General features: G+C 36.8%; 19 protein-coding genes, 4 long non-coding RNA genes and 2 other non-coding genes across 39 annotated transcripts; 13 read left to right on the top strand and 12 right to left on the bottom strand.

Annotated features, from left to right (window-relative positions):
• Nucleotides 1-7,553: 7,553 nt before the first annotated feature.
• LOC119075384 lies at nt 7,554-8,942 on the top strand. The gene is made up of 2 exons (XM_037181824.1): nt 7,554-8,552; nt 8,614-8,942. The coding sequence occupies exons 1-2, from the start codon at nt 7,654-7,656 to the stop codon at nt 8,768-8,770; spliced, it is 1,056 nt and encodes a 351-aa protein (XP_037037719.1). The 5' UTR covers nt 7,554-7,653; the 3' UTR covers nt 8,771-8,942.
• A 4,904-nt stretch (nt 8,943-13,846) lies between these two features.
• Nucleotides 13,847-19,174, top strand: LOC119075391 (piggyBac transposable element-derived protein 3-like). The gene is made up of 4 exons (XM_037181832.1): nt 13,847-13,864; nt 15,811-15,902; nt 15,970-17,575; nt 19,103-19,174. The coding sequence occupies exons 1-4, from the start codon at nt 13,847-13,849 to the stop codon at nt 19,172-19,174; spliced, it is 1,788 nt and encodes a 595-aa protein (XP_037037727.1).
• Nucleotides 19,175-26,093: 6,919 nt separating this feature from the next.
• Nucleotides 26,094-26,920, top strand: LOC119075383. The gene is made up of 3 exons (XR_005087383.1): nt 26,094-26,210; nt 26,298-26,540; nt 26,727-26,920. It is a non-coding gene; the product is annotated as an uncharacterized LOC119075383 (long non-coding RNA).
• A 71,610-nt stretch (nt 26,921-98,530) lies between these two features.
• On the bottom strand, nt 98,531-98,977 carry LOC119075382. Its single transcript, XR_005087382.1, has 2 exons — nt 98,754-98,977; nt 98,531-98,692 (listed from the first exon to the last, which is right to left on the bottom strand). It is a non-coding gene; the product is annotated as an uncharacterized LOC119075382 (long non-coding RNA).
• A 2,126-nt stretch (nt 98,978-101,103) lies between these two features.
• LOC119075381 (serine/threonine-protein phosphatase PP2A 65 kDa regulatory subunit) lies at nt 101,104-107,535 on the top strand. Of its 2 annotated transcripts, XM_037181823.1 has the most exons (8): nt 101,143-101,280; nt 101,392-101,483; nt 101,574-101,727; nt 101,794-102,101; nt 102,164-102,841; nt 102,902-103,187; nt 103,257-103,526; nt 106,892-107,490. In XM_037181823.1, exons 2-8 carry the CDS (start codon nt 101,394-101,396, stop codon nt 106,894-106,896), a joined length of 1,791 nt encoding a protein of 596 aa, XP_037037718.1. In that variant the 5' UTR covers nt 101,143-101,280; nt 101,392-101,393; the 3' UTR covers nt 106,897-107,490. The 2 variants fall into 2 exon arrangements, with proteins under 2 accessions (XP_037037717.1, XP_037037718.1); XM_037181822.1 differs by having other exon boundaries at nt 101,104-101,483; nt 106,892-107,535.
• A 1,708-nt stretch (nt 107,536-109,243) lies between these two features.
• On the bottom strand, nt 109,244-116,099 carry LOC119075380 (multidrug resistance-associated protein 4-like). 2 transcript variants are annotated; one of them, XM_037181819.1, is made up of 13 exons: nt 115,542-116,099; nt 114,389-114,556; nt 114,160-114,319; nt 113,865-114,087; nt 112,831-113,782; nt 112,194-112,769; nt 111,995-112,123; nt 111,792-111,935; nt 111,513-111,709; nt 111,150-111,449; nt 110,608-111,019; nt 110,327-110,554; nt 109,244-110,261 (listed from the first exon to the last, which is right to left on the bottom strand). In XM_037181819.1, the coding sequence occupies exons 1-13, from the start codon at nt 115,724-115,726 to the stop codon at nt 109,985-109,987; spliced, it is 3,951 nt and encodes a 1,316-aa protein (XP_037037714.1). In that variant the 5' UTR covers nt 115,727-116,099; the 3' UTR covers nt 109,244-109,984. The 2 variants fall into 2 exon arrangements, with proteins under 2 accessions (XP_037037714.1, XP_037037715.1); XM_037181820.1 differs by lacking the exons at nt 114,160-114,319; nt 114,389-114,556; nt 115,542-116,099 and having other exon boundaries at nt 112,831-113,805; nt 113,865-113,980.
• A 3,631-nt stretch (nt 116,100-119,730) lies between these two features.
• On the top strand, nt 119,731-120,561 carry LOC119075379. The gene is made up of 2 exons (XR_005087381.1): nt 119,731-119,827; nt 119,900-120,561. It is a non-coding gene; the product is annotated as an uncharacterized LOC119075379 (long non-coding RNA).
• A 1,226-nt stretch (nt 120,562-121,787) lies between these two features.
• LOC119075378 lies at nt 121,788-123,518 on the top strand. Of its 4 annotated transcripts, none has more exons than XM_037181816.1 (5): nt 121,788-121,888; nt 121,999-122,074; nt 122,155-122,573; nt 122,741-123,062; nt 123,129-123,518. In XM_037181816.1, the coding sequence occupies exons 2-5, from the start codon at nt 122,002-122,004 to the stop codon at nt 123,149-123,151; spliced, it is 837 nt and encodes a 278-aa protein (XP_037037711.1). In that variant the 5' UTR covers nt 121,788-121,888; nt 121,999-122,001; the 3' UTR covers nt 123,152-123,518. The 4 variants fall into 4 exon arrangements, with proteins under 4 accessions (XP_037037711.1, XP_037037712.1, XP_037037713.1 ...); XM_037181818.1 differs by having other exon boundaries at nt 121,825-122,074; nt 122,155-122,293; nt 122,348-122,573; XM_037181815.1 differs by having other exon boundaries at nt 121,825-122,074; nt 123,129-123,181; nt 123,274-123,518.
• A 981-nt stretch (nt 123,519-124,499) lies between these two features.
• On the bottom strand, nt 124,500-138,531 carry LOC119075377 (inactive pancreatic lipase-related protein 1). 3 transcript variants are annotated; one of them, XM_037181814.1, is made up of 8 exons: nt 138,358-138,531; nt 127,667-127,733; nt 127,142-127,391; nt 126,867-126,939; nt 125,331-125,415; nt 125,048-125,265; nt 124,824-124,995; nt 124,500-124,757 (listed from the first exon to the last, which is right to left on the bottom strand). In XM_037181814.1, the coding sequence occupies exons 1-8, from the start codon at nt 138,392-138,394 to the stop codon at nt 124,640-124,642; spliced, it is 1,020 nt and encodes a 339-aa protein (XP_037037709.1). In that variant the 5' UTR covers nt 138,395-138,531; the 3' UTR covers nt 124,500-124,639. The 3 variants fall into 3 exon arrangements, with proteins under 3 accessions (XP_037037709.1, XP_037037707.1, XP_037037706.1); XM_037181812.1 differs by lacking the exon at nt 138,358-138,531 and adding an exon at nt 134,165-134,710 and having other exon boundaries at nt 124,824-124,986; XM_037181811.1 differs by lacking the exon at nt 138,358-138,531 and adding an exon at nt 134,165-134,542.
• A 15,210-nt stretch (nt 138,532-153,741) lies between these two features.
• LOC119075376 (pancreatic lipase-related protein 2) lies at nt 153,742-162,790 on the top strand. 3 transcript variants are annotated; one of them, XM_037181809.1, is made up of 9 exons: nt 153,742-153,967; nt 154,042-154,312; nt 154,399-154,510; nt 161,229-161,374; nt 161,465-161,580; nt 161,639-161,765; nt 162,038-162,229; nt 162,287-162,476; nt 162,547-162,773. In XM_037181809.1, the coding sequence occupies exons 2-9, from the start codon at nt 154,261-154,263 to the stop codon at nt 162,608-162,610; spliced, it is 999 nt and encodes a 332-aa protein (XP_037037704.1). In that variant the 5' UTR covers nt 153,742-153,967; nt 154,042-154,260; the 3' UTR covers nt 162,611-162,773. The 3 variants fall into 3 exon arrangements, with proteins under 3 accessions (XP_037037704.1, XP_037037703.1, XP_037037705.1); XM_037181808.1 differs by having other exon boundaries at nt 153,742-153,971; XM_037181810.1 differs by having other exon boundaries at nt 153,742-154,312; nt 162,547-162,790.
• A 7,026-nt stretch (nt 162,791-169,816) lies between these two features.
• LOC119075375 (glycerol-3-phosphate acyltransferase 3) lies at nt 169,817-183,234 on the bottom strand. 3 transcript variants are annotated; one of them, XM_037181805.1, is made up of 6 exons: nt 182,839-183,234; nt 174,761-175,072; nt 173,711-173,959; nt 173,313-173,549; nt 170,335-170,591; nt 169,817-170,269 (listed from the first exon to the last, which is right to left on the bottom strand). In XM_037181805.1, the coding sequence occupies exons 1-6, from the start codon at nt 182,977-182,979 to the stop codon at nt 169,972-169,974; spliced, it is 1,494 nt and encodes a 497-aa protein (XP_037037700.1). In that variant the 5' UTR covers nt 182,980-183,234; the 3' UTR covers nt 169,817-169,971. The 3 variants fall into 3 exon arrangements, with proteins under 3 accessions (XP_037037700.1, XP_037037701.1, XP_037037702.1); XM_037181806.1 differs by lacking the exon at nt 173,313-173,549 and adding an exon at nt 172,661-172,897; XM_037181807.1 differs by lacking the exon at nt 173,313-173,549.
• Nucleotides 183,235-185,619: 2,385 nt separating this feature from the next.
• LOC119075390 lies at nt 185,620-206,393 on the top strand. The gene is made up of 19 exons (XM_037181831.1): nt 185,620-185,950; nt 186,035-186,207; nt 190,394-190,517; nt 190,577-190,664; nt 190,718-190,875; nt 190,942-191,124; nt 191,177-191,366; nt 191,426-191,558; nt 198,335-198,698; nt 199,082-199,348; nt 200,191-200,373; nt 200,441-200,618; nt 200,864-201,010; nt 203,070-203,186; nt 204,738-205,028; nt 205,093-205,335; nt 205,395-205,562; nt 205,627-205,647; nt 205,711-206,393. Exons 1-13 carry the CDS (start codon nt 185,896-185,898, stop codon nt 200,919-200,921), a joined length of 2,154 nt encoding a protein of 717 aa, XP_037037726.1. The 5' UTR covers nt 185,620-185,895; the 3' UTR covers nt 200,922-201,010; nt 203,070-203,186; nt 204,738-205,028; nt 205,093-205,335; nt 205,395-205,562; nt 205,627-205,647; nt 205,711-206,393.
• Nucleotides 191,663-196,091, bottom strand: LOC119075374 (phospholipase A1 member A-like). The gene is made up of 7 exons (XM_037181804.1): nt 195,552-196,091; nt 195,313-195,488; nt 192,671-192,794; nt 192,357-192,596; nt 192,120-192,296; nt 191,875-192,061; nt 191,663-191,821 (listed from the first exon to the last, which is right to left on the bottom strand). The coding sequence occupies exons 1-7, from the start codon at nt 195,622-195,624 to the stop codon at nt 191,725-191,727; spliced, it is 1,074 nt and encodes a 357-aa protein (XP_037037699.1). The 5' UTR covers nt 195,625-196,091; the 3' UTR covers nt 191,663-191,724.
• Nucleotides 206,394-207,111: 718 nt separating the features above from the next.
• On the bottom strand, nt 207,112-213,502 carry LOC119075373 (phospholipase A1). The gene is made up of 10 exons (XM_037181801.1): nt 212,946-213,502; nt 212,750-212,864; nt 212,516-212,681; nt 208,687-208,877; nt 208,134-208,278; nt 207,839-208,071; nt 207,761-207,772; nt 207,643-207,669; nt 207,434-207,576; nt 207,112-207,356 (listed from the first exon to the last, which is right to left on the bottom strand). Exons 2-10 carry the CDS (start codon nt 212,805-212,807, stop codon nt 207,279-207,281), a joined length of 1,053 nt encoding a protein of 350 aa, XP_037037696.1. The 5' UTR covers nt 212,808-212,864; nt 212,946-213,502; the 3' UTR covers nt 207,112-207,278.
• Nucleotides 213,503-215,560: 2,058 nt separating this feature from the next.
• LOC119075389 lies at nt 215,561-216,908 on the bottom strand. Its single transcript, XM_037181830.1, has 2 exons — nt 216,696-216,908; nt 215,561-216,637 (listed from the first exon to the last, which is right to left on the bottom strand). Exons 1-2 carry the CDS (start codon nt 216,906-216,908, stop codon nt 215,561-215,563), a joined length of 1,290 nt encoding a protein of 429 aa, XP_037037725.1.
• Nucleotides 216,909-218,549: 1,641 nt separating this feature from the next.
• Nucleotides 218,550-232,556, bottom strand: LOC119075372 (annulin). Of its 3 annotated transcripts, none has more exons than XM_037181799.1 (9): nt 232,338-232,401; nt 230,028-230,332; nt 220,744-221,253; nt 220,532-220,683; nt 220,245-220,476; nt 219,545-220,182; nt 219,284-219,484; nt 218,982-219,215; nt 218,550-218,914 (listed from the first exon to the last, which is right to left on the bottom strand). In XM_037181799.1, exons 2-9 carry the CDS (start codon nt 230,155-230,157, stop codon nt 218,687-218,689), a joined length of 2,325 nt encoding a protein of 774 aa, XP_037037694.1. In that variant the 5' UTR covers nt 230,158-230,332; nt 232,338-232,401; the 3' UTR covers nt 218,550-218,686. The 3 variants fall into 3 exon arrangements, with proteins under 3 accessions (XP_037037694.1, XP_037037695.1, XP_037037693.1); XM_037181800.1 differs by lacking the exon at nt 232,338-232,401 and adding an exon at nt 232,424-232,556 and having other exon boundaries at nt 218,556-218,914; nt 230,028-230,172; XM_037181798.1 differs by lacking the exons at nt 230,028-230,332; nt 232,338-232,401 and adding an exon at nt 224,761-225,059 and having other exon boundaries at nt 218,556-218,914.
• Nucleotides 232,557-233,785: 1,229 nt separating this feature from the next.
• LOC119075371 (ras-related protein Rab-12) lies at nt 233,786-235,051 on the top strand. The gene is made up of 3 exons (XM_037181797.1): nt 233,786-234,210; nt 234,276-234,491; nt 234,552-235,051. Exons 1-3 carry the CDS (start codon nt 234,031-234,033, stop codon nt 234,780-234,782), a joined length of 627 nt encoding a protein of 208 aa, XP_037037692.1. The 5' UTR covers nt 233,786-234,030; the 3' UTR covers nt 234,783-235,051.
• Nucleotides 235,052-236,304: 1,253 nt separating this feature from the next.
• Nucleotides 236,305-236,499, top strand: LOC119075414. Its single transcript, XR_005087387.1, has one exon. It is a non-coding gene; the product is annotated as a U2 spliceosomal RNA (small nuclear RNA).
• A 6,734-nt stretch (nt 236,500-243,233) lies between these two features.
• Nucleotides 243,234-243,428, bottom strand: LOC119075413. The gene has a single exon (XR_005087386.1). It is a non-coding gene; the product is annotated as a U2 spliceosomal RNA (small nuclear RNA).
• A 1,070-nt stretch (nt 243,429-244,498) lies between these two features.
• Nucleotides 244,499-246,604, bottom strand: LOC119075332 (cysteine desulfurase, mitochondrial). The gene is made up of 6 exons (XM_037181760.1): nt 246,248-246,604; nt 246,089-246,165; nt 245,804-246,015; nt 245,527-245,735; nt 244,875-245,466; nt 244,499-244,812 (listed from the first exon to the last, which is right to left on the bottom strand). Exons 1-6 carry the CDS (start codon nt 246,354-246,356, stop codon nt 244,659-244,661), a joined length of 1,353 nt encoding a protein of 450 aa, XP_037037655.1. The 5' UTR covers nt 246,357-246,604; the 3' UTR covers nt 244,499-244,658.
• A 1,732-nt stretch (nt 246,605-248,336) lies between these two features.
• Nucleotides 248,337-250,195, top strand: LOC119075343 (sorting nexin-20). Of its 2 annotated transcripts, XM_037181772.1 has the most exons (4): nt 248,337-248,594; nt 248,677-248,811; nt 248,948-249,435; nt 249,532-250,195. In XM_037181772.1, coding segments are annotated over exons 1-4 (948 nt in total). In that variant the 5' UTR covers nt 248,337-248,593; the 3' UTR covers nt 249,856-250,195. The 2 variants fall into 2 exon arrangements, with proteins under 2 accessions (XP_037037667.1, XP_037037666.1); XM_037181771.1 differs by lacking the exon at nt 248,337-248,594 and having other exon boundaries at nt 248,601-248,811.
• Nucleotides 250,196-252,561: 2,366 nt separating this feature from the next.
• Nucleotides 252,562-254,968, bottom strand: LOC119075318 (phenoloxidase 2-like). Its single transcript, XM_037181738.1, has 3 exons — nt 254,279-254,968; nt 253,607-254,203; nt 252,562-253,517 (listed from the first exon to the last, which is right to left on the bottom strand). The coding sequence occupies exons 1-3, from the start codon at nt 254,883-254,885 to the stop codon at nt 252,664-252,666; spliced, it is 2,058 nt and encodes a 685-aa protein (XP_037037633.1). The 5' UTR covers nt 254,886-254,968; the 3' UTR covers nt 252,562-252,663.
• Nucleotides 254,969-259,294: 4,326 nt separating this feature from the next.
• On the top strand, nt 259,295-261,168 carry LOC119075348 (chymotrypsin-1-like). The gene is made up of 3 exons (XM_037181778.1): nt 259,295-259,824; nt 260,744-260,900; nt 260,971-261,168. The coding sequence occupies exons 1-3, from the start codon at nt 259,366-259,368 to the stop codon at nt 261,096-261,098; spliced, it is 744 nt and encodes a 247-aa protein (XP_037037673.1). The 5' UTR covers nt 259,295-259,365; the 3' UTR covers nt 261,099-261,168.
• A 7,116-nt stretch (nt 261,169-268,284) lies between these two features.
• Nucleotides 268,285-269,157, top strand: LOC119075364. Its single transcript, XR_005087374.1, has 2 exons — nt 268,285-268,395; nt 268,732-269,157. It is a non-coding gene; the product is annotated as an uncharacterized LOC119075364 (long non-coding RNA).
• A 13,778-nt stretch (nt 269,158-282,935) lies between these two features.
• Nucleotides 282,936-286,736, bottom strand: LOC119075345 (chymotrypsin-1-like). The gene is made up of 3 exons (XM_037181775.1): nt 286,202-286,736; nt 283,184-283,340; nt 282,936-283,114 (listed from the first exon to the last, which is right to left on the bottom strand). Exons 1-3 carry the CDS (start codon nt 286,664-286,666, stop codon nt 282,987-282,989), a joined length of 750 nt encoding a protein of 249 aa, XP_037037670.1. The 5' UTR covers nt 286,667-286,736; the 3' UTR covers nt 282,936-282,986.
• Nucleotides 286,737-288,358: the final 1,622 nt, after the last annotated feature.

The following is a 288,358-nucleotide window of genomic DNA, read 5'->3' as shown; positions in this document are numbered from 1 at the left end:
AATTTCGAGCATACATAAAACATCTGAAGCAGTGACTTTGTACAAGGTTCGAGTTGCTTCTTCTAATAAAAGGTCTTCAGCTTGGATGCAAATTAGGCCCTAGAATCCCGATTCCTAACTACTAATCTAATAACTACTAATTCTTGAATAAATTCATTACTGATCTACCGTATCTAGTACTTCATTTGATCTAAGTATTTTCAATAGATTTATTTCAAATCTTTTACTTCATTTTCTTGAATCATGTTTTGTGCTATATGAGACCACATTAGAACGAGGCTGTCATTTACTCCTGAAATCGTTACTAATAACAGATGATAGCTGTCCGTATCCCCATTATATTGCTTTTGGACTTATAGTGGAGTTTGTAAATAAATTCGAATTCCCAATAAAGCCAACGATTGAAACTGAAAATTACGATGAAATTTTTATGAAATATAAGCCCGAAGTAAATTATAATAGCTCACAGTGTGAGTGTGTTTGTACCTCTCGCTGCATATGACTTTCCTTTGTCTGTTGCAAATAATATAATACAAAAATATGCAGAGAGTCTGAATAATAGCCGAAAGCAACCGTTCTTGATGGTCATATTGCATGCGTGTCTGTCATTACGATTATTTTTTTTTAGCCTGGACTCGATTTTGTTAATTCTTTTAATACGAGCACACACATCTTATTACCCGTGTGTACATGGCGTTTTAGAGCACACCGTGGTATACCATGTAAAAACGATATTATTCACCCTGAGGTTCACCTGAGGATCGTCACATTTTATTTCGAGTAAACCAACAGAAAAGAAACCAGCCAACACGTTTGGCTTTACTCTCTGGGTATATATGCGCTCCATACGTTCATGGATATTTCAACGAACTTTATATTTTTTAACAGAAAAAAAAACGTTATTTCGCGACGCAGTTAGCATTTATAATATGCACTTCGTGGTATAATTTTGGCTCCCGCATGGACATGGATATAATGACGGTAAAAATGGAATATATGATTCTTTCCCGATGTGTGTGCAAATGAGTTATATAAAAATTTAAAAAAATTACTTTTCTCTGTCGAACGAGAAAACGAAAAAGCAACATCAATATGGAGGTTGATCACAAAGCACGCAGGCATATCAACGGGGAAGGGTCCAAAGTTCGCATGAAAATATACATTCACCTAAAATACACTAGCTTTTCCACCTTCCCAACTCCAGTGTATGATTTTGACACGTTTTACGATTGTGTTGACAGTAAAGCTTTATCTTGTCATCACACTCGTCACACTCTTGCTTTATTTTCCAATGAAATAACCAAGATAGATATGTAGTGGGAAGGTAATATCATACATTGCATAGAAAGTAGAGCTATCTGTCTTAGGGTAGGAACAATATTTGGTAAAACACAAGTAAATCGTTGCCAACCATTTTAGAGAAAGGTGTCATTATCATTGACCTTACATGCTACACCGCCCGTCTGAATGGCATTACCTCCTCAACTATATCTACCTTGGTTGGAAATAACTTCACGCTGAAATATCCATGAAACGTCATAGTCATAGCAGTGAAGTTGGTTCACAAGAAAATAGAGCGCTGACATTAGTGACTTTTTGTCAGAATGTACTAGAAATCTGACATAATTACAAAAAAATCGATTTCATTTGAGCTTTAGTTTCGAAACAACATTTTCCTATTGTTCTAAAGTTTTTATTCGTTCCATATATGTAGGTTTCTATGCTCTCAACAGAGAGAGTCCAGGTAGGTGTGGAATGGAAGAAATAAATTTAGAAACTTTTGAAAACTTCGGAAAATTTTTGGGAAATATGGGGATCTTTGGGCACTTTAAGAAGTTTTGGCTTCGGGAAATTTTTCGAAAATTTTGTAAATTTTTGTGTATTTTGGTAATTCCCAGGTGAAAATGAAAGTCTCAAAAGTTCGAAAAACGTAGTCTCATGGTCTCAAATCTATTGTCTTTTGAGACGTGAGACTACGTTTTTCCAACTTTTGAGACTTTAATTTTCACCCGGGTTGTTGGGATTGGTCCCAGAACTAAGTGCCAAGTGATGGAAAGCATGTGGAACAGCGGACCGAACAAACCGAAGGAAACAAACAAAGCCCACGAAAAGTAAAAACTTATCCTGAATTAAGGTTACGAATAACCATTAGTTTCGCTCAGAAATATGTATGAGAAATCTGTGCGTTAAGGTCAGTCAAAATGGACTGAGGAAATATCAAAAGCTTGATGAGCAAATGGGCGCAATTATTCATGCATGACATCTGAGTGTATTTGAAAGTTTTTGAAAACTAGAGACCCTTAAAACAGAAAATCTTCAAAATCAAAGAAAATCTTCAAAACATTCTTAGAAAATAAAAACTTGGAAATCCAAGAAAATCCACAAAACTCAGAAGGAAAATCATGAAAAATTTATGGAAATCCTGGAAAATAAAGCCAAAAAGGCAAAGAAAATCCGTTTAAAATTATAAAAAATACTTCGAAGATCATTGAAAATCCTCAGGGATTTTCTTCTCAAAAATCCTTTGTAAACGAAGTTTAAAAAAGAAATCTGCCCTAAACGCCCTAAGCCTAATCTGAATCGTTCAACGTCAACTGTTTCGCATACATTTTGAATGAAGCCTGACCTGTTCATCTGAGCCTTAACTCAGATATGTGTTCTCTGTGAATGGCCCCCACGAGAGAAGGACCACTCAGAAGAAATCCATCGAATTTTTGTTCGTTTAAACAAAATTCCGTACGGATGGATATTGTTGAAAAGAAAACAACGGACGAATGAAACGAAGAAAAAAAAATTGAGTTAAAATCCTTGAAGGCAATATGCCTGTGGAAATAGACAAATTCAAATTTATCATCATCGCCGTTATAACAATCCAAACCATAAATGAAATACATATCAACTTTGCCGATGGTATTTCTACGGAATTCCTCATCTAAACATTTAATATCAATTTTTGTTTTTGTTTCTTCTTTGGTTTTCTTGAATTATATGGATGGAAATGAAATGAAATAATCCATTGAGAGAAGACGCAAAGTAAAAACTATCAAGTCAAAAGGCATAATATAAATATGTTACCCGTAAATTATACCTCTTATCAACTGTAGAAATGCGCATAGAGAACATACAGATGGATATGATGCATGCTACGAACATTATTATAAATTTTTTCTGAAATCAGCACGCGGTTTTTTTCGCTCGTTCTTCGGAGCGCAATATGTAACAATAATTATATTGTGATGAACGGTTGCCATTGTATAAATATATGGTTTGAGTATGCTATTTATGTCTATTTTCGAGAAAAAAAACGAAAAGAATGATCATAGCTTGGATTTTGAGGTGATTTTGATGTGCTCGCCTAAAATTCCAATGTTGCGATGGTACTTATTTATGATTTATAATCTTGTACAAACGGCAAGTCATAGAACAGCTCCTAGCAGTAACACTCGTTCGTCAGATGTCAAGAAACCTACAACTTTTGATACAAGTCTGTTCTAGTGCTTTTGGTTATCAGTGATCAATCAATGAACAAATTAAGTGCAATATACACAAAGCGGAGCTCACTCATCAATGAAATTGAAGTTACTGCAGAAACATTGTACATTGACTGTCAAAATGTTAAATTTACAGACTTTGACATCACTCAATTAAAGAGCCAAAATCACATCGAGTTGGCTATCCTTTTTAATTTTTTGACAACCATTGTATGAAAAAGAATAGTAAACTTTGTTTGTTTAAGCCCTAGCCCTCTATATTTAAGCGACGTCAAAGTCAGCTTCATTTCTTGATAGTGCCTTACTGCAGCCAAAAATTATTTTGTTTTTACCAAGGCTGTATACTTTGGGGAGGTCACGCAGATACAGATACGCGGGTTACACACCACATTTGATGATAAAATGGCCGATTTCATACAAAAATTCACCTACTCTGATGATTCTCGTCGTCTTGATGATGTGGTGAATTTTTTGTATATGTAAAGTCATCAGAAGTGGTGTGTTCCCGCGTATCTAATAAAATGGCGGTCTGCGTGACCTCCCCAAAGTATACGGCCTTGGTTTTTACACCCAATTAACTAGGGCCTACCTTATGTTTGGGTCAGATCCCTTGACTGATGGAGGTAACTTCAAAACCCCCCTCTTTAAATTACACTCACTAAACCAGAAGCTTTTTTTTTATTTTCGAATCAGCAACAGCTAAACTTCACCAGCTGATCACACTCTGCTTGTATAATATACAATAAAACTCATACTACGTCATGTACGCACATAGATGACCTCAACGTATGGATATGCACTGTGTGTAGCTTGCCTTTGAATAGATCATTGTCAAATAGCGACTTTTTTAAACATACATGTAAAAATCTGTGTAAAATAAATGTTAATTTCATCCAGCTAATGTCAAAAAATTAAAAATTTCATATGAATTTTTCGAAGTTTAGGTTAGATAGATGAAAAATGACAAATTATTTGACATCTCAAATGACATTGACAATGATCTATTGCTTTCAATCAACGCACTTCAAGCAAAAGTGCTTTTAATGACAGCTGCCAAATAGATAAATTAGAAACGGTTGCAAAAACAAACAATAAAATCAAAGGAGTAGCTGGCACTCATTTTTGGTCAATACAATAACAAATTATCCGTTATAAAAATTTTCTCCGATTGAATGAAAAATTTTCACCCGTAATAGAAGACAATTGATCGTTTTTCTTTGTGGTTCTTTAACGTACCATAATCTTAAATGAACAAATTATGAATGATCGAACCAAGAAGATGTAACAAGACCGAGCAATTTGAGGCGTAAGCAATGCTATTTTCAAATTGTACAAATTTTGCTCACTTAATTTTTAACAAAAAATCACTTCAGTACGAATTCAGTAAATGTGTGATGGAAGAATATAATTCTAAACGACGTTTTATCACCTTTTTTAGTTTTTTCTTCAATTTTCTTTTTGCACACAAAGAATAAAATATTTACGTTTTTGTATCCAGCAACCTACTACTAGATTGAGTATCGAAGTAGGGTTGATATCGTTCATATTAATCTAGCAATCGTGACTATTACATAACTTGATTTCGCATTTTGCATCGCTTGTGAGTTCACGTTTTGTTTCAATCGAAAATGGGGAAAACAAGGCAGTGGAAAAACGGTGGCCCAGAAGATGCTATGCTCAATAAGCTTATTAAACAAGGGAAAATCAATAAATTTACGAAACCGGCCGATTTGCAAAAAATGAATCCGGAAGTATTTGGCTCGTTCACTTCACAAGTTATATGAAACCATCTGAATATGAACAAGCGAATGAACGGTCTTTATTGTAAGTCGAGTAAAGAAATGGTATGGTTTCCGTTCTTTTAGTCAATTTTTTTTACTTAAAGTGGACGGAGACTCCGAATCCGATGAGGACAAAGAACCCAATAACGATGCTGCACAAACTCCGGAGAGTTCCCGTCGTCCGAATGATGAAGTCAAGGTAGACAATACCGGAGGCAACACCGCGCATTTGAACTATCCATCATTAACGAAGGAATTCGAATGCCCCGACACTGGAAAACAGAAAGTGTTGATTGTCGTTACATTGCCCGGTGGCGCAAAAAACTTAAAGTTGAATTGAATGACGATGGAACAACTTTCTTCGTGAAATATACTTGGCCAAAAACAACTTTTACTGCAAACGATTTATTTAAGACCCAGTTGGATATGGGTCAATTTACTACATATCATCCCATGTTGGCATGCTTCAAGTCAGCGTTGGCTGGCGTACGGAAAAGAATTGATTTGGCTACGGATGGCGCAATCAAAGTTACATTACCGTTTAAGGTGCAGACGGCAGTTGATTCGTGGACAAAATGGGGAGTGAAACGCGACGATGGAACGCAGATTTTAGTTGCTGTTTTCTCAGGGTTCGAAAAAGAGTACGTTAAAAAGGCAGCCGACGAAAAAGTTACATTTTTGTAAATGCTGCAATTTTAATCAATAAATCAATGAATACTTTATGTGTACACGAAGTTTGTATTAAATGTTGATATTTCCCGCAACTCCCAGACCTAGGAAGGGATCAAGCATATAAAAATATTTGGCATTTTTACCTCTCGTATAAAATGGAAAATTTCTGCATTGTGCCCACTGATGAGAATTTGATGTGTTAAAATGTAATACCCGAGAAAATTTCGGAAAAATCCTTCGTTTTCGGCCTCAACACATGAATATGAATTATACAGGGCCGTATCTAGATGGGGCGCAGGGGGGGGCGACGCCCCTCCTAGCGAAGTCATTTTTTCAATTTTTTTTTAATTTTTCCCATACAAAATAATTTTTTTGGACCTTGCGCCCCCCTAGCGCACTCAGATTTTGAAGTCTGGCTACGGCCCTGGAATTATACTAGTTTTGCGGGTAAATATGTGAATGGGTGAAGGTTATTTGAGCTGTCAAAACGTCATCAATGAAGCCATAAAGAAAAATTATTGTTGACGAAATGTTCGCAAAAGCGTTGAGCTTATTGCTCTGTGAATTTAAGTACGGTTCCACTCAACAAAAAGTACTCAGCGTGAGAGCCGTGAGAGAGATACCTGTCACGTAAACAAAACAAAAATTGCAAGAATTAGATTTTGTATCTCACCGGAATACTTATTTGGTAAGTGTAAATAAAGCCTTAAAGAAGAATGATTAAATGGAGAGAGTCGTCAACAAAACTCGATTTACTCATGGTCTATTGAGGGGAGAAATAGAAAAGATAAGAAGGTTAATTAAACCGCATACATTATTAAAGTCGTTGTTAACCTATGGGAGAAATAAGAAATTCCAATTCAAAGGGAAATTGCAGCCATCGCTTGGCTATGGACGCAAACATCGGCCTCATTGTAATGTCCTATTATCTCATCTTGGTAAACAAATAACTATTTTTTGATACCAACATTGAAAAATGATACTTTCGCCCCGCATATGAGGGGCGAAAGTAAAAAAATGCATCCCACGGGGAGAAAGTACTTAACGAAGAGCGAACGCAACTGAACGAACAGCGAAAGTGACTGACGTCACAGAAAATGAGAGAAATGAGTCGAGTTGTCAACAAAATCCGCTCATATTATGCAGAATACTTTGATCAAAATTGTAAAACACTGTGCGCCAGTGTTCTTATTGAAATTAGCATACAAAGTTGATACTTTTTGTTACTGAATGATTTGTTAGTTATATCTTAATTTTTTTACTGTTGTGATGGCTAAATTATTAAATTTTTCATATACCAGGGGGCTGCCGCCCCTCGACCCCCGCATTTTCTGGCTAAATGCCTTTTTATTTCAACATTTTGTTGCGATGTTTGCGATACGTATCAATTTTCAATGTTGGTATCAAAAAAAAAAGTATGAACGACTCGGGCCAAAAGTAAAAAAATTCAACCTGTGCGATTAGAGCCCTTGCCTTCGGCGCGGGCTCCAACTCTCGCACACGGTTGAATTTTTTTACTTTCGCCCCTTGTCATTCAATGTACTATTTTCGTTGCTTTCGATAAAAGGTGAGATAGAGGGATAAGGATAGAGCATGTGTTTCAATGTCAACTTGTCAGTTTAAAAAAACGTAATGCCAGACGGCAGTGTTTTGTCGAAAATTTAATCAGTTGAGTTTGTCATCAAGCATTTTTGATCGTTTTTTGAAAAATGAGTACCGCATTTTACTGCAGCGAAGCTATACAGTTATATGTCCACAATTCAAAAACATTACTCCTGCGACTGGATGACTTTGTTGGAGAACGAGACACCTGTTTCATCGGTTTGCCAAGTACCGATTATTCTGATAAACGACGAGAAAAATTTCGATTTTATACGGTGCTCAATTACTCCGACGACGTCGGAAACGAATTCGGGCTGTGGATCTATGTGTACCATCCCTCGTTTAACTACAAAATCCAGGGCTGCACATTCCGCGTGATCAAGGGAATGAATGCCATTGTACTGCCACCAACTACGGTTTCGGATGCAGTTGTCGGTATTTACCGATCGCCATGCTACGACATTGTAAACAACGAGGGCATTCTCGACTTTTTGATACATTTCCCCAATATGACATTCGAGACATCCGAACTAAGCGACTGGCCCGTTCAAAGCGAAGATAATGACGGTGGTGCAGCTCACACCGATGCACCGGTAACAGCTAATAGAATGGAGGAGGTCAATCTCGGCGATGATTTATCGACAGCCTTCAAGGAAATGATGAAGCAGACGGACTACGATGTCTATTTCGTGGTCGATGGGACAAGAATTGGATCGTTTAAGTTTGCATTGTGTGCCGTTTCGGACGTATTCAGAGCCACATTCAAAAACTACACACAAGAATCTCAATCCGGTGAGATTGTAATTCATGACTTCGGGCACAATATTGTGCAGATGTTTGTCGATGCGTTGCATACGCACAAAATCTATTTTAACGATGATCCAGTCGTGACATTAGAATTGGGTATGCTAGCCAACAAATACAATGTCGAATGCATTGAAAAAGCAGCTAAGGAAGCCTTCAACGTCATGGATGTTAACCGGCATAACTTTGTCGATGTTTACAGGTAGATTAACGCATCGAACATAATTCGCTGGTTCGCTGACTTAACTTTATGATAATCTTAGGCTAGCAGCTTATGACAAGGGAATTATGGACCAACTGATGCGACGATTTATTGAAATGAGGGTCGACACCAACGACATCGTGGGCTTCGAAGAACTCACCGACAAAACGAAAATCGATTTCTACCGATCTGCTCATCAAAAAACAATTGGCAAATAAATCGATGTAACATGTGATTCGCTTTGTAGTAACCTGACAAGACAAGTTCTGAATTTAATCCGATATAATCGGAACTCTACTGTCAAGTTCCGAACATATTCAATTTATAGATCGTATTTTTATGGTTGGGAATGTAATACTAATTGACAAGATTATCAATAAATCTAATACAAGGCCGCTCAATTGGTATTAATTGGTTTGCGGTCCAGTGAAAAAAATTGCTTTGCCCAAGGACAGATATAGTTTTGTGTGATATGAGAGAATGCCAGTCATCTTACCGAATAGTGATTAGCAAGAGATTTATTTCTAGGCTTTAAGCACTCTAAGGAAGAAACAAGAGAATTGAAGTCAGTTCAATATTTCTTAGACAGAGGAACTTGTGTAACGAAAAATGTGATTAAGTCCCTTGAGTGTGCCGAGAGATCTCGAAAAAAAAAACATTAAGAGGCACCCCATGGAGTTACACTCGGGAGTTGGCATGGTGGCGCTGTCATTTTTAAACATCTCTTTGTATACCCATGTAATTTTCGGGTGCCGATTAGCCACCTTGTCACCACTCGAGTATGACTCTATGAGACACCCTTACCAATAGTTTAGCAATGTAGCTGGTTGTCCTATATTCCTGCAAATTATACCTTCAAATCTTCAGATTTAAATTTATCCTTTCACAATTGGCGATTTGCAGGGGGCGTTACTCTCTATGTCGAAAAATTTAAAAATCAGACACAAGTACTCTCGATTTTTTCACACTACACAAGCATGCGAGGGGTGACGCACTTCCATTTAATCCATTTAATCCATTAAATCCATTTAATCCATTTAATCCAAAAAAAAATTTTTTGTTTTACCGAAATAATTAGGCTACCCACCTGAAAAATTTGTAAAGTAATTGCGAAAAATAGATTTGCACGATCACCAGCTCGTTTAAGTACTCGTGAGGTAAAGGAATTTTTTTTTGGATAAAATGGTATTAAATTTATTTAATCCATTTAATCCACTTTACACCAAAAACTCCTAAAAGTGGATTTTTTTCTCTTTTTTACATTGTAGTATGAGTTGTAGTACGTGGTTCGATCAAAATCAACAATTTTTAAGACTTTTACAGTATTTTGTAAAATGAAGTTTTTTCGTATTTAATCCATTTAATCCAATTTTTATTCCATTTAATCCATTAAATCCATTTAATCCATTAAATCCATTTAATCCATTAAATCCATTAAATCCATTTAATACCATTTAATCCATTTAATCTAGAAGTGAGTTACCCCTCGCAAGCATGTCACCGCTTTCTATGTACAAAGAATGTGAAAATCGGAAATAAGTACTTTCGATTTTTTTCCGCATCGCGTCGCACCCTCTGTAGCAAATCGCGAATACACGGCTATATTTGTCTATATAAAACTATCAATGGCCACTGGACACTTTACAGCTAAATCAATATAGTTATCTCTAAAACACTAGGCCCCACCTTATGGGTGGGTCAAGTCCCTTGACTGATATTTTCTCAATAGTAATTGTTACAAAAATATCATAGATATTAAATATTTTCGATGTTCTACTGAAAATTGGCCCTATTTGCTTATGAATAAGGTATGCAACTCGTGTGATTACGGCCCTCGCTTCGCTCTGACCGCAAAGTTCACACTCGTTAATTTTTTTTTTCTAGCATAGACAGCAAGTTTTTTCGGAATAAATCGCAGATTATTACTCCAGTATTTCGATTAACGAACTTAGCCCGAGTATGATAAGTAGACTATATAGACAGATGATGATCTGGTTACCCTCACGAATTTCATTCTTAGTCGAATAATATTTTTTTTAATCTGTTGAGGATTACTTAAGCTATCGTGCTATCAAGCGATAAGACAAAAATTCTTTCAAGAATATCAGTAAGATCATCTGTCCGTTATAGCCCATCTTCAAAATTAACCTCAAAAATTTAATTCCTCTTCGAATATTTTTTTTTTTTGGAAATCCGTTAAGAATTACTCGAGTTATCATGTTATCAAGCGATAACTCAAAAATTCTTTTAAGAATATCTCTAAGATCACCCATCTGTTATAGACCATCTTCGAACTTAACTTCAGAAATTAATTTCCTCGTCGAATAAAAAAAAAAAATAGGAAATCTGTCGAAAACTACTCGAGTTATCGTAGAACCAAGCGATAACTGAAAAATTCTTTTAAGAACATCTCTAAGATTTCCCGTCTCGTTAACCTAAAGGATTTAATTCCTCGTCGATTGGTCAAGGTGTAATCTTCCAGGCCGCAGGTGTACTCAGATGTATCCGAGAGCCTCATTTTCCTAAGGTGCCTGTTCAGGCCACAGTGTCCGGTTATCGCCACTACCACCCTCGCAATGCGATTCCGGTCCATGCTGACCAGTTCCTTGGACCATTTACCGGTCGGTTTAGAAAAGAAGAATTTCGTATGTCTTCCTCCTTCATATTCTCGCCACCGTTCAGCATGTTTAACCTTCACCCAATCCTTCAGAGCTCTCACGCAAAGCGATTGAGGTATAGGGATTTGTGGATCAGGTCCGCACGCCAATGAGGAGGAGCCAGCTCTAGCCATCTCATCAGCTAGTTCATTTCCTTCCACTCCAGAGTGTGCAGGTACCCAAACAAGTGTGATCCGATTTGTCTGACCAATCTCGTTTAGGTATTACACTCTTTTATTAACTTGGAGGTAATGACCGGCGACATAAGCGCCTTGATCATAGATTCGCACACTAGCCTCTGTACATCTATCATAACTTTTCTAGCACTTTCTATGTCCAGCCGAGGCCACCACACCACACATCCATGACTCATCATTGGTCTAATTACTGTCTCATAGATCCACAGAATACCTTTAGATGGTAAACCCCAGTTCCTCCCGAAGGAGTTTCTGCAAATCCAGAAAGCCGTTTTCGCTTTCTGCGCTTTGTCGCTAACGTGCGCTATCCAATTGAGCTTACTATCAAGTATAACGCCTAGGTACTTGACTTTGCAGCTAAGCTCAATTTCTTTACCGAACAGCCTCAGTTTTCCCGAAAGATTTGATCCCGTATGCCTTCTGCTGAATAATACGAACTCCGTCTTCTTAGGATTTACACTGAGGCCGTTTTCCTGGCACCAGTCCTCGACAACTTCCACGGCGGTCGTCAAGCGTACTCTCAAACTTACCTCTGATCATAATGGTCAGATCGTCGGAGTAACCTTGAGCGAAGAAGCCCTTCCCGTTCAAGTCTCGTATAAGTGAATCCACAACTAAGATCCAAAGCAGTGGAGAAAGAATTCCGCCCTGAGGACAGCAATTCACTACCCAGATATTAGTTTTGTGGCCGCTTACATCTGCTTCCACAGTTCTACTTCTGAGCATACTGCAAATCAACCTTACTACAAATGGCTCTACTCCTCTCTCTACAAGCGCCCTGCGCATAATTTCAAAGCCCGTGTTGTCAAAATCGCCCTCGATGTCCATGGATGTTTAAGAGCCACTTCTTTAAACTTGATGGACTTCTCAATCTTAGACGTCTTCGTTGTCGTGGTAACAAGGAATGAACAAAGTGTGACAAACATTTTCTGTATTTAATGTTTTTGGTCATACATTCCATGTATTTTCAATCATAGTAGTGAACATTGTGTGACAAACATTTTTGAGTGTTTATCATTCGTAAGACCCATGACTTTCAGTCAAGGGAAAAACCAATCACCTCTTTCTTGACAGCAATTCTCTGCGTATCATTTTCTTATCACCGCTTTACGGTCTTAATTACATTCAAAGAAAAATCATGAAATTCGGTCAAAGTTTACTCGAGATATACAAGGTTCTGACAGAACAGGTTAAGACATTTCTGAGTTGATCGCGAAGGCAGTGAAACACAAATTTTGACAATTTAGACAGGTTTTGTTAGAGATTGTATGATATGTCAACTTGATAAAAATATTTTTTTTTTAAGTTTTCTTTTCATACAAACTATAATGTATTAACAAAATATGGTTACATTGTCAAAATTTGTGTTCGTGAGTGTCTCAACATGTTCTTTCGGAACCTTGGAGATATAGTAGATATGGACCTCTATAGGCATAAAAACACCACGTTTACTGCACAGCCGCGTAGCCGGATATGCGCTCACTCTTAGGTCGGGTGTACTGAATTTCATAAACTTTTTTTCCTGGTTGGTATGAGCAATACCTATCTAATAAAGCAAAAATAGTCGAAATCCGTTCCAGATTTCTCAACCTATCTGCAAAAAACGCTTGGCGTCTTGTACCTGGTTCTCACCAAGGGCTCTAACTCACGAGTCGGTCATTAGATTTCTATAATAGTGTATTTTGTCACGAGTGATGAAACATTCAATTTTTTGGTACTAGTAGTAAACTTTCGGCACCGAATAACTTAACTTTCATCACAACTCGCACAGGACATTTTTGCGCTTGAAAACTGAAATGAGACGAAACCACCAAGGCTGTAAGGAAGGTCACGCAGATACAGATACGCGGGTGACACACCACAGTTGATGATAAAATTCACCTCCTGTGATGATTCTTGTGGTTTTATGGTTTTATACTTATTGTATTTTAATAACGTAACTGTCAAGTTACGAACATTTGGAGCTACGAACGCATGAGAATTCCCAGACCTCAACTCATACAATTCAAACGATTTATTAAACGAATTTCAAATATATAACAATAATATATCAGCAGCATTTTGCAATAACCATGTTAAAAAGACATTTTTTAAATGGTAGAAACTTGGTTATTACAAAATGTAGTCCATATGTCGATACTATAGATTGTGACAACTGTTCTCGTCCCCAAAGTAGACCCTCAGCGGATCAGAGAAATTACTGATCCAAACTTTCAGGTGAATTCATTTTCGTATGTTGTCTAACTTAGACTTGTGCAACATAACGCCGCTAAATCTTTCGAAATTAACCACTAGATGCAACTTGACGCAAACGAATTCAATAGTGTGCAACAGTGCAATATAAATGAGCTAAAATTCACCTGAAAGTTTGGATCCGTATGTAACTGTGGATTTGCATTGCCTTCAGTGTTTATATACTTTGCTTGTCCCTCCCGCAAAAATGAGTGATTGCACCAAGGTAAATATAATGAGGAGGTAATGCCATTCAGACGCACGGCCTAGCACATAAGTTCGATGCAACTGACATCTTTTTTTAAAATGGTTGACTACGATTTACTTGTATATATGACATTACCTCCTCACTATATTTACCTTGGATTGCACTACCGTCAAGTATAAAATAATTTGTAAGGAAATTTAAATTTTCGATAACATTGATAACAGAAGGCCGACTTAAATCTATTGAATAAATCAGTCACGACGATTGATAAGTGTCGTATTTATGACAGCAAAAATGTTTTTATTACAATCAAATAGTTTTTAGTAAACATTATTTTGATACATCTTCACGCTAGGAGAGTATATCCTATATGGCATATAAGTTTTAGGTCATTACATCCTCAAGCAGTTAGCATGAGTTAGCAGCAGTACATTCACTATTACCAGCACCGCTTCCTGGATTTCTGCAGGAATCACTACCCGTACACGACGATTGTCCTGCACCTGAGTTAGCACCGCTACAAGATCTGTGTCCAATTTGATGCAAAATGAGTTATCAGTTTCATGTTAACGAACGGTGAATGACATCGATTTAAATAATTAAAACACAAACCTGGCTCCCGTACAGCAGCTAGTCCCAGTTCCAGAATTGAATCCAGTGCAAGAACCTTCTCCAGTACACGAACCATGTCCCTGTCCTGAGGTATTCTAAACAAAATTAGGAGACAATTAATAATGAAAAATCCAAACACAATTAATAACTTTACCGAAAGTGTTATGAAAGCAATAACGACTACAATGAGTAAAATTTTCGACATTTTTAAGTTTTTAATTTCATTATGCGATGCCGTCTCTTTATATACCCAAAAAATCTCTCTGAAAATTGCAACAACATGTTGTTGAACGCTGTTATATGTTCTCGAATAAATGATTAGCAAACAATAGATAAACACTTTGATTAAAAAATGTTCATCGATAAACCGAAATAATAGAACTGAGGCATGTGTATTGCAATCTGCACATTTTCAGTAAATAATAACCGTAATGTAGCGACGATTAATATTTTTTGTGGTACTTCAAAATTCAATTCATGAAGCGTGAGAGCGAAGGTGAACTGAGCTCACCCTGAGAAATAGTTATTAACTCATTCCCTTGGATTGGGTGAAAAATCACCCATATCGAAAATATCATGTTTTAGCATGGTTTAAATAGGCTAAGACGTGTTTACTGAATCTGGAACCTCAAGGCGAGTAATCTTCATTGATTACGTAGGTATATACCCCATGAGTTCATATGAGAATGATGATTTACATTTTGTTGAACATTTGTTCTTCAAATTTACGCATAGTACGTGGTCCATTTGTTAAAAAATATACTTTTTCATACCTTGGACCTCCGTCGGATATGAAAAATATTATTCGTACCACGGACTAAAAGTCTCTTTTAGCGTATTAGATTCCTGAACTCGGCTTCGGCTCGTTCTGGAAACTTCTCACACGCTAGGTACGAAATATACTATAGTGATTTGAATGTAGGAAGAGAAATATTTTTCTTTAGGTCAAAATACTTAAATTTTTGGTTTGTAGACTCACAATGTCCATAAAGTAAATATTATGCACCTGTGTCCAAATGCGCAGATCATAATCCACCTAGTCAAATATTTGTTTTTGAAAAGATCGTTTTTTACTGTTTGCGCCTTGCAGCCTTTTTTCGCTTTTAAATAAACAATAAAACATTTGGACATAGGTGCAGATAATTTTTTATGTGTCGATGCAAAGATAAACCCAAGCTCCCTCTCCGAGCTGATGTATAATGTTAGTATTACCATACCATACATATAAAAGTTTTTATCTCTTGATCGTAGTAAGCGAATAATTATTTTTTGTCAAAAATTTTGAATTTCGATCAAATCAGTATTTCGCAATTTTCCTGTCCATCCAAATTTTATTTGTACAAAATTTCAAGGAATACAAATTGTACAATGCCACCGAAGCGAAATTGTACAGTGAAACGAAGCCAAAGGTTAGTGTCAATTCGTTTTCGATGATCGAGTTTCTGTTGTTTTTTTTTATCAATTCGGTTTCACTAAGACATTTTTTCGTATTTGCCTTTACGTCATTGCAGAGTCAAAACCAAAGCTCGAGTTTTAACTGAAGGGATATGGGATTGTTTTGTGGATTCCGATATAGACGATTCTGACGGTGATACAGACTGTTCGGAAGATGAGCCGGTGCAATCGCCAATCAAACGTATACGTATCGGTAGCGCTGTGCTTACGCCTGACGAGGAACACTTTGTTGAATCTTGTTCTGATGAGGAGATATTGGAAAACGAAGAATTATCGGTGGAATTGAATAACAGTGTTGCTCAAATCGGTGTTGACCATCAATGGACGTGGACAGCCAAATGTGACGTGAAATGGTGTCGGGGCACTATCAACAGTCAAAGTTTTCCATACGAACAAGCGGAGACTGACGATCCAGTTGAAGATTATTTCTCTCCGCTGACGTATTTTATGAGATATATTCCGGAATCGCTGTTCGACGACATTGTTACTTTTACCAACACATACGCTGAACAACAACAAACGAAAAAATGGAGACCTACCAATAAAATTGAAATCAAGCAATTCTTCGGGCTGCAAGTAATGATGGGGAATTTGAAGTTGCCACGGATCGAAATGTTTTACGGGAAGCATTTCAAATGTAAAATGTTCGAAGAGATTCCAGAGTACCGATTTTACTTGCTGCGAACGAACCTACATCTCATCGATGTCCAGAAAATACCGGAAAACTGCACCGACAAATTTGTTCGAGTTCGTCCACTTATGGATTCGGTGAGAAAAAGATGTTTAGAACTTCCACTCGAAGAGAACCTTGCTATCGATGAACAAATGATCCCTCTTCGTGGACGAGTCTGTAAAGGCGTCAAACAGTACGTGAAAAACAAGCCAAAGATCAAATGGGGAATCAAAAACCTAGTGCTGTGTGGCAAAAGTGGCCTTGCGTATGATTTCATTTGCTATCAAGGTTCATCGACTGAATTCGATCCGAAAACTTTGGAGACATTTGGATCAGGAGCAACGATGGTCTTGCAATTGGCTAATCGTATAGACAGACCCGGACACAAACTGTTTTTTGACAATTATTTTTCAACATTTCCTGTATTCGAAATTTTGGCACAGAAGAAGGTCTACGCTGCTGGAACTGTAAGATTAGATCGATTTTCAAAGCCACCATTTTCATCTGACGCCGATATGAAAAAAAATGGACGAGGATGCTCGGAAGAGCTAGTGAGCTCTAATGGGTCAGTGTCCTGTGTCAAATGGTACGATAATAAATGTGTTGCGCTCGCATCGAATTATGTTGGCGTTGGCCAGGCCGATACAGCTGTTCGTTTTGACAAGATTTCGAAACAGAAGATTTCGATAAGTCGTCCACAGATTGTCCGTGACTACAATCTGAACATGGGTGGTGTCGATAAAATGAACCAAATGATTGCCTACTACCGAATTTTCATCCGATCGAAGAAGTGGACATTGAGGATGATTACGCATTTCATCGATTTCGCAGTTGTTCAATCTCACATCGAATATAAAATGGACTGCGAAAAATCAAATATTCCGAAAAGACAAGTAATGGATTTGCTGGCATTCCGAATGCAACTGTCGGACCAACTCGTATATTCGCAATCGATTACAAAACGAACTGCACGCATCACACTAGATGAGGTTCGTTCTAAACAAACCCGTGTTGATAAGACACGAGAGAGCTGTCGTACGGACGAAAGTATTCGCTATGATCGATTCGACCACTGTCCAATCAAAACCAAAAATTGTTTGAGATGCAAAGTGAAAGGTTGTGATTTGAAATCACAGGTCGCATGTTTGAAGTGTAATGTTCATCTGTGTTTGAATCTAAAGCGAAACTGTTTCATGGAATATCACAAGAAATAGTTCAAGTTCCTTCAATTCCTTCCTTCCATTTTTATTCTAATCGTAAAAAACACTCGCTAAAGTTCCGTTCACCATTCAACAGTCGAAGCTTTATAATTTTTTTTAGAAATAAGAAGTCTAGACTATGACGAATTTCCTTTGAATTTTGTGTATCGGAAAGAAATAAAAAATGAAATTATTTGACGATATAATTTGGTGTTTAGAACTTGCGTCACTCTGTCATGGGTAGAGTGTACGGTCTTTGAACTGGATCCAGTTTGTATTGAATTTTTCCAAGAATTACACGATATTGTTGACGTCTATCACTCACATTCGTTCTTAGTTGGAATGGTCACTCGTGTATATTGTTGAAGTCTTAAGTTCACAAAAAATTGTTTTAAATTTGATTTCCCTGGGTTGTTTTTGGTAAACGTACATCAGCTTGGGCATGTCTGAGAGCAGTGATAGGTTTGTTGGTGAATTGCTGTGCTCGAAGAAATTGATACACATTTTCCGTGCATGGAATTTTTTAGAGACAGAAATGGTGGTCGAAAAGACAAAACGCAAAAAGGTCGCGTAGTCGAAGATCCCCGGTATGACAGACGCGATCATCTCCCTGCATGCTCCGAAACAGCTGTAAAATGTGGACTAGCAACATGCAATTCAAAATCGTCTGTGTTTTGTTATAAGTGTAAAGTTCACCTTTGCCTAGAAGAAGACAAGAATTGTTTCTTTGAATATCACTACAAGACGTTGTGAAAATTGATATATTTGTTTAAAAATAAAATTTGAATTGATTGGAATGTGAAAGCATGCTAGCGTCTCAATAATCTCATTTTGACAAGGAATAATCAGTAAAACGTGCCAAATATATAAGAATATTAGAGCTAGAAATAAGAAGGAGAACCTTTTCGTAGGAAGCAACCCAGAATCATCTCAAAAATCCCATTTGAACAGTAAGTAACCAAGAAGTAGTTCGAAATTCCTCAAAATATTCGATTTCTTGATCTGGGAATGAAAAAGAGCTACCTTTTCCTAGAACCCAATCTAGTATCATCTCAATAATCCCATTTGAACTAGAAATAACCAAGAAGCAGTTCAAAATTCCTCAAAAGGTTCGAGTTCTTGATCTGGGAATGAGAAAGAGCTGCCTTTTCCTAGGAACCAACCTAGTATCATCTCAATAATTCCATTTGAACTGGAAATAACCAAGAAGCAGTTCAAAATTCCTCAAAAGGTTCGAGTTCTTGATCTGGGAATGAGAAAGAGCTACCTTTTCCTAGGAACCAACCTAGTATCATCTCAATAATCCCATTTGAACAGGAAATACCCAAGAAGCAGCTCGAAAATCTTCAAAATGCTCTAGTTCTCGATCTGGGAATGAGAAAGAGCTAGCTTTTTCTAGGAACCAACCTAGTATCATCTCAATAATCCCATTTGAACTGGAAATAACCAAGAAGCAGTTCAAAATTCCTGAAAAGGTTCGAGTTCTTGATCTGGGAATGAGAAAGAGCTACCTTTTCCTAGGAACCAACCTAGTATCATCTCAATAATCCCATTTGAACTGGAAATAATCAAGAAGCAGTTCAAAATTACTCAAAAAGTTCGAGTTCTTGATCTGGGAATGAGAAAGAGATATCTTTTCCTAGGAACCAACCTAGGAACATCTCAATAATCCCATTTGAACAGGAAATACCCAAGAAGCAATTCGAAAATCCGGAAGCTGCCCGAGTTCTAGAGGTGGGAATAGCAAGGATCAGACTATTCCCAGAACTCAAAATTGAATTTCAATGAGAATTTCGTAGTGAGACGTATAGACATGTAAAACTACCAGTATCTTGCTTGTGGAATGATTTCCAGTGAATGAGTTAACGTATCGATTGAGTAGGCCGAAAGAGTTACGTATTAAGTTTTGTATGCTTGCTAAGAGGACCGAAAGTAAAGAAATGTCAATTCAAGCGAAAGCTTTCGCCCCGCGAATTGACAGCTTTACTTTCGGTCCTCTTAGCAAGCATACAAATCGCTTTTTCATTGCTTTGTTAAACTTATTAACTTAAAAGTTTCACAGCAGAAAATACACCGTACACCGTAACAATACCACTATGATTAAAAATGTATGGCAATGTGATTAAAAACGTTAAATGTAACAAAGAAAGGCACAAATTGTGATCTTTTTTTTATTCCTTGACAATTTTAAATTCTAAAGGCAATCATTCATAGGCACCATTCTGAGGTACCGTACCGGGGTTTTTTGTACGTTACGCTTTAGCAACGGACTGGCTGCACACACAAGAAGCTCAGACAGAACACACTAAGAAAACGAAACAGAAAACAGAGGAGAGCCAGGACCTATCAGACAGACATTAAAACACAAGAAACCCTCAAGCCGTTCAATTTATTAAGAAAACAAAATGAAACAACAAGACGAATACTTACTTCTCGTTTATTTTCGCATAAAAACAAATAAAAACCGTCTTAACTGTCCTTTCCTCATTTATTGGCTGTCAACTTAATTCAGGGCTGGGAGTCTACAGGTCAGAGGCAGACTAGGTGACTGAAACACCAACAACAGGAGACAAAACCATGAAAAAACAACGAAAAAACAAGAAACAAACGAACATGGCAAAAGCCCTTCCCTTTCCCACTCATCACGTAAAGTGGAATGACATTGAATGGCTGTTTCGACCTCGGGTACCAGCAGCGGTCTGAGGCTAGCGTGGTCTAGTCATCTTCAGTTGCTTCTGCTGGTCCCTTACACAAGACAGCTGTGGAGTTATAATGTTGAACAAGTGGTAAATAATTCCATGAAGAGAACAACGTGTCATCTACTGATGGAGGAAATTCATCAAACTCATGGCTGCTATGAAGAAAATCATCCCAAACCAAGGCGCAGCGCAAAAACACAACAGAAAGGATAGGCAACTGGCTCATCAACAGTATAAACAATAAAGCATAAGAGAACAACACAGCAGCAAAACTTTACTTGTGACACAGCCGTAACTTCTCACGTTCAATCCTCGTATGTACAGAATTCTCGGGCAGGTTGAACCTCAGAAACAAATCCAGCATCGATTCGCGCTCCACTTGACTTTTTCACTCCACAAACACCACTCTCAGTAGAAACTCAGAAAAACTCACAAAAGTGGGAAGGAAAGCCACATAGGAAATTTAATGGCAGAAACAGCGGGACAGTGAGATGAAACCAGACTTCATGGCATGCTAGTACGTCGACTCAGTTTCTTCAACTTAACACCAAGTACTCACGAGTGAGACAGAAACGAGAGGGCCAAACGGAATGAAAAGAGAACACTTAAACAAAACTGCAATAATCCTTTATTTCAAACGGAGATCCTCATAATTAACAAAACACAGAGTCCAGGTCATAGGGACCTAAAAACTAAAAAACAATTAAAATAATCAAAACCAAAACAGCGACTCACCACTGAGCGAACACAGAAATGCATTAGCACCTTTCAGAGCAAACCATCCGGTCGCATAACGCGTTTAGCCGAGGTAAGTATCACTTTCAGACCGTCAGCGGAAAAATCTGCAAAGACTCCAGCACTGATGCTAGCTACCACTTGACTCGGAGTTACACGCCCATGCTCAGCAACAGAACTCGTTGACTCGGTTGCATTATCGTGCAAAGCCCCTTCTCGATCATGCACAGACGCTTCCTCATAATTCGCTTTCAAATTCCGCTTTCCGGGCACGGATAGCCCTGGCATTGACACTGACCGCGGTGTGGGTGCAAATCCCAAAGTTGACAAATTCGTGCGTTTGATTTGGGCGATTTGGTTCGCTTTCCTGTCCACATAAGGGTTCAGAATCGAATCGAGATTGCTTAAGAACTTTGAAACAGTTGTACTGGTCGCATTTGTCATCGTAGCATAGGTACTTGCTGCAGCATTGGAGTCACGAATTAGCTTTGTCAAATTCGAAGACAAATCCATCGGCGGTTTAGTTCGGATAAAAGGAAAAATGCTGGTTGGACTTTTGCAGGTTTTTCCAGTACTTTTTCCAAACAATCGTTCAGGTTAGCGTCAGTGTAGCTGATGTCATAGGGAAACAGCGCTGGTCTATTGATTACCCTCGAAATCGTGTCCCGTTTACACGCCGCTTCCTTGATGTTCAACTTCATTTCGACTGAGCATACCAGCTCACGCAAGATCCGAGGCGAATAGACCAATTCATCATCGTTATTCCCATCACCGTCGGTAAAAGCTGTACGATATCCTTCAGACATTATCGTTGACGATCTTTTATCTGCAATAAACAAACATTTGTTTCTAACACTAACGTTTCGCACGCTTGTTGACAAGTAGTAAGCACACCATTCATTCCTGATTTCGCAGCCAAAAAACCGGGCGTTTAATCCAAAACTCCGGTAAACATTCCGGTAAACTAATTAGTTTTTCAATTGGACAAATATCTTGCGAACGATAAGACTTTGAAATCATGAGGTGATCAATATGTAAATTCCGTTTTTCCAAACTCTTATCGCTCGCAAGATATTTGTCCAATTGAAAAACTAATTAGTTAACCGGACTCCTGAGATCATTTGCTACACACAGGCAGTTTGTTTGCCAAAATTCGTCGACTAAAAAGGTAATATTTTTCAGTCAACAATCATCAAATTTACATCTACTATAATGTCAAAATCTTCAACTTTAAACTTTTATACTCCAGCATAAAAAATTAAACTCGGGTCGGGAATTGCCCTAATAGTTTGAAACTTTGAGACAGTCAAAAGATCTGACCCACCCAAAAGTGGGACCTAGAATTTCTGCTTTAAATTGGATAACTCTTTCAAAATTTGGGGAATTGTTATCTTGACTATGGCAAATATCAGTGGTGGCTCAGCCTGCGAGTCGGTCTTTTGAGGTTCAAAGTTAAAAAAACAAATAGTTTGTCAAAAATTTAAATTTTCGATCACATTGTCCATGAAAATATTGTTCGTGTGAAGCGATTGATTTACGTTGTCGGCAAGTCAATCTTCTATAAACCTATAACCCGACATTATGATTTTGTTGACAGTAAGATATGTTTGTTGAAACTTCTCTCCAATCTCCCCCATCTACTAATATAGATTGAACCGATGTCGATAGTCACTGCTATCACGATGATTGATAAGTGTTGTATTTATGACAGCAAAAATGTTTTTATTACAATTAAATAGTTGTTAGTAAACATTTTTTTTGTTACATCTTCACGCTAGGAGAGTGTATCCTAGATGGCATATAAGTTTGAGGTCATTCCATCAAGCAGTTAGCATGAGTTAGGAGTAGTACATTGACCATGACCAGAACCGCTTCCTGGGTTTCTGCAGGAATCGTTACCCGTACACGACCCCATTCCTGAGCCAGTGTTATCACCGCTACAAGATCTGTGTCCAATTTGATGCAAAATATTTCATTAGTTTCATGGTAACGAACGGTGAATGACATCGATTTAAATAATCAAAATGATTGAAACACAAACCTGGCTCCCGTGCAGCAGCCAGTCCCAGTTCCAGAATTTGCTCCAGTACAAGAACCTAGTCCAGTACACGAACCCGGTCCCTGTGCCGAGGTATTCTAAACAAAATTAGGAGACAATTAATAATGAAAAATCCAAACACAATTAACAATTTTACCGAAAGTGTTATGAAAGCAATGACGACTACAATGAGTAAAATTTTCGACATTTTTAAGTTTTTAATTTCCATTATGCGATGCCGTCTCTTTATATACCCAAAAAAAATCTCTGAAAAATTGCAACAACATGTTGTTGAACGCTGTTATATGTTCTCGAATAAATGATTAGCAAACAATAGATAAACACTTTGATTAAAAAATGTTCATCGATAAACCGAAATAGTAGAACTGAGGCATGTGTATTGCAATCTGCACATTTTCAGTAAATAATAACCGTGATGTAGCGACGATTAATATTTTTTGTGGTACTTCAAAATTTAATTCATGAAGCGGCATGGAAGCGAAGGTGTTTGAGTTCACCCTGAAAAAATCGTATTTTAAGATAATATAATCGCTTTTTCATTGCTTTTTTAAACTTACATTTCTGCTGGTAATTGAATTCCTCTTTCGCCTACAACGCAGTTCAAATTTAGCTTCGTTTTCCTCTCACGAATATTTCTAGCTCCAAAAGATTGTGGGAATGGGTGACACAGTGAGAGATCCCAAGACAAGGATGCCACTAGAATAGAATAATTCCGGCGTACATAAATTCTGATAGTGGAGACAAAATATTGGAAAAGTGAGAGTGATGTTTGGAGATGTACATTAGAGAATGATTAATGTTGGTTATGTAGTGAGAAATGAATGTGTAGTATTCAAAGACTATTTTTATAGCAAAGCTATATTTGAATATCTTATGCAGAGGAATTCGAAATCGAACGCATTTTCCAGTGAAATTTTTAATATGTGCCTAGTCCTAGAATACCTTCGACCTTAGAAGCCAAAGCTAGTTTCAACAAAATTCTTCGAAGCAAGCTTGTGATCAACAACCGAAAACATTAACTTTTCTTACAAAAAATTCTCCAGTTACACGAGCCGTACAGGGTCGTGTGTGGTGTCATTAGAAAGGTAATTGCATGTACTTCCGGGGCAAATAGGTTCCTATTGGGTTTAAAATTCATCCACACTGAGATATGTACAGTAGAAGTTTTCAACCGAAAAAAGACTGAAAACTTACAGAAATTTCTCGAGGTACACGAAACGTACATGATCGTGTGGGGTGTCATTAGAAAGGCAATTACATGTACTTCGAGGGCAACGCGTAACTGGACTCCGACTAGCCACACAAGCTTCGAAGAATTTTTTTGAAACTGGTTTTGGCTCTAGGGTCGAATACCTTTCTGGGCACATGTAAAAAAGTCCACTGGAAATTGCGTCCGATTTCGGTCTGCTGTTTTTCAAAAGGACGAAGACTTTCTAACAAACCCACATTTACAAAAATTTGAACACTTTTAGATGAAATTTTAAGATGTTTTTCACATAAAATGAGAGCAAAATAAAATGATCGATCATTTTACTGTGCTTTTACCTTATTTGTCATTTTTAGCGCTTTTTACAAACATCGAACTTCACGCCGTTAAGAGGGTACAAGGGTTTAGCTTCGGACACGAACCAAAATTGCGCGAAAAATAGGGCATGTTTAGGAACATAATTCTCAGGATTCAAGAGATGGAATACAGCAAAAAGAGGATTAACGGTTCATTTGAACCTTACTTAACAGAAATGTGTTTTCGCATTTATGAAATTACTTGATTTTCACAACTATTTTTTACAATTAAAACACTTCTGCAAGGCAAATTTTTTTTCCACTTTAGGTACATTTTTTCGGCAGTAAATCGAGAATAATCATATAAGTTGCTATATCAAAACCGTTCCTTATGTCGCTGACCACGAAAATATGTTTTCCTTTTTTTAAAAATCCTTTTTGTTTTGACGAAATTAAGTAAAATTAAAAATTCTTCTACGACGACGGCCATCTTGTTTTCACAGTATTTCTATGGTGGCCGTCTTCGATGTTCCAGATTCTTTTGTTATTGAAGACACAATGAGCATTTCATTTGAATTAAAAGAGGTGGCGCCATAGTATTTGGTTTATGTCCACAGCTAAACCCTTGTACCCTCTTAATGCGTTTCAAATTAAAAATGTAACGTGCGAGGGTCTAACTTACACAGGGGGTAAAAACGCTCCATTCTCATACAAGGAAGCGATGAAATTTATTTTCCGGTTCATTTTTTATTCATTCGCTCACTTCAAATTCAAATTCTGAGGTGCACTTACGGCGTGAATTACCGAAATTATCAAATTCTGCACTCTGAATGTTTTGATGATTGAACCATATTTGACTAAGTTCAAGGTGGATGTGATTCGTGGAAAAATCGAGAAAAAATCAATTACTCTCTGCCTTGTATAATTGTAACTTCTTTCGCTCTATTTCAAAATATTCCCGCTAAAAATATACATTCTGAAAATGATATCGTTTAATGTTAATATTCGCAAATCAGTCGTACCAACGGCACCAATACGCCATTCACAAAACTATGCATCTGTCACATCGATTGTTAAGCACAGACATTGTTGGTGGACGCTATGTGAAGTACGCAATGTATTTGATTCCATTTTTGGAGAGTTCAGCCGAAGCTGAAAAAACGGTTGTACGGGACAAGGCTGTTGAAGCGCTTCGCATTGTTGCCGCTCAACATATTTCTGCCGGTTTTCGTTGCCACCCAAAGCAGAACTGCGGAACAATTTCCGGCAATTGTGCCAGGACGATACGCCGATGGTAGAGTGAATTTTTTTTGTGGAATTCCTAAAATCGGATTTCATTCCGACATTCGTTCAGCTAGTACAAGACAGAAGGAACAGGCAATTATTCCGATGATTTTGGTTATGGGACACAACAAGAATTATTTGCACAGTAAGTCTCTTAAATGATTTCACCACATCGTTTCGAATCGTTCGTTCGTTAATCGCTCGGTTAATCGCATTTTTCTCTTTGTCCCAGTGCACCAGTAATGAATTGTCGTGTTGCATCAATGTCCTGCCAGAAGTGTGTGACGCAGATATTCCCACCAAAATGCGGTTGTTAACAATTTTGTTGTCAGCTGCTGATCCAGTGGCCCGTTCTAATGTTACCAAAGCATTACAGGAGATCAAGTGATTCTTAGACGCAAGCTTTGTGGATTCACTGGTCCTACCCTAGACAAACAAAATGGCGTTGCAGACATTGAAGTTGAAGACTGTGCTGGTGAGTTGAAGATTTACTATTGAAAAATCGAAATTTCGGAACTCTTGTTCTGTCGACTCTGACATGATTTGGATATCAGTCTCACAATCTGTAAAGCGACAATGAAATGACATATATCTTAGACATAATTGCCAAATGAAAACCTATCGTATAATCGCTGACATGGAACTATAAACATTCTTTCAGCGTGTTACAAATGCCCCAACTACCCATTTGTTCTAAAAAAGCCTGAGTAAAGAGAAAGGGTAATTGAAAGAACTCACTCTGCGATTGGACAAGAGAGAGTGTAAGTTCGAAGATCTGACTCTGTGGATGGACAACAAAGATTGTGAGTTCAAGGAACTCACTCAGCTGATGCAAGAAGTAGTTAATACAGTATCGTATCAAAAAACACCGGCTGAAGTGAAGTTATGTAATGTCGCCTCCTGATCCCGACAGTGGTAATTTTCTTAATTTAATTATTTCAATAAGAGAGCTGTGAAGTTTCTAACAACATTTTAGTGATAAAGATTGTTATCGTATATTAGTTCATAAGAATTTTTACTTAGAATGTTAAATCCCGAACGAAGAGTAATTAATAGAAAGTAACATTGACGATAACATTGGAACCATATTTCGAGAGGTAGTGCTTGCTTTAAATTGAACAAAAACAGTTTTCATACAGAGGATTTTAGAGAAATTTTGTCATGAATTTTGAGTGGTTTAATTTGTTTGTTTTTTCTAATTCATCATTTCCGTTCAATATTTTATTCAAATAAACAAAATCCTCTGAACTATATAAATGCGAGAAAAAAAAATCGATCAAACATTTTCATAGGTTACAACACAAACAATTTAGATTTTGTTTTCGGGCATTAATATACAATAATTTATGTTTTTCGCTGACTTAGCCACTTTTATCTTATTAATAGTAGATTATTCACCTCTGTCCACATGTTTATTTAGACACTTGGGGAGTTATTGCATGAGCCGAAGGCGAATGGTATAACCCCAAGTGTCTAAATAAACATTTGGACAGAGGTGAATACGCTATTTTATCTACCGACGGCGAAATAATAGCACTTTTTCACTGCTATTATTTCACCTAGGTAGATAAAATTCTTTTACATGCCTTGGACATAAATTACGGAATTTTTCTCGTAATTGAGGCCCTCAGCATGAAAAGTTGTATATGCATCTGTTGAGGACAAGGTAATATACGCTCCCGAAATTACCTAAAATATACCGTCCACATCAGATACTTAAATAACTGTTACATGCCAGCGTGCGGTAAAGTACACTTTACATCACAGTTTGTGACTGTGACAAAGTGCTTACCGAGCATGTAATAGTAGATTACTATACTATTTTACGTTACGAGCGAGGTAAAAGGTTTTCCCTAGGTAGGGAATGGCCATATTACCTCTGGTAAAATGAAATATAACCCGTACCTGCTGGAAAATTTACTTACTCACGGCCTTCGGCACTGGATACAAACTTACCCCTCGTGAGTAAGCAAATTTTCCCGCAGGTACGAAATATGCTATCGTCTATTGTTCATTTTGCTTTACATCTAAGTAAGATTGAAACTACAATATCACATTCGTTGGTACATTATGGAAAACTTTGAAATTTATTTCTCTCTCTTCCATGGTATGTATATACGTAGTCCGAGGGATTCTTTTGAATTTCGACAGACCGAAATCGGCACTATTTTTTCCGGGACTTTTTTACATATGCCTAGTTAGGCCTTGGTGCCTGGGCCCCAAAACCAGTCTCAGATATTTTTGATCTTCCATACCTGGTTGGTTGTAAGTGGCCAAAAGTCGAAAAATGGGGTTTCGTAGTCCGGATTTCATTTCCGTAAGGTGACGAGGACACGGGCGTGTGTGGGTTCGTTGGAAAGCTGAGGTCAAATACTCCTGGGGCAAATATTAACTTCATAAAATTTGCTGATTATCGGACGAAAATATGACTTCCAGAAAATTTCTCAAAATCAATGTAACCTCGGTGAACTTTGATGAGTTCTGTGACCTCACTAATGCAATTATTTGATTAAATTATTACTTATTATGAATGTGGAGGACCTCAGCTTTACAGCGTTTTGGTTTCATGTTCAATATGTTGCTATCGGAATGCTTTGTTGAACTATATATACCCTTTAGCATAATTTTATTGCAATTAGACAAATATATAACTGACCTTTGTTGATGGTCTCATTAGTGGAATGCAACATTTGTGTTCCATTAAATTATTATGAATTCTTATTTTATTTCGTTATGGCTCAATGGTTTCAATGAAATCGTTTGATTTAACAAATGCAATCATAATTTTCGTCGTTTCTTTCCTGGATCTGGACTACATTTACCAAAAAAACTTTTCTTATCTTTTTCGCAATCAGGCCCCCCAAAAAGTGACCCGGAAAATTCCTCAACTTTGAGTTCACCTCACCGTCAATTCGAAACCGATTTCCCATAATGAGGACATTTTGGAAAGCTTAAGTCGAACGCTGCGTGGCAGACTTAACGCCCTTTCCTGGAGGTCGAGATATATACCACGATTTCCACGGTTCATTTTCGATTTATCGCTTCAACTTGTATCGCATACACTTTACCAAAAATAACTAATCGCGTTCCTTGGAAAAGAATGGCTTTTATAATGAATCGAGTCTGAACTCTGTAGATTGAGGCTGACAACTCGTCAGGGTGGCAAATGACAGTGAACCGCGTCAAATTTGCAGGTCGGATTAGTGAATTTCACTTGCACTATTTTACTTTGATATTTATTACCCGAAATATTTGTATACACTTGAAATATTAGTCTCTTTTACGAATTATTTATTTAACTCTAATGGCTGATAATTTATTCGATTAAAAATTAACTTACGTTAAATTATACCCGAAAGGGGTATACGATATTTATTATGAATTATTATTTGGCTCGAAATTCAGGAAATATTTGCCTATACTTGATAATCAAACACGAAAAAGCTGCGCTACTTATTATGAATTATTATTTGGTTGGAAATTCACTCTTAACCGTAATTCAGAATAATGTCTGATACGAAGAATGGATGGAATTCTCTTCGCTGTTGTATTGCTGGTCGAATGATTAGAATTGGACACTTGAGACAGATGTTGTGGTCTCAAGTCCTTGTGTTGCTCACTGTCCTCGACCAAAGAATAAAAACAACTCTTACGTTTGTTATGTTTATTGTTTGCCTTGCATTCGACTCACCTGAGTCATCTTCATGGCTGAAAGATTGAAACAATAAACTGTACACTTCGGTTGTTATCAACTTGCTTACTTTCTAACTTACGCTATCAATCTCTTTTATTGATAACTCTACATAGAACTTCAAAATTATCGGATTAATTATTTTCTCAACTTTAGCTGACAAATTTTACTTTTTACTTCACGTTGCGACCTTTCAGAAACTTCTGGTCTCCTGAATGACGCGCTACTACTATGGATGGCCACATTTGATGTGCCTATTGTTGGACCCAAAACTGAGATGTCTTTTTGCCTAGCAGATTTTGAATTTCTTATATGTAACTAATAATGTATGCGTCTATCAGCATTTACATTACGTTGTTTATGTGACTAATATGCTCTAATATGATCTAATATGCTCCCCCTTTAACACCGAAATTCTTCTTTATTGCATCGAGATTTCTTTAGTAGTAGTGTTTTAAGAGATTCTTTTGCATCCCGCGTTCGTATGCATTTTTTTACATATATTTTTGTCGGATATTCATCCACGTTCAGATCTGTCGGATATTTCGTGCAGACGACTCCTTCACAGCTCGCATGTCTCGTTTTCCACCAGTGTTCTCAGCTTGGACAGTGTTGTTAAGCTGTACCATATTGGCCTTAGTCTCCTGCCTCTTCAAATATCCCTTTGCCTTGTGGGTCAGGGGTTTATCCGCTGGCGTTTTATCAGCTACCTCAGCCTGATCAGCCCAGCTGTCTCCAGCTTTCTGGAAGTTGTAAGCTGTCATTCTTTTGACGTCTCTAGCTAGTAAATTTCTATTTTTGGTTGTTCACCGTTGTTACTAATTGCTTTGTCTGCCCTCTGGTGGTGCCTGTACCCGAGATATGCCGTTTGTAAAAACACGAAAAACAGCAAAGCAACCAACATAACAGAGTGGAACATATCCGAAGTGATCCTCCGTCTGCTCATTTTTATTACCTCATTTCTGTGTTCATCTGTGTTTTCGCGATATGTCCGTTCATATCGCAGTTGAAGCATTTCTTACCTTTGTCCTTAGTCGGACATTCATTCTTCATGTGACCCTCTTGGCCACAGTTGTAACACTTTCCTATTTTATCATTCTAACTAAATAGCCTCAATACGAACAACACACACTCTACGGATAAAAGCGGCAGAGTCAAAATAACCCAAAATTATATCGGCTAAATTTGAAGTTTTTGGACAAAATGATGTATGGACGACTTGTTCATATCAAAAATAAGGGGCACCTTCCATACATCACTTTTCGATTGGACCACGGGAACCACCCGGAACCACCTGGAACCACTTGCAAAAATCAAGCAAAATTTCGACTCTGCCGCTATTATCCGTAGAGTGTGTGTTGTTTGTATTGAGGCTATTTAATTCTAACACTAACACTAACAATAAAAAAAATTCCTCAATCAGCTCAATCCTGCTCGTCGGATGAATTTTCGTCATCGGTCCATGGTTTCATACGATCTGCTGGTGCTGACGTGTTCATAGGTCCATCCCCTTGACGCACTCTACGAACTTCGTATCTGTGATTGAGTTTTGCCTTGACCACTTCGTACGGACCAATCATTTGTGTAAAGAATTTCGATCCTTTCTGCTTGTACATTCGTTCAATTGCGACCAGATCGCCCACTGCATACAAATCAGGTTTTTTTCGTTTCTTGTTGTATTGTCGCATGTTTTCTTCTTGAATCTATTGTATATTTTGAGCAACTGATTGTCTCTGCACCAGTCTGTCAACATTAAACATAGCTGTTAATTCCTCCTCAATTACCTTCTTCAATTCCAAAGTTTCGGGATTCTTCATGTCAATTACGAACATCAGGCGCAATTTCATCGGGTCATCGTAATTGTTTGTATGACAGCTCAAGCTAATCTAGGGCATATAAATATGGCATATACCACACTTTTCTTTGTGTCTTTGCTAATGTCGAAAACGTTTAATAATTGAAATATATACTTGTGTATCTATTGGAAATATACAAGGTTTTGGGCTTATGTTGCAATAAATTTGAATAAAATCAGAGAAATTTAAATCTAAAGCGAATATAGATACTGAGTTTGAATCGTTTGAATTAATGGTATTTTTGTATAATTTTCTTGAAATAATTGGTTTGCTGCCCCTAGATTCTGGTCCAGGGGACCATCTGAGTTTTCCGAGTTGGTATAACGCAAATATTCGTTATTACGATTTGTATTTTGAAAACGATTGTTTCTATTTGAATTGAAATGTTTCTAATTTCTTTAATTATTTTGATATGAGTAGTTTCTTTGGTAGTTCTATGGAGCTTTTGTGCATCTTGGAAAGTAGAGGAGACTAATACTGATTTAACTAAATTTGAACGTGTCGTTGCGCGGCACATTTCTATCGTTTTGTCAATAGTCATTTCTTTGGCTTTATCATTAGAGATGCCTTCAACTATTAAAGTTCGTTTCAGTGCATCAGCTAACTCTTTTGTACATTATTGGGTTTATTCTGCCTGTCCATATAGGACATGAGTCAAATACAATTTATCAAATACAACGTGGCAACGATTACAGATATCGTATTGTACTAGGTCATAGAAAATGAACTGGTATAATGTGGATGAGTGTGTTGCATTGTATTAATATTTATAAGTATTTGAAATAAGTGAAGTGGGTCATAATGGCATGCAGCATTATGAACATATTGGGAACTTTCCCTTTAATTTTTTGTTTATGCAATTAAAAAGAATTACACAAAGAAATGGAAGAATATAATGCCGCACGGACAATTTTGAAAGAATGATCCATTCCTGTTTTCGTTTAGATTAAAAACATTTTCATGTTTTAGTTTATATTAATAAATTCGGTCACAAGTGTTTTGGTGACAATTATAGAATACTTTCCCACCAATGAATTCTATAAAGAATTCTATTCTCGAGAGTTCTTTAAATCAATATGATATTGTTTTAATATTGCTAGCTTTTCATCTTCATTTGAGGTTATTTGAACCGGTTTTGTGAGAATAATTTTTAATTTTTTCAATACTGAATTACCTACATTTTTAAATTCTTCGATTGGTATTTTTTCAGATATTTTGTTATTTAATTGAATATGCATTTTGTCTATATTGAAATTATTTGCTTCATTTTCGAGCTTTCAGAGAATTGTCTCGAGCGATAATTTCTCATTAATAAATCAATTTAGAAGTATTTAATTACGTTAGTATTGTAGGGTGACGGCGAGCGGTCCGGCGTTTATTAATGGTTTGTGTCAATGATGTCCCTCTTTTCTTTCTCTTGTTAGATGAAAAACACAATGATTATGTCACACAAGCTATTTTATTGAACTATTTTAATAATAATATCTTTTTCCTTTTATATATTTTCTTCAAGCACAAACAATATCTAATTTTCTTTTATTTTCTTTTTTTTTTTTAAGCACAAGCAATATCTTTCTTAGAGATTAGTTTTATTGGCACTTATGTGAAAGGAAAGGTTTTCATTTAATACAGTTTAATTATAACCTCAAAATGATTTTTCTTATTTTTTTTTCTTTTTTCAAAACTATAGAGTAATTTTAATCTAGACGAAAATAGAACTTGCAATATCGAATAATACGACTTTCTGTTAGAGTTTCTTTTGTTGAATTTTGTTTACTTTTGGCGAAATATGAAACCTCGAAATAACACCTCAAACATATGATTTCTATTAGAATCTTCTATTTTCTTTTAGCAAAACTAAAGGTTTTGAAACAACACTTCAAACATATGATTTCTATTAGAAATTATTTTCTTTTAGCAAAAACTTAAGGTTTTAAAACAACACTTCAAACATATGATTTCTATTAGAAATTATTTTCTTTTAGCAAAAACTTAAGGCTTTAAAACAACACTTCAAACATATGATTTCTATTAGGAATTATTTTCTTTTAGCAAAAACTTAAGGTTTTGAAACAACTCTTCAAACATATGATTTCTATTAGGAATTATTTTCTTTTAGCAAAAACTTAAGGTTTTGAATGAAGCTTCACAACGACAAATCATATAATTTTTTTAGTTGAATAAATCCCCCTTTTTTTTAGTATAGAATGATAAAAGACTGAAGGCATCGAAGATATCACTCCAAACACTAAATCACATAAAATTTTCTATTAGAATTCTTATACTATCGCATGAAAATATTTCTTCTTTGCTTTAATTTTGTAACACGGAATGTAACACAACCAGAATCTTTACTTGCTTAAACGACGACCCGAAAATAACTAAATTTAACCCTTATTTATATCAATTCATAAGTGAATTTTATATGAATTGCTTTGCGTTTTATATGAATTATTTTGCGTTTTATATGAATTGCTTTGCATTTTATATGAATTGCTTTGCATTTTATTTCGCGAATTAATTCTATTGATTCGCTAAGTTTATTTTTTCATTTGCACCCCCTTTACCATGCAATTTATTAACCGTATGTGAATTTTATTAAGTTATTACGGATGAATCATCATTGCATGATATCTAAGGGTGGATGCTTGTGTCGTGATTTCGTTAATTATTTGTATTTCTCTACAGATGGAGGTAACAACCGTAAGTTTTAGACAACATAGAGGCGATTTTCTTTTGGTTACCTAATTGTTTTTTTTTCTATTTCTTTTATTGTTTTTCTGATTTATGCTTTTGAATTTATTCGAAGACTTTTATTTATTTTTTATCATTTTTTTGGAATGAGGGAATGATATTGTTGAAATTCTAAGCGTGTGTGACACAATTTCGTTACTTTTTCTACTGTATGAAATAACGGTTTTTATAAGTAGAGAAATTTTGTTGAAATTTGTGTAAGAATATCCTGGGTGTCTTGAATTGTGGCAATAGAGGCTGTATCTCAATGGAATTTCTCTACACTATGTGAAGGTTACATAATTATGAGCGTTCAATTAAGCTTATGGGGTATGATATGTACACGTGTGTAGGAGTTCATATTCTGGTAATTTTAGAAATCTACGACAATTTTTAATTGCTTTGGCGCTCATAAATAATTATTTAATGATGATCTGTCACATTACGAATTTAAAACTTGGGAACATAAATAATTATGTTAATGAGTATTTGTCAGATTATGATTTTGGCTCTATGTGTGTGATCTTTTTTGAATGAATTCCTATTTTGAGAATGAAATGGGACTGCAGCCAAGTGGATCGATTCTAATTGATTGATTCTTTTGAAAATGGTAGTGATAGTTTCACTACACACGAATCTTACAATATTCGTTACATAAGCGTAAGCATTATTTGTTTAGTAACAACCAATGCTTACGCACTCAGTTTAGTAAAATAGGGCGACATAATTAACTCAATTATTGCCGTCCTCCTTTCTCCAACGAGTACGCTGCTATGGCATGATATTATATTTGTATGTCACTCTAACGTACTGACCCACAATATGCTGGATGTGGGTATGTCTCATAGTTCGTTCGCTGAGGAATGTGATGTTGTGCGACTGTATTTCTTTCAAATGTTATCTTCTGCTGATGTTATGCTCTTCTGTTATACTTCACTGTAGGTTTTAATCCAATTTAATAAGTAAAAAAATTGCGTGGAGCTTCGCCGACTTTTTTGATTCTCTAATTTTATCTTGCAAGTTTCTGACCGAAAAAAATTTTGCGTGGAACTTCGCCGACTTTTGCGAATTTATGTTGTGGTGTATGATAATATCCACTGAATACTAAAACACACTTAGTTGAGCTTAAAAAGACGTTCTATATTTGACAACGATCCTCTTAAGACTGATTTCACAAAATCGTATTCTTAAATGCCTATCAATGCATATCGTATTCTTAAATGCATGTTAATGCATTTATTTAAATAGGCGTAAACATTTATGTAATTCAATAAATGTTTATGCACAACATCGGAATGAAAAGTAGGACGACACAGTTTCACCAAACTGTGTCATCGCTATTTGCATTTCGATGTTGTCGCTTAACCTAGTTCACATGAACTAGGCCAATCCCACAATGTTATAAGTGTCCAACCGGAAAAAATAGAAAATCGTTTGTTCACTTTTATTTGTATAATATTTGTTTACTTTTAGTCAATTATTTTCATTAGACGAGGACTGAGTAGGACCGTCCTACTAGGACGTCTAATTTTTAATACAATCGACATATTTTCAATACAAATACTTCACAATTAAACCTTTACTCGGTTCAGCTAGTGCTCGACAGCTGCGTACTAAAAGTATACCCAGATTACTTCTCCTTTCAAAGGAGTCCTTTTTTAGGTGTTCATTAAGAGAAGCTAATTTGAGCTCTGTAGATATGAGAGCGGGTGGGATGTGTAGGAAATAGGCTGGATGGAAGGGTTATGGGAGCAGCTCGTCAGGAGATGGCGGATGGTCTGGATGTAGGGTAGGCGGTGAGCGGTCAGTTAAAAAAATAAATTCTTCACTCTATTTTATTAAAATTCGATTATTTTATGTTTGATTTAACTATTTCAACTGTCTCGGTCGCCATTTGATGATTGGAGGTTAATATAATTTAATTACTTTCTTCATTATTAATTTGACCACTGGTGCTTTAATTAAAAGACACGCTCTTACTGCTTGAAGGCAGATTACTTATTAAATCTTTATTGGTCTTTATTTTTTAGTAATTATTCTTAACTATATTAGTATATGGAGAGAACGGTGCACTCATTCTCTTGTGATGTACCAGTCTCGGCTAGAGGATGTTCTGGGCCACACTTAGATCACTTATTGATCACAAAATAATAAGACCTCGGTTTGGGTAAACAATAATTTATTTATCAAAAATGTGAAATGATTTTCTTATAAGACAATTCTACTACACATATTTATAAGGTTTAGCCGTTCGACCGTTTCTCCTCTAAACCCGTAAATAGACTCTACTGAGAACTATTCGACTGTTCCCTTCAAAGACCGAATATTGACTGAATTCAAAATCATTTTACTGAAACCATCTATGAGTAAATGGAAAGGATCTATTTACTCGGTTGAGCATTAAAATATCTTTCAATTGGTTTTTGCTGGACTGGTGTCCGTTTATTTCAAAAGACAAAGTAATACTGAAGAACTTTGGTTCTTCGTTAACCAGACTGTGTTCCGCACTGTGTTCCAAATTCCCATTGGATGCACTGTCATCATTTTCCGGGTAATGTTTCGATATGTATGCCAATCGTTAAGCTAGGTCAAAATAAACTAGGCCAAACCCACACATCTAACCTCAGATCATGGATTCGTCTCGCTATCAAACCACACCCTTCGAAGGAATAAATGGATCATTCATAGAAATGAAATAGTCACACGAATATATGAAAACAGCAGATGTTTCCACTTTAATAGTGTCTAGACAGCATTTCCTTTCATACACTCGACTTATCTCATGGGTCAAAATGTTAATGCGTCTGATCTGTATTTTCATATATCCACTCGACTTATCTCGTGTGAATAGAATCACAAATGAATTCTCACAAATATCGATATCACACAAACGGCTCATTATGCAACGAGTCATGTATATGATCCTATGAACATCCAACCTCAATATGATTTCGTGGAATATTCTAGAATCAATAAATTCTCTTCATTATTCTCTATTCGGAATACGGGATACCACAGTACTCCCCCCTTCAAAGGACCCTCCGACAGTCAATATGATTCCATGGAATATTTTATGATCACTATATTGCCTTTCACCATTCTCTATTCGGAATACGGGATGCTACAGTACTCCCCCCTTCAAGGTCACACCGACAGCGAGACACATTCAAAGATTCGAGTCATGGAATCAACACTTTACACAGACTTCTCAAAAATTGAAAAACGTACGATCCAAAATGATGGTGGCTTGACCCTCACAGTTGGCTTTTCTTATTTTCTTCTTATTCCTAAACTCAAAATTCCCTTCAATGAATTAGTGACTCTAATCCGAGTCATCATCAGGGCCTTTATTCAAAATTCAAAAAAAGGAAAACAATTTTGTCAATAAACGAATGTGAACAGAAAGTTCATTTAGCTGCTGTACAAGTAACTTACGTATAGAGAATTTATCAATTATGATTCGTCAAATTTGTGAAAATTATTAAAGCAAAATTGGACACATTTTTCATAGAGGCGGAAAAAATCTTGTGGAAAACTTATGCAACGAAAAAACAAGAACAAACAACACTTTAACAGATGTGCGTCATGACATCGTAAACGTAAACGTAAATGTAATAAAATTCGTAAATATCTAAGTATGTTGATAATCGGTGGCATCGTATGATGCATTCCCACCGTAAAAATAAGTCATTGGTGAAGGGCCGTAGACGAAGCAGTCAAAGCGCGAACATTGTCAGCTGGAGGGACGTCCGGTCCGGTTGTGTAAGGGCGTGCATATGCATTATGCCTGAAGTAGCAAGACGGAGCGTCAGGTGCTGTCGATACATGTAACCAGCAGCAAGGAATGTGACCACCAAAAGGACACCCATAACAGTAATAAGTCCCCAAATGAACCAACCATGGGACTCGACTTTGTCAAATTGTTGTTGATGAGTGCGAATATATTGCTCGTTTTTTCATTCAAGTTCAAATTGGTGTGTATCTTTAATGGCAGACGTTAATGCATCAGACAATTGTGAGTGAGTGCTGACCTGAAGTTGTTTCAAAATAGTATCATTGAATGTGGTTTGACCAGCCATGAAGTTGCAAGGAATCAAAACCTCCAAAATACCAGTAGAATCGATCACCAAAGATAAAATATCACGACTACCCCGGCAAGCGGCTTGGAAAATTGTTCTGTTACGTGTCATGATGAGCCAATTATTTGGTTTGGACACAGCGATGACCCAAGTGCGTGGTGTGGTAACGATTTTTCGAGCATGCATGTTCAGCAGTATGGGGCGATGGATCAAGACAATTTAAGGAGTCGTCAAGTTGTACAATAGCAGTTGTAGCACACAAATCGATTTTTCCACAATGTCGCCAGAATTAGTAATCACAGCGAGTGTGTATCGTTTTCTGTTTTAAATGAATCGTTTGTTACTACAACATTATTAATATTCTCCGCGTTATCGTCACTTGCTGATTTAGATTGCGTTTTACCCATTTTTATCGATATTTCGATGAATATTAATTCACAATCATATTTATACACTACTTTGAAGGTTCTTCACTAGTCGGTCGCCATGATATATTGTAGGGCGGCGAGCGGTCCGACGTATTTATTGAGTGAAAACTTTCTTTTATCACCAACACTAAATAGGCTTTGGATTTTTCCTTTCAAACATTTATTGACGCACGATATGGTAATTAATTAGTCTTTATTTCTGGTTCTTTTACTTTGATGTATCTTTAATGAATGAATCAGTATACTGAGTTACAGTGGTACATATAACAATCATATGAGAGAATTGCTCTCTTATTCTAATCAGTGGTTTAACACCTTTACATCTTCCCCCTTTGGAAAAGGTGTGAATTTAGTTTATTAACTTAAGAATTATAAAATGGGTTATTTATTGTATTATTTTAATAATTCAATGATTTATTTAATTCTATGCGCGCAATTATTTGAAATATGAATTTCCGATCCGAAGATAGATCATTTTTAGGTGTAATAACACTGGCTGGCCATTGCCGTCGTCATCTTCCCCTTAAAATTGTTACGTTAATAATTTGAAAATCAAAAAAAATAATCTGGCAGACCAGGCCATTCGCCGTCAGACGCACGGAAGTTCATACTTAACAATTTTTAATATATTGAAATGATTATTTAAGTAGTAGGTAAATAGGTAATATTTTTGTATATTTGTTTTGGTTGTTTTTTTTTTTACTTAATTTTCGTAAATAATGAATTAATTAAATCTATAATAAAAACATTTATGAAAAGGTTTAACTTTATCCTTATGAACTAATTTTTCTTTTCCAACGTCATTCACAATAATAACGTTAGGTTCATATAATTGCTTAACTCTATATGGACCTTTAAACAAAGGATCCAATTTATGTCTTTCATTGACTTGTAATAGAACTAAATCGTTTGGAGATAAAGTTTGAGGATTGGATGTGCAATCATAAACATTTTTACGTTTAATTTTGGATTCTACTAGGTATTTTTGAGCTCGTTGATGTGCAATTTGTAGTCGAAATTTGACTTCTCTGTGATAATCGTCAATGTTATACACTGGATCAACTGAGTCAGACTTCAAGAAATCGTAAATGTTTGGTGTTTTACCGAAAATAAGTTGATATGGACAGTAATCATTGATGGCTACTGAAGGTGTTGTATTGTAACAATACGTAAAGTATGTTAAGAAATCATCCCAATCGCTTTTCTGTTCGTTAACATATGATCGTAAGTATTCGTTGAATGTTCTGTGGGACCTTTCGATAGTACCCACGGTGCGATGATGATATGAAGTCGAAGTTTCCTTCGCAACATTTAGTAATTTACATAAATCATCTAAAATTGAGTTTACATACTCAGACCCACGGTCTGATAGCAATTGTTTCATGGGGCCATAAGTCAAAATAAATCGTTCAAAAATCGCTTTAGCTATACTTACGGCCTTCTTGTCTGGCAAGGATATAGTAACTAAATACTTAGTCAGATCGCACATTAAAGTTACCGAATAGGTATTTCCTTTATCAGATTTTGGAAGTGGACCTATAGTGTCGACAATAACAATGTCGAAAGCTGTCTGAGGTGTGGGTGTAATCTTGAGACGTTCTTTTGTTCTGGGACGAGTTTTATTAATTTGACAATCTTTACAAGATTTAACAAAATTATCAATATCTTTCAACATATCTTTCCAAAAGTATTTAAGACGTAGTTTTTTATAAAGTCTTTTAATTCCAGCATGACCACCGTGAAGTGGGTCATTATGATACTTTGTCAATAAGTTCAATATTTCTTGTGTATCACTTATATACGTAACACTCGGTGTTAACGCAATTGTTAAATTATTTAACACGTTATTAATTGCTTGTTTGAACTGCAATTCACTACAATTTGCAAATATTTCGTCATTTAGTGATAATCTTAAATTTTTCACATTTATTTCGCTAGCCATAATTTCAAGTTTTAAAAAGACTTGATTAAGATTGAGATTTCCATTAATTCGAAAGTCAGATAGTCTTAATTTAATTAATTGTTTACGACGTAATAAAACTATACAATGTGGCGTTTTTGATTTGAAATTGAAAATCAATTTTGGTAGATTCTTTACTTCTACTGGATCCAATACTGTGTAAACATTAGGCTTAGTAATTACAATATCTTTGAATGTATTATTGTCTTGTAAATTCGAATTTTGGTTTTTACGTGATTCTGATCTCGTAGTAGCTTTGCGAATTACATTTATTTTTGTCACAATTTCTTTAAGGTCGTTATAGTCAATTCTAGAAAGAGCGTCTGCAATGACGTTGTCTTTACCTTTATTATGTTCGATTTCGAAATCATATTCTTCAATGTCAAGTCGCATGCGTAATAATTTTGATGAGGGGTTCTTTAGCGAACACAGATAAATCAAAGGTCTGTGATCAGTTTTCAATAAGAATTTAGTTCCATAAATATACGGTTTGAAATGGTTCAAAGCCCAATGGATTGCAGCTAATTCTTGTTCGGGTGTGGACTTATTTCGTTCTCCTGGTGTAAAAGAACGGGGTGCATATGCGATAGGCATTTGAACTCCGTCATAATCTTGTGTCAAAACTGCCCCACAAGCTATTATACTTGCATCGGTGGTAATGCAGAATTGTTTGGTAAAGTCAGGGTATTTTAAAATTGGTGGATTTATCAATGAGTTTTTTAAATAATGGAATGCGTGTTCGCATTCTTCGGACCATTCAAATTTAACATTTTTTTTCGTTAATCTGGTGATATGATATGCATGATGAGTAAATTTTTTTATGAATCGTCTGTAATAATTACAAAACGCAACAAAACGGCGTGCTGAATCAGCACTGTCAGGTCTAGGATAATTGAGAACTTTATCGATTTTTGAATCGTCTGGTAAGATACCATGTTGTGTACATTTATGTCCAAGAAATGTAACTTCTTTCAAAAAAAATTGGCACTTTTCAGGGTGTAATCAGTAATTACTTCATTTTTCAGTATTCCACACCTGACAATACATCAATAAATGAACGTCATAGTTCTTCAAATTCTTATTTCATATTTCATATAATTCAATTCATATTCTTAACTATGGTTTATATGTTTTTTATTCATATTTCTGAATTTCATTTGTTATATTATTCAAATTTATATCATATTTGTATATATATATATAGATATATAAATGTGTGGCCTTTCATTTTCATTTCTTCTCAATGTTTTCAAATTAATAACGGCCCATCATTTCATTTCCTCTCAATAATTGTTTCAAATCAAATGTGTTTCATTACACATATCATGTATTACCTCAATATTATTAAGTCAGTTCATACTGCTTATTTATTCCGTATCCCAAAATCAAATTTTAGAACTCAACCTGTTCTTTGATCGCAAGTATTCAACTATTGGATCAATATATTTTATAACTTTATCGTTAATAACGGATTTATGCCGGTAAAAAAAATATATAGCTTCTTTGAGCTTCGTACGTTAATAAAATATTCACTTCAACAAAATAATACTTGTGCTAGCTACATTACTATGATGTTAAATATTATAATTAGCACAAATATGGTTGAATTTTCAACATTATAAAATGTCATACCTGGTATACCTCGCAACATGCAAAGCCACTATTATATCAACAATTCAAAAAAAAATAAAATTGACAACAAGTGTTACTTGTTTCGAAATCTAAACCAATATTTTGGTAATCATTAACAAAATTAAATCATTAAACGTGATATTTTGCGCAAATAGTGGAGTGAATCTTCAGGTCTCGGCAAGGGAAATACCAAATGCAATTTTTCATCATTATTTGCAATTTTTTTTTCAGTAATGAGGTTATTTTTATCTTTATTATCCATTTTGGATATTCTTCATCGTCAATTCATTTCAAAGGTTCATTTATCATCAATTTATTTTGGAGGTGATTCATCATCACTTCATTTTGGAGGTGCGCACCTCTTCATATATTTAAATATAATCTTATTTCATCATCATTATTATTATCATTTTCATCTAATGCATATCAATCTTAATATTTATAATCATCTGATTTACACTTTCAAACTATATATTTCAAGTAATCATTTTTTTCTCATTCAATCAACATTGTCATATAATGTATAAATTGTTTCATATTTTTTTTTTTTAAATCATAGTATCTATCGTCTTCTTTCAAAAAATAAAAACAAATCTTAATCTTAAACTTCATACATTCAATACAATACTCTGGAATACTATTTGGTCAATCATATCAAAATCATATCATATCATTTCTAGTCAAAATCAAATTCAAAAGTGATAAAATATCATCAACAACGATACCAACCGAAACTGCAGTTTCTCATAAACCGCATTACCAATATCGACGTACTCTTTGCGTGTTGTTATCATACAACCAAGCATGTTCATCAAATTGAACCGTCATAGGTACGTTGAGGTAATAGTATTTGTAGTCATTACTACTAAGTCTATCAATCGTATCAAGGAATTCGTTTGTTACCACAAAAGCACCATATGGGCAATTATCCCTTGGCCGTAATAGTATCCTTGGTAATCCCTTCAATTCAAACAAAGTATGAAAACTTTGAATGTCTTTATCGCATCTTGATAAACCGATTGTCAAAAATTTAAGGCCGGGCAAAACTGCTTTCCTCAAGCCTAGTGTCGTGAAACCCCTGTTCACCATATGAGGGAAATCAAAACGTGCTAATTGTAAGTTATGCACTTTTGGAAAATGTATTTTCCTCATGGACATCATTTCCATCAAGTTACGAAATTCTGTCGAAAACATATCGAATCGAATTATTTTAAGTGACTCGGAATGTACTGCCAAAAAGTCGAGTATAGAATGGGTGTCGAAAGGAGTACTATATACATCAAGATAAATGTATTCCAACGCAAAACTAATGGGTTTTGTGACTTCAGTCACTAAATGTGGGACGTGGCTTATGGTCAACCTTTTTAAATTCTTACAGTGTCTCAAGAATAACTCTGTCTTCCAATCGTCCCGAGCATCAGCTCGTTCATCCAGTTCAAGTGAGACCAAGTCCCTAACTGGGACGCGTAAATAATCTAGACCCACTCCGCTTAACGACAAATGTCGCAGGTTGGTAAACGGAGTAAAATCGAAAACAAAACCGAAAAGTCTACAATATTTCGTTTTCTCTGTATCATCTAGGTCTAAGTCAAGTCTAACAACAGCTTCTCTTCTGTTGCGAACACCGAACATATTACTACTTAACTTCTTGCACAAAAAGTCGGGATCAACAGCCCCAGAATTTCGCAATGAGATTGCCACAAAGATATCACGCTGCAGGCGTTGTTTAATTTCGTGCAGGAAGACATCTAATTGCTTTAAATGCTTGTGCTTTCCGTACCATCTTCGTATGGAATTTTTCAAAATGAGTAATTCGTCATACCGTAGGAACGAAAGGATCGTCTGAATAATCCATGTTAGATCCTTGTTAAGGAATCTTTAAGGTTCTTTATATATTTGGTTGGGAAGCGTAATTAAAAAGACAACCGTTCCATTACCTTATACTTTATTGAATAATCTTTATTAAACTAATTACTATATGCAAGAGTCGCTATGAATAGATCATCATGCACAAGAGAGAACAATACTCTCTCTTGTGTATATTAATCATAGTCGCTTGCATCTATAATAGAATATTATAGTCAGGGCGCTACATCACCCTTCTTTCAGAAAATTGTTGTTTATCAACAATTTCAATTGTTCTTTATAAAAATAGAATTTTCAAATTTTCTTAATTATTATGCATTGAATCTTAAGGGTAAATAATCTGAAAGAAGTAGGCTGTCACTTCTTCCCTTCATTAAAAAAAAAAATTATCTTACGTTAATTTTTAAATTGTCAATTATTAGTCATCTAAAGTAAATAATTCATATAAAAATCAATTATGAATAATCGATTAGTGTTTGGATTAACCTCGTCAGGTTCCAACAATTCCAACATAAGATAAATTATTAATTTTATTTCTCTTTTGGTACCCGTTTAGTAATTCACAGTAAGGGCGCGAGGTTGTTTCTTCTTAGATTATATGCACACTTTGAGGAATTACTTAAATATGAATCAATTCCGAAACAAATATGGTTCTAATGATAAAGATAGATTTTATAGATTATTAATATTTGATCATATGATTTAGGATTCGTTACGGTTCTGATATCATTGTATTATTGCTAAGTGCAATAATGAGAATGAATGATTATTATTGCTGGGGCAACTGATAGTGGATTTCAATCTCTACAATATATAATAATAATACGTCTTGTCTCCAGTAAGCAATAGGTCACGAGCATACACATTCAGAAATGTGGTTTGGTAAGATTTGGAGGTCTGTACAATGTGAAACATTGACATACCTCCCACCGTGTAGTGCACCAATCCCTATCGACCGAATAGCCGAGCGGAAGATAAACGGTTCATGGGAATGGATCTACGAGTAGATTAATGATTAACAAACAACAACTTCTTGAAAACGACTAAAATTTATTTCACATAAAATCAACTAAATTGCTAAATTTCTAAGTGTTACACATAAAATGAATGAATTTTTATAAGTATTTAGAAGAACAAATTCTGAACACACACGATTTAACTTGTTGACGATACCACTATGTACTGATGATGATCTTAGGCAGTGGTCCTCTATTTATATCAAATTTCGACATAGGATAGATAGGAGGACCAAAAACCCTCTAACATACTTGCAGCTGCACTTTTATTGCGGATACGCGTTTATTAAAAGTGCTAACTCAAGTTTTATTACTTAATCCCTTTTTCAAAACATCTTGTTCATTTCATTATTTCACACAATGATTCGAACTAAATTGAATCCTTGTGAGCAGATGTTAACATTCCCGCTGATGAGTATAACATCAGGCGTCAAATATTTTGAAAAGTTTATACTTGGTTAAGGTATCAATGGATTGTGTCTTGGATAAAAGTGTAAATATAGTGCGGTGCACTACAACCGTAATTCATCGATACAATTGTAACCGTTATAATAAACAATAAATGATACGAGAATAAGACATTTGATTGTGCTATATCTTCTAGAAGATCTAATATCATATCTGGTGCTAATTCAACTATTGGTCGAAATGGAAGACCGGAAGATTTAGATTCATTACTTTCGATTTCAATTTTTATTCCGATTGAATCATTAGTTACAATATGAATTAACTCCGCGTAATAAAAATTATAAAATGTTTCATCATTGTTTGCATCAAAATTTTTAAATCGTAGGCCTCTGGAACTCACCTTGAATTTAAGTTTATTATTTTAAACGTTCAAGGGTGTAGTAGCCTTTGCCAGAAAATTCCCGAGCGGTGTATTTATGTTCTTGAAGTATTTGCCCAATTTCTATTTTGTTTGATTTGGAATTATCTTTAGTTTCACTAGACTCTGACTGTCCCATTTTTTGAATTTAATAATCGGTCACGGTCGCCATAATAAATAAAAAGACTTCTTCATGCCTTAGCGGCTACTGATATAATAATTCTTTATTAGCATTTATATTATAGGAGCTCTATACCATTATAGAATTTCTCTCACTCTCTTTTGCTCAATGGTAATTTTATCTTGCAAGTTTCTGACCAAAAAAAAATTTGCGTGGAACTTCGCCGACTTTTGCGAATTTATGTTTTAATTTTACAAGTGTCCAATCGGAAAAAATCGAAAATCGTTTGTTCACTTTTATTTGTATAATACTTGTTTACTTTTAGTCAATTATTTTCATTAGACGAGTACTGAGTAGGACCGTCCTACTGGGACGTCTAATTTTTAATACAATCGACATATTTTCAATACAAATACTTCACAATTAAACCTTTACTCGGTTCAGCTAGTTGTGATGCCTTGGCATCACACTCAATACACGCTATAAATTATTAGCGTTTGAGTCGCTCGTGAAGAACAATTTCGTCACAAATTGTATCGATATTAGCAACGATACATTCCAATAAAATATTGAAATTATAAACATAGCTTGGTCAGGAACTTAAGTGTGTCGCACAAGCGACTGAAAATGTTTAAAATGCAATTCTGCATTACAAGCATATTCGGCCGCTCGATAAGTGGGACATTTGGGTTCGTCGCCAAGTTGATGTCTTAGCGTTATGAGCAAAAATTCAGTCAGTCTTTTTGGAACCGCGATTGAGATTAGTTCTTCTTTTGGAAACGACAGTAAGTCTAGTTTTGGTATTTAATAACAGCGACGGTAGTGAAGTAGTGAAACTAAATTTGGTGAATGACCGCGAGATTAGTAAAAGAGAGAAATTATTGTGAAGAGTTAAGAAATCAAATCAAAATAAAGTTTTGCGTTTATGTTAAGAGTATTACCGTGAAAGTAGTACAAGAGAGAAATTATTGTGAGAAGTTAAGAAATTAAGTCAATGTAAAGTTGTGTCTTTATGTTAAAATAGCCAAAGTTGCAGAATCAAGTTCAGTATCGTATAATATCTGTAGTAAATCTTATAAATCATAAAATCGTATCAAATAAATGTTCAACCGATAAACCAGTGACTTTGAATTAGAAATCTTAATAACATCTTGGCACACCTTTGGATTAGAGGACATAGAAATTTGTCTCCCGCCGGACACGGGGTACGACATAGTGCTCGAAAGCTGCGTACTAAAAGTATACCCAGATTACTTCTCCTTTCAAAGGAGTCCTTTTTTAGGTGTTCATTAAGAAAAGCTTATTTGAGCTCGGATGTTTGATTTTTTTTAGGCTTTGTCTTTTAATTTAATTCACTTCACTTTGATTAAGTCTTTTTTATGGGAAAAGAAATTTTCTAAGTCGTTCTGAGTTCAAAATTCAACTAAGTTTACATCACATTTTTCACAAAAGATTGTAGCGTTCGCAATTGCGATTATTTAACCGTGGAATAGGTACGACAAACAAATATTTCTGGATTGAGAACCAGAAATTATTTTTCTCTTTTTTTTTTAAATTATACTTTGCGAATCATATCGCATCTAGCTGGTAAAACTATCAAATTATTGTCTAAATTGTGCTCTATACAAGGTAAACATTATTTATATGAAAGAAAATTACGTTTAATAATTAATTTCCAATTATCTTGGTTATAATCTAACTTACAATTATACTTTTAAATAAAATCTAAACCTAAAATTCCATCAGACGGAACTGGAAAATCATTATTTATGCTAAAACTCTACATTTTCAATTCCCTTGACTGAAAGGTTAAGATATATAGATCCTGTGAGGACCCAGTCCCGGCTAGATTCGATTTGGGGCCACACTTTCTGTATTCTTTTAAATTAAGGACCACGACAGCCATTTTTTTCCAGTCCAGAGATTGTTCGAATTATTCTTTTAACTATTTATCTATTACTTGTCGCAATTATTTTTTATTTTATTGTGGTGTAAAGAAAGGTTATACTTAGGTATATTTTCCTATCTTCGCACGAATTTAAGTAAAAACCCCGGAGGTTGGTTTGGTTATTTTAATAAGACGAAAGACGTCTTTATTATTCGAAGGTCTGACTTAAACTAAAAATACATTTAGTATTTTTAAATATGATTATGCGTAAATATTGTCCGAATGCACTTCGTACGATATTTCCGCATTGGAAACAATGTCAAGTAAATGGGGACGACACAGTTGTTTTACTAGGGCGTTCCCATTTCGTTATAACATCGTTATCGCAATTGTTTGTATGACACCTCAAACATATTCATATCTAGGGCATATTTATATGGCATATACCACATTATTATCTTTTGTGCGCTGACAAGGCCATAAAATAGTTTTGCGAAGATTTTCTGCACCCTCATAACTGTATTGGTATTTCTCAATTCATTTCTCTAATCATGATTCACACCATCTGATTTTTGCCTTCGTTAATGGCCTAGTGTGCGCACATATGGCCATAAAATAACTTTTCTTTATTTATTTTATGGATTGTGCTGCTCGCAAAGGGTAATTCTATTCATTTTCTTGCTCGCAACAATTATTTTGTTTTATTGGCAATGTTTTGTCGTTGACAATGAGTAATCATATTGATTCCCCGTGTTTTGCGGCACTTACTAGGGATTCAACTGTTAGGCCTGGCATTTTGAGTCTCTACAGTGTTCATTTCTGTGATCATTTCCCATTTTTTGATGATCATTTTTCGCATCGCTTTTGCGTCATTCCTTTCCATGTCAGCTTCGTTGTCATAGTATTCACGAAGCATTTTATCAAAGTTAACCAGAGTTGTTTTTGCAATATTGACCACCATTGCAGGATCCTGGGTAGCAGAGCCCTTACTTATTATAGCTGGATGCGTAATGTCACTTGGTGGGCTTTGTTCTGGATTATTATCCTGCATTTTATTTAATTCCTCAAGTTGTTGAATTAATTCTCCACGATATTCCTTCACTATTTTTTCAATTACTTTGTAATAGTCGGAAGTAAAATATAGATGCGAATCTTCTACTTGATCGCTTCGTTCTAATTCAGCGTTGTTTTTAACGCTCTTTTAACGCTTTGCTCTTTTCGGCTACCCTCTGCAACTGCCTTAGAGCTGTGACTTTCCGCTGCCAACCAATTCCGAATATTTTCCTCTGCTCCTCTCACTGGTTCTTTATAACTGCCTTAGAGGTGAGGTTTTAAGGTTGCCAACCCAGTCCAAACACTTAAAGAATTCCTCCAGGGCTGCAGTCTCTTAGAAATTCCGTTTTCAATTTATTACTGTTACCAACGCTTTACACATCAAACGTCGGGGTCACCATTTTCCAGCACGAACAACTAGCTCAATAGACAATGACCTATGCAATACACTGCATAACGCTCTATTTTGGTGAGCAACAGCAACGTCAGCGGTCGAAATATTGGGAATTGGCTCCCCTCGACCATTAACACAAACACCAGGCAATACTATCGGTGAAGGGCGACCAGCAGAATTCGATATTGTCACATTTGGAAGACCAGCTGTTTCTGCAGATGGTGCATTTGAGTTTAGCAAACCGGATGGTCCAGCCACATTTTGGATTCCGATGGATGAGCGCGGGACTACACGCACGCTAGTAGTAGCAACAGTCGGTCTTGGTTCTGCACAAACAGTACATCGACCGGATGCTGGCAAAACCGGTTCTTCAGGCAATGGTATCGGTACCGAAGAGGTCGTCGTATCTGTGGATCTTGGACCACTTGAAGAAATTGGATCACTGTTGATGAACCCAAGCAATGGTGGCGAAGGATTATCAAAAGTATCTCCAAAACCAGTACACAAATCCATAGGTTCATACGTATGTAGGTTCGTAGGTTCGTATCATAGGCGTTTTCACTTTCCAAACCACCGTGTCTGTTGACGCAGTTGAACGCGGATGCGGAGTTTGGGCGCGTTTTAAGGTAACTGATAAACGTTTTATCGTAACAGCAGGAACGTAAGAAATTAACTGTGTAATTGTTTACTCAAAACATGTATTTATGAGAAGAGAACAACTTAAGTTTTACTTTTTTTTTACTTATACCGATAACTAACACGTATTATAGTAGTTTACTATACAAATTTTTTGTTTTAATTCTTATTTAATTAATAATAATTAATAAAAATTAGTTGAAATCACAATTTGTGAACACACAACGAGTGTAGAGTTCTACTAACTCTATTCTCTTTCACTTATCGATTTCTTTGTTAATAATACTCACAGATATACGCAACCTATTTGCCAGGATATCCAGAGAGGATGGAATTTTGGCTTACAGGCGTACAGTAAATGATAACTTGGAAAAATCTACGTAATCACATGCAATTTTTTAAAGATTTAGATGTGCTTGGTTCGGGAATCTCGGCATTAAGAAGGCAATAAAAGAATCTTTTGATTAGTAATGACTGTACTGCTTGATTCGTTTTGATGATGTTCTGATGAATTTTTAGTTCTTATCTGAATTCTAATTTGTTTTACGATTGTAATTCTAAGATGCTGTATTGAATCTAGTTATTATATTGATAAGTGACTGACTTGTTATTGGACCCAGGCCTGTTAGTTTGGTCAATAAATGAAAAAAATAAAAAATAAATGATTTCACCACAATCCTTCACTTATTCCATTAATCTTACATCTATCTTGAAAATGTATGATTGTGCTTTTGGGCAAAAAATTTTCTTCCAAGGAGGAAATATTCGCACCAGTATCTAACAAGTAAGTATTTGGTTGACATGTTAATGTGCTACGCAAAATGGCATAGCTACTCCATGCTATATTCAACTTTATTGTTCAATTTGTTTGTAGAAATTTTAGTAAACTCACTACCCACATGTGTCTGTATGTGATGTCCCTATCCCGGCCAGTTTGATTTCATTAAATTGCAATAAAAACCACAACCGTTCAGTTACTTCTTACTATAGGAAGGAAGACACGATATAGAAACCACGATGGTTAATGCTGAACTGAGCTTAACTTTATTGATACAGTTATATTTATGAACGATTCATTATTACAACACTTAAGTATAGTTTCCACTTAAAAAGAGCACTCCGTTTAGCCTCCGTTTACATGACAGTTGTAAAATAGAACAAAGGAACTGTCACGTAAACGGAGTAAAAAATTGAAATAAATTCAATTTCCACTCCGTTTGCGTGACAGTTCTTTTGTTCAATTTTACAACTGTCATGTAAACGGAGGCTAAACGGAGTGCTCTTTTTAAGTGGAAACTATACTTTACTTTATTGAATGCTGTTCTTAATCTAATTGATATATGCAACAGTCACACCAAATATAATATAAAGAGCATGAGAGAACAATACTCTCTATATCTCTCTCTCTCGCATATAGTATTAGTCGCTTGCGCGTATAATAAATGATTATAGTCAGGGCGCAACATCACCCTTCTTTTAGAAAATTGTTGTTTACTAACAATTTTAAATGTTTTTTTTTGTAAAAATAGAATTTAAACTTATCTTAATTATTTTGTCTTAACTTTTAGGATTTAATAATCTTAGAGAAGTAACAGCTTCTTCCCTTATTTCTTTATTTGTGCTTAAAGATAATATTAAAGATAAAAAGAATAAAAGTATTATTTATTGTCGTCTTTTTTTTCGATATTGGTACTTATAATAAAATAGAAATGTGTTTATTTAATCAAAATAATAGAGAAAAAAAATTAAATGTTTACGTATGTGTACGCCTGTACTTATGTGCTAATTTTATCTTATTGGTCTTAACATTATTGATCATTTTACCGTTTGGTCCATCAATCGCTTGTACAACAAATAGACCTTCGTATATCTCCATATGTTTATCATATGGTTCTCGTACTAATTTAACGGTATCATAAAGATTCAATTCAAGCGGCTTTGCTTGTAAATCGTTGTATCCTTTATTTCGAACTATAGGTTTTTCAACAACATTGTGCGCGTCTTTATGTGCGTGCAATTTGCAATCGGAATTTTGCTTCTTTGACAGAATCATCGAAATTGTAAATAGGGTCAACCTGTCCGTTTAACCAATCAAATGATAAAGTTGGGGTTTTGCAAAAAACTAATTCAAACGGTGAGTATCTGTTATTGAATGACGCGTGATGGGATATGTTATAGCAAAAGGTAAAATATATGGAATATTCTTCCCATTCGGACAAATTCTCGGAAATGTATGATCTAAAGTATATTCATTTACAGTTCTATGGCTTCGTTCAGCTGTACTAACTATTTGATGGTGGTACGCTGTGGACTTGTCGTGAGCGATATGTAATAATTTACATAATTCATCAAGGATAGAATTTACGTATTCAGTTCCTAAGTCTGTCAAATTTCGTTTGATAAGACCATAGATCAATATGAAATGTGTAAAAATCGCTTTAGCAACTGTGGAAGCTTCTTTATTTGGTATTGGAATTATTACTAGATATTTACTTAGATCGCAGATTATGGTAATTGCTTATTTATTTCCATTATTTGAGATGGATAAAGGACAAATCGTGTCTATGACGACTACGTCAAAAGGTTTCTGTGGGGTCTTTGTGAAAACTAGAGGTTCTTTGTTTTTCATTGTCATTTTTGTCAATTTTGGGCAATTTTGAACAAATTTTGCCACATCCTGTCTCATCTTTTTCCAACTATATTGGCTACGTAAATTTGTGTATAACTTCTTTTGGCCACAATGACATCCAATTTTTTTTATATTATTTTTGTCATTACAAACAGATTTAAAACTTTGTATTACTTTGTGATATTTGGTACTAAGTATTCCAACTCTCATACACACTGTTATCGTTAGAACTTTAGTAGTTCTCTTTTTTCATTAACTTGAGTCACCACAGAAGACAATGTTGGAAACAGTTCATGATCTAGAGAGTCAATTTTAACATGTTTTAAATTGTTGCTCATTTTTTCTAAAGAACTAATGTATGTCTGGATGGTACTGGATAATTCCCATCGAGGAATTCCAGGCTTTTGAACGGCGTTCGAAGTTTTTCCAATAACTTCGTAAACGTCGCTTAAAGCTGCGCACGAAAAGACAAATGGAGCATTATTTATTTTGTCTAGATTATCGTCCTGTTCCCTATTCATGTGACGATAATATAACTCGTAATTGTTGAAAAATGTACGAATTACTTCGTGACTATATGTTGCGAATCTAGTCGCTGAAAAATGCCCGGGAGCTCTGGCTTTTTTTTGCCGAGCTAACTCTACACTAGTACCTTCGTTATCGTCATCTTCATCATGGAGGTGAGCTGCTTCATCTAAAAGCTGTCGAAACGATTTCCCATGTGAGAAGCTTTTACTCACTGAGCTAATCGTATCGAAATTTTTTTTGTATAGCCTCTGATGATTTTCTAGAGTCCCCTTCTGCCAGCTCAATTATATGAGCTGGGTCCCACTGAAAGCTGTACCAAGTACGCGCGTCTTCAGGGACTAATTCCGAGTTTAAAAAATGTTTAGGAACATTTAGGTTAAAGTATTCCCCATCAAATGCCCCTCATACTATACGAATTGATCCTTCATTTTTTGGGATTTTTAAATTATCCAACCCATTTTTCATGGTCTTAGTAACACCCAGTCCGTCCTCTCCCTCTAATGCAGGGACTCCTGCAACTAAAGACTGAAATTTAGACGAAACATACCCGTGGAAACCTACGATCTGCATAGTACGTCTATTTGGCGTGATTTTGTCAGCAATGATAGCTATAGGTGTAGGCCTGCCCGTGGCAGGAAGAGGCTTATTGACGATTTCTTGGGTTTTCTCAGTTAACGTTGAATACACAGATTCACGAAATATGGCAGGAAACATTCTGCTATGATTAAGTGTTCCTACATCAACACCCTGTGCAGTTAAGACTGCAACATCAGTTTCGTACTGCGTGTATGACAAAGACTTATTTAATATTTTATAGGCTTGTCGCCCCAGCTGAGAGCCTATATTAAAATTACGAGTCTTAAACAAAGATTTTTCTTTTGACTGCAACTCTTTATCATCAACATGATCAGTATGATTTTTTGAAGCGGAATGGGTACATAAAACTTTTTTTAGATTAATGAATTCTCTGGTCTGAGGTTTAGATGTAAAGTCTCGTCCCAAAGAAAAGTCATAAGTAAATTTACCGACATTACCAACACCACATCGTCTGTGTCCCTATCTCCACCGGTGGAACTTGGCTCATGTCCCAAAAGGTAAGCTTCATAAAGAAAGTCGGAGAGGATATCGGATTGTTTAGTTTTAAAGTATATGAGTGGTTGTCTTTCTTTAAGGAGATACTCGAGTAGAAGTCGCCAGTCATCCGTTTTGAAGTCTCTGACTTGAACGCTGTCAGTAGTGTTTCTGACAAAAAGTTTCCCATCGAAACATCTGCAACTTTTGTTACTATAGGCGCAATCGTGGATTGTGTGAACGTGGTTCCCGTGGACGACGAAGACTTTAATTTCACATCGTCTTCCTCTGGTTCTAAACGTTTTAAGTATTCCAGACAATTCTGTAAAGCTTCCAAATCGAGCGACTCCGTGGTAGACAATAGCATTTCTGTCTGTTTGTCTTGCAACGTAAGATATGAGTCGGAGGATTCGTTGCCTGAACAATCTTGGAGTTCCAGCCACATCTGTCGCAACGTTTTTATTAGTGTATAACATATACCATAAGGACCGGTACTGCTCGGCGGTGTCATCATAGATTCCAGACCCAGCATCCGAGTGTAAATCTCCATCGTCAGTCGCGATTTCAGAGCCATACGTTTCGGTGGAATAGTTTGAGTTTCTGGATTGTCGTCCATCTTCACTTAATACTTCTGTTTCTGGTGCTATTAAATATTCCACTTCCGAATTATAAGTGGTTTCCCTTTTACTTAATGTGTCAATAACTTTGTTAAACAATACACTGGACGATACTTGAGTAATAGGAACTAGCGAACTATCAATAGTCGACTGTACCAATGGCTTATTATCCATGACTGAATAAGAAACATGTATTTTGTATTTATACTCTTAAGTACATAAGAATAAAAACGCTACATTATGTGACCACGCCTACTTACAGTACATAATCGATACGTATAAAAGATTATACGTTTGCGACATGACATGACAGGCTTTCTCCATCCTGATTACTTGGTTAAAAGATATGTCTATCTTTATTAGCTTGATTAGCTAATAATTGCTCCCAAAGCCAGCAATACAACTTAAAAGACAATGTCTATCTTTTCCAAACCGACAGACGACTACCGACATCGCGAATGAATTTAATATCAAAAGTATCATAATGAGATACAGAAATATACAAATGTAGCACTTTGTGCATAGTTCCATGTTATTTATGATCACTTAGTTCATAGATATATGTGTCAAAAAAATAATTGTTCGGATAATACGTTACATAGCACAATTTTTGCTCATTAAATCATAAATCATCTGTAATTTTGTTCACGTCCATTCGTGATCTGCGAATTGTACGCAAAGCTACTCTCTTCGTATGCGCTTTATACACTTTCCATAAGATATGCATGATCACTACTATTGCGATTATAAGTAAAACTGTCAAAACCATAGATTGATGATCTTTTAAGTTCTCGATAATTTGCACATTAACCGAATCTGAATTACTATTATCGCCTTTGGCAGCCGATGGTGCCGCAGGATTTTTTGAGTTACACATATTTCTCGTTTAACATTTAAGACAGCTTTTTTTTCACTGCTTTATGCACTATATACTAGGGTGGGTCGTATTTTCATTTTGTTTTTATTTTAAAAGGCCTGGCCCCGCCCCAGGCTGTACTTAGAAATGACCAAGGAATCCGAAACAGCAAAAAAAAAATTCAAAAAATAATTTTTCCCTTGCCTCTAGGCTGATTTTGATTGTCGGGGTAGTAGCATGAAATTGCACATATTGTTGACTGATATCTCGGGCTATGGTATTAGAAGGCATTTCTGATAACTGTAGTTAATAGCTGAGGAGTGCAGCTATGAAATACCATAACAACGTTGTTGACCTTCGCCTTCACTCGGGCAGAGTAACTCTGTCAGTGTTCACAACTAAGACTTTTCGACCAAAAATTTCAGCTTCCAAAACTTCTGGCAAATGAGAATAGGAGTGAATGTGGAGGTGGATACTGTGTGCGGATAAGCAATTCAATGCACAATGGGATCCCGACGAATGCGAAGTTGGTGGACCTTACTATCTGATAATTGATGTGGTTCGCTATTTGACATAGTAACAGTGCTGAACCAGCTGCATTGCTTGTTGACGGTTGATTCATCAGTGATTAAATGGGTTCTTGGACAGAAATTGGTTGCGGTACAACATCACCGACAGGCACGCCATTGTTGAATCCAAGTAAAAGTGGCGATAATGAATTTGATGTGAGACTTGGTACCGGCTCAATATCTCGTCGAGATGTTGAATAATCGTTTGACTTGTCTTCTGCCGAAACGGTTTCACGTTTCTTGCGTCACACGACTGTTTCCACTGGAGTCGAGGGCTTAGTATCTCGCTTCACGTTAACTGAACACTTGTTCTTTGTCACAAAAGGCTACATAAATTCCGTACATCGCTCGTACACACCACTTCGGCAGTTCTTCTTTTTCGTAACGATAAATTTCAATTCGATTCACTACCCACATCTTCTATGATAATAACCTTATCAACATTATGATTGTCTAAACTCTTCATCTCACTAGCTTTTGTGGTCGAATTAGAGTCAAAAGTTGCGTTCGTAAAATTAGAAGTTCTGTGAAAAGACTTTGATGAATCCTGGCAGGATCGCCATTTAATGTAATAGGTCTTTACTTACTGACGGTTGTTATTAATCTGATTTATTCATTCATTTTAATCAGCATACATTCAATAATAATTATTTTGAATAAGCAAGTACTGAGAGTAAGCACAACTCGAGTGGTGGATAAACGTAAATTCCGTTCGAACCTTGTTTTTTTTAAACAAATGTTTTCTTGTTTTTTTCTGTTTTTTCTTGTTTATAAACAAAGAAAAAAACAAAAAAACATAGAACTTCTTTCGGGTTTTGTATTTTTAATTTTGTTTTTCTGTTTTCTTTTAAATTCTTTCTGTTTTTAATTTCGTTTTTCAGTTTTTTACAGTTGTTTTTTCGGTTTTCTTCTTGTTTTTTTCGACTCTTTCTTGTTTTCTTCGGTTTTTTCTTGGTTTTTGTGTTTTTTCTTGTTTTTCTGTTTTTTATTTGTTTTGCAAAAGTTTTATTTTTGTTTTCTATCCCTTCGAACCTTGTTTTTCATGTTTATCCACCCCTCGGCACAACTCTATCTCTTAATATTATGCTAACTTAACTATAAAGTAAGTGAGTGCATTATGGCACGACAAAATTTACAGAATATAAAGTACTAGAATGACATACACATTCCACACATTCGTGTATGAATTATACTTCGCACACAGTTATGCACTGTTCAAATTGAATCACAAAACTAACAAATTACTATAAATTCGAAGAGTTCGATGTATAGTTGCGATCATTTTTCATTTCCACGCAAAGATTTTGTGTTTGATTCTCAGTGGGGTCTGGGGTTTAAATATTTGTAGCGTAAAACGTTTTTCCTAAACGTTATATTAAATATTAGCACGATTTGGTGTTTATATACAGTACACGATAACATTCTTATTCCTGGCTGGTTTTAAAATTTAGCCAATAAAAAATATATCTGAGAAAATATGTGAACACTTTGTGTGCAAATGATCGCTGATATTAGACGATACAAAGTTGCATCGTAAGAAGTATAAGAAAACGATCGATGATATCAGCCGATACAAAGTTATTGATGAAAGAAATATATTCATTGTATTTAGAGGATGTTTATGTCATGGAAATATGATATTGTGATTATAATATGGAAAAGTCCATAACAGTTCATTCAGATCCCCTTCAAACATTGGAACAATTCTATTTACCTTTAGCATTATATCCTCGAGTGGCCTCTGATTTAAGAAGTCTAGGTCGTTACTGTCACTAGAAGCGGTACTGTTTTTCCTTGGCATCTTAACTGGTGTTACTTCTGGTGACTGTGAGAGTTCTTGCTTTGTGCAGCGCTCGACTATATTCTGAGACAGTCGCGTTGATCCCCGTCTCGTCTTGACCACCAACAGTGTTATCTATTGTTCTGAGGTTATCTGAAACGTTAGTTCTGTCAAAAAAGCACCTGTTTATCGCCTCGTTGTGTGTCCTAGACGATTCCCGGTTCTTGTCTGTCCGTCCTTCCTTCAGCTCTTCCAGTTGTTGAGTGCACACCTTAAGCTCGTTCTGTTCCTCGGCCAACTCCCGTTCTAGTTCATAAACTTTCTGCCTGAGTCTATTGATTTCTTATCGTTCCTTCCTTATTTCAGATTGAGCTTCTTCGAATTGTGCCCGTATTATCGATAGCCTACGTTGCGCACTCTCTTGGTCTTGCTTGTGCACAAAAGCTAACGTTTTTGCCGATTCTCTCTGTTCTTTAATTTCTCTTTCTAATTTTACCTTCTCTTCCTCCAACTTAGCAGCATGACTCTTTACCTGCGTGATTTGTGTTACGTAGTTCCCGATTTGCTCTTCACAATCAAGCAAGTCGTGTGCCAAGAGCGAATTCTCGATCTTTTGCCCGTTTAACTGATCAGCCAACGTTTGCTGACTAATCTGTACGTTATCAAGCTGATTGGTTAACCTGTGGATATCACTATCTGCCTCACCTGTTCTTTTCAGGACTTCCTCGTATAGTTTCTCAGTTCTCTTTTGATTCTGTACTGCCTGGTTTAAATTTTCGTTCACCTGCAAATATTTATTTTCATAGAGACTTACCAGATCCGCCAGAATTTGGTCCACGAACTCCTCTATTGAACTACCAATTGCCCATTCGTCCCAGATGGCCTCTCTTTCTTTCGTTGCCACTGGTCCTGCTATTTGGAGGTATTGTGTTTTGATTTTCTCTGCCAAATCCCTCTGTTTTCTTGAGCTCTCGTGAAGGGCTCGAGTCTGGCGTTCTAACTGATCCTTCAGATTCAGAATCTGTTCCTCTGCTTGCTTTCTTTATACCCTGATTCACCTTATTCATTCTTGTCCCGCTTTCCTAATTCCATCATCATTATCACGCTCTTCCAATATCACAACTTGTTCGCATAAATAACGAATCTCAGCAGAGGTTCCTTATTCTTTTCGTACCAGAAAGTTCAGCGAAGGTTATTGACCTACCTTCCGTTTATGCGGCGCTGAATTCTTTTTGTACTTTATTCATTCAGAAACTTTCACACTTTACTTACACTTACACTTACACTCTCATAAAAACAGAGTCTTTAATTTCTTACCTGGGTCCACATCGGCACTTCAACGTTGGGCGTCATTGTCGTATCCTCGTCCAGTGGATAAGATAGATTCTTACGCATACGAAACAAAACACGATATTTTGTGTTTGACACAAATAACCAATTTATTTAACAGATTTATACAATACACTAGTCAAAACGCGGAATCACTTATTCGGCTTGTTCTTTCAACGTTCCAAACTTATTTTGTTCAACAAGAAATATCCACTGGTCAACTCTTTTCCGACTTTCTCAACTTATTCATTTGACTATCAACCCAGAACTGTTTCAAGACCGAACTTTTTCACTCGACAGACAATATACTTCTCTCATAATTTGCATATTTTCGTATCATCAGCAATTTGATGTGAGTGCATTTGCACTTCACATCCGTCCAACCTCGATATCGATTTCGTGGACGCTTGTGTTCCGAATATTTGAACATTTCAATATTTCGGAATGCTGCTGATCTCGCAATTTTATGGAACGTTTTTCAAGCCTTCGGCATGAGGGGTACCACAGGATAAAGCGATATAATCCAACAACACCACCACTACCTACAAACAAATCTCTCAAATCGGTAGCCGACGAAAAGTCGTACCTCGGGGCAATGATAAGATTTGAAGTCGAAATTCAAAGTAATGTCTATAGAGATCAAATTACTCAGCAGGGTCGCCATGTAATAGCCTGAGTGCTATTATGTTAGGTAATTTACTTCTGATTTATCAACGTCACTATAATGTATTCATATTGTTAAAAATAAGAATATAAATCAAAAGAAAGAATAATTCTCTCGCTTAACTATAGTCAGTGTATGTTAAGGAATTACTTTATTACGTCTGAATAAAATGTCTATTTTATAGTTGGACATTTTGGTAACTAAGTTGACGTTGTCTTTACATTAGATTTTAATTCTCGTTTATTTACACTTTACACTCTATTTCTGTATGCGAGAAATTAAGAGTCTTTGGTTCAGGAATAAAATACGAACAAGTGTGTATAAACTTAACGTAACATTGAACGAGTCGTTGAAATTTATTTGGTACATCACATACTGAAATTCTTTCAGACGAATATTTTCTTAGTTTTCACAAAATTTACTACGTCATTTTTGGTTATTTAATTTAATTTCATTTTACTCAAGTAAAGGCAGAATCTGGCAGGATCGCCATGTGATAACGAAATAGTTGTTATTTGTTTAACTGTTTATGTACGTCTGACTAAACAGAGGTTGCCATGCGTGTTTTACCAGCTAGTTTAAAATAAAAGTCTGATTAATTATACATAGTCTTTATATGTGCATACCCTTAATTAAGAGAGAGAGAGAGAGAAAGTGTTTCTCTCTTGTGTCGAATGTAGTTTTACCATGTATATCTTGTGATTCGAATGCTCTTGCCAATTTATAAAGAATTTGTTGAACTGATGACAAGAATCGACAATTCTTTGTCGTCTATATTTTTCCAAGTTTTTTTTTGTAATGCAACCAGTCTTTCAGGATTTTATAATTTCAAATATCTCGATCGGATAATTGTTCTATTACAGTAATATAATTAGAATTTGAGTTTCCGGTTGCCGTTTGTTGTTCCTTTGACTCGGTGCCCACTCGTGTAAGTCCGTACAATTTAATTCTATCATTAAAAACAATGTTGGCATTGTTCAGCAAATCTTTGAGTCCGTTGTACTATTCAGTTGTTTTTACTGAAATTTTAGTTCTGACATATATTTAATCATTGCTAAAGCTTCCTGGTCAGAAGCTGGTCTTTGAATATTTGTATTGCTTGTGTCTCAATATACACAATTACCACTTTTTAATAACAATTTTCCACTTATCTGACACAGTGACACAATCACTTTAATTTTTTTTGGAAACTGAAAAAGCAACGTTTGGATTTGCCCATCTAAAATCGTTGTTAAATTTAATAAAAAGGTCTGTGATTTAAATTTAAGCAAGTAAGTGTCAGTAAGTGTTCTTCGATAGGAGAGTGTTCTGCAATTGGTTTTAAGTTGTTGTTTTTTTTTTTGGAGATCTAAAATTTTCCACTTTCTTCTAATGTAAAGATGTATAAACACTGAATTTTGTTAGTAGAAATGAAACAAGAAGTGATAGGCACTGACGATATTTAATTATTTATGGAAGAAAACAAATTTTACAAAAAACTGGCAGCTTTTATTTTGCTTGTGCCAGTTTGTTAAAATTATAATTGAAAAAACATCATATTTTCTGTTAAAAAAAAATCTTTGTAAATTTGTGCATTAAAAAATTTACACAATAAAGTACAAGAGAATGGCATGCACATTCCACACATTCGTGAATGAATTATACTTCGCACACAGTACATATCACTGTTTAAATTCAATCATACAACTAACAAATTACTATAAATTCGAAGAGTTCGATGTATAGTGGTGGCTATCATTTTTGATTTCCACGCAAAGATTATGTGTTTGATTCCCAGTGGGGTCAGAGGATTTTTTTAAAAACATTTGTAGTGTAAAACGTTTTTTCTAAACGTTATAATGAATATTAGCACGATTTGGTGTTTATACCCAGTACACCATAACATTCTTATTACTTGCTGGTTTTTAAAATTTTACCAAAGATATTTTTATCTGAATTAAAACATTTTTCAGATGAGCCCAATATGAAGAAACTTTATTATTGACAACTGAACGCTTGTCTGAAAAGTGCTTTTGTGACACTGATATATCACTAAAACTCTTACCTGAAAATCGGCAATCACAATTTACCGAATTTGATTAAATTTAGAATTATTTCCCGAAGCAATTATTCCAGAATTTTATTTAAAAGCGAAAAATATGAACTGTTGCATGCGACTTTATTTCAATGAATGTGGCTTTTGACTATCTCCTGCTGGTATATACATTATGCAGCTCGTAGTGAAAACTACACGGAAAAAAAGTTTTGCAAAGAATTCTTTGCTGAAAATATATTTATAATTTATATTTGTCACAATTATATTTAAGTCCGTGCATCAATATAACTTTTTGAAAATGCTCTGTTTGTAATCAGTGGTCTAGAGATTAGCTTAATAAAATTTGAACAAAGGTTTAATAATTCAAAATCGACAAATTTTTAGTTCTGCTTTTCCTGTAATACACCCGGTCATGTAATACTAACAATTCATCATACGTCAGAAAATAAATTATTGTTTCCAATATCAATGGAACTTGTATTGAAACGTCCAGACTTGCTCCATTACAATTGGATAATATAAATGAACATACAGCATGCATTGTAAACAGTTGTCTAGAGATTAGCTTAATAGAAATTGAAGGTTAAATAATTCAATAATCGATCAATATTGAGTTCTCTTTTTCCTGTAATACACCCGATCATACTTAAGTAACATTGACTGTGCTGTTTTCCTTATAAGGTAAAAGCAAAATAAAATGATCGAGTCTGGTTTTTGACAATTGAATTTCAATTGTCAAAAACCAGAGTCGATCATTTTATTTTGCGTTAATTTTAAATAATGCTTCAGTCCCTTAGTGTTTATTAATTTATTGTTGCACCCAGGCCAACGCCTCTGGGAAAATTTTGGGACCGAAATAGTCTTCGTGTTTGTATTAGTAATAATCTCGTTCCAAATTCAGCTGACGTAATAATATCTTGTAAACGTGAGATAACGCACGTAATTTGTGTACGCAACAGTCGTTGTCGCTGCAAATTAACATCACTCGTTCTAGCATTCAATTCTTACCGCAATCTGTCCATTTCAGCAACTTTCTCGTTAAAACCAGATTCCAGATGAAAATTTTCTAGCTGCTCTCACTGGCCGCATGTACTGATGAGCCGCTAGCAAAACCACAATCATCAACATCTAATGTTACGGGGCAGCATAGACTGAATCCAAAACATTCTGTCCAGGTGGCCTGGTCATTCATTGTTTCTGAAGCCGAATTACAGACGGATGTCGTTGGTTTCGTTTTTGCGTTTAACCGCCATGAATGAATATCTACCTCAACCATTGTCACCATGTCAGCATCTACGTATTCCTTGAGATATGAAATAGGTTTTTAAGTTTCTATTAACGTCCGAATGTTTATTTATTTATTATTAAAAAAAACTGAATATACTTAAATATTCGATTTTTCGCTATGACAGCTTATCATGATGTCGTTTCATGTGTGAACGTTTTCGAACACACGACACAGTTTATAGATATCTTAACATAAACAATACTGCTACCATTCCAGTTTAAAATAGAGCAAAGGAATCGAAAATTTCTCTTATACATCTTTGTGCTTGGAAATATTCCTGGAAAAAGTGAATTACGGTCTTTTTGAGAGTGCGCGAAAAAGGTACGTAGCTATACGGGGCACCTTTTCTACTTCAAAATTACTTTGTGAATGAAACACGTGGCATTTGTAGGTTAAAGAAGTGAATTAGAATACTCCGACTGGATTTGTTTTTGTGCAGGAAAATCACTTCGGTCAGAATATCGAGCTGTCGTTTTTGTCTCAGCTTGAAACTAACGAAGTGTATCCTCACAATTATCAGAACTAACGGATATTCCTCCCATTTCTCAGCCAACCCGCAATTACCGTGTTTTTGGGCGTTGTTAACCAGTGGCTTGACCTGCGTCAGTTTTTGACAAAGGACTCCTTCACGGTCAAGCGAACGGCCTTGAGTGCCAGCTATTCATGTCTTTGGAATGGTCAGCGGATTAACTTGCAACAAAGCGCAAACCTTCATGCCGCCTCCGACGAGGTCAAGGTTGACGTCGAGGTCAAGCCACTTGTTACACAACAAATGTATTCACGCGATTCGGTGTTGCTGCGCGCAAACAGAAATAACGGGATTGGTGTGTTTAATTGTTCTACGAACCTCGTGGTATATAGCCTCAGCAGGGAAGCATAAACCGACCAAACGGTCCTCGATAATCCTATCATCATTTAGTTACACGACTCTGTCGGCGGAAAGGAACGAAAAATTTGTAGAAATCCGTACTAAAACCATGCCCTTTATCTGCAATGCATTAGACAATTATAGACTGGGCCCGGGACCCCCAATAAAATCACCTAACTCGTATACGATGAAATCTCTCCACAGATTGTATATCGACATGGACGGTGATTCGAGTGAGGCCAGTGATACAATGTCACTTTATGGAGGTTTGCTGGACGTGGCTTTGGGAGCGGATTTGGACGGTCTAGACTACCTCACGGATAATGAACTGAACGCCGAACTGCAAAATTTGTCCGACGAGGAGGATGACGGAATAAATGTGACCATAAAACCAGGTATTAAGCCCAACTACATTGAACCGAACACGCGAAAAGTGGCATCGGTAGTCGTCGTTCCAGAAAGCACCAAGCAATTGGGTACAACCAATCAGTTGCATAAACCAAAGAATGGCAATGCCTCTGCGAGTGAACCCAGTAGCAGTGCACAAGCTGGTAAAAAAGGTGGGAACAGAAGTGGTTCCACTAAAAAACAGGCCAGGTCAAAAGGCTCGTCGACGTCATCTATTTCGCTGATCGACATGTTATCAAGAGTCAAAGTTACTAGTAAGAGGAGCGACATGCCTAAGCAGAGTACCCCTAAAAGAGCTAGAAGCCCCAGCATCACGCCGAACAGTACTCACCCAATACCAAAGAGACCGGCGAACATGACTAACGCTTTGGTTAAAAACAAAGCCGATCCGCCTCCCACGAAGGAAAGTACAGTGGAGGAAAATCGCAGTTACAGCGACGTGACGAAAGAAACCTTGCACCTGAAAGTCTGCCTGACTGAAAGACACCCAACGAGCAACGATTTGGAAAGCATCAGACTCTTTCTAAGTGAGAAAACAGAAAGTGCCATGGCAGATCGGGGATACGTACTACTTTTTATCAACAGCTACATTGGGAAAGATGGGTTTTATCTTATTTGCCCTGACTACTCATATGCACAATGGCTGATCAAGACTGTAGAGTCCGGAATTCCACAAATTAGCTCGAAGCTCACGGTCATACCGCATAACGAAACAGTGCCGAATATTGTAACCATCGAGATGGTACGTGTCGTAATGAGCATTCCCACCAAAAAACCAAAAGAATTTGTACTGGATGCACTGGCCCCGTAACATCAATACAGAATCCTGGCGCATTATCAGCCGTAGGAACAAAGGCGCGACCAAATCTATATTCTTCATGAGAATCGACCGGAAATCATTCGAAACGATTAATGCTCAGGGTAAGAAGGTAAATTGGATTCTGGGTCAAGTTATGGTTGAACCAGAAAGACAGAGATCCAAAGCCAAACGAAAGATCGAAACTTCCACAGCTCCATCTGCTGTAGGACATTGTGGATCCGTAACTGGCAAGGGTCGACCGTTTAGACCATCCTCTCCGGAGGTTATGGATGATCACCGCACGGTGGCTGGGCTCACCTTTAGAGAAGGGTCCGCACCGCACGGAAAGGGATCACTAAACAATGAATAAAAGTAAAAAATCGAACGGTGGTGCAAAGAGTGGGCAGTCCAACTTCACTGCGACTGACCTCAAATTTGCCCAAATCAACTTGCGACATTGCATAAAGGCCGCGGATAATTTTTGCCGTGGTCTAAAAATGGAGCACACAAACATATCCCTCATCCAAGAACCTTGGGTTAAAGGTAAACGAATACGAGGTTTCGGCCAGCTTCATGACCGCCTTTTCTATTGCAAGATGGGTTATAGACCAAGGGCGGCCGTGCATGTGTCAGCTGATGTAAACGCACTGGTCATGAACCAGTTTACTGACGATGATCTAGCAGTGGTCAGAATTTGCAGAAAGGCGTCAGACGGTGGGGACTTTTTAGTGGCCTCAGTGTATATGCCATACGACTCTCTTACGCCTCCGCCCAGCTCGTCTCTGATTAGGCTTGTCGATTACTGTAGAGACCGGGGGATCCCACTGATGTTAGGAGCCGATTCAAACGCGCACCACGTCGTGTGGGGTAGCACAAATGTGAACGTAAGGGGGGAACATCTATTACAGTATCTTGCGTCGACAGATCTGATGGTTGTCAACAAAGGTCGTAAACCTACTTATGTGAACGATATGAGATCGGAGAGCTTAGACGTCACTTTAGCAACAGTGGGTATGTCAGAAATGATTCACTCGTGGAGAGTCACCGATGAAGAAACCTACTCAGATCACAAGCTGATAAAGTTCAAGCTGAGAGGTAGCTTTCCGCAAAGACAACCGTACAGAAACCCGAGAAAAACCGATTGGGAATTTTATAGAAGGTTTCTCAGGGAACAACTCAGTGGTCTGACTTATCAGGAAAGGCCTGTCCATTAGTCCGACCTAAACCTCTGTACAAAAATTCGCTGTGGAGTGATGACCTTGAAGAGAGGAAAAGGAAGCTCAGGAAAGCTTGGAATTTGGCAGGCAAAAAAGGGGAAAACCAGGTGAAAAACAAAGAGACGTACAGGACCCTGCTGAGGGAATATAAGCAAGCACAGGCCGAACTCAAAGAGAAGAGTAAAGTTAAGTTTTTTGAGGACGCCAAGTCCATCCCAGCTTTTGCCAGAGTCCACAAAATTCTCGCAAAAGACCCAACGATTCAAGTCGGATCTCTGCTGAAACCCGATGGTACTTATACCGAAAATAGTGAGGAGACGGCGGAATACCTTTTGAAGACGCACTTTCCTGGCAGTGTCCAACCCGGAACGGTACCGTCGATCGAAACCTTTAGAGCTCCCACTCGCAAAGAATGGAGGTTTTCAGATAGAATGACGAAGAAAGGAAAGGTCAATTTTGCTATTCATAAATTCCAGTCTTTCAAATCTCCTGGGTTGGACGGGGTATTCCCAGCACTCCTGAAGCAAGGCTCTGACATACTGATCTGCTGGTTGAGATGCATTTTTAGAAGCTCGTTAGCGCTAAGCCATGTACCGAAATGCTGGGAAAAGGTTAAAGTAGTCTTCATCCCTAAGCCCGGAAGAGCTGCACATTGTGAAGCGAAAGATTTTCGGCCCATTAGCCTCACGTCCTTCTTGCTGAAGACGGTAGAAAGATTGCTGGACTTTTACATCAGAGCGGAAGTTCTGAAAAAGTTTCCACTACATGTGAACCAGCACGCTTACCAGATGGGGAAGTCTACTGACACGGCCCTTCATCAAATGACCCAAAAGATAGAGAGCATGTTAAAGAACGGTAATGTAGCTCTAAGTTGTTACATGGATGTGGAAGGAGCGTTCGATAATACAGGTTTTAATGTCATTGAGGAGGCGGCTAAAGCAAGGCAGATGGAAGAAGTAGCCGTTAGATGGATAGTAAAAATGTTGAGCGGACGCACGGTTGAGGCTAACGTGTGTGGAACGAGCTTTAGTCTAAGTGTAACTAGAGGATGCCCACAAGGCGGAATTTTATCACCCATACTTTGGTGCATGGTGATAGATTCCTTGCTAGTGGAGCTGAACAACTCTGGGATCTTTACCGCCACTGGACCTTTTCATTAAATCTACCGCCTTCAACGTGTCAAAGAACCTACAGTGCAACGGATGGTGGGTATCGGCACTAACTGTAGGACATCTGACCATTGTCAACATGATAAAAAGTAACACACTGTCTATGCCTTCTGATCAGATCAGACCGGTGTTATCACTGGAGGATAATTTTAGCTGCATTATACCGGATAAAAGTCTATGGCTTGGTGAAAATAGCGTATACCCTCCGGTAGACAGTGTAGTAGGATAGTAGGATACACTAATGGCTCAAAGCGTGAAAGTCGCACTGGAGCAGGATTTTTCTGTGAGGTTCCTCTCATGGAGGTCAGTATACCGACGGGAAAATTCGCTTCGGTTTACCAGACTGAACTCTATGCCATTACCGAGTTCTGTAGATCCGCCACCGAGATAGTCACATCCGGAGGAAAGGTCTATGTCTGTACAGACAGTCAGGCAGCGATTGATGCTGTTAGCTCCCCAGTGGTTGACTCTAGAGCAGTCCTCGAATGCAAGACAGCTTTGAACGAATTGGGCAAGGCAAATGAGGTGACAGTTGTTTGGGTACCGAGCCACGAAGGCATCCCAGGCAATGAAAGGGCAGACGACCTTGCTGGGCAGGCAGCTGGCAGAGACTTTATCGGACCTGAGCCCTACTTCGGTGTATCGAAAGAATCAAGGAAGAAAGAGGTAAAGGATTGGCTTCACAATCAACACTTGAAAAAGTGGAAAGATTGTCTAGTTGCCCAACATACCAAGCTCTTTTGCAAGACTCCCTATAAATCCTTCAGTAGAGACCTGATTAATTTGAGTAGGCTAAAGATCAAGAGAGTAGTTGAGGCAATCACAGGACACTGTGGACTCAACAAATACCTCTTCAATCTGGGCTACAACGATAATCCTAATTGTCTCTGCGGTCATGGTGAGGAAACAGGTGAGCACGTCATTAGGACATGTCCGAGGTACAGGTGGCATAGGAAACGGCTACTAGGCAAGCCCGAGTTGGATTTGACGGATATAGACCTGAGAAAAATTGACGTAGCCAATTTGGCGAGTTTCTTGGACAAGACAAATCGGTTCAACTACGATTAACCCAGATAGCGATCTCTTCTCTTGACACCTCGATTTTTAAAAAACTACCCACGCTACTCTACATGGATTTGATTTGATTTGATTTGGACCTGCGATTTGATTTAAATTTGTGTTGACTCGATTGTTTTAATCAGCTTTTAATTGTATGTAATTTTGCTCATGTACTTAATTGTAATTCGTCTGACTTTTCCTCTAATAAACGAAGGAAAGAGGTGGTCACTGGAACAAAGGATTCCAATATCCAGGTTCCTGTTAAGCCCACAAAGCTTAACCTGCCTCAAAGCTTCTATCTATCTATTCCTGGTCAGAAGCTGGTCTTTGAATATTTGTATTGCTTGTGTCTCAATATACACAATTACCACTTTTTAATAACAATTTTCCACTTATCTGACACAGTGACACAATCACTTTAATTTTTTTTGGAAACTGAAAAAGCAACGTTTGGATTTGCCCATTTAAAATCGTTGTTAAATTTAATAAAAAGGTCTGTGATTTAAATTTAAGCAAGTAAGTGTTCTGCAATTGGTTTTAAGTTGTTTTTTTTTTGAGAACTGAAATTTTCCACTTTCTTCTAATGTAAAGATGTATAAACACTGAATTTTGTTAGTAGAAATGAAACAAGAAGTGATAGGCACTGACGATATTTATGGAAGAAAACAAATTTTACAAAAAACTGGCACCTTTGTAAATTTGTGCATTAAAAAATTTACACAATAAAGTACAAGAGAATGGCATGCACATTCCACACATTCGTGAATGAATTATACTTCGCACACAGTACATATCACTGTTTAAATTCAATCATACAACTAACAAATTACTATAAATTCGAAGAGTTCGATGTATAGTGGTGGCTATCATTTTTGATTTCCACGCAAAGATTATGTGTTTGATTCCCAGTGGGGTCAGAGGATTTTTTTAAAAACATTTGTAGTGTAAAACGTTTTTTCTAAACGTTATAATGAATATTAGCACGATTTGGTGTTTATACCCAGTACACCATAACATTCTTATTACTTGCTGGTTTTTAAAATTTTACCAAAGATATTTTTATCTGAATTAAAACATTTTTCAGATGAGCCCAATATGAAGAAACTTTATTATTGACAACTGAACGCTTGTCTGAAAAGTGCTTTTGTGACACTGATATATCATAAAAAATCTTACCTGAAAATCGGCAATCACAATTTACCGAATTTGATTAAATTTAGAATTATTTCCCGAAGCAATTATTCCAGAATTTTATTTAAAAGCGAAAAATATGAACTGTTGCATGCGACTTTATTTCAATGAATGTGGCTTTTGACTATCTCCTGCTGGTATATACATTATGCAGCTCGTAGTGAAAACTACACGGAAAAAAAGTTTTGCAAAGAATTCTTTGCTGAAAATATATTTATAATTTATATTTGTCACAATTATATTTAAGTCCGTGCATCAATATAACTTTTTGAAAATGCTCTGTTTGTAATCAGTGGTCTAGAGATTAGCTTAATAAAATTTGAACAAAGGTTTAATAATTCAAAATCGACAAATTTTTAGTTCTGCTTTTCCTGTAATACACCCGGTCATGTAATACTAACAATTCATCATACGTCAGAAAATAAATTATTGTTTCCAATATCAATGGAACTTGTATTGAAACGTCCAGACTTGCTCCATTACAATTGGATAATATAAATGAACATACAGCATGCATTGTAAACAGTTGTCTAGAGATTAGCTTAATAGAAATTGAAGGTTAAATAATTCAATAATCGATCAATATTGAGTTCTCTTTTTCCTGTAATACACCCGATCATACTTAAGTAACATTGACTGTGCTGTTTTCCTTATAAGGTAAAAGCAAAATAAAATGATCGAGTCTGGTTTTTGACAATTGAATTTCAATTGTCAAAAACCAGAGTCGATCATTTTATTTTGCGTTAATTTTAAATAATGCTTCAGTCCCTTAGTGTTTATTAATTTATTGTTGCACCCAGGCCAACGCCTCTGGGAAAATTTTGGGACCGAAATAGTCTTCGTGTTTGTATTAGTAATAATCTCGTTCCAAATTCAGCTGACGTAATAATATCTTGTAAACGTGAGATAACGCACGTAATTTGTGTACGCAACAGTCGTTGTCGCTGCAAATTAACATCACTCGTTCTAGCATTCAATTCTTACCGCAATCTGTCCATTTCAGCAACTTTCTCGTTAAAACCAGATTCCAGATGAAAATTTTCTAGCTGCTCTCACTGGCCGCATGTACTGATGAGCCGCTAGCAAAACCACAATCATCAACATCTAATGTTACGGGGCAGCATAGCCTGAATCCAAAACATTCTGTCCAGGTGGCCTGGTCATTCATTGTTTCTGAAGCCGAATTACAGACGGATGTCGTTGGTTTCGTTTTTGCGTTTAACCGCCATGAATGAATATCTACCTCAACCATTGTCACCATGTCAGCATCTACGTATTCCTTGAGATATGAAATAGGTTTTTAAGTTTATATTAACGTCCGAATGTTTATTTATTTATTATTAAAAAAAACTGAATATACTTAAATATTCGATTTTTCGCTATGACAGCTTATCATGATGTCGTTTCATGTGTGAACGTTTTCGAACACACGACACAGTTTATAGATATCTTAACATAAACAATGCTGCTACCATTCCAGTTTAAAATAGAGCAAAGGAATCGAAAATTTCTCTTATACATCTTTGTGCTTGGAAATATTCCTGGAAAAAGTGAATTACGGTCTTTTTGAGAGTGCGCGAAAAAGGTACGTAGCTATACGGGGCACCTTTTCTACTTCAAAATTACTTTGTGAATGAAACACGTGGCATTTGTAGGTTAAAGAAGTGAATTAGAATACTCCGACTGGATTTGTTTTTGTGCAGGAAAATCACTTCGGTCAGAATATCGAGCTGTCGTTTTTGTCTCAGCTTGAAACTAACGAAGTGTATCCTCACAATTATCAGAACTAACGGATATTCCTCCCATTTCTCAGCCAACCCGCAATTACCGTGTTTTTGGGCGTTGTTAACCAGTGGCTTGACCTGCGTCAGTTTTTGACAAAGGACTCCTTCACGGTCAAGCGAACGGCCTTGAGTGCCAGCTATTCATGTCTTTGGAATGGTCAGCGGATTAACTTGCAACAAAGCGCAAACCTTCATGCCGCCTCCGACGAGGTCAAGGTTGACGTCGAGGTCAAGCCACTTGTTACACAACAAATGTATTCACGCGATTCGGTGTTGCTGCGCGCAAACAGAAATAACGGGATTGGTGTGTTTAATTGTTCTACGAACCTCGTGGTATATAGCCTCAGCAGGGAAGCATAAACCGACCAAACGGTCCTCGATAATCCTATCATCATTTAGTTACACGACTCTGTCGGCGGAAAGGAACGAAAAATTTGTAGAAATCCGTACTAAAACCATGCCCTTTATCTGCAATGCATTAGACAATTATAGACTGGGCCCGGGACCCCCAATAAAATCACCTAACTCGTATACGATGAAATCTCTCCACAGATTGTATATCGACATGGACGGTGATTCGAGTGAGGCCAGTGATACAATGTCACTTTATGGAGGTTTGCTGGACGTGGCTTTGGGAGCGGATTTGGACGGTCTAGACTACCTCACGGATAATGAACTGAACGCCGAACTGCAAAATTTGTCCGACGAGGAGGATGACGGAATAAATGTGACCATAAAACCAGGTATTAAGCCCAACTACATTGAACCGAACACGCGAAAAGTGGCATCGGTAGTCGTCGTTCCAGAAAGCACCAAGCAATTGGGTACAACCAATCAGTTGCATAAACCAAAGAATGGCAATGCCTCTGCGAGTGAACCCAGTAGCAGTGCACAAGCTGGTAAAAAAGGTGGGAACAGAAGTGGTTCCACTAAAAAACAGGCCAGGTCAAAAGGCTCGTCGACGTCATCTATTTCGCTGATCGACATGTTATCAAGAGTCAAAGTTACTAGTAAGAGGAGCGACATGCCTAAGCAGAGTACCCCTAAAAGAGCTAGAAGCCCCAGCATCACGCCGAACAGTACTCACCCAATACCAAAGAGACCGGCGAACATGACTAACGCTTTGGTTAAAAACAAAGCCGATCCGCCTCCCACGAAGGAAAGTACAGTGGAGGAAAATCGCAGTTACAGCGACGTGACGAAAGAAACCTTGCACCTGAAAGTCTGCCTGACTGAAAGACACCCAACGAGCAACGATTTGGAAAGCATCAGACTCTTTCTAAGTGAGAAAACAGAAAGTGCCATGGCAGATCGGGGATACGTACTACTTTTTATCAACAGCTACATTGGGAAAGATGGGTTTTATCTTATTTGCCCTGACTACTCATATGCACAATGGCTGATCAAGACTGTAGAGTCCGGAATTCCACAAATTAGCTCGAAGCTCACGGTCATACCGCATAACGAAACAGTGCCGAATATTGTAACCATCGAGATGGTACGTGTCGTAATGAGCATTCCCACCAAAAAACCAAAAGAATTTGTACTGGATGCACTGGCCCCGTAACATCAATACAGAATCCTGGCGCATTATCAGCCGTAGGAACAAAGGCGCGACCAAATCTATATTCTTCATGAGAATCGACCGGAAATCATTCGAAACGATTAATGCTCAGGGTAAGAAGGTAAATTGGATTCTGGGTCAAGTTATGGTTGAACCAGAAAGACAGAGATCCAAAGCCAAACGAAAGATCGAAACTTCCACAGCTCCATCTGCTGTAGGACATTGTGGATCCGTAACTGGCAAGGGTCGACCGTTTAGACCATCCTCTCCGGAGGTTATGGATGATCACCGCACGGTGGCTGGGCTCACCTTTAGAGAAGGGTCCGCACCGCACGGAAAGGGATCACTAAACAATGAATAAAAGTAAAAAATCGAACGGTGGTGCAAAGAGTGGGCAGTCCAACTTCACTGCGACTGACCTCAAATTTGCCCAAATCAACTTGCGACATTGCATAAAGGCCGCGGATAATTTTTGCCGTGGTCTAAAAATGGAGCACACAAACATATCCCTCATCCAAGAACCTTGGGTTAAAGGTAAACGAATACGAGGTTTCGGCCAGCTTCATGACCGCCTTTTCTATTGCAAGATGGGTTATAGACCAAGGGCGGCCGTGCATGTGTCAGCTGATGTAAACGCACTGGTCATGAACCAGTTTACTGACGATGATCTAGCAGTGGTCAGAATTTGCAGAAAGGCGTCAGACGGTGGGGACTTTTTAGTGGCCTCAGTGTATATGCCATACGACTCTCTTACGCCTCCGCCCAGCTCGTCTCTGATTAGGCTTGTCGATTACTGTAGAGACCGGGGGATCCCACTGATGTTAGGAGCCGATTCAAACGCGCACCACGTCGTGTGGGGTAGCACAAATGTGAACGTAAGGGGGGAACATCTATAACAGTATCTTGCGTCGACAGATCTGATGGTTGTCAACAAAGGTCGTAAACCTACTTATGTGAACGATATGAGATCGGAGAGCTTAGACGTCACTTTAGCAACAGTGGGTATGTCAGAAATGATTCACTCGTGGAGAGTCACCGATGAAGAAACCTACTCAGATCACAAGCTGATAAAGTTCAAGCTGAGAGGTAGCTTTCCGCAAAGACAACCGTACAGAAACCCGAGAAAAACCGATTGGGAATTTTATAGAAGGTTTCTCAGGGAACAACTCAGTGGTCTGACTTATCAGGAAAGGCCTGTCCATTAGTCCGACCTAAACCTCTGTACAAAAATTCGCTGTGGAGTGATGACCTTGAAGAGAGGAAAAGGAAGCTCAGGAAAGCTTGGAATTTGGCAGGCAAAAAAGGGGAAAACCAGGTGAAAAACAAAGAGACGTACAGGACCCTGCTGAGGGAATATAAGCAAGCACAGGCCGAACTCAAAGAGAAGAGTAAAGTTAAGTTTTTTGAGGACGCCAAGTCCATCCCAGCTTTTGCCAGAGTCCACAAAATTCTCGCAAAAGACCCAACGATTCAAGTCGGATCTCTGCTGAAACCCGATGGTACTTATACCGAAAATAGTGAGGAGACGGCGGAATACCTTTTGAAGACGCACTTTCCTGGCAGTGTCCAACCCGGAACGGTACCGTCGATCGAAACCTTTAGAGCTCCCACTCGCAAAGAATGGAGGTTTTCAGATAGAATGACGAAGAAAGGAAAGGTCAATTTTGCTATTCATAAATTCCAGTCTTTCAAATCTCCTGGGTTGGACGGGGTATTCCCAGCACTCCTGAAGCAAGGCTCTGACATACTGATCTGCTGGTTGAGATGCATTTTTAGAAGCTCGTTAGCGCTAAGCCATGTACCGAAATGCTGGGAAAAGGTTAAAGTAGTCTTCATCCCTAAGCCCGGAAGAGCTGCACATTGTGAAGCGAAAGATTTTCGGCCCATTAGCCTCACGTCCTTCTTGCTGAAGACGGTAGAAAGATTGCTGGACTTTTACATCAGAGCGGAAGTTCTGAAAAAGTTTCCACTACATGTGAACCAGCACGCTTACCAGATGGGGAAGTCTACTGACACGGCCCTTCATCAAATGACCCAAAAGATAGAGAGCATGTTAAAGAACGGTAATGTAGCTCTAAGTTGTTACATGGATGTGGAAGGAGCGTTCGATAATACAGGTTTTAATGTCATTGAGGAGGCGGCTAAAGCAAGGCAGATGGAAGAAGTAGCCGTTAGATGGATAGTAAAAATGTTGAGCGGACGCACGGTTGAGGCTAACGTGTGTGGAACGAGCTTTAGTCTAAGTGTAACTAGAGGATGCCCACAAGGCGGAATTTTATCACCCATACTTTGGTGCATGGTGATAGATTCCTTGCTAGTGGAGCTGAACAACTCTGGGATCTTTACACAAGGCTACTCGGACGACGTCTCAAGCCTGGTCTGCGGCTTCTCCCTGGATATAGTAGGTGATATGATGAGACGAGGAATGAAGATAGTGGAAAGGTGGTGTGGGGAGAAAGGCTTGAAAGTAAACCCTGTGAAGACAAAGATGGTTCTATTCAGTAAAAGGAGAACTAGAGAAGAGCACCTGCTAGGTGAATTCGTCCTCTTTAACGAAGCTCTGAGCCTAAGCCAGTCGGTAAAATATCTAGGTGTCTTTTTCGATAGCAAATTGACGTGGATAGAGCATCTACACAACAAGCTGAATAAAGCCATAAGCATCTTCTGGATGTGTAGGAATGCCTTTGGAAGAACGTGGGGCCTATCTGCTATAGCCATTGAGTGGATCTACACGGCTATCATAAGACCAATCCTTTGCCACGGATGTATCGCATGGTGGCCAAGAGTGGAAGTAAGAGTGGCAAAGAAAAGACTAGACAGGCTTCAAAAGCTTGCCTGTCTGTGTATCACTGGGGCAAAGAATTCCACTGCAACAACGGCCATGGAAGCGCTCCTATCTTTACCGCCACTGGACCTTTTCATTAAATCTACCGCCTTCAACGTGTCAAAGAACCTACAGTGCAACGGATGGTGGGTATCGGCACCAACTGTAGGACATCTGACCATTGTCAACATGATAAAAAGTAACACACTGTCTATGCCTTCTGATCAGATCAGACCGGTGTTATCACTGGAGGATAATTTTAGCTGCATTATACCGGATAAAAGTCTATGGCTTGGTGAAAATAGCGTATACCCTCCGGTAGACAGTGTAGTAGGATAGTAGGATACACTAATGGCTCAAAGCGTGAAAGTCGCACTGGAGCAGGATTTTTCTGTGAGGTTCCTCTCATGGAGGTCAGTATACCGACGGGAAAATTCGCTTCGGTTTACCAGACTGAACTCTATGCCATTACCGAGTTCTGTAGATCCGCCACCGAGATAGTCACATCCGGAGGAAAGGTCTATGTCTGTACAGACAGTCAGGCAGCGATTGATGCTGTTAGCTCCCCAGTGGTTGACTCTAGAGCAGTCCTCGAATGCAAGACAGCTTTGAACGAATTGGGCAAGGCAAATGAGGTGACAGTTGTTTGGGTACCGAGCCACGAAGGCATCCCAGGCAATGAAAGGGCAGACGACCTTGCTGGGCAGGCAGCTGGCAGAGACTTTATCGGACCTGAGCCCTACTTCGGTGTATCGAAAGAATCAAGGAAGAAAGAGGTAAAGGATTGGCTTCACAATCAACACTTGAAAAAGTGGAAAGATTGTCTAGTTGCCCAACATACCAAGCTCTTTTGCAAGACTCCCTATAAATCCTTCAGTAGAGACCTGATTAATTTGAGTAGGCTAAAGATCAAGAGAGTAGTTGAGGCAATCACAGGACACTGTGGACTCAACAAATACCTCTTCAATCTGGGCTACAACGATAATCCTAATTGTCTCTGCGGTCATGGTGAGGAAACAGGTGAGCACGTCATTAGGACATGTCCGAGGTACAGGTGGCATAGGAAACGGCTACTAGGCAAGCCCGAGTTGGATTTGACGGATATAGACCTGAGAAAAATTGACGTAGCCAATTTGGCGAGTTTCTTGGACAAGACAAATCGGTTCAACTACGATTAACCCAGATAGCGATCTCTTCTCTTGACACCTCGATTTTTAAAAAACTACCCACGCTACTCTACATGGATTTGATTTGATTTGATTTGGACCTGCGATTTGATTTAAATTTGTGTTGACTCGATTGTTTTAATCAGCTTTTAATTGTATGTAATTTTGCTCATGTACTTAATTGTAATTCGTCTGACTTTTCCTCTAATAAACGAAGGAAAGAGGTGGTCACTGGAACAAAGGATTCCAATATCCAGGTTCCTGTTAAGCCCACAAAGCTTAACCTGCCTCAAAGCTTCTATCTATCTATTCCTGGTCAGAAGCTGGTCTTTGAATATTTGTATTGCTTGTGTCTCAATATACACAATTACCACTTTTTAATAACAATTTTCCACTTATCTGACACAGTGACACAATCACTTTAATTTTTTTGGAAACTGAAAAAGCAACGTTTGGATTTGCCCATTTAAAATCGTTGTTAAATTTAATAAAAAGGTCTGTGATTTAAATTTAAGCAAGTAAGTGTTCTGCAATTGGTTTTAAGTTGTTTTTTTTTTGAGAACTGAAATTTTCCACTTTCTTCTAATGTAAAGATGTATAAACACTGAATTTTGTTAGTAGAAATGAAACAAGAAGTGATAGGCACTGACGATATTTATGGAAGAAAACAAATTTTACAAAAAACTGGCACCTTTGTAAATTTGTGCATTAAAAAATTTACACAATAAAGTACAAGAGAATGGCATGCACATTCCACACATTCGTGAATGAATTATACTTCGCACACAGTACATATCACTGTTTAAATTCAATCATACAACTAACAAATTACTATAAATTCGAAGAGTTCGATGTATAGTGGTGGCTATCATTTTTGATTTCCACGCAAAGATTATGTGTTTGATTCCCAGTGGGGTCAGAGGATTTTTTTAAAAACATTTGTAGTGTAAAACGTTTTTTCTAAACGTTATAATGAATATTAGCACGATTTGGTGTTTATACCCAGTACACCATAACATTCTTATTACTTGCTGGTTTTTAAAATTTTACCAAAGATATTTTTATCTGAATTAAAACATTTTTCAGATGAGCCCAATATGAAGAAACTTTATTATTGACAACTGAACGCTTGTCTGAAAAGTGCTTTTGTGACACTGATATATCACTAAAACTCTTACCTGAAAATCGGCAATCACAATTTACCGAATTTGATTAAATTTAGAATTATTTCCCGAAGCAATTATTCCAGAATTTTATTTAAAAGCGAAAAATATGAACTGTTGCATGCGACTTTATTTCAATGAATGTGGCTTTTGACTATCTCCTGCTGGTATATACATTATGCAGCTCGTAGTGAAAACTACACGGAAAAAAAGTTTTGCAAAGAATTCTTTGCTGAAAATATATTTATAATTTATATTTGTCACAATTATATTTAAGTCCGTGCATCAATATAACTTTTTGAAAATGCTCTGTTTGTAATCAGTGGTCTAGAGATTAGCTTAATAAAATTTGAACAAAGGTTTAATAATTCAAAATCGACAAATTTTTAGTTCTGCTTTTCCTGTAATACACCCGGTCATGTAATACTAACAATTCATCATACGTCAGAAAATAAATTATTGTTTCCAATATCAATGGAACTTGTATTGAAACGTCCAGACTTGCTCCATTACAATTGGATAATATAAATGAACATACAGCATGCATTGTAAACAGTTGTCTAGAGATTAGCTTAATAGAAATTGAAGGTTAAATAATTCAATAATCGATCAATATTGAGTTCTCTTTTTCCTGTAATACACCCGATCATACTTAAGTAACATTGACTGTGCTGTTTTCCTTATAAGGTAAAAGCAAAATAAAATGATCGAGTCTGGTTTTTGACAATTGAATTTCAATTGTCAAAAACCAGAGTCGATCATTTTATTTTGCGTTAATTTTAAATAATGCTTCAGTCCCTTAGTGTTTATTAATTTATTGTTGCACCCAGGCCAACGCCTCTGGGAAAATTTTGGGACCGAAATAGTCTTCGTGTTTGTATTAGTAATAATCTCGTTCCAAATTCAGCTGACGTAATAATATCTTGTAAACGTGAGATAACGCACGTAATTTGTGTACGCAACAGTCGTTGTCGCTGCAAATTAACATCACTCGTTCTAGCATTCAATTCTTACCGCAATCTGTCCATTTCAGCAACTTTCTCGTTAAAACCAGATTCCAGATGAAAATTTTCTAGCTGCTCTCACTGGCCGCATGTACTGATGAGCCGCTAGCAAAACCACAATCATCAACATCTAATGTTACGGGGCAGCATAGCCTGAATCCAAAACATTCTGTCCAGGTGGCCTGGTCATTCATTGTTTCTGAAGCCGAATTACAGACGGATGTCGTTGGTTTCGTTTTTGCGTTTAACCGCCATGAATGAATATCTACCTCAACCATTGTCACCATGTCAGCATCTACGTATTCCTTGAGATATGAAATAGGTTTTTAAGTTTATATTAACGTCCGAATGTTTATTTATTTATTATTAAAAAAAACTGAATATACTTAAATATTCGATTTTTCGCTATGACAGCTTATCATGATGTCGTTTCATGTGTGAACGTTTTCGAACACACGACACAGTTTATAGATATCTTAACATAAACAATAACTAAAAACCACTGGATCATATTTACATTTAAACAATTATTTCAGAATTTTATTTAAAAACGTTCTCATCAAAACGCAACGAAAAAATATGAACTGTTGCATGCGACTTTATATCAATGAATGTGGCTTTTGAGTATCTACTGCAGCTCGCAGCGGTAAATAAAAAAAGGTCTGTGATTTAAATTGAAGCAAATAAGTGTCAGTAAGTGTTCTTCGATAGGAGAATGTTCTGCAATTGGTTTCAAGTTTTTTTTTAGAACTTAAATTTTCCATTGTAACACTTTCTTCTATTCAAAAGATGTATAAATTAAAAACTAATATTTAATTTTTTTAAATAAAATTGTTCCTTTCTTGCCAACATTGAGGAACCCTTTTATTTTTTTTAGCTCATATATTATAGAAAGTTTAGGCCGCATAAACACTGAATTTTGTAAGTAGAAATGAAACAGGAAGTGATAGGCACTGACGATATTTAATTATTTATGGAAGAAAACAAATTTTACTAAAAACTGACAGCTTTTATTTTGCTTGTGCCAGATTGTTAAAATTATAATTGTAAAAACTTGATATTTTCTGTTAAAAAAACCTTTGTAAATTTGTGTAACTATTTATAAATTTACACAATAAAGTACAAGAGAATGACATGCACATTCCACACATTCGTGTATGAATTATACTTCGCACACAGTTATGCACTGTTCAAATTCAATCACACAACTAACAAATTACTACAAATTCGAAAAAAAATCTGAGAATTACCCCTTTTTAGATGAGACCAATATAAAAAAACGTGAATATGTCCAGTCTAACCGATTGCACTAACAAACCGTAGGTTACTACAGTCGACACATTGCATAAACAAGCGCGATTAAGTTTGTCTTTGTCCCAGTATCTCAATGATATTAAAATTACAATGTTACCTGTAATCTCAGCTTCATCACAAGATTTTTGAAGGAATTTGCTGCTTCTGTACATTGAGTAAACGTTACAGTGACATAAATTGACGACTGAGTATTTTCATTTAAAACGAAATCTTCACGCAATAAAACGAAGGAGAAGCCGAATACTATCCAAAGTTCTGCAAATTCTACTGTACTAATGCTCATAGTTATCGTCACCTAAAATTTGATTTTTGTTTTGAAGTGAAATCTGGTTCGGTTATGTTGCAGTATTATTAAATCTACCTAAACAGATTAAGCATATGCATGGACTTTGGTGTCCGATGTATCATTTATAACATTACAGAGAACGTCACTGAAATTAAAGCTGTCTATAGAGACCAAATTACTCAGCAGGGTCGCCATGTGCCTTAGTGCTATTATGTTGGGTAATTTACTTCTGATTTATTAACGTCACTATAAAGCATTCATACAGTCATATATATTTCTTTGTTGTTACTCGTGAACTCAATTTTGTTTTTATTTACCAAATATTTCGCCAACAATTCGTTGGCATTTTCAATTGCTAAAACAGTAAACATATCAGTAGACGAATGTTACTAATCACATACCGTCTTTGGACATACCTTATCACATAAAAATCATAAATTCTAGTTGAATTTCGTCAAAATATCACAGAAATTTGTCGTCATTTTGCTTACTAATAATGGTTATTTAGATCACAAGGGACGTGTTGTGGGTGAAACGTGTAAATAATCTTCTCGTTCAACAACACAAAACTGGTCCTGGGTTAAATTTTAGAATATTTATTGGCACAAAATAACACACTATTGATACGTTATAAGGGTTATATTTTAGTTAAACGATTTTAATGGGTAATATAATTTCTGATTTCTCAATCAAGCAATTTCATTTCGCACTCTATAAAATCACGACAGAGTAAAGTTAACCAGGCAGGAGCGCTTGTTTGACTAGGGACCTGAATAATCTAGTAGTCATATATTTTTTGCGAACAAATTTTTTCAATTTATGTCAGTGTTCATTTGAGTTCATTTTCATCCCGTGTATTATAGGTCCCTTATTTGACGTTTCGAAAATGAACCGCTCCTGCCTGGTTTATTTTACTCTGCCGTGATAAAATCTTTATTCAATTATTGCTCGTCAAATTTTAGTTTTCAAACAAACGTAATTCTGGCGGTAACAATTCATCAATTATTCGGTTTTCTGATAAATTAATGTCGTGTGATATCGAATTTTAATATAATTTATTGCAATCCTTAAATATTTTTATAAAGTATTTTATATTCAATTTGCTTGCAATCAACTCCATATACGGATTTATAAAGTAATTTTCTTTGTTATAATATTTTTTGTCTTTTGCACACTTTGAAATATGATTGCGGAATTTTCACAATTTTAACTTTCTTGCTGGTTTTCCACATATAATTCAATTACAAGTATTTGGTACAAGTATTCTATTTTGTATGAAAATTCACTGATTATTTGGTAGAAACACACGCGACGAGACCCACAGAATAACTAACCTTGATTTGGATTTTTGCACTAGTATTTATCACAGTTTCCAGACTGCCCAAACAATAAATTTCTTCCCTAATGCGAATACACTACTGTGAATCGTTTTTTGGAACAAATAATGACGTTTATTTGTTATTGTACAGAGACACGGAGTAAATTCCTTTTTCTTCCTGAAGTACCAAAACCGTCACATTCACTCACCAAATTTAGTACCGAAAGAGCTACATTCTCCGACACTTTTTTCTCTCAATTTTCATTCCCGCTTATGTCATTTTCGATCCTATCTTTATTCTTTCCCAAATGTGTCATGTGATATAATGAAGTCAATTTAAACTCAAATCCAGCAATTTATTGTGTGAACTGCAATAACATACACTAATTTATGTTCAATATTCATTCTGTATTAATATTAAGCGTTGCTTCACTACATTTCGAATTTCGAAGAGTATTAAATATGATTTTCTTGTTATAAAGAATGCACTAAATGATAATGCTACGCGCGTATGCATTAATTGGTATTGCTACGCGCTGAACGAAAAATGCTGTACGGTCAACAAATGAAAACAACGACATTAAATTTTTGTATGTTGTTTTGTTCGGAATGTGACTTTGGTACTCCAGGAAGAAAAATAGTATACATACCACGGATCAAAAAGGTGTGTTTTAGACCACGGTGGTGAAAACGTCCTTGGTCTCCGCTCCGCTTCGCGTCGCTCCATCCCTGGACGTTTTCACCACCTGGGTCTAAAACACACCTTTTTGATCCTTGGTATGTAACATACTATTTTTGAAAGGCAAATCGTTTCTTCCCTCTGTTGAGAACATTTAAAAACACGTTCTTACTGCTTGAAGGCAGATTTCTTATTGTTTCTTTATTGTTCTTTATTCTCTAATTTTTTTTTATATAATTCGTTTATTCAATCAAATTAGAAAATATACACAAAATTATATTCTAGATAAAGATAAATTTACAGCCTTCCAGACTTTTTCAAATTTAAGTTACGACATTTCTTTACACTTTTGTATTAATTAGTTATTAAAACTTGTCAATTCAGAAAAATGGTGAGATTTCTTATTGTCGTATTATTTCTTTGGTGCATGTTGCGGTTGCCACCTGAGGATTGAAAAAAAGACTCGAAAAAACAATCAATATTCTCGTTTTTTATATACAGAGAAATTTGCTTAAAATAAGGGGTACGACAAAAGTCGAATGGCTATAAGTAGCCAAATCAAATCAAGATTTATCAATATGCCATGCCAGTGGCTATTATTTTTATGATCAAGTACTGTCATTCTCGATACACTATCATGAGCGTCTACAAAGATAATAGTTTGGATTCATTACTCCTCAGTATTACATGGGGAGGCTTGTAAGTGCTGTTAGCAAATCGTTCATTTGAAAAATTTCCAAATTTACTTATGACAATGTTATCATGTAAATACGTTTTCTTGAGCATATTCCTCGCCAAGTCATACAGGTATAGATTGAGCCTTCAATCAAGCTATTCAACAGACTAATAGGTCTCCAGTTTTTTGCCTCATTTGCAGGCTTACCCGGTTTTGGAATCGGTATAACATGAGCTGATTTCCAAGGGGAAGAAATAAAAGCGATAAATCTAAAATAAGAATTGATCACTTGAAAATAAAAATGATTGCAGGAAAATAAGAATGTGATCACAACCAGTTTTTCAAATATAACACTACGAAATAAGATTCTATCAACCTAAAATAAGAAGTGATCACAAGTAGTACCTACCACCCGCTAAATCAAATGTGATCACTAAAAATAAAGAATTTGATCACTAAAAATAAAGAATTTGATCACTAAAAGTAAAGAATTTGATCACTAAAAGTCCGAACGAATACACATAAAAAGCGTTTTAACACGCCGAGCGATCCGGCCCATTGCCCCGGAGCGAAGCGGAGGGCCGCAATGCGAGCCGGGCGCCGGAACGGTGTTGGTAACTTAGGAGTTAATTTTTTTTCTCTCGCATCGTCTAATAATTAGTCTGTGTAATTCATTGCACATAAAAAGCGTTTTAACACGCCGAGCGATCCGGCCCATTGCCCCGTAGCGAAGCGGAGGGCCGCAATGCGAGCCGGGCGCCGGAACGGTGTTGGTAACTTAGGTGTTAATTTTTTTTTCTCTTGCATCGTCTAATAATCAAACAGAATAATATCCTTATTTCTTGCAATAAAATTTTTTATTTTGCACGATCATTTCTTTATTTTTTGTAATCAAATTCGTATAATTGTAGATCATTTCTTATTTCGAGACGATCATATGTTAGTGGTAAAATTGCATATATTTAGTGATCAAATTCTTATTTTTTGGTGATCAAATTCTATTTTTATTGCTATCATAAAAAAATTGTGATCATTTCTCTTTTTCTAGTGATCATTTCCTATTTTCTTGTGATCATTTCTTATTAAATAGCTATCACTTTAATTACATGCCATTTCCAAGACGTAGGGTAATGCCCTGCGCGTAAGATACTGTTTATCAGATTTGTTAGACATTCTATCGCTGAGGGGGGAAGCTTCTTCAGAACAATGTTCGGAATGGCATCTGGTCCGCAGGATTTTTTATTCTTGAGTATCTTGAGTACGTATCGTATTTCATCAAAATCCGTTAAAAATGGATTAGGTGGGGTATACTCGGATAACGCTGTAAACTTGTGTATCTCAGATGTCACCAATTTTTCAAATTCTTCATCACCCATGTCCCTGTTCTGCTTGTGAATTTTGTCGTACTCGTCCGCGATTATATTCGCTTTGTCAATCGTATTACTAACAATAGTCCCGTCACTAGCTTTTAACTCATGGATCACTTTACCGCTAGTACTCAGCAGTTTATTTATGTTACGAAACATTTTGTTGTTCGGTTTGATTTGTTTTAGCTTTCCCATAAGAACGCTGGATTCCCTCGTTTTTATTCTTTGATTAATGTCATTGTCCAAGTTATTTATTTCTCTTTTCAGCAGCGGGTTTTTATTCTTTATTTATTTTTATTCTCCTTAGTTTTTTCTTCTTTTCAATCAAATGCTTCAGTTCAGGCGAGAAGTCGCTCTTCCCACTGAAACACTTTTTGGGAATGGACTCATTCATCGCGAGACCAATGCTATTCGTTAATCCTTCAACACAAGAGTTTATTCCGTGTTCCTCAGATAGCGTCATTAGAGCTAGTTCAACGTCCAGTATTCGTTTGAATTTAACCCAATTTGCTTTCTTATACATGAAGTGTTGCACTGGAGCATCATACGAAAGGTTAGCATCAGTCTTTATGATGTATTCGACACTCGACAGGACAATGGTCCGGATTGAATTCAAAAATGCTACTACTATCAACTTGAACCCCCTTGGAGAGAGCTAAATCTATGGTACTAGGATTGCTTTTGCTTCTGTAGCACGTATAGCCATTTGGGTGAATCAGATCAGATGAGTCATCATCAACGAGAAATCTATACAAGGTACTACCATTGCTGTTGTTCTCTGAGTTGTGCCAATAACAATGCTTTGCAGTAGAACGAGTTTATAACTATTGATTTGGCATTGCTTAGGAAAACCTTTACCCGTGTCCGGCGGGAGACAAATTTCTATGTCCTCTAATCCAAAGGTGTGCCAAGATGTTATTAAGATTTCTAATTCAAAGTCACTGGTTTATCGGTTGAACATTTATTTGATACGATTTTATGATTTATAAGATTTACTACAGATATTATACGATACTGAACTTGATTCTGCAACTTTGGCTATTTTAACATAAAGACACAACTGTACATTGACTTAATTTCTTAACTTCTCACAATAATTTCTCTCTTGTACTACTTTCACGGTAATACTCTTAACATAAACGCAAAACTTTATTTTGATTTGATTTCTTAACTCTTCACAATAATTTCTCTCTTTTACTAATCTCGCGGTAATTCACCAAATTTAGTTTCACTACTTCACTACCGTCGCTGTTATTAAATACCAAAACTAGACTTACTGTCGTTTCCAAAAGAAGAACTAATCTCAATCGCGGTTCCAAAAAGACTGACTGAATTTTTGCTCATAACGCTAAGACATCAACTTGGCGACGAACCCAAATGTCCCACTTATCGAGCGGCCGAATATGCTTGTAATGCAGAATTGCATTTTAAGCATTTTCGGTCGCTTGTGCGACACACTTAAGTTCCTGACCAAGCTATGTTAAATTTCCTTAATCAGAATCGCCGTACCCCCTCCACCATCAGACATACGATCATTCCTATACATTTTGCAACAAGGAATATGCACAGAATTACAATGCTGCAGTTTTGTTTCGCTCAATAGTAACAAGTGAGGTTTTTGCTTAGTCAAGAGATATTTAACTTCCTCCTGTTTTGATTTACTCCTTAGAGAGTTTACATTCCAAGCTATTATCTTTAGGTCGACAGACAGCATGTGAACTAAGATAAGAAGTCGATTATCATAACTTTTTTTAACATTACATCTTTTACCTTTTTGTATTCAGGAACAAAAGTTTGCATTTTTTGTAGTAAATCGATCAAAGTACAATCAAAAAGATTATTGATTTCGTTGCTCATAAAATTAAGGTTATTCTCTTTGTTTGCATTATTCATTTTTAAAGCTTGACGCTGTTGTTTACTGATGAAGTTTTACTGGAAAAAATCGAACTCTTAACGTTATTCGTGTTAGATAAATTTTTACCTGTTTTTTATCGTTGCGGCTTTTTCATGTTTTCAACATATTTGGTGTAAGCTGGACATTTCTTATAACTTGGGTGGCTTTCTTTGCAGTTTACGCATGTAGCTGGCTGGTCATTTTCTAAAGGGCAATCTCCTGGTGCATGGCTGTCAGTGCATTTCACGCAGCGATATTCCAGTCCACAGTTTGTTGCGGCATGTCAAAATCGCTGACATTTTCTGCATTGGGTTCCGGTGTGTTTTTTAACGAAATTTTGCCACGAAATGCTCTGGTGGCAGACGTACTTAATTGTCTTTGAAAGTTCTGCTAACTTTGTACCTTGCTCGAAGTTTACGATAAACATGTCTAGATTTATCTTGCCTTTTCCATACATTTGCTGAACGCTTACAACATTCACTTTCTTTGCCGTTAGATCTTCGACTATTTCTTCAGGTGTGTACGAGTGGTGTACACCCTTGAGTACTAATCTCAGCGGTTTATTATCTGACGTTGTGTACGTATAAAAAGGGATTTTCTGCTGCGACAGGAACCTTTTCAGTGTACTGAGGGCTTCCAGTGACTCTAATAAGACGCTGTAACCTTCCTTTAAGATCTTAAAGGTGACTTTTCCTTTCAACATTTGTTCAATGTTAGTGATCGCTTCCTTAGGGCTTTTAAATGGCTTTGTTATGTTGATTGGCGGTACGCGTTGTTTTTGAGCGGTTTTTCCTGATTGGTTATTCCCCCCAAATTGCTTGATATTTATATTTCTGCTTATCTTGCCGGCTAGATCGTCGGTGTCTTCATTTGAATCCAAGATTTCAAACGGGTTGGTATCGAGTAGCGATTTCTTCAATAAAGTTTGCGAAGTTTTTGTTACAAGCTCATCAATCACGGTTTTTGTCTTTTTTCCGAGTTTTCATAATCACTTACATCATCATCCGAATCTCGAGATCTTGAGGATTTTTCAGTTTTTTCAGTGGCACTTGGTTCTTTTTCGTTTCCGGTGTGGCTTGCATTTTTATTTTCAGTCTTATCCGTAGGGTCAACATTCTTTCCATTTGCTGACATCACCATTCACTTTTTAGCAAATCACTGTATATATGCGAATGTGAATGCACTTAAAATAATAACTTTGTTTTCGCTAGCTAAGCAATTTTGATTATTGTAATTAACAATTTATTTCAAGAGCTAATTAAATTATTCTTTAATTATTGTTCTTAACTATATTAGTATATGGAGAGAACGTTGCACTTATTCTCTCATTTACAGCTATGTTAGTTATTGTTCTTAAATACTATAATAAGAGAGTATATAAATTGAAAGATATAAAATAGTACGGAGGTACGTTACACCACCGACGTTTTTTTAAAAAACAAAAAAAAAATAATAATAATAATAAAAAAAAAAAATCATATTTAAGGAAACTAATACTATGATAACATATTTTCTCCTTATCTTTTTTTTAAACTTTGTTTTTTATTATTTTTTCTTATTTTTTTAATCATTATTTATAAAATAAAATTCAAACATTTGCCAAGAATTTTCAATTTATCTTTATGAATTAATTTTTCTTTGTTCGTTTTTTGATCAATAAGTACTGCATTTGGTCCTTGAATTTCTTTTACTTTGAATGGTCCAACATACATAGGATCAAATTTATGACGTTCTTCGTTTTCAATTAAAACTAAGTCATCAATATTTATAGGTAATGGTCTTGCTGTTTTATCATATCTTGTTTTTCTATGTTTTAAATTTTTGTAAACAGTTTCTTGCAAGTGCATTAGCGATATTTTACTTCTCTATAATAATCATCATAATTGTACACTGGATCTATGTTATCTGAATTCAAAAATTCGTGATTTGGTGGCAATTTACCAAAAATTAAAGTGAATGACCATAGAGAGATGTTGAAGGTGTCGTGTTAAAACAATAAGTAAAGTAACTTAGCCATTGATCCCAATCGGTTTTATTTTGATCAATATAAGAACGTACGTATTCATTGAATGTACGGTGTGATCTTTCGACTGTACCCATGCTTCTGGAATGGTACGGTGTGGATGTAGTTATTGATATATCGAATAATTTACATAGTTCATTCAAAATTTCATTTACATATTCTGAACCTCTATGTGAACTCAAAATTTTCATGGGTCCGTAAATTAGTATCATATTTTCAAAGATTGCTTTTGCTATAGTGACTGCAGATTTATTTGGAATTGGAATTGAAACAAAATATCTGGTTAAACCACATACTAATGTTACTACATAAATATTACCTTTATCGCTTTTAATAAACGGTCCTATTGTATCTACAAAAACAACATCAAACGCTTTCATTGGCGTTCCTGTAATTTGTAATTCTTCTTTGTTTTTAAAGAAAACTTTATTTTTCTGGCAATTTTCGCAATTTTTAATGAAGTTATCTATGTCATTAGTCATATTTTTCCAGTAATAATACATTTTCAATTTCAAATATAATCTTTTTTTTCTGCAGTGTCCTCCGAACACTGGATCATTGTGATATTTTTTTAATAACTCGTATTGTTCATTGGAATCTGTAATTATTTGTATTTTGGGTAACAACCCAATTGATATTTTATTTAAAAATTTATTCCCTAAGGATTCAAATTCGTTTATTGTTATTTTTTTTAAATAGTTCATCGTTTAATGAAATTACTAAATTTTTGGAATTTATTTTATTCATTTCACGTTCTACATTAATCAACACTTGACCTAAGTCGAGGGTGTTCTGTTCATACACAAATTTCTTCATATTTATTATACGTTTCTTTTCATTTTTCTTGTTTACAACATATTTTGGTGACTTCAAATTCAAGTCAAATTTAATTATCGGGTAGTTTTCTACTTCGGCTGGATTAATTATTTCATAGACTGGTACGTACCTTACTTCTTTATCATTATTATTTTCATCAATACTGAAACTATCAGCTTTTTGTTCATTATTGTTCATATCTTGAATATGTCGTCGCTTTTCGTCATAATTGTCATCGTCATTGTCTTTGTTTTTATTTTTCTTTCGTTCGTCTCGCTTGCGAGATTGAGATTCTTCTTTAATTTTACGAGTTTCGCTCCTAGTTTGAACTCTTCTTACAAAATCGCTTTCACTTACAGAATTCTCTCTAATATCCTTAAAATCTATACGTGATAACGCGTCCGCTATTACGTTGTCCTTACCCTTAATATGTTCTATGCTAAAATCGTATTCTTCTAAATCTAAACGCATTCTCATCAGCTTTGATGATGGGGCCTTCATTGAATAAAGATGGTCTGAAGAACAGTGATCGCTTCTAACTAAAAAAAATTTTCCAAAAATAAAAGGACGGAAATGCTTTATAGCCCAATGAATGGCAGTCAATTCTTGCAATGGAGTAGATTTATTGCGTTCCCCAGGCGTGAATGACTTGGATGCGTAAGCAATTGGTAATTGTATTCCATCATAATCTTGGGAAAGTACGGCCCCACAAGCAATTTTGCTTGCATCAGCTGTTACGCAAAAAGGCTTCGCGAAGTCTGGATACTTCAAAATTGGTGGATTAATTAAAGATTTTTTTAAATGTTGAAAAGCTGTTTCACACTCATTGCTCCAAGTGAATTTAACATTTTTCTTATTCAATTTAGTTAGATGTGATGAATAATGCGCGAAATGCTTTACAAATCTTCTGAAATAATTACAAAAATGAACAAATCTATGGGCTTCTGCTCCATTAGTGGGTCTCGGGTAATTTAAAATTTTGTCATATTTGGATTCATCGGGAGAAATACCATGCTTAGTACATTTATGACCTAAATAAGTCACTTCGGCTCGGAAAAATTCACATTTATCGGGATTCAGTTTTAGGTTAACTTTACGACAAATATCAAATACGTGCTTCAAATTTTTTTGCTGTTCTGAAGCAGCTATCAGAATTAAATCATCCATATAAATGAATCCATGGTTAGGCGGCAATCCTGAAAAAGCTATTGTCATTATTCTCTGGAATGATTTTGGACATATTTTAAGACCAAAAGGTATTGAATTGAATCTAAATGAACCTTTGTCAGTAGAAAAAGATGTAATGTCTTTAGAGTCTTCGTCCAATGGGATTTGATGAAAACCATTTAGGAAATCAATACAAGAAAATATGCGCGCTCGTCCCAACTGATCCAATATATCATCTATTCTAGGCAGTGGGAATGTGTCTGATACAAGTTTTTTTATTTATAGCTCTATAATCTGCACAAAATCTCCATCTTTTCTCAAGACTGTTTGGAAGTGATTTCTTCGGTACTAACAGAATTGGACTGTTATACTCAGAACGAGAAGGTTCTATCGTTCCATTTCTCTGCATATTGTCTACTATTTTATCAATTTCTGATTTATGAGCATAGGGAATGCGATAATTCTTAATATATACAGGAATGTCATCTTTTAATCGTAGTTTCTGTTTGTAAAAATTATTCATACTAATTGTATCTGTCGCTAAGGCAAATATATCTAAATATTGCTTACATAAAGTTGTAAGTTGATCGTAAGCATATTCTGGAAAATTCTTTTGAAGTTTCTTTAAAATTAAATCTTTATTCGTATGGTCATGAATGCTAGTATCAAAAACATCATAGTAAGAAAGATTTTCTACTTTTATATTTGCATCTTTAACACATTGAAATTAATTGCGGCTTGCCAACTTTCGGCACTCTGGGCTTTATTTAAATAGTCGTGGAATGCCTCCAAATAAGTTTCTAAAAATCCAAAACTGAATTCTAGATTTTTAGAAATTTATTTGGAGGCATTCCACGACTATTTAAATAAAGCCCAGAGTGCCGAAAGTTGATAAGCCGCAATTATTTTGAATGTGTTAATAACTATATTCTCATCATTAGTGTTCAATATTCTGACATAAGTATTGTAACTATTAACTATTGTTCGTCCTATAAAAACACCGGGTTGAATTTCCTGATTCGGAATAACCTTATCGTCGTCACCTGCATTTAAAATTATTCGTCTAATAACTTCACAACGCGCTGGTATTCCTAAAGCATTCATATAATAACACGTATCTTCAGATGGTTGATCGTGAATTGGAATTATCAACTTTTCATGAAAATCATTTCTTCGGATGGTAAGCCTCCATTTCAAGAAATCTGACTTACCATCGGCTGGTATTGGAAAATGATCATCTACTACATGGAAAGAGTGATTCAATGTGCAACCATCAATCACTACATCAGTTTTTGTCAATCCTAATGTCTGTATATAGCCTTTCTTAATACCTGATATAAAACTAATCGTACTAAAGTCAATGGGAAAATCATTAAAAATTGAGGGTTCTTGCGGACATTTGACATGTCAATCTAATAAAACATCCCAATTTAAGTCTCATACTGTAAACTCTCGACAAAATTAGTTCCGTTGGTTCGCTTGGGTAGTGTTGCATCTGTCCCCCAGCACTACCATCTGAGGATTCGGTTCGTTTCCCTGATCGGATACGTACCTAACCATCACCCTGTCGTCATTGTTAGAACCATTGTATCCTCCCCTACGATAACCGCCTCTATTTCCTCCCCGATTATAATAAGAATTATTGTACGAACCATTGTACCTACCACGACTACTGTAACCGCCTCTATAGTTCTTTCTATTGTGACCGGAATTGGAGTTAAAGTTATTCGAATTGAAGTTATTGAAATTTCCTCGTCTGTTAAATCGTCCTGTATTACGACTATAAATTAAGATTGGCTCACCTAGTTTGTGTATATTACGTAGGTGGAAGCACGGAGTTTCAGGGGGTTTCGAACATTTAGTTTTTTCATGTTGCAGATATTGCAGTGTCAAATTCTGTCCAAGATGTGACATATTTGCAAGGTATTGGCCTTTTTCACAAAGTATAATCAGCGTAACCTTCGTAAAAAGAATCTTGAATCTGACAAGAGCACGTGTGCCAACGTGTAAAAAACAAATGTTCAAAACCCCCTGCTGAACCGTGGCGATCCTCTTGTCAAACGGACAGTACATAAACAAATTCCATCATTTATCATTCAAATACATCACCGAACTATGCGAAGTAGACTCGTTGCTAGTACTAACAAATTTCGCAACGGCGTCATTTACACTCTCAAATTTTCCTGCTTCCATAACTAGCTTAACTTTATCGGATGAGGCATTATGCTTCATAGCTATAATAAATTGTTGTGTAGTATATTTACTAGCTAAAGCGGGAGTCAGTCCTTCGGAAATGAAAGCTGATTCTAAAGATTCTGCTAATTCTTCAATCTCTTTCGTGTATTTGTTCGCAGACTTATCCTTTTGCTTAACATTATGGATTTTTGCAATCAACGATTCAGAGGTCTCTCCTTTTATAGTAATTTTGAGCCTGTCAATAACCTTTTGAATCGTGTCGTCGCTGGCAAGAAGGCATGACCTAGCTTTCCCTGTAAACTTAGATTTAATTTGCTTAACAGCAATAACTTCATGGGTCTCTACACTCTCAGCTAGCAATTCTAAAGAATCAATAGAAGTTTGTAATTTATCAGGACTTCCATCATACGCGGGTATAATTCTTGACGCTAGCGTCATAAATTCAGAAGGTGTCGTCATATTAACGTTGTTGTTATTAGCGTTTCCGTTATTTTGATTGTCTTGGTCGTTGTCTTCCATATGAAATATTTTTGTCAGTAAGTCATCTTCAGGGTTACATTGAGTGTTGTATGCGAAAACATTTTTTTTTATTGAACTTGTGTCAGTTATATTTTGTAATTAATTTTTTTTCACGGGATTGTTAAATTTTAATTTTTAGTATTGTCTTTAAAGTTTCATTTTTGACATAAGTGCACTTTGTCCCTTTTTGTTTAAACTGATGCCATACGAGATTTTAATCGTTCTGCCCGTTTAATTGACTCTTTATGCCACTTGTACACTTTTATGATAGCGTTAATCACAAGCACAGTTAAGATTAGTACCAAAATAATGGCTACGTTTTGTTTGTGCTCCTCAATTGTTTCAATTATTTCAATATCATTCACGTTAGCGTTAGAATTTGTTCCAGTTACAGTAACAGTTGCTGGTTTCGAATTGGTTTTACCCATTTTGTTAACTTTCACTTTTTCTCAGTTATAAAAAAAACAAATTCTTCACTCTATGCAGTCCTGTCACGGTCGCCATTTGAGAACATTTAAAAACACGTTCGTACTGCTTTAAGGCAGATTTCTTATTATTTCTTTATTGTTCTTTATTCTTTAATTATTGTTCTTAACTATATTAGTATATGGAGAGAACGGTGCACTCATTCTCTCATTTACAGCTATGTTAGTTATTGTTCTTAAATACTATAATAAGAGAGTTTATAAATTGAGAGATTTATTGAGAGATCCACCGTGGTGGTGGATATGGTTGGTCTCATTATTTTTATTTTTAAAAATTAACGTTGAAATTGAAAATTTGAAGGTTGAACTTAATTAACCAAAACGCACTTTTAAAATGAAATGCATTTTGTTAGCATAGTTAAAATTTGGCAATTCTGATCACTCGCAATAAAAATTTTTGTTCAACGTCCCCGAGTATGTTCAGACATCAATATGAACAAGTGAATGCTAAACCGCTTAAGTACAGTAGTTATACGTCACAAGATATACTTAAGTATTTGCATTTAAACGAGTGTAGAGAGTGACGTCACAATCTCGCTCTTTTCATATTAAATGTCTTAGTTCATTAAGCAATTGGTTTTTTATAATGATTCTTGTTTTGATAACGTAAATTCATAAGGAACTGCACATAGAAAAATATATCAGTAAATATTTTCTAATTCCGAATTAGGTGTTGACAAAAACTTATTATTGAAATGCTGAAAGGCATAACATTAGTTTTATAATAATTCCCACTGTTGGGGCATAAATGTAATTATTATTTTGGTATATAAGAAAGTAACTAAGCCTCAATAAATCAGAATTCTAAAGTGGTTTTCTCTTTACTTTATTGAAAAGAATACGCAATTAATTCAAAGTGTTATTATTAACATAAATGGTAATTCGTTGATTATCGATATTTTCAAAAAGGCAATATCAATCGAATGTTTTATCGGTAATCAATAAATGTCGACTGATAATTCGGTAAATATCGACTGATAATCGGTAAATGTCGATTATCGATTATCAGTAGATATTATTCTACTTTCCGATAAATTCGATTGATATTGGCGTGGGGTGATCTGGCACACAAATTGCCACATACAAATTGATGGTGTGTCAGATTCACCTCTAAGAGGGGCGAATCTGGCACAGTCATGATTTTTCATTACATGTAGTAGACGGGCGCATATTATGACCACGTGAGCCAGATTCCCCGATGCCTTGATATTGTATCGATTATTTGGAAATTTTATCATCGATTGATGATATTTTTAGTGAACATGCCTAATTGAATCGATTAAATCATCTTTATCACTTATTATAAGCAAATTAACTCATTTAACTGTCACTGTAGACATTTCACGTGGGATCCTTAATACCACTTAATGATGATTAATTCAACACACGTCTTTACTGTGCAGATAGTACATCCATTCATCTTTATTGTTCTTTATTTTTACAGTCACTGTTCTTAACTATTTTAGTAAAGGAAGAGAACGGTTCACTCATTCTCTCTTTGTGGCTATATTAGTTATTATTCGTAAGATATATAATAGTATGGAGGTACGTTACAATAAGTTGCATTATAAAATGAAATAAAAGGATTCATGACTTAAATCTTGTTTTATTGACACGATATTTTGAAACGGAAATCAGACAACTGCGCATTATAAGAGAATTCAACTTCACGACTTCCAGCTTCTGCGGATCGAGTGTGGACGAGATCCGGAAATATGAGGAAACAAAGTTAGGTGTAGGAAGTTGGAATCCTATGAAATTCACTATGATATTTCCTAAAATCGACGTTATTACTTCCTTCAAAAAGTATCGAAATTTTAACTGATTTTGACTATCGCACGTCATTAGAAAGATATCGACGATTTCTGGGAAGTAGGATAAAATTTGACCAATTTTGTTGCGCTACAGCGCTATAGGAAGCGCTACCAAAAATTGATCGAAAATTTCCTCAAACATCATATAAATGTTGTCCGACTTTAACAAAAGATGATTCGTTGGTCTTGACTAGATCTAAGAAATAGGATGGAATTTGAGTAAATTAGAAATAAAGTAGAGAGAAAAATCTGTCAAAAAGCGCTAAAAACGCTAAAATTGATATAAATTTCCTCACTTTTTATCTAAAATCGGTCCAATTTTATTAAATAGGAATTTGAAAGATCTCGACGAGATGTAGGATAGGACATATAATGAAATAAAACCACTAAATTTTACCCAATTTTCCTCAGATTTCATCTAGGAATTCAATTTCATGAACTTCCTGTGGGCACTATGGAAAGATAACGTCAAAATACGTCAAACTGAAAACAACAGTGGAAAAAAATCTTACAATTTCATTTGATATAGCTCACATTTGCTATCGTGAGTGTTCACTAGAAATATCTTGTCAAGAACTATCAAACCGAAGAACTTTGATAAAATTACAAATTCTACGAGGAAAAAATTGTTTTGGAATTAATCAATAATTGTGGTTGAAAGGACGAAAACATTTTAAAGTCCATAGCAATATGGTGACATGGTCTTGGTAGCGTTTTAAAAATTTCAGCCTAACTCCAGAAAATTTAACGAATAGAAAGCTATAAAAATTTATGTCACTCTGCATCGTGTAAATGGCATCAATTACAATAATTTTACGAAAATGCTATAAAAGTAAACAAAGGCTAGCTCTTTAATAATTTCCCGCACCTCGCTGTAGAATTTTAATCTTACAATTCCTAGAACCTAGAAACCTAACCAAGTGTAAGCTTCTAGGAATGAATCGCTCTCTAAGAATTGGTCGAAATGGTTGAAAAGGATATTTCTAAGAGTAGGTGAAAGATAAAATTTGAAGATTAAAGAAATTTCAAGAAAAAAATGTAAGAATTGCAGAAGAATATTTCCTGCACGAGGGTCAATTCCTAGAAGCGGACCATCCACAGAATAGTGACCTTTTTTTACAATGAAGAGTCTTAGAATGTAAGCTTAATATGAGCTTATTCTCTAAAAGTGTCTTAGCTAATAATGAACAGAAACTTATAGCGTGTCGTTGATATTTAGAGACAGGGACAAAATTCCGCTTTCAGAATAATTGAACTATTCGATCGTGTTTTTGTGTCAAAATCCGTAGAATTTCACTCTTCAAGCAAAAAATTTAATGTATTGGTCACATCGTTATATCTCTCAATTTCAACTTATCCCTATACTCTTTAAAATTGCTGGCTGATGGAGCTGCGGGAATCTACCAAGAAAATCATCTCTAGACAATAATTGTAATTTCGTTTTATAGTTGTATGAATTAAACTGTAAAAATTGTTGTATTGCTGAGGGTTTATGCCAATTCAAATGAAAAACTAGTTTTTCAAATAGCCAACGTTTCGGCTCAGCACTGAGCCATCTTCAGGGCCTTTATTCGAAAAACAATTTTTTTTAATACATCAGTCGTTACATTCATAGCGTTAATCCACGCCATTAGTCGTATAAATTTATACGTCAGAGAGAGCTTTTTTCTCCTTTGTTACGATCTGTCAGTTTATCTATTTTGCGATTTTGTATGGAAATGAAAACTAAAATTGAGATATCATTGCTGTTTTAAGTGGTTTTTCATATTTTTTTGAACCAGAATGTTTTAAAGTGTGTTTGGAATCGATTAACATTAACCAAATGATAAAATAGAAAAAAAAATATTTTTACACAATCTGTCAATGCCAATCGATTCCAAACACACTTTAAAACATTTTGGTCCAAAAAAAATATGAAAAACCACTTAAAACAGCAAAGATATCTCAATTTTAGTTTTCATTTCCATACAAAATCGCAAAATAGAAAAACTAACAGATCGTAACAAAGGAGAAAAAAGCTCTCTCTGAAGTATAAATTTATACGACTAATGGCGTGGATTCTGAAACCACAGGCTGACAGGACTAATCTATAAAATAAAATTGAATTCCAATAGCCCCATAGATGTATACCACACCAAAGCCTCTTGTGTACTTTAAAAATTTATTTTATTTCCTTGAATGTTTGCCATTTCAATATCAGGTTCAATTTCAGTTTCTCTTTTACGAAATCGTCTATAGCAAGAACATGAACAAATTAACACAATCACCGCTACTAGGATTGTTAATACGATGGAAGACACTGTCAAGTCCTCCTAAAATGTTTTTTTATTTTGAAATTTGTGTCATATTATATCCAAACGAATAAAAACTTACTGGTGGTTGAGGCTCGGTATAACAAGGCGGATTTTTACAAAGATTCCATCGACCGCTACCTCGCCCCCAACTAACAACACCGCCATTTACGGTCTGAATTAAGTGAATTAAGGTCACAAAATATAACACTTTTGAAGCATTAAAAGAACGCAAACTTTCGCGATAAGATGACATACTGAATAAGTTTTCGGATGGAGTGTCGCTCAACATATTACAAAATATCATGTCGCCAGTTCGCGAATAAATTCCGTATGAATACACCACATAAGTGCATTTACGTGATATATTTGGCATCGGTGACCACTTCGAGCTATATTTAGAACTACGAAACGTTTTCTTTTTTTTTCATAAAAGCATCTCGTAGAAATCTCGATAAAACTGCTCCGATGAGTTTCGAATTTGCAAAAGTAGTAATTCAACCATTGTTCCAGATTTAGTACAGTGAGTAGTACACCCGCACTCATGACTCGGCTCACCTGTCCAATAGTTTTATTCTTTCTTTAAATGAAGTCACATAAAATGCTATCAGTTGCTTTGTAAGCATATAAAAGTCCCTTTAACGTCACGTTTCCCTTATTAAGGGTTTTTGACTGATATAGAGTAAGGAATTTGTTCTCGTATTATTTGTTCGCCAAACGTGTCGCCACCGGTCAGCAGTGGGATTTTTTTTTTTTTATTTGTAGAAGTTGGCGCATGTGCATTGATACATTATGCCACCTGAAAACCCGTGCTTCCACCTGCGTAAATAAACACATACTAAGCAAGCTAACCGTAATCTATCAGTTGTGAGTTGTCATTTGATTTTTGGTCTATTTAATAGGTTTGTTCCAAGTAACACGAACTTTGACAACCCGAAGAACGACAATTTCATCCATAGCAACGTCGCTTACGTGATATTTCATACAAATCGACCAACGTCGCCTACGCGATTTACACAGAGGTATTATTGAGGTTATGGTTATATGGATGAAATTTGACAATTCATATGGCCTTGGAACAAACCTATAAAACCCGAAAAGTACGAGCTAGCTCATACAAAATCCTTCATTCGAAAAAAAAAATCACTTTTGTGATATCGCCAGTCGTTGCAGTAATGCAAGCACGTTTACACAGCAATTCCATTACCATTTGAGTCACTTACTATGTAGGAACCAGCCAACTCCCACCTCAATAATCACTAAAATCACACAAAAACTGAAAAATCTATCATTAATTAGACGCTCTAGAACTTGGTAGATTCTGAACCATGTGAAGTGATGGAATTTTTGGAACCAATTTATTACCACCTCAACAATCCCGAAAGTCCAGAAGGGAACCATGCGGAATAATGAAATTGTATGAATCAACACCTCAATAATCGAAATAAAAACATTTAAAATCCTAGAATTCTACAAGCGGGAACGGTGAGGGAGAAAAATTGTTTTCGCCATTCTTTGACCATTCATTTGACCTAAAGAATGCAGTTCCTATAACAAGTCTCTGAAATACCAACATTTTTTGTCACTTCCAGCCCTATTCACAGCTGTAGCTCCTCAGGATGAAAACCTCTTTCTTTGGGAAGTTTGTTCTCCTCAATGAACTCTATAATCGATCTTGTCCTACCAAAGCGGTAGAACATATACCTGGGCTATCATGGAAATCAGTTTTTTGATATTTCTAAATTTCCTCCCATTTTCAACTGCTCATATCTCAGTGTAGTTGAATTTCATATCCAATGAGATACTTCCCACTAGCCACACGAGTATCGAGGAATTTCTATGAAGCAAGTTTGAGCTTCTAGAGACCACTACTTATCAGGGAACATTAAAGAACTCCGTCGATTTTAACAGGTACGTTTTGAAAAGGAGTACATACGACCCAAGGTTCTGAAAGAACCGGTTAAGACACTTCTGAGTTGATCATGAAGGCGGTGGCACACTGTCAAATTCACGCCAAAGGTGTGCCTAAAATTTGAATTTCAAGTGATGAAAAAGTGAACAAAAACTTCATTTGTATGAAAATGACGCTCCGTTAGAAAGACTTGCGTGAGAGACTTGTGTGTGGCGGGTGGCCTTCGTGAGAGTCTTAACCTTTTCTTTCAGAACCTTGGTACAACCAACATAAAAAACGTTTTGTCTTAACAAAAACTACTTAGAGTAAGCATTGAATGATCACGCTTGAATTACAACAAAATTTGATGTTTTCAAATCAAAACCTTGGTTGGTTTTGCGTGACTCAACGAAACACGAAACCAATAAAATCTCTTTAAAATCCAGGAATTCTCCAGCCACATTTCAAATATTCGTGCCAAAAATTCACATTCAAAAAATGAGGTCGTTTGATGTTGTGAAGTTTTTGCGTTTCGCAAATCAGTCGCACCAACCGCACCACCACACACCACTCTTGATACAGCTCCGTCTGTCGCCATTCATAAAAAATTTCCTCAAGCACAAGGGCGAATAATTTGTGTCAAAAGTTTCATTTTGTAAAAACCAATGTAAAAGAAATTGCAGAGGCATCCGGTGTGAAAACAACGCGCAAACATTTTGTAAATCCATTGAATTTAGTGATTTGTTGGAATTTGATTGGAAATTTAGACGATTGTCTGGTTATTTTTGTATCATTTGCGGGCGGTGACTTTCACGAACAAAAATATTAGAAATGGCTGCCAGTGCTGCTGCTGATAAAGCTGACGATTCGCTCTATCCGATTGCTGTTCTCATTGACGAGTTGAAAAATGAAGATATTCAGGTAAGTTCAACCGTCGTTGACACTCTGCGTTGAATTCCATCAATGGGAAACGACCGCCACAATTACCCCGATTGTCTTTGTATGTTGCAGTTGCGATTGAATTCGATCAAGAAACTATCGACCATTGCCTTGGCATTGGGGGAGGAAAGGACTCGTACGGAGTTGATTCCATTTTTAACAGAAACCATTTACGATGAGGACGAAGTCTTGTTGGCCTTGGCCGAACAGTTGGGAACATTCACAAGTGAGTAACCCCGGAATGTTGTCTGTCATGTTTTTCGATGTTTAATCACATCGATTATTTGCACAGGTCTTGTTGGTGGGCCAGAGTACGCGATGTATTTGATTCCACCGCTGGAGAGTTTAGCTACTGTTGAAGAAACGGTTGTACGGGACAAGGCTGTTGAATCGCTTCGCATCGTTGCCGCTCAACACAGTGCTGCCGATTTGGAGGCCAATGTCATTCCAACTCTGCAGACACTCGTCTCCGGAGATTGGTTTACTTCACGAACGTCGGCGTGTGCATTGTTTTCGGTTTGTTATCCGCGCGTTTCGTTGGCAGTCAAAGCAGAATTACGAAACAATTTCCGGCAGTTGTGCCAGGACGACACACCGATGGTAAATTGAACTTTGTTTTTTGCTCCACTGGAAACATTTTCATCAACGACTATTGTTGACAGGTTCGTCGTGCCGCTGCCAGTAAACTTGGAGAATTCGCCGAGGTCGTCGAAGTGGAATTCCTAAAATCGGATCTCATTCCGTTGTTCGTCCAACTAGCCCAAGACGATCAGGACTCCGTTCGTCTGCTGGCTGTTGAGGCTTGCGTCAGCATCGCCCAACTATTGCGACAGGAAGATGTCGAACACTTAGTTATGCCCACATTACGTCAATGTGCCAGCGATTCGTCGTGGCGTGTACGTTACATGGTGGCCGAAAAATTGACTGATCTGCAGAAGGCCGTCGGACCGGAAATAACCAAAACCGATCTGGTGCCAGCATTTCAATATCTTCTCAAGGACACAGAGGCTGAGGTGCGTGCGGCAGCCGCCACAAAAGTTAAGGAGTTTTGTAAGAATTTGGGCGGCACTGGCGACACAACCAATCAGGTGTCCATCATAATGACGTCAATATTGCCATATGTCAAGGAATTGGTGTCGGATATGAATCAGCATGTTAAATCGGCATTGGCCTCCGACATTATGGGTTTGAGTCCCATCCTAGGACCACACAATACGATCGAGCATCTGTTGCCGTTGTTTTTGATTCAGTTGAAAGATGAGTGTCCAGAGGTTCGGCTAAACATCATCTCGAATTTGGACTGTGTTAACGAAGTGATTGGAATCAATCAGTTGTCGCAGGTAGGTCGAATGTGCATAAGTGGAAGGGGACGTTGTGTTGACAAAGTTTTTTTCTTGCAGTCACTCCTCCCGGCCATTGTGGAATTAGCCGAGGACACCAAGTGGCGAGTTCGTTTAGCAATTATTGAATACATGCCCGCCTTAGCTGGTCAACTGGGGCAAGAATTTTTCGATCAAAAGTTACGTGGATTGTGCATGGGATGGTTAAACGATCACGTGTATGCGATTAGGGAGGCAGCTACATTGAACATGAAAAAATTAGTCGAAAAATTCGGTTCAGCCTGGGCCGAACAGGCAATTATTCCGATGATTTTGGTGATGGCACGCAACAAGAACTACTTGCACAGTAAGTATCGCGTCACCGCGATGTTCGTTCCATTCGTTTTCTAATCGGAATTTTTTTCTTTGCCGCCAGGAATGACCTGTCTGTTTTGCATCAATGTCCTAGCAGAAGTTTGTGGCGCAGACATCTCCACCAAAATGCTGTTGCCGACAGTTTTATTGCTAGCTGCTGATCCGGTGGCCAACGTCCGATTTAATGTTGCCAAAACATTACAGAAGATCACACCATTCTTGGAGCCAAGCGTTGTGGATTCGCAGGTTAAGCCTGCCCTAGATAAACTAAATGGCGATGCGGACGTTGACGTTAAACATTTTGCATCCGAGGCGATAGCTGGTATTGCTGGTGAGTTGAGCAATTTTTTTTCGTTTCAATTTTTTACTCGAACGATTGGAACTATTGTTCCGTTTGACTCGGACGGGGTTTGACTACCGATCTGACATGAATCGATAATGAATTGGCGACATCTCTTAGACATAATTGCCATCCACCGAATATTTGCTGAAGAAAATCCTTTAGCCGGTGTGATTCAAGTCGATGTTCAAATGGAAACGGTTCAAGAACAGAATGTGAACCTTGTGTTCCAAAGTTCATCAGACAATGATTTCGTTAATTATCAATTGGGTGAGTTTTCTGTCCAGAGGAGAGGTTGTTTCGTGTTCAATGTGGGAGGTTCCAGCATAATGTTGCATGTACACTACCATTGAACAACACACTGCCATTTGAGTCTGTCGAATTTTGTTATTTTCCTGTAACTACCAATGCTGGTTCTTCGAAACCAATCAAACCACAATTTCATTACACAACTACATCTGACGAAGCACAAGGTTATGAGTCATCGAAGCGTTATCAGAGAATATTATGACCACACTCGTCATCATGGGGTTAATTTTACGTTACAGTCTGTGCACGTCATTACAATCATTTTCAGACAACATAAGCGCGGATTTCCGATTTCGACCTGAGGCAAGGAATGGAATTTGTGGCCTGTTCTCCATCAGTAATTATGAGACTTTCAATTCCGTCATTCGGTTTTGACAGTTGGGCCAATTGGACAAAATCGCTGTGTTGTATCAGGTGCCAGGAGGGCCTATTTTCAGGGATTCCTTCATCGAGAATTGTCAGGAAGTTTAGGACTTAAAATTCTTGGAAACTCCAGAAATTTCTGACAATTCTCAAAATTCACGAATCTCTATAATTTTCAGGAATTTCTGGAACTTTCGAGAATTGTCAATATTTGAATTCCAGAAATTCTTGAAAGGTTTTGAATTCTCGAAAGTCTGGAAGAACTTTCTAAGTTTTGCGAGAATTTCAGGAACTTTCGAGAATATTCAAGAGTTTTAGGAATTTGAAATTCTTGAAAATTCTAAAAAGTTTCCTGAATTTCTCGAAAATTCCTACAACTCCTGAAAAGTCTCGAAAATTTATAAAATTCGTGAAAATTTTTGAATTCAAAGAATTTTTAGAATTTTCAAGAATCAACTTCACGAAAATAAGCCCTGGCATGTACGCTAAACAAGTGCAACGATTGAAACAGAATGAATATATCTTGATCAATTCAATTGCTTTTCTGGTTCAGGAATACTTTATCTTCCCGTCTACACCGCCGGTACTAAGGCTCACACTTTTATAACGGCCAAAGCCAATTGTCTAAAACATATAAACAGAGACAAGGGATTGAAATTTAACACAAAATTCAGATTTTGTTCGACCTAAAAAAAATTAGATTTTGTTCGAAACTGGAAATATTCGTAGCAAAATTCTCGAAAAGGAAATGATCGAAGGACTATAGTGCACTAGTGGTCATGTGGTCGTTTAATATCTATTAGCAAATAACTTACCTTCGAACCTATTCCGTCAACTTGGTTTCGGGCCGCTAAAGTTTCGGTACCTACTCCGTCTTATATCCACTGTAAGTTGTAGCAACCTAATAACTTCTTCGAAAATCCCGATGTTCGTCGAATATGTTAAAGCTTTTGCAAGAGTGAAATAACGGTAGTAAATCCTGTCCAACCTTTTCCCATTGGCTTTAATTTCCCTCCATTTCTATTGGAAATTGTGTGCCAATAAAACGAAATGGGATGCCAACGGTACCAATAGACGAAATTAGTACGTGAAAAGTACAACTGGAGAAAGAAATGTTTTCTCCTATTCGTCACCACACCTAACCTTTCCATCAACGGGTATTTCGGTCTATTTCCACCAATTGAAAACAGTATTTTCATGTATGCGCCGCGAAAATTCTCATTTTGTTCACTCAAATGAATCTAAATTCGAGAATTTGACAATTGAGGTGAGAAGATGTTTAATTTCTCACCGTGAAAGAAAAGAGCAATGGGAAAATGAACATTTTTAAAAGGAGACAACACACAACCGGCTTTTCGCCTTACTGACTGAATGACACTCAAATGAATGACATTTTCTCAACTTTTTTGTCGAATTCCTCTCAAATCATCCATTTTTCGTTGTTTTCTTTACGCGGACATAACAAGAATGTTCGCCAAGCGCACACATTTTCAGGTAATTTTTGTTTTGGAGAATTTTAATTCTTGAAAATTCTCGAAATTCTGGAAATTTGTGAAAGATCGGGAAGCTCTTCAAAATTTTGGAATATTCTTGAAAGATCGGGAAGCTCTTCAAAATTGTCGACTATTCTTTTGAATTTTCTTTTGAAAAACAGCCTTTTCCAGTGGACTTTTTTATATGTGACCAGAAAGGTATAGGACCCTAGAAGCCAAAACCATTTTTAAAAAAATTCTTTGAAGCTTGTGTGGCTTGTGAAAGGTGATCAGAAACTTCTCCAGTTACACGAGCCGTACAGGGTCGTATGTGGTGTCATTAGAAAGGCAACCACATGTAATATTGAGCCGAATAGGGACTTATTGGTTTTAAAATTGATCTACACTGAAATATGTGCAGGTGAACTTTTTTGGGCCAAAGAGGAGGGTGTTATGCGGTTTGGATGCATCTACGATGAAATAGAAGTTGAAACGTTTTAGTTCCATATTTCATCGTAGATGCATCCAAACCGCATAACACCCTATTTGGACCAAAAGCAAATGATATCTTACACGACATTGTACGTTTTGTGTACCTCGACAAAATTTCTGTAAGAACAGTGTCTTTGGTTTTTGATCACCTTCCAGTGGAAGGCTCCCACCAGCCACACAAGCTTCCGAAGAATTTTTTTTTGAAAGTGGTTTTGGTTTCTTGGGTCCAATACCTTTCTAGGCACATATGATAAAGGCCAGTGGAAAATGTGTCCGATTTCGGTAGGCTGTTTTTCAAAAGAACTCTGGAACTCTAAAATTCTTCAAGTTTTTGAAAAGTCTAAAAATTATTGAAAATTCTCGAAAATCTGAAAAATTATGAAAATTCTTGAAATAACTGGAAGTTCTTCAAAATTCTTGAAATTCTTGGAAGATCTAGAAATTCTTAAAAGATCTTAAAAATTCTGGGAAATTCTGGAAATTTTTGAAAATTCCCGAAATTGTTGAGAATTTTCAAAATGCTTTCTCGAAATTCTTGAAAAAATTCCTAAAATCTACTCGTATCGTTTCCCCTACTTTAGTTCCAAAATTACACGTTGATAAACACTAACATGTTCCAGTCGTAGATTTTAAACCTGAACATTGCTAGTGAAATCATCCTCCTAACTTTATGTCATCAAATTCAAAAAATTAAAATTTTTCCAAAATTCTTCTTTTCAGCTTAATTCTAACACATGTGGACGCAAAGGACAACAGTTTCAACACACACCTCATTTGTAAAATTGCAACCGAACTACATTTATGTAAGCGATCGATTCACACAGAATAAAAAAAAATGAATTTGATAAAAACCTAAAGAAAAACCGTGAAAAAAATGGAAAATTTGTCGTGAATTTTCTTGTGTCGATGATCGATCCCCTAATTTCAATGAGGAAAGTCACCACTTAAATTTACAATTTACTGAATCTTTAACCCATTAATGAGATAAAATTAAAAAGAAACACATCCGAACACACTCACAAAACACACACACACACTAAAAGAAGATGCAAAAATATCTCGTATGCCAGTTGTGAATAGACCGACACATACGTGCAGTTTTTTGTCAACGTAAAAAGATTTTTAATTGATAAAAAACAGAATTAATTAATTGTGTAGGTTATGATATATACTCTAGCTAAGTAGGACATCTCTGATTTTCTTATAATTTCAAGCATAATACAGTATTTAGTTCTAGGAATTAATTTCGATTCGATTTTTTTGTTTTCTATATTTTAATTTCAATCAATGCCTGTGCTGAGGTTTGAGCTGGCACAAAATATGAGTTTAAAACAGACTCCTCACCATTCACAGTGATGTCTGAAATTTTTTTGAGCGAACGGAAGAAATTTTTCTTTTTTTTTATTTTCTGAAATTAATTTTTAATTTGTACCAAAACCGACGACGATGATATGGAAATGCCAGCCGGATTCGTTTTTAATTGTAGAACAGAAAGTATATTTCTACAAAGAAAAATTTGATGTGTTAAAATAAACTTTACATTCTAAATTATTAAAAAAATGTTGTGGCGTTTCTTTTGGCCCCTCATGGCACAAGGAGATTGTGTTGACCGTGAGGATTGTTCACCACCGATAGGGTCGAATTTTTAGTTATCGTTTCATCGTTTTAAGAGCAAAGAACCTTCTGCAAATTTGTAGCCTACATTTGGGCGGAAATTTATTCGTTTTTTTTTGATAATTTTGCTGAATCAAAATCTTTTTTTGAAAAAGTAGAACCATTTAAAAGTCACTTTGCGGAATCTTCGACCAGCCTATATGAAATTTGAAACCAATGGGTCTCCGATCTTTGTGAGTTATATCTTGTTCGAAAGCTTTCTCCAGACTGAGTAATTTGTAGAAGAAATGTTTTCTTCAAACACTTTCACCTTAGGTGTGGACCTCTGGCAAAAATGCACTACACCGAATAGTTCAAAAGTGAATTTAGGCAATATTTACTTAAAATACAAATTCGGTAAATTTTGGTAAGTTTCAGTAAATTTAGTTAAATAAATGTACCAAATAATAGACCCTGCCAACAAGGCCAGTCGAACCTTTGACTGTCTTAACCTGTTCTTTCAGAACCTTGGTTTTAACATCAGAGACTTGGCTTACCGCTTTAATGCTAACGCATTCGCTGACATAATTTGTTTATTCTTCGGTAATCAGATAGTGACAGGAGTGGAGCCCTTACTTCTTACTCCATTGGCTTCACTATATAAATCCCAAATACCAAACTATCATGGATATCATTCCAAGCAATACTAGGCAAGCCACCACTGTGCGCAGAAAAAAGAGTTTGAAATGAATTCCAGATCAAAGTCTTTGTTCGTAGCCCCATATTCTAGGATTAGCTTCATTGACTGGGAAATCCTTCGTTTCAAAATCTGATACAGTTTTCTCCTTGTTTATGATTTGCCTATCTGTAATATTCCCCACTACCAATCAATAGATTGGAAACATGAACTTGATATGTATAATAAACTACTCTGCCATTCAAAGCAATAAAGGCGAAAGTAGGTAGCTCAATGTAACCGGTGACAAATTCCTCGCTAGCTTAAAATTGAACTTTCCTAAAAAAAACATTTTCGAGGCCGCAACTGTAAAAGCTCGACACCTTAATTTTAATTAACCGCTGCTGGTATTCTACCTATACTGATCCTGAGCGCCTGTGCAAATTATATGTACCAGGATACCAGCGAATTTTTGGAGAAAAATTTCGACTACCGAGAAATCCAATAGCTGAACAGATCAGCGGGATATGAATGCAGCGAGAAGTCAATTTTTCGTTGTTGGTTACCGTGAAATCTTGATACCGTGAAGTAAACATAATTTGATGACACACTGCCACGAACCCTCAAATCGTTAATGTTATGTAAGATCGCTTTGTGAATTTTAACTTCTGTGATTCACAAAAAAGTCCACCGGAATTGAGACACAATCAGAATAGGTTGTCCACTGGTGGATTTTGTCATTTGTTCGATATTTTGCATTCGAATTCTGCATGTGTCTGGGGGTTTGAGTTTAAAAATGCTCATTGCTCGTAATATCATTTATTATCAACATTCGTGTATACAACAGAAAAAATAGATTTTGTGACCTTGAGTAACGTTTCGCTTTCTTAAGTACAAATATTCGTGTAAAAAAATCACAGAAAAAATTTCTCTCCAACGGCACGGTGCGAGAGAACGGAATTTAATTGACCTTACAATGCATCGTTGATATTTTTGGATATTATTAATCAATTTGGTGCAGCAGAGCCCATGGCATCCAAGGATGCAGATGACGTGTTGGAAAAGTGATTGGGGTGTCAATTGATAGTGGCTGAAATTCTGCAAACAATGGTACAAGAAATGGTATCTTTGATGCAAGAGAAGCGGCCAGAGACTCGTTGAAGTTTAAAATTTACGATTTTCGGAAGGTCGTGTACGTCAGGAACCAACGAAAGGAATTTTCTACTAATCGGCTACTAATCACAAAAATTTTTATTTTTTTTTGGAAAAATTCCGCTCGGTCGCGTACACGACCTTCCGAAAATCGTAGTTTTTAAACTGCAACAAATGTCTGCCCGCTTCCTTTGCATTCATGGGACCAATTTGCACCATTGTTTACAGAATTCCTGTCTCTATCAATTCATACCCCAATCGCTTTTCCAACACGCCCAATGCATCCTAGTATGCCATGGATCCCGCTGCACCAAATTGTATTCCTGTTGGGGGCTCCAAGATTCCATTCCAAAATTCAATTAAATTCCATTCAACCGCACCGTGGCGATCGATTAAGCTTCCTTTTTACCATGGTCACACTTGAATTTATTATCGGCAATCAGCGACAATTTTTCAAATTCGTTTGTTCCCAGCGCTTCAACCATTCCGTGGAAAATGCCAGTTTTGTTCTGCAACAGTATGTAAGGTTCATCGAATTCAGCAGCCTGACCAGCATCCATAACAAGAACGCGATCCGAATCGATAATTGTGTTCAAACGATGCGCAACGGTTATAACGGTACAATTGGCAAACTTCTCTCTGATAGTTTGCTGAATCAATGCGTCCGTTCTGTGAATTATTTCGAAATTTAGTTCTTTTGAAAGGGTTTCTTTAAAGGTTGTTCAGGGACCTACTGTGGATCAACATTAGCTGTTGCTTCGTCCATCAAGAGAATTCTATTTTTGCGCAAAATGGACCGTGCTAAGCACAACAATTGACGTTGTCCAACCGAGTAATTTGCACCACGAGCCAATACTTGCGATTGAAGTCCTGCCACACCAGCAGCAGAATCTTTCAATTCAACTTTCTCCAGAGCACTCCAAATCTCATCGTCAGGGTATTCTTCGAACGGATCCAAATTCCTAAATTTCATTCAAGTTAGTGAAGTAGAAAGACGCGAAGTGAGAGTCGCTACCTTCTCAATGTTCCGGAAAATAGAACCGGATCCTGAGGAATGATAGCTACACGCTTTCGTAAGTCTTGCAATCGAATACTGCCAGTGTCCACTCCATCTATTAGGACTTTTCCCTCGATGCAGGCCAGTCGAAAGATGGCACCAATTAATGAACTTTTGCCAGCACCCGTACGGCCGACAATACCAATTTTCTCTCTGGATTTGATGATGAACGATAGGTTTCGTAGCACCGGTTCAGCTGTCTCGAAATATTTGTAGAAAACATTACGGAACTCGATGCTTCCATCTGCCGGCCAACTCTTTCCAACTTCTTGAGGTTTTTCTGGCTGTAATTCCGGTTCAAGATCACGGTACTCGAGACTTCGTTCGACTGAGGTCATCAAATTCAAGATCTCTGCACTCTGTCGGACACCTTTAAGAACAACAATGAAAATTGACAATTGAAAATTGGGTGAGTGGCCGAAGCGAGGAGGGCGGGACCACAAGAGTCGATTTGTCTAGTGACTTCCGCCTCGATTTTATAGAAAATCAAAACTTCCTACCCCACTGTAACAAGCCAGTCATGCTCAGGACTTGCGTTAAGGCTAATCCAACTGTTTCACTCGATGCACCCGCATCAAAGACCAAGTAGAAGCAAATGATGCAAGCGACAAATATCCAGCACAAAATGTCCAGTGAAAATCCGAAAGCTGAACCAGCCGAAACGAACATGTACCAGCAAGCTGAATGGGTGTCTTGGTGATTGTCAAATTCACTTTGCAGTAGATCTTCAGCATTGAAGGCACGTACCGTAGACAGTCCACTTAACGTTGCCGACAAGTGGGTGAACGCAGGCGATTTGGCTATAGTGGAATGTTCGGGCTAGACAAACGTTTCAGGGTTGATTAAGTCATCGATACACATACCGATCCCTTCGATTCGTTTGATGTTCTTCGAAGTTTTCAGATAAATTTTCCGGATGAACATGAAAATTGCGCCCATCACCAGGATCGGTATCAGGAAGTACACGTTGACCGTGGCTGTTATCACGATGGAACCAAGCAACGTTAGAATACTCTGAGTCCCATCCATTATCGCCTTCGGCAGTCCCTCGTCCACTGTACTGTAAAGTATACAAAGAGCAATCAACGTCGTGAGGTCAGAGTCGTTGCTGCAAGTAAGCTGAAATAGTAAGCTCAACCCACCCGATGTCTTTCGAGAAGCGATTCAAAATGCGGCCCGATGGATTCGTATCGAAAAATCGCAGTTTCGTCGATATGATTCCGTTGAACATGGAATTGCAGATGTTCTGCGACGCGCGCATACAAATTTCATAGAATCCGAGAGATCTGTTCGATAAATGAAGAGGATTAGCTTGGCAGACCGTCGGTGTAACGGGAAAGTTTACCTCATAATTCCAAAAACAAAAATGCTGCCCACCAAAGCCGCGCTTACGTAAATGCAGAGTTCTGTACTCAGACCAGACTCAATGCCATCCGCTTGCTGAGTGCTTGCTCGCAATTGTTCCTGTCTAACCCTAGGATATCGAAATCGATCGAAATGGTGTTTGGTTCACGAACTCCTTATGCTCTCGCTTCACTACTTACCACACAAACACCCAGTAATCCGCTCCACTGACGAACACTTGAACAATCAAAAACGATAGCGCCAACACAATTAGAATCATCCAATGACCGCCAGCCGAAAAGTAGTTCCATGCAACCGATCCCTTGACTTTTCCTTTCGAAGTCTCTTCCATTTGCAAACCTTCGTCCTTACCTCCCACTTTTCCGTCACCTTCATTTTCACTGTCCGATTGCGAAGTTTTGTTGGATGCCACACTTGTCGTCGACGATTGCCGAGTGATTTGCCCAACCGTTTTATCAGCTGCCTTCTCCGTCGATCCACCGATGAGTTTCGCAAAATCGATTCCACTGTTTGCCAGATCACTTTGAGTGCCTTGCACTTCTATTTTGCCGTCATTTAGCATGACAATCCAGTCAGCATCTTTGAGAAAATGGACTTGATGCGTAACCAAAATACGAGTCTTATTCGTTCGTGCCAAATAGCCTCCGGGTCCGATGCATTTGTTGAATAGATGTGCACCTACATGAGCATCGACTGCGCTCAGTGGATCGTCCAGCAAATAGATGTCCGCATTTCGATAGCAAGTACGAGCCAAGCTAGAAGTACATAGAATTCAGTCATTCACCCCATCAATTCGGGCATTCATTTCTCACTTACTTTATCCGCGCCTTTTGTCCCCCACTTAACGACCCCTTTTCTCCGACTATCGACAGATCTCCGTTTTCGAACTGTTCGAAATCGGGACGCAACGCACAGCACTTCACAATGTCGTTGTACCGATTGTGGTCGTAATCGTTCCCGAAGAGAATGTTTTGACGCACAGAGGCGGCGAACACCCATGGCTCTTGGTTGGCATACGAAATGGATCCATTGATGCGCAATGTGCCAGAATCCAATGGCAATTCACGCAACAAAATCTGCAAAAACGAGGACTTCCCAGCTCCAACTGGACCTATAACACCAATCAATTTGCCCCGGGGAAACTCAACATTGATATTGCTAAGCGTTGGCGATGCTGCCTTGTAAAATGTTTCTTTCTCGTCTGCCTCTCTTTGTTGTTTGGTCTTATGTTGCGATGAACTATTGGATGGCATTTTCCAAGTGGCATAGGCATTCTTCGTGGAAACAGCGACATTTGTGTCGCTCAACAGTTCAGTGATCGATTCTGTCTGTTTCTCTTCAAGTTCCATGAAATGTTGCAGACGCCTCAAAGCGACCAGCACTTCGGCAATTTCGGCAATGCCTCGCACGAAAAGTTGATTCATCGTCAGCGCGATGATGGTGTAATACAACGACATGACGAACACTTTTTCGGCAGTGATTTCATGGGCACCATATAGAATGACGATCGCAAGCATTGTACAAAATACAGCGACTCGTGTTGTGAACAGTACGAACGTCATGTAGAGACCACGAACAAACGATGTCTTCCGGATGATTTTCAGCTCAAGTCTACGAGCCACGGCGACCAGATGCGAGAATGGCAATTCCCAAGCGTACATTTTGATGACATGGACGCCGGATATAATTTCGTCCATGAATCGAATACGCTGATCCGTTCGCAAAGCGGTCTGGGCACGAAACTTTGATGTTAGGGTCATTGTGTAGCCTGAATGGAATTCACAATTTTTGCTGGTCATCAAAGTGATAATCGCTGATGGAAGAATTTGCTTATGTTAATCAAAACCTACTTTGGATCGGAACCACAATGAAAATGACTCCAATGCCCACCAAGCCAGCGTATCCGATTTCCATATAAAGTAGAACAGCAACAACTATCGACACTAGCGGTCCAGTCCACATTGAGTTGATTAGTATGGACACCCATTCGAAGCGATTCACATCATTCGATAGCAAATTTACCACTTTACCGGGTGCCGTGTCGCCCAGTGCGGTTTGTGATAGTCGCAGAGCCTAAATGTACGAAAAGACCCCGTCAAGAAACTGTAAGAACAGACGCAAAACCTTTCGATACCTTCAACCAACCTTACGATAAATAACACTGCAAACGGCCACCCGAACTTTCATGCCCATGTGAAATCCCGTCATATAAAACTGGTTCGTGCTCAACGCTTGGAGGGCATTGAATAGCAATAGGCCACATGAGTACCAAATAGCCTTTTCGAATGTGATCGTTGAATTATCGCTATGATAATCACAGACACATTGGTCGTGGAATATATCTTTGTTAAGTGGCACGAGGTTTCAAACTTACCGGAAATAAAGTAATAAATAACCCAGAAGCAAGGGCTGCCCCAACCGAGCGATAAGTTCATTGAAAAAGCAGATACCGCTGAAAACGCACAGCTCTTTCCTAAATGTCTTTAAAATGGCTGCTAGTAACGACGGTCTCTTCCGTTTGGTTAATTGAATCTCCCAATTTCTGGAAATGGAAAATTATTAGATTCGGGACACTATCCGCCTCAGTTCACGAAATGTTCATCGACGCAAACAACCCGGTGCAGGCCCATTTTTAGGATTTTTTTCGAGATTTTTCTTGAATGTCGAGAATTTGTAGGAATCAATTCCCCGAAAATAGGTCTTGCATCGATGTCAATCGAAACCACACAGTTGCCGCCCCACAAGCCCGATTTCAGGCATTCCAGTAATTTCAGGTAGGTCAAGAATTCCACTAACTTCAAGAATTTCTTAAAGGTCAAGAATTCTTGGAATTCCAACAATTCAAGGTATTCCAACAATTCAAGGAATTCCAACAATTCAGGGAATTCCAACAATTCAAGGTATTCCAACAATTCAAGGAATTCCAACAATTCAAGGAATTCCAACAATTCAAGGAATTCCAACAATTCAAGGAATTCCAACAATTCAAGGAATTCCAACAATTCAGGGAATTCCAACAATTCAGGGAATTCCAACAATTCAAGGAATTCCAACAATTCAAGGAATTCCAACAATTCAAGGAATTCCAACAATTCAGGGAATTCCAACAATTCAGGGAATTCCAACAATTCAGGGAATTCCAACAATTCAAGGAATTCCAACAATTCAAGGAATTCCAACAATTCAGGGAATTCCAACAATTCAGGGAATTCCAACAATTCAAGGTATTCCAACAATTCAAGGAATTCCAACAATTCAAGGTATTCCAACAATTCAAGGAATTCCAACAATTTCAAGAAGTCCAGTAACTTCAAGAATTCCAAGATTTCAGAAATATGAAGAATTTTAGGAATTCCAAGAATTTCAAAATTTCGAGAATTTTCAAGAATGATTTTCCCCGCCTCGGTGTCAAAGAAAACCACACAGTTGCAGAAAAATGATAACAAATGGCATTTCTCCGCACAGTTGTTATTTAAGAACTTAATCGACGCGACCTTATGTAAGAGAAACCGACAATTTTCACTTACTTTTCCAATCTGTCTCCCAACAGACTAGATCTATCCGCATTCAACGGCTGAAATATATCGTCCAATTCTAAGATTTTTGTGTAGCCCCTTTTGAACAGTGGTATCGTCCAGGTAAAAGTTAAAATCGAAAAAATATTCGAATGTTCACGCGGATTCGGTGGTAAAGTTTTGCGTGTCGATTCCATTGTAACAAAAAACTAAATTCTGTACAGACCACCGCAGTAAATCACTATACAATTTTGCGGATGTTTATCAAAACATTGCCCAACTGAAACTGATGATTCATTTGATATAATTTCAACTGTACACAAGGCTGTTATACATGATAAAACCACTCGTTAGGTATACGATTTTGAAAAAATTAACAATTGTGGATGAGAGGCACTTAAACGCGGAAAGCGAACAAGTAAATTAATGTTTGTCTTTGCAAATCATAACAAAGTTAATGCCGGTGGAATCTCAGTTTGACGTTTAAAATGTCTATGTGTATATGTGTTGAATTTTCACAACAAAAATTTCCACAGTGAACCATCCGGCAACACACAGAGGCGACTAACTTGTAGTCAGTAACTGGTGCTACAATCAAGCCAATAAATCCATAAATAGCAAGTCATCATACAAACAATTAATTATATCGTATTCTCTTGTTGTTCATACCCAATTTTTAAGCATCTCTTGTTATTCAGTTAATTATATTGCATCATAATTGTACATATAGTGTAGTAGGGTGTCTTTGTACGAACACTGTGTTTAATGTGAATCGAGTAGAGTTATGTCAACCAATGAATTTATATACTGATAGAAGGTGAATATTGAACAAGAAATGCGATATCAACATCTCGCGAGATTTTTGACATTAGGCGAGATAAATCGGCAATGTTAGTCCGGTTTGTCTGTTTTGGTTACCCAAATTTGTAAAATTTTAGCATGTTCTGATTGAGAATGTATGAGTACTTCAAGCATGAGTGTTACTCTAAATAGGGTACTGAAGCTTGACCAGTTCATACAAAATAGTACTCTATTTAGCAGCTGTCGACTATGATCACTTTTGCTTGAAGTGCGTTGGTTATGTACAATATTTGCATGACAAATATTATTAGAAAATTCAAGGGGGAATCAAAGCACTGCAAACATGAGTGATCGTAGTAACAGGTGTCAAATAGAGAGTCCTGTTTGTATGAAAATATGTCCAAATTTTGTTAATGTTTGCATCACACCCTGTCTATTTTTGGGTGCTCTGGGCTGTCCTTTGGGTTTATAATAGATCATTGTCAATGAGACGGCTGCTAGGAATTTCGCGCCACGTCATTCACAATAATTGACAAAATGACAAATGACACATTTTGTATAAGGAAAATGTCACTTTGTGGGTTATTGTGAATGACGCGGCGCGAAATTCCTCAACACCTTTGAGACGTCAAATAAGCTGTCATTTTCACGAAGCTAACCACAATATTAAATTAAATGAAGCTGTCATCGTTTGACAACTCATTTGACACTATTTAATAGAAGAAACCGCTATTTGACACCGATCTATATTTGCAGGAAACAGTCACTGCATAGTAACACAACTCAATAGATATTTGTTAAACAAGGGGAGAAAATAGGAAATTTTATCAAGAGTGAAGGTTTCATCAATTCGCTCAAGGTGGAATTTCCTTTTCACAACGTTTTTCATGCTTGTGTTTTGCGGAAATCCGTATTTTGTCCACTTTGAAGAAAGTAAAATAAATAGCGTGTTTTGCTGTTCAGCCATTTTAGGTGAGTGGTTCATTTTCGAAACGTCAAATAAGGGACCTAATACACCGGATGAAAATTAACTCAAATGAACACTGACATAAATTGATAAATTTTATTCGCAAAAAATATTGGGCTACTAGATTACTTAGGTCCTTAGTCAAATCAGCGCTCCTGCCTGGTTAATTTTGCTCTGTCGTGTCATAACTGAAAATAAATATTATTATTTTCTCCCCTAAAATGGCGCCTTTCAGAATGACAAAACGTCATTTTCACCAACGCTTCATAGTGAACAAAATAAGGATTTTCGCATCGCTAGCATGACTCGTGTGGTTGTATACTTCGCCTTCGGCTCAGCATACAAACTCCACACTCTTCAAAACAACGACTTTCCGCACAAGTATGTAAAGTACTATTAACATCGGGATCACCACTGTAATGCATTTGGCGTTACGTAAAACAAAGGCTGCTGGTTCGATGATTATACAACAATTTATTATGCTCTTGATAATCAACTTGATCTACTTGCTATGAAGTCTGAGCAAAGAATGCATTCTTGTCGAAGCCACACCGCTTGTTATATGCACGTTTCACAATGGGTAACGGAGAGGACGGGCGATGTATGATTACAGATGAAGCGGAATGTTGCGATGTCTCTCATGACACATTGACAAGTAATGAGCAGGGGTAGTGTGTCGAGTTCGAGACACTACAACGTCATATCATGAATGACCCATAAACGGCATGGATTATTAAATATATGCCATCTCGCCATCAACACACCGAAGCCACGATGAAGTTGTTTTTTTACATTCATAGGAATTGGTTTTACGACCATCGGCCAATCATGATACATTTCGTCAGTTGACCATTTAGAGAGCGACGTATGGGCCAAGGTAAATATAGTGAGGAGGTAACGCCATTCAGACGCGCGGCCTAGCACATAAGTTCGATGCCAGTGACATCTTTTTTTTTTAAATGGTTGACTACGATTTTCTTGTATTTCACAAAAATATTTTCACTATATCACAACATATGTCCCGACTTTCTATTCCATTTTTTACTTTCAACGAAGGGATGAGATGGCGTTTGTATCGAACTTTCGTGCCACCGCACATCTGATTCGGTTATATATGTCATTACCTCCTCACTATATTTACCTTGGTATTAAACAGCCTCGATGAAGCGGGTAACAGTGGCAGAGTCGTTTTGCCGTTGCGTCATATTGCGACAAAGTGGTTCAACGAAAAAGTGACAGTTGTGAAAATTCTAAATTAGATTTTTTTGTTTTGATGTGGTTGATTGTGATGATTTTTCGTTTTGTGTGTGAAAAAGTGTGCAAAATTATGATTTTATTATATTAATAATTGATTAATAATGTGCCACCAGTGACAGTGTTCTCATAAATAATAAAATCGGTGTTCAATGTTTTCAAAAACGAAAAATTCCATGGCCAATGTTCTCGTTCTCATAAACATTAAAATTGGTTTTATGTGAATAGATCCAAAGAAATTGTTACGTTGAGATATGAACCTAGGAAAGCACTCCAACGACCTGATTCATTTCATATGATCCCGTCGGTCTAGATTCTAGATCTGAGATTTTTTTCTGATTCAGTTTATGTGAAGAGATTTTCTCTGATTAAATACCTGTGATCAATCAATTAAAAGCCTCAACCCAACATGATTTTAATTAGACTTTCTTGTTTCAGGCCGTTTGACCTGTTGCGAGCATTAATTATGAAAATATTTATTATTTCTTGTGTTCAATCAATTCAAATCGAATTCTTGAAAATTAACATTCAAAAATGTTGCGCTAAAAAAATCCAAATTTTACGACAGATCCACTTTGTCGCATTTTCTCATGTCGCATATTTCTGTCTCTGCCACTGTTGTTCAATCAATTCAAATCGAATTCTTGAAAATTAACATTCAAAAATGTTGCGCTAAAAAAATCCAAATTTTACGACAGATCCACTTTGTCGCATTTTCTCATGTCGCATATTTCTGTCTCTGCCACTGTTACCCGCTTCATCGAGGCTGTTTACTTGGTATGGACGACGTATATAGTGTTAAAAAAGAGTACGGATTTTGACATATCACCCGGCGGGATCAGTTAAATTAACCGGTTTTTTTCTCCTGTTTTTACGCTCTTTTAACACTGTATAGTGTCAAAATTGTCAGAATTCTTTTGTTCTAATGTCAATTTTGACACTACACGTTGCCCATACGCAACTCTCTGAATGGCCAGTTAACATTTTTACTTTCAAAATTTGGTCCAAATTGGAGAGCGGTCGAGACAATTATTTTCAAATTTGAAAATTACTAATGCGGATGTTTTATCAAGTTGTTTTAAACGTTTGTTGAATGTTTTAATTTGATATTTAAAACTAAAACATAAAACATCTAATGGGGATGCCCATAGGCTTGTAGTCAAATCTAATCTCTGGATAGACTGATTTCCTGTAATTGTCAAATTGTTTCGTTTATCTATGAAAAGCATACATCAGTTATATCACTGCAAAAGTCCACCACAAGTGTAAGAGACATGTAAGCCAAGTCTAAATTTTTCTGTGTGAAACTTCAATTTTTTTATTTTTTTATTGTCAAACTTCGAAACAGGGCACATTTTATTGCAATCATTGCACTATTTTTTATTACAACGTACGAAACCACTAATGCCAGTGCCGTGGAGTGTGTGTTTCAGATAATGGACCTTCCACCAATGGGTGATGAGTATACGTGTGAAGGAAGAGCATTAATCGATGATAACGAAAATATAACAGCAGTCTATGGGGTTCATCAACCTGGAAAAGGACATCTGGACGTTCGAGGCATACAAATTAGAAACCAAAACTTACCGTTCTTTCCAAGGAATTTTGATGAATTTTTTCCCAATATAGTCGCCATTTATCTATCCAATAATTCAATATCATCTGTCACCAACAGCCACTTGAAACCGTTCCCAAATTTACAAATTCTCACTTTCCATATCAATAGCATCACGACCTTGGATAGCAACCTTTTCGCCGGCATAAAGTGGACAGCATCGAATTTTTATATCAGTTTCTTTCGCAACAACATTAGACACATCGGACACGACATTAGCTTGCCAAACGTCGGATCGATAGATTTCCGAGAGAATCCGTGCATCGATTACATTGGCAATTCAACAGATTCCATTTCAACATTGAAATTGAATTTGCTGCGCCACTGTCCACCGACAATTTGGCAAATAGAGGAAACACTAGAAAGTCGACCAAATTTGCTAACTGAACTAAGAAGCAAAAATATTCAATTGGAAAGAAGAGTAGCATTTCTGGAAGGTGTTATTGAAAACAGCCTCGGAATTAAAATTGATGACACGGAGGACGTGGAGGTTGATGCAGAAAAATAATTTCGGCATAAAATAAAATAGTGTTTAAACCAAACGGGCTTCTTGAGACGTCGACGCTAAAGACCTTGAAATAAAACCCATTTCATAGAGAACAACTCTCACTCGTAATGTAAAACGACGTACTATACCAGTGAAATAATTTAATATCTCGTATCACCATGAATAATAGTACCACGGGCTAAAGGTCTCGGACTCTTTTGCTCATCTGGATACGAGATATTAAATTCCTCCACAGGTATTGTAATGCACAATTATGTATTCCAATCTGACTGTTTGTTCTCAAAGGTTTCTACAATCCTATCCTCATTGTTGAGTCCCAATTTTTAATCTCAGAAGGAATTTCATTTCTTCAATTTTCATCTGGAATCAAAAGTATAATCCCCAAATAGGAATTCATCCCGTTGTACCTCAAAAGTGTAAATTCAATTTCTTCTGAGTGGATTCAAATGTTATCCGCTTCTTCAGGATATTTTTCGATTTCGGTCTGTTTCATCACCCCTTTTTAATCGCACTTGTACTCGTCAATAATTTGACCTCTCACATGGCTATTTAACTAGCGAAATTCGTGCAAACAAATGAAGACTTATAACGCGGCAGAGTAAAGTTAACCAGGCAGGAGTGGACGTTTGACAAGGGACCTGGATAATCTAGTAGCCCTATATTTTTTGCGAATAAAATTTTTCAATTTACGTGAGTGTTCATTTGAGTTCATTTTCATCCAGTGTACAAGGCTCGGTATTAGGTCCCTTATTTGATGTTTCGAAAATGAACCGCTCCTGCCTGGTTTATACTCTGCCGTGCTTAAAACCTTTCAGCAAGCTTAAATCTTACTATCGGATCTATTACTTCATCTGATCTAATTATTTAAAAGAATTATTGCAAATCTTTTACTTCATTTTTTTAAACATTCGTTTTGCTATATAAGACCGCATTAGTAAGTTTGTTGTTTATTCCTGAAGTGGTTTTCGAAAACAAATCAATGATAGCCGTCTGTGACAGTGTTCTTTATCGTACCGCTTGAATTCAAGAAACTGCTCGTTCTGTTTGTCATTACAAAGGTGAGTACGTTTAGTACCAAAAGTAAGTGCTCATGGTCGGCGTAAGTTAAGTACCCGTTAAGTGTATCGTAATATATGCGACAACTGCTGTCATTCGACTCTGATCTTTGTTTATTTATAACTGCATGGGGACAGGTTTGTTATCAATAGATAAAGGTAATCAAGAATTTGTTAGGTAGCAGTTCAGATCTCAAGAGCCTTTGATAACATAGGAACTATTGTCGAATTGTTGTCATTCGAAATTCACTTCATTTTGTTTAATCAAGAAAATGCCAGATTACAGCAAAATTAGTAAGACGTTGCAAAAACTGAATTTGAGTCATCTGGAAGAAACGTTCAAAGGTCAGCCATGCTTTTCATTGTTATTTGTGTCTTTCGCCTGGGAACTAGTAAGGTCCATTAACTTCATATTTCCCTATTAGTTTATGGCATCCATGACTACGTTGTACTTACCCTAACTAGCAGTCAGCTTAGACGATATCTACCCAATAACGAAGAACGGTTTCGAAGGGAATTTCTCATTTTATGTACAAGCGATGATGTAGCGAGTTCCCAAGAAACTGAACAGGAAGATCGGAGTGTGCAAGATGAATCGACTACTGAGAATCAGTTGAGTGGCCAGGGAGATCCGAATGTGCAAGATGGATCGAATGCTGGGAATCAATTCAGCCAATCATCTACTCAGGAAGAAATGCCTGATGTGGAACAGGTAGTGTCGGATTTATCGTATGAAGAAAAATCAACACAAACTGGAAGCTCGAATGGAACCGATAGGGAAATAATTGGTAATACGCAAGTAGCAACAACGAGTAAATCAAGAGGAATGTCTGAAAAAACAAAGGTAAGTGCGAATCGTGCAAAAAAATGCTCCACATGCCTTCAATAAAGGTTGAAAACAGACATAAAGTTTGACGGTGGGTGATAGTGTATTTGACTCCCGAGTATTATCTAATTCGGCTCCTGGTGTTTCTTAAGTTTACATCGTGAATATTTGACTGTTGTCCTTAGAAAAACTTAAAAAAAGCGGGAATTATTGGAGCAAGTGTAGTTGGAGCCTCAGCTTTAGCGGTAGTTGCTGCACCTGTGGCTATTGCGGCTGCTGGTTTTGGATCCGCTGGTGTTGTAGCAGGGTCGATTGCGGCTTCATGGCAAGCCACTATGGGCGGATATGTGGCCGCCTCAAGTATCTTCGCAACATTACAAAGCGTTGGTGCAATAGGTCTATCGACAGCAGCTACTGCATCTATTGGACTTGGTGGAGCAGCCGTAGGAGGTGCTACAGCGTCAGGAATTATGGCGATTTCAAGCAAAAACGAAAGGAAAGATCAAGGTATTGAGATACTTAACGTCACCGAATTGTGAATGTATTTAATCAATCGGGGGAAACGCTTTGTAGGAACTCAAACTAGCGAGACATAATGTTAGACATGGAAAGGCAATTCAAAATTGGTATGGTTTCGTGTGCATCTTATGCGCAGACGGGATTTAAAAGTCCTGAATTTTGCATATTTAAATGATATTTTGAAATGATAACAAAACAGAACTCACAACTCATACAATGCGAGAGCGAGTTATACGAGGACTGATCCATTGAGTAAATTGTACAAGTAATGTAAGTATTGTGACTGGAAATCTGGGATAATGGTATGGCAATCAGCGGGTAATACAGAAGTACATCCACCCTTATAATGCGAAGTACTAGAATGGTTTGGCGAAGCCGAGGTTAGCAAGACATCGTGTGCAAACAAACGTTTTATGAAATGAATAAAATCGAATAAATACCGAAGATATTCCTAGTGTGACGTTAGTAACACGCTGCTTTTATCGCACTAGTGAGATAAAACACATTGCAAATTCTTTGTCGCACCAGTGCGATAAAATATGTTTATACGACATTGCACACAGGTGGAGTAAGTTACAAATATCATCACTGAATTGCATAATAGTGTTTTTTGACATTGAGTGCAAAGTACTTTATTAGGCTCGAGATGTGTAATTGTGACTCGAGACCGCAGGTCGAGAGTCACAATACACATCGTGAGCCTAATAAAGTACTTTGCACCGAGATTCATACAACGTTTTATGCCACAGAGGCATCCAAAGTTTGCAAATTTTGCATATTATGATACCGAGTGGCATAAAAGAGTTTTGTGATTTCTTTAAAATGGTGATCGACGAAACTAAGACCAGAATTCGCGAAGATTCCAATGTGACTCATACATTAAGAAAACATCCGACGAAACTAAAGGGAAATGTTTTACATTTTCATATCACTAAGTTTTACTCAATGACAAGCTTTCAGGTCGCTACTGAATGTGAATGTGTAAAATGAAGAAGTGACCTAATTTGAAGTCATTTTATTAGTCTGAAACTCGTGCCATGCACTCTCAATATTTTCGGATACTATTAATCAGCTTCGCCTTTTTTTATTTTCAACATCGCAATTTTGTGCTGTGGAATTCACTTTACCTATGGCTACAGACAGAGTGTCGGTGGATTAATTTGGGTTGCAATTGGTAGCGGTTGCAATTTTGATAGCATTTTAAAAAAATAATTGGTTCCATAGACGCTGGTTGAGAGTCCCGACTTGAGACTCGTAGAAGTTCAGATATTACGATTTTCGGAGGGAATCATGAGAAATACATTTTCTAATTAGTCCGACAGTTTGAGGATCATGTCTGCTACGAATAAGTAATTACAAAAAAGGTATTTTTGAAAACGATCTCTGCGAGCGCTCAGACGGATTGCACAAAACCAAAGATTATTATAAAATTGTAAACAAAATCGTTCTTTTATAATCCAATAGATTCGTGGTAATAACACCGCGGAAGTCAATACAATAATTTGCGTAAAAATAAAGTTGTGAATGTCTAGCGTTTACGTTCAGTGTGTGTTTCACATCGCTGTTTAAGAATCATTGGTAGGAAAAACCACATTCTCATTTTTCTCGTACGTAATTCCACTGACTCCTTTGGAATACGGTTGGTCCCCGTTAGTCTGCAAGTAATAATCACCTGGTCGAGCGCTGAGGATGAAAGAAAGTTTTTTTTTTAATAAACGGAATCAATGTGGGCATTTTGTGCTCCCATACTTTTCCGGACAGTTTAAACCCATCTGTATGATGTATGACTCATCCACACGATGCTTCTTAAAATCGGACCAACTTTTCGATTTCACTGAATGGAAAGTCGGAGTGTCTTTAGCCGCTACACTTTCAGCCCAAAAGCGCCATGACCTTCTGTGGCTGCAAAGGTCTTTTAATCCTAAACGTGTCAATACATTGTGCAATCGTTCGAATTCCATTTATCATCTTACCAATATCCGTTAACAATTTGTAATCTCGTTTCGGACATCCAGGCTGCAACGTTTTCCCACTATTCGGCCAGAAATCCACCGTCCCAGTGCTCCTTGGAGCACCGTACAGTCCAGCATCGGTGTGAATGACGTCAACCATATCGGCATCGTTTTTACTTATTGCTGTGGTTCCAATTGCTGGATAGAACGGCGGGAATGCGGGATCTAATGCCGAGATTCTGTGTGGAATGATTTGTCGCGATCATTGGGACGAGTGAATTTGGTGTGATTTGGTCGGTCTTACCGTTTCAACTTTATTGTTCCTTTCGACTTTTTTATGACATTTCTACCAACCATTCCAGATAATTGACCTCCCAAAGAATGCCCGACTAGATATTGAAAGTGATAACAGATTTTACATAGCAATCAAATCACTGGAAGCTGCGGGAATTTGCTCATAGATAGGCCTCACAGATAAATGGAATTTTTGGCTAATACTTAAAACATATAATTCCAGTCATTGAAAGTGTATTTAAAATTCCACGAATCAATGCTAACTTTTTGCATTATTGTTCTTTGAAGAACGAATTAAGTACAATGACGCTCTTAACGATAACTCGAAAAATTAGAACGAAGTTCTGTGAGATATGAAATCTCAATATTCCCATCTGCGTAACAAGCGCCTTTTGCAATTAAACCAAAGAATCCATTTTATTATACGAGCCTATCACGCAATTTTTTTCGTTTTAATAATTTAAAATTAAACCTTTCCAGCTACCAGTCTAAATAAAAAAGACAAAATTTCGATTCTGTGAACAATAATCATTCAAAATCAAAATTATACACAAAAATGCGCGCCAACAATGCGAATTGAATGATTAAAGTGTGCGCATTCCAAACGTTTCAGATGTATGCATTGCACAGTGCTTTTTACGGCAATAAGATAGCCGTGCCTTTTCGCCCACAAATGTTCTGAGTGATATTTTGACCAAAATGTCCGATCAATCTTCACCAAACTTTAGAGAATGAAAGTTCCCCACGACTTTTAACGATATTCCCAAAAAACAAATCAAAAAGTTAATATTTACTATGAAAACGAACTCTCTCAAAACGGCATTTGAGGTGCTATATAGCACCCCAAATGCCCTTTTGAGAGAGTCCGTACGGGAACAAAAACAAAACTTTTTGAACTTTTTTTGGGGAGTACCGCTAAAAGTCGTGTGGAACTTTCATTCTCTAAAGTTTGGTGAAGATTAATCGGATATTTTGGTCAAAATATCACTGAGAACATTTGTGGGCAAAAAGGCACGGCTATCTTATTGCCGTAGAAAGCACTGTGCAATGCATACATCTGAAACGTTTGGAGTGCGCACACTTTAATCATTCAATTCGCATTGTTGGCGCACATTTTTGTGTATAATTTTGATTTTGAATGATTATTGTTCACAGAATCGAAATTTTGTCTTTTTTATTTAGACTGGTAGCTGGTAGGTTTAATTTTAAATTATTAAAACGAAAAAAATTGCGTGATAGGCTCGTATAATAAAATGAATTTTTTGGTTTAATTGCAAAAGGCGCTTGTTACGCAGATGGGAATATTGAGATTTCATATCTCACAGAACTTCGTTCTAATTTTTCGATTTATCGTTAAGAGCGTCATTGTACTTAATTCGTTCTGCAAAGAACAATAATGCAAAAAGTTAGCATTGATTCGTGGAATTTTAAATGACTGGAATTATATGTTTTAAGTATTAGCCAAAAATTCCATTTATCTGTGAGGCCTATCTATGAGCAAATTCCCGCAGCTTCCTGAAATAAGTGAGGGAACACCGAAACTTACCTAAATGAAATAAGTCTCTTTGCAGACCATTATTGAACAAATCAATTAGAACTGAGGCTACCTTTGGTCCTAACTATATTTGGACAGAAGAAGTGAAATGATTTCCGATTTCGATTACAAATGTTTACAACAGAGACTATACTTGGAAAACCGTTTTTCTAAAGTTCTCCACATTTTTCCGAATTTTCTTACATTTTCATAAATTCTCCCAAAACAATTTTTTGGGAAAATTCAGAAAAATAATTTCTCAAAAATAGCCCCTGCCTTACACGTACCTGCTTGGCATTTTGTACAGCATCTAACAGATAATTTCCATCGGCCAGTTCTCCCCAATTCAAAATTATTATATTCTGTTCACCGTTCCTCTGATATGCATCGACTATCACATGAATACTTTCGACTTCTGGCCTTTCAATGTAGCCATGGATGTACAGAGCCGTTTCCCTTGTTAAATCGAACCGGGGATGTTTGAGAATATCCGTGGCTTGATCGAGTTCATAGATTTGATGGTTTTCGAATGAATCTCTGGAATTGCAGTGAAGCGACTGAGTTGAGTATTAGAGGTGTAACAGAGAGAGATAGAGAGATAACAATTTTAGATTCATCAAAGTTTTAAAAGCCATTGATATTCCCAGTGAATTAAGTGATTTTTTAGTTTATGACTTTTTGGCGCAAAGCTTGAGCTCGCTAAGGTATTTTCAAATTTTGCGCCAAAATATTGTAAACTGGAAACACGTCTTAAATCCCATCTCTATCAAAGTTTTACTGTAGATGAATGACCACATAAGATTCAGACTCACCCATAAAAGAACATCAATTTTGCCAAGTCAAGTTGAGCATGAGCGGCTTTCAGTCCCAGCCACAGTCCTAAAGTTAAAAAATGTGAGATTTTTATCGAAATCTTCAATTTAATCGTTCAACGATCAATTCACAAATTTTAGATGCATGAGTGAATTATGGCACAAACCAGCTATTGTTTAGTGAAGGTGAAAGTAATTTGTATTCAATACTGGAACAGTCAAGTGTTTTGTTAAAAGGTACTCCAAGCGGAAAATGGAAATATTTCGAAATGTTTACAATATTAAGATATCGGAGGCGTGGCTCTGTTACATGATCTTGTTATCTTAAATTTCGGGTTATCAGGCTATCATGTTTCACAGAAACGGAACGTAACAACGTAACATTATATGGATTTCTAAAATATGCACGAGACTTCTTTCACCGGAATGATACTAGCCATTATGTGTGGAAATATAATAGTCAAGTAATTTGGTTTTCAAAACCGAATTCCAGGTAGCAGTACGAATTTAGGTTGCTCATTAATGTGTTCACTAAGCACGATAAGACAGACAGATTTTCAACGTAACACCGGCGACATATTAAAGTCGTTAATCGTAAGAATTTCAAATTTTCAATGATAATTTGAAAGTTTCACAGTTGATAACAATAGTTTTTCTTGAAGCCTGAAACAGTTGTACACATAACTAAAGATAAAAAGCTGAAGAGGCGAATGTACGTGTGAGTTTTGTTGATTCGATTCGAAGCCGAGCTCAATAAACACAAGACAAAGGAACAATTCAATTCTCATCTCAGATGATGTACACAATAACTACAAAAGAAGCTCTTTACAACCCTAGGGTAATAGTACATGCTTTTGCCTTTCCCTTGGATAGAAAATGGCTTATTACACACCTAGGGAAAACAATAAAATTTGTTTAGGTTTCAAAAGTATGTAAAATCCATTATACTAAACTCGGTTGAAAATTCTTGTTTTCTTGTCGGCGTCGCCTCGGATCAACAAAATTCACACGAGAACTCTACTTTTCAACTTTTTATATTTTGTTATGTAAATAAATATTACGTGACTAGGGAAAAGATGAGTTATCGTGTGAATTTTGTTGATCCGAAGCGAAGCCGAGGTCAATAAACACACTAAAACCAGAATTTTCACTTTTAGCCCGAGTTATGCAATGGATTTTACTTGTAACACGTTGAACTTAATTTCGGCTTGCCAACTTTCGGCACCTTGGACTTTACTTAAATCGTCGAGGAATGCCTCCAAATAAATTTCTAAAAATCCAAAACGGACATCTAGATTTTTAGAAACTTATTTGGAGGCATTCCTCGACGATTTAAGTAAAGTCCAGGGTGCTGAAAATTGACAAGCCGCAATTAACTTCAACGCGTTGGGCGACGAAAGTAGTGCTTGAAACATGATAAATACGGTTTTCTAAGCATGTGGCATGTGATTCTTGGCTGTGTGTTGCAGTTCACGCACATATCAGCCAAACATTTCTCACTTTAGATGAATAAAAAGAATGTCTCCCTGCACGTAATAGATGTTGTTACTACTATTCGCTAGTAAAATATACTAACGTGTAATGGTTTGAAGCTGGATATTTTGACATGTGTGGTTGCATCGCTCATCTCCTGCTCGAGATGCAAACTCCACATTCCTTAAAATGTCAGATAGTCTCCGACCACACTGACAGAAAATGGAACTGCTGTCACAGGTAATTTGCCTGCGGCAGGCCGTAGACCTCCCGATCATGAGTCTAGTGCTTTGTTACTGAACCATTAGCAACATTCTATAGCTTTAGAGTGAATAAAAGCTTAACATTACTCGTCACATCCAATAATGTACATTACCTGTAGCAGCTAACATTCGCCTGGCACGTTATCTGCCGCAGGTAATTTTTGACAGATTCCCTACTTTCGGAAAGCTTTATTGCTCACACTGTCAGCTAACTTTTCTTAACATCACCATCAGTAGGTAATCTAATTGGACACATTATGTGTTGATTCTGTTATTGGCTGTCATAGACTGTTGAATTGTCATAATAAATAAATAAATTATCTGCCGCATTACCTGAAAAATATACTTTTTGACATAATTTCTATTGCAGAGAACTGGTTCCAGACCAAATTTCTTATCGACAGGGATGACAGCAATAGATGCCGTCTTAAGTTTATATATCAGAATGTTTGCTCAAAACTAATGAGGTAAAAGATTTCTGGTCAGTTTGTTGAAAATTCTTAGATCGAATGCAGTAACAGACTCAATATATAGGTGATATGCACACCGTCTTAGAAAATGTTGAATAAAAAAAAAAATCTTGGCCATACACAACACTGATATTTTGACTGTTGAGATTATAGCATATAGCCAACGCACAGTGCTTTGATATAGCTCAAGTCTTTGGTGTTAGTAGTCGAATTCGTAAAAAAAAATGTTTTAACAAGACATACAGCCTGTAAATATTTTTCATATGCAGAAAGAGCACCAGCTGAATATTACCAGCTGGATCTGCTAACACACACTTATTGTATGATAAACAATCAAAACACATTCTTAACAATGTGTTTACTTCATTCATACGTGTTATGTGCGCGTAGATGACGTTAACGTAGAAATGCACTGTGTGTAGGTTGTCTTTGAATTGTATACAATACAAAGTGTTTTTGTTTGTACACCAGCTGGTGATATTCAGCTGGTGCTCATTCTGCATATGAGAAACATTTAGCAATTGTAAATATCATTAGTAAATAGTGAAACATCTGGATCACTTCTCAATAGGTCTATTTAATTGTGAAGGATAAGTGAACCTCTGAAATTATTTGGTGGTCTATTGTTAAAGTAAACAAATGCGCGATCGTTCCTGGCTTCCAAGTGACTTCACATGCTTCGGAAGACATCAGAAATAAGTTTTGATACTTGAGTGCCTTAGACACTTTCGGTTCTTTATTACTTCAAAGAGCCCTATTAATACTTTAACATGAGAACCGTTTGTCAAATTGTCTGAGAGTTAATCGTCTAATATAATAACAATTTCTTTCTGTACTTTATGTTATCTGCCTAATGGCTCTTTATTATTTAGTAGTAACCTACTGAGCCTAATATTTCGGCTGTTTATGCTTTTTTTAGAGTTTGACACAAAATCTTTTACTTTATTTGTTTTAATAAATGTTTTGCTGTGTATAAGAGCACACTCTAACCAAAGTTGGTCGTTTTTGGTCTTCGGAGTCGACAACAGATGAATCAGAAAGTCGTTTCTTATCTTCATAATGAATCTTTACTTCCAAAGATGTTTAACCCAGTATACGAAGTAGTTACTGGTCATATAGCCATTACTAAGTTTAACTAATAAATTTGCAGCCACGATTGAAGTCAAGCTTTCAAGTATTCCCACCCCCCAATTATTTACCGGTTTCCGACAAATGTCAATTCATGCTAAATATTCCTACAATAATCAAGCGAACTGCGAGACGGAAAAAAATTATTTATAAAATTGTTCGATTTGTAGTGAGTATACTACTAGTTCAAGTACGTCTAGGTCGTGTCACGTAACGACTAGTTATTTAACATTTCAACAGAGAAAGAAAAAAACGTATGCAGAACCACTTTACATACAACGTGCGATTTATATTGACAATTTAATGAATCGTCTCATTGAAGAAGGAAACTTGGGCGAATGTTGTTTGAGTTTCTTGTGTGGTTTTATCCAAAATCAACATTCAATAAACAGTCGGTTGGATCGAGATTCGCATTATTTTCGTGTATATGGTGGAATTAATTTTCAATTTGAATTTTGAATTTATCGGTTAATAAATGAACCACGCAACACCCGTTCTGTAACCAACACCATTAGCGCTAAACAACTAAATTCTATTTATCTATTCTCGAGCCGAATCTGCTGGTGAAACGTGAATGAATTGGTGTTAGAATGAGCAACATAATATATTAGCATGATTGGCGTTGGACATGAAACAAGTTGGTAAAATAAACTGATAGATCGAGTCGGGTTATTGTCGATGTGTATCCGAGTATTGAGCATATGCACGTACAACACATTCAAGAAAATCAGATTTTGTACGATGCATGACCAATCGTTTTCGTAATGATTTTAATTGCCTCTTTCATTGAGATTAATATTTCTTAATGAATTCGTACACACATTTCAAGAGTTGGCTCTCTGCAGATGTTTCTCTAATTGAAAACAAGATGTTTATGGGTAGGACACTACAACAGATTATCATTCTGAAAGGCTTGTTTGTTAGTTTAAACTAATTGATTTAGCCGGGGAAAAAATCGAAATGAAATAAAAGAATCTTCAACGATGTCGACCGTCGCATCAAGCAACCGACCACATACAACAAAGAGTTCACATGTAAATACTCGCGTCGTATCGAGAAGATGGTGAGAATGCTGTAAATAAAAATCTTGGAAAAATTCACTTTTTTCATGGTCAATTGACCATTCAATCGTCACATGTCTTTGTTTTTGTCATAGGGTAAAAGGACCGGTCTAAATCCGGCCATATAACCTGTCACATACGGCTATTCATCTGTTATCGATAACGACGGCAAAGATAATGACTAGCTCTGGATAATATGGCCTTTTATATAGTAAAATACATGTTCACAAAATTGAAGTACAAGATTTGAAATCGACAGATTAGAATACTTTGATCGAAAGAAGTAATAGACCCGATAATAATACTGGTCATATGCTTACCGTTTGTAACAGGTTAAACAACAGAACACACAATAATGTCCGCATTCAGATGTATGGCCGATTACTGGTACATTTACCCTATTCACTGTACAAACTGATGATGAACGATGACTTTAAACACCTTAAAACGCTCATCTGCGATAACATCTTCAAAAGCAGACTCCGTAAAGTCATGCCATTAATCAATAGCCAAAACCATACTCAGATTCTAAAGTGATGGAAATCGTCCACAAAAGATTCTATAATTGAACTGATTGGTGGTTTTAATGTAATTAGAGATGAATAGACATTCGACGTCACTGCAACGATTAATTAAAATAAACATTCTCGGTGATGGGAGGAAGGTCAGAGTGTTTATTATGTCACTGTATGCAGTTTGTGGTGTACGAATTGTGTGTATAAGAACTCTCTGATCAAAGTGCATTAAGCGATTCCCTTTAATATTGAAAGAAAAAAGTGTTGTCGCTGTTTCGTTGTTCTTGAACAAATTCATAGTCCGAGAGCATGTGTGCATACCAAACCGGCATTAGGATACGGCTTGAAACTTGTGCTGTGTTATGATTACACTACCGGATACCGGATACGAAAACTTTTTGTTCTAAGACTTGTATTTTGGTAGATGCTATTTGCCCTCCATGGGGGCGAATAGCGGGCACTATTTTTGAAAAGACATTTTTCTAGATTTTCCTGACGTGTCTGTTGTGAACGGTAGTTTTAAGGCAATTTCGCGAGTTGTAGCCCGAACGAAGTGCCTAAGATAAACCGTCCACAACAGTTACGGGACTAAAAAGGGACTAAATTACGAGAAAAATTCTGAAATTTGTGTCCGAGGCACCCCAAGAGTAAATACTGTGCGAAAGACAATTTGTATTTAAAGAGCCATCAGCTCTTTAACCGTCATCTCTAGATGTACGTGCGCATTGTACACAGGCCCTCGCTCTACTCAGAATGAGAATCTTAACATTCCGATAAAGATACGTGGGAAGAATGCAAATGCATGAATCCAATTGAATTATCCCAGATCGAATGTCAATGTTCGAGTATTGCATTTGACCACGTTATCAACGACATAACTATATGCATAGCAAAACGATAAGCAAAAGTGAAACTAAAAGAATTGACGAGGAAACATTACATCAGTAGACAAATCTATACAGGCCCGGACTGGCACAATGGGCATTCGAGCGATCTCCGATTGGATTTTGATTTTTGTAACAATGAAGGGCATTGAAGGGCCTTTTGCAAATTTTCTCCATGTAACGCTGGAAAGGGCTTGTTCGATCCAGTCCGGCTCTGAGACTATTAATCTGAAACTACGTAGGAATTTGAAGGACATCATTTCTAACGGCATGTTGACCACTTGCAACATGGGCTCTCTTTAAAAAAAGCAATTAAATATAATCAAATGAAGCCGGACAAAATAGCTTGTGGTGTCTTCGCCCAATCTAATTGATTCATTCAGTTTTGTTGCTGTGTAAACATAGAGTCTCTACAATTCATGAGTTTGACTTTCATTGATCTTTTATTCATAAAATATTTCCACATTTTACAGAAATATATTACGGTCATGCAAGCAGTTGTTGGCAATGAGTTACCGCGAGTTTCGTGTTTATTTGTTAGTTCAACATTCGCTTTATAGCTAGCGTAAATACTAGCGTCGTCGTCGATAAGATATAAAATTTATTAAATCCAAGTTTACCATTATAAGGTGCATCGTCGCACCATCACTCTTCTCTTCGAGAGAGAAACTTATTGTATTGACTATAAACTCTGTTGATCTTACTTTTCGTATTCTTTAAAGATGTGTTGTGTGTCAGCACTTTACCAGTATATTGTCCCGGCTCCATGTCAATATCAATCAATCACCAACTGACTAAATAAATTGTTCGTTAATTGATGGAATAAATCAATTCAACCAAAATTCCATTCACAATTTGAATCACACACAATGTCGCACACACGATACTGTTTGTTTAGCTGGTTCGGATAGTTCAGAGAGGGCCTGACAATCTTCGACGAAAATATGTTGATTCTAAATTTCAATAGATAAATATAGTTCACGTGCGTGTTACAATTACACCATCGTCGGCGCGAAACACTTTCTTATTTATATGCTGTATATCGAATACTGACTGCTCGACTGACTGGCACGGTCAATAGAACTGTGTGTTTTAACGTTGCTCGTGTGGCACACACAATAACACATTGAAAACCGTTGGATACTTCTTAATACTTCGATTTACAATACTCACAAACAATTTTTTTTCGAATTTTTATTCTGGTTTTCTCAAATTTTAAATTCTTTCATATAGGAAATTTCATATTGGAACTCGCCTGCATGGTACGGTCGATGGTTGGAAGAAGTGTGTGTATATGCATATAGTGAACAACGCATAACAGTTTGAAAATACAAACGAGAGATATATAATATGAATGAACCATCACTGTCCATGTATGTATATGTGAATCGTGAGAATAAAAAGACTAAATTTAGGCGAAAAACGATATTCAAATACTGAAAATTCAAAAGTTGTTTTTACAGCATATCGCTGACGATAACCCACTACAACGTAAATAAAATCAATGTTTTGTCTCGTATACAGAGAGACACGAGACTGGCATTATAACTGAATAATTAATTCATCCGATCCAAAGCGGTTATTTTACCTGCTAAAATGTAACATTTTTATTACCTGACCCCTTCGAACACAGTCAAAGCTTTTTAGAAGTTTCAACAGGCAAATTTTGCAAAAGACTTGGTAATACAATGTGGGCAGATACCAGGTTCTGGTAGACTTCAACCTGTTACAGACGGATGTCATCTGTTATCGACAACGACAGCTATAATAAACGACAAGCTCTGACTAATGAAGTATTATACAGCAAAAATCTTGTTCAAAACAAATGAAGCAAAAGATTTCTGAAATCTGAAAATCTTAGATCAAATGAAGTAATAGATCAGATAGTAAAGCTGTTAATATGCCTGCCGTCTGTGACAGGTCAAACAAGCGTATATCGAGAAGTACTTTTTGACATTAATGAAAGAATTCGGCACACCAAGTAAATTTATACTTAAGACAGCGAAACAGACTGTCAACGATTCTGTTCAATCTAGCACTAGCGAAGGTAGTAAGGGCTATGTCAATAAACTTGAATTGAACAATTTTCACGACATCAAAATAGATAGCCGCTTTCACAGACGATGTAGATCTGATAGGAAACGAGCCTTAACAGTGAAGGAAAGTTCGCGTAAAGAAGCTGGAGATCAGCAATTACAAGAGGGTAGCCGAAAATCGCCAGCAATGGTGAAGCTGGTGCAGACAGTTGGGTTAATATGGATCAATAAGTAAAAGAAGTAAGTATCGTGATTATGAAACCGCGCGGGCGAATATTCTACACAGTACTAAGTACTCTTTGACCTTTATAATCGAATAGCTAGTACTTCTTTTGAAGACTGTTTGACCACAATTAACTATTTAATCGCTTTCCTCGTGAAACCATGTGAAACATCTTTGCGTTAAATTAATTTTTCCGCTCCTTTTGATATTTTTCTTGACTAAGGAATATCGTAGAGAGGTGACACTTGTGGAACTTTAACCTTAAAGATTATGAACTGGCAGAATCGGTAAAAAACGCTAACTTTGAACACCATCACTAGCTGGGCGCCAATGCACCGATTGATGGAACAGTAGATATGACCTTTGGAACCGCGAGTGTAGTCGTACTCCCATACATATTTTTCAAAGATATTTTTTATATTCAATAAAGTTTTCATTGTTCTGGTTCTACTTTGCTGAGACAATGACAAACTGGAGGTGCCTGTTAATGAGTTCTTTGAATAGAAGCTATACGTATTTTATGACACTTCCATTAGGTCTTTTCCGCAATTGTTTGAGTTTCTTGATGGTGAGTTATTGGAAAATAATGAAGTAAAAGATTTTGCAAAATTTTGAACAATGTAAGTAACAGATTTAAACATTATCGCGATCCGCTTGCAGTTTCTAAGAGTTTATGGTGTGGTATATAATAGAATTGATCCTGAGGTTTAATATCGTTCCCAGCTTTAAAATGGGAGGACAGTGTTGACTACGTACTAAATACTTTATGTTATCAGTTCGATAAGTGTAAAAACGGAAATGTATTGCGGTATAAGTATTTAGTCTGATACTTCTTTTGCTTGAAACATCATTTAGAGTTTGACAGAAAATCTTCTACTTCGTTTGTTTTAACTAATATTTTGCAATGTAAGAGCACTCTAACCAGTGCATGTCGTTTTTAGTCATCGTTGCCAATAACAGATGAATCTTAAAATAGTGATTCTCGTTAAAGAATCATGGCATTAATGGAATTAAGTGACATAGCATTAGTAATCTCCACTGTCAAAGATGTTTAGTGCACTAAGTTTACCTACGGCAAGGACAAAGCAAAGAACATTAAAGACTGGATGATGATCAAACGGTAATGAGGAATTTCGCGCCGGCGTCATTCACAATGACTCACAAAGTGACATCTTCATTATCCAAAATGTGTGATTTTCTGTATCATTGTGAATCATGCCGACGCGAGATTCCTAGCAACCGATAAAACATTTTGGACTTATGTGGAACCAAATAAGAAAAAATGGAAGATATGTAGCGATCAACAACGTTCTTAGCTAGATAGTTATTTGTCCAAAGAATCAAAATAATCTTCACATTCGCTTTCCATCATATCGAGGTCACAGCCCTATCGAGGAATTTCGAGTTCGCGTAATTTCTCGTATTTTCGTAACTTGACACTTGCGTGTATAAAATCCCATAAAAACTGTCAAGTTACGAATTCTTAAAGTTACGAACGGCATGAGAATCGATGCCCAGTTCGCTCACATTTGTAAAACTACGAATTAAAAAAAGATGTACGGGCTCGATATTTTTACCCTAGAGAACGAATCTCACACGGTGCGAGATTCCTTTTTTTTACTATAAACGTAGGACTTTCACGCTCCATGGCGAAATAGCGAAATTACTAGCAACCTACTGAACATAATTTCAAGAGAATTTTCAGAATCAATTTAGTGAAAATGGGGCCTGACGTGTTATCCATGCAGAAATTTGATTGTTACAGTGGGTTTTGCCTAGGTCGGAACATATTTGAGATTTTTTAGAGTTTGAAAAGTCATCGATGTTTCCAGTCAACAAAGTGTGTCCGGGTCATGACATTTTGGCACAAAATTTAAAAATTCCTAAGCGAATTCAAATTTTACGACAAAATATCCTAGACTTCACGAAGCACTTCATTGACTGGGAACATCGATGACTTTTAAAACTCTGATAAGTCCAAAATTGTGTCTTCTGAAGATGAACAGGAAATTGAAATTTATGAGATCAAATTCATGAAATGATGTTCAGTATTATTCGATACTAACAACTTCTTGGTACATTGATCAGTTCTTCGTCAGATCCTATTCTTAATGGAAGAAATTCTTGAAATTTCGTGATGATTTCAAAGAATATCCTCTCGTTGAGCTGTGACATTCGGTCTCAATTTTAATAGAATACTTTTGAAAACTTGGACTCGATTCCAGGCTCAAGAATATTTTTGATACACGAATTCCATCAAGGCTGAATCAACTTATTTTCTAGTTCCCAACAATTTTTGCAAACGCGACATCAAAGAAAATTTACTTTGCTTTACACTCGAAACTATGTTGCAATGACGATGCGTACCGTAAGTGGAATGTAAGTAAAAAAAAATAATCAACGGGAAACAAACACAAATCACACTTTATATTAACACATCCATCCCATACAGAAACCGAAACGAAACTGAAAGTTAAACATTTTAGTGACAGTATGCGAGAATTGAAACAAAAATCAATAAGATTTTCGTAATTGCAACGACATTTTAGTGTAATTAAAAGTCTATGATTAGTTAAAAGTAATGCAATAATCTCTACCAGTGGCCAGCACTGCCAGCACACCGGTGTAGTATATTTACCCATTATAGCGAATGTGTAATTAAATAAAGTTGACATTGTAACGACGACAGTTTGCGAATGTATATATGGAAAATGTCTTAAGTCGGATGTGCTAACATTTATATGCGTGCTTAATTCGCTTGAAAGCTATGTGCTCAATTCAGGTAAAACGACGCAACTGTTTGGGAAACTGTGCATCGGATACCAAAATGCGTTGGTTAATTCGACACAAAAAACAAAGTAAATGCAAAATTGATACTTTAACCGTAATTGCGCGTAGTTTAATCGAATTGCATGCATCTGAACAATTGACGATTGGAGACCAATTTTCAAAAATGACAGAAAATTTATTCATGCAACCATGCGGTTATCATGCCATGTTTGTCAAAATCTATTACTACTTCTACACAGAAAGTAGGTTGCTCGTTCAGTCAAAATCTATATAAAGCTTTGAGTTGAGTTTCAATCATAAATCGATCTCCTTACTACAATGAGTAAAAAAGCAACTGAACAAGTCGGGAAGGTTGGTTCTGGTAACGTCTTAGTTTTCTCGAAATTCTGGAAATTCACGAGATTCTTGAAGTTTCTCCAATTTCTTGAAATTCTGGAAATTTCTCCAAATTCTTGAAATTACCAAAATTTTTGAAATTCAAGAAATTTCTCGAAATTCTTAAATTTCCGATATTCTTAAAGTTTCTCAATTTTCTTGATCGCCCAAAACCACTTACAGATTCGACACGCAAAAAGATATGCGTCACAAATGTGAGCTGGTGAGGAAAGTACGCGAAAGTTTAATCAACAAAAATTTTACCCGAAAATTTTTAGGAAGAAAATTAATTGCTTTAAAGAATGGAATTCAAACGGAAGGAAGCCAAGTCATCTGCCACTTGTTGACGCAAATTTCTTTTGTTATAACAAAGCACCTAGCAGGGTAATAGAGGTTTTTACACGTCAAATAGAGTAGTTTTTTGATACCAGTAATACCATTAGCAGCCTTAATGGTAATTTTGCAATGACATTATGAAAAAACATAGCTAACGTCGACCCATACGAAACACCTATTCGTATCAAAAGCCTTTAATGTGAAACTCTTCATTTCTCTTACTTCATTTTCTTCTCTGCTGAAAAACTATTCTCCCTTTAAAATCACTTACATTATCCACTCTTTGCCTTGTTATCATATACAACTAAATTGCCGGAGGCAATATAGACAGCCCCGTACGAAGACAAATTTCATAAATTCCTATTTAAACAGCTATATACCGCTATATTTAACTATATTTCACTATAAATAAACATTTCACAGAGGAATATGCTATTATATAGCTCTATATGCCTGTATATAGCTCAATATAGCTGTATATAGGTATATATAGATGTCCATATATGTAATTCCTGAAACCCCTTACACTTAACACATTATTTCCATGTTAACAGAAACTCTCTAAGCATCATTTTTCCCACTTTATATCACTTTTAATAAAATCCAATATGGCCGCCGGCAGCCATTTTGTTAGGAGACCGGAAATAGTACCGACGCTTTACATTCGTTAATACCTTTCAAACAAAAAAAAATTCATGAAATTCGGTCAAAATTTACTCGAGATATTGTCAAAATACACCACGTTCACTGTACTTCCGAGTAGCCAGATAAGAGCTCACTCCAAGAGACCTACCTCACGCTCCGGAGAACATAATTTCAAAAACTTTTTTTTCCCTGATTGGTACGGTCAATACCTATCTAATAAAGCTAAAACGAACGAAATATGTTCAAATGTGGCCGACCTACCAGCAAAAACTGCTTGCCGCCCTGTGCCTGTTCCACACCAAGGGGTCTAACTCACGACTCGGTCATCCGATTTCCATAAACTTTTTTTTTGTCGATCGGTATTGTAAATACCTTTTATTTGACGTATCACTTACAAGTTTAACGTTTAAATGTCCGGAGATATCTTCGAAAAACCGTAAAGCACTTATTGGGCCACAGCTCGGGAGGGGTTGATCCAAAATCACTCATCTTCGAACTTAGCCTGTCTTTTGACATTACCAAACGGGAAAAAAAAGATTTTTCAAAATCGGATGCGTTTTACTCAAGTTATCGTGCAGACAGACAGACGGACAGACGGACATTTTTTTTTCGCGGATTTGGCATCTCTAGACAACCACAATAGGTTTCCCCTTACTCAGGGAGTCCAATTCGACGTGTTACAAACGTATGCGTAAACCTATAAGACCCCAGTACTTCGTACGGGTCTAAAAAGGTATGGAAATATTCGCATACTTCGATTAAAGTACTACTTTATTTTTTTCTATTACCCTGCTAGGTGCTTTGGTTATAATATTCTTCTTAAAATTTTTCGAGTAAAATTTTTTTTTATAAAACTTTCGCATACTTTCCTCATCAGCTGCCATTTGTGTAAGCGTCACCTACACCGATATCAGTTCTCTTGTAAGTGGATAACCGATTTTGCGTCACACGTTTTGAGCGATATCAGTTCGTTTGTAATTTGCGATTTTTTAGAATTTTGTCGCAGACAATAGACAATTACATTGTGCAGTTTGAATTAAATATTCTTCTTACAAAACTTTATCTCTTTGATCTGAACCTTTCATCGTTCCTTTGTCGAAAAACAAAAATTTGACTGAAATCGAAAATTTGACGGAAATCGAAAATTTGACAAAATTCAAAAATTTGACAATTTATTAAATTTTTCTTTCAAAGGAACTTTCTACCAAATATCCCGAGATATGGGTCACATAGCTCACACTGAAAACGCTCATAGTTTCAAAATAAACGACCTTTTGGGAAAACCATGAAACAAGTGTCGACTAGAATGTGAAACTCTATAACTTTGTCTTTTAAACGAACTTTCTATCTGCTATATTTTCCGAGTTATAGCTGACATAGCTCGCACTCAAAACGCTCATAGCTTCCAAATGGGAGATTTTTGGAGAAAACCATGAAACGCGTGTCGATTAAAATCTGAAACTATATAAATTTGTCTTTGAAACGAAATTGCCATCTGTCATATTTTCTGAGTTATAGGTAACATAGGTCAACAGCTCATAGCTCTGAAATTGTAAGCTTTTATGAAAATTCCATCAATTTAGTTTCTTAGAATTACGTCCTTGAGATACCCTGAAAATTTCAGCCAAATCCACACAGTAAATTTAAAAGTTTCGTTGTAACAAAGTTTGGTAAAATTCATCCATTTCAAAACGTAAGAAAATCCTTTGAGAGTGTTAGGAGATTTTATTTATTTATTTTTTTTGGCAAATTTTTTAGTCTGAACGGACCTGCGTCACGGCGCTTCACTAACGTAAGACCGTGATTCCTCAGGCCTGCGGAAAATTGTTCTGTCAAATTTTTCATTGTGAACGGACTTCACTACGTAGGGCCATAATATTTCAGAAATTCTTGAAATTCTTCAAAAACTCGAAATCGAGATGTCGGAGATGTTCAGAAAACTCATTATCTTAAAACCGAATCTGTGTGCAAATTGAAAGCCTGGAGTCTGAGTAATAGTATTTTGTGGACTGCTTACTTTTTGCAATCACTTTGGGATTACTTTCGATTTGATAAGCCTGGTTAGTGATTAAAGAATGAACTTTAATGTCATGGGGAGTCTGTAACAACGGTTCGAAATAAACTCCGGCGGAATGAAAAGCGCAACGGCTCATGTAATGAAAGTAATTCCTGGAGTGATTCAATCTTAAATCCAAAAAAGATTCGGTCTCGGCCAGATGTATAATAAATATCTAAAGTGTAAAAGTTGCAGTGCAATCATTGTTGCACGTTTTACGATTTTGTATACAAAATGTATACACAAGAAAGAAAGGGAACATCTCTTTTGTACCGGAAGAAAATGCACTGCAAAATATTACATTAAATCATAACATTTTGTTATTTTATACATTTTCTAAAATATTTAGAGGAAATTGAAGCCAATTACCCGCGTCACTTTCAATTTTAATGTTTAATTGATAGCTTAATTCAATTTGAATGGTTTTAATTGCAGTTCGAGTACATACACAAAATGTATTTTTGCTGGCTTTACGCTTCAAATAACGTTATTAGATATGTTAGCATAATCACGTATACACGAAGTTGTTGCAGCAGGTTCCTTTTGATTGAAAGATTAACATAATTATAATTCACTAAAACGAACCGGCTGTAAATTGCTAATATTTGCTCAGCCTTAAAGGTTCACGTCCGATCCTACACTTGGGTCAAGAGTCATGGTACATTTCGTTGGTGATATTTAAAGTCTTTCGACTTGTGCGAAGTATTCGGGCTTATATTATGTAGAATTCGACGCAGATGGTAAGGGCAAAGTATAGAGCACACAACGTTTATTAATTAATCGTGCTACTCGGTTGCAGAATGCGATGTGACGATTTTTGCATGCAACTGAAGAAACCCCGATTTTCAATTTTTTATGCCGTTTGTAACACGTCGAATTGGAAGCAGACAGTAAGGGCAAAGCATTTGGTTATGTTCATAGATGACGAATCAGCAATAAAAAAATGTCCGTCCGTCCGTCCGTGACCCCTCTAGCTTGAGTAAATCAAAACCTTTTTTTCACCGATTGGTATCGACAAAAGTAAGGTCAAGTTCGAAAGTGGGCATGGTAGGGTCGGCCCTTCCAGAACTAGGGCCCTATAGGTGTTTTTCAGTCTTTCGACGATATCTACCGAAATACACACGCAATAGCTGCTTGTGATATATCAAATGAAAGGTATTGACGAGTAGAACAAAGTTGCTGAACATTGTTTTTGGGTAAGATGCAACGTGGGCTTGTTGGGAGGGCTCAAAGGTCGTTACTCGGCCCTAAGTGTTTTTGCACATAAATCGAGTAAATCTCATCCGATTTTGCCAGTTTGAGAGATAATTGAATGCCGAATAGAATGATGGCAAAAAAAGTTTCAAATTTGGGCCCTTGGACTAAGGCCGCTACTCGGCCCTAAATGCTTTTTGCACATAAATCGAGTAAATCTCAACCGATTTTGCTAGTTTTTGTTTCATTTGAGAGGTAATTGAATACACAATGTCGTCAATTGTTGGTTTTATTTGAGAGGTACTTCGTATGGGCTTTCGTAATTTTAAAAATGAACACTTTCAGTAAATTTGACCATTCCCAACTTGACTTGCATTTTGGTAACAGACGCATTAGAGGTAGACGTATTAGGGCTCCGGGCGTATTACGGCTACGGACGTATTATGGTTACCGACGAAAAAAGGTTACGGGTCGTACGAGGCTAAGTCGCAGCAAACGCTCCGACTGTTCTGATGTCTTGTTTTCTTCAGTTTTTGGAATTATCGAGGTGATATGTTGGTTCCCAAACTTGCACCACTCCTCACACCATCCTCATAGTTCTAGAATTTTAGGATTTTGAAGGATTTCTGAGTTGTTTGTTTGGTTCCTCTTTGGTCTTTTGGGATTGTTGAAGTGGTAATGTATTATTTCCAACGATCGCAACGATCTCAGCACACCCATGGTCCTAGTTCTAGAGCTCGACTGATTAGCGGGGTTTTATTTCTGTTCTCTTTCTGTTCTCTTTCTGTTCTGGACTTTTGAGATTGAGATTGACAATACCCTTTTTGAAAACTGAGAGAAAACACGAAAAGTGACAGTTCAAGAGAAAGTATGCTTCACTTTTCTCAATAGCCATGTCATTCAATCAATCGTTAACAAAACCCAATTTTATCATAGTCTTTCCAGAGTAGACACTAAAGTACAGATTTTTTTTCCGGAAATTGGTCCCCTTGGATGACAAGTTGTATACGTATCTTTTGCGGACGGCGGTAGATCTTACACAATTTCGCTCGGAAAATTGCCTAAATTTGTGCTTACTACCTCAGTAATCATCTCTACATAAAACCTTGAATTTGACAATGCAGTCAATGTACTTCGTGCTGCATATGCTGATTTTCGATGTTTTGATGGATAATCGAAGCATCCGGCAGCTTTGTAGAGTTCTCAATTCTTTTTCAAAATTACTCTCAATTTTCCGAGATATCGAAAACACAATGTCGTTCGGAGGAGCCGCAGACTCCTGGCAAAGTTATTTTTTTCTATCTAACGCGCGTTCATGATTTGAAGAGGCTTCAAAAACGATTCGATTTGCTATTAACAACCGAAATAAACTTAGGAAGTGGTTTTTTCTCAACAATTTTTTTTATTACATTGCAAAACAAAACAGATGATATACATTATAGCATTAAAGGATTATGTCAACTAAAGATGGGACTCGACAAACATCGTAAAAATAAAAGTCTCAAAGTTTCGAAAAGAGACGTCTCACGTCTCACAATACAAAGGATTTGAGACCGTGAGACGTCTCTTTTCGAACTTGTTGACAAATTCTAAAAGGCTCTACAGATAATTGAATGAAACGGGAAAACGTTTCGATAACGTTGGCTTAGCTTGGCCCACACAATTTCAACTAGCAGCACAATTGCGCCGGCAACCCAACCATAAACGATGAACATCGGAAACTCGGACACAGTTGTTACTGCCAGTCGATTCATTAACCTGATGCGGTTGACAACTAAAACTTGTTTTTCCATTCCGACATAATTTTCTTTTAGCCACTTATCCAGCAGTCCAGAGCTGTGTGTCCAGTGAATAAAGTCGTTTAATTTATCGAAGAACAACACCGAGTCATATACTAAAAATATGTGACGTGAATTTGACACTGTTACACCAGTGTCGTAGAAACCTGCAATGTTCAACTGTCGCTGAGCTTTCGCGAGCATATTGAATTCATCAGTACCCATCATATACGATGTTGACGTATTAAAAGTTAAAAAATGAGTCTTGTAGCTGTTCTCAATCGTAACAATTTTTTTACGCCAATCGTCACGAGTTGACCGATAGCTTAGTCTTTCAAGAACAATGTCCAAAAATTCAGGGGGAATTGCTATAGATAACGGTGAATTGTAAATGTCATCAACGGTTTTTAGTTGAGGTTGCAGAGCCGGTTTTGTCACATAGCTTTGCAAATTGGATAGATATCCATTGACGACAATGAGGCCCACAAATGTAAGCGGACCAATCACAAATGCTTCGGCACGGGATAGTCGTCGATATTTTATACAATCGTTGTCATTGATCAGAAGGTTGAGAACTTCTATCAGACTTTGAAAAGGTGAAAATTTCCCCTGTTTCATGTAACGACATGCGCTTAATGTTAGTACAATTGCAACTATTACCCCCGCACAATATGCGAAAAATTCGTTCGACGTTAATGTTCGAAAATAGGCGTAGAAGCCCGAATACGGTTCCGCTTTGGGAACGATAATATTTTCGTGTGTCAACAAGACTGGGTAGATGCGAAAGTTACGTGATTTTTCGGTGTAGGAATAGAAAACAGGCATAACCTCAATTCCGTTCTCAAAATACTTCCAGAACGTATCAAATTTCCTGGCATCTATTGTATATGTCGCATTCATTAATTGAAACGCTGCGTCCCAGAACAGTCTTAGGGCCTTGCCTCCAAACGCTGAAAATCGGAAATTGTGTTGACGATAGTTGGAGTCTAGGCTCGGAAAGATCTCCTTACATATATTTCCACTCGTTACGTTCATCACTTCAAAGTTTCCAAATGAATGAAAAGTTAAAATATTCATCGCCCGACCGGTATATGGGTAAGCAGTCGCGAACACATTAGTAACCAACTGTTCTTTGAACCACTGGAAATGAGTTTGTACATCGTCCATTGAAGTGTTAGTTTGGAAGAACATTCCAAGCTTCATATTTGGGTATTGATGATGAATATTCCTGATCTGTTCCAGTGAATTCAAGTTCCTCCCGAACGATGAACTCTCCGGAACAACAATCATGAAAGTATTTTTACTTTCTATTTTCACAAGACTTTCCACACCCGTGACACTTCCAGTACCACTCTCGAATACGAATAAACTTTTCGGATGATTTCCATGTTCCACAAAACGATTGAGATCTACTGATGAGTCTACCCAGAAGATATTGTGGTCGAAGCTAAAACAGTTGTTTAGCTCCCCAATAAGTTTTGTTTCTTGAGACGGTAGCGACAGCAAAGTTAGGACTGCTTGAATTTCCATCGTTCTTGCAAGCAATTTTACTTCTTACTGACTCAGGTTAGTCATTTTTACCATTTCAAAGTAAAAACAAAATCAATCGATCAGTGATCCCTTCATCAGTCCGTCATTAGTTAGCTCCTCAATTTTATTGTAAGTAGTCAGGTTTGTTAAGGTGCCGATCATCACCGGCATTTAGGTTGCAGTATAATCAATGAATGTATACACAAGGTATGGTCTAATGTCAAAATTTGTATGGAGCGTTTTGTATGGTTTGTTCGAGTTTGTTCGGGTTTGTTAATATGAAATCGCTATTTCCTCCGGCTTGTATGGATAGACCATACCTGGTTTGTACATTCATTGGGTCTAATGCCAGCCAGGGCCAAAATGGCTTGAACATTTTTAAGAAAATCTTCATTCATACAACAAATAAAAAGCCCTTCGGCTATTGATCTGGGCTTGATGTCAGCCCTCTCTTTTTTTGTGAAACAACTTCACTGACATTTCATGAATATTTACCAAAGGGAGTCCTATCTGCTTCACAAATCTAAATCAGTGGTGCAAAAATTTATATCTGATCAAGAGAGGAAAATTTTACCGCCATTTTGTCCAGAGTGAATTATAGATTTACCACTGTCGCTTATCTGGTGTCATTATAAATGTAGGTGGTTTCCAAAGATGTCAGTTATTACGAACGTCTTGTATTGACGTGGGAGCCATTTACAATTTTCTATAAGTGATTGGTGGATTTTTCACCTACACCGCTTTAGATCACTCTTTTCTTCTCTCTAGCGTTTTTGATTGACACGCCAACTTTTACCAATTTAAGAGTTTCCTGTTTTCTCAATTAGTTGGTCGCGATTTGCTGTCAAGCCTGTCTAACCAACCTGACTAAATTGAAAAAAATTGTTTGCTCCGACGAATATAGATAGATGTGTGTTACGTGTTTCACGTCGAAGTTGAATTCACGTTTTAATTACAGTCAACAAATTATTGTAGAAAGCCTCCCACAATTTGTAGCTCTGGATTTTCGTAATTTTTTAATCATGCTTAGGATATTAGGCCCGTATGGGTTTAGTTTAAGGGAAATCTTTTTTGTCAGCAAAATTATTCTTTTTATCAGCAAATTTATTCTTTTAGTTCAGCAAATTTATTGCTATTGTGACCAAATTTAATTCTTCGTCTGCAAATTTATTTTTTTGAAGCAGCAAATTTAATCTTATTTTGTCAGCACATTTATTTTTTTGCAATCTGCAAAATTAAATATTTTTTTAGCTATTTTTTAGCAGCAAATGTATTTATTTCTATCAGCAAAGTTAATACTTTTGTCAACAAATTTATTTATTCGTCATCAGCAAAATTAATTGTTTATTTTAGCTATTTTTTTATCAATTTTTGGTGAAATGGATTTTCATATATTCTTTTCGTCACTAGTGGTGAAATGGACACCAAAACCCAATGCTTATCGAGCAACACCTCTAACCATTCGGCTATTGAGATATATAATCGCAGTGTAACAATTTTCAAAAGTTCATTTTTCGCAGCTGGTTGCAGAAAACGTTGTATGCAACACGTTGTGAAAGTGGTAGTTTTTGTCACATGCTTCGCTCGCTTCGCACGTTTGATAACATTACATCTAGTGACACAAACTACCACTTTTCGCAACTAGCTGCAGAAATTACTATTTCACGTCTTACGTCAACGTAAATAGTTATTGACACTACACGGACAATTCATTTCTTTTTACGAAATGGATACCAATTTTCATTGCAGTTAAAAAGCGTTTTAACACACCGAGCGATCCGGCCCATTGCCCCGGAGCGAAGCGGAGGGCCGCAATGCGAGCCGGGCGCCGGAACGGTGTCGGTAACTTAGGAGTTAATTTTTTTTCTCTCGCATTGTCTAATAATTAGTCTGTGTAATGAATTAGCCCATAAAGAGCGTTTTAACACGCCGAGCGATCCGTAAACTTAGTTAAAGTGAAATTATTATGAAAGGTGTGCATCCTAGAAATTACGCATAGCGAAATTACGAAGCCCCATTCAAATCGAGGGATAAATGCTTTTTTAGGCACTAGGTGTGTAGATTGTCACTCGATACCGCAGGTCGAGCGTGACAATACACATCGTGTGCCTAATAGATCTATCACCGAGTTGTGTACAACGTTTTTCGCAATAAAGGCAACGGAAAGTTCTACTTTTCGTCGCTTGTTGAGTTGACGTTTTCGTGTTAGTGGTGTTAGTGATATAATTTTATATGTCCTACTGCGGGACATATGCTGATTGAAGATAGTAATTTTCCTACTTATAAAAAAATAAATTTGCAATTGAAACACTAATAAATTTGCTGACAAAAAGCAATAACTTCGAGGTATTAATTTTGCTGTTCGAAGGCATTAAAAGTGCATATTACAAAACAATAAATTTGCTGACTACAAAGTAATAAATTTGCTGCCAGGGATTTGCTGCAAAAGAATTATTTTTGCTGCTTAAAGTCAGTAATATTGCTGCTCAGAAAGCAATAAAGATGCTGTTCGAGTACTAATAAGTTTGCTGAAAATAAGACTAATTTTGCTGATACAAAACACTAAATTTGCTGATAAAAAAGATTAAATTTGCTGCTAAAAAAAATAAACTTGCAGAAAAAAAGAATAAATTTGCTGATGAAATAAATAATTTTGCTACTAAAAGAATAAATTTGCTGACAAAAAAATAGATGCCTTTAGTTTAACATCACTAAACATAACAAATGATTAAGGGTATAAAACGATACCTTGGACGGTGAAAACATTTACTAATTTAAAGTCGAGACGAATAAACTATATTTTGAAATAAAGGTTTTATCAAGGCAGCTGCCTTTGTTTCTTTCCATCAGGAATCTATTTCACAACCCCGCCAGTAATAAAATATTCACTGTACTACACAGTAAACAGGTGTCGGGTCGGTTAATTAAATCTGCAGCCGTCGTTAGGAGTTTTATGTTTAGTCTTGTCGAAATTAAAGTCGGTAACAAGTAGATCTATCACACCTCTTCCATACCATACTAAGTACTTATTGCTCCTAATTGTACGCACTTATCTGGTCGTGACCTGTAATTCGGAAAAATACCCGAAAACGGAGATGAGACGAGCGTGCGCATAAAATAAATCTTAATTTTTGCACTCCCAATGGTTGACCAACTTCCCAGTTCTAGAACTGTAGAATTTTGACGGATTTCTGAAGTGTTTTGGGTTCTGTTTAAGACTTCTGGGATTATTGAAAAGGTATTGTATTGGTTCCCGAAATTCTACAAATCCACATTAGAATTAAAGGAATTTGAAAGAGTTGGGAGGTCTTTTTTAGATTCCCTTCTGGACTTTTAAGGGTGTCGGGGAATCTCGCACACGCGATCATAGTATGCGTCCTTTTACGACATGTAACGAAAAGTCATGACTGTGCGAGATTCACCACTTAGAGGTGAATCTCGCACACCATGAATTTGTGTGGTGTGCGAGATTACCCTACCCCCTTTTAAGATTATTGATGTAGTGGCATCTTTGTTCCCGAAATTCCAGTACTCCAATTGGTCCACCATTTCTAGAATTCAAGGTATTTTAAGGATTATTGAGGTTTTTTTGGTTATCTCCTGGAATTTTGGGATTATTGAGGTGGCAGTGTGTTGGTATTTACAGCTCAAAATCCTACATGATCCGTCATCTTCCCAATTGTAAAACTCAAGGAATTGGAAGTGCTTATCGAGGCTTATTTGGGTTCCCTTCTTTACTTTGAAGATTATTGCACTATGTATCGTACTTGGGCTACGCAGGCAATAGGGCCAAGTTCGCGATAGGGTTACGGACACATTATGATAATGTACGCAGTATAGGTATACGGGATTCTTTAAAAATTAAAATGTATGCTAAAACTAATGAAGTAAAAGATTTTCTTTCGAAAATGCGTTGTTCAAAAGAAGTAACACCTTCGATAATAGTACTGGATACATGGTTACCGTTCGCCTCTTATTTCCAACTATAACAAAAATGTTCACATACTTAAGGATTGGTCGTGATTTATTGATGAAGCATTTTATTGCGTTCGCTGTAAGTAATTACCAACCGCCACATACGGTATTCCTACTTAAATAAAAAAAAAAATTGCCTGAAGAGGATGTTGACTCTTATTCAAAAGTCACTTGTTCGAAATTAAGGTCATAATTGCTTTTTCCGTTTTCGTGACGTCATTGGTGCAACCTTTAGAATGCCAGTGCATTTTTGCTTAGCATCGTTTCAAATGTGGAGCATCATGTAACACAAAAACAACTGAAATTTAAGCAAAAAATGAACAAAAGAGAATGGCCAAAAATACAATTATTATGCATTGACCCGGTCTCTCTGTGCGACCCATACAAAAGGAAGTATGTGTAAACGCAGCAAAATCGAAGAAAAAAAAAACAATTTAGTTTGAAGCAATCAAACGAAATTTCATTGCCAATTTCATTCATTTGCTAAATCACATGGCATTCGATTGAGAAACTGCACGTTCAACACATATGATAATGCAATGCAATGTTATTAAATTACAGAGAATGAAGGAAAAAAACGATCCATTTAATTATTATTACCAGCCATACATTATGTTACAGAGAGTAAATTTGAAATAATTCGTTCGGCTGCAAGCGAAGAAAAAACAGTAACCGAATTTAATAGTAGAATAGGTAAGTGAATTTTGCGACAAAATTCGTTCCGATTAAGGTAATAAAATCTAATTGGCATTGTTTTGTAATATCTCACTTTTTCATAGTTCTCTAAAACAATTCAGCCGACAACCAGAGTCGATGCGTCGTTTACGGTTTACTTACTTAGATATAACATCTGTAATTGGAACGAATTTTTTCTAAATAAATAACTCAACACAGTTCCTGTGTAGACTCTTATGCATTCCATTTAACTTGCAATACCTTTGAATGGCAGACTTGCATAATGTTTACTCTGACGAATTGACAACAGAAGAAAAACTTCTTGACGAACCAATAATTGAATGTGGACCCAGCATCTTCTAGGGATTTACAGAGCGCGACCGACTCTTTTTTGGAATTCAAATTGAATCTCTATGCAAATCATTACATTTCGAACTGGTAATATATATTATGCATCTGTTGCCAAGATTGGTATTTTGACGTGTAGGACATTATTGTCCTAGCCGAAGGCGTGGGCCATCATGCCTACACGTCAAAATAACAGTCTGGCAATAGGTGCATATCATATTTTATCTGTCGAGAACAGATATGTCGAGATAAACAAAAACTCCCTAGAGGGATAAGCTCGAGATTATCGTTCTAGACAGATAATATATATTATCTACCTAGGTGAAATAATAGCAGTGAAAAAGTTAGGCTTACCACAAAGAGACATATAATAGTAGATTATTCACCTCTGTCCACATGTTTATTTTTATTTAGTCACTTGGGGAGTTGTTGCATGAGCCGAAGGTGAATGTTATAACCCCAAGAGTCTAAATAAACATTTGGACAGAGGTGAATACGCTATTTTATCTACCAACAGCGAAATAATAGCACTTTTTCACTGCTATCATTTCACCTAGGTAGATAAAATCATTTATATAAAATCCCACATCTGACTGTAAACCAGAAGCAAAACAAAGCTCATCGCTTATATTTCTCGCTGTTGTCGATGACAGACAAGGTTCTTTTCCAGGTCAGGCTTCCTTTTACATTGCATAATAATCTGTATTACACTGCACCCTGGCATAGTACTTTAGCCTCGTCGGTACTGAAACGTATTTAACTAGGATAAATAACGGTAAAGTCTTGAATAACAACTTTTCACTTTTTATTACACGAAGAGCTATTGAGTGTAAATACCGATGAAGTTCATTGTTGTATCGACTCTGTGTCAATGACAGTAATTATAATGAGAGAGGTCAATAATCACTTGCTGAAAGAAAATGCACAATTAAATTTTCTCCAGTGGTCGATGGAACAAAGTTACAATTTCTTTACATCGGATCGTAACATGTCAGCCAATTTAATTATTATTTTTCCACAAATTACCTTCCAATCCGAACAAAAGTATTTTCACTTCAGATATGAAATTTATGGTTTTTCTGATCAAATTATAGAGGAAAATGTAGTGATTGTATGTAGTGCCGTCTCTGTAATGGGGCGAATTGGGGCGACAAAATTCCGAGAACTTCGTGAAAATAAATCCAAAGGACACAATGCGTCTATCTACTACTTACTTCTGATCTGACTACTTATGTTTCAAAATATTTTTGGATTTAGGTTACATGGCTTTTCGTCAATCAACGACATTTAACAAAATTCAACGAATATTTGTGAAATTTAACGAAACTTTTCAAAATTTCCAAAATTTCAACGAAATTTGATAAATTTAACGAATTTTGAGAAATTTTGCATTCAACGAAATTTGATAAATTTAACGAAATTTGATAAATTTAACGAAATTTGATAAATTTAACAAAATTTGAGAAATTTAACGAAATTTGAGAAATTTAATGAAATTTGAGAAATTTAACGAAATTTGAGAAATTTAACGAAATTTTAGAAATTTAACGAAATTTTAGAAATTTAACGAATTAATCTGCTTTGTTGGCGCAGAGGGCAGATAATCGTATGTTTTTAGAACAAAAAGATTTTTCTTTGATTTTCAAGGATTTTCACACCATTTAAAGAATAGGCTATGGCCGACTTTTTGTCAACTCAAGCACTTTTTCCTATAATACACAAGAGCGTTTTTCCCATTTATTCAAAAAATGTTATTTATTGTCCCTATTCTGGGCGCCTCCGACCTTTCGAAAAGAAGACCCTGACTTTCTGGTTAAGTACTTTCAATTTTCAGTCCGTTTAGATTGTTAAACTGAATCAGAAAACGAGGATTCTTCTGGTGTTATAGTTCTGATAGACATTCTAACGTTGACGTTACATTACAAATTGTTTGACTTATATTCGTTTCGAAAAACTGGTTAAAGGCACTTACAAGTTTATTGTGAACATTTATAATTCTCCGTTTAGTGCTGTAACTATGCCATCGGTATTAAATAATCGAGTAAATTAACAGTACATTCGGAAAAAGATGGTAAACAAAACCAGAATGTTGATTGTGGCTAAATGAAAAGTATATAATTTAATCGATGAATTTAGTCTTCTCCGTCCTATACCTGAATGTAATAACCACTCCGCCGTTCAACTTTTTCCCCATTCACATCGAAAACGTATTATACCTCCTTTACACACACGAAAATGTTTTCGCAAAACTTGCTACATTAAACTCTCTGCACGGTCGCTATAAACGGGTGCGCTTGATCTTGAATAACAGTTTGCGTCAACCCATGTGTATCGCGGTTTTATTATATATCGCAATGAAACAATCATTATATGCACATGAAATTCTTTCACTCTAAACTGATCGGTCGAATGTGCAAGAGGTTTATTTTTGAGTAGAAAAAAACAAAATTATTTGCCTTAAATATTGACTGGATTAATTGAGTCGTTGGTGTTTTTTACGACGCTTTTTTTGGAAATATAAAAACAAACTCACGTCTATTTGCACCGTTTGTAAAAATTTTGGAATTATTTTTTTTTTGATGGTGGGGTCGTTTATAAGTTTACTTGATCTTAAACGCAGCTCCAGATCGGTTTTACGCTCGTTATGGTTAAGATGAAAGGAAGGGAAAGTACTTAACGCAGAATGTATGCAGCAAATTATCGACTGGATTACCAAAATTATGAACATACAGATCAGACGGAAGTGTTCGATCAGTGATCGGGTGTAATGAAAATTTGGGATATTTTGTGAGGAAAATTGAAATTGAAAATCTGGATCAACGGAAGATGTGTTAACGAAATGCTAAAAATGAAATTTCTTGTTGTTTTGATGATTTTGTTTGTGATTGACGGTAAATTGTTGTTTAATTGATCGTTTTCGATCGAACGGTTTATCGATAAAATATTCGAAGTGTTAATTCTGGTTTGTCTTTTGTAGATACGGAAGAGTTTATGGGAACTGGAGTGTTCGATATAAATCTATTCAGATGTATGCTTAAAAAAGAATATTCGTGTCCGCATGAGGATATTGACTTTGTTATGTACACACCGTAAGTTTGTTTTTAAATTTTATTATTTTTTGGTGTGTGAAATTTGTGGATTAACGACTGGTGTTAGGTCAACCTTCAATTTTGAGTTTTTTTTTTTCGTTTTTCATCTCTGTTTGACCTTTATTTGCAATCAATATTAAAGCGCATCGTGACAGGATTTACTAAATCTTGTACTTCTATTGTTAAAAACTTTTTCAATTTTTTGATACGAAATCTATTACTTCACTTCATCCGTTAGATGTATTTTGCAATATAAATCATTATTCCGAGTTCATTACTTGTTTTTGAAGTCGCTGTCGTTAACAGATGACTAGTTGTTTTGTCTGACATTATTATGTGTAGATTGTTTTCCGTGCAACGAAATACGGCGAGGCTTTTGTTTGAAAACAAACCCAACCAATTGTATGCATCTCCAATTATGGTCAATGTTGAACAAAATACTTCTAGAGGTTTGACTCTATTTCAGAAATAGTATTTCTCTTGTGGAAATTCAGCTCTTGCTTCATCCTCACAAATAAAACCTTGACCCCAAATGATAGGGAATTATTTTCCTTAATTGCTGAAAAATATAATTTCCTAATCTGACTCCTCTGACTTTTGAGTGAAGAAACTTTAAACATATACCAACACGTTATGGGTGTCCAGAGACCATTTGGTACCTGCTACAATATCTAAAAAATTGGTTTTTCAGTAAAAATAATTTACCAGAGATCAGGTGCAGGTTTTAATGTAAGTTTGCCATAGCAGCTAAGGGTTTTGTCTACTCGCAAAAGTTTTTACATAATGAAGGCAGACAATTTTCAAAAAAGTTAGCTCTGGTCAAGACACCATGCACTCGTTTGTCTAGATTTAAGATACATACCAAAGTCTGTTAAGATACTATAGAAAATTTAAGTAAAAAACATACTTCAGATACTTTTGTCGTGTCATTGTCAAATGGAGTGTGCGTTCCTTCACCATTTTAGTCTAATATAGAACGGCAAACGAACCGTAAAATCTATTACTTCTGTTGTTAAAAGTATATCGCTTAGTATTTGATATACAAATCCTTTACTTCATTCGTTTTAACATAGATTACTGTCGATAATAGATGATTAACCGTTTCTGAAGCATCAGGTGAGCTGGAAAGTTTAGTTTGCATTCAAATGCAGGAAAACTCAAAATTTAAACATGAAAGGAGTTTAGTATCACTGTTTCGAAATGTTCTATTAATCATTTTACCAAAACTTGGGTACCTATGATGTCTCAGGTGGCGGCATGATTATGTAAAATGTGAATAATTTAGTAAGTCTATCGAAATTTGATTGAAATAAAAGAAGAGTTCTACTAGTGCTATCGAACTCTTTCAACATCATACGGATTTTAATGTTAGTGCCCTGTTTATCTCAATACAACAATCTCTGCAGTATGTAATATTTCTAGTATGATGTTTGGATTACAGTCGGTGACTTTGAAACTTAGTTTTGTTTTAGCTGTTTTTCAGCTAATACACTAATACAAACAACCGTGTTTTTGCACAGATAGAACCTAGACCTAGACTTATATCTATCGGGGATTAACAGTTCGAGACCGAATCTTTTTTGGAATTAAAATTTAATTCCCTCGGTAATTACTTTTAATACATTTTATCACATACGCGCGGTGTTCGGATGTCAAAATTACTTAAGTAGAAAAATAAGTCAAAAATTACACTAGAGGTCTATGTTGTTGTCTCGTTTTCGCTGTGATAAAATAGAGTACACACTTGTCACTATCAGCCTCGGCAAGTGTCGGCAAGCCTCGGCTTCTTCGTGACAAGTGTGTTGTATATATAGAATTGATAACATTATTTTAGAAGTGTCAATTGTACAGAGAAAAAATCGAAGTGGGATTACAGCTATCAAAAATTAGGTATTATCACATTTTTGTTTTATGTAGGATCTGAAATTTCTTGTCCCAAGCATTCTGACAGCTGTTATATTGAATGAAATATTTGAATTTTTTCCCAATCGAAATTTTTGTCGCACACATGTAACGACCAGTTTACTGGGATACAAACCAAAAAACCATGTAATATCAAGACTGTCAAATCTGTGAATTTAGAAATTATGTAGAATCTGTTGAAAACGAAAATGTGATAATAAGTAAATTTTTTTAAGTGTTAATTCGTTTTTTAACTGTCCCTAAAAAATCGAAAGTAATCTCACACTGACCTGATCCTAAATTATTTTATTTTTGTATGTCTTTAAACGGTTCTACCACTGCCACGCGTGTGTAACTATTTCACCCGTATAAGCAAGTATTAACAGTTTTAATTGTATGAGTGGATCAGCTGAGAGACAGCTGAAACAAAATGTGTCATTCATTTCAAAGTTGCCGACTGTAATATTCAGAAATTCTGAGGAAAACCTCTTTTGATCAGACAAGATATTAACAAAAACATTCCATACAAAACTTAAGTGGCGATGGCGCTAAAAAATTAATTTTTTTTCACTTGCCTTTTTGTTGCTATTTCTGATGCAATGCAATTTGCTACAATTGTTTTTACTAAAAAGAAAAATTGAAAAAAAAACTGAATTGAGTTCTTGAAATAATAAATAACTCAAACTCAGACATATTACAAAACAATGGAGATAAATAGCGCAGAAAGTTATGCAAAAAGCAAACGGTTGATAACACAAAATGAAGTGCGTGTAATTGAACTTTATTGTACTTGATGCTCATTATGCATTCGTTGTTTGCTGTTGTTTTACTTTATTTTTTCAATTTCGTCTTTTTGTAAGCCCTTTGCGTTAAAATTTATATTCATAACAAAATGTTAACATCGGTTTTATGGTTGTTGGTTTTGCTTGTGACAACAAATTGACGATAAAAATTATTACTCGAAAAAAAAGAGAAAAATTTGTCTCGTTCTGAGATTTTATCATGTCCTGCAGACGTGTGCCTTACCGTATAGTGAAACCATTCAACGATAACGAAACGTAAACAAGAAATTATTTATTAACAAGACACAGGTTATGCACAAGAAATTTTCTTTTTTCATTTTAGTGGAAAAAAAATTAAAACAAAAATTAATAAACAAAAAAAAAATGAAAAGCATGAAATGGATAATGATGATGCCAAGACTTTTAATTGATAATAAAAATGCCATGGATATGTTTGGATATTATACGATTAATTTGGAGCATGTAAACGAAATGGTGATGGGTGAGCTATATGAGAAATGTTTATGAACCATGAATCGAACGATTTACTCAGCACAACAACAATGCCGAGTGTATTTTACCTCTGTGTACACGAATCTAAGAAAAAGTTCATTTGCATATTACATCTAGCAAATAAAACATAAAGATCGTAGGCCCACTGTTATTAACGCGATCTGCATAATTACCGTTTTTATTATTGAAAAATTTGTAGCCCAACCAGCCCATCGTATTATAATAATATTGTAAGTGTCGCGCGTACATTCATTTTAGTTGTTTTAAATGTTTAATAAAATTGCATGATCTCGCCTACCACCAAAACTTTCAGAATTTTATCGATTTGTATAACAGATAGAAATGTGGACCTAGATCTTAATCTTTTGGGTATTAACAGTACGCGAATGGATCTTTTTTGGAATTAAAATTTAATTCCCTCGGTAATTACTTTCATTTAACCCCAAATTATAAGGTCCTAGAGAGATGAGACACACATTAATTGACTGTTCAAAAACAAATTGTAGATGTGGTGACGTCTGTTATTATTAGAATGTAAACTGAAACTTCAAAAGCATTTGTTGTGAAAAATGTTGTGTTGACATTACAACTAAATTTCTCTCCCGTTGCGAAAAAAATAGAACATTTCTCACTTAAACTGTCACTTTGTTTATGTTTTCAAAAATGGTATGGAAAATTGATTGGTCGCGATTTCGCTCGAATTAGAATTTACTACTTCTCCCAGTGGTGAACACAACATTTATGTGCGAGGTGTGATCTACGGTTTTTCTTCACGAAACATTACCATACCATTTTTCATAAAATAAACAAAACTATTTATCTGACGAGATTTGAACCCGGGACCTCCAGTACACCAGTCGAGAATCATTATACTGAGCTATTGCTCTGTTAGTCTTTTCAGAGTTTATTTCTAACAGTTTTTACCGAGAAAATACCCTGAAAGGATTATATGTGATTTCTAATTGCAGATTTATTTCGAAAAATCGGATGAAACAAAACTCTGTGTGAGCCAAAAAAAATCGCGATTCTAATATATTCTTGATAGAATTAAGGGTGGTTCAGTTTTCTATGTCAATAAAATTGTGGAAATTGTGGAAATTGTGGAACTGGTGTCGTTAAAAAATTTAAAGCGTTTACAGACGTGAAATAACATCCGTCGAACTCATCATTCTACACATACACAAAAGATTTGAAGTTCCTTAATCGATAGCAGGGTATTAAAATTTAATCCCAGAAAAATTGCTTATTGGAAGTAAATATAGGCACCTTGGTTTACCATTGTCATCTGTTATCGGCAACGACGAGAAAAATAAACAATTAACTCTAGCGAATGTGGTCTTATATGGATTGTATGCTAAAACTATTGAAGTCAAAGATTGTACGTATCAATCTACAGCAAATGTTCAATCAAGCGAAGTAATAGACTCGATAAATGAAACTGGTAAAACATGCTTGCTCTGTCGAAGAGAAAATTTAATTCAGATCAAAGATGAATTCCAATTGCACTTTTCCTTTCAAAATGATTCGCGTAATTCGTAGTCTTTGCGGTCTCATGGTTGCGTTATATACATATCTAATTGCGCTAAGAAGATTACGAATTCAATTTGAATGATGTCTATGATTATCTCCGATATGGCTAGTTAACAGCTGAGGAAACAATCACACACATTGCTCGAGTAAACTGTGATTTGTTTTAACTTAAACTAATAGATGTGCATGCGGTATGGTATTTACGTTAAGTGGAACTAATGATGTGGAGTCCACAGCATGTATTGATTAGGCAGTTTTAAGTCATACGTATCGACAGATCATTATGAGCATGATTTGGTCGTAATATCTGCCACGCACTGTAAATAAATAAAAGTGAAGTAAAAACCAAAACCCCAATTCCATGCGTAAAAGAAAGCGGCGATAATAAATAAATTAGAGAGCAACTACACAACGGCTAGCATTAACCGACAATGAATTATTATATTTTAAAAAATGTAATTCAAAGAAAACATTTTTCAATTGAAATTATAAAAATTTATGGCGGCAATTTTGTTGTGGCATTCACATAAAAATAATGGTTTGCAAAATGATTTTATTTATTTATTGGAAATTAGTTCATCCGCAACTGCGCATGATGTATGTATTAGGGTGGTCCAAGAAAAAACTTTGTTTCATTTTCTTGGGTCATCCTAGTGATTCTGAAAGCTCGTGACGAGATTGGCACAAAAAAAATTGAATACTTTTGTTGGGTTACGAAAGGAAGGTCGTCTTCAAAACAGACAAAAACAGTACGAAATCACTCCTTAATCAATCAAATTTTTGTAGTTCTTAAATGGACATTAGAGAATGTAAAAAAACGTGATAAGCATGATTGACTGACGTATAGCTCACATTTTCAAAAGAATATATTTAAAAAAAATTTCTTATTAATTTTAATCAGAAATAACTGAACTCTAGCTTATGTTGCTTAGGACAGCCCCTACTAACTCCACTATGAACCACACATTCCTCTGTTGTCAATTTTTTCGGCTGGGCAAATTCCCTAAAAAAAATCTGTTTTAAACATCATCATTCAAGAGTGTTACTTCGAAAATAGTGTTTTTTGCGTTGTTTGAACTCTCCTGCATAAATTATGTCCATTTAAGAACTACAAAAATTTGATTAAATCAATTCCGTACCAGCTCAAGTAGGAAAAATGGAGTCTAATTACACAACAGCGCGCTGCCAAGGCTAGATACATTTTCTTACAACTACTTCAGAACTTGGGCTAAAAAGCTGAAGTAGTGGCAAACCATAGTTGCAAAAGTAGTCGCAAAACAATCTTTTTGCCACGATTTTTACCCCTTCAGCTGATGTAGTGGCAAAAGTAGTTGTCAAAGTTTTGTAACCACAATTACTTTAGCTAAAGTAGTGGCAAATGAAGTTCTCTAAAGTTGTGGAACTACTTTGGTAAAAGGTTGAATTCTCTAACGATTACCTCAAATTTTCCTCCATTAGTTTATTTCCATAAAAGGATTGTTGTTCATTGGTGGGCAAAACTTTTGTGTCGCAAAACAATCTTTCGATAGCTGTAGAAACAACTACTTCAGAATTTGGGCTAAAAGCTAAAAAAACTGGAAAAGTAGTTACAAAAAGACGTATCTAGCCTATAATCTATCCTTGACAGTGTTGTCAGATTCCGTTCTTTGCAGATACTTTTTACAACGACTTCAATTTCGTACTGATTTAGTGAAGTCTATTTAGGAGACACCTTCTTTCTGTAAGTTTGGGATAATTAACAAATTGATTTCAAACAAAAGGCTTTCCAGAAAACAAACTCTCTGAAAAAATCGAATTAGGGAGCAAAATAAGTTTCAGAAACTCTGCTTCTTATTATGGCTTGTAAAACAAAGTGTGAACAAAGTAGAAGAGATTCACAAACGTTTTTTCCACCTCAATAACTGTAGTGTCCACACAAATTTAGACCACCCTAGTGTGCATACAATGTTCATTTAACAATGTAAATAAAAACAACTTACCGCACTTTACAGAAAACAACGACGCGGTAAGCTAATAAATCCATTGGACCCAGACTCGTTACGTCGTGCCAAATTTAAATCGTATGAAGAAACTGCATTCATTGTCCACGGTTTCAATGGCAGCCATGTGGATAGGCATATGAGATATTTACGAGACGGTATAACGATACTATTCAACTTATAATCCAAATGTTTAATCGGGCGTTGTGCCGTTGAATCATTTTTTTTTTCTTTTGGCATTTATTTAGCCTATTTGTCTAGGAAATTTAATGTTATTATGGTCAGTTGGACGCGGCTAACATACTATCCATGCTACCTGTCCGCACTATCAAATACGAAATTAGTTGGTCAATGTGCAGCTCAGGTTAGTCATATTATGTGATGTTCGCACGACCGATCAATAAAGGCAATTATCTTCAAAGGTCTATGCATTTCTAACGCATCATGGTCAAGACAATCAACAAATCACCTGCGTAGGTCATTCACTTGGTGCACACATCTGTGGCATGGTGACTACGCATCTGACTACAAGGCAGCATAAAATCATAGGTCGCATATTCGGCGTTCAAATGAGTGTTTGTACATTACGTCCGTGGGTCCAAATTTTTGTTTTGACGAGTTGGGACGTTATAGCCCGACCCGAAGCGGAGAGCGGTATTTTTACTCGTCAAAATAAAAATTTGGACTGACGTACGTACTGTGCTTTACGTGATTAGGCAATGTAAATGCATATTTCATATGAGCGAAGTGCCATTTACATTACCGTAACACGTAAAGGCCTAACAACTGAATTCAACGTTTTTTTCTCTCGAATTTTAAAGGTCTGGACCCTGCAAAGCCATTGATTGAACGTCAGGCACCGCGATCGTATCGATTGACGCGAGACGATGCAGACGTAGTACAAGTGATACACACCAATTCGGGTGGTCTCGGACAGGTGTCGTTCAGCGGTTCATTGGATCTGTGTATCAACGGAGGGAAACAGCAACCATTTTGCAAAGGACACATCATTCGTACGTACATTCGGGAATGTTTTCTGTGTTCAAAGTAACGATTGATTTCACTTGCAGGGCGGAGTCGATGCAGCCATTTCTTAAGCGTGTGCTATTTAGCGAATGCAATCTTTAAACACAAAATTTTCCCCGCAGTACCTTGCCCGCGAGGCTGCACAAAAAGCAATCGACTACCTGTGACGCAGATAACACCGTACGGTTCGAAATTAGTTCAAATGATGCACATTGGTCAGGATGTACCAGAAGAGTAATTTTTGAAATTCACTTTTTTCCACCATGACTTCGGTAACACACCAAAAAAAAATGTTTAATTTCAGTACGATTGGAGGATTTTGCGTGAAAGTTGACTTTGCCAAACATTGTCCGTTCAATGATACGTAACGACAGCTTTTTGAATTTGCCACACGATCTACAAAAACGCTTTCGGTGTGAGAATAATGAACTTAAAGAGTGTAGGAAATTAAATTTTAATTTTAAGTTTTTTTTATACAACAAAGACGCACGTTCGTCTTTCATTGAGGAAAATCAAAAAATTAAATAAAATTAATTTTTTGTCGTAAACTTTTCTTTCACTTCCTCTGGTCTCTGTTAAATCATTCACACAGTAACCATAATAATGATACGGCGAATCGTTCCGCTGGAAAACTCAAACTTATGATCATTTGTTATCGACTGCAACCGGTAAGATAAATGAGTAGCTCTAGCTGGTGTTTCCCTTTATGCAGGGGCGCCGACTTCTAGGTGGCGTTGGGTGCTCAAGCACCCGACACCAAGATTCGTTGGGTGCGTAGCACCCAACAGATATTTGATATTTTTCTTAATTAAATAAACTAACATTATTGCCACTGTTTCTGAATTGAAACAAAAAAAGCCTTCAGACATTTTTCGGACCTTCACAAGCAATAATAATAACGTTTCTGTGTGAGTTGTCTGGAATTGTAGTTTTTGTATTAGTTTTGTCTTAGCTTGGTGTTCCACTTCAGCACTTTCCTAATGTAGAACCGAGAAGAAACGTGCAGAAATAGTCATCTATATTACAGACGATATGTTTAAAAATAAAATCATACGAGGAATATGACAAAGGCTATGAAGAATACTTTTGTAGAAATAGTCATTTACGTCACAAGGACAAAGGTCCGAAAGTACTTTTCCATGTGACGTATTGAGTTTTTCATGCTTGCTATGGGAACCGAAAGTAGAAAAATGTTTACTTTCGCCCCTCAAAATTGACATTTTTACTTTCGGTTCCCATAGCAAGCATGAAAAAGAAATAGTATGTCAGGACTTTTGGTCAGGGCGAGGGCGACCTGGATTGGGTACGAGTCCGACTTGTAAGTATAAGCTGAAACCTGAAATGTTAACTTTTTGACTTGTTGTCAAAATGGAAGTCAACCTGAAACTACTTTCGAGCCAACCTGATTTTTTCAGGTCAGTTTCATTTTCTTTAACCGGAAGCCACCCTGTTAAGATCAGGTAAATGAGATTCCGATTCAAGTTTTACTTTACCTGAACCACTCCGACCATTAGACGACAGTTGCATAAAAAATGGAAAACATGCACACGAGCAATTTTTCTCTAATGTCGATATACATGTCCAGAATAGAGATGAAAAACCGGAAATTTCAACTCAAATTTTCCACCAAAATATTATATAAAATGAAGCTAGATTGTCAAAAGAAGGCTTGAACAAAAGTAAGTGAATGTTGTTATTCCGTAATATTTTCATGAAGAAGTATGTTCTACAAGTACGACTTAGACATTATTGACTCAATCTTGATTGCAATACGATCACTTCATTTTAGTTTTTTGGCGAACCCTATCTATTTGGACGAATGTAGCCTTATTTTATGACGTTCTGCTGGAAAACTAGAGTTTTTGGTTCGGTTTAGACAGGCAATTTCTTAAAGGAAAACCTCTGTACGCACTCATGCGCCCTTTTGTTATAGTTTGTTCTTAGCTTTACATTTCTCGACTATATTATTACTACGATGGGAGAATACATATTTCTCTGTTAGATTTACAAATCACTGAGAACCAGGTCTTGCACTTTCTCTTGATATTAAATTAAGTTGCTAGATTCGCTATCGTGAAAATCACTGTACATAGATCTCGCTCCCAACAACCAAAACACAAGTCGGCGCCCCTGCCTTTATGTTAAAATATCATTTCAAACAAATGAAGTAAAAGACTTCATATCAAACACTAGACGCTACTTTGACCGAAAGAAGTAAAAGATTCAGTGATTATAATTGCGATACGCTTGCTGTTCCTAAAATGATCATGATGATAATGAATCATTATTAATGATGGTTTTGTAAACCTGTCACATACGGCTATTCATCTGTTGTCAATAATGACGACAAAAATAATGACAAGCTCTGGGTAATATAATCCTTTATATGGTAAAATGCATGCTAATAGTATATTACTTCCGAGGTGGAGTGATTCTCGATCAACGTCTGACATTCAAATCTCACATCACTGAAGTTATCGACAAATCAGAAAAAAGACTCCGAATACTGAAACGTCTGGCTAGTACAAAATGGGGCGCATCAAAGGACACACTTGTACTAACATATAAAACGTACATTCTACCAGTACCACCAGTACTAATGAACGGCAGCGTATTGTTAATTTGTGCGAGTAAATCACAGAAGAAGAGACTGGAAATTGCACAAAACAAGGCTCTTCGCATCATAACCGGAGGTATCAAATCGGCTCCGATTGTTGCAATGGAAATATTTAGCAATGTCAGACCAATTGAATCATTTTGTGACGAAGCAGCATTGAAACTGTTCGAACGAATCCGCAGAATTCCCAACTGTCTTTGGAACAACATCAAACCGGTCGAAAATGTGCTAAAGTCGAAAGTTTCATTTCTCCATAAAATCAACGAAATTCACATAAAGTATGGATTAGATTTCGAGCCTAAAGTCCGACGATTTACAACGAAAAGAAAAAAAAGATCGAATATACGAAAATTCAGAGTGGCGAAAAGGCAAATAAAGAAAACATTGGAGGAAAATGTTGTCACGCGACATGCATTAGAATCGAGGAGCAAACAGTGGTCAGACCTAACTCCAACCTCAATCAAATCAAATAACAGAAAAGTATACACAGCAAATTTCCGTAAAATGACTGGCCACGACCTTTTATACAAACACCTAAACCGGATTGGCGTCAAGGATAGCCCATTGTGTCCATTTTGCAATCTAACTGAGCAGACATCCGAACACATTTTGAATTGCAATAATTTGACCAACATAAAAAATGAATTACAGCAACGAAATATCAATGGCGAAGAATTTTTTTTCAGAAATCTATTGGCATGTTAGAGACCGACAATAATCTGTTTTATCATTTCGTTTCGAAATAAATAGCATTAGACACAAAAAGAAACTTCCGAGGTTCCAAGTTGTGTATTTGATAAGTGGGGTGTTACAGCCCGACCCGAAGGGGAGGGCTGTATTCCCCACTTGTCAAATAACAACTTGGAACCTCGTAACTACAATGCTTTACGTGATACATGCATTCGAAGTCTTAATTACAGATTGTAGTTTATCAATACCAATGATATTAGGCACACGAAGTATTCCTAGCATTCGGTACCGATTTTTTTCTGGCTTAACTGTTGTTCGAATTTCTCTATTCTCTTATCAATTGATAGATACAGCTGTAATTGTGGAAAATTTGCAAATTCGAATGTTTTGAGCTATATTGGGTAGGTTTACAGTTGTTTATCAAACTCAAACTACTCAATGTTCCCAGACTTCCCAGAGTGCGTATTTCTCGAGATTTAATTTTGATGGCAGCACTGAAAAACTCTTCGCAATTATTTATGCATGATCTCGTACTTGCGTTTTTCTACCTACGTTATTCCTTAATACGTGATCATACCACTGCTCCCAGCTTGAATGTAGAAAATATTCGAAAGCTGACGAAATCACAGTTGGCTCTGTTTATGTTTCTTTGGTAATAGTTGATTAAGTCCTTGTTTGGACCTTTTTATTTTGCCAAGTTTGAGCCAAACAAGGCAAAATACAAAGCTCCAAACAATTACGTATGTTTTTTTACTTTCCTAGGGAGTAATGTGGCTTTTCCTTCACTAGGGAAAACCCTTTGATGATGAGTAAAAGTGTAGCCCTCGGATCTCTTTAGTCATCTGGATACGCGATACTTCCCTGGTATAGTAAATCGACTATTACTCATTAAGCCCCCGGAAAATGAGTTTTAACGCTCATGTCACCAATAAAGTGATGACTCATTTCCAGGTGGCTTAATGAGTGAAAGTATTTGTTGAACACATTTTGTTCTGAGAAATTAATTTCAAGCTTGAAGTGAAATAGTTCCAAGAAATAGTTATTCGTAGGGCAGGTATAGTTATAGTGCAGGTCGATATGTAATTCCGTGCGATTAACGTTATTAAGAAATTTTCTTTGTCTCATCTTGTTTGTCATAAAAAGTTGTGGAACAATTTTTTTTCCGGAAAATGGAAAATCGTTTTTCCGGCCGGAAAAGCCATTCATATGAAAACCTTTAAAGTCGAATATCTCCGAAAATATAATATTTTTTTGAAAAATTTCTTCTGTTCTGGTAAGTATGCCTCATTGCCGATATTTCGTGAAAGAACTTTTTTTTTTTGAGGAGTCGGAATGGAGCTGGTATAAGGGTTCTCCCAAAAAGTGTCCCGGAAAATTCATCAACTTTGAGGCCATTTTCGCTGGCCATTTCCAATTTATTTTTCATAAAAGTGGCGTCGTTCGAAAGCTACATTCAAGTACTTCTGATTTCAGCCGGCCGGCCCTGATCCATGTCCAGAAGCCCGAGATATGGCCTGGAAAAGTCATGCATGGCCTTTTAGGGATTTTGTAAGTTATTTCTAGATCAATAAAAGATACGTTGCTATAATTTTGGATACTAATTCCAGTGTTTCGTGCACGTGCATTTCGTCACTACTTCTCCTCTCCTTGATTTCGGTTCAAGGATTATGGGAAGTTCCATATTTGGGATGTTATTGACGATTTTCGCTATAAAAAATTCACTTTGCATTTACGAAAACTTTTTCGTGTGACACAACTATTTTATTGGTCCCGTTCCAGGATGAAATTGTTTTTATGACTGTTTATGGAGTAACCCATCCAAAATAAAGTCGAATCCCAACGTTTCTAGCTCTTCTTTGTTCTAGACACTAGACATTTCTTACGTTTTTGGCAATTTTTTGGAGTTTTAACACGAATAGAACGGCAATGTTGACCAGAGATATAGCAAGTGGGGTGTTGTTGGAAAGCTGAGACTAACAGCATCACAAAATTAAGCAGTTTGGCTGCGAAAATTTATCATGAGTGTGACTTAGGTGTTGCTGAGTTTCACAACTATGGCCAAAAATGAGAGAAAAATTTTGAACCACTATAAAGTTACTATGTAGAATATTTAAAAAGTAATTTTTTGGATATTGGTAGAGCTAATGTCCATCTACTTGTACAACTAATTACCACCTCTGTCACTCAAGTATCCACGCCTGTAGAACCTTTCAAAGATTGTCATTTTTCAACTTCAATGAGTCGCCACCTGTCCAGCTTGCATCCATGCGATAAATTTTTTGTACTTTGACTATTAGAATTCCATATCCTATCGATTGCAACCCCAATCAGTTCTATCGCACCCACAGAGCACTCTAGGGAGCCTTGGTCCGGGTGCTCCGGACTGTACGGATGAAAATCAAAAATTTTTGTGGAACGTTGTTCAGGGTCACATACAGACTAAGAATATCCAAAAATATCAAATTTGCGACGACATGTTTAATAAAACTCCATTCAACCACACCGTGTGTTATAACATCAATTTGTCATACCATTTTTCAAAACAGTTCGGAGGATAAATTAATTTGCTGAAAATCGTGTGATGAGGCGGATCCGAGGTCAACAGTCAGACGAAATGTGAAATGTGATTTTCATGCTGCGATTTCCCAAACGAATTCTCTTGTTTTTACTAGCAATGTAATTAGCCATTTTCGACCCTTATGCAATCAATAGCATACAGCATGTAAATGTCTATTGTCTCTACAGCAAGAAGAGAGAAAATAAATATTTTCTCCCTCGAATTGTCATCAAACAAAGCGTCAACACAATATCCTTTTTACAATTCAGGCGAAAAATACTAATTTTCTCACATCAGCTGAAACTTCAGTAGCGTTTTTTGTGAAAAATTTTGTGTTGACTTCAGGAAAAAAGTTGGAAATTGCATTTTCTCTGGTGACATCCTCGAATGTTTTCGTCCCTCTCGATGAACAAATAACTATTTCTCATTACCTTAGGAGTGAAAAAAGGTTAATACCGTAGCACGGCATACCGAACATCTATGAACCAATACAATGAAATTCCATTGTCTTTCAAGTCTACATTGTGTTTGTCGCAAGATCTACGATAACTTAAGAGGCACCGGTACTTAGCTAAAATTGTAGCCTACATTTGCGTGTCTCGTATTTAATTTTTGATGATATCTTTCCATCTAAATCCTATTTCAAAAATGTACCACCGCAACGAATGTGTTAGCTTTCAACAGAAAATACATTTGGTTGTAGTTGTTTGACCAGCTCTGAGAAAAGTGAAAATTACCTTTATTCTATGGAAGGATCGTATTTTGTGAACTTATTTTTGGTCTAAGAACAATGAACCCTCTGCAAATTTGTGGCTCAAATTTGTGCGGAAAATTATTCGTTTTTTGATGATTTCTTTGAATCAAAATCTTTTTTTTTTAAGTAAAACCATTAAAAGGTTACACTAGTACGCTGAAATTATAGCCTACATTTGTGACTTGACTTGAAATTGTAGCCTACATTTGTGCGTTTCGAAATATTTCCGCTAAAATGTAGGCTACAAATTTGTAGAGGGTTCATTGCTCTTAATTTGAAGGACAAATGTGAGACTGTAAAGACGGCGTTGCACCGACAAAATATGACAACAACAAAAAAACACCCGCAGCTCATCTGTATAATCATAAATATTTTTTATTTTCTCCAAGTAAAAAATGAAATCAAAAAACATTTATGTTTGTGGTAACTACACAACAGTAAAAATTCGAAAATACTACAACACAGAAATCAGTTTTGGTGAATTAGACGTTCTGTGATCGACCGGAAAAAAAGAAGAGAGAATTTGGATACAAATTGCTTTGGAATTATTATGTTAAGTACCTGTATCATCATCAGTATATACGCGCGCATCCCTTTTAATGATTTTTTCTCATTATATCATACTGACTGAATCATCATCTCACTCCTGCTACTCCGTTTACATTTATTTATTATTTTTATATATACAATCGTGGCATCTCGTTATCTTGTAATGTAATAAGCTAATAAATAGTATCATCCTGGGTTTGAGTTCTTACATTTTAAGATAAATTTATATTTACAGCAGTGTATGACACTCACAAAAAAAAACATTTTTTAAAATAATTACCGTCCTCTTTCCGCACAAAAGAAGCTGCCCCCGGTCACTTAAAACTGAGTTAACACACCACGCTTACACTCGTTAGCTTGCTTAATTGCCTGTTTCGTTTTGCTCCGATTTTTTCTTCCTTTTTTTGGTTCTCTTATTTTATAACAAAAATAATTTCACTTTCCATCAAAATTATCACACGTTATTGTCTCTGTCCGAACTGTACACCCTTCATTATAATTTACAAAAAAGTCTTCCTCGGCCCAACTAGCATCCCCCACATTCTTGTTCCACCATTTCCATCTATTCACCTTTTAACCGTTTACTAAACTCTTCCTGTTGTTTCTCCTTCCACGACTCTTTCGGTTTGTTTCGCTTCAAATTGCCATCCCACACCAGATCGATGAGACCGCCCTGCTTGGCAATAACACTTTTGACACGATTCGCGAACACAATGGCCGATTCGCCTTCTTGACGGTACATCGGCGGCAGATACCACACATCGCACACAATTGCCCATGATGTCATCATTAGGAACAGGTACTGCATCATTGAGTATTTGGAACTGTTCCAAAATGGATCGCCGAATCGTGGATCGTATCTGTTGTGACGAACGGCGAAATTAATCAATTTTTTCAACCGAAAAAAAATGTGCTGCCAACTTACTTGATAGCAACGGGATAAATGACACCTCCCACTTCAAAGCTGCCTTTCTTGAATTGCATCACGGATGTGTTGTTGATGCATGTGCCTTCGGGGAAAATTAGAATCGGTGGATTTGTCGGATCGGATACATGTTGTCGCAGACGTTGCGCTACGGCAAGTCGATCCTTTGCTTCGGCACGTTCAAACCAAATGTGCGGTGAGGCTCTGGCTAACGCCCTTTGTAGTACGCCTAAAAATCCGCCGTGTCGTTGACCGATCTAAATTTGGATTTGATTGAATTTGAATTTAGTTAATGAAATTGGATCATTTGCAGTTACTCCACCAGCCAGCTTTTCGATAACAAACAAAAGAAGATAATTAAGCAAAAGCTGTTCTTTGGTTCAGTTGACAAATTTGGCGTTAGCTAGTTCAGCGAAATACTTATTATATAAGCAATAACAGGTTATAAAGGCAAAAAAAGCAAAAATCTGGGACTACTTTTGGGAAAACATTTTCTTACATTTTTACAAGATATTCCCAAAATCTAAGGAAAATATGTGAAAATTTGGGATAATTCAAGAAAACATTTTCTTAAAAATAGTCCCTGGAAAAAGCCAACGAAAGAGAGGGTTAGATTTCAAATATTGTTTGGATGTCAAATGTAAAACATGAAACATGCCGAAGAACAGAATAATTTCAGCGTCATATTTGGAGGTAGATGCATTGTTGTTCTTTAAATCTAAGCTCAGGATCATGGGGACCCCAGTAAATTGTTTTAAGTTTGATTAATGTCTGGTTCTAGGGGTAAGTGACTCCAGAAAATCGTGTCACAAAATAGAGAGAATCACTAAGTCATTCGAGAAATCGTACGGATGGAGTCAGAGAATCACATGAATCTCGAGAACCATAGTTGTCTAGAGAAACACAGGAATCTGGGCAATCTCCAGTTCGAGAGAACCACTGAAAACTCGAGTTGTTGAGAACGACAGGAATCTCGGGAATCACGTTAATCTCGAGAAACACAGGAATCTTTAGAAACACAGGGACCTCAAGAACCACAAGAACCTCGAGAGCCACAGTAATCTTGACAACCACAAGAGTTCCGAGAACCACAAGAAATTCGCGGTTGACACCAGCACTTTATACAAAATATCACCCTAACCTAGGAGGTCAATTACTTTGCTCGAATAGTTGGTCATCACCGCGCATCTTGAGGACAATTCCGAGTTCTCGAGAAACAAAGGAATCTCGGGAACCACAAAATGTTATAGCAAGACTTTTTACTGTTGGGAATGTAGCGTATAAATCTAGATGTGCGGGTGACACCAGAATGTTATACAAAAATATCACCACGCGTCGTCGCCGCGGATCTAATAAAATGGTGACTGACGTTACATCTCCAACAGTATAGAGTCTTGGCGACATGGCGACAGGCTTTTCCAGACCTTCTAACGAACTTCTAACTATAATTTGTTCAATAAATAAAATTCATTTCTAGCAAGTTTTGTCGCATTAGCACTTTGTTTTTTAGTCTTTCTGATAAGTCTACTTGAAATCCTGACCTCTCCTCCACGTTTTGTTGTTGACCTCTAAAAATTTACTCGATGGCATTCTTATGAACAAGCTGTAAGCTACGGACTACAAAACTGTTATGGCAGCTAATGGAAAAAGTTTCAATTAAAAATATTTCAGCGATATTATTAAGCCGTTAAGGCTGAAAACACACGAGCAATTTTGCGCAGATGGAATAGACAATTATGCTGTGTTTTCCATTGTAATTCGATATTCACCATAGGCTAAACAATGAAAAATGCAGCATAGATTCCGATCCTATCAACGCAAAATTGTTCGTGTGTTTTCGGCCTAAGAAAATTGCATTAGATCGAAAACACACGAGCAATATTAAGTTACTGAGGTCGACAGTTGTAGCATAAAGCAAAAAGCAGCATAATTGTCGATCTCAACAACTCAAAATTTCTCGTGTGTTTTCAGTTTTAGATGCAGAGCCTATTTAACGAAGATTAAAATTCTTGTTTGAGGAAGATTCTCGAAAATTTCATTTGAGAATTTCAAGAATTTTCACGAATTTTAACTCTCGTAAATGGGCTTTGATTGATATAGATCGTACAAATACAAAAAATAAAATTAAAATAAATTAGTAGCTTCATGCTTACAATGTACTACTACAATGGGCACCATTATTAATGTGTTAGAAATGCTACAAAATTAAAAAAAGAAGAAGAATTCAGAACTCGGGTTATTCACACAGCTACAAAGTTATTCGATGAGGAAAAGAAAAACGTCAAATTGAATTCACCACAAAGAACACAAAATCGATTTTACTCACCAATGAATAACAATAATCACACATCAATACCAACACATCAATGGGACTGGTATGATTCGCTACGCATATTCCACTGCCGGATGGCCGATTTTCAATGTCATGATAATTAATGACGGCTGACAGTGCACTAGATAATACCCCGAAACATTGTACGGACACTTTCTGCACCATCCAACGCTTATTTTCACCTTCCGGCATAAATCCAACTAGTGCCGTACAAAGTGTTAGCCACCATACCTGATTATTGATTTGTGTGGTTGGATGAGTGAATTTCAACATCAAATTGTAATACAATGGAACCCGTCTGTGTTTGAGAGGAGTGGAGTTCAACCAATTCGGGAAGGGATTAGGGATTTTTGAAAGAAAAACGTTGACAACCGTGAGAGGGGTTAGTCCGACATTTGAACGACCATATTAATTGTCCAATGCAATGATAACACGTACGAATTGATCCCGATGTTAACTATCCTCTGGCTATAATTTATCCGCCGCGCCGGTTGTTTGACATGAATTCATTGTGTTCTTAACATCTAGACCGTGAAACAATGCAAACAGTAAAGCAAACTAACTCTACACATATCTGCACTATACTTTCACCATGAACGGGCACACACGACCTTAGTTTTCTTTTCGCTTTAATACTTAGTCTCACCAGAGAAAATGAGCAATCTGTTGACAAAATGGCAATGTCGATTGGCGTTGTGTGATTGGCCACACAAAATCCACAGTTCTTCGGCCGATATTCCTTGTTATGGATTGTCACAACGGCTGACAATGACCGACAAACAATGCGGAAGGCTATTTTGAATGCTATGTCATTGAAATAGCGACGGGCCTCTTCCATCGGTATCATTCCAACGAGTGCTTGAGTAACAATCATCCATGCTACCTAAATGGGATTCGGGAAAAATGATATTTCCAAACGAGATAATTCGTTCGCATTGGAATACGAACGAATTAAATAGCAGAGCGGTCAACGTCCAACGCGATTAGTTCTTTTACTCTCAAACACGTCAGCGAACATTCCGGCTATGGAAAACAAATACTCACCCCAACGAAACACACAAACACTCGTGTTGGCATCAGCACGAAGTATCGAATGAAGAATCCGCAGAACCAAATGAACGATAGGCGCCAGGATATGAACTCATAGTATCGGTTTGTCCTTGTGAGAAGATTCCAATTTTTTAGTTCTTCCGCTTCGAATCGGGATGTGACTTCGTCCTCAATGATGGCCTCCACACCAGCTTTGACGTAGTCAAGACAATTGGATAGATCAAATTCGAATGTCTGATCGTCCTGTGGAATGGAAGGAAGTCAGAAAAATGTGAACAAAGAAATGGTGAACGTGGAATCCATCCGCGCTTGACTTGATCGGTCTCTTAGATTGCATCATACAGCAATTGAAATATTTACGGTCCAGTCTTTTCAGGGATATTTAAGAGCTTCAAGAATTTCAGGGATATTTAAGAGCTTCAAAAATTTCAGAGACTCCAAGAATTTCAGGAATTCCAAAAATATCAGTAAATTTGAAGAAATCCAGAAACTTTAAGGGATCCCAAAGATTTTTAGGAATTTTAAGAGCTTCAAGAATGTAAATTCTTGAATTCCTCGAAAGATCTTGAAATTCTTGAATTTCTGATGATCATATATAGCATTTGGGCCGGGGGGATTTCAATCAACCAACCTCGTCGGAGCCAGACTATCTTTCAAAATAAAAATTCCTCTGAACAATGTCACGCATAAAAATGTAATCTCCCACAACCATTTACTACCAGACTAGCTATCAATGAACCAATTGGCTCAATCGAAATAAATTTCTTGAAAATTTTTGCATTTGATACAACAAGAGTCGAAGACACCTAAACGTTATCGCATGAAATGCAAAAAAAAAATAATTGAGTAAACAAACATCGAAAGACCCCTTGTAGTTAAGACGGCACAAGGATAGGTCACTCTTCAAGATAAACTCAAAGTTGTGTTACGATGTTTCGTGATGAACCGATAAAACAAAATTTTAAATAAAACAGCAGACAATCGACTAACCGTTCGCGGTTGTATTTTTGATGATAAAAGCGCGCAATATACTGTTAACCATACCTGCTGTATGTCGTCTTTAACTTCGTTCGAATCGGTTGTTTGTTGTTTGATTTTTCCATTCGAAACTGATTCCCCTTCCGGCAACAATATCAACGTGTCTCGACTAATGACCGTATTTCCACTCAATCCATTTCCATTCGCCTGTGCCTGCACACATTTGCCATTCTGTGTGACGGTTTGTTCTTTCAAATTCGGATCACAATCGTCCTCATGATGGGGTGACAGTGGCAGCGATTCATTTTCCGAACTGCCGCTGATGTTAAAATTGATGCGTGTGGAGTTTCGAAAATTTTCGATGTTTTGTCTGCCATACTGGAATTGAGAAAAAGGGGGTAAATATACTGTCAAATGGGAAAAGATTATTTTCGTTTAGAGATTAGATAGCACACGTGGCAGTGCTGGACAACGGTTATCTAATCGAACATTTTATACGTTCAGATAAGAATTCAATTTGAGTTAATCTCTGAATAAACAAAACAAGTGTAGTGATAAGCTTCGACTGATTCGACCAAACGAAAAGAAATATTTATTTTTTTTCGTAAGAACGCAGCGGGAAACTGAAATTTGATTGGATTTGTTTGACGCACTAAAGTGATTTCAGAACCACGCCTCAAATAATGCAAATTCTTTCGGAGGAACGTTAGTCGCGTAAGTGCTATCTCGCCTAAATGTAGGCTAGGTGTATGCACACAAATTCCATCACCAAACACACTGCAAGTACCTAAATTGTGAAGCTTGAGTGAACTTTAGGTTACCAATGCGATACGATTACTAGAAAATTCCACCAAAATTGAGCCTGGATCATTTCGTACTGTTGCCGATTTTCAGTCAGCAGAGGATTTTACATTAACATAAAACCAACACCTCCAACTAATGTGGTCTGTGGTCTATTGTATACAAAAATTGTAAGTTGGAACAAATTAAGTAGGAGATTTTGTAGAGCAAATGTGGGATAATTTGTTTGTCTTCGAAGGGGGATTATATGACGCGCCTTCTACAACTCTACCCACCGAAGAAAAGCAAATTTTTCCACATATGAATGAACTACTGTACTAATGGGCAAAAGAAGTGAAAGATTCGATAATTTTATATGACAAAACGAATTGTCCCCTTGCTGCTTTTTTTACAGTTAATTTAACTTTCAGCACTCAAAAATGATTTACGTTGCAGTGGTTGAATTAGCGCTTCTTACTCAACAAACTTTTAAACATCTGAACAACTCGCCACCAAACCGAAGTGTTAAACTCTTATAATTGATTACCTTACGAATTAAGCACTTAAGCACAAGTCGATACTATAGCTCGATATACTGACATAGATACAGACATCAACGATTTATAAAGTACGGCACGATTGTGTAATCGGGTGCTTGTGTACATTCAAGGTAGTTAATCTCAATTGATTTTCATATTTTTTTTCCTTCAACGATTTGATTCAATTTCATTTTGTTTAAGCGCTAAATGCAAGGTATTTGTGATGCTGGTGTACATTAGTTGAAAACTTGTTTCGGAATTAATTTGCTTGGATTTTGTTTTCATAAAAAAAAAATTTGAATAATTTGAAAAGTGAGCAAATAAAATGCAAAAATTTACAGCTTGACCGAATTAGTGGCAAACATTGATGTTAGTCTGCATCTGCATAACAAATACACTACATCATGAGGCCATCATAACAATGATATCAATTCACAGTCGCTGCGATGAATAGCAATATTTCTAAAGTTCCCGGGTATCTCGCATGGACTTAAATTTATTAAAATTCGATTTTCTATAGCTTTTAAAAAGCAAAGTTTTATTGCGCCATTAAGGTTTCACATGAAATTCCTTCTACGACAAAAATATTTTCCAAAATTTGTATAAAATACTTCTGCAAGCCAGAGCAGTTAGATCTTAAAATTGCTGGATACGGCTAATCATCTGTTATCGACAGCAACGACAAAAAAAGTGAAGACCTACGGTTATAGTAAAATTTATGAATATTAAACAAATGTTCTAGGAGATTTTGTATCAAACAACAGACGATGCTTCGACAGCAGAAGTAAGAGATATAATGACTATACCATATGGCACTCTAGTTGTTTCTCGTTTCTTAAACATAGAATTTACAAACTTCTGTCGCTGAAGTGAAAGCGTTTACGATTTAACAATGGAAATACTCGTATTTACATTGGCTTTGCTCTTACAAATACTGCATTCACATCGCTGAAACACGTAAAATACGTTCTACGTTGGAAATCGATGCGGATGGTCACTTAATCTCTCCACATGCTAGTTGTGCATGTGCATGCACGATGTAGATCATAATAATAGATTATGTCCGTGCTTCCAAATTTTTATGACAAGGTTACAACACCGACCTGAAGTGGACTTAATCTACTATGAACATCCTGGTAGATTTTAAAAAGATTGTAAATTTTGTGCGATTAGAAATAGTTATTTGTTTACAGTGAAGAAAGAAAAGGAAAATTGCGGTTAGAGCGGAGCGATGGCCGCGAATCTCTCGAGTTGGAGTTAACAGTTACACAATTTTGTCAAAAATAATGGTGACAGTTCGGGATAGAAAATGTCGATTTACATGCTTGCGGGTCAAAATTACATTACAAAACTCGGGATAAAAGTATAAAAGTCTAATTTTCATGTGTTAATGGAATTCGGCTTCACCTCAGATCAAAAAAATTCACGCGAAAACTCTACTTTTTAACTTTTTAGCTTTTCTCATGTAAATAACTATTTCTGCACTGTCAAAATAAGAAGGGAGAAAATATAAATTTTCTACCACGAACTGTCATCAGACGAAGTGTCAACGGAACATCACATTCTCATAGCTATTTGAGTGGAGAAACAAAGGTTAGTCACACCGCACATATAAAAACACAGTAACGAGGGAAAAAAGAGAGCGAAGAGAGGGCTACAAGTCACCAGAGAAAATGCAATTTCCCCATCTTAAACTTCGAAAGCCTTTCTTGTGAAAAGTATATGTTTACCTCGAGAAAAAATTGGATTTTTAGTGTGAATTGTTACCTCAAAATGGAATTTACAACTTTTTTCCCCTCTGTGGTGAACAAGTGAATATTTTTCGAAAAGATTTCCATTAAAAATTATTTAAACGTGAACAACAAATTTCTCAATTCCAACCGGAAGGAATAATAGCACAGTAACGTGAAGCAGATAATCGAGAAAAAAATGAACGAAGGTCGAATCATGAACTAAGTGTCTGACCTCTTGACTCCTTTTTTCGCTTTTTGGCAAGCAGACACCGGCGCGTGTCTTACCCTTTGTACCTTTGTACGTTGATTGTAGTTAAATACATTGTTTAATAGATCATCTTCCAAAACAAGAATACATTGGACCCGAAAAGCATGTAATCTCGCTGATCCATTTGATAGACAGGTACCTACTGCTTTCAGTTTCACATTTTCGTCTAACAACACCACATAAAAATGCTCACAACATTCATTGTTTGCGTTTATTGTCAACGACGATTTCTGTGTGTAATCGTTATCGGTGAATTAAAACTGAAATCGGGTTTTGTTTTTGTCGACTGGTTGGATTTAATGTGAATTTGTGCATAAATGAAAATTACATTTCTTTCAACAGACAATGACGCAATCGTACACTGTTAGTCACTGGCATTGTTTGCATTTTTAATGTTCTGTCGAAGGCGTTCAGCAAATTCTGTTCTGAATTTGTGTAACGTGACTGACCACAGTCTCACCTTGAATTTGAAAGTAAATTTCAAATTTTCTCATTAATTGAATTCAATTGAGAAAATGAGACCGCAGACATTATCAAAACTCGAAATGAGTACACAGTTCGTCAAGTGTACTTTCAATTCAATGACGGAATGATAAGGTAACGAAAATCATAAATTTACTCGGTCAAAGTATCGTGTCGACTAATCCGATAAGTAATTCGGGTCTAAAGTAACATTTCAAGTTTCAACATACTGTCGGCGCTGAATGTCAACATAAATAGTTAGTCGACTGCTAATGATTCATCCTTTCATTTTCTCGAATTTCATTCCACTTAAACTGACTTAACAAAATAGTAAAATGGGACTGTTGTCAAATAACGCCATGCAGTTGGAAGAAGGGGTTGCTTGAGAAAACTTAACTGTTCTTACACATCTGGGTTAATTTTGACACTTTTCGCGTGACAAGAGAAGGGGAAGGTGTCGAAAAATCTGTAAAATGACGTTTGTAAACGACTCCAATGGCTATGGCATCGGATCTCTAACGATTGCATTGCTTCATCTTGTCATTTGCGTGAGAACAACTATGAAACAATTGACGCAAGTCCAGGACAAGTGTGAGATATGTGCAATGAAGATTATATCGTAAACGGTGAGGGACGAACCAATGATTTCTTACAGGTAGTAGATGGACAGGAAGTAGATGTGAAAGTTCTCTTGCAAGGAAGACATTTGTAATGAGTTTAGTTTCCGGAACCTTGAAACAATAATGACTCAGCATTCATTATGCATTTCCCCTGCTCAATCCATCCGAAAAGCGATATTCTAAACGTAGAAGAATAGAAGCAACCACACAGTTGAGAACCGTACAAATTTGCTTGATTAAATCTCACAATTCAGTGCGACGTTTAGAGGTAGAGATATGATAGGTAATCTTCTGAACAACTTGTGTTTATACAGCTGACTCAATTAAATTTTTCATTTTTATTGTGAGATTTGATTATGTTTCCGACGTAGAACTATCGAAGGTCTTAAATATGATCTTCCTCAATTGATCTTTAAGTTAAAAAGCGATGTGAGAACGTGTGTACTACTTTAATGACCCCAGTTTCCCAGGTAGTTTTTTATCGTGCAGTGCATAAGTCTACGTGTTCCTTACAGTCATAAATGTCGCGAATATCTTAACGTTTACGAGAAAATTGATTTACGACAGAGAACTTTTATCAATTGTTTTGAACTTAACTCCGTTTGCTATTAATAAAACCATTTTTTTTATTCTTCTTATACTATGCAAAACGATATGCAAACGTTGATTTAAATTGATTTAGAAATTATTATTCCGAATAGAAAATTCACAATGTCAAATGTGTAGGTTAATAGTGTAGAGAGTAAATTGTACGTGTACACAATTCTCATATTTGAGAGTCAGCAAAGCGTTTCACAGTTAAGTTCATACAGAGTTTGGAGGTATAATGCGCTGCCAAGCGAAAACACTGAAGTCGGTAGACTATCATTTGTATAAATTAGGAACAATGACTCTCTTATGACAAAGAATGTAATCCATGAAGGAAGGTATAATGAAAAGCTTCAACAGATCATATAAATTACCGGAGCCAACTATCGGGTGAATTTGGTGAGCGTAATGAATGTTGGGAGCCTATTTCAACACTGACGAAATTCCATAGAAATTGCTTATTGACGCTTCACTCGAAAGTTCTATTCATTCCCATTTGCTTCTCCATATTTGCTGCCACCTTAAGAAGCTATATAAGCTTGGAAATGTGTCAAATCCTGACATTTTACGAAAAAAAAATTCCAACAGAGGGTCTTGAGACTTATACTTCAGTAGATTTCGAAGCCAAAATCACTCCACCGTCTCAGTTCTGATTTTGATTCATTATGATTAGATATGTGCGCCGGTTAGTTTATTTAGGGCTAGTATGTGCACAGATCATGGGCCTAGCAAAACGAAGCAAACAGCTCCGGAAAGTCTTGGCCTAGTGTCAGAAAAAGTCACAAATCGAACCGGAAGGTCGAAAAGTCAAAGAAAGTTAAGTTCCGGAAAAATACGGAGTCACGAAAAATCACAAAAAGTAAAGAAAAGTCACTGAAAGTGACGTCACGGAAAGTTAAGAAAAGGTCAAGGTATATAATGGGCGGAGGTAATGCCATATATTACCGGATCAGATGTGCGGTGGCACGAAAGTTCGATATAAACACCATCGCTCGCTTTCTATCAAAAACAACAAAATTGCAATTGGAAAACGAAAGGACCCAGGATGCGATCTGTGTGGCCATCACACTGACACAACCGAACAATAAATCTGTCACTGCCCAACTTTCATCATGAAAAGGCTAAAGTACTTAGGCAATTATATCGTCAGGTAAGACAATCCTCATCCAAAGGACATCTCAAACTACATTGCTAGTACAAACAGCAATCACACTAACAAAACCATAGCACAATGGGCCCAAACAGAGGCTTCCGTGCGTGTTTTACCATAGTAAAACGGCTAGTTTAAAAAAAAGAGCATCGAACTAATGTGCTAGACCGACCGTCTGAATGGCATTACCTCCGCCCATCTAACGTTAAAAAAGTCCCGAAGTCATGAAAACTCGGGGATATCCCGGGTCTATCAAAAAAGTTACGGGAGTAAACAGGGAAAGTCCAAATACTGGCCTCTTTTTCGAAGTTTGTTTCACCTTCGAAGCAAAATGCATGAAATACGTCTGAAAAGCGAGCGTTTACATCAGGTTCACATTTTGTGTAAAATAAATTTGACAGATGGTTCATATACTTCAATCTTCAATCATTTTGCGTTGGTCTATTTTTCGAGCATTTTTCAGACATTTTTCACGAATTATGAAATGAAAGTCTAGTACATTATCCAACGCGAACTGAAAATTTTTGACAGATGACCCATATATTTTATGTCAAAATTACATTTCACCTGCTGACTGTATACTTGGTCTTAAGAGCTTCCGAGCGTACGCTGAAATTGTAGCCTACATTTCTGCGTTTCGAAATTTTTGATCGCTGATATCTTTTAACGGGAGCCCTTTTTGAAAAATGTACGACCACATTTTCGAGTAAAAATATGTCAGCTTTGAATAAAAAATAAAATTGTCTGTGAAAGTTCCATGTGCTTTGAGAAAAGTGTACCTTTGATGCAAATTTGGGGCATCGGTACAGTTTTCTCAAAGCACATGAAACTTTCACAGACAATTTTATTTTTTATTCAAAGCTGACATATTTTTACTCGAAAATGTGGTCGTACATTTTTCAAAAAGGGCTCCTGTTAAAAGATATCAGCGATCAAAAATTTCGAAACGCAGAAATGTAGGCTACAATTTCAGCGTACGCTCGGAACCTCTTAAACACGGCAGAGTAAAATAAACCATGGAGGAGCGCTTGATTGAACTAGGGACCTGAAGCCTTATTTTTCGCGAATAAAGTTAATTCAATTTTTGACAGTGTTCTAGAGCATTTGAGTCACTTATTTGACGTTTTAAAAATGAACCGCTCCTGCCTTGTCTACTTTACTCTGTCGTGCTTTTGCAAAAATTGTTAGCAAACTTTCACTAAGGAGAAACCGATTGACGATCGACATCACTAACATAAGACGCAATTTATTGAAATTTCACAAATGCATTTCATCGTCGTAATAGACGAATGATGAATCATTTTTTTGGATTCATAATGTATTCGTAATAACATGTCAACCAGACCCACAAGATGCGTGTATATGACATGACACACATAATATTTATTCAGTCGGACAGACTCTCACCCCTATATATCTTGTGGCGCGGTTCAGTCATTTTATTAGGATAGGTCGTCAGTGTGTATATATATGGATGTGACGGATATATATATATACGTACATCGTGCAATGTGTTTTCATATGGAGCGTATGAATTGACTGGTTGGCATTGTAGAATACGTTTTTGGTTAAAGTTTTCTTTTTTCTTCGCATGAGACTGAGCATCAATTGCAACTCATTCAGAAATCTATCAAATCCGAATGAATATCAGAGACGCTCCAGGTGCTTGAAAAGCCAGTTAAATATGTTTTACAGCTAGTTGTACAGTCTGCGCTGAAATATTATTGCAAAGCAACAATATTCCAAGTGATTACGCAAAACGAACATCAATTTTTCGTTTCGAAATTTATCAAAATCTAATCAATTTAAAATTATCATCGTGAACAGTCACATTGAACTTGATTAAGGTAAATTAGAGAAACAAAAAAAAACAAAATTTGAAAAACTCAATATATAGAGGAAAAAGCGGATCATGATGCGAGCACAGATAACAGAGACTCGTGTGTGTTATTTTCCGATTAAAATTCGATTTAGAAATTCATGTTCAAAATTGCACTTATTTACCTCGAATATTTTCAGCAAAACTTTGATGTAAAACCGACGTACGCCAAATGATTTGCCCAGCGATGCCAAAAAGATTATACTTAAAATAGTAAGTATCGGAGTGATTAGTAGAGAGTCGAATATAGCAGCGAAAAAGGACATTGTATCGACGATCCTTGCACTGTTTGGAATATCACACAACAACACACAAAAGCGACCGTTTCTTTGAAATGCCGATTTTTCACTGTTCCACTATGTATACTGTCTGTGTCACTTTAATATCATTCACTACAATCCAGCATTAATAACTCAGAATTTCCGATTAAAATTCGACATTTTTCTGTGTTTCTCTGAATAAACTTCATGGATTTCACTTGCCTACTGCGCTGTCTGTATTTTGTTCAACTAGTAATAGAATGACAATTCGTCGATACGTTTGATACGTTTACGTAAAATAAAAAATGGGGTTGACTGATGCACGTTTTGACAGACACTTGTACGAAAAATATGCGCGCAAAATTTTGAAAATAATTTTTCATTTATTTGTAATGAAAACAGAAAGATTTCGATTTTGGAGTATGGAAAGTGGCGAAGGAGGATGAGAGTTGTAAACATGATGTCACGCACTAACTATATATATTACATTGTCATCTCGAAACGAAAAATGGCCAAATCTCGTACCGAGTACGAGAAGGTGCAAGTAGAGCCAAAGGTGAGCCGTGCAACTTGCATCCGAGATGATTTTTTCCCTTCATCTGTTCTTTCCCAATATAACTAGCCGGTGGAATGAAATTTTGACACAAAATGTATGGACCATGAGTCAAAATTTTCAGCTCGCATGAAAAATTGTATGAGAATTTCACTTCACCAGCTAGTTGTATACTTAACTGTAACTTTCAGGAGGTCACACAGATCGCCTGCTTCAAGTCGAATCGTATTCTTTGAGAGAGTCATCTGTTATCGACATCGATGACAAAAATAAGGCTTTAGCTCTGACTGGTGCCTCATTATATAGCCGAACGTACTTTATAACAATACAAATGAAGTAAAAGATTTTTGTAAAAAAAAACAAACCAAAGCCAAAGAAGTAACAGATTTTATGAATATATCGCGATACGTTTGCCATTTTTGAAAGCTTTATATGTATATAGATCAGTGTCAAAAAGCGGTACTTCTCTCTAAAATAGTGTCAAATAAGTTGTCAATTTCACAAAGCTAACCTCAAACAATGACAGCTTCATATAAATTTTTTTAATATTGTTGTTAGCTTTGTGAAAATGACAGCGCTTATTTGACGTCTCAAACGACATTGACAATGATCTATAGTGACTATTGGTGTCAATTACGAATTTACAAGGGATTACTAATTACTAATTTAATGAAATTTACTTAACTTTGACAACTAACACTTTGGCTGCTAGGAATTTTTGTAGTGAAAAGAAGAATCTCCCACAATGCGACATTCATACACGAGGCTAGGAATCTCGCGTCACGGCAGAAGAAAATAAACCAGGCACGAGCGATTCATTTTTGAAACGTTTACTTTATTCTGCCGTGATCGCGTCCATACATTTTGTTTGACATCTTCATAATTTTGGAATGCGGAGCGAACTCGATGTAGAGTGTTTTCCAAACAACTCAAAAACTGACAAAGGAAAACATTTAATTTCTATACAAAACACTCAACATCGAGTTCGCATTTCATTCCCGCCCTCCACTTTTTCGGAAAAGATCCTACGAGTTTGTACACATTTCCAATTTTTGGTTTCTTCAATGGAAATGGAAAACACTCGCACCAATTTCCTGATTAAGGAGAAATCTATTGTGGTTGTCAAAGTTCAGGTGCCAAACTGACATCCAGTCAGTTTTCGAGAGTAGCGGGGGAGGGAAGTCTGTAAACCCACTATTTAGAAAGAAAAATTTTCTTGAGAAAGCAAAATCGAAAGATTTCAATGCCCATTTCACTCACTTTTCACAGACAGACTCATACACGAACCTCGATTCTCTCCTTCGTTTTTCTAACAAAGGAAATGTTTCGCTTATAGAGAAACTTAGTGAGATTTGCCAAACTTGATCCAGATTTATTTACCAGAACGTCAGTACGAGAAAAGAGGAAGATTACTAGCTGGATATGTTGCCAAGTCTCTCTTGTCTTATTTTCAGCTACTCGTAGTTCAAAAATCTGATAGCATTTCGAATCTTGAGAAACAAAAGGTTTTAAATAGGTGGACACCTAACTTTTATGTGATTGCACCAGGACACTTCATATTCTAAAAATTTTCGGACTAAAGAACGCAACGAGGTGCCCAACCAATCTGGAAAGTTTTCCGCCTTCCTGGAGTTCCCTTACAGTTTTTGGTCGGGCAAAATTTAAAGATAGAAAACCGTCGACATATTCACATGGTTCCATGTCATTAACCGAACCATATAATATCGTTAATTATTCTTATATTTAGGTAGACAGTACGTGTGTAGAAACTATAAACTCTGTCTTTCAAATACCTATTGCATCGTTGATGGTGAGTTCACAATGACTGTACAGTTCGACAATATTTTTACGCCTGAAGTTATACGTTTTCCTCATTCAATTTTTTTGTTATGAATGCAACAGTTTCAGTTTTATGTATTTTCTTACGAGGGATACAACATAAGTAGAAGCAATGAAAAGATTGTTCACATGAATAGTTTCCATTGAGAAAACATGAAATCTTTTCCATTGTGAATATCCCATTTTTCCCATTTTAAAAACCGAATTTAATATTTTGCAATGGTTTTTTTTTCATGAGAGAACTTTTTATTATTAGAGTCTTTGAATCGAACGCGGTTTGTCGTTGAATTTTATTCGTATGCTGGACATTATGCGATACATTATGTCATCGTTGTTCAGTCGTTAAAAGTAAATTTTTCGTTGTACACGGTATTACAAGTAACAAGTGCACAAGTTTTGTCTTACTTGGTATAAGAAAAAGTGTGTGTTTCGGTTGTTTAACATAAATATTGAAAGTTATGAAATTTGTCTGAATTTTTATTCGAAGTTATCTTTATTGACGTGATACATAGAAGATCAAAAAATTTGAAATGCATCATCTAACACTTTCTCTGTTTGCAACAATTTTCCTCAACTTGTGCAACTGTAAGTGAAATGAAAACAACGATTAACGAACGTGGGTCGATAATTTTTCTTATTTAACGGTGATATTTCTCGGAACACATCCAGACGTAAATGGTCAAGGTGTTTTCGTTTCCGCTCTATTTCTGGGCGAACCAAATTTATTCAACTCAACTCGAGACGACTGTTACTGGAAACGAGGGAATGAGAGGGACCGATGTCCGGATAAAGACATTCGAATGATTTTATTTACCTCAACCAATCCGCCACGCAGGACTGAGGTAAAATTCGCTCTTAATATTCGAATCGTCATATATTCATCAAAAATGCCAGAGAATTAGAATTTCAAGCTTTAATGCTAACTAAATTAGCCTTGTGAAACGTTTTATTGCTATACGATTACGATGCTACATTTTTTTGGTCCGAACATTCGGAATTAACGATTCTTGTTCATATCTTTAGGAAATATTATATCGCTCGTTTATGTAAATGGTAATTCCGAATTATTGTGATGTCATGTGTATGAGGTATAAGAACAAGGTCGTTCATTTTGTGTTGCAAATAATGATTTTGGTTTTGAGTTGTGAGAAAATCTCTTTGAAATGAGATTTGCATCATGATAGTGAACAATCATCATGCTTCGGTATATTGCACGTAGCGCAACATTATTTTACTTGAAATACCAAGACATTGCGTTTCGGACGATTTATAGAAAATTTGCAGAATTTTGTATCCGTTAACTACAAATAGAAAATCATCGGAAGAACTGTAATTACTTAATGTAAAACTTCTTTTTTCTGAAGCAGTGTGAAGAAGCAAAGGCAGGCAAAATTTTCCAAAATTTCCAAAATTTTCCACAAAAAAAAATATTTTTCGGTTTAGAAAAAATGTTGGAAAATTCGTGAAAATGTGGGAAAATTTAGGAAAATATAAAAATGTTTTTCGAAATTTAGACCCTGAGAAAAAGTGAAATAATTTAATTGTGAAATGGTAACCGTTCTGCCGCTCTATAAATTACACCCCCGGTGAGACCTTACCCTTTCTCACGATAACCGAAGAAAATTCTCTTCTAGATTGTATATTATCAATCATGTTTTACGTAGAAACATAATTGATAAAACTAGTGAAGTAGAAGATTTTTGTTCCATCTCAGCCCGTTGCCAAATTGCAACTCTAAACAAGCCTCTGAATTTGTTTCAGTTTCGCTATTCATCCACTGAAAATTAGACTGTTACATACGGCTATAGCTGTCATCTGTTATCGACAACGACAGCAATAATTAACGACAAGCTCAGGACCGATGAGGTCTTTTATAGCAAAATACATGTTCAAAACAAATAAAGTAAAAGATTTCTGAAACAAATCTCTGAAAATCTTCTATCAAATGAAGTAATAGATCAGATAGTAAAACTGTTAATATGCTTGCCGTCTGTGACAGGTTAATAAGTCAAAATAAGTAATAGATTCAATATGTGTACTGATGATTATGCTTGCCGTTGAAGAAATTTTAAAATAAAATGAAAAAAAAGTAGCGATGCAAGCTTATATTGACTTCTAAAAAAAACTTTTTACTGATTATTATTGCTAGTACGATGCTGAATCGCTGTAGGCCGGAATCCGGAATTACTAAAAAAGAAAATTTAAATCGACACACCCTACCATATACACTGAAAATTAATAAGTCAAACGAAGTAGTACATTCAATGTTTGTACTGATGATTATGCTTGCCGTTTAAGAAATGTTAAAATAAAATGAAATCAACAAAGACTGTAGTCAAAGCACCGTGCTTTGCTGTAGTGATAATGAAAGATCCATTTACGAAGTTCTTATTTCATTATTACGTTCCAGTTGCTTATTCAACCCAGTTTTTGAAGACGGTCTACTTCTGCTGTCTATAGGTTGCTGTTGTATACAGTCGACTCTAAATTTCATTTGTTTTGAAACAAAAGGTTCGTCTCACATTGAAAACTAATAGAAAAACACAAGGAACAATAAGTTATGCTAATTCTGTTGTCATCGCATGTACTGATACACTTCTAACACAATCAGCATATTGTCTTTGGCATTTGAATTTACGATCGATTTGTTGCGAAGTGTCATCGAACGAGGCTTCTCACCTACTTTTACACATACAATGGCGACACTCTTTGATTTCCGTTTATTTCTTTGCTGGGAATACTAACTATTGCACGGTGGGGCTGAACGAACTTTAAATCAACATGTCGACTTCCATCTCGGTTCTTTTCATAGCTGAGTTAGGGGAGGCGTGTACTATCCAACGGCACATGTTGCAGGCGCAACCGCTGAGCCGTTTCTGAGAACTAGGAATATCGTCGCCTGGCTCCGCGGAAGTTGATGGACCAGTGTTTGAAACTGAAATCGGTAGAGGGACAAATTCTAAGAACAACCATATAAAAATTATTGCTCTCGGTCATTTGGTCGCAGAGCAATAGAAGCGGAAAGTCGAAAATTCCACCTCTTCAAGGGGTGATGCCTCCTCGACGAAGTTCTCGATCCAGCACTTTAATAGCGTTTCTGGACAAAGTTAATGTGCTCTTTAGAATGGCAATAATTTTTTTTTGAAAGTGGTCTCTTTTAGTACATTTTCAGAAAAGTCACTTTTTTGCAACCCTCGGTGAACTTTGGCTACTCCCATACCTTGCCGGTTGGAATATTTCAACACGCCATACCTTGTAGCAGTTAGCCTGAAGTCTAAGCTTTCTAATGATGCCAAATATGTCATGTATGATTCTCAGCAAGAACTATTTATGATAAAGATTTTGCGTCGAGGTCGGGCTACTAGCAAATTTAGGGTCATTGAAAACGAAATTTCTATTTTTATGTTTGTTATGGCATAATAAGAACATAATATACGACGGATAACTCACGTAAGTCGATGAGACATAACTGAAAGACATTAGTTTGTAATATTTGCAAATTTCGTTTTCAACGACCCTAAATTTGTTAGTAGCCCGACCTCGACGCAAAATCTTTATCATAAATAGTTCTTGCTGAGAATCATACATGGCATATTTGGTATCATTGGAAAGCTTAGACTTCAGGCTAACTGTTACAAGGTATGTCGTGTTGAAATATTCTAACCGGCAAGGTATGGGAGTAGCCAAAGTTCACCGAGGGTTGCAAAAAAGTGACTTTTCTGAAAATGTACCAAAAGAGACCACTTTCAAAAAAAATTTATTGCCATTCTAAAGAGCACATTAACTTTGTCCAGAAACGCTATTAAAGTGCTGGATCGAGAACTTCGTCGAGGAGGCATCACCCCTTGAAGAGGTGGAATTTTCGACTTTCCGCTTCTATTGCTCTGCGACCAAATGACCGAGAGCAATAATTTTTATATGGTTGTTCTTAGAATTTGTCCCTCTACCGATTTCAGTTTCAAACACTGGTCCATCAACTTCCGCGGAGCCAGGCGACGATATTCCTAGTTCTCAGAAACGGCTCAGCGGTTGCGCCTGCAACATGTGCCGTTGGATAGTACACGCCTCCCCTAACTCAGCTATGAAAAGAACCGAGATGGAAGTCGACATGTTGATTTAAAGTTCGTTCAGCCGCACCGTGACTGCAAAAAGTGAAAAACGAAAGATTTAAAATTAGATTATTTGAATTGCAAACGTTTACAGTTGACGCCAGTGAAATTTAGACATAAATTTGCTTCAGCTGTTTTTCAGCTGGTCCACTCATGCCAGCAAATGTTATTATTGGTGAGCTAGTGCCCTAGTGCCACGCTCGCGAGTAGTAGTAGTAGTAGTAAAACAGTATAAAGACGTATGAGATGTTATGTTTGTGTGAGACCAGCTGAAGCAAAATCGTGTCTAAATTTCAACGACGTTTACTATAGCTTTCCTTTATTTAATACATAGTCGTAGGTCTCGGGTGATGAACTAAGGTATAACGATATACAGGCTTTATCTCGTATAGTGATAAGTTAAAGGACGTCGGCCTAAAACCCATTAAATTAAGGCCTTCGCTCACTTACGCCGTTTTGCTTTCCGTTTACCGGTTGTGCCTTGTTTAAACAATGAAAATTTCGCCTCTTTTCTATTGTTTGAACTTTTAACGAACTCTCACATACCACTTAGTATATTAGGAATACTGGTATTTAACCTGTTACAGGCGGCAGTCATTATCGGGTCTATTACTTCCATCGATCAAAGTATTTTCAATCGGTTGATTTAAAATCTTCTACTTCATTTGTTTAACATGAATTTTGCTATATAAAGGACCATATTACACATAGCTTGTCATTATGTTTGTCGTCGTTATCGATAACAGATGTGGAAAGGTATCACGTAGCATGTTAGACGCTTCGTTACTCCTTGTGTGTTTTGTCACATTTTTTATGTTTTTCTATACACACAAGAGAACACAATACTAAAGCTCATTGTTTGCGTTTATCGTCATTATCGATAACAGATTTTACTCCGTTTCTAAATTTGTTTTATTAGTTGGATGTAACACAAAAAGATTGGCTTATGAACAGCGGATGGCAATCTCAAAAACAAAATGTCATCGTCATTCACGGCTATGCGGGAAGCGAAGAAACTCCCCCAGTCGGCGTTTTGAAAGACGGTAAAGTGACTCAAAGTGACTCTTTGACTCAAATTACTCAATGCCCGTTTCATCCGCAGCTTATCTGACCCATGGTGACTACAATGTTTTCCTGGTCGATTGGGGAGCACTATCTAAGCCGCCGTGCTATGTTGCTGCCGTTCATAAGTATAATTAGTTCGGAAGATGTTGGGAAATTTTTCTGAAAAGTCCAATTTCAGTTTGAAACCAGTCGCACGGTGTGTGGCTCAATATTTTTCATTTTTACGATATTCTGGACTGCCAGAGTCCCGGACAACATGTGTCGGTCATTCTCTAGGAGCTCACATGTGCGGACTGTTATCAAACTATTTAGATTTCAGAATTGAAAGGATAATTGGTAAGGCGTCCCCAATCCCTAATGCTATGACTGACGATCATTTGAAATGAAAATTATACTAAACAGGACTCGATCCTGCACGACCATTAATCAAGCCCGGAGTAACGAACCGCTTAGACAGCGGTGATGCTAAATCGGTTCAAGTACTGCACACAAACGCAGGATACTATGGAGAGGGTGGCAAGATTGGTCACGTTGATTTCTGCATGAATGGTGGCCGAAAACAGCCGTACTGCGAGACGACAAACAGTAAGGATGAGTTCAATCGGTTAGATCACTTACCACACATTATCGCTTACAGACGCTAATCTCTGCAGTCACATCTGGTCAGTCTGCTATTTAGCACAGAGTATCTTCGACAGTTCACTGGCTCAAGCAGAACCATGCCATAGACGGTGTCCACCAGGACCGATTGTGGGAAGGAGAGCCAGAAATCAGCTGAGGAATACCATTGGTGCTACGATCCCAATGGGACATGATGCTCCGATGAAGTAATTTATCTCGATTTTTAATTTGATCGATCGATCGTTGATGTGAACTCTATTTTCAGTGCCATTGGATCGTATTGCATAAAAGACTTTACTCCGCCGTTCTGTCCGTCGAACAGTTCAACCTTCGGCGATATGAGATGTTGTATAGACAAGGCAGTGCTCGGAAATAATATCAATCCACCACCGCTGGTTGTATGAGTGATCGTAGGTCGTTAAATAACTTATTTTAGGGACGATGATGGTTTAGGATTACCAAATTGAACGAAATGTTGGAAATAAAAGTGAAAGTCGAAGTTGGCAGTTTTCTTTATTCGAGACGTTCTACCACAGCTAAGTTCAATATCATGGCACAATAGCATCACGAGAACTTACAGCAACGCTTATCTCCGACCCCCTTCCAATATTTAGGACAATATGGCGGGTAAATGTTATCGAGGCAGTAGGTTCCATAGGCCCTGAAACCAGAAAATTTAAAAGTTTTTCAAACCGTGCATTGCTCACCATTTACGTCTGTGGCACATTGTTGATCACTCGAATTTCATTGAAATTATTTTCCGATGAATTGCTGCGAAAAAATCGAAAAAGTCCGGCTCTCGGGCAATACGTTGAGCAGCTTCGTGCTATGAGCGGCCGATTTTCAAATAAACTTTGTGCCATGTAACAAATTGCCCAGATGTGACTGCACAGATTTGGTTCTGCAAATATTCAATTTATTGACCCGCGTTGATTGATTTGATTATGTTTTGCTTATACTTCTCGCCTTCACGCAATACGGTTGTATTAGACCACCATTCACGCATACGTTAACATGTCCCACCGAACCCACATCACCAAAACTACCAGCATTCGTCTGTAAAACATGAACCGATTTTGCGCTCGATCGTTTCAAACGAAGATCGCCATAGATGAGTGGAAGAGCCGGATCAAGACCTGAAAATTGAATCTTAAAACTTGATGCTAGCGCTTCGGTTGAACCTTTTCCTCTTCTACCGATTATTTTGTTCAGCTCAAATTTAAGATACTTTTTCAAAGCTCCGCAAATAATTGCACCCAACGAATGACCGATACAGCTTTCCACCACTACACCCTTCTTTCGTAGATCATTCAAATAATCAGCAACACATCGACTTATGTATCGAATATTGTTTAGATTCGATACATAACACGGCGGCCGACTCAATGGACTGTATTCCACCAGGAATAAATTGTAGCCGCCTTGGGTTGCATATGCTGGTTTAAGAAAAGAGATTTTCTTGTAAATATACCACTCGATTCGTCACCGGTCCGAACAAGAAATTTTTTACCGCCTTTCAGTACGACAATAGGAGTATCGTCGTCACCGGATGCGTAACCGTGTACTAGGACTACAGTCGCCCTGTATGGATCCCATGAGCTTTTCTGCAGCCAATTTCTGTCGGACGGATCGTACTAAATTGATGATAAAGGTATAAAGGTGAGAGACAGAAATACCGGTCAAGATTTAAATCGTTTTAGGATGGTATGGGGAGATTAGGAAGGCGTGTCCGACGTTAGTATTGTGATTAGGACGATTGCCCATCCGAGCAAATTCGTACAGGTCGTCGCACGAGTTATGAATAGAATAGTACAAAACCCGCCTTCTACGAAAAATGAAGGCCAGCAGTACTAAGTACTCCTACTCCTACATGGATCTGTGTCTATTAACCTGTTACAGATGGCAAGCACATGACCAGTATTATTACCAGGTCTATTACTTCCATCGATCAAATCTGTTGATTTCAAATCTTGTACTTCATTTGTTTAACATGAATTTTCCTATATAAAGGACATAAAGGACCATATTACACAGAGCTTGTCATTATGTTTGTCGTCGTTATCGATAACAGATGAATAGCCTTATGTGACAGGTTAAAGTATAATGTGTGTGCCCTAACTTCTGTGATTTTTACACAGATTTATTTGTGCACAAATCCCAAATTGTTGTCAAGATTCGCTTCTTGTGATTTGTACTCAGACTTTTCTTCTCTACAAATCAAAAAATACTTTCTAAAAATTACGAGCGATAAATGTTGTGTACAAATTACTGAAAGCGACTCGTGACAACAATTTGTGATTCGTTCACAAAAAACGCTTGTATACAAATCACAGAACTAAGAGCACACCCATTTATAAACACATTTCCATTCATTAAACAGGAGTATTTACACAGGATGGTCCTTATCTTTGCAGGAGGCGGCTGTATAATATTTTGTTCTGAGCTATCTTCACACACATATCAAGCAGTGGTGCGCTTCTGCGGTCTCCAATGAAATTCTAATTTTTCGATAACCAAATTTCACACTGAAATTTCCCATCTTTTGATGGGAAATACCGATCGTAACAAAAGCAAACATTTTCACCCATTGTGGTTGAGCGAATTCGCTAATTGTTTTTGTATGCAAAAACGAATTGTTGCCACGGGTTTTTTTTGCATAAAAGAAACCAGTTGTTACGAGGAGATTGATTGATAAAAAATTCATAATTTTTAATTAAAATAATTCAATGTTTTGAGATTTGTATTGAGTTAACATACATATTACAAGCATGCCACACAGTTCCATCCAGCGTAGATATGCGTGGATTCGACGTCTTTTTTATTTAAATTACATCGACGGTATTTCAATTAATTATTTTTTATCCGTTTCAAGGTTACTATACCTGCCATGTCTACATACCGAATTTAGAGTAATTGCCTAGAAGAGTTGTCTTCATGTACCTTTCATTATCTAGAACTGCCATAGAATTTTAGAGATACTTATACACCATAGCACTGTCAGTGCGTTGGACATACACTTTAACACTGAACAGGTTTAATGGTGTTTTGATGAATGTTTCAATTTGAATTTGAAAAGCATGTACAAAACGATTATCTGTTTATCAACTGGTTAATCACCGGCGAATCAAGTTAGTCACCCAGAAAAAAGAGTGAGAAAGCCCTGTAAACCCCTCGAGTTTTATGTAATCGATCGAAATGATGAAAACGAAATCAACGAAATTTTCACTCAGGGTCGAGAAACCTTTCGAGTTTTAAAACGAAATTTTCACTAGGAGTCAAGAAACTAATTGAGCTTTATGCAATTTATCGAAACGTTAAAAACGAAATGTTCACTCAGGATCGATGATACCCTTGAGTTTACTTCAATCGATCGATGTAGATGTAAACGAAATCGACGAAATGTTCACTCAGTATCGACAAACCTCTTGAGTTTTATTCAATTGATCGAAACGAAATCAACGAAATCACTCAAGGTCCAAGGCAACAGTCAACTTTAGTTCTTGGTATATTTAGATATTTACCAGCGTTACATAATTTGATTAAACATCATCGTTCACCTGTCGCGGAACTCTTTATCCTTCTTCTCTCGGCCCGTCGTACACTTACGATAAAAACTCTGCAGTAAACGTTTTTTTGAACTAAACTTTATACAGTGGACGCCGGCATGAATTTGCTTCAGCTGTTTCCTGTTTTTCAGTTGGTCAAATCCAGTGGACCAGTTGAATCAAATTCATACCTAAATTTCACTGACTTCGCTGTGCCTTTTTTTGTGGAAAAAATGTTCAGTTGTTTATCGGACGATACGGATTAGTCGGACTCACAATTCTTACGTTTCGCCTCATCAATTAAGACGATAATTTCGTATCGTTTCACAAACGACAAACATGGAAAGAGCATAATCATCGAGTCTATTACTTCTTTTGTTCTAAATATTTCCAACAGATTGATACCAAATCTAGAACTTCAATTAGTTTTTACATTTTGCTATAGAACAGAACTATATAAAAGAACCAACCAAACCTTTTCGCTGTCATTTTTATCGTTAATTTCTGACGATAACAGATGATATAAAGTGTGAAAGGCAGTTGGTACCGTGGTATGCATCTATAGAACTAACCAGTCAAAATTATCAGAGAAGAAAAGTGTACTCACCACTTCCCTCTTTTTATCGACGTACAAAATTAACGAAACATTTTTCGAACAATTGGCATCATACGTCTGATGCCAAACACAATCCCTTCTGGTCGAATTGCGAAACGCCGGTTCCATTCCAAGATATAACTCGTTGTTCACATAGTCGTCGATCAGTTTCAATTTCAGTGTAACAGCTGCAAAGAGTCAATTAAACGAACAATTGCTGCAATACCGATATGTGTCATCATTTATCTAACATTGTTCAAAGCACTGGACAAATATTACCACACACAGCGTTCGCGAGAGTACATTTGAAAAATTGTTTAACATTTCCCGGTTTGTTTCAGGAAGGATAAATGAAACGGTAAGAGTCACTGTAATGATCACTGATCCAACCTCTCAGACACTTTAATTAAGAATGAAAATTAAAAGTTCTGATCTCGAAGTTCATATTTCAACATGAACGTATTGCTGGATGGTTCAATACCACAATTAACTTTTATATAAACATCTCGATTAAACGCATGTGGTTAATTGAAACTGGTTGCATTCGGTTTATATACATGTATGCATACAACACGTACACACCTGTATAGTATATCCATCCAAAAAGAGTTGCTGTGTGTTCTTTCGAGGAAAACAAGTGAACTTGACCGCGATTTTCATGACTTCTGACCAACAAAAGGTATTTGTATGAGTGAGTAACATAATTTATTTGCGCAAGTATTTGCACAATGTTCTTAATGAGAGATTGTAAGAAGTGTGTGGAATAGCGAAATACCATCAACGAACAGGTGTCTAATTGAGCTTTTTTGATAATAGACAAATTAGAGCTGCAAAGAGTGTTGAAGTTAAATGTCTTAAAATAGAATGATTAGAATGTTTTCTACGGTGAGTTTACTGGGTACATAGAACTCTCATGAAACATTACCACCTAAGACACTATTGTAACGTTTCGTTATCGTTTGCAAACATTGACTCACTTCGAATTCAAAAACAGAGAGCCGGCGTGAGACTAACAACATCATAAATACTTCGATTAACACGATCGGGAGATATTGCGTACATTTGTCCAAAGAGAGAAATGTTTCCCAACATTTTTGTAGACAGGTGTTTCGACTACAATCGATGATACAGGTGTTTCGATTACAGACAATGATGTACTATCATGAAAATGTTTTATATTTTGAATTAAATTCTGTTCTGATAAATAAATAATGAAGGAAAATTAGTTGTGTGAATTATAGGGTGGTTCGAATTTTACGTTTTAATTAATTTTAAAACGCCTGACCTCTGGTTGCATTCAGGATGTTCCAGATAATCTTTTATAATCTTTTATGGAAGAAACCTTTTTCGAAATCACTAATATTTTGTGAAAGAGTTCAGCTACTGTCATGAAATATTATGTATACTTACTGGCCAAGGTGTCCTTGACTCAGCAGCACCGGTTGCAGTGTCTGCACTGGCTTCGTGGGCGACGTGGGCACTCTTAAAAATTCTATTCAAAAATTTTAAGAAAGTGGTTTCAGGTGAATGTGCCTACCGCGACATACCTAGTGTACTGGTAGTGCTCGACCTCCCCTACCACCTCATACCACAAGCTTAACATTATCATTTGTCTCTGAGGAAATATAAGTCAAAGTTTTCAAAGCTCTACATTCCGCTAGAACATGGTTTTCAAAAATACTTTCAACTTTCCGAGCTATGACCATTGGAAACTTAAAGTCGTCAGGGAGACCTCTTTCCGGGATCCATCGGATCCATCAACCACATGCCCGGACACAGTTTCCGATGGTCTACGTTTTCCGCACACAGGCTATCGCGGACCTTAAAATTTGCAAAATTCGATACGCCCTACTAAATAGGTAATCTAGGACAGTAAAGCCTTTTGTAAATGCTGTCACATACGGTATTCATCTGTTATCGATAACGGCAACAAAAATAATGAAAACGTCTGGGTAATGTGGACCTTTATATAGTAAAATTCATGTTTAAAAAATTGAAGTACAAGATTTGAGATAAACCGATTAACAATACTTTGATCGATGGAAGTAATAGATCCGATAAAAATACTACAAATAACTACAAAACTACAAATAAAAAATTGAAAGGAAACTTTCTCTTCAAAATATAAAACGTAGGACTGCACAAAGTAGAAACAACATTATTAAATGAAGTAATAGATCCGAAAGTAAAATATCTTGTCGTCTGTCAAAGGTAAAACCACAGATCTTCGCCTGTGACTAACGTCAGTTCTTTATACATCTGTTATCGAGAACGACGACAAAAATATTCGCCGATCTATGTGTAACGCGATTTTATATAGCAAAACGTCTGCCAAATCTTATGAAGTAGAAGATTGAAACTGTTGAAAATATTCAGATCAAAAGAAGTAACAGATTCGATACATTGATATGCCTGTGAAAGATTGAAACCATCGATACGTTATGATCGTGTTAACAATTATATCTTAACATCGACACATAAAAATTTCATTGTCACATATGGCAATGAAAAACAAACGAAAATTTTAAAATGAAAACAATTTACCGCAATAAGTGTGTAGCGCATATGGTTTACCTGTTGGTATTTCTTCATTCAAACTTGAACTAATTTTCGTTTTCTAATGTGATGATAACATAAACGCAAAGAATAATTTATTGTATCAAAACGGTGGTACATGCATGATATAACACCGTCATAAGTTCATCAAATTGTTGCGCAATTTCATCCAGCAATTTTAGATTTAATTAAAATTCTAAAAAAATCTGTGGATTCAAATCGACCAGTATGAAATTTAATCAATTCAAATTTTTATTGAAAACCCATCAAGATCCATCTACACGTAGAAGTTATTCATGTCACATAGAAATCTAAAAAAAAAATGTTTACCTTGACCATTCAGCAATTCGTTATATTTATTTGAAACCAAAAGCCTGTCAATATTCAGTAATAGTTTAAATGTCTTCCATCCATAACGGTCCGGCGGTTACATGCTATGGCACAAAATGTTTATTGAAATGTACGCGATCAATGAACGTACAAACCGTCTAGAAACCATAAATTTTGTTCGAAAATATTTTTAAATTTTAAATTTAAAGTGCAACGCCGCGCATTCACAATTATGTTAGTCAGTTACGTTATCATTTCCGTCATTGTTATTCACATCGATGCCGTTCAATTCGAGCTGGGGCCATGTCTGTTACAGTATCTGGAACCGTGTTCCGATGAAGTTATCCAATTTTATATATTTTCGAGTGATAGACCGAACAGTGCACCGCTGTTGTTGGATCCGAAGAATCTAACGATTCCAAAATGGCTTAACCTAAACAGTACGAATAAACTTATTGTGCATGGGTATGGTGGCAATTTAGATTTTTATGCCACCAAAGCAATAAGGAATGGTGAGTGGAATATCAATTGTTTTGATTTACATAAAATGCGGTAATGACAATGAATCGACGTGTAATTATTAGGAAGTTACAGTAAGAATATGTTGAACTGGAAAAATTTGTTTGACCTTTGCGGAATGGCTAGTGTATCAACATTAAATCTGCTACTTCTTTTGTTAAACGCATTGACTACTGTTTCACACCAAATTTTTTACTTCATTAGTTTTAATATATATTTTGCTATATAGGAAACCACTAACCAGAGCTCATCGTTTATTTTGTCGTCACTACTGACGACAACAGATGTTACTCTTTTGATTGGTACTTTCCCAATCTCATTTACTTTTTGCTCATCATTTCCCGACCATTAACCAAATTTCCCACCCCTGAGACAGAATATCTATTAAAAAACGGTACCAACATTATCATCGTGGACTGGGGAAAATTATCAATGTTACCCTGCTATCCCGGAGCGGTTTTTAACACTAAACAAGCCGGAGAATGTGTGGGAAACTTTCTGTTAAAACTGGCGCCATTGTTCGACGACGAGAAGATATTTACGAAACTTCACATGATTGGATTCAGTCTGGGTGCGCATATAGCTAGCTATGCGGCCAACATTGTACGCAGGTCGCTGGGACTGGCGTTTGAGCGAATTACAGGTAAAATTGAAAACACTTTTTGAATGGGAACATCTTCTTTGACTGGATAGTTTGTCGAACATGATTGACCGGAAAGATCTTTGAATTTTCTTGTATACGAGATTATGGACAACACATCGTGAGTCTCATGACAAACACTCGGAAACCTTTTATTCCATCAAATTTGATTGATTGTTTTCACCGCTAAATCAAGAAAATGTCTGAAAACTTTTATAGACCAAGAGCCTACGGCTACAAACTCCATCTGTTTTGTTAGGGCACTTATAACGCTCAAAAACTGAAGTGACACAAAAGTTTTCGTCTTAGGTCGATAATATGGCATTTGGCGTAGTTATGAAACTATCAAAGCAGAGCAACCAGGCCCGGTCTGACCTCTTTCGTACAGACAGGACTCATCACAAATGCAAGTGTTATCGTATGCATCAAAATTTGGAAGCATTTGACATCTGACATAGTTGTTCAGTTCATTTATCGGTCGATGATGCCGTCAAGTTGAAGAATACATTAGGAACCAGTGAGACTTTTCCCTGCGTCAAGCTTTAGTTTTTGTAAGGATTCTGATTGGTAGGACACACATGACTCTAGGAGACATCACAAATTCTTTGTATGCTAAAAATACAATTTCCAAACAAGTCACGACACACGATCTTCTCGGCTAATTCCTAACGTTTCTGACAAAAATCGCCAAACTCTTAGAGAAATGATAACAGATGGCGCTGCAGCTGACTCACCTGCGAAGCGCCATATGTTATCATTTCTCTGCAAACTCAAGGAGAATCGAAAGTGCTATAGAAACTCGAAACATTGACTATTTCCAATTTAAACCTGATTTCTCGATCTAGGTCTCGATCCAGCATTACCATTTTTCACAACCGATCGCCATTCGAAACTCGATAGAACCGACGCGAAATTTGTGGATGTAATCCACACCAATGCCGGAGTTTTCGGAAAAATTGAACCATCCGGTCATGTGGACTTTTACATCAACGGTGGTCAGACACAACCCGCTTGTGAACAACATAAAAGTAATTTTTTTTCTTAAATACGAAGATCAGGCAGTCAGATCAAATAAAATTCTAACTACATTCTCAGACGTTCCGTTATGCAGTCACATATTGTCAACGGTCTATTTCGCTGAAAGTATTAACAGTAAAATCGGTTTTACCGGACATCGTTGTTCCGGATACTTTCAATATTTTCTCGGCTTTTGCACACCACAATCGCGAACCATTCCGGTTCCAATAAAAATGGGCGAACCGTGTCACGTCCGGTAAGTTATGTCTCAGCTAAACAGACTATGCCTGTGTTTGATGCAATCGAGACGATAAGACGTTTTTTTATCAATTAAACTACAAAATTGATAAGCGAAACATGTTGATCAATGGCATGCGAAAAGTTAAATGAAATATTGTAACCATGGCAATGAGTGTGCGCAAACATTCTACAGATTAGTTGAATTGATAACTGGTATGTTTTTGTCACACAAAAAAATTTAATAATTTTCTCTTGTCTTAGTGCTAGAGGAATCATCTTCATCGATACCAACGATAAACCACCCTATGCAATTGGGTGAATGGAATGAAACTGTATACGGGCAACGAAGAGGCTATACACCCAATTAACGAAGTGTGATATACAGCAAAATGTACCGTGTAATGAGTTGTGCGTGAACAGTATTATGCTTAACTAGAGAGTGATTGATGATGGAAAACAGAGCCGACAATAAAATTTGATTTGTTTTTTGTCTTGAATTTGTGTTTTGTGATTCAAGTTATAAACTCCTCTACGACCCTCTTTGCTCTGGCAATTACAATATTGTTAGTGAATGACCGATTGAAATTGTGAGGGATTCTTTTAAAAAGCAGAGTACCGAAAGCGGACTAATTGTTTAATGGAATTATTTCTATGTGCCTAGACAGGTCTCGAGGCAGGAATTGAACTCTAGAATCGAAAATCGAAAAGTACAATTTCCTTACCTCGTTCTTCTCCCACAGGTGACGAAGATCGACCATGTATTATTGGATAGCTGAGGGTAGTGAGAAAAACATTTTGTAAAAATGACGATATTAGGCTGAAATGGGTGCTGTACTATGTTCAAACTGACTAATGATTGCCCACACGCATGAGTCGTGATCATCCCTGGTGATTAGTGAATGTGTACCATGTGTACGCTGACAAAACAAAAATCAAATTGCTGCTATTCACGTATATAAGGGTACACAGCACGGCTTTTAGCATGAACATAGGAAATATTGGGAGACTGATAAAACCACAGTGCGTTTCTTTTGTACAGATAGACTTGTTTTTGTTGTATAAGTTAAAACATGGAGGAAAGCTGAGTCATAGCTTTTTATCGAAAGTTACTTTAGCAGAGCTGCAGCACCCTCCAACTTCTTTCATTTTAGTCTAAAATCGTAATTTCTTCAAGTTGATGTTTCTCATTTTATATGATATCGACATCCAACCCACGTGGGCCTATAACTACATGACCTCAGCTATGATGCCATGGTCGGCCATGTCCTTCTATGTGGGAGAAAATTGTAATTTTCAAATTTCTGTCACAACTGTTCATAGACGGCACAGGGGCTGGAATTTTTTTTTTAAGTTGTCCTGGATTCTAGCGTTCAATTGATGTCTAGGTCCATAAAAATGATTCCGCTAACAAATCTGTTCTGGAGGCTGTTTTTCAAAAGTATCCGTCTGTATCAGTTCGGTTCAGTGCTGGACTGGCTACCAAAAGGTACATCAGGAAACGTGGGAGAAGCGAGAAAAATCGTAAAATTCGAAAAGAACCTTTTTCATATAAAAATGCAAAATTTCCTTCGAAAATCGCTCGAATTCCCAGTATGGCCAGTTCGGAACTGGTACGGTTCTACCCTAAAAATGTTAGTAAATAATGAACAACTAAGCCAAAAGTTCTGTTCTGACAATTTTGTAATTGTTTTATTGACAAGATCGGTTCTTCTGGTCCTTTCCCTTACATGTCAGGAAATGATCTTCTTTCCAGCTACGATTACACCTATATAAATCGAACCAACCAATCTCCCCATTAAACACACGTTCCAACAATAGAATCAACAATCCATGTCACCCGGAGTCATTTACATACACATCGTTAAATGATTTCCATCAAAATTCTCATTTAGCAAATTAAGCCGTTACACGTTGTCGATCATTAAAATGTACAGGCACGTTTCCTGAATTTATTCATATCGTTTAAATTTTCGAATGGCAGAGCTATTCGTTCTGCATACAATACACTTTGCATCTTAAAGGTGACGCACATATATTCATTAAACGACAGGGCTTTATATACACAAATGTCTAAATGGGTGCTGTACGTACACTTCCACTGAAAAGCAGTAAACAAGCCCAAGGAAGTATTACGATAGCCAATTTTGATAAAAAATGTAGAGCGGGTACGCGTATATATAATTCGTACGAAATATGCATGTGTACAACATGGAGATTTTACAAACCAGCGACGATTGTGTTATATGCATACCTACGCTGTGTATATTGAGTAAATTTAAGATCTAACGAAAATTTGTGTTGCCAAAAAGACTGATTGTATTGTCATTCTGTGTTACTCTCGCACCTTGAACGGTTCAAATCGCTGAGTTCGACGAGTTATCAACGGTTTTGTGACAGAATTTGAATTTTATCGTAGAAAATAGAAGAAATAGAAACGAACAAAAAGAAATCATGAATCACTCCCTAGTGCGATCCAAACTACAGTTAAAAACCTAAATAATGTGCGAATTATTTCATGTGTACTAATCGACTAAAATGACTACATTTCAAGCGAAACTATGGATAATATTCGGAATAATTTGTGGTGAGTTTGGTGTTTGTTCCGTAGGGTGAAGGTAGCGGTCTCCGGTCTCATGTACCATTAGTCGGACACCTATTGTTCTTTTAATCATAAAATAGTTGATCAATGAAAGACCAATAAGTGTCCGACCACTGGCACATGATCGGAGACTGGTACGTCCTCCCTACATATGTTTTTCATGTTTAACAAAATAAAAACGTATCTTCGATCTTGTGTCGCGTCGGTAAACCATAAACATTTTTCACCGGTCGTTGAATTATTAAAACAGAAATATTTTAATGATGAGATCCTGTTGGCCTTTTTTTTTTTGATTATTACATTTTTTCCACATTCCACAGAGAAAGGATTAGTTGGTACTACTGAGTAACTGTTGGGTCCAATTTTGTATAAGTTTCTCTCGCATTCCAGATGTAATAGGGCTTGGCAATGGGGTTTTTATTTTTTATTTTTTAAAGTTGGCACACATAGCATTGGTACATTGTACACCCTAAAAACCAGTGCTTACACTTATGTGATAAACACAAAATAAGCGATCTAGCCTTAATCTATTCACTTACGCATTCTACTCGACGTCAGGCATGTCAACTTATCATGTCTCTGACGTTCCACATCAAATCCTCTTGACCGTTGTTTTGATTAAGGCTGGGAACAGCTTAAAATCAGATTATGTAAAACAAATTCAATCTAGTAGCACAGAACTCGTTATCGATAGTGTAGTCTGTAACTTGCAGACTCTATAGTCCAGACCCTTGTGTCAATCCGCTCGCTCTATGTTTTTCGAGGTTTTCAATCATATATCGAGAGCAACATCATTAAAGACTCTTTAGTAAAGAGCATATCTCCGATATCTCAAAAACTACTGAACCGAATTTGATTTTTTTTAAATCCATGAAAGGTAGGAAAAAGCTATGAATTTTGAGCTCGATATGAAGTCAATCGGCCATATGGTTGTGAAGACATTGTGAGTCTTCACGACCTGTGACTGTGAATATAATTTGATACTTCTGTACGGTGCTAGTATTAGACAAAGCTCTGTCTATAACACCATGTCAATAATTTTTGGTAAGACTAGGAAAAGGTTTTAGGGCAATCTGTAACCTGAGCTGAACTACCTCAAACGTTATTTAACATGAAATTAAGATTTTTGACCTGACTCGGATCATCTAGACCGAAAAATCAAAAACCTGAGTTGAACTAATTGACCTTTTCGACATGTCATTTCAGGTTAAATCAAGTAAGAATATTACTTTCAGTCTTTAGTTTCCGCGATGATTTACCGTACACTGACCCTTATAGTCCCACAAATTACTAATTACCCTACTGACACTGCAGTTTTTGAAGGATGACGTCGAAGATTACAAACACTATACACCACACCCAATTAGTTGTATCAAATCTGTGACTTCTTTTGAACGAAAGTCTTTTACTTCTTTTTTTGTAACATTCACTTTGCTATATATGTGCGAGTTATCCACAGTTCAGCGATTTTTTTTTGTCGGCGCTGTCAATAACATTTAAAAAGAAATTGTTTTTTTTTTTCTAATGATCATACAGCTATGACCAAATCATCCATACAACTACCGGTTTCAGCTAACAGGGAAAGTAGAGATATAAATGTTGGATCATGCACTTGGGTAATCGATCGAAAATGTCCGGACGAAAATATTGGATTTTACTTATTCACGAGGAAAAATGTGAAAGACAGGCAGTACATTCACATCGATGTTAATTCCAAGACATCGAATATTTCACTGTCCTATTTCGATCGACGTCATCCGGTTAAGATCATCATCCATGGTTACAATTCGGATATGTTTCTACAACCGTTGATTGTGATGAAAGATGGTAAGTGTTGATGATGCATTCACTTCGACAGAGACTATTGAGGCCATAAGTGGTATGTTTGCAGAATATCTGCAGAGAAGTAATTTCAATTTGATTTACGTTGACTGGAGTGATTTGGCACCGTCTCCTTGTTATTTGAGTGCTGTTCATAATATTAAACACGTCGGCGCATGCATTGCCCAATTAGTAGAGCGAATATTAGATCTTGGTACTGACGACATACATGTCATTGGTTTCTCATTGGGTGCCCAGGTTACAAATTACATTGCGGTTAATTTGAAATCGTTCAAATTACCCAGAATAACAGGTTCGTCTCTTCAAGAACTTTTCTGATGGATTTGAGTGACTAAAATATTTCAATTAAAGGCCTAGACCCTGCGATGCCGCTGTTCATGACAGTATCCCAAGACGAGAAATTAGATCCTAGTGATGCAGATTTTGTCGACGTGATTCACACGAATGCACTCATACAAGGCAAAATTGAACGATGTGGTCATGCCGACTTTTACATGAATGGCGGGGTTATGCAACCCGGTAAGATAATAATACCAAAAACCTCTACCGTTGTAGTGCAATAAATTTTTGTTTCGTTTCACAGGTTGTTTTGGCTCGGGTTCAAGTACGTCTGTAATAGGAGCACTGACAAAGTAGTCCTTTAGTAACATCAGCCCCTTTCTTCCAGATCCGTTCGCTTGTAGTCATCACAGAGCTCCAGACTACTACGGAGAATCTATCAGAAGCTTGACAGGCTTCTGGGGATGGTCGTGTCAAAGTTACATCAACTACCTCTTCGGATTATGTCCGAGATCCGAGCAACTTTTTGTTGCTGGTGAGGACTGTCGAACGGAGACACGAGGAATGTTCTTAGTGACAACGAACAGCGTAGCGCCATTTGCTATTGGCCGATGGACTGACCTAGTTACTGACAATAAAAAATTTACGAAATTGATGCCCTTCACCAGAACTGGCGATCCGCTGCAACGACACATCGATCCTTGGGGAAAAATCGAAGGACATTTTAACAACTTAGAACATTTCCCGACGCCGTATTCTCAAGATCCGAACGGATTGCATTGGCCGTACTTCGATCGGTCAAGTGATGACACTCATCGACTAGAAGAAATGAAAGTTGATGTTCTGGCTGCATTAACTCCTACTACTGAACGAGGTGACGGTGATTCGATTTTAGTGCAAAAGTTAAAGCATTCGTTGACCAGCAATTCAACGAGACAAACATTTATCGAAAATTATAAGAGTAATTTAACCAAAGGTTTCATTGATGACAATGTGTTCAGCATACCAGAAGTAATTTTAAGGAACTAAGTCAAAAGTTATTGTTAATAAATCATCCCATTCTCGCCAAAATTTTGGTTCACGGTTTTTCTGAGCATCACTTGTGGCAAACTTGGAATACTTATTTGATTCACAAAGGAATGAAGAAAATAGGAAATTCCAACACGAAGTTTTGCGAATCGCTCGATGTGGCATATTCTATTTTTCTTCCAGAGGTGACCACAACGTTCTTCATTTTCTCCGCAAAACGAAAGCATTAATTCGTTCCACAATTTTCCAAAACAAAAGCGAACCAAAGTGACAGTTCGGGAAAGAAAATTTCTGATTTCTACACTGTCAAAGAAGAGTGTAGAAAATAGAAACTTTCTCCACCGAACTGTCATCAGACCAAGCGCCATTTTCTTATTGTGTTTTAAATGGAGAAAATAAGTTTAATCCCACCGCACATATTAAATAGTTATTTGATCACCCAAGCAAGAAAAATTGGAAATATCATTTTGATAATGTTGATTAGTGTGGCGAGGGACACCCGAGAAATTGAAACTTCGTACATTTTTCCCGAGGTCAGCACAACTCACAACAAAGGCTTCCGAAGTTTCAGCTGAATATTTTCTCTCCTCTGTTGTGGAAAATAGGTTTCCCGGGAAACAAACCATTTTCCGGTCATACATTTTCTGCGCTGTACCGCTTTCATTTCTCAGGAACTAACTTCACGCTGGTTCATTATTTAAATGCATGAGTTGTGGTTGGATGAAATGTTCAAATATGACTGCATTAGATGAAGGAGACGTCAGGTAACAAGAATTATGTTTCTTTATTTAGACTGATCTGCTTAAAAAGGTAGGCTGAAGATATGCTTATACTAACTCTAAATAATACTGACTCCAAACCTAATGACACTACAAGGACACGAGCAAATTACTGGAACAATTAGTGTCTTTTGCTCCTCGCAAAAGTCTAAAAAATATTTCCTAATGCAAATGGCGACGCACCGCTCGTTTGCAGGTAGTAAATTCCTCTAGCAGTCGATGGTGTCTGTAATGCAAATTAGTTTTTGAAAGCAAAAAATTACGTGAAACAACAACATGGCAAGGGCAAATTTATAAAGTCACCTGATCACCCATAATCATTTTCTTTGATGGACATTTCCCCTGTAGAAATAATACAAAGGAGTCACAAGCATAGCCATAGAAACCTTTGCTGGAATTGATGGACTCGGCGTAAAATTTGTGAGCTCTGCCATGACTACAGGCTTCTGTTAATCAATTTAAAAAAGAAAAATCAATTTTCACCTAATATGTATATGACTCGCAATATTTACCCATCACTTCCTGGACACCATTACACCCTATTGAATCGATTTACGTTTCGTTTTTTATTTGTTAGAAAAAGTTGAATTAGAACGCTAGCAGCATCATAATCGATTTATAATCACTTACCAGGCTGAACAGCTGCGGGACGAAATTCTTGATTAAAAAAACTGCTTAAAACAACAACCAAATTTCTTCAATTTTTACCTTCGCCGTTGTTGGGGAAAAAGTCGACGTGACCGATAGGTTGTTTAATGCCCAGAATCCCACCGCAGGAATGTATTACATCGACAAAATTCGCATCAGATGTATCGAGTCTGTTATCCCCACCCGTCCCATCAAATTTCGGACTCGCAGGATCCAGGCCTGTTATTCGAGCTAATTTTGTGGGCTGAATAAACGACCCAGCAAAACCTGCTGCGTGCGCACCAAGGCTATGTCTGTTTTTAGTTTGGGGAAATATTACGGAGATTATGAAATGCTTCAGCAACGTTTCACTCACCCAATGATGTGAATTTTATTTACGTCGGTTCCTCGGTCCGTTATCAAGTAATAGATGAGCTCCGACACATATCGTCCGACGTCTCGAGTTTGCGTTGCAGGTGTAAAGTAATAGATATTCGAGGCTACGTTCGCCCAATCAACAGCTGGATAGATAACAAAGTCGATAACGATCGAATTTGGAAAAGTGACATTCCTCATTCGGAACTGATAAAATTCGTCACAATTTTGATAACAATTTTCGGTTAATTGATTTGCAAATTGTTAGATTTTGATCTAATCAGTTAACCTAGATTCCAAACGAATAGTAAATATCAGAAAAAGGAACATGACACGTTGGCGAATCATAGGAAAAATAAAATTTCATTCGTTTCACTCCGCGTCAAATAGTCTGAAGGAATATATCAATAGAAATTTAATAGAACGGAGCTGAATGAGTGAAATTTCATTTTTCTTATAAATCACTAGTGTGACTCGTCCTCTTTCTGTATTTAACTATTCCAATATAAAGAACGCTCCACTTAACATTAACAGCCCTAACCCATTTTACCGACCTATAACATTGACGTCGTACTTCTGTAAATATGCGTCCTTTATGTTCTGCACGGTATCACTGTTTGTATTTGATCGCCATCCATGGATTATGATTTTTGTCGGCTTATTCGGATCATAGTTCTTGTTAAACTCATCCATAGAGACGTCTCTCTTTTTCCGTAGCTGCATAACCTTTGGTTTCCGCGAATTCCTTGGTGAAAGAAAGTTTTTTTACGCGCTTTTCATTGCAAAGTCAACAGAGACACGATAAACTTGGGCATTATTTTCATGCCTTGGTCATAAATGTCAGAATTTTTCTCGTGAATTAGGCCATCGGCATGAAATGGTTATTTGTTACCAAGGGGATAAAATAGGAAATTCCAACCATAGCGAAAGTTTTCTGCCCCAAGCGAGGGCCGTAATTCGCTAGAGTTAGAATTTCCCCTAGATGAACACAAAATTTTTCCTAACTTCGCTGCGTACATCGTTTATGAAACGCCTCGCCTCGGACTCGTTTGCTGAAAAAAACCTTTAGGAAAATAACTAATTGATCCTATCCGTGTGAAACTTACACTACACATCATTTAGTTTCACATGTTCAAAACCAACACAAAGTGACAGTTGCAAAGAAAAAAACTCTAGTTCAGTCCATGGGCAAGAAAATAAAACTGTCATTCACGCCGCACGGATGAAAAGTTGTGACTTACTTCACCTATAAAAAAAATATTTGGGTATGGTACCCGTGCAGTTCTTTTTACTACACAGCTGAACATTAGTTTTCAGCATATCTGTATATTGTACGTAATTGCTGAATTTTGAACGTAATGACAGTACTATGTACAGCTAAGATGTACTACTGTTCTGTTACGTTAACAAATATACTGCTACGTTAACAAATGTACTTGTCCCGAATTTGTACAGCAGAGCAGTACATGATTTGTGACAGATTCAAAGTACCATTCAGATGGACAATGTACACTATAGCTGAATGAATGCCAGTTTGAATGTAGTGGTCGTGAAAACTTCCATAATGTTAAATGAGACTAAACACTGCACGAACTTTCGAGACAATTTAGGAACTATTTGTAATTAGTAGAGGGGCATTTGGTGTCTAGCCATCCTAAATTATTAGCGAAAATGTTTTGATGGTATTATTTTGAGTATTATTATTAGTAGTCAAAAAAACACTAATTAGAAATTTTTTAGGTCGCGGATCAACAAGGTTTTTTTAACAAACAAAATTTCGACCGCCAATATAAAATCGGCGGTACAATATAAACAATCCGTTTCTTCGGCGACATTCCATGATTTTCAACAGAGATTGTATATAAAATATAAAATTAATTAAATAACGCGACACTTACGTGGAATCCGAAATATGAACGTTCGCGAGCTTTGTTAACGTAAGTACAAGATGCACTTAATAACGATTCTTCTTCTTCTTTTATACGTCGGTTCTTCATTCTATATGTAGAAGAAGAAGAAGAATCGTTTTTTCGAATCTAGTACCTACGTTAACAAAGTACGCGAAAGTTTAATTTTCGATGATGATTCCACGTAAATGTCGTGTTGTTTAATTAATTTTATATTTTATACACAATCTCCGTTGAAAATAATGGAAGAAATGAAGTGTTTATATTGTACCGCTGATTTTATATTGGCGGGTGAGATTTTGTTTGTTAAAAAAACCTTGTTGACCTTGAATTTTTCTAATTAGTGTTTTTTTGACTACTAATAATACTCAAAATAATCCCATCAAAACATTTTTTATAAAATCCATAGGAAGGCAAATCACTTTTTTTGACGAAATGCCCCCCTACTAAATTCAGAAATTCAAGTTTTGAATAATAACGTATTTGAATAATGAAGGCTCAAGAAATTTTTTTAATAAATGACTTGGTAAATGATTTTGTTACACTATAAACCTATTTTTTGACATTCGTAAATATCAATCTTTCTCTTCTGTTCGAAAGTTAGCACTTAAGGAGGACACGTTATTCTACGTATTTTGTCATAAATGTAGCCGGCGAAAGAACGCAGCCTCGATGCTTGTGAGAAAAACGCACTGATTAAGTAAATCCACGCAATCGATTCTTAACACATTTTCAAACAGTTTGCTAAAAAAAATGAATAAACAGCTTTTCCTAAGAAAAATTTCTCACTTTTAGTTTTCATTCACATACAAAATCATGAAATGAAAAAACTGAAGTCTGCAAACAAAGGATAACAAATTTGACGTACACATGTGTAGTGCTAGTTGCGTTTTAACCGCTTTTGAGCGAGACAGTAATGACGTATTAGTAAAATTGACTATGTTGCTACCCTTAATTTTAATAAGCTTCTGTCAGACTGTTGGGTGTCTAAATAACATGTGACAAAAGCCCATCTGCCGGAAACTTAACTTTTTCTTTCAAAATATTTATTCTTAGAATTATAGAATAGGAGAAGAAGACTTAAGTCTTACAATTTCCTAACAAATAATTTACAGAAAAAAAAACTTCCTTCTTGAACATTTGGAAATTACATTACCACACAACAGTATTAAAATACGAGAACTTTTAAAGTTCAATTTCACAATACTGATCAACTGAACATTAATGTTCAGCAAGACAGTACAGTGGAGACGTACGATGTTATAAGATAGCTTTCCCATAATGTCTTCCAAACACAAGTACTGAGTTGGGACATGGGTAAGGTGGTGGACTGGAGTGTCGGAGGTCCCGAGTTCGAATCGCACGGACGGCAGTTTTTTTTTTTTTTTTAAATAAGTTGACGTAAATAAACGTACTAAATAGTTAAAAGATGAAAATTTATGAACTCTGAATAATATTTTCTGTACAACTTTTATTTTTCGATGAGACAACCAAAGTTCGCCCAACTGTACATTGATACAGCTGTACTGTAAATATTACTGCTGCGTTAACATAATGTACTTGTCCCGAATTTGTACAGTACATTCGTACAACGACTACAGCTGAGCTGGACAAAATTTATATAGGTGTTCGTTCGGGCCACAACTCGCAAAATTATTTAAAATCTCGTGCTGGACAAGTTTAAAATACTGGACTTGTTGCATACGACAGCTACTTCAAGAAAAAACAGATTTTAATTTTTGTGTGCCACTAGCACCTTCGTTTTGACACTTTTGATGTGTGACGACTGGGATTTGAACAATAGATTTTATACGTTTGTGAGGACGTTATTTCCTGTGAGGGTAATACAGCTGCAATCTCAGTCAAAAAAAGCATACCGTTTTGCCTCCGTTCACTTGACAGACCGTGGCCTTATGAGAAATTGATATTCACACAAACTCTGGGTCTATTGTCACAATGCCGGCGGGCAGCTGTGCGTACGCATCATAATTTTACGTCCAGCCGCACTTCCGACTCTCCTAGTACAAAATTTCGCTATCTTTCTTACTGGAGAGTTTGTATACATCGTAAGCGAGATCGTAAGGCTACTCTCTAAACGGTAAATAAATTAATAGGGGTCACAAACAGCGTACGCTCTACCTCCCTCAATGATCGGACAATAGATCAGTAGAAAGAGAGCTATTTTCGTAACTATATGCATACGTGTTGGATGATAAAGGTCAAAAAAACTTTGAGTGTTTCGTATTCTTTTCCATTGTCTTGATTTCGACTTACGAAAAAAGCACTCTGTTTCCTCTCCGTTTACACTTTAAACAAATAAAAAGAAGCGTGGTTTAGCTCAGCTGAGGCAAAACGGAGTGGTTTTTTATAAGTGGAAATCAAACCTTAAATACAGCGACAAAAACAAATATTCAGCGGAACTGACCGAATCCCCTTCTAATCGATCTATAGTTGAAATGTCTTAGAAAACGCTTACCTCGTATAAAGTTCGAAATTAGTTCGACTTTTCACCGACAAACTGCGACTAGTCCCAACTGGGGCTTCGGTTAAGTAAACCACTTGCGGTACACCGTCTCCGTCCGGAAAGTACATCCACGTTTTTCCATAATTTTCGTCATAGTTCGTGTAGTTTTGTGCGTTGGCTTGAAAATAATATTTTCGGGTTGAGATTCATGTCGCAAGGATTAGGTCGGATCAACACGCCACTTACCTACGCTTAAGGCGACGCATAAAATTAATGAATTAATAAAGAGTCCGTTTCGGCACATTTTTAACTACTATTCGACCGAACTGTGTTTTAGTTTAAAGAACAAGACTATCGTTGGCTACAAAGTAGTGGAAATGAGAATGTTGTTCAGAATTAGAAATGCAATGGGAAAGTGAAATTATTTTCTTATCATACGCACTTTTTAAGCGAAGTTTTTTCCTTTCTTTTTATTTAATTCCGACTTTATGACTTCTAGAATTCACAGAAATTTGCGTGTTCCGTGGTCGGGTGGGGAGTGTATATTCGAAAGCAATTTAAATAATTATCAGAAAATCGTTGAACCATAGACCGTTTTTGCCATTGTGAGACAATAGATTGTTTTACGAGGTATTATTAAAAAATAAATTTTATAATTTGTTGCACTTTAATAAATCACCCACCAACAACAAACAACAACAAACAAACCATTGCCAGAACAAATAATTCAAACGCGTTGCATAAAAATGTTAACGTGCATTTAAAGTGATTAACACCGGCCCGGCACTAACAATAAATTCAAACTTAATCCGTTCGTGACTTTTAAAGTTGGCAATTTTTTATGTCTCTGCCACATTACGACCCATTTACCGAGATAACGTTTTTGTAAAGTACCCATTAATTAAGCGTTAATTTCGGTGCGCTCAAGATAACCGAACGCCTTACATTTTCGATTGCTTATGCCGAACTAACCAAATAATTTGATTTATGTATTTTGATCAAGGGCCAAATGAATCAGAATTTTAGATTTTGTTTCTTTGTTTAACGAACACCTTGTACTCACTCTTGTACTTGATCTGGTTTTTATTTTTCGTTCGAAATTTACATATATAAGATAATCAGTCTAACGGTTTCTTTTTTCGGTTTCTAAATTCTTTCGATCGGAGATGAATTTGATCGATAAAAATGAAATTAAAAATAAATTCCACGCTCGTTTTCATTTGTTCAGCATGTAAATGTACACCATACTCATACAAATACAGTTTGAACGAGTGTCAGGTGAAATTATTAATGCAGCATCTGGTTTTTGGAAAAACAGAGGTTTGCATGAATTTTGCTAAGTATTTTGAAGTGAGTGTAGAACATTTTCATTTCTGCCGTATTTCGTAAAATTCTATAAATTTCCCATTTCGAACTTAATTCCCTTAAAATAGGCCTGAATCTGATTTGAATCAGGTCAGGTTCATGTTTAATCACGAAATTTTTATTTCAGGTCTGGTAACTTCAGGTCAATCACTTAAGAGTGGTAGCGCCACATCTTTAGGTGATTGGGGAGCAAGCGGTCTCCGATTTTAAAGAGTGATAGATCGTTGGATTCGTCTTTCAATAATAGGAAACACGTATCTTTCACTTTTTCTAAAAAAAATTGTTTTCTCTGAAAAGCGTTCAAAAGTGAAGACAAGACATGTAAGAGGGTACCGAAAACAGTTTTTCGACAATAACCCAAGAAAAAATTATTTTAAAGTGTTGTAATGTTGTACGAATGTCGGCCTTGGAAAGATCTACAGGTAGAGTATACGCACCGCTTGGTGCTAGTAGATCCACGAAAGTTATGACTGAAAATATAGTGAATATTCGGAGAGTCCGCCTTCTCTGCAGCTTCGATGTTCCACGGAACTGAGTATGAGGTTTTGTAGCTGGACTCACCCACTATCGTTGCACATATAAATGAACCCAGTATTTTTGTGCTGCAAGCACATTTAGAAAAGTGTCAGTCAAGGGACCTGACCCGCCCAAAAGGTGGGACCTAGTTTTTATATGCTTCATATTTATGCGAACTCTTCTAACAAATGGTCATCTGTTATTTACAATGACAACACAAATAAACGGCAGACTCTGCGTAGTGTCCTTTTATATAATTCATTGCGCTATAACAAATTAAGTAAAAGATTTTTCAGCATAAACTAGGAAATACTTTAAACAAAAGAAGTAAAGGAATGCAGTATTCATAGAGTTTGTTAAAGGTAAACGACGTTGAGCCAATATTAAACTACCGTCTTCTGTACACATTTCAGGCACTCTGAGGAAAACGACACTTCAGATATTTTGTTGTTTGCGAAAATATTTTCTCGATATCTGTTTCGCAGATATACTAAAAAAAAAATCGTGTATAAGGGGTCGGAAACCAGATAAAACTCTCAAAACTCCTTCATTTTCGGCCCCGACACATGAAAAAGTTTTTAAACGCTTACGGGTCGAAAATCGTGTCTTTTCATCAAGTTTCATGAACTCGGATCAACAAAATTCACTCTACTTGAAAACTCTACTTTATATGCTTCCTACAGCGAGACGAAAGGAAAAAAATGTAAACCCACGGTCCGAAAGTGACATATACGTAAGCCCACGCATTTTCTGTCACTTTCGGCCCTTTCGGTCCTCGTACGTACGGGACTTTAAAATCTCTCATTTCTCTCATTTCAATCTTTGTTTTCGATTGGCGACACGAGTCTTCAAATAGTTATTTATACAACCTAGTGATAAATGCTTTTTTGCAACTAAATGACGGAAATCAACTCTTTCTAGCGTAGTAGTCGATAGCATAAGAGTCCACTTTTTTTAACAATGCGACAGATGTGCGAGAAAAGAGTTTGTCGTCCGACAGATGTGCGAGAAAATTTTTTTCTCGCACTGTTTTTGTGAACATTGATCAATGGAACAAGGCAATAAGAGTAGTCGACAAGTCAGTTTCAATATTCATTCATTTAATGAAATTCCATTATTGCATTATAATATCTCGAATATTACAAAATTAACAGGCGAAAGTTAAGTAAATGATCCTTAAAAAGGCTTGCCGTGAAACGTACGATAAAAATTGAATGTACAATTGTTGAATTCAGATTTTGTAAAATTTGGAAGGACAGGCGTTTCAGGAGCATCCGAAGAATCTGCACCAGCAGATGCGCCCTCAATTATTGTAATTGATTGTGACATTGTACGGCTGGTATTGCCGGTCGTATCGGAATCGGATGCAGTTCCAATCATCCGAATTTGTTTTGAAGCGAAACTAGCACCATGTGCATCCTCTCGATCAATATTTTCGATGAGCGCAGCCGAAATACCGTCACTTAAACCGGTGATGTTGAGATTAATTTCTTTGGGAGCTGAATCACCCAAATTAGCGACAACGTCATGAGAAGTGGTACTTGTAGATGGAAAAACGGTGTTGCTTGCAGATGGAATAGCGGTGGTGCTTGTAGACGGAAAAACGGTGTTGCTTGCAGATGGAATAGCGGTGGTGCTTGTAGATGGAATAGCGGTGTTGCTTGTAGATGGAATAGCGGTGTTGCTTGTAGATGGAATAGCACTCATCGCATTGCTCGACGAAGAACGTTGAAAAGGTACACCTCCGAAAATTTGTGCAGAAATTTTGCGTTTGCTTGTTGCAGATGACTGCACATATCCGGCTGCAACTTTGTCCGATCGCCAACCAAACTGTCGTTTAATGACATAAAGATCCGCACCAGCATCAGCCAACAATGTAGCTGAACTCCGTCGAAAACAATGTCCTGTGTACAAAGCTGGTGCATCCAAACCGCAAAACGTAGCAATTCGTTTGGGTATCGCCCCAACGGTATTGATGCCAACTGCCTGAGTTGTACACTGCCCATTCCGGTAACACACAAAGAATCGATCATGAGGCGTATGTGACTTTCGTAACAACATGTATTTTCGCACGATGCCCAATAAATTGTATCTCAAACCGCCTTCTGTGATAGCGAAATCTCTTGGATCGTAGTTTTTTGTGTCCCCGATGTAAACATGCAAGTAGTCACCGCGATCAACAACATCTTTCACCGACATTTTTGCCAATTCAGCCCGACGACATCCTCCACCGATACCGATAATTAATGCCGCCTGTGATATAAACACCAATAAGCTGTCGTTCATTAATCGAAAAAGATTAAAATTTTACCTTCATCATTAAAAATTTATCGTCATCTGCCTCCATGATGAACTTGTTGAAATCGTCGCCCGTCAAAATGCTCGATTTTTTCGCAACATGGCCGACACCGTTTCGTTTCAGAAATGCAATGAGTCCATGAAATTTGCTGATATCGACGCGTCGTTCCTTGTATATCATGCATTTCAGCTTCGAATACTCGCTCCAAACTGTTGAAGACTTCATAATCTTCGATTTTTCGTTGAAATAACACAACATCACGTTTTCTGAAATGACTTTCACTCTTTTTTCTTCACACCAACCACAAAACTTTTTGTACACCTTTTCATAATTCAATTTGGATTTTTTCGGCAAAGTTTTTTCAATAGCCTCTGCGGCCGACCGCTCAATATCTGAGCATTCCGATTCATCGCTGAATGCAATATCTGCATCAATTATTATTTGATTATTTTCGCTGTTGCTGTCCGCCATGACTCACACCTCGCGTCGTTTGATTTACACTGAAATAAAACGACGTTGTCGCAGCTACAACGCCGTCAGCATAAAATAAAGGATTGCTGCGGTCGGAATAGTGTAAAATGATTATATCACATTATGGTCGAGTTGTGGTTCAAGTGAAAATTATTATAAAACGACAAAATGCTCCAAATAAATTAATCATTTCGCTTAGAAAGAGTTGATTTCCGTCATCTGTTGCAAAAAACGTTGTTCCTAACACGGTAGATATGCCGGTATTTTCTCGCACACGATGTCTTCTCGACCTCGGCTTCGCCTCGGGTCGAGAATCGACATCTAGTGCGAGAAAATACCTTCATATCTACCTTGTTAGGAAAATAACTATTTTAGGCACTAGATGCGTAGGTACACATCGTGTGCCTAAAAGATCATTTATAATCGAGTTGTATACAACGTTTTTCGCAATAAGGGCAATGGAAAGTCCTACATTTCCTCACTTGTTGCGAAAAAGGATATTATGAAAAAATAGCGAACGTTATTTCAAACCCTTTTCTACAAGAAAATATAGGTCCTATTGAAAAACTGATTACTGGTCCAAGGTCCTGGCTAAAATTATTATTTGACTAAAATCCGTCGAGTCAGGTGTGTTTTTGGGTTTCTAATTGAGTTATGTCAAAGTCAGTTTCATCTTCGGTGCTTGACAGTGCTATAGTCGAGTAAAACATTAATTATTTTATTGTTGATACCGGTTTTGTTGCAGCGACATCTTACAGTATAAAATAGTGAATTATACACTACCGTCAGAGTTGACATATAATAGAGGAAAGAGCATTGATCTACCTGAAAAATGACGTTACTTTTTTACGAAAAATGTTCCAGTAAGATTCATTTCCTATGATTAAAAGTAGTAACCTAGGAAGTGGGTGAACCTTCAAAAATTATCGCCATTTTTACCACCCTGTGAAACGGAATATTTCCACATTGTGCCGATGTGAACTTCACATTGTGAATATTTTGGGTTTAGGAAGTTTTTTTTTGCTTTTCTGGCGTGACCTGACTTAATAAGACATTTCGTTTTTTAGTTCAGAAGTTTTCACACTTTTCAAGTGAATACCGGAATGTATATTGGGGACGTGTTAAATTATGGCGAATTATAAGAAAAATGAAATTTCATTCATAAATTTTGATTTCCAATTTTGGTCTGACGATGTTTAACAGAGGGGTTTCGACACTTCACAAGAAGAAAACAACGTCGGCCTATCGAGAAGGACGCTCAACAAATCATATTTTGAATCTTAGACAAGTTATATGTTTAGTTTTAGGGCAAAATATTTACTAAGCACAATCAGAGTGTGTTCCCATAATTTCTCAAAAAAATAAAACAAAATGCAGCCCGACCAGCACACACCATTTTCTTTACGAACATAAAAACTTGGATCTTTTATTAAATTATTGCTTCAACATCAACTCGAGATAAATAAATTAAATTTGATTGGTTAACATTTGTTAGGAATTCTTATGACTTAAGTGTAAGAAACACACCCCATTCAGGGTATAACATCGCGTCGTTCGATCCGTCGATTATAGCCTCCGTTGATTTCATTACTTTCGATCAGCACATCATCGGGCCTTGGTCTCACTTCATAAGCTAAAAAGCCATCGACGTCATCAAGTTCTTTGCAACTAAATTTAGCCACCAGCGCAGCCCGACCCGCAAATGGTGGTGTGTATTTAAATGTGGCTGATGTTGTTGCTGAAACAGGTACTTCTGCAATCTGTCGGCAAAAGTGATATTTGGGTCAGTGTGTTGGGCTGAGCAATTCAATCGGGAATCTGATTTACCTTCTTCAATATTTGAGACTCAATTCCTGGACCTTCGAGTTGGAACAGTCCTTTCCTCAATGGAATTGGCAGTGGATTGGTAAGTCTGACAATGACATCGATCTCTTCATGTGACGTCGGTATACCTTGGAAAGTTATTTTAATATCCGGTTTACGCACCCGGAAGTCGTCTTGTGCGAAGTATTCGTAATCGGTGTCCCGTACGTTGGCCATACAGGAAATGTTGAAGGCAGCCTGTTCCATTGGGCGAAAAATATTTAAATTTTGAAACTCACTTTGGAAAGACAAAATCCAGATTTTACCTGGTCCATCAATTTTCCGAAATATTCGTCGAAAGTGACCTCCATTTCTATCAATTTCAAGGAATTTGGCGGGATATTTATATCGAATGTCGTCGATTTAACCTTGTCCCGTTGCTTTCCTGTGTACAGTACCGTTTCGACATGCAAAGACCCCACAACGTCGTAAGCTTTTTCATCAGATCGGTTCTTCACTTGTAGTGTCTGTAAATGGGTTATGCATTCAGCTGATGGTGATTTTGCATCACAAGTTCTTGTACTTACGACTTGGAACGTTTCGCCAATTTTGATATCATCTTGCAGGTTGAAGTCAAAGTAAATGTCGTTGAAGTCTTCGTTGAGGTAATACCTTGAAAACGAACTGTTCGCTTGCTTTAATGCTTTGGCCATCGTGTCCCGTTCATCTCGGCTCTTCTCCGCAAATTTGTACGTTTTCGTAATATCGTCCCGGTCCCATTGTCCAATTTGTTTCGTGCTGATCAAATGACCAATGCCCAACGTATCTTTCCGCAACAATTTCAACGGTTGATAGGGTCCAGTGTACCGCCAAAACACCTTGTCTGCATTCACCTCCGAATACAAGAAATCACAGTCGTACGGACGCAATATTTCACCCAATTTAACTGCCAGCACCGATGCCGGACCGCAACGATACATATCGTCCGACATTTCTTGGGGTGTTGAGTCGATGGCTTGCCAGCCACCGTATTCAACACCAATGTCGGGCCGATCCATCCACACTTCATTCCAAACGTGGTAATTCCAAATGGAATCTGAATTCATTTCCTCCAATACCTTGCCTTCGGCATCGACAAAATAGTCTACGGTCAACGATCCCTGCGTATCGTGGGCTGATGAATAGTTTGTTATGATGCGGGACGGAATGCCTAAGGTACGTGCGACTGAAAATTGCAATTTGTTTGTTATGTACATTGACGGCTGTGTCGGATGAGGGAAAACTCACTTGTGGTCAAAACACCGGAGAACACCCAGCATTGCCCAAATTTGACGGGCTTTCGTTTCTTGTAGTATTCCTGCAGTATTGCAACGCTACCAATCCATTTTGTGGGAGGTGTTCCTCCAGAAAAATCTTCCGACCAATTACCCAGCACTGCTCCATCATCATCCGGAGAATTTACAGCAGCTGATAGTGCTCTTGATATTTTTATCGGGTCTCCACGATGAGCCGGAGTTACCTAAGCCGTCGAAATATTTCAGTCTGAATTCAAGCTCGCTCCTGAACTGAGTTACCTTTCCAATTTTAGACATAAGTAGCAACGAACAATCCAAAACATCTCTTTCGTACTGACCCAACTTCCACACCGATGGTCGAAGTCGATTGTAAGAGCCTCGCCATATTAACGTTGTGTCGGCCAACACATACTCCCTTAAAGCCTCCCTATCTAGAATTTCGTAAAACAATTATTCACCTGCCACAACATCTTTCCTATCATAATCCTTACCTGGCATATAGACTTGATCATCTTTGCACCAAGGATTGAAGAGAACGTAGAATGTCGATGAATATTTGAAGTTCCTTACACCCTCTTGGTTCGACACCTGTGTATCGATTTCCACTCTCCATTCACCGATGGGTGCTCGGCACGACGGCTTTATCAGCACATCCATTTGATCGCCACTTATGGTTTCGATTGCACTGCCCCATTCATTACTTTCACCCAATTCGTACGAATTGCTTTTCAGCATGCATCCGACTAGCGTTCCATGGCCATGACTAGGTTTTTCATCATTGTGTAATGTGAATACGAAATTCAAAGTATCACGCGCACGTGAAAATGGACGATTTGTCGTTAGACGGATTTTGAACGGTTGGCCACGTCGAACAATCAATTTCGTTTCATCGCCGGGATTCGATTTCATCGAATAGAAATTTTTCGTATGATGATCCGGTCCATTTTCGTTCGTACATAAGTCGAAGGATTTAATCGAAATGACATTGGTTGATGTGGCGTCTATAAATGAATCAACGGTTGAGATATGATTTAAGTGTGTTCCCGAATTTATCAAGGTAATAAAAGTGAGTGCAAAAGTTATCGGTTTTGTTTTATGATTGAAATAAATTTACGAAATTCAAACGGCTTCGATTGAAAACGTTAATCAACAATTTGTGAATCTAACCTAGACACGAAAATAGAAACCATTTTATGGCCACTCAATTTAATTACTGTACGGTTAGTGAATGAGTACATTAATATGAAAATGGAAAACTTATCACGGAATAATGACCCAAAAATTGTAATTAATTTTTTACAGTTTCAGTTTCAGCAATTCTATTTATATCACATGCCATTTTGGCCTATTTCTGGAAATTGATTCTTGAAATTCTTCCTGATATTCTTGAAAATTCCCGAATTAACAATTTTCGAAAGTCTTGACCATTCTTAAAGGTGTCCAAATTCTTTAAATTTTCAAAATTCTTGAAAATTTCTTAAAATTCTTTGAAATCTCAAAAATAATGAAAATTCTCAAAGTTACTGAAAAATTTCGAAATTTTTGACAATTTCCAAATTAATGATTTCTCCCGATTTTCACAATCCTTGAAATTTTCGGAAGTCTTGAAAATTCTTGAAAATTTACGAAATTCTCAAAATTCTCGAAATTTTGTAAAATTCTGTAAATTTTTGACAATCTTCAACATTCTTGACAGTTCTAGGAATTTTCGAAATTCTTAAAAATTCACAAAGTTCTTGAAAATTCTCGAAAAGAAACTAGGCCCTGCGTACGAATTCAAAGTTACCATACATGATTCAATGGATTTGATTTTACAATTCGTTCCTTGTAAAGCTTTCTCATTGAGGCATATTTTATTGCCCACCACTTGCGAAAGTTGGCCATTACCAGGCCATATGCACCCTGCGAAAACGATACATCTCATGAAGAATATTTTCGGCAAATTTTACATGAATTCCTTTGCTCTCGCATGGGCCTAGAAATCAACCAGAATACATTGGATGACTGATTCGGAAACAACGAATACTCGCAAACTCCCTCTTGTATTTTTGTGCAACTTTCTTCGTGAACTGTTTTTCGGTAAGTGTATTTGTATACCTCGCCTTCGGCTCGGACTCTATACTTATCGACACTTTTGTGAGTTTGCCTTTGACACAAAATGCTACCTCATGCAATGAATTACTTTCGCAGCATCCAATGCACTTTACTATTGCTTATTTTTCCCCTTAAACGATCAATGGACCAATTGGATCGAAATTAAGTTAACTCAATACGCTCCGACATGAGTACAAAAGATACCTGAATGGTTTTTGTTTTTCACATTATGCTGGGAATAGATTAAGAGACTGTGTAACTATTGAGAAGAATGTTCACTGACGATGAAGACCTGAACTGATTGCATAGCTACGGCCCTGAGCTAATCAATCCTATATTTGACAAATACCTTTTCTCAGTTAAAGGGTTTTACCAGTTACCCTTCAAAAGCAGCAGTTTTCACGTAAATTTTGTTTGTATTTCGATACTTAATTTAGCAAAACTTTTACTTGTTTCGAATAAACAAATTTATTCCAAATCTATTGCTTTTAAGAATATTTTGATCATCCTTTAACTGCTGCAGTTGATCATGAATGACAATTCGCTTACACGGTTATATTTTACGCCAGTGCAGTGTTAAGTAAATGTATTCGACAACAAATAAAGTCAAAGATTTTGCATGTTAATCTGTTAAAAATACTTTGATCCAAAAAAAGTAAAAGATTTTTCGTTTGGCCGTCTGTGAAAGTCTAATGAGTCACAGTACACAGTGTGTAAATGGAAGATACTCTAAAAATAATTGGAAATATTCGCACACAGAACCGATGTTACGTAATAAAAAAAAATCTTAAAGAAGACATACAGTCCAAATGCGTGTTTGATTTCATTCTATTCCAATGTAGACGAGGTCATTATTTGAACTCGTCCAATCAATCATAAATGAATATCCAAAGCAAAATCTTTCAGAAACGAATTTCAAACGAACATAATTTGACTCCGTAACATTTCTGATCGAAATTTATGTTTTTGTTCTCTTACGTACTAAGAGGATTATCTTTTTTGTTTGATGGGTTTCGTCGTAGATGTTGATCCATTTGGTTGGTGTAGGTGATGTGGTTAAATAGATTCGTAATAATCGGTTTGTCATAGGAATGCAATTAAAATTTCGTGTGGTCGAGTATGAATACAACACAGGTTCTAGCAGGAACATAAATAATATAGAAAATAAGTGTGAAATATATGCTCCATCTGCTAAGCAAATTTTTCTTGGGTCGGTCATACATTTTACACCTCAGATTTTCATATTGATGGAGTCTCCCGAAGTCAGACGCATTTTCCACTGTAAGGTATTGGTCCCTAGAGGCCAATACCACTTTCAATACAATTCCACGACGCGTACGTGTGCGGCTAGTGGGAGGTGATCGAATACCGAAAACATGCACTTTTCTTATAGAAATTTCTCCAGGTACATGAAACGTTATAGGTAATTAGGAAGGTAATTCCATGTACCTTCCGAGCAAAAATGGTCTTTTCGGGATTTAAAATTCATCCACACTATTTCGATGAACTTTTAGCGGTTCCTCTGCATCCGGAACACAACGAAAACATGAAAAAATATAGTAGGACGTTTTGACCACTGTTTCGATCTGAGAGAAAATTAAATACGTCTTTTTACGTTTTGCATTCAAACGCAGTTCAAAAATACCATTTCTCATCAGGCCATGGCGACAGTGGTACTTCATACAATGCTATAGGAACAATTTGCACACGAACAAGTATAGCGAATCATAATCGACATGAAATTCCAATACATAACTATCCTTGCAGACTCGTGGCGATGTTGTGGTTGAGTTGTGGTGGCTAATTAACGTTTTGGCTTTTGTGTATCATACGATGCGAAATTTGAAGCTTTCATAAGCCGCACATGTATGAGACGTGACGACTTTCCTCAGTTCGCATCGTATTAGACACAAAAGTCAAAACAATACATATTCTCTCTAATCACCACTGGTCTCAGCTTTGTATGTCACGATGAACGTACCTTTGAAGTGCAAATTTGAGACTCAGTTCCTCTGCTAGAATAATTATGTGTGCACAGGAAGTAGTTTTCAAAAGAATTAATTCTGTGTAATGTAATAGTGCGGCCGACGCGTCTATATTTCTTAATAAACCCACTGTTTAAGACGACAATATATCATCTATCAACGTCTAGCATTTTATTAATCAAATGACATCGATTATAAAAATGCATTCAACACCTCCGACTCTATTCAAGGCTTTTAACAAATTAAATATCAAAAAAATTAATTTTGCTCATAATTCATGCAAATTTTTTGTTTGAATAGATTCACACACTGGTGATGATTAAGAGATGCTTGCTTTTTTGCCTATTCTATTGAACCAAAATATTTAATTTTGGGAAAATTATCATTCAGCATTTTTTAAGAGTAAAAAAAGAATTTTTTTGTAATTACATTCAGGTGTCGGAGAAGGCCAACGTCTAACTACGACTGGCCGTCGTCTGTAATTTGTTCGGTATCGCCTACGTCTGCTCCATGGCAAATAATCCTCATATCTATTATAGAAATTACGAATTGCCGTTGCCATATTTTGCTCTCAACTTAATTTATGTATTCAAACAATGCACCACAAACACAAATTTTTTTTTAAACTAATTTATTCAATGCAAACAAACTGACGCGGCTTAGAGCATGTACGAAAAACAATTGATCTTAACACAACTACATCCCGCGCTTGACTGATTCATGAATGGCACTCCGAATCGTTTTTAATATAACATTTGGGATGCTGGCTTTGATAAATCATCTGGTCACACCGCGTCTCATATTGTTAACATTTACACACACATAATTACGTCATATTCTAAGTACGAAAATTATTCTCATATTTTTGTATGAGGAATCCGGATGACTGAAGATTGGGTTATCAAGGCTCTGTGTAGTCATATGTGTATTCGATGGTAATATGATGTACCTCCGACGTTCTTCGGAACTGATATGAAATCCGAGTTTGTTTTGATAAATAAAGACGTTCGTCTGAACTACTAATAAAATTTCTTCGTATCATAATGAAAAGGAAGTTTAAATTTCAATTAACTGCAGACGGCGAGCATATGACTAGTATTATCGGGTCTATTACCTCCATTGTTCAAAGTATTTTTTAATTCATTCATTTCAAATCTTGTACTTCAATTTCTTTAACATGCATTTTATTATAATAAGGGACCATATCATGAGGAACTTTTCATTATTTTTGTCGTCGTTATCGATAACAGAGGAATAGCCGTATGTGACAAGCTAACGGCACAATCCTACGAACGACACCGTTTTCGAAACGGCTAGTTATCTGTTAGCGATGGTTACGGGACTCTTCTATTATAGCAAAATGTATGCTTAACCTAGTGATAATTGAAGTAAAAGATTTTGTGTCAAACAATGCCAAAATTTAAGTAATAGAAGTAGTAGATTGAAACCTTCTATGCATAATACACCAAGCACAGGCCACTTGTGGCTTCTCCTCTCAGATAAGAAGTGTGATCGAAGATCGAAATAGAGACGATAACCACACACAAAAGAGCAAAAAGGAGTAGAAGAGAAAGGTAAAAAGTAAACAACTAGGTACGGACTGCCATAGTAGCTTGTTTTCTTACAATGGAGTTTTTCTTTACCAAGTGAAGACAATAGGAAATTCCAACAAGAGTAATAGTTTGTGGCCAGCAGAACGAAGCGAGTGACTGTTTCAAAGTGTAAAAACTCTTATTTACCTCATGAAAGAAACAAGAGTTTAAAAATAGTATGTTGTGTTACAAGTATTGTAATGCTGATTTTTTCAGCACTAGACCCAAGTTTTCCTTACGAGCGGAGCGAGCAAGGAAAATTGGGTCGTGTGCTGAAAAAATCTCATTACAATACGTGTAACACATCATGCTTTGTGCCAACCGAGAATTGAAATAGACAAGAGCACAAAAAATCATAATTTTCATTGTAAACAATCACTCTTCAAATTTGATCGATCACATTGCTTTGCATTTTCTCAAACGAATGCTGTAACAACTCATACAAATTCCATATCAACATTGCTTTGAGTGTTGTAATATCACATCAAACGGGTGCTGAAATAAGTCTCTTTACAACACTAAAATGAGTGCTGAAAAGAGTCGTATTTCAATTCTCGGTGGCACAAAGGAAATTTTTCTCATCTGGACTGTCATCAGAAAAACGCCATCTTCTCACCGCATTTGAGTGGAGAAAATAAGGGAAATTCGAAATTTGAAATCCTTTGTGGTTGAAATGGCTGAAAAAAAAAACGTCATTTGTGACTCGTGATGAAAGTGGAATTTTTCATCACTCGTGACAAAATGTACTATTCTCATACGTGCGGTGTGGTTTACCTTATTTTTCCACCTGCAATAGGCCATGAGAAAATAGCGTTTTGCTGATTGATCGAATGACATTTCTAGTGAGAAAAGTGCAGCACTACAAAAATAGAACTTTTCCCATTTGAACTGTCACTCTGTTTAAATGTTTTCGTGTTGAAAAATGGTAAACCCCGCACATATGCAAATAGTTGTGTTCACCTCGCTTCGCTCTGAACACAAATACCGTCCTTATTCAAAAATACATATGGAGCCACTGCGGCTCTGTAAATAACATAAAAAAGACAGGTAACAAAGTTCAACGTAACTAGGAACCATGATAACATGTTCTAACTCTGATCATGATTCTTCCCAACAGAATTTCTCAATTGGGTCGAGCATCCGAAGATGGTACTGCCTCTTACTCATTTTTCGTGCTGTTATTTTTTGCGTATAACGAAATTACCTATTAAGTTTTATTACTCAGCCTGTCCAGCGAAATCAATCGTAATTACGAGGAAATATATGTTTCACGATCTTATTCTTATAAATTTCAATGTTCATGATTTAATGTATGGATCCAATATATTAAGTTGGATTTACCTTTTTTTACGTCACTCCCATTATACCGATTATACCTCATCGACTATGAAGAGAACCGCTTAAGTGTTAACATAAAAAAAAAAATAAATTTGAAGATGCTAGACAGATATTCAGGTGTGCGTAATTGATCAAGCGATATTTTTGTAACGAATTGGTTGAAACAATAATGCATGTGAGACATAAACAATTAACGATGCGTTGATTGATTTATTACATTGTTAAGTATACGTTTAGTCGATCGTTCGTTTGTAAATTATGTATGCAGAACTGCCGTGAAATTCTGAACAATTTTATTGTTCTGGTACATTAGTTTCATTCTCGAAAATATAATTGGTAAAATTGGCAAAGAAAATTATTCAAAATATTTTATTGGCAAAGTGCTTTTATGAATTGGCTACGCTAATCATATGAAATATTGTAACCTTTAACTTGATATATTAATTAAACCGAACTGATTTCGAAAATATTTAATTCTATTCCAGTGAGTAATGGATTCTATTTTTGGGCTGTGTTGCAAAGCAGTCGCATAACTTTCGACCGTGCATGATTGATTTTGAAAGAATTCTGAGAGTTTGTGTGATTGTAGAAATTTTACGATCATCAGAAATTGTGTGATGATATTTTGTGGCATTCGAAGTTTTTTTTTAAATTATATAACCCCCGTACTAAGTATATATAAGTGGGTCGTTTGTAACTGATGCAATTCGAAGCAGAGTTTAAAGACAGAACGTTTGTTTATGCCTAAAAATGATAAGTCTAATTATAATTCGTACGATACGTGTCCAATTTTTAAACAAGAAATAAAATCCCTGAAGTCACATAGTGTCTACAGTCAAATGCAGTGAAATTTCAGCATACATTTACTTCAGCTGTCTTTCAGCTGATCCACACAAACAATCTGTTTATATCGTTTTACCACTACCACGCAAGTACAAACAGTTTTCATTGTACGTGTGGATCAGCTGAGAAACTAGCTGAAGTAAATTCATGCTGAAATTTCACTGCATTTAACTGTACGATCTGAACATATAATTTTACCAACGCACTTCAAGCAAAAAAGCTTCGAGTGACAGCTGCCAAATAGAGTACTATTTTGAACGAAAAAATGTTTACAGATCTTTTTACAGTGCCAAAATTGGTTTGATACACTCTATTTAGAGTACCACTTATGCTTGAGGTTATTTTAAAAATATGGCAGGTTTCCATTGATTGGTTTTTGCAGTTTAAGAGTTTTACCGCTTGCCCTATGCGAAAATGACCCTTCACTTTACATGATGAATAATTTCGCTTCATTTTTTCTGAATTCATTAAGTCGGAAACAACTCGCCTTCGGCTCTGATATAAAAATTCTACACTTGTCGAGAAGACAGGTACCGAAGCTTGCTCCTCAAAACCACACTTTGCATTTAGTGACTTTGTTTTCATCACACAATTGTAACCTCATGTAATGAATTACTTTCGCAGCACACAATATAACCTACTATAACCAGACGGTTAAATTTTCGTATTCATCTGATTACAATTTGTAAAACACCGTAAAACACTCGGTAAATTTCACGGGAGTGCAGTATTTACAACTGCTGGTCTTTTGTCAGATGGTGCTCATTGTTTATTTGTAGATTTACTCACTCACTCACTTGTACCGTACGCGTGAGTGAATAAACGGTTAAGACACTACTGACGTAAACAATAGTATAAGCATCTCAGCTGGTGAAAGATCATTAGTTGACAATTCTGCCAATTCAATGAAATTAACCGAATGCATAATTAGTTTGTGACTGTTCAAACTCATAACTAAGAAATTGTAAAATTTACAGCGAATGTCAAAAATATTGCATTCGATTTCCCTAGGGTCGCAAGTGGCCTATTACGTGACTGGGGACTGGGGACGTTTCAAGCGCACTACTTTCGACGCTCTCAGCATGTATAATCAATTACATAACTCGGGATAAAAATGAAATGTCTTTTACAGAAATAGGTTTCAGTGACGATTTACGATTGGCTATGAATGATAGCGAATCTGTCACTTCTTTTAATCTAAGTATTTTCAAGAATTGACCGCTAAATCTCGTACTTCAAAGGTGTCTTAACATTCCTTTTGCTACAAAAGGCCGTTGAAGCCAAAGAAATATGTTTACTTTTCGGCATAGTTTCGGTATGTTTATTTTTGTCTGAATTGTCGATAACAGATGTCCGTACGGGAATAGTCGATATTGTAGAAGTCTGTGTAATGTAATATACAGAGTATTTTTGATACATTTAAAACGTTTTAGCAAAGGACCATCTAGGACCATATTACTGCAAATGATGGAATTGTTACGTTTTTTGATAATAAGCCTGTGAACGGATGTTTTGTGGGCATTTTCTATAGACAATCCCTATACAATCGATTTATTGTTCTAGCAGCACAAATGAGGTCACACGAGTATTTGCGTTGACTGAAACTCATCTTAAATGTAGAGTAGTAAAAAATGCGTCATCGCACATACCTCCGAACAGAATATTTATACTCTCCGCATATTGAAATAATTTATTGAATTAAACGTTTGACTTAGTTGCATTGCAAGTTAATAGAGCAATTTTCAAGCACAATTATATTATATTCGTTGACTGAGTAGTATGCAAAAAAAAGTGTACGTGACCTTATTTAAACTATGTTCTCAATATCATGTATACGCAATTAAATGTTGGTTTATTAATAATTGGTAATCGATTAACAGATTAGACCAAAAGAAAATTGTTTTACAGAAGCGAACAACTCACCGGTTTCATCGAGAATCGGCGGTAAAATCAGTGGATTCAATCTGATTTCTTCAGTCGCTTTATGTTTGCAGCATTTGGTACAGCAGCTACATGAACACCATGTCTTTGGTAATGATTTGCAGTTTCCCATGATTCTTCTTTTTGACTAGATAAAGAACTTTGGTTCGCTTTTATTGGGTTGTGGCTAGGACGGAGGTTATTGCTCTTGTTGGTTATAGTTGAGAAGATGAAAGGTGCGCAACGATTCTCGTTCAATGCAGATATGGAGAGTCGTATTCGTCACGTTTCCATTTCAGTTTCAGTACCTACAGAATGTGGTCCATTAGTTATTTTTAAAGGATGACAGGGCATTACATTCAAATATTGGTTACAAGGCTGTCATACATTTTACAATATCGTGTAAAAGACAAAAATCTCGAAGTCGTTTGAGTTACACTCTAGTACTTCTAATGTTTTCGTCTCTTTAAAACACATTGGAAGATTACACCTTGATTTTTGTTTCGCTTTAGAGGAAATGGAAGTGCAATTGTGAAATTGCAATCTGTTGAACCGATTTTTAATTGTCGTGGTATACACCCTTGGTCGTATTAGTTTCTGCAACAAACTCAATTATTATTACTCACACGGTATGGGAGTATGACAAATCGATAAAACACGTAGCCGATCGTTGCATCATTACGTTTTCTTAGGTGTGTTTTTCCCACATGGACCGATCCGATGAAGCAATGTAGTGGCTATGTGGATAGAGAATGTGGGAAATACTATAAATGTGCGTACATTGAGCTACATGGAGCTACAGTGGAGCCGGCAGCAGAATTTGATTTTTTTACAAATAAAATTTTTAGTACTCAAAAGTCCGCTTCTAAGACAGCCACCAAAAAAAATGGTGCTGCCAATGCCATCGTGATCAAATCAGAGACAGGTACCATAGCCGGGTCATTAGAACCTAGAAGCGGAACATCAACTTAGATTCCAGAATGCAATCTCTCACTGTGTACCACTAATTTCTACCGAACATTTATGTTAGTCTATGTATAATATGTGCACGAATCGTTCGTTCACCTCGAGCGTGTGGCCATAGGCTTGGCCAGTACTCAAAGCGTTTTTTTTTTAGTCCGATGAAGGAACGCCTGTACATGAAGCTTTTTTCCACCTCATTTGAGATTTAGTGTCATTTGTTCCTTCAGAATATCACCAATAGTACAGTCAGAGACAGCGAAATTTCATCATGAATTGGCTGATCCACACAAACAATCAGAACTGTTTATACGTCTTTATACGGTTTTATAACTACCATCTGCGTGCGTGTAACAGCTTCAACCGAATAAACAAGTATAGAACAATTTTGATTTGCAGATCAGCTGAAAAACAGCTGAAACAAATTCATGTTGTAATTTCGCTGCCTCTAGCTGTAATCGAATCTGTTGCTACTTTTGATCTAAGTATTTTCCACAAAGCGATCTACAAAATCTATTACTTCATTTGTTCTAACATACATCTAACCACGTACATTAAAAATAGACGGCGATAGTCAGAGCTAATTGCTAGTTTTCGTCGTCAATGTTACTGTTGGTAAGACATTATAAGTAGTATTTAAGATCCAGGGGATTTATGTAGAATTTGTCACCAAACAAGCTGGTAACAATAGTGACCACTGACGACAACATAATATTTGTAAGCTATTTCCAGCACAATACATAGTGAATGGAATGAAGCAACGAACAAGGTAATCTTTAAAAAAAAATCCTTGAGTGGAACGCCTACAATTTGAATGTAAATTGAAAATTCGTTCAATTCAGAAAATGCAAAAAAAAAATTGAAGATCAGCACTAGATCTAACACATCTAACTGAAAAATGTGAATTGTATACTTCACACACAATACATCGATTTCCTTCTAATTGATTCGCAAAAATAGATTCCGCACCTTATCAATAAACACCAAAAATTAATTGATTGCATTAGAACCTGTTTCAGAAAAAAGCACTCTGCACACGCGAAACACAGTGTTTCTTATTGAAATTATTTTTTACTAATCCAAACAAATTTTGAATGATTAATTTGCGAAATAGCAAGGTAGACAGTCGACATGAGTGAATATGGGATGAGATAAAAAAAAAAATTAATTCTTTTATTAAGCACATCTCGCCACATCAATTTCAAAGCATATTGAAAAGAAAACACACAAATTCACTCTTTTTGTATTATTATTAATAGCATCCGAACCGGCAGTTATACTATGACATCACTCTCGATTTCTTTCTCAGACACTTACACACATTTTATCACTCTCAACTAAAATAAAACAAACCTTAGACACAACGCTAATATTTCTCAATATTTCAATAGCTGGTACTCAATTAGCCAATATATTGCCTTATCGGTAAGTATACATACACAATGTCTGCGACACTCCTAACTTCAAATATGTTCAACAACCAAAGCAAATTATCGGTTCCAGTAGGAAAATCCAATGGAAATTGCCTTCGACTGTACGATACGTTTAAGATTTTCAAATAGACTGATCGATCATACGGCATCATTGGTTCGTTTGACCTGCTCTCGAAACAAAAACAAAAATTCAAATTCTTAAGTGCTTCGTTCATTCGTTGATACGTTAGTTAGCCAGTCATTGATAATCTTATTACACACCATACAGCGGCGCTGGTGACCTTGACGAATTTTCTGCATTTTGTTGTGCAAATTGAGTCGATATATAGCTGTAGATAGGCGTTTATACTCAATTAAAGTGCAAACACATGTTTAACGTGTGTGAGGTAGCATTTTTCCAATATTTTATTCAAATTAGATTGGGGATTAGATACGCATCACATCTTGTGTTGGTATAATACGCGAGATGCTGCAGACCATCAGTTCAGTAATGCAAAAGTATTTAGTTAATCTGAAGAAATTGATTGTTGTGATTCCAGTTATTTAATCAGTCGACGTTTACTAGGTCCCGCCTGTTGGGTGGGTCAGATCCCTTGACTATTTGTCTGAGCTTCTCAATAGTATTTTTATTGGCAATGATTTATTGATTTATTTCAATGAAATGTAATTTTGTATGTTGATGGCCACAAAAAGGCATTTAGAAGAAGAACTACTAGAGTCATTCTCATTGACGATTTAATTTTGTTTAGTTTCACTGAAAATCTTCGAAACGTTGTATATAAAATGCCACGGTAAAAATTGACGTATGTTTTCAATTAAAATTAAAACTCAAACTGGTCACTTGGTAATATCGAGATGAATCTTTTTGCAATACAGAAAAGTATAAGATACATTTTTTTAGAAGCTGCTTCTTAGCTCTTACAAAGACGACAAAACTAAGCAAGAGCGTGGGTGGTCAGTGTCGTTTTGCATAATTTTTTTACAAATTTGTTCAATGCAATGAAGTAAAGTAGCAGACTTTGTATGGAATATTTGTTGAACACAATAATAAAAGTAATAGATTTGATCGAGGATTCAACTACTATGACACTACACGCTTGGCAAAATGTGAGTTTATTCTTTATTCAAATTACACTTAGATTACGCCGAGAGACACACTACTATGTCAGTCATTACTTTTTAAACGAATGAACAATTTACCAAAGTTTCTTCAGAACATTGCAAAATACAACACAAGAAAGAGCGTGGCATTGAAATGAATCGAGTTTCATTAATTTTTTTATGAATGAACGTTAAACGGTCTCATTCAAGAAAATAGCATGACAACACTGGTTCGTGACAGTCTATTTATTTCCTCTCATCTATGTGTTAGTCTGTCATTCAACTCTCGAAATGCTCCTCATTCATTATCATCATATCGCCAAAAGTAAGGTGTATTGTGTCTAGACGAAAAATTCTGCGTAAAAATACTATCCTTCAGCGTTTTTGGTGCAAAAAAAACTCGCTCTGAAAGGGGATGAAATCGGACTAAAGTTAATTTGGCTAAGCGACTGTTCGCCGAGACGTGCAGACGTAACAATAAACAATACACAAGCCATACAATTGTTGGAACAATGGCAATGATAAAGACTCCCGAACAAAAAGTAATTTTGTGTGGTGAATATGGTGCGGGAAAGAGTTCTATCTTTCGACGGTTCACGAATGACACATTCGTCACTGGTACTGACAGAAAGTCGACATTAGGTTTAGATCATTTTCAGAAAGTCTATCAAGTCATAGATCGGGATATAAAGGTACAGGGAGACATATGAGATAGTCAGTGAGTTGAGTTCACAATTCATTTTGGTTTCGTTAATAGCTCCAGCTTTGGGACACAGGCGGAATGGAACGAGTAGCATCGGTAACATCCAGTTACTACAAATTTGCTGAGGCGGCCATTCTAGTATTTGCCTTAGACAATTTGCCATCATTCCATGCGCTCTCCCAACATATGCTGGACATAGTTTCTTATGCTGAAAATGCGAAAATATTCCTTTGCGGAAATAAAATGGACCTGGAAGGAACCAATCCGCAGGTTAGCAATGCACTCACAAGTTAAAAGACAAAGTCAATAAAATCGAAACAAAATTTTTAGGTGACCGAGGCGGATATGGAAGACTTTTGCGAACAATGCCAATCGTTGATCAGTGCCACCTATAAAGTGTCATGTAAAACTGGTGCTGGCATCGAAGAGATGTTCCAAGACATTGCCAATATTTTAGCCGAGTCGAATCGATCGCGATTAGAATTGAAAGCGTTAGAACAACACGGTAGCTTTAAGGTGCAACCGCCTGCCGAGGGTGAAGAGAAACCATGTGTTTGCTAGTTTTATTTAAATTCTCACATATTGGTTCCAGCCATTTCAGAGAGAAGAAAAGTGCAAATGAAAAGAGTTAAAATCACGAAAAGTGGAAAAACAAATTTTTTTGATAGCAAAACGAATTATGTGTGCAAAACTAGTCAAGTCCAAATAAGAGTTCAGCCAGCAGTGAAAATCACTTGCTGTCTGTTTTGTTTCACGTGTTTATGTAATAGCTGATGCTTTGTTTGTGTACCGATAAAATTAAAAAAATATTTTTACTCAAAACACAATCACTGTGCGTTTGGTTTGGCCCCAGTTGATAAAGAGAAGTTAACAACAACATGCTCAACACGTCTCATACGATGTATAATGAGACTTTCGTATACAATAATTTAATGTAAGTCAGTTTTTAAGAAGCAAAATATTGTGCCCGCACGTTAGTAAGCAGGTGTGACGCAAGTCCTCTACTAAAAAAAAATACAATTTTATTTTAGTGGCAAGACACAAGACTATTTGTTTACCGAGGGAAAAAAATAGGAAATTGCAACAAGAGCAATTCGCTTAGTTTTGACCGCAATTTCGCTCGAGTCGGAATTTCCTATTTCTCCCAGAGGTGAACACAACGTTTTTCATGCGTACATGTTGCGTTTTCTCGTTTTACTCCACAAAATGTAAACATCGATTCAGCATATACCACTTTCGAAAACATAAACAAAGTTTGGTTGAGAAAAGTTCTATTTTCTTCCCACAGGAAACAAAGTTCTGCACTTTTCTCACTAAAAATGTCATTCGACAAGTCGTCAAGAAAACACAATTTGTATTGAGTGGAGAAAACGAGGCAAAACACATCCTTCTCTAGCAAACAAACTTCGTTTCGACGCTGTCAAATACTCCCGTATTCCTTTCTGTGTAGAATGTTGACTAATTTCTAATTTTTCGTATACAATGCAAAGGCTACGTTACATTTTTACCACTTTAATAAAGGAAGAGACTATTGGCACTGGGTGCGAATAGTCTCTTTATAATACTGTGGCTAATGGCACCGGGTGCCAATAGTCTCTTTATAATACTGTGGCTAATGGCACCGGGTGCCAATAGTCTCTTTATAATACTGTGGCTAATGGCACCGGGTGCCAATAGTCTCTTTATTATACTGTGAAGTATACTATGAAGCGACTATTGGCACCTGGTGCCATTAGCCACAGTATTATCTGTATAATCTGACGTGTAGCTGGTATATCTTCTCTAGGTAAGCCACAATGTCTGTCAGATAAGTTAACGTGAGTGGAGACGAAGGTACCTATTGCAGGATATATTTACATCTCTATTTTGTTAGTTACTGTAGTCACCTATTTTCAATATCAAACATTTGTTACCTACGTTTACACATGCAGCGCAGCAGAACTGTGTATGTTGTAGGTATATATAACATTATATACCCATCAAACAAATTTTCGATACGAATTTCTTCGAACATTTTTGTTAATAGTCGCTAGACTTTCTCATGTTCATTTTTATGACCTCGGTATGGCGGTGACGGTACGGTATCGCTTCTCGGCCTAAAGGCTAAGATCAAAGTGTAGTATCTGTTCTTATTAGCTTAATATCTAATAGATCCCCTATATGGGGACATATGAATATTAAACTTATTTTTGAATACAGACGAAGTGCTAGGAGCTTGCTCCACCTTTGTCACGGGTTGGCCAGGTATTGCAGTACCGCCTGGATCGGCCCAAATAAACTTTCACAAAAAACAAAAAATTAATCAAATTGCTGATTATCGTGTGTGATATTTCATTCCACTCATACGCAATTAGTTGAGATGATGATGGTGTTATTGCTCAATCTTTTCAATTTATTGGTATCATCGTAGTGTTATAGGGAAAGGAAACCGGAAGGCTTTTGGCAATACCGGTTTTCGGTAATACCGGACCCTGTAATACCGGTATTTCATCAAATTTCTATTTCTCGTTAAATTCCAAATATAATCGAAGAAATTAATGTGTAGAATCAACTCACTGTGCGTTGGTAGAATCATTTCAAACAGTCTTAATGCAGATTACTATTTTGTGTACTTCGTGTACCATGTATATAATACTCATTCGCGCTTATATGTTCAAAGTTCACCTGTCGATTTACAAACTCAGTGCCAGATGGCTCTTCTATCAGTTAGTTCACAAGGTATAACACTTTCATTCAAACATTCCCGAACGGTTTCGGAATCGGAACCACAGTTATTCATAAATTGTTCTGAAGTACGTGTTATGTTTTGTATGAAAATATATAGTACTTATGCAGTAACATGCTGCAAAGATAATATTTACCGTTAAATTTTCGATATAGTTCTATGAGGTCTCTCTCTAAGGAGCTCTTATTCACAAAAAACTGAACACTTTCAGATGAAATTTTTAGTTATTTGTGTATCTGTTTTGGACGATTGTTTTTAGGTAATTTCGCGAGTTGTAGCCCGAACGAAGTGAGAACAGAGAAAAATCTCAAAACTCCCTCATTTTCGGCCCCAACACATGAAAAGAATATTTTCGACATAAGTATTTGCCATTTTTAGCAATTTTCCTCAAATTTATTCTATTTTCTACAGCTCGTCGAGACCTTTCCAAAGAACGCATATTTGTTGAAATTGGACCATTTTTAGATGAAATTTAAAAAAATTCTCTCAAATTTATCATTTTTTGTAGGTATAGTTTTATGCAGCGCTGCAGCTATTGTATGTTAAAATGCGTAAAAATTCCGGTATGTTTTGAAAGAAGTGAAAATCGTCGATTTTAGCTTTTAGGAAATATCAAAAGGGCCTATGAAATTTTACTTCCCAACTTCCTACACCTACCTTCAGTTCTTCATATTTCCGGAACGAGTAATGGAGTGATCCAAATGGCACCAAATTTCATCCTATTTCCTAGTACTCAAATAAAACTAGCAAATAGAATGAAATTTGACATAGGTAGGTTGCGTGATGGTCTCGCAAACTATATCCAATTTCCAGACAATTATTTTTTAAAAGTCGGTATTAGCGTTTCCCCAAAACTTTTACTGGATTTTTTTTTTCAATTTTGAAGCCATTTTCCCTGGCGATTTCAAATCAGATTTTCATAAATGAAAAGTCATTCAAAAGCTACGTCACAGAAGTTTAATTCTTGTTTATTGGTTGGTTCGTTTGTTTGTTTATCTTTCTATAGAAACCCCTGTGAAACTTGAGTCACTCTAGCTCATCCGTATCAAAACGTTTGATCGAAAAGTGTTGTCTTATATTGTATATTTATCTGCACGGAAAGTTCGAATTTATTTGGTTTAAGGTCAACGATTGCCAACAGCTGTAATAAATAATAGGAGCACCGTCGCGTCAGCAGCAATGTTTATTTAGGTGTAGCGTAGTTGGATGTAGCGTTTTGACGAAAGTATTTGGTTTTTTAAGGCCTGCGGGTAGGTTCGATGCAGAATGGTCCACTGGACACGAAAATACCAAAAAAAAAAGAAGTTCGAAGCTTTCTAAAATATGTGACTGGAAAGGAATATAGTCGTGTCATAGCTCATTTTAAAGGGAATTTCAAGAGCTTTCAAACGAATATAGACTCGACGTAAAGATTAACCTGGTTGCAGATTCGATGACCTTCTAGTGTGTAGAAAATGGTACGAGAAAAATCATATTTTTATAATTTTTCACAGAATTTATGCAAAAACGGTTCCAAATTGTTCTCAGTATTGCTGGCGTTAATAGAAAGCACCTAGCCAAAGCACCTAGCAGGGTAATAGAAAAAAATAGAGTAGTACTTTAATCGAAGTATGCGAATATTTCCATACCTTTTCTCTCTTAATGTCATTGCAAAATTACCATTAAGGCTGCTAATGGTATTATTGGTATCAAAATACTACTCTATTTGACGTGTAAAAACCTCTATTATCCTGCTAGGTGCTTTGTTTCAGCACCAAAAATTTCCATGAGCTCGCTATTTGTTCTGATTCGCCACTTATCGTCCACTTTGACTGGTCCACAGATAGAGCGTTGAATTTTTCTTTCGAAACACCTCAGCCTGTTTTGTTGATTTACTGTTAAAGTCCAGGTTTCGCAGGCATAAGTGGCAACACTCCTAACCAGAGTTTTGTATAGCCGATACTTCGTGGTAATGTTTAGTAGATTGCTTCTGAAGAGGTGTTTCAATGCATAAAAACACCTACTAGCTTGCACCTTTCTGGTTTTCAGTTCTTCATCCAGATCGTTAGCAACGTTGACAGTGGAACCAAGATATTTGGAAGATTGAACAACCTCAATGTACTCATTCATGGTCATGTTTTGTCCCATTCATGGTCATGTTTTGTCCCATTCTGGATCCCTGACTCCTATCTAGTACGAGGTATTTGGTTTTGTCTTCGTTAATCACCAATCCAACTTTCTTTGCCGCCTCGTCCATTTCCACCAGACTCTCTTTCACCTTGATTGTGCCTCTACCCAAGAGGTCCGTGTCATCCGCAAAAGCCGTCAATTGTTTGGATGTGGTAAAAATTGTTCCATTCCAGTTAATCGACAGTGCTCTAGCTACTTTTTCTAATGCTTTGTTGAAGAAAAGAGTAGATAAGCGGTCTCCCTGTTTGAATCCGGTATCGATGTAGATGGGGTCAGATAGAATGTTCTGAATCAATATCCTGCACTTCGTATCCGTCAATGTCGCCGTAGCATATGTTTTTTCTTGCTGATTTGGTATCTCTGGACAACCACAATAGCCTTCCCCTTACTCAGGGAGTCGAACTCGACAAACGTATGCGCGAATAAGACTCCAGTATAGGTCTAAAAATTGATTACAGAATTTAAAGTCTGGAGAAACTTTTCAGACGAGATATAACTCATAAAAATGGGTGAGCCATTGGTTTCAAATTTCATATAAGCTGGTCGAAGTTTTCGCAAAGTGTGTCTATCTGTAAGATCTACCTTACAGCGAAGAAAAGAAATAAAGAAACCAATTGCATCCAATAAAATTGAAATAATTAAATATAATTTTAAGAGAATTTATTTGGTTTAAGGTCAACGATTGCCAACAACTGCAGCAACGTTTATTTCATTGTCAAGCCTACCCATGATCAACACCAACAGCTATAGTGCAGCTAGATCATCGTCATCTTTTGGCAAAATCTTTACATTTAAGCCCTTCGCATAACCACTATTGGCACCAACGTCAAGAACTGCAAGTGAGTCTAAACTAAATGTAGCTACCCCATCTACGTTTTGCAAAAGCTGTACAGCTATAGGTGGTTCATCACCAAGAGTAACGTTTCTGATACAGGCTCCTCTGAAGCACCATTGGCAATCTAAATTGCAAAAATGATCAACTCTGTTCAAATTATCAATTTTGTTCAACCACTTACGACTAGAAGCATCAGCAGCACGACTACTGTAAAAAATTTCATTGTTCTGTGTTCTATTTAAATATAGATTGTCACTTCAAGCGAACTAATGAAAAAAAGAGAAGGATCGTAAGAAAGCAATTAACACTAAAATTAACTAAAAGTCAAGATCGTATGTACTATTCAATTGATCAAATCGAACTGCTGAAGAGACCACTTTTTGTATCCCTTTTTATACCAAAAATTTGGTTAATGATGGCGTAAGCCAACGTAAACTAATGCAGAAAGATAAAATTGGTACTGCGATGTAAGAAAATGAGTTTCATCTGATTAAACAACGGAGTGACTAATTGCACCCGGGTGCAAATAGCCACACAACACAGAGCTTGCTATTGGTACCCGGGTACAAATAGCCAAACAACACAGCGCTTGCTATTTGTACCTGTGGTATTTATGAACATAGAAAAAAGATCTGCGTTCGATAAATTTCGTAATTTCAGAAAAATTACAGAATTTATTCAAAGCGAAAAAAAAGACAGCTCGCATACGGCGCAGTCAGTAAAAAACGATCTTTTCAATCAACAAATATTACAATCAATAAAATTAACTTCGTAAATTCTATATTCTACATAACTGAAGCAGTTCCACTAATCCTAAATAGAAGCGACACAGAAATGACGAAATTTGTAACGCAACTAACCTAAATGGAATTGCCCAGATACGTGTTGGAAGATATTTGTTCAATTAAAAAAAATATTTTATGATGCGTTAAAAATAGAAACAAATAATTGAAAATATTTGCAAAAATATGCAGGTGGTTTCATCAAGGTTCTGAAAGAACAGGTTAAGACACTCATGAAGGCGGGTGACGGGGTGACACATAAATTTTGACAAATACATGCTTTTTGTGTAACACTATCACTACAGATTGTTTGAAATATCAACTTGAAGAAAAATAGTACATTGAATGACAAGGTGCGAAAGTAAAAAATTCAACCGTGTGCGAGAGTTGGAGCCCGCGTTGAAGACAGATGATTCGGCCTTTTTTCGTTTGTCCATTCTTTCAGGTCTTCATTTTAACTTCGATTTTAACAATTTCCTGAACAGTCATCATCTGCCACTTGCGACGCAGAATTTTTTTGTTAAAACCACCTCTTTTGAGTGGTTTTGACTGATTTTGGATTAATTTACATTTTCATGTGCGCTCTCTTCTTTCTCTCTAGCAACCTAACTACATTTATTAAACGAATCTGCAACCAGGTTAATCTTTACGTCGAGTCTATATTCGTTTGAAAGCTCTTGAAATTCCCTTTAAAATGAGCTATGACACGACTATATTCCTTTCCAGTCACATATTTTAGAAAGCTTCGAACTTCTTTTTTTTTGGTATTTTCGTGTCCAGTGGACCATTCTGCATCGAACCTACCCGCAGGCCTTAAAAAACCAAATACTTTCGTCAAAACGCTACATCCAACTACGCTACACCTAAATAAACATTGCTGCTGACGCGACGGTGCTCCTATTATTTATTACAGCTGTTGGCAATCGTTGACCTTAAACCAAATAAATTCGAACTTTCCGTGCAGATAAATATACAATATAAGACAACACTTTTCGATCAAACGTTTTGATACGGATGAGCTAGAGTGACTCAAGTTTCACAGGGGTTTCTATAGAAAGATAAACAAACAAACGAACCAACCAATAAACAAGAATTAAACTTCTGTGACGTAGCTTTTGAATGACTTTTCATTTATGAAAATCTGATTTGAAATCGCCAGGGAAAATGGCTTCAAAATTGAAAAAAAAAATCCAGTAAAAGTTTTGGGGAAACGCTAATACCGACTTTTAAAAAATAATTGTCTGGAAATTGGATATAGTTTGCGAGACCATCACGCAACCTACCTATGTCAAATTTCATTCTATTTGCTAGTTTTATTTGAGTACTAGGAAATAGGATGAAATTTGGTGCCATTTGGATCACTCCATTACTCGTTCCGGAAATATGAAGAACTGAAGGTAGGTGTAGGAAGTTGGGAAGTAAAATTTCATAGGCCCTTTTGATATTTCCTAAAAGCTAAAATCGACGATTTTCACTTCTTTCAAAACATACCGGAATTTTTACGCATTTTAACATACAATAGCTGCAGCGCTGCATAAAACTATACCTACAAAAAATGATAAATTTGAGAGAATTTTTTTAAATTTCATCTAAAAATGGTCCAATTTCAACAAATATGCGTTCTTTGGAAAGGTCTCGACGAGCTGTAGAAAATAGAATAAATTTGAGGAAAATTGCTAAAAATGGCAAATACTTATGTCGAAAATATTCTTTTCATGTGTTGGGGCCGAAAATGAGGGAGTTTTGAGATTTTTCTCTGTTCTCACTTCGTTCGGGCTACAACTCGCGAAATTACCTAAAAACAATCGTCCAAAACAGATACACAAATAACTAAAAATTTCATCTGAAAGTGTTCAGTTTTTTGTGAATAAGAGCTCCTTAGAGAGAGACCTCATAGAACTATATCGAAAATTTAACGGTAAATATTATCTTTGCAGCATGTTACTGCATAAGTACTATATATTTTCATACAAAACATAACACGTACTTCAGAACAATTTATGAATAACTGTGGTTCCGATTCCGAAACCGTTCGGGAATGTTTGAATGAAAGTGTTATACCTTGTGAACTAACTGATAGAAGAGCCATCTGGCACTGAGTTTGTAAATCGACAGGTGAACTTTGAACATATAAGCGCGAATGAGTATTATATACATGGTACACGAAGTACACAAAATAGTAATCTGCATTAAGACTGTTTGAAATGATTCTACCAACGCACAGTGAGTTGATTCTACACATTAATTTCTTCGATTATATTTGGAATTTAACGAGAAATAGAAATTTGATGAAATACCGGTATTACAGGGTCCGGTATTACCGAAAACCGGTATTGCCAAAAGCCTTCCGGTTTCCTTTCCCTATAACACTACGATGATACCAATAAATTGAAAAGATTGAGCAATAACACCATCATCATCTCAACTAATTGCGTATGAGTGGAATGAAATATCACACACGATAATCAGCAATTTGATTAATTTTTTGTTTTTTGTGAAAGTTTATTTGGGCCGATCCAGGCGGTACTGCAATACCTGGCCAACCCGTGACAAAGGTGGAGCAAGCTCCTAGCACTTCGTCTGTATTCAAAAATAAGTTTAATATTCATATGTCCCCATATAGGGGATCTATTAGATATTAAGCTAATAAGAACAGATACTACACTTTGATCTTAGCCTTTAGGCCGAGAAGCGATACCGTACCGTCACCGCCATACCGAGGTCATAAAAATGAACATGAGAAAGTCTAGCGACTATTAACAAAAATGTTCGAAGAAATTCGTATCGAAAATTTGTTTGATGGGTATATAATGTTATATATACCTACAACATACACAGTTCTGCTGCGCTGCATGTGTAAACGTAGGAAACAAATGTTTGATATTGAAAATAACCATGAGCGAGCATAACGTTGTTTGTTTGTAGTTACATTGAATTTTATTGGATTTATGTTGAGGCATGCGGATGTTTCAGCGGAGGAAAGAAAATCACTATTTTCTCGCCTGAGTTGTTAGTTGACGCAAGTTGCTAATTCTTGACTTACAGGCCAACTGATATCGCTAGGAGTGATGCATTCTGAGTCTGATCTCAAAAATTGTAACAAAGAAAATTTTGCTCCAAAAAAATTGCTTAACAAATGGCAGATTAACTTTTGCATTGTTGGACCTGTATCACGCTCGCTGAGAGATGTATGAGAATGATACTAGTGACATACGAGATAGGTGACTACAGTAACTAACAAAATAGAGATGTAAATATATCCTGCAATAGGTACCTTCGTCTCCACTCACGTTAACTTATCTGACAGACATTGTGGCTTACCTAGAGAAGATATACCAGCTACACGTCAGATTACAAATCGTTTGTGGCATTGTGCTTAGATATTTCCAATCTGACAACCGTACGGAATAGCCCACATTTTGGATAAATTTTGTTTTTTTAGTTAGGTTTGTGAACCGCTGGCGCAGATTGTAGTAGGAAGATATGGTCGAGGTGTCTTCTGAACGCGGGAGGAACCAGAATTATTTCTGAATCAAATGTTTGAAATTCGATAAAAGTGAATCCGGTTGAGGTTCTTTTCATCTCTACAATGCAGTTTCCGCCAGAGCTGGTTACTCGGGCGATGCTATTTGTGGTCCTCAGAAATTAATTTTTGAAGTAGGGAATGTGAGTCAAATGTGACCTCTAGACTTTCTAGTGTAGGTTTCGCTCTTCGATTTCATCCCATGTGTGCCAAAATCAAAATCATCAAACCAACACCACTTCAATGCGTAACCGTTTTATTGTCACTTTAAAAATGAAAAAAATCAAGGAAACATATTCTACATTCTTGTCTCTGTGAGCTGGTCCTATGGACCAGCGTCTGTAATCAGTATCCACTGTCTATATGTACAATACAAAAAAATAATGGGAGAAAGTAACTGACGCTAATGCTGAGACCATTGAATACTTTTGATGTCGATTCCCTCCTGAGCCATTTCCCACAACGGTGACATGTCTCTCAAACGCTGCACATGCTTGATGCATTTCTCGGCTGTGTAATCAATCTCCTCGATTGTTGTAAATCGACCGATCCCAAATCTGTCGGACAATCAAAATGGTTTTCAGACCCGGTCAATGGTGTATACGGTTGTGTCACTCACCTGATCGAACTGTGTGCCAAATCTTCATCAGTGCCAATGGCTCGCAACACATACGACGGTTCCAACGAAGCGGACGTACAAGCTGATCCAGACGACAGCGCAATGTCTTTCAGTGCCATTAACAACGATTCACCCTCGACGAATGCAAACGATAAATTAACACACCCCGGGTAGGTCATAACCGGATCACCGTTTCGAATAACTTGCGGCAATTCAGCAGTAATTTTGCCAATCAACCGCTCCGACAGAAATTCCATCCATTTATGATCGTACTCCCGTTCACGTTCGGCTATTTCGCACGCTTCGCCAATTCCCACACAAAGTGGAGTCGGAACGGTACCGCTTCGTAGACCGCGCTCTTGACCACCACCACTCTGAATCGCTTCCAATCGCACTCGTGGACGTCGGCGCACATACAAGGCACCGACTCCTTTGGGTCCGTAGATTTTGTGGCCCGATATGGACATCAAATCAATTGACATTGCGTTGACATCGATGGGAATTTTGCCGATAGCTTGCGCTGCGTCTGTGTGAAAGAAAACCTTTTTCGATTTGCACAGTGCTCCGATGTCAGAGATGGGTTGTTTGACTCCTGTTTGGATTTTCGTTCAAAAGTTATTTCGGTTGGAATCGACGACAGTGAATGCCTTACCGATCTCATTGTTCACAGCCATTATGGATACAAGCGACGTTTCCGGTGTGATAGCCTCATCGAGCGTCTGCATGTCGACGATTCCATTCTGTTGTACTGGTAAATATGTGACTCGAAATCCTTCCCCTTCCAGTGCTCGACATGAATCCAATACGCATTTGTGTTCGGTTTGCGTGGTGATGATATGCTTCTTCTTAGAGCCGTAGAACCTATTGATCATAAGGGTTGTAGTCTCACACGGACTAACAGAACTAAGCCCTTTAAGTGTTAGACATACCTAGCAACACCCTTAACGGAAATGTTATTCGATTCGGTCGCACCCGACGTGAAGATAATCTCTTTTGCATCCGCACCAATTAAATGTGCTATTTGATCTCTGGCCTTCTCCATTGCCTTCTCCGACTCCCAGCCATAGGCATGCGTTCTGGAGTGCGGATTTCCATAATATGAAGTGAGGTATGGCAACATTGCATCCAATACGCGAGGATCCTTTTCGGGAAAAACAGAAAGATTTCGTTGACAAACCGTTCGGCCGAACAAATCTATCAAAAGGTAATTTTACCAGTGGAGTGGTCGCCTGTGCATCTAGATACAATGGCCGTCCGTTAAGCACTTCATCTTTGATACTGAATTTCGATTCTGAAAATATTCAATTGCGATGGTGTTACACTCGAACAACATAACCTCCCGGAACAATCTCGATAGAAAAATGATAAACAACCTGTCGACAGGGTCCGTTGTTTGACGCTTTTCTGTGGAATTGACGTAGAGTTCAGTAATTGAGGTCGTGGAACATTAATAAGACCAATTGTCCGGTAGAATCGATACATTATGAATTGCAGTATTTTCGACAATTGACTTTATTTCACAACAAATTCCTCGTTACACTAACAAGACGTATATCTATCACGTATAGGTTGATATATGATTAGAACTGTCAAAGTGGTAGCAGTGTTGTGAGGGTTGTGAGCGTTGTTCATATAACCAAGTTTGTCCTTAGCCTGCGTAAATGTAAATTTAAAAAATTCTACATTTTCAAGGATGTTATGTATAACGTAGTATAGTCAGGTCTTTCTACTTAGGACTAACAAGTGTTCCAACGTGTTCGGACCTTCCAAAACGTGGAAGCAGTAAAAATTTCCCAGGAACAATAATTTGAAATTGATTTTTCGATAATACATTTCAAATAAGTTCTTTTCCGAAAATGTTTCCGAGAACCTGATACAAAATAAACTCCCTAAAGACTTGTTCAAAATACGTGATCCTATACCGAATCAATACCGCTAATTATATTTAGGTCGCAGAGATGTTTCTCACTCACTTTTCTCACTTTTTCCAACTTTTTAAAAAATCTGAAAAAGTGAGCAACTATTTTCCAGTTATAGTGTGGAGATAATGTCATATACAACCGAATCAGATATGCGGTGGCACGAAAGTTGGATACAAACGCCATCTCTTGATTTATCCGTGCCATGCCATATATTTACCTTGGGCATTTCCTCCACACTACCTTAGGAAAGTATAGATGAGTGATTGAGGTATTTAAAATGAATGAAAATAAAAGTGAAAAATCGATCGTTTTCTACAGAGAGAAGTGAGCACTCGTTGAGTTATGCAGTGAGACCGAAATCATCAGCCATTCGTCGTGGAATTTTCTTAAGATCAACAATGAGTTGTGAAGTTAAATTTTTGCTTATCGGTGCGTTAACCATTATTCTTTCTTATATCAATACTTTTGAAATGAAAAAAAGTAGAACTTGCGTCACTCCTCCTTACACTTTTAAGAGGTTTTTGTCTTATAACAAATTCCGTTACGAAATTGACATAGCTGGGAACGAAAAGTGATATCACTGCACAACTGGGAACGAAAATCGATGTCACTGGGAACGACAAATGAAAGAAAACGTGAGAGAAATAGTTGTTTTGACTCTCTATCTGGTGAGAGAATGTGACGTTTTTGGTCGGCCTAAATGAAAAACTTGTTTCGGGGTCAGCTGTTGAAAATTCTTGAATGAAAATTGAGAGTCAGACTCTGTTAACAGAAAAATATACTTCGCTCGTATTGGCGTGTAGCCCTGAGACCAGTTATACAAAAATCGCTCTCACAAAAGGCCGATTCGCAGTCACTTCATTTTGGTCCTCATTTTCAAAATAATAATGAAAACCTGTTCTGTTTTTCCATTATTATAACGTAAACGGAGTGTAGTGTGCGTTTCGTGCTTAACAATCTATGCAGTGTTTAAAGAGCGTAAAAGAGAAAAAAAGTCAGTTTCTTACTGGTCTCGACGGGTGATACGTCAAAATTTGTATAGAACAAACGAATTAATTTAACTGACCTCGACATTCCCTTTAAACACTCTACATATGAATAAATACAATGACAAGTCTCCCAAAGCAAACTGATCTTCGGCCTTCTCTCTCTATGGCCTGTTATGATCAGAGCGAAAAAACCGAAGACAAGTTAATTATACTTAACTTGTCTTGTGGTACTTGTCATTGTATTTTTCCACTATATATTTAGAGTGTTTTATGATGAAAGAGAAGCAAATACTTTGACAAGTACCCCAGGCAAGTTATAATTAAATGGAATTTGGTCGTCTCGCTCCGATCATAATACTCAATATTTTGACAGATCCCCAAGGCAAGTTAAAATAACTGGTCTGAATTATCTTTCCTTCTCTCTCATCATAACAGTCTATATACAGCCTTGACAGCAACTAAACATTGCTGCGGCTATATTTGGCTTGGAGAACCGAACATTTAGTAATGGCTACGATGGAATCGTCCGTCAAATCAGCTGATCGTTATTATGTGTCATCAGTTCCGTCAAACGCATCAAACGTTTCGCACGAAATAGGCATCATAAACAAAGAGAACAAACAAGAAATAATAAAACCTTAAACCCGAAACTGATTTGTGTGCGCTTATACTGTACGCTGTCTTTGTGTTTAAAAACAAAACCATAAAAGAAACGATGACTAATTAGATCGGAATCATACAAGGAAAAACAAACATTCTAACATTCAATATACTAACACAGAGCGAACGTCATTCACCAGTTGCAATTAGTGAGTCAAACTAGTTGAATCTTTTGTTGTTTTGCATTCACACCTTCAATTTTGTGTTTGTGCTTTCTTCACTATCAATTAGTGTACGTAGCTACGATGCGTCGATCATCGAATCCGAATGCTGAATCGATTGATGAAACCGATGATAGTCCGGTGGAGGGTTTAGAAGAAGGGACATTGGCAATTGGCAGTCGAACAAATGGCAGAAATGTAATAGGTACGTGCGAACGGATTATAGTTCCGGACATGCTTGACCATGATATAATACTCAGCTGATAAAGCAGTGATAAAGATGTGCGACTTTTTCAATGCAAATTTACTCACTCTCTCTTTCCCTCTCTCTCCTCTATTAGACATTTGGAAAAATCCAGCAGCGAGACCAGCCATTACCAATGGAATACATTTCGAAATACCGTATGCTCGGGTTATGCCTCCCGATAGCAGTAACACGTCCGTGAAAAAATTCGTCGTCTACGACATCATAATACGCCACGATCAAGCAGCTTCCGAACAAAATTCTGCCGTTATCGAACGGCGGTACACGCATTTCCTTCAGCTGTACACAAATCTCAAACGGGATCACTCACAACTGATGCAGAAAGTAGACTTTCCGAAGAAGGCGTTCATCGGCAACTTTTCCGGTGAACTTATCGCCGAGAGGAGTAACGCGTTTGAACGATTCTTGGACTATGTTGTGTCGACGACTGTACTTCGTGAATCCGCACATTTCCTCGCGTTTTTGCAGGAAATCGAATTGGATCAAGCGTGCCAGTTATTGGATGAGCGTCGTAATGAACAGGCTGTTCCGATTTTGGAGAATTGCTTTCGTCTATTGAACAAAGTGAGTCGAGGTGTTAGGTGGAGATGGATGAGTGATTGTCTCCACAACGTTTTCCTTGGAACAATTGAATACTCAAACACAAAATTCTCATTTCAGATATACACCGACCGATCAAAGTGCGTTCTTCTGGTTCTGTGCCGTCTGTTGGCAGCCGCCACCACATCACCTGTCCCACATCCATTTGCTGAAAAATTTGCCGAAATAGCTCTGCGTCGCTTCGACCATGTGTCGGACGCGGATCTTTTAGTGCTGTATGTCCCATTGCTTCAAACCTGTGTCCATTTGTGGTGGCAGCGTGGACGCGATAGTACCCTCATCACCGAGAGACTAAATGGCTTGGAAATGAAGGGCATCAATACGAAGGGTAAAACACTGACCCAAGCCATACATGCGCTAGATCCACGTGGTGAGACGAATTGAAAGTGGGTCGTGGATGGAGCGACATTCGACATTTTTTACGACTATATTTTTATGATGATGATGACGATGATGATCACGACTTTGTGGAACTGACGGCAGCTTATATATGGAGCTTATGCTGGTGCTTTCCCATTCAATTTTGTAGTTTTAGTAAGATTTTGTTAATGTGCAACTGATTAATTGTATGTCCATAACGTTTATGGTGATGACGACACATAACAGAGTTAATTTTAAGGTTCAGTATACAAATGGAAGAGAGTGACCATTTCGTGACATTTTATTGTCTCAATTTTATTTTTGTAACGTAAAATAAAGGTCGTGTCGATTACTGATTTATTGACGGAAGTTTTTTTGTGCGCTATTTGTGTATGGTCAGAATTGGATGATCGCATTTATTTACGATACAGATACATCGACATGCCCTGTCATCAAATCATCAAAATTCTGATAGATAAGATTAATCGGAAAATTCTTTAAAAATTGAAGTGTGACGCAAGTTTCTTTCTAGTGTGTGCTTCCAAAATTATTTTCGATCGACAGACCCGAACTTTCCTTATGGGTGATATCCGAAGAGCTTTTTCATTTTGGCCGTTGTGGAATGAAGGTCTAAGGACCAAATAAGAGAAAACTCCTCTATTGCGCTTTCATTTCGATAAATGTTATCGGTGACTATTTTTAGAAAAAAAAACAGATTTTCCTAGATTTTTCCATATTTTCCTTAATTTTCACCAAAAGTATTTTTGACAAAATTTGGGTATATTCAACGCGGAAGAGACGATTTTTAACAAATTTTATCTAAACGAAGACTATTTGCAGCCGGGTGCAAATAGCCATATAAAGACTATTTGCACCAAACTCCAACGGAAATCACGCTTGCTTTTGTTATGGAAATTATAAGAAAAACGTTACAATCGGTTTTGAAGTCTTGCTATCAACAAACGAAAGTACTTCTTTGAAGCTCAGAAAATTTATTTTTCCTTTAACAAATGGGAACACTAATACTCTATTTTGCGTTATTAATTAGGCTTTTTCATCTGTGAATGCGGATAATACTCTGTTTGACTTTAACACTGTACTCTTTTTCCTTTTTACAAAACGTAATGAAAAGGCTCAATTCGAGAGGATTTTTCCGTTTCGCAAAACGTAACGAAAAGGCCACTCACGTTTCTGAAGTTAAACGGTAACTTTTTTCTAATAATTTCCGAAAAGGCGTGATTTTCGTCGATTTTGTTGGAGTTGGGTGCAAATAGTCCTTATATGGCTATTTGCACCCAGGTGCAAATAGCATCTATCTATGGACCGTTTGCCAATGGGTAGCCTACATTTAAGCGGTTTGGTTTGTGAGTCAGACTTTAACCCATTTGGAGAAACCCATAGAGTTTACATAAATTTACACAATTTGCAAAAATTTCTTTCTCCAAGTGGGATGAGTTATCACTAACAAACCAATTTTTCATTTAAAATTAACCCATTTTTGCGTGCTTTAATGGTTTTCCTTTTTCAAAAAAAAAAAAATGGAAATCATCGAAAAACGAATAATCTCCTCCTAAATGTAGGCTACCAATTTGCAAAGGGTCCACACAATGTTCTGAAATTTGATGTCATCCACCTCCGTAGTTCTCTTAACTTGTCTACTTCAACCATGCGCATCTTCGAACTTAATCTAAAGAATCTCAACCTTCATCAATTAAAACAAAATTCGTAAAAATTGGCGAAGAATTACTCAAGCTATCGTGTTAAGAGGCACCGGTGCTTAGCTCAAATTGTAGCCTACATTTGTGTGCCTCGTATTTCATTTTTGATGATATCTTTTCATCAGAATCCTTTTTGAAAAATGTACGACCGCAATTCCGACCACGAATGTGCTAGCTTTAAATCAAAATGAGTTTTGGTTGTAGTCGTTTGACCAGCTCTGAGAAAAGTGAGCAGTTTAACGAATTTTTCATAAACTGCTCATTGTTTTCAGAGCTGGTCAAACTGCTACAACCAAATCTATTTTCTGTTGAAAGCTAACACATTCGTGGTCGGAATTGCGGTCGTACATTTTTGAAAAAGGATTCTGGTGGAAAGATATCATCAAAAGTAAACTAAAATCCAGTATTTAAAAATCGCCCTAATGTAGGCTTTTCACGAAAGTGTCGGTGCCTCTTAACAAGTGTTACAGACGTTTTTCTTATTTAGCGTTTTTGTCCATATAGATAATAGAGAACGTCAGATTTTTTTTAACGCTAAATACCACACACCTATGCTAACGCTAAGTCCGTACGGTAATGACAAATGCCGACGATAAAGGCAACATTAATGAGTTGGTTAGGCCGCCAATATCAGACACTTTTTCAGCTCTGAATATATCAATAATCGCTGTTTGAAATTTAAAAGTTGCCATAATTCTAAGGTCCATTAATATGAGATTCGGCCATTTTTCATTACAATTCGAATTGATTTTATTCCATATTATTGCACTGCAGTTGAATTCTTTAATCTTACATCAAAATGTCCATACCCATGTAAGTAGACTTGTCACAATTCACTAGTTAAACTTAACGAAGAATTACTCGTTTAGGAACTCTTCGTTAAGTTTCACTGGTGAGAATGTTGACACTTCTTTCATAAAAAATATGTCAAAATCTTCACTTTGGGTAACGAATTTTTAGTTCCTGAACGAGTTCCAAGTAACTAAATTGAATTCTTGTTACATAAATAACTATTTTGATAAAACAAATGGAATGCAGTGTGACAATATTTTAATTTGCATAAAATGGGAAAGGGTAGCATAGTAAGAAGATAGAAAGAATTAAAATTTGAAATTTACTGTCGATTGATGATAGCATTGGTGAACTTTATCTCACACTCTCCAAGGGCCATGTTAGTTGCCAAATTTTTGAAGTCTTCCAATTTAGCCGCTTTGTGTGGACGATCGAATGGAAAACCCATATTCCTTTTATCCGGATACTTCTGATCTTTTAATCCACAAAACACGGCCGCATCGTTGCACGGATTTTTCAAATCTGGCTGAGCGACACGATCCATTTCGAAGTTGGAAATCATGACGAATATTTTGAATTTGGTGCCTTCTTCGGATCCTTTCGGAAGTAGCATGTGTTGGGGCCATCCACATCCACAGAATGAAAATTGAGCTTTTGCGAGTGGATCACTTGGTGGCCGTTTGTTACGGAACGATCTTTCGTAAGGTATGGTAATGTTTGATTCGTCGGAACGACGACGAATTAAGTTTTGGCCCGGATTTAAGTACACGGTAAAGCGATCCATTTCGATCATCAGCAAGCGTTGATCTTCGAATTTCACAAATGGCTGTCCACGTTCGTCGTTCTTCGGGCACATGAAAATGCGACACGTTCCGATTTTCTGGGCTCTTGAGTTGTTTTCAACGTTAATTTTGTACTCGAATGGTGCGTGCTGAAGATGCGTGAATTGAGCGTAAACGTTTCCTTCCGGTCCAAAGTCTAAACCGGTGCTGAGATCTACTTCTGAACGTTGCCAGAATGTCAACAGAGTGTTGGGCCTGGCGTTCTTTCCTTTGGTGATCTGAACATTTACCGACGACACTGTGATTCCTGCATAGGCGAGTTCAGTTTCTACCGAGTAGTTCGGTAAAAGTCTCTTGTATCGCTGGAATATGGTGTCCACAAAGCCATGCCAACCTAGATTCGTGTTCGAAATTTTTTCCTTTTTTTATTTGTTTCTTCAAAAAAACAAGTTGAATCAAGACCAAAAAGCGACAACTACTTACGGTAGAAAATCGGATCTCTCATTGCAGTAGCAACGTCGCCCATTACGCCAAACTCTTCCAAATACTTCTGCTCCGGATCGTGAATGAAACAGATAAGGATGTGACCTTGATTGTGCAAATCGCCATAGAACGACGGATTCGCCGATAACGCACTCGACTCAACGATATTACCCAAAATGTCTATGCCATCTGGCCCGTTCAGAGAGACTATTTTGCCATTCGAATCAGTGATTTGTTTCTGGTCGATAGCTTGATAGACACGATCTCTCCACCGTTCCAGATCGGCAACTTCAACAACAAATTCCGAACGATTCACGTCTTGCAAGGTCATGTTTGCAACGCGAGGTGGAAAAGCTCGATTGAGTTTGCTGCGAATAATTTTCGGAAAGTAGGCTTCTTTTATCTCAGTCCGAAGGTTAGCCAACGGTTTCACCTTCTCCATGCGAGCACAAATTCTTTCGACGTTGTATCTGTAGATGATTTGAGAATGCATGTAGTAGAACAATTCTCCTCGACGATCTTTTCTGACAACATTTTCCGGGCCTAGTGCGGGATAAACCAAATGCCAGTGCCAATGGTGCATGTTGACTCCAATATCTTAAAAAACAGAATGAAGACAATTTTCACCAATCTGGAATGTTAAAATTAATTGTCACGTCACGTCACACATACCTTCACGAAAATATGCCATTTTCTGTTCGATTTCCTTGTCGCTCGATGTGAATTCCAATGGAATTTTGATGTTCTGTCGGTTCTCGTCAGGTACAAGCGACGCTTCTTCTCTAGCCTTCGGAAACGCAGATGGATCCACAAACTTATCGGGAAACATGTCCACAATCGATGGCAATGTCATATTCTTCGTATCGGCTCGATGTTGAACTGCCACGGACAATGAGTATTGGAACAAGTCAACATTAACACGATCTTTGCAATAGGCAGCACACGACATCAATGTGGTAGCGTCTGGTTGATCCATGAAAATTTTGATCAATTTTCCAGCCATTTCTTTGTGAATACGATTGAACAATGAAAATGCTCCATCTTTGCTTAAAGTGGATGCGAATGAGAGATCGGGGAACGTTGTCAACTTCTTCAATACAACCTTGTTTGTGGCATCTTCTCCGAATCGTGTGGATAATACATCACCCAAGGGACGATAGCGATCCGTATAGAATTCGGCTGGCATTTCGATGACAGTCTTTCCATTGTCCTTTTCGGTGAACAGTGGTTCGTTTGGGTTTTGGAATAGTAACAGCAAATTATCGTTAGCACTAGCCATTACAGCAGGTCACTAAAACTCGCAATAAATAATTTTTGAAATTGGTAGAGACTTGAATGAAGCTCGGAGTGTACTGGTTTGTATACAATGGTCTGCTAGTTATATTTATATGAATGACAATTGCTTGAGTCCCATGCACAAATTGATAAAAACGGAAATGTATAGATAAATTTAATGTATGCACAACTGACCGCAAAGGATTGTAATGTTGTGCATGTTATGCGGAAAACATCCATTGCAGTGGTACGGATGGAATTTTGTGGTAAGGAGTAAAACGAAATTTCGGTTGAAAGGTTGATAGCAATTTTTAGCCACGTACGAAGTGCAAAGGGGCTCATAGGATTACGATTTCGTGTGTAATTGATGGAATTCGAAGCAGACGGTAAGTGCAAAGTGTTTGCCTATGTTCATAGATAAAATGAAAATGTGATGTTCTCAGAATTTTCGCAAAAAAGAAGAACGAGGCAAAAAGGCAAGACATATCTTTCTATCCACTGCTTCCCAATTCTCTTCCATTCCAAACGAACCGTTGCCACTTGAGAATTGCAGGAAAGACCCTGCAACGAGGGGTAACCGACTCGGGTAATTGACTACACACCCTCAAAGGAATTGCCGGAGTATCCGGTAAATAATTGGAATTGACCGGAATTGACTGGAATTGATCGGAATTGGCAGTAATTGATCGGAATTGATAGGAATTGACTGTAAATATGTGGAATTGTAAGGAATTGAAAGTAAATGAGAGTAAATGCTGGTAAGTGTGATTATCGGAAAGAAGGACCAGCGAATGCAAAACCACATTATTTCCTCTTTGTTTTAATTTTAAAAGCTCCCGCACAATAAATAACAGTGTACAATGTTGATCAGTTCCATTTTAGAACTGGTCCAACGTCCTTTTATGTTCAAAATATGCACTCTGAAGGATTCTTCTTCAGAGGATTCTTGTGAATCAGATACGGAAGAGTCTGAGCCGCAACAAACAAGTGAATATTCATCGGGGGAATGTAAGGCTGGGGCATTGCCGATGCGAAATGCTCTAGTTTCAAACCAAATTTACAAAAAAAGGCATCACCGACATCAACTTTTCAAAAGCCTAAAATCTTGCGATGTCGATCACTTGAACGAAACAAAAAATTGAGTGCTTTGGCTTTTGCTGACGTGTGCTGAACAAATCCGTTTCCTGTCGAGGTAGGAACAACATTTTGTGCATCGGACAACTGAAATAGACAAAACACAGCAATTTACTTGAAAACAGACACACTTCACATTCACCATATTAATCAATCGTATAGTCATGGAAAAATTCATGTAATTTCTTTCCCGCACCATAAATCGTCAAGAAATGAATGTTTCTCGTAACTTAGGCCCTCAGCATGAAAAGTTGTATACGCATCTGTTGTGGACGGTTTATTTTAGGCACTTTCACTTCGTTCGCGCTACAATCCGCGAAATTTCCTAAAATATACCGTCCACAACACATACGTAAATTCTGTACGATATATAGTTCGGGAAAAACTGACATTTCCTAATGAAAAATCATGGCAAAATATGTCATATTTCAGTTGTCGGATGCACAAACGTTTTTCGCCATTTCCTGTCTTTGTACGAAAAATACTATTTATCTAAAATAAACAATGATGTGCGATGTGAAATCACTTTAAACAAAACTGCAGTCAATTGGACGGTTTAATCTAAATTGAAATTGAAAAATCTCTTCTAAAAGTATGAGTAAAAATTAAAGATTCTAATAGTTGTTCCAAATTTTATCTTGATATAGTCTGACGATTCTTTTTCCAAAATGCTCAAGGGTTTAACTTTGACTTTAAATTTATATCTACAGCCTGGGACAGTCAAAAAAGTGCATTTTTATTCTATACGTGTTTCATCGATTTCAGCTGTTTTGCCATTGTAATTTGTATTGTTAAAACAGCTGAAATCAATAAAAACGAAAATCATAAAAATGCACTTTTTTGACTGTCCTTGGCTGTATTTGGAAATATCGAGCAATTATTTCGAAAATTCAAATTCGTGGAATTGAAGGAATTATATGAATTGAAGGGCGAATCCGGCAAGTAGTGGTGTTAATCCGTTAATTAAAGAAATAAAAGGAATTAAGAGCAATTAAAAAGAATTGACAGGAAGTACCTTTAGAAATTGAAAGGGTATTGAAAGGAAATTGAAAGGAATTGAACGGAATTGAAAGGAATTGAAAGGAATTGAAAGGAAATAGAGCGAATCCGGCAATTAGACGAGTTGGTCCGGTAATTGAGGTAATTAAACGGAATTGAAAGGAATTAGAAATTGATTTGCCACCATTTTGGCCAGTCGGTTACCCCTCGCCCTGCAATTGTATTTATACCATTATTCCATCTCCACCTTTAGGTCGTGTTTTGGGTGGTCTCCGGTTCATGATCTTTTTAGTCAAACGTTCGTCCGTCCTTCTTGCAATGCAATATGTCCCGCCCAGCTCCACTTTAAAGATGCTGTTTTTTTCATGACATCAAGGACTTTTGTTTGATCCATTGATTTGTCTCTCTATCTCAGAGCGTAGTTCCAAGCATACTCCGTGCCATGGCTCTTTGTGCCACTTTAAATTTATTTTCGGAAGCTTTTGTTAACGTTTCCGCTCCATCTGTGAGCACAGGAAGGACACACGTGTCGAACACTTTACGTTTCAGACAATTGTTCATTTTGCTTTTGAAAATTAGCCTGAGCTTTCCGAACGCTGCCTCTGTCATCGTCAATATTTGTCATGATTTTCGGAAACTCTTATAATTATTAAAGTAAGAAATTAAAAAGCAACGGGGTCTCCATTTATTTGTTTAGGTGAAACATATTTAACAAATCATTGGCCACAATTATATTCAATACATTGTCCATACAAAATGAATTGCCCATATCAAATGCATTTGACCGTATAAAATGCATTTTCCATAAGAAATACATTGGTTTCATACCCTAACGCATGAAAGATTTTAGTGAAAAAGGTTTCGTAACTGTGCCGACCGTGACATACCCGCAAGACCTTATTTTATTTTTATCGAATACACACATACATAAAAGAGAATCGAATATGCTATTGGCACCGGGTGCCAATAGTCACTTTATAATACTGTGGCTAATGGCACCGGGTGTCATTAGCCACAGTATTATGAAGAGACTATTGGCACCCGGTGCCATTAGCCACAATATTATAAAGAGACTATTGGCACCTGGAAAAATTAAAATTTGAATAAAAAATCAGTATATTTTGAAATTTAAACTTGTTTTGTAGACAATCCTAGGGAATCCATCTTTTTACGAAATGTATTGTAAAGTCGGATTGTTCGATCCTGAGGAATTCACCCTTTTACGAAATATAAAGTAAAGGTAGATTGATCGATCTTAGGGAATTCATCCTTTTACGAAATTTAACGTAAAGATGGGTTGTTCGATAGAATTAATTCTTTCACGAAATATAACGCAAATGCGTTTTGAACAATACTAGGGAATTCATCCTTCTACGAAGTGTAAAGTAAAGGCGGATTGTATGTACGATCCTAAGGAATTCATCCTTTTACGAAATGTACGTAAAGGTAGTTTGATCGATCTTAGAGAATTCGTCCTTTTAGAAATTTAACGTAATGGCGAATTGTTCGATCCTTAGGATTTCATCCTTTTACGAAATGTAACGTAAAGGTAGTTTGTTCGATCTTATGGAATTCATCGTATTTAGAAATGTAATGTTAAGGCGGATTGTTCGATACCTTTACGTTACATTTCGTAAAAAGAATGAATTCCTCAGAATCGAACAATCCGCCTTTTCGTTAAATTTCGTAAAAGGACGAATTCACTAGTATCAAACAACCCGTCTTTACGTTGTATTTTGTAAAATGACGAACTCACTAAGATCGAACAAACTACCGCCTTTACTTTACATTTCGTAAAAAAGATGAATTCCCTAGGATTGTGTTCAAAACAAGTTTAATTTTCAAAATATCCGGATTTTTTGTTCAAATTTTAATTTTTCTGGGTGCCAATAGTCTATTTATAATACTGTGGCTAATGGCACCGGGTGCCAATAGTCTCTTTATAATACTGTGGCTCATGGCACCGGGTGCGATTAGCATTTGTATAATAAAGAGAATATTGGCACCCTGTGCGGTTAGCTTTTGTATAATAAAGAGCCTATTGGCACCCGGTGCCAATAGTCTCTTCCAAAGAGAACAATCCTAAAGTCAATTTTGATTTGTCGACATTTTGTATATGCAGATGCGCTCACACACACATATGCAGATTTACACTAACATAGACAGTTTTTCACCAGTTAGGTTGAGTACAAATGGTAACACGATGTCGAATTTAGCTAATTAAAAATTAAAATGGCAGATTAAAGGTCCTTGTATACTACGATATAAAAGAGCACGAATTTCCGAATTATTTTATCAGAAACGAAAAATTTGTTCGTTCACATTGTTATCGAAAAACAAAATTGAAACAAATGTCAGTAATAACCGTTACGTTGTGCTTACTAGCTTGTATAGCTACTGTGCTAAGTCGACCCGAAATCAAATCGAAGATTGTTGGCGGCAAAAATGCAGAGTTGGGCCAGTTTCCTCACCAAGTTTCGTTGCGAAGGAATAATAAACATTTCTGTGGCGGATCCATTATATCGCCTCTCAAAGTTTTAACAGCCGCACATTGCATTATTAACCTATCAATTTCACTGACCACTGCCGTCGTCGGTACAAATACACTCAACTCAGGCGGTACAGCTCATCCAATTTTGAATGTCTCTTACCATGAATCTTATGACCCACGAACTGAAGTAAATGATGTGGGAGTAGTGAACTTAGCACTTCCAATTCTATACAATCAATACGTTCAACCCATAAACTTAGCGACATCAAGTCCATCTCCAGGTGAAACAGTTACTTTGTCCGGTTGGGGCACAACAAGTGTAAGTTTTCGTTAAAGTTAATATTTTGAACACCTTTTTCCTTTCAATGAGACATGGAAAAACAAGAAGAAGTGCTGAACGATACGTGCCTACGCCACGAAACTGAGTTTACCGTTTGCTTTTCGGCGTAAGGAGTTCTGTTGGTTGAAGTACACTCTGATTAAGAATGTATGAAGGTCGCACTATAATTTTAAAAATGTGGATAACCAAAACAGACAAACCGGACTACCGTTGCCGATTTATCTCGCCTAATGTCAAAAATCTCGCAAGGTGTTGATCTCGCATTTCTTGTTCGATATCCACCTTCTATCAGTACATACTTTCCTTGGTTTGAAATGTTTTACGTGATTTAACCAATCAAAATTCAGAACGGCGCTCTGAACGGAGTACTTTTCTTTCAGTGGAAAACGGAGGTAAAGATGGATTCAGAGTCGTCCTGCTCAGCAAAGAACTTATTACATTGAGCTTATGGTAGCAAAGCATCTCGACCATAGATGATTTTCTATCTACAGTCAACTAACTACACGAAAAACTCGTAGATGTGATCTCGGCCGAAGCCGGATAGTGAATGATTTATTGTCGCAATGTACCTGGTATACAGGCTGGAGCACAGGCTACTTGATGCTTGACAATTCAATGGCAAACTGTGATCACCACAAGCTATTTGATTTTTGAGACCTAGTTTTGTGACCGATGTGATTTCCGATTCAATTAATGACTTCGATAGTCGCGAAACGATAGACGATTCAAAACATAATATGCACCTGCAGAAGCATACACTCGCATTACGTTTCTGTATACATAACACACACTCGCTTTGCTCGTTCGTGTTATGTACAGAAACGTGCTCTTTAAACTCCTGCAGCCAGATGCATAATATATATTATTGTTCAGTGAATAATTTTTTTTCAATTTTCAGTTTCCGGGTGACTTTCCCAACGACTTGCAGTACATAAACCTTCAAACATTGGACCTTGAAACATGTGCTCAATCGTTGCAAGGAGCCAGTCCAATTACTACTGCTCATGTTTGCACAAATCCGCCGGAAGGTGAGGGAGCCTGTTTCGGTGATTCTGGTGCGATCAAAAAGAACTCTCTTTTAGATGACCTAATAGAATGAACACGAATTCTAAAACTTTTTTTCAGGCGGTCCATTAATTACTGCTGAAGGCGTCCAAGCAGGTATTGTGTCGTGGGGAGTACCATGCGCTAGAGGTAAACCGGATGCTTTTTCGAGTGTGGCATTTTATTATAGCTGGATTCAATCACATTAATATTTCAGTCATGTATAGGTGAAATGAATTTGTAATATACCGCACACAAGAATGAGAGAAGCTCAAAATTTCAGTTCTGGTAAAAAGATTAAAAGTGGACGGGACTAATGACAATACAGCAAGAAAGAGAACGTCTTGGGTGGAATTGATAGCAGGAGGACTATAGAGCAAGAATTGGAGTGCCCGTCTTGTCCTCTTTTCGAAAATTCCCTCTCTTTGGCTGACGGTATAATTCTTATTTATTTGTGAGCGGCTATCCGGCCGCGCATTTTTCCACTGTTCGGACGGAACGTCCGATTAACCAGTTTCATTACTATTGACTTGACCATTACAACGCAAATTCGAATACCTGAGCAAAAAAAAATCGACGAAAAAGTAAACTTAAGACGAATCATTTGAATGCTAAATTGAAGCCTGAACTTATACCCAAAACATTTATTTTTTCAATGATAACTAACATTCTTTTTGGACAAAGTACAGCCACAGATGTCAAGTGGTGGTAAATTTTCATTGAATAGTATAAACGTTTATGAGTATCATCAATAATGCTTGATTTCCACTTATGCCGTTTACGCTCCGTTTACTCTTTAAGGAAATCAAGCATAACTCATTAAAGCATGAAACGATGGTTACACTTCACCCAAAGCTATTACTGAAAAACCATTTTTACGGTTTTTCTTGCTTTGGCAGTACCTTTTTGTACTCTTTTTTCGATCTGGGAACCCTTTTAATTCTTAGATTCCGTAGATTTCCTTCAATTGTATTGAAACACAGAGCAGCTTAATTACGAACTGAATTGTATTAAGTGATAAAACAGAATGAAAATCATACGAGAAAATTTAGTTTCCAGGCATACTAAAGTTTAAAGATCGAACACTAGATTAGTGTAAATTACCTAATCCAACACCCCCGCTTAATTTACATAAATCAAAGATTGAATTTCCGATTAAATTTCCAAGCTTTGATTCCATATTGTAGTTTCTTTCCTGTTTCTTTCCATTTCCATATTCTTTCCATTTCTATATTCCTTCCATTTCCATATTCCTTCCATTTCCATATTCCTTCCATTTCCATATTCCTTCCATTTCCATATTCCTTCCATTTCCATATTCCTTCCATTTCCATATTCCTTCCAATTCCATTTCGCACAGATTACAAGTTGCAACGATCTGCACGAGCTTCGCTTAAGTTTGCTCCGGCTTGGTTGTTCATTGGAGTTTTGTTAACATTCGAATTTCCATTGTAATTTCCGTTGCCGTTACCATTGTTGAAGCCTTGCCAATAAGATACATTTCCGTTACCATTCGAATGGGTATTCAGATCTGGACATTGCCATTTCTTATGTCCGACCTTCCCGCAGCTGTGACACTGGAATCTGAATGTATTCATAGCAGTTGAAAAGTGTCCATTGTTCGATATTCCGTTTTTGTTCTCAACCGATCTTTTCCCATGCTCGTCCAACAAACGTTTCTTCACGAATTCAATGTTCAGTGATTCAGGATGGAGGGTTTCCAATGACGTGACGAGCGAATCATACGACTGAGGCAATGTTAGTAATAGTTGACATATTACATCTATCTCTTCTAGTTTCGCTCCAATTCCTTTCAATTCGCGAATGATATTATCAAATTCCAGAAGGTGTTTCCTGATATCACCGATTCCGTCATATTTCAAAGTGCATAACTGTTTTCGGAGCAACAACTGATCGGCGACGCTATTTCTTTCGAATACTGACTTGAGAGCGTCGTAGATGTCCTTTGCCATCGACTTATCCTTAATGTATTCCAATTGACTGTCCGCAATATGCTGGATTAGTACAGACTTGCATATCTTTTCTTTCTTCAAATGTTTTCTGTAATCGCGATCGTTAGCATTTAGCGTAATTATTTCCAGATCTTCCTCGACGTATTCCATTAAATCCTTCTCTTCCAACACGGCATGCATCCGGTATTTCCAATTGTTATAATTCGTTCCGTCGAACTGAAAACGTTTCACGTTCGCTTCTTTTTCTGCCATACCTTTGCGTTCCTGGGCCCATAACCTCTTAGATTCCGTAGATTTCCTTCAATTGTATTGAAACACAGAGCAGCTTAATTACGAACTGAATTGTATTAAGTGATAAAACAGAATGAAAATCATACGAGAAAATTTAGTTTCCAGGCATACTAAAGTTTAAACATCGAACACTAGATTAGTGTAAATTACCTAATCCAACATTAATAACCATGTCTCTGGAACTACTCAACCGACTTTTATAACCTTTTCCTGAAACCTGAAATTATTTCAGATTTTTGAGCCTCATATAAAGTCGAATGGACTGTTAGTTCGAAAGATATGGTCGAAAAACCTCTGGCCTATAGGTATCGCTGTAAAGCTGAAGTTATAATAATTTAATCAAATAATTGCATTAGTGAGGTCACACAATGAAAGTCTAGAACGGGCATGGTCGATCGGCGAATTCGTCTTAAACGCACTCACATTATATGTCAAAATAATATGAAAATGAGTGCGTAGGTATGGTCGATCGGCGAATTCGTCTTAAACGCACTCACATTATATGTCAAAATAATATGAAAATGAGTGCGTTTAAGTACTAAAATCAAATTTTTATGTCCTCCGGGCGGGCAATAGACCATACCTGTTTTACACTTTCATTGAGGTCACAGTCTTCATCAAATTTCACCGATGTTCCATCGATTTCGAGAAATTTTCCGGAGGTCATATTTTCCGCCGATTACAAAGCACCTAGCAGGGTAGTACAAAAATATAAAGTAGCACTTTAATCGAAGTATGCGGATATTTCCACACCTTTTTTTTCATAATATTATGATGTCATTGCAAAACTAGCATTAATGCTGCTAATGGTATTATTGGTATCAAAATACTCCTCTATTTGACGTGGTAAAACCTCTATTACCGTGCTAGGTGCTTTGCCGATTATCATCCAATTTTTTGAAGGTAATATTTGCCCCGGGAGTACTTGACCTCAGCTTTCAAACGAACCGATACACGCCGTGCCCTCGCCACCTTACGGAAATGAAATCCGGACTGCGAAACCACATTTTTCGACTTTTGGCCACTTACAACCAGCCAGGCATAGAAGATCAAAAATATCTGAGACTGGTTTTGGTGCATAGGCACCAAGGCCTAACTAGGCGTATATCCCGTTTCTGTGTTGCGTTGGGAACCTCGCCAGTGTATTTCAGGTGGAGAGGAGAGTGCTCCGAACGTGGGTCTTCTATTCCCGCGATTCAAAAATTCAAACGAAAACGAGCCATCAGAACAGTCGGAGCGTTTGCTGCGACTGAGCCCCGTACAAACCCGTATATCTATTGCGTACGTGACCCTAGTGCGTCTGTCACCCTACTTTGACCGTAAGCCTATGCGCCGGTTAAAGTAGTTAAAGTAAAATTATTATGTAATGTCTACATCTTAGAAATTGCGCATAGCGCAATTACGAAGCCCCGTACGACGTTCCTTTCAAATAAAACAAAAATTTCAAATAGTCCTAAAATTTTAATTTATTGAGTATAAATACACATAGGGCCTAGTATCGGCCTCAGTCCGAGGATCCAATTTTTTTTTTTCAACTACATTCTATTCGGCCTTTGATTACCTTCCAAATGAAACAAAAAATACGGAAAACGGATGAAATTTGCTCGAGTTATATGTAAAATACACATAGGGCCCTAGTAGCGGCCTTAGTCCGAAGACCCAAATTTAATTTTTTTTCAACAACATTCTATTCGGCCTTTGATTACCTTCCAAATGAAACAAAAATTACGAAAAACGAATGAAATTTGCTCGAGTTATATGTAAAATACACATAGGGCCCTAGTAGCGGCCTTAGTCCAAGGACCCAAATTTAATTTTTTTTTCAACAACATTCTATTCGGTGTTCGATTATCTTTCAAATGAAACAAAAATTACGAAAAACGGATGAAATTTACTCGAGTTGTATGTAAAATACGCATAGGGCCCTAGTAGCGGCCTTAGTCCGAGGACCCAAATTTAATTTTTTTTTTCAACAACATTCTATTCGGCCTTTGATTACCTTCCAAATGACACAAAAATTACGAAAAACGAATGAAATTTACTCGAGTTCAATGTAAAATACACATAGGGCCCTAGTAGTGGCCTTAGTCCAAGGACCCAAATTTAATTTTTTTTCAACAACATTCTATTCGGCCTTTGATTACCTTCCAAATGAAACAAAAATTACTAAAAACGGATGAAATTTGCTCGAGTTATATGTAAAATACACATAGGGCCCTAGTAGCGGCGTTAGTGCAAGGACCCAAATTTAATTTTTTTTCAACAACACTCTATTCGACCTTTGATTACCTTCCAAATGAAACAAAAATTACGAAAAACGGATGAAATTTGCTCGAGTTATATGTAAAATACGCATAGGGCCCTAGTAGCGGCCTTAGTCCGAGGACCCAAATTTAATTTTTTTTTCAACAACATTCTATTCGGCTTTTGATTACCTTCCAAATGACACAAAAATTACGAAAAACGAATGAAATTTACTTGAGTTCTATGTAAAATACACACAGGGCCCTCGTAGCTTTTCACTTCTAAGGCCCTAACTCACGGTCCACTCACCCGATTTAAAAAAACTTTTTTTCCTGGATTGGTATTGACAATACCTATCATTTGCCGTGTCATTTACATTATTTTGCCATAAATATCACCAAAAGACCTTAAATCACTTAGGTGGCCCTAACTCACGAAGGGCCGACCCGAATATGCCCATCTTCGAACTTAGCCTCACTATTTTGACTATCTTTCAGGAATTTTTTTTTTTTTTGAAATCGGATTTGATTTACTCAAGATATCGACGTGACAGACAGACGGACAGACGGCCCAAATTTTTATTGTGGATTCGTCATCTATGAACATAGGCAAACACTTTGCCCTTACCGTCTGCTTCGAATTCCATCAATTACACACGGCATCGTAATCCTATAAGCCCCTTCGTACTTCGTACGGGGCTAAAAATTGAATTCTCACACAAATTTACTGGCATTAGAAACATGGCCCATTCGATAACACGTGACCTATTTGGTTTTGCATTTGCGTTGATGCGATTTCGTATGTTCGTTAACTCTGGACAAAGTTGCTTAATAAAACATCGCTGGGAAGTTTGTCGATTAGCCGTCATCTTTAATTACGGCGATCGATGGCAACTTTTCAGTTTGATAATGATTGTGGTGTAACGTCGCTCAATCGTGCAAATCAGGTACACAAATGACTATTTTTCATCAGGAATGCGAGCCGCGCAGCAAAATTTTTTATTAAAAATCCTTCCGAATCTATAAAGATTTGCTAATTACTATTTAAACGCTATTAAAGTGCTGGATCGGGAACTTCGTCGAGGAGGCATCACTCCATGAAGAGGTGGAATTTTCGACTTTCAGCTTCTATTACTCTGCGAACAAATGACCGAGAGCAATAATTTTTACATGGTTGTTCTAAGAATTTGTCCCTCTACCGATTCCAGTTTCAAACATTGGTCCAGCAATTTCCGCGGAGCCAGGCGACGATATTCCTAGTTCTCAGAAACGGCTCAGCGGTTACGCCTGCAACACGTGCCGTTGGATAGTACACGCCTCCCCTAACTCAGCTATGAAAAGAAGCGAGATGGAGGTCGACATGTTTATTTAAAGTTCGTTCAGCCCCACCGTGGTTTTCTAATTGATTTCTTTGACAACTATAATTATTTAAAAATGAATTAAATTAATAGAATCGATGAAATTATAATGCTTCGACTTTAGCACCAAAAATATGTAGAACACAGAACAAAAGAATAATGTAAATTTAAAGCTGTGCTAACAAGTTGTTGCTATCATATTACTTTGTAACTATCGATAAATTAAATTATTAAAACTAAAATTGTGCTTTTTCCCAAACCCTAAATGCGTTTTCTTTTGATTGCGTTCCTGTTTTTTTTATCATGAGCATTTTAAATTTTTACAGGGTTCCCACATGCTTTCATATTTCCTATTACAGCCAGCGAATTCGTATTTTTCCACAAACTTATAAATTCGCTGGCTTAGCGATTTTGCATTTTTTTACATTTATATATTGAGTTAGTAAAATGGTAAATAAAAATTGCTTTTCAAAAAAGTTTTTTTTTTCGTTTTTATTGTTTGTGTAAACTTTTTCAGTTTATAGAAATTATTGTTCAAACCCTCACGAGTTTCGTAAAGTCAGTAGGTTACTAACTATTTCTGATCCGAGCAAAGGTAAAATATCTTCGGTACGAAAATATACTTTTAATTTTCAACTCAATTTTGCTTGCAAGATTCAACGAATGTGAAGAATTGGGTCTATTCTTCTCCCGGAACACACGAAAGTTTGATTTCCGCACTCAAACGCACTAATTTCCATGTGATTTTGACATTAATTGTGAGTACATGTAGCAAATAGATGCGACCATATCTGTTCTACACTTTCCAACACTCAAAAATGTAATACCGCCTTGCTGGACAGACTCAATCGTCTGGAATGTTCGATATCTCTAGACGCGGTGTTCTTTAACTAAAATTGCATTCGTTTCTGTTCGTTCTTCCAATGGGACGTTGAAGTCTTTACATTTTTTTTTATTTAGATTAAGAATGTTATTGTAAACAAAAAAATGTTCTACACTATTGCCGAATTTTCTAGTTTTATTCTTTTAATTTATATTTCAATTACGACCCAAACTTTTTCGTGAGAGAATTAAGCAAAAATGACACGAGAAGAAAATAGAGGCATATAGAGACGCTTAGAAATATGTTGTCTATCGAAATTATTGAAACTTCAGTCTCCCAGCTTTTCTCCAGCTCTGAACACTGACAATGGTGTCAATACACACACAAAAGTAGTACCGATCACATAAATGCTGTGTTTTCAAAAAAAAAAAAAAAAAACGCAGCGAACGTAAGCGAATTGTTGCCACAAACGGTGCTGGAAAAGCGAACAGTCTACATCAATGCGAATTTGTCAATTTGTAAAAAAAAACAGCTGAAAAGACACGTTGCTCAAATTGACAAGTTCGCTGGCTATGATAGGAAATAAGAACACGTGGGAGCCCTGTAAAAAATCTAAAACGCTTATGATAAAAAAATCAGGTACGCAAACAAAAAACGTATTTAAGACCTCGATTTGTAAGAATCGACTTACATTCTTAAGAGGTTTATAGTCCGACTAATCAGTTGCTACATTGTATATTGTACGATGAATTTTGTGTGTGTTTTCTTCATGTGCTTAATCGCCGTTTTTTTGGGAATAGGAGCTGATAAAGACACAGGTAAGTAGTGGAATTGCCGCATCATGTTGCATTGCTATTTCTAGTTGCTTAGGAGAGTCAAAGCTGTTGCTTGCGAAGTGAGAAAACGAGTGTCCGAAAGTAGCTATTCAAACGCCGTGTATTCATTTTAATGAATTCGCCGAGGAGTTGAAATAGTTATTTGTGTATCTGTTTTGGACGATTGTTTTTAGGCAATTTCGCGAATTGTAGCCCGAACGAAGTGACCACAAATTTGAAATTTTCTCAACGCTTTTGAAATGAGAAAACACGAGTTTTTTCACCGCAAAATAATATGTAAAGGTTACATTGTAAACTGTGTTATTCATACTGTTGCAGGTCCGATGGCAGATGCCAGAGCGTCCCTTGGACTTAAAGTGGATTTCAATAATTGTCAGCATCTCGGAAGATCGTGTGGTATGACTCGTGACAGTGTGAACAATCCAACCAAAATGGTTTTTACACCGTGCTGCAAATACTTGGACTGTATAGGCATTACACCAAACATAAATGCAATACCATTTACATTTCCAGAACTGATAATCTCACAACTATCTGGCAAACCTCCAGATAATACGGTATATACCGGAGCATGCACCCTCGGTTTAAGTTATAACCAAGCTTATATTGATGCTGATGCGTACAAAGCATACCTTACAGGTCTCGATAAAATTGATTAAAATTTAAGTCTTGCGAATCAGTTTCTTTCAAGCAACGTAGAACACTGTAAAGCTGTTTCAATTGAAATAAATAATTTACAATTTAGTGCTCAAGTTGAATTAATTAACAAAATTGAATACCTAAGTAAGATCCCACAAAGGGGAAGGCAAACATAGTTAGAATTGCGAACTCTTTCCTCATTCATCACTAAGATAGGAGATTTTTCTGATCAGTGGCATCCAGCAATTCTAAATATCATTCTAAAAGACACTCATTAGTCAGATGCGATTAGATTTTAACCTTGTAATAATTAGCACGAAAGCAATGTGAGCCGGACCAAGCATCATTTCAGAAAACAGTAACTTCTGCGTTGTAATAGTAGTTAATAAACGTTGTGAAACCAAAGTTTTATTCATGTAGGATTTGTAACGCGAGCGAAGCGAGCGAAATTTGTTTTGATCTGCGCTTTAATTGATAAAAGGTGTCTCATTTACCCTGAAAGCGAGAAGAACTTTTTTCATAAAATCAGTGGATGCAATAAGCCGAAAATGCGAACGAAGCGAGCGAGATTTTTTTTTTAAATTTAAAGTTTCAAAACTTAATAATTTTCATTGAATCTTTTATATACTATATTTATATATTATATATTAGCTTTGTGAAATTGACAACTTATTTGACACTTTTTAAGAGAAGAAACCGTTATTTGACACTGATATATTGCCCTCCCGTCAGCCAATGAGGGGAGAGAGAGGGTATTTTCGAAAAGAGGACAGGACTGGCACTTCATTCCTTGTTGTATTGGCCTCCTCCTATTAACTCCACCCAAGAAAAGTACGAAAAGTAAGAAAAATAATCAAAACATTAATGGGGTGCGGTATATTTGCAGAACAAATTCATTTCACTTATACATGACTTGAAGTGCGTCAGAACGATACATTACACTTGACAGACTATCGAAGTAATGAATTAATATAAAGGTTGAAATAAAAAATTAAAAAAGGCAGATAAAAAGGCAGATACACAAAGGGCAGTTTTAAATAAATAAATTTGGGGATAAAAAAGGCAGTTGAAAATAAATAAAAAGGCAGATAGGCAGTTGAGTAAAAAAATACAAAATGACAGATATAAAATTCAAAGTCTTCAAATTGGCTGCAAGTGGTTCCATTGAGTCAGTTAGGCTTACTACTTACTATTAGATAACTATTCTGTAAGAATTGCTGTTGGTCTTCGTTTGGGTAGAGAATTATGCGAAGAACATAAATGTATTTGTGGAAAGAAGCTTACGAGGGATGGCTTACACGGTTTATATTGCAATAAAAGCGGAGGATGGATTCCAGGACATGATGAAGTTAATAAAATCTTTTCTCATGCATCTTCCTCTGCAGGTTTTCCGAATCTGTTACAACCTCCGGGCATTTCTAGAGATGACGGTAAAAGATCGGACGGTGTGACTCTAATTCCATGGAGGCATGGTAAACCGATTTTGTGGGATGTAACCATTAACCAAAATCAATTGCAGATAATGTTGAAAGATTCAAGCATGATGATTACATAAGTTTGGGTCCCGAAACAAGTATTTTTATTAAGAAATTGGGTTCATTAATGCGAAAAGCTTCTGGCGAGCCACGCTCCATGCAAAAAGTTTCTATTGCAATTCAACGGAGAAACGCTAGTTGCATCTTGGGGACTTCGGGACGTATAATGGAGCTGATGATTTTTATTTATTGTAAATATTTGTTTTTGAAAAGGTCGTTTTGTTCTGGTTGCGCCTTGCAGCCTTTTCTTCGCTTTTAAATAAACAAATAAAATTCAAAAAAGGAGATAACACTGCCAAAATAAATTAAAATAAAATAAATGAGTTAAAAAAAAGTAAATAGCAGATGAAAAATTCAAAAAAGCAAATAGAAGTTTTTGTAAAGGCAGTCATTCTAATTAATTGTACTCTCCCAGGTGCATCCATGAAATCTTCGATGTGTGTATGTGCTACAATGACGAATTGAGTTTAGATGGAAGTTAGGTATCAACTCAATGTACAATGACACACTACGTCGAATTGAGTTGACATAATTACAGCCTTCAAAGAAGTCACAGATTTAGCTGAAAAACGAATACTTTTCCGCCTAAATGTAGATAACAAAGTTTTCTTCAACAACATATGAAAAAAACAACATTTATTTTTATGTTTAAAATTGAAACGAAAATTCACAAAGCTCACATCAAATTTACACAACAATTGGCAATGTTATAACATGGCTCCGATTTGCCTCTGTTGTTCTCTTGACTGTAAGTCAGCTATCACGCATGATAGTTTTCTATAACGGTGATAGTCAGCTATCACGGGCACGCCATGACATGAAACTTTAAAACTCCTACGAGTGTGAACTTTGCGGCCAGAGCGAAGCGAGGACTGCAATTCGCACGAGTCGTGCTATTTTATTAATGATTAAATGTTTTGTAAATGTAGTAAGTACCGGGGGGCTTCCTTTATGTACGTAAATGTAAGGGAAGAACGTCTACCGTACTATTTTGTATTATACCAAAAGGAAAGAGTCCTCTAATCGTTCCACATTCGCATCTTATAAAATTTTATAAAAAAACTTTTGAGAATTTTGAGAATTCTTTAAATTTCTCAAAATTTTACACATTTTTAGACCCGTACGAAGTACTGGGGTCTTATAGGTTTACGCATACGTTTGTAACACGTCGAAAAATGTCCGTCTGTCTGTCCGTCTGTCTGTCTGCACGATAACTTGAGTAAAACGCATCCGATTTTGAAAATTCTTTTTTTTTCCCGTTTGGTAATGTCAAAAGACAGGCTAAGTTCGAAGATGAGTGATTTTGGATCGACCCCTCCCGAGCTGTGGCCCAATAAGTGCTTTACGGTTTTTCGAAGATATCTCCGGACATTTAAACGTTAAACTTGTAAGTGATACGTCAAATAAAAGGTATTTACAATACCGATCGACAAAAAAAAAGTTTATGGAAATCGGATGACCGACTCGTGAGTTAGACCCCTTGGTGTGGAACAGGCACAGGCTTGTAGGTCGGCCACATTTGAACATATTTCGTCTGTTTTAGCTTTATTAGATAGGTATTGACCGTACCAATCAGGGAATTTTTTTTTATGAAATTGTGTTCTCCGGAGCGTGAGCTAGGTCTCTTGGAGTGAGCTTGTGGTGCCCTCGGTCGCATAAAACCTACAACACAACCATCGAACGCACTCATCCAATCATCAAATTAATTCCAATCACCAGCTGCGCCAGATGATTAACTGAATTGTCATTACGTTGTCAAACTCAATTTTGTTTTTGTTGTTAAAACAACTAAATTACGTTTTCTAGTTCAAACCAAACCGTGTATAAAATAGCTGGAATTAGTAAATAAATTATTCATTCTCCATTTGGATTCAATCCTAACCACAAGTCTTTCACTTGTAAAGTAGCAGGATCCCATATTGGTGACCCCAAAAACGAACACAAGTTCCTTCGGGTATTTAGTATAAGCAACGAGCTTTCGTACTACAACACAGAAATTCAGTCGACCATCGTCAACTTTACAATTTCTGCTCTCTTAATCACTACTAATTATGGCAAACGAAGACGAACTTCCTTTCCAAAACGCTCAAGATAACGTTCAGCAAAACGGTGAGGCTCAGCAAGATGCTCAGCAAAATGCCCAGCAAAATGTTCAGCCCAACGCTCAGCAAAACAACGCAGTCAATCGCATCCAGGTTAGAGTTCCTCCTTCTGGAAGCAAAACCCCCAGCTGTGGTTCCGCCAGTTGGAAGCGCAATTTGCGAACTCTAATATAGTCAGTGATCTGACCAAATTTAATACGATTGTCGGCGTTGTTGAGAGCGACATTCTCACCTCGGTTAGCGATATAGTCCTCAACCCACCTGTTGGAAATCTCTACGAAACAATAAAACAGCGGTTGATAAAGGAATTCGAAGACACCGAAAATAAAAAGCTGAAAAATCTTTTCAGTGAAATTGCCATCGGTGAGATGAAACCGTCCAGCTTACTTCGTCGAATGAGGGAACTGTCTTGCGGAAAAGTGGGTGATGACCTATTGAAAACCCTCTGGTTACAAAGATTACCCGTCAATATACAAACAGTTCTTGCCACCAGTAGCGATAATCTAACGCAGTTGTCCGTAACTGCTGACATTATGTTTGATATAACTGAGGCAGCTTCCATTCAGGCCGTCAGTAATAATCAAGTTAATCAAATCAGCGATTTAGTAAACGTCGTTGATCGGCTAGAAGGTAAGATCGAAAGTCTGAAAGAAGAATTTCTCAAACCTGGTAAAAGCAATCAACGATCAGCACGAAATCGCCAAACAACGCCCGTTCGGGCACCTTCTGAAGCGAACAAAGACTTTTGTTTCTACCACAAATCTTTCGGTAACAAAGCAAGGAAGTGCAAAGAACCTTGCTCGTATAACGATTCGAAAACAAACCAAGAATATAGGCCAAATTGCTCAGTGATTAGCCAGGCACCAAACATAAGTCGTTTGTTCGTTTCAGATAGGCACTCTGGGAGAGATTTCCTTATTGACACTGGGGCAGATTTAAGCGTCCTCCCTCCCACTTCTCGTGAAAAAGGTAACGTCCCTTGTCTCTTCAAGTTATATGCCGCAAACGGCTCGCTTATTAAGACATACGGAAGCAAAACAGTCACGTTGAACCTCGGCTTACGCCGCCCCATTCGTTGGGTTTTCATTATCGCAGACGTGCGATCGCCCATCATCGGTTCTGACTTGTTAAAAAAATACGACCTTTTAATCGACGTCAAAAACAACAAATTGGTTGATAACCTGACTAGCATCTCAATCCACGGAAAAATTCCTCAAAACAACTCTGGCACACAGATCAAATCTCTGTCAGGGGAAACTCAGTATCATCAGTTGATTCAGGAATTTCCCGATTTGTTAGATCAATCGGCTATTAAAAAAGTGTCGAAAAAACACAACGTCCAACACAGAATTATAACTAATTGCCAACCAATTTTCTCTAAACCAAGGCGTCTTAACGCCGAAAAACTTAAGCTAGCTAAAGCTGAGTTTGACAAAATGCTCGAACTGGGCATCTGTCGACCATCTGATAGTCCATGGGCTTCTCCTTTACACATAGCACCTAAGCCAAAGGGCGGCTGGAGACCCTGTGGCGACTACAGACGTCTAAACGCTAACACCTTACCAGACCGTTACCCGGTTTCTCACATTCAAGATTTTAACCATTTTTTGGAAGGTCAATCCATCTTCAGCGTGATCGACTTGGTAAGGGCGTATAATCAAATTCCAGTAGCGGAAGAGGACATTCAGAAAACGGCCATCATCACACCCTTCGGTTTATTCGAATTCCCTTCTATGACTTTTGGTTTATGCAACGCTGCACAATCATTCCAGCGTTTTGTTAACTCGATTATCCAGGGACTGGAGTTTTGTTTCGCCTACCTGGATGACATTTTGATAGCATCTAAAAACAAAGAGGAGCATATTGAACACCTTCGCATCCTATTGCAACGCTTGAACGACTACGGCGTCGTAATACAACCAAATAAATGCTCTTTTGGTAAGTCTCAAGTTGAATTTTTAGGCTATCAAATTTCGAAGGATGGCACGAAACCATTGGAATCCAAAGTCATTGCTATTAAGGAATTTAAAGTTCCCGAGACAGTTGACCAGTTAAAACGATTTTTGGGAATGATTAATTACTATCGTCGCTTCATGCCCCATGCAATCGAAACTCAAATTCCTTTGCTAGACTGTACTAAAGGCAACAAGAAGAAAGACAAGTCTCCAATAGATTGGACTCCAGAGAGACTTGATGCCTTTAACAAATGCAAAGAGGCACTGGCCAACGCAACTCTCTTGTCTCATCCATCAGACAACGCCAAAATCTGTCTCATGGTTGATGCGTCAGACACTGCAATAGGCGGAGTAGTTAATCAACTTAAAGATAACGCTTGGCAACCCTTAGCTTTCTTTTCAAAAAGATTATCTTCCGCCGAAAGCAAGTATTCGACATACGACAGGGAACTCTTGTCAATTTACGCTTCAATTAAACACTTCCGTCCGATGCTCGAAGCCAGAGATTTTACCATCTTTACGGATCACAAGCCTCTCGTTTTTGCTTTCAACCAAAAGAACGAAAAAGCTTCTCCTAGGCAACTCCGACATCTCGATTTTATAAGTCAATTTACCACAGATATTCAGCATATCTCTGGCATTGACAATGTAGTTGCTGATACACTATCTAGAATAAATAGTATTTCGCTCTCTAGCTCAGTTGACTATAATCTTATCGCTCAGTCTCAAAAGACGGATAAGGAACTTAAACAACTAAAAAAACAGCGAACAGGACTCAAACTAGTCGAAATAATGTTTCACGAAGTCCTAATAACGTGCGATGTCTCCACTGAAACACCACGACCATTCATTCCTTCGGAATTAAGGAAGACAATCTTTGAACAAGTTCACAATCTCGCTCATGCCGGAACAAAAGCTACGTCCAAACTCATTAAAAAGTCATTCGTTTGGCCCAGCATCGACAAAGACGTTCAGATATTTTGCAAAAGTTGCGTGCCATGCCAAAAAGCTAAAGTCTTCCGGCATAATAAATCCGCTTTCGAACAAATTAAGACACCTAGTACGCGATTCGAACATGTTCACATAGATTTAGTTGGACCACTCCCAACCTCTGAAGGTTACACTTACTGCCTGACATGCATTGATAGGTTTACTCGCTGGCCTGAAGCCATTCCGATAACCGACATTAAAGCCGAAACAGTGGCAAAGGCATTCTTTCTTAACTGGATCGCTCGTTTTGGTCCAGCTATTCACCTGACGACCGACCAAGGTGTGCAATTCGAATCGGAACTCTTTACCGAACTAAACAAATTAATGGGAACCCGTAGGCTACGTACCACACCTTATCACCCTCAGGCAAATGGCATGATTGAACGTTGGCATCGAACTTTTAAAAATGCCATCAAAGCGCATGCCAACAACCGTTGGACAGAAACTCTTCCGTTAATTCTCCTCGGTTTAAGATCCATAATCTCGGACAACCTCAATGCTTCACCAGCAGAAATGGTGTACGGTACAAACCTACGTTTACCTTATCATTTCTTCAATGAATCTAAACCTAAGCGTAACCAAACCAATCCATCATCCTTCGTTGAACGATTAAAAGAAAACATGAACAAACTACTGCCAATCCCTGCATCTAACCATCACAAACAACAAATTTTCATTCATAAAGGATTAAATTCCTGTACACATGCTTTCGTGCGAACAGATGCCGTAAAAAAATCGCTTCAAAACCCATACGAAGGCCCGTTTGAAATCATTTCTAAACATAAAAAATACTTCACACTGAAAATAAAAGGAAAATTCAAGCAAATCTCAATCGACCGTTTGAAACCAATGTTTACAACCGTAAACGCTGGCAACACCGACGCTGCAATCAGCAAAACGAAAAAACAACTTCGTTTCGCTGAGCAAAAAAATCATTAAACTCATCCGACATGCTTCGTTCTCCATTTTGTTGAAACACCAAAATTCCCGGAATTTTTGCCTATTTAAGGAGAACTAAATGTCAACATCTTTCTTTCTAATCAACGAGTTCAAGCGTAAGCAAGCTCAACAAGAGTTTTTTACATTTTCAATCAACCATTTTCTTATAAAAACAAAATGGCACCAAGATCTACGTTTCCAGTACAACCACCGGCATGGTTAGTTGAACTACTGCAGCAAGTGAACCGGATGCTTTCCGACTTAAACCAACAAGACGCAGCAATCCGGGAGCTACGCTCAATTTCACTGGAAACCCAGCATTTACTACGTTCACGATTGAATTCAACGGTAAACTGTTCGGCCGAATCGACAAACAATGTTTCGATCAGGCGTACGCAACACGCCGCATCAATGCCTACCGCACCAATTGCAACTCGACCGGCCAATACCATGCCAACGGCAACATTCACAACCTGTCCGGATAGAATTAATCAACCGCGTGCGCAAAATGGATTTAAAATCAATCGTATGTACAAATTGGCGTTAAACCAGGCTGTTCGAAAGGCAGCAGTCCCGTTACCCAGACCAACATCATCAACCATCAATCGAATCTGTTGGTATCACCGCCAATTTGGCGTGACTTCGGCTAATTGCATCGCACCGTGTTCATTCTCTCCGCCACCGATTCTACAATCCACATCGTCTAATCACACGGTCAACATCAACGGCTCGGCAAACCCGGCAGCACGACGACAAAGAATTCCCGTTAGCCAATCTTCAAACAACCAACCGCTTGCAACAAACAGCTTGGCGGTAAACCAAACAACTTCGGTTCCGGAATTGCTCAATCAACAAAACATCACACCGCAACGGGACATTGCTTCCAACCCTAAACCAATGGTCGAAGACTGGTCAGCAGAAGACGAACTGGACGTTCAATATCCGCAACTGTCAGATTCATCATCATCTTCTGGTTCGGACTCCGAAGACGAAAATCCAAACTGTAACACTTCATCAAAGGGGGAGTAATGTGGTGCCCTCGGTCGCATAAAACCTACAACACAACCATCGAACGCACTCATCCAATCATCAAATTAATTCCAATCACCAGCTGCGCCAGATGATTAACTGAATTGTCATTACGTTGTCAAACTCAATTTTGTTTTTGTTGTTAAAACAACTAAATTACGTTTTCTAGTTCAAACCAAACCGTGTATAAAATAGCTGGAATTAGTAAATAAATTATTCATTCTCCATTTGGATTCAATCCTAACCACAAGTCTTTCACTTGTAAAGTAGCAGGATCCCATAAGCTCTTATCTGGCTACTCGGAAGTACAGTGAACGTGGTGTATTTTGACAATATCTCGAGTAAATTTTGACCGAATTTCATGAATTTTTTTTTGTTTGAAAGGTATTAACGAATGTAAAGCGTCGGTACTATTTCCGGTCTCCTAACAAAATGGCTGCCGGCGGCCATATTGGATTTTAGTAAAACGATATAAAGTGGGAAAAATGATGCTTAGAGAGTTTCTGTTAACATGGAAATAATGCGTTAAGTGTGAGGGGTTTCAGGGATTCCATATATGGACATCTATATATACCTATATACAGCTATATTGAGCTATATACAGACATATAGAGCTATATAATAGCATATTCCTCTGTGAAATGTTTATTTACAGTGAAATATAGGTAAATATAGCGGTATATAGCTGTTTAAATAGGAATTTATGAAATTTGACTTCGTACGGGGCTGTCTATATTGCCTCCGGCAATTTAATTGTATATGATAACAAGGCAAAGAGTGGATAATGTAAGTGATTTAAAAGGAAGAATAGTTTTTCAGCAGAGAAGAAAATGAAGTAAGAGAAATGAAGAGTTTCACATTAAAGGCTTTTGATACGAATAGGTGTTTCGTACGGGTCGGCGTTAGCTATGTTTTTTTCCTATTCTTCTGAATAAAATTTAGAAAATTAACTTTGTTACGTGTCTGACGATGTAGACAATTAAACGTTTTAGGAACTGATTTAGACAACTAGTTTTGATAAATACTTGAAAACTGAATATCGAAAGCTTCAATTACTTCTTCTTACTCTTTTTTGACTGTACGAGTTCTCTGGTTACTTTTTTGTCTGTCTGCATGTACAATTACATTGTTAAACCATGCACGCATGTTTTAAGCTTAAAAAAATTTGAGAAGTTTTTGAGAAATCTGATTTCTCAAAGATAGTCCCTGTGGGGCCTAGTTGTTTATGTGTGTTAGTAAATGACAGTTCTAAACTGTTCTAAAAAAACTTACAGTCTTTGTGAATATTGAAAAATATTTGGAAGAAAGTCGTACAAAATTATTAAAATGTTTTTTAAAAGTATTTTAATTATCGCAAAAATAAAATCTGTAAACGCAGAATTGTTTTATTTTGTATAAAGAATGTGATTACATTATAAAAATATTGTCTGGGAACCCCACCATAGCACCATAAATATGTAGAACACAGAACAAAAGAATAATGTAAATTTAAAGCTGTGCTAATAAGTTGTTGGTATCATATTATGTTGTTGAACCATTGATAAATTAAATTAATAAAATTAAAATTATGCTTTTTTCCAAACCCCAAATGCGTTTTCTTTTGATTGAGTTCCTGTTTTTTTTATCATAAGCATTTTAAATTTTGACAGGGATCCCACTTATTTCCTATTACAGTCAGCGAATTTGTATTCGTATTTTTCCACAAACTTATAAATTCGCTGGCTGTTAGGTAAAATTAGCGATTTTGCATTTTTTTAATTTATTTATTGAGTTAGTAAGTTTCAAAGTTATCGGATTCGAAAAACACTCAAAAATGTAATACCGCCTGGCTGGACAAACTCGATCGTCTGGAATATTCGATATCTCTAGAAGCAGTGTTCTTTAACTTAAATCGCGAGAAAGCTGCATTCGTTTCGGTTCGTTCTTCCAATTGGAGAAAAGCTCTGAACACTGACAATGGTCAATGCACACACAAAAGTTGTACCAATCATAAAAATGCTGTGTTTTCAAAAAAAAGATACCGCAGCGAACGTAAGCGAATATATCATTGTCAATGTCGTTTGAGATGTCAAATGAGCTGTCATTTTCACCAAGCTAACCACAATGTTACAAAAGTTTATAGGGAGCTGTCATTGTTTAAGACACGTTGCTCAAATTGACAAGTTCCCTGGCTATGATAGGAAATAAGAGCACGTGGGAGCCCTGTAAAAACTTTAAAACGCTTATGATAAAAAAAATCAGGTACGCAAACAAAAAACGTATTTAAGACATCGATTTGTAAGAATCGACTTACATTCTTAAGAGGTTTATAGTCTGACTGATCAGCTGCTACATTGCATTGTACGATGAATTTTGTGTGTGTTTTCTCTATGTGCTTAATCGCCGTTTTTTCGGGAATCGGAGCTGATGAAGACACGGGTAAGAGTTTTGGTAATGGAACAAGTGCTTCAAAAAAAACTGTTTTTCAGTGTTGATGGCGTTGGGTGCCAGAGCACCTGACAGAAAAAGTTGTAATTATTTCCGATTTAAGAACGATAAAGTTGAACCGAATTAAAAAGAATGGTTTTCCGGAATTTGGAATTGAATTGGCGAACTTCAGTATGTATGTTACGCGCGCCCATGATTGTCGAAGATACTCCCATTTTTACGAGATATCAGAGCTACAGACAGTTTTTTGATAATAAAAATATTTTCAGACGTTGGAAGGTTGTTGGACGAGGCCTCCAGTTTAACTTCATTCACCGATCGATACGAATCTCCGAAACTACGAATCGAAACAAATAACAAATTTTCTGGTCCTTCCTCAGTATTTTCTTTTCTTAGGTGCTAGTGTGGAAAAGAAGAGAAGCTACGTTTTAAATATTGGCTATTGCAAGGAATCAAGCGTATCGTTTTTGTTATCAACACAGTTGATGAATGACGCAATTTATAAGTTGTTTCCCAAATTTATTAGTAGATTCAATGCCCTCTCTAGCTTATGAAGGTGGTAAAAATGCAACGTAGCCTTTGCATTTTATATGTGAAATTAGAAATTAGTCAACAGTGTATCACTCTATAATCGAATGATTAAGGACAGCGTCAAAACGAAGTTTTTTTTAAATAGAGAGGAAATTGGTAGATTAAACGGCCCATTACATAAGCGCAATATTAATTGCGCTTTTGTATCGGCCGTTTACATGGGTCCTTTTGTATTCTGCTTTAAGAGCAACATTTTTCCGCCTAAATGTAGGCTACAAATATGGAAAGGGTGCATTGATCTTAACTCGGTTTGTTGAAAATATTTTTTATCATTTTCCCTTGTATATATAACAATCACGATAGCTGCGAGAATACAACTTAACAGTTCAATAGTTTCCGAAGAAACAGTGTGCCTTGCGATTTCTTTATGTCCTCTCATTTATGTCCTTCATCACTTTGATCCTTAGCTTTTCTCTAAAAGATTTGGCACTTCTAATACAACGTAATTCCTCATCCAAAGCGTTATAAGGGTCTTCAATATGCTAGGATGGCCAGCAGCAACGAAAATGTTATTTCCACGTCTAGTGAATCTTCCATGAACAGAATGGCGTGTTGACCATCTTATGTATTTGAATTATCCTCTCAACTACGATCAGCTTATTCATTGGCAAGGTAGAGTCACTATACAAGTAAGTCGTAGGAGTATCCCGAGGGAGCCGGTACAATTCCTTCAGACATCCATTCTGAACACGCTGCTCTATTTTTGTTTTGAGTCCTTCGCCATAAATCGGAAGCATGAATAACAGGTGGCTCCTTTCAATTGGAATAAACTTTCCACGACGCTAAAGAAATAAATGGCCGAATGATCAATATGACTCTCAAAAGAAAGTTTTTAATCAAGCCAAGGTAATCGAATGTCCGTACTCTCTTTATGTTTACGCCATCGACAAGTATGTTCATGTCCGCAATACTTTTTGAGCGCACAAACGTCATGTAACACGATTTTTTAACGTTAACCGTAAGGACATTACGACACATCCATTCATGTGGAATTGCCGCATCATGTTGCATTGCAATTTCTAGTTGCTTACAGTGAACGACATCTCAAATGTCTCACTGTCAAATTTTTCTGAGAATTTCATTGTGTCATTGCAAATTCACAATGACATTCTCTGAAAAAAATGACAGTGAGACATTTCAGATGTCGTTCACTGTAGGAGAGTCAAAGCTGTTGCTTGCGAAGTGAGAAAACGAGTGTACGAAAGTAGCTATTCAAACGCCGTGTATTCATTTTAATGAATTCGCCGAGGAGTTGAAATAGTTATTTGTGTATCTGTTTTGGACGATTGTTTTTAGGCAATTTCGCGAATTGTAGCCCGAACGAAGTGACCACAAAAATCCGGTCACAAATTTGAAATTTTCTCAACGCTTTTGAAATGAGAAAACACGAGTTTTTTCACCGCAAAATAATATATAAAGGTTACATTGTAAACTGTGTTATTCATACTGTTGCAGGTCCGATGGCAGATGCCAGAGCGTCCCTTGGACTTAAAGTGGATTTCAATAATTGTCAGCATCTCGGAAGATCGTGTGGTATGACTCGTGACAGTGTGAACAAACCAACCCAAATGGTTTTTACACCGTGCTGCAAATACTTGGACTGTATAGGCATTACACCAAACATAAATGCAATACCATCTACATTTCCAGAACTGATAATCTCACAACTATCTGGCAAACCTCCAGATAATACGGTATATACCGGAGCATGCAGCCTCGGTTTAAGTTATAACAAAGCTTATATTGATGCTGATGCGTACAAAGCATACCTTACAGGTCTCGATAAAATTGATTAAAATTTAAGTCTTGCGAATCAGTTTCTTTCAAGCAACGTAGAACACTGTAAAGCTGTTTCAATTGAAATAAATAATTTACAATTTAGTGCTCAAGTTGAATTGATTAACAAAATTGAATACGCAATTATAGTGAAGCGAACGAAATTTGTTTTGATCTGACACTTCAATTGATAAAAGGTGTCTTATTTCCCCTGAAAGCGAGGGGAACGCTTTTCATTAAATCAGTGGATGCAATAAGCTGAAAATGCGAGCGAAGCGAGCAAGATCTTTTTTTGATTTAAAGTTTCAAAACTTAATAATTTTCATCTAATATTTTAAATGCTGTATTTGGCAACGAGCTTGATTACACTTAACGGTTCCCACAAATTGAGTTTATTGCCCTCCGTCAGCCAATGAGGGAAGAGAGGGTATTTTCGAAAAGAAGACTGACACTACATTTCTTGTTGTATTGGCCACCTCCTATCAACTCCACCCAAGAAAAGTACGAAAAGTAAGAAAAATAATCAAAACATTAAGGGGGTGCGGTATATTTGCAGAACAAATTCATTTCACCTATAAATGTCTGAAATTTCAATGTGATTCAATCCAGCTATAATAAAATGCCACACTGGAAAAAACATCCGGGTAACCAACAGCGCATGGCACTCCCCACGACACAATACCTACTTGGACGCCTGCAGCATTAATTAATGGACCGCCTGAAAAAAGTTTTAGATTTCGTGTTTATTCTATTAGGTCATCTAAAAGAGAGTTCGTTTTGAACGCACCAGAATCACCTTGACAGGCTCCTTGACCTGCCGGCGATGTTGTGCACACATGACCAGTTGAAATTGGACTGGTTCCTTGCAACGATTCAGCACATGATTGAAGGTCCAATGATTGAAGGTTTATATACTGCAAGTCGTTTGGAGTGCTACCCGGATACTGAAAATTGGAAAAATTGTATTACCTGAACGTCACCGAACAATGAAAGTTTTTAGCCCCGTACGAAGTACGAAGGGGCTTATAGGATTACGATGCCGTGTGTAATTGATGGAATTCGAAGCAGACGGTAAGGGCAAAGTGTTTGTCTATGTTCATAGATGACGAATCCGCAATAAAAATTTGGGCCGTCTGTCCGTCTGTTTTTTTTTCCCTGAAAGATAGTCAAAATAGTGAGGCTAAGTTCGAAGATGGGCATATTCGGGTCGGCCCTTCGTGAGTTAGGGCCACCTAAGTGATTTAAGGTCTTTTGGTGATATTTATGGCAAAATAAACGATGGAAATGTAAATGACACGGCAAATGATAGGTATTGTCAACATCAATCCAGGAAAAAAAAGGTTTTTAAAATCGGGTGTGTGGACCGTGAGTTAGGGCCTTAGAAGTGAAAAGCTACTAGGGCCCTATGTGTATTTTACATAGAACTCAAGTAAATTTCATTCGTTTTTCGTAATTTTTGTGTCATTTGGAAGGTAATCAAAGGCCGAATAGAATGTTGTTGAAAAAAAAAAATTGGGTCTTCGGACTAAGGCCGCTACTAGGGCCCTATGCGTATTTTACATACAACTCGAGTAAATTTCATCCGTTTTTCGTAATTTTTGTTCCATTTGAAAGATAATCGAACACCGAATAGAATGTTGTTAAAAAAAATTAAATTTGGGTCCTCGGACTAAGGCCGCTACTAGTGCCCTATGCGTATTTTACATACAACTCGAGTAAATTTCATCCGTTTTTCGTAATGTTTCATTTGAAAGATAATCTAACACCGAATAGAATGTTGTTGAAAAAAAAATAAATTTGGGTCCTCGGACTAAGGCCGCTACTAGGGCCCTATGTGTATTTTACATAGAACTCAAGTAAATTTCATTCGTTTTTCGTAATTTTTGTGTCATTTGGAAGGTAATCAAAGGCCGAATAGAATGTTGTTGAAAAAAAAAATTGGGTCCGGACTAAGGCCGCTACTAGGGCCCTATGCGTATTTTACATACAACTCGAGTAAATTTCATCCGTTTTTCGTAATTTTTGTGTCATTTGGAAGGTAATCAAAGGCCGAATAGAATGTTGTTGAAAAAAAAATTAAATTTGGGTCCTCGGACTAAGGCCGCTACTAGTGCCCTATGCGTATTTTACATACAACTCGAGTAAATTTCATCCGTTTTTCGTAATGTTTCATTTGAAAGATAATCTAACACCGAATAAAATGTTGTTGAAAAAAAAATTAGATTTGGGTCCTTGGACTAAGGCTGCTACTAGGGCCCTATGTGTATTTTACATATAGCTCGAGCAAATTTCATCCGTTTTTCGTAATTTTTGTTTCATTTGGAAGGTAATCAAAGGCCGAATAGAATGTTGTTGAAAAAAAATTAAATTTGGGTCCTCGGAGTAAGGCCGCTACTAGGGCCCTAAGTGTATTTTACATATAACTCGAGCAAATTTCATCCGTTTTCCGTATTTTTTGTTTCATTTGGAAGGTAATCAAAGGCCGAATAGAATGTAGTTGAAAAAAAAAATTGGATCCTCGGACTGAGGCCGATACTAGGCCCTATGTGTATTGTGTATTTATACTCAATAAATTAAAATTTTAGGGCTATTTGAAATTTTTGTTTTATTTGAAAGGAACGTCGTACGGGGCTTCGTAATTGCGCTATGCGCAATTTCTAAGATGTACACATTACATAATAATTTTACTTTAACTACTTTAACCGGCGAATAGGCTTACGGTCAAAGTAGGGTGACAGACGCACTAGGGTCACGTACGCAATAGATATACGGGTTTGTACGGGGCTCAGTCGCAGCAAACGCTCCGACTGTTCTGATGGCTCGTTTTTTTGAATTGTTTATCGTTTCGCGAATGATCAACGCTGTAGCAACGTTGCAGCAACGAGCTCCGCAGAATGTTAATATGGAACGTACTTCAAGCATGAGTAGTACTCTTATTGGGGTACTTAAACTTGACACTGTGTCACAAAACACTGTAAAAAACCATTTCATACAAAGTAGTAGTATATTTGGCAGCTGTCGACTATGATTACTTTTGCTTGAAGTGCGTTGGAACGATGTGATGATGAACTCAGATGAGAGCGCTGTTAAGAATTTTGATTGGTTGAAAAAATCACGTGAAACATTTCAACTAATCAAAATTCTAAACGGTACTCTTAACGGAGTACTTTTTGAGAGGAAGAGAGTAACGAGAGAATTCGTATTACTTAAAAGGAAAGAGATAGAGAGAGAGGAATTTCAACCAACAGAACTCCTTATATCAATGCTAAATTTCCTCTTACTCCGTTTACGCTCCGTTTAGCTACACCACGCCTCTTTTTTATTGTTTATAACGTAAACGGAGCGTAAACGGCGTAAGATGAAATCAAGCATTAGAGTCATATGCACTTACGCTGCGGCACACAGTTTAGAAAATTATCTCTTTAAACGCAGACCGCAAACGGAATATGAGAATGACAGTTGACTTCTATGGGAGAGAATGTGAGAGAATTTGTATGCAATTCTCTCACATTCTCTCCCATAGAAGCCAACTGTCATTCACAGGCTCCCTCCTTCCATCTCGCTAACTTTCATTTCTCGGCGCAAACGGTGAAGTGCGTTTCGTGGCTTAGGCACATATACCGTACAACGCATAAAAACCTTAGAGAGGCGAATTTTTTAGACAAAATATATAAAATCCTCTCACAAATTCGCCTCTCTAAGGTTGTTATGCGTTGTATACGGTATGTTCAGCACTTCTTCTTGTTTTGCGATGTCTCATTAAAAATAAAATCTTTTCAAAATATAAACTTTAACTAAAACTTACACTTGTTAAGCCCCATCCGGACAAAGTAAGTGTTTCACCTGGTGATGGACTTGATGTCGCTAAGTTTATGGGTTGAACGTATTGATTGTATAGAATTGGAAGTGCTAAAGTTAATACCGCCACATCGTTTATCAAAGTTTGTGGGTCATAAGATGTATGGAAAGTGCCAGACAAAACTAGATAAGATACACCGCCTGAGTTGAGTGTATTTGTACCGACGACGGCAGTGTTCAATGTCACTAATTGGCCATAAATGCAATGTGCGGCTGTTAAAACTTTGAGAGGCGATATAATGGATCCGCCACAGTAATGTTGATTATTCTGTCGCAACGAAACTTGGTGAGGAAACTGTCCAATCCCTGCATTTTGGCCACCAACAATCCTCGATTCAATATTGATATCGGGTCGACTTAGCACAGTAGCTATACAAGCTAGTAAACACAACGTAACGGTTACTACTGACATTTGTTTTAATTTTTTCTTTTGATAACAATGTGAACGAACAAATTTTTCGTTTCGGATTAGAATAATTTGGAAATTCATGATCTTTTATAGCGGTCCAGAGTAAACTCGAAATTTTTGATGTTTGTTTTTATTTATTGTTTTACTTGAGTTTGGTAAGCATATCGGCGAACAAAGAGCAATAAAGTTATGGCAGATACAAATTCGCACATAGAGGGTGACAATGAGAGGTAACGTTGGCTTGAATAGCTATTTTGCTAGCTCGCTAGCAAATGGGATGTTTTGCGCAATAGATGTGAGATTTGCGATACGAGCCAAACAGGGCCTATTTTTAATTCATTAAATTCATCAAATTCTTGAAAATTCATGAAATTCATTAAAATTCTTGAAAATTCATGAAAATTCATGAAATTCATTAAAATTCATGAAAATTCATGAAAATTCATTGATTTTCATTAAAATTCATTAAATTTCTTTAAGCTTCATTAAAATTCGTTTCCGTTTCAAATTTGTTGGAAAATAAAAAGTTTAACAAAAAATTATCCACGCAGTGCTAAAGTGAACTTTGCTCGCCCAGGAAACACTAGACTTAATTTTTTTGAATGTATTTCGTTTACAATGTAATTATATAGGTTTATCAGTAACAATTTTTTTCAAATTAAAGCTTTTTAAGTAGTTAGAGCTGTACTCTAAAAATATAGGCTTTCACGTTCGTCTTTCTTATATGATTAAGAATAGCAACGGTGTTTTCCGCAATGATAAAGATACTATTCGCAAGCGACGTGTAATACGTAAAATCGTATGACTTATTATAGCTTATAATTTCTACTTTTTACGTCAAAGTGTTATAAGGAATGATGAAAAATTCGAAGCAGAACATTATTCTAAGCAAAAAATTGTTCTACGGAACGCCTTTAAAATGAACAGTTTTTATTACAAAATTGAGTTTTACGTCAAATTTAATTTAAAAAACTTATCAAATCTTTAATCTCAAATTAGACAGTTTGCGCAAATGACAAATAATTTATAAGTCAACTTATAAGTTAGAAATTATAAGTCTCATCTTCATACGAGAAGTTCTGGAAGTTCACTTGTAAGTTCCAACTTATAAATTATACGTCATTCGCGCAAACTGTCTATTATAAGTGGAAATTGAGATTTCTGTAAAAAATAACATAATGAAATTGTATTTACGCGGTTTTTGAATACAGACATAAAGCACGTCAACCAATAGCCTCATCTGAACTATACGACCAGGCCTGGACTGGCCATACTGGGCGATGCCCGATGCGCCTTTTGCTTTTTGGCGCTCTTCAGACCAATAAAGTTTATTTATGCTCCTCTGAGCCTTTTTCAGCCAATCCGCCCGATGCGCCTTTTGGTAGCCATTCCGGCACAATATACGACTCACGATTTCAACTAACAGATCAATCAAAGAAAGCCCTAAGTACAAATTCTTTTGGTAACATGGTGATGAAAAGTTACATTTAGATTTTAAGGCGTGGGGTAATCTAGCACACGGTGCTAAAACGACGCATTTTTCTACTACGTAAAATGTGAACTCGCACACAATTTTTCAATACCAACATTCTGTAAAAGGAATCATAAAGTCGATGACAGGGCTAAAAAGCATTTGCAGCATTAAACTTACGCGTGTGAGTTCACCTTTTACGTAGTTCAAAAGTGCGTTCTTTT

This window comes from Bradysia coprophila, unplaced genomic scaffold, assembly GCF_014529535.1.
Source record: "Bradysia coprophila strain Holo2 unplaced genomic scaffold, BU_Bcop_v1 contig_200, whole genome shotgun sequence".
NCBI classification, from domain to species: Eukaryota; Metazoa; Arthropoda; class Insecta; order Diptera; family Sciaridae; genus Bradysia; species Bradysia coprophila.
This window is presented reverse-complemented; position numbering and strand designations above follow the sequence as displayed.

Excerpts from the sequence above, each read along its gene's own strand:
- LOC119075343 (XM_037181772.1), top strand. Across the intron at positions 248,812-248,947 it reads AAATGGCAGAAATGTAATAG|ACATTTGGAAAAATCCAGCA; the intron begins GTACGTGCGAAC and ends CTCCTCTATTAG. Across the intron at positions 249,436-249,531 it reads GCTTTCGTCTATTGAACAAA|ATATACACCGACCGATCAAA; the intron begins GTGAGTCGAGGT and ends TTCTCATTTCAG.
- LOC119075374 (XM_037181804.1), bottom strand. The coding sequence starts at position 195,624 with ATGTTAAACAATTTTTCAAATGTACTCTCGCGAACGCTGTGTGTGGTA. Across the intron at positions 192,297-192,356 it reads TGAGCTGAACAAAATAATCG|GTCTTGATCCGGCTCTTCCA; the intron begins GTAGAAGAGGAA and ends TTCAATTTTCAG. Across the intron at positions 192,062-192,119 it reads GTATTGCGTGAAGGCGAGAA|AACCAAATCTGTGCAGTCAC; the intron begins GTATAAGCAAAA and ends GAATATTTGCAG.
- LOC119075378 (XM_037181816.1), top strand. The coding sequence starts at position 122,002 with ATGCCAGATTACAGCAAAATTAGTAAGACGTTGCAAAAACTGAATTTG. Across the intron at positions 122,075-122,154 it reads TCTGGAAGAAACGTTCAAAG|TTTATGGCATCCATGACTAC; the intron begins GTCAGCCATGCT and ends TTTCCCTATTAG. Across the intron at positions 122,574-122,740 it reads GAATGTCTGAAAAAACAAAG|AAAAACTTAAAAAAAGCGGG; the intron begins GTAAGTGCGAAT and ends TGTTGTCCTTAG.
- LOC119075375 (XM_037181805.1), bottom strand. The coding sequence starts at position 182,979 with ATGTCCTTTTTCGCTGCTATATTCGACTCTCTACTAATCACTCCGATA. Across the intron at positions 173,550-173,710 it reads TGTTTGTGTGTTTCGTTGGG|GTAGCATGGATGATTGTTAC; the intron begins GTGAGTATTTGT and ends AATCCCATTTAG. Across the intron at positions 170,592-173,312 it reads CAGATTGCTCATTTTCTCTG|ATCGGTCAACGACACGGCGG; the intron begins GTGAGACTAAGT and ends ATCCAAATTTAG.
- LOC119075318 (XM_037181738.1), bottom strand. The coding sequence starts at position 254,885 with ATGGCTAGTGCTAACGATAATTTGCTGTTACTATTCCAAAACCCAAAC. Across the intron at positions 254,204-254,278 it reads AATGGCATATTTTCGTGAAG|ATATTGGAGTCAACATGCAC; the intron begins GTATGTGTGACG and ends CTGTTTTTTAAG. Across the intron at positions 253,518-253,606 it reads GAGAGATCCGATTTTCTACC|GTTGGCATGGCTTTGTGGAC; the intron begins GTAAGTAGTTGT and ends ACACGAATCTAG.
- LOC119075380 (XM_037181819.1), bottom strand. The coding sequence starts at position 115,726 with ATGGAATCGACACGCAAAACTTTACCACCGAATCCGCGTGAACATTCG. Across the intron at positions 114,320-114,388 it reads TATTTATTACTTTATTTCCG|CGATAATTCAACGATCACAT; the intron begins GTAAGTTTGAAA and ends TGATTATCATAG. Across the intron at positions 113,783-113,864 it reads CATTGTGGTTCCGATCCAAA|GCTACACAATGACCCTAACA; the intron begins GTAGGTTTTGAT and ends AATTCCATTCAG.
- LOC119075376 (XM_037181810.1), top strand. The coding sequence starts at position 154,261 with ATGCTAAAAATGAAATTTCTTGTTGTTTTGATGATTTTGTTTGTGATT. Across the intron at positions 154,511-161,228 it reads GACTTTGTTATGTACACACC|AAAACAACGACGCGGTAAGC; the intron begins GTAAGTTTGTTT and ends CGCACTTTACAG. Across the intron at positions 162,477-162,546 it reads GGTCAGGATGTACCAGAAGA|TACGATTGGAGGATTTTGCG; the intron begins GTAATTTTTGAA and ends GTTTAATTTCAG.
- LOC119075372 (XM_037181798.1), bottom strand. The coding sequence starts at position 224,893 with ATGGCAACGGCAATTCGTAATTTCTATAATAGATATGAGGATTATTTG. Across the intron at positions 220,684-220,743 it reads TGATCAAGTCTATATGCCAG|ATAGGGAGGCTTTAAGGGAG; the intron begins GTAAGGATTATG and ends ACGAAATTCTAG. Across the intron at positions 219,216-219,283 it reads TCGGAAAATTGATGGACCAG|GCTGCCTTCAACATTTCCTG; the intron begins GTAAAATCTGGA and ends CCAATGGAACAG.
- LOC119075371 (XM_037181797.1), top strand. The coding sequence starts at position 234,031 with ATGGCAATGATAAAGACTCCCGAACAAAAAGTAATTTTGTGTGGTGAA. Across the intron at positions 234,211-234,275 it reads TCATAGATCGGGATATAAAG|CTCCAGCTTTGGGACACAGG; the intron begins GTACAGGGAGAC and ends TTTCGTTAATAG. Across the intron at positions 234,492-234,551 it reads TGGAAGGAACCAATCCGCAG|GTGACCGAGGCGGATATGGA; the intron begins GTTAGCAATGCA and ends CAAAATTTTTAG.
- LOC119075348 (XM_037181778.1), top strand. The coding sequence starts at position 259,366 with ATGTCAGTAATAACCGTTACGTTGTGCTTACTAGCTTGTATAGCTACT. Across the intron at positions 259,825-260,743 it reads CCGGTTGGGGCACAACAAGT|TTTCCGGGTGACTTTCCCAA; the intron begins GTAAGTTTTCGT and ends TTCAATTTTCAG. Across the intron at positions 260,901-260,970 it reads AGCCTGTTTCGGTGATTCTG|GCGGTCCATTAATTACTGCT; the intron begins GTGCGATCAAAA and ends ACTTTTTTTCAG.
- LOC119075391 (XM_037181832.1), top strand. Across the intron at positions 15,903-15,969 it reads TTTTCGATGATCGAGTTTCT|AGTCAAAACCAAAGCTCGAG; the intron begins GTTGTTTTTTTT and ends ACGTCATTGCAG. Across the intron at positions 17,576-19,102 it reads CACGCATCACACTAGATGAG|GAAATACCCAAGAAGCAGCT; the intron begins GTTCGTTCTAAA and ends CCATTTGAACAG.
- LOC119075381 (XM_037181822.1), top strand. The coding sequence starts at position 101,394 with ATGGCTGCCAGTGCTGCTGCTGATAAAGCTGACGATTCGCTCTATCCG. Across the intron at positions 101,484-101,573 it reads TGAAAAATGAAGATATTCAG|TTGCGATTGAATTCGATCAA; the intron begins GTAAGTTCAACC and ends TGTATGTTGCAG. Across the intron at positions 101,728-101,793 it reads ACAGTTGGGAACATTCACAA|GTCTTGTTGGTGGGCCAGAG; the intron begins GTGAGTAACCCC and ends TTATTTGCACAG.
- LOC119075390 (XM_037181831.1), top strand. The coding sequence starts at position 185,896 with ATGCATCATCTAACACTTTCTCTGTTTGCAACAATTTTCCTCAACTTG. Across the intron at positions 185,951-186,034 it reads TTTCCTCAACTTGTGCAACT|ACGTAAATGGTCAAGGTGTT; the intron begins GTAAGTGAAATG and ends GAACACATCCAG. Across the intron at positions 199,349-200,190 it reads GGCGTTTGAGCGAATTACAG|GTCTCGATCCAGCATTACCA; the intron begins GTAAAATTGAAA and ends TTCTCGATCTAG.
- LOC119075377 (XM_037181811.1), bottom strand. The coding sequence starts at position 134,228 with ATGGAGCCGGGACAATATACTGGTAAAGTGCTGACACACAACACATCT. Across the intron at positions 125,416-126,866 it reads AAGAGACTTATTTCATTTAG|TCGGGCATTCTTTGGGAGGT; the intron begins GTAAGTTTCGGT and ends TTCAATATCTAG. Across the intron at positions 124,758-124,823 it reads GGTTTAAACTGTCCGGAAAA|CGCTCGACCAGGTGATTATT; the intron begins GTATGGGAGCAC and ends TTTCATCCTCAG.
- LOC119075389 (XM_037181830.1), bottom strand. The coding sequence starts at position 216,908 with ATGAAGTCTTCAACAGTTTGGAGCGAGTATTCGAAGCTGAAATGCATG. Across the intron at positions 216,638-216,695 it reads ATAAATTTTTAATGATGAAG|GCGGCATTAATTATCGGTAT; the intron begins GTAAAATTTTAA and ends TTTATATCACAG.
- LOC119075373 (XM_037181801.1), bottom strand. The coding sequence starts at position 212,807 with ATGTGCCGAAACGGACTCTTTATTAATTCATTAATTTTATGCGTCGCC. Across the intron at positions 212,682-212,749 it reads ATGCGTCGCCTTAAGCGTAG|CCAACGCACAAAACTACACG; the intron begins GTAAGTGGCGTG and ends ATTATTTTCAAG. Across the intron at positions 208,878-212,515 it reads AATTTCGAACTTTATACGAG|GAATTCGCGGAAACCAAAGG; the intron begins GTAAGCGTTTTC and ends TCTTTCACCAAG.
- LOC119075384 (XM_037181824.1), top strand. The coding sequence starts at position 7,654 with ATGAGTACCGCATTTTACTGCAGCGAAGCTATACAGTTATATGTCCAC. Across the intron at positions 8,553-8,613 it reads AACTTTGTCGATGTTTACAG|GCTAGCAGCTTATGACAAGG; the intron begins GTAGATTAACGC and ends TGATAATCTTAG.
- LOC119075332 (XM_037181760.1), bottom strand. The coding sequence starts at position 246,356 with ATGTATCGATTCTACCGGACAATTGGTCTTATTAATGTTCCACGACCT. Across the intron at positions 245,736-245,803 it reads TCCGTTAAGGGTGTTGCTAG|GTTCTACGGCTCTAAGAAGA; the intron begins GTATGTCTAACA and ends TATGATCAATAG. Across the intron at positions 244,813-244,874 it reads TTGGCACACAGTTCGATCAG|ATTTGGGATCGGTCGATTTA; the intron begins GTGAGTGACACA and ends ATTGTCCGACAG.
- LOC119075345 (XM_037181775.1), bottom strand. The coding sequence starts at position 286,666 with ATGTCAGTAGTAACCGTTACGTTGTGTTTACTAGCTTGTATAGCTACT. Across the intron at positions 283,341-286,201 it reads CCGGATGGGGCTTAACAAGT|TATCCGGGTAGCACTCCAAA; the intron begins GTAAGTTTTAGT and ends TCCAATTTTCAG. Across the intron at positions 283,115-283,183 it reads AGCCTGTCAAGGTGATTCTG|GCGGTCCATTAATTAATGCT; the intron begins GTGCGTTCAAAA and ends AACTTTTTTCAG.